This window comes from Rousettus aegyptiacus, unplaced genomic scaffold (assembly GCF_014176215.1).
Source record: "Rousettus aegyptiacus isolate mRouAeg1 unplaced genomic scaffold, mRouAeg1.p scaffold_m13_p_3, whole genome shotgun sequence".
In the NCBI taxonomy this organism is placed as follows: domain Eukaryota; kingdom Metazoa; phylum Chordata; class Mammalia; order Chiroptera; family Pteropodidae; genus Rousettus; species Rousettus aegyptiacus.
The window spans coordinates 172,480,025-172,757,972 of NW_023416306.1; the positions used below are offsets into that span (position 1 = coordinate 172,480,025).

Here is a 277,948-nt window from a genome sequence, read left to right on the forward strand (position 1 = left end):
TTGGAAGAAATAACGGCAAAACTGCCCTCAAATTCTGTGGAAAACATTAAATTATAGATCCGAGGATCTCAGGGAACCTAAGCGGGTCAGAACAATGTCCACCCCTCCTGGGAACATCACGGCCCAACGGCCGAAAGCCGAGGAGGATGAGGACGAGTCGAAAGCCGCGAGAGAAGCGCGAGCGTGTGACGGGAATCAGGCGTGCGATCGGCAGCTGACTTCTTGACAAAAGCAGGAGACGGAACACGTGGACACATCGCACGGTCGAAACGCTACAATTCAAGACTGCCAAACAAGCGTGCTTGTCGAGCGGCATCTTCAGAATGACAGCAGAGTGCGGATGTTTTCCACACACGAAAATCGGGAGGATGTGTCGCAAGCAGACCTTCGCCACAAGAAATGCTAACACTCGTTTATGGTACAGGGAGGTGACCTCGGATGACAACGCAGATGTCCGGGTAGGAACGGAGCGCGTGCCAGTGGTAGGTGTGTGGGCCGAACACTCGACGTGTCCTCCAAGATCCAGGCAGAAGAGAGCGATCGCTCTGACAAAGAATGGCGCATTAGCAAGAGGTGGCTGCTCCCGGAGCAGGGGAAAGATCGCCAAGGCCTGCAGGGACGGCAAATGCGGGCGCGGCTGGTGCGGCGGGTGCTCCGGGAAAGGAGAACTGGGAGGAGGAGGTTCTTCCCCACGCGCACCTGGCCCTGGTGCAGACGCCGGGCAGAAGCTGGCTGAGGCTGCCTCCGAGGACGCGACCCCCCGGGAGCCCAGACACCTGCCGCAGGGCGAGCGCCTCCTGCAAGCTGCCGGCAGATGTTTCCGTCAGGTGGACAGAGCACCTGGGAACCAGGAAGAGCAGCTCTGGCCTGGCCGCGGCCCAGCAGTGGCCCGCTAGTGCCCTCTGTTGACAAAACCGAGCATTGCTCCAGCAGGCCGACGGAGTGCACGGTCCAGTTCCTGCCTCACAGGGCAGGGCGAAGAAGGGCCGACTTGGAGCTGATGGGTGATAAACGGGCACGAGGTAGGTGCGCTCCCCCTTTTCTGAATTGCTTTAAGAGGCATCACAGTTTAAAACAAAAGGAACAACGCCGTCCTTGTGTTTATAGCGTAGACGTCATAAAGGGGACGGCAGTCCCGCGTAAGGGCAGGGCGAGGGGCCCTGAGCGCCTGTGATCCAGTACCAATTCTACGTAGCCTGGGATAAATTAAAAGGCGTATTTTAATCTCAGGCTCTCACTGCTAAGCAACACATGCTGAGGCACATCGCTGAGATCCAACAGGAACATCACAGAATTCTAAGGAAACCATTAACACAAAAGACGGAGGCAAAAGAGGAGCCGAGGACCCAGACGGGACGCGACACCGCCGATCACTAAATGGCAGATCCAAATCCGAGCCAACTGCAGCCCCAACTCCACACAGACGCTGTAAACATTCCGATCAGGAGGGGCGTTCTGTCGGAGCAGAGAAAGCGCAGAGCCGGCTCCATGCCGCCCACGAGGGACGCACTTGGCACGCAGAGGCGCCGCGGCGGGGAGAAGGCAGACCTCGCGAACGGCGAGCCTAGGAAGGCCGGGGGGCGGGGGGGGCAGGATAGTATTAACACCCCACGACACAGACTTCGAGGCAAAGCACATGACTAGAGGCACAGGGGGACATTTCGTGACGATAAGAGGGTCAGCTCGTCAGGAAGACAAAACAAGTAGCAGAGGGTGCGCCCCGGATAACAGCTTCAGGAGGCGGGACGCAGGACCTGGCGTCTGGAGGGACGAGGCCAACCCACGACGGCAGCTGGGGATTTTCACGTCCCTCTCACAGGATGGGTACAGGGAGGACGTGCAACTCCTCACAGGAAACTGGGAGCCCGCAGAGCCCGAGAAGGCCGAGCCCCGGGGGCCCCGCTGCCAGCAACGGCCCCCCAGTCGCAACCGAAGGCCACTTCTGCGAGGACTGCGCGGCCTGAGCACGGGCGCCCAGGCCGGACGCAGGAGCTGGACCGCTGGGCCCGGGCCCTGGCGCCTCGCCCGCACAACCGCCGGCGGCTGCCCGCACGGCACAGGTGTCACTGTCCCTCCCCTTTGCTGATGAGAGGAAGTGAGGACTTGCTCCAAATCCCGCGTCAAGGAGGGGACGCAGGCAGGATTTGAACCCAGGCCCAGGTTACTCCCTGCTGCTGAACACCGTCGGGACGGGCCCTCCGGGCCGCCGGGGCTCCTCTGTCTCTGGGGCTGTCGTCCCTGTGGCCTCGGGGGAAAGGCTGGGTGGGTGCCCGGCGCTGAGGTCCACGCGGGCCACCTGCAGCCGCCCGGGGAAGAGCCCAGCTGGGACTTGAGGCCGGAGGTGGGAGGAGGGCGGAGCTGGCAGAATGAGGGGCTGTCAGGCTCTCCCCCACACCCCGTCCCCGGGGGGCGGGGGTGGCTCTGGAAGGGCCCTCCCGGTGGCCCAGGCAGCGGTGGGGCAGGTCAGGGCATCTCCGCGCAGCATGGTTTGGGCAGGAGATGCCTGACCCCACCCCATTCCCTGGCTGGCTCTCGGGTACTTCCCAGGGAGGTGGAGCGAGGCCCCCAGGGGCTGCCTGTCTGGGGGTGAGCCCAAGACCCTGGGCTCCAGAAACTTCCGGAGCAGCTGTGAAGGTAGCAAGTGCCCACATGCAGGTAGAGGCGCGGGGAGGGGAGCCCAGTGACTTTTGGGCTATCACTGTGCCCGGGACATCCTGGAATTTTGGGGGTACAAAGTCTCCAAGAAGCCATTTTGGAGGGCCCCGAGGGTGTAGGCACAGGGTAGGAGATCCCTGTGGCCTTCGGCTTGGCCTAGGAGAAGCCTGGGAGCAAATCCCTGCCCTGGTCTTCAGTCCGCTCCCAAGGGACGTCATCTGTGGTGGCAGTCCCCGGACACGGAGAAGGGCCCCCGGAGAGACGAGTCGCGCCTCCCGCCTGTGCCCCCCGCGTCAGCAATCACTGCCCCGCACGTCCCCGAGGACCCCTCGGCCCTCTGCTTGGACCGTGGGCATTTGCAACCTGTGTTCTGGGCATGAGGAGTGAGCGACTCGGGAGCAGGGCCCGGTCACGGGGAAGGTGGGGGCTTCGTGGAAGGGGGCAGGGCCTGCTCCAGGTGTCTGCCTCCACCTGGATGGCTCCCGAGGAGCAGGTGAGCATGGAGAGCGGCGGGTTAGTCCCACGTGGGAGTCAGCTTCAAATGCACCCCCACCAAGGAGGGGACCCTGAGGGGGGGCACCGCCCGGGGTTCAGAAGGTTCCCAGGTGGCAGAAGCCCTGGCGGCTGCCCAGGGCCAGCCCTTCCTGGGCCTGCCCGCGTCCGTAGGCCACTGAGCGTCCAGGGGCAAATCTGGGCAGGATAGAGGGAGAGGGCAGGGGTCCCGTGAGGCCGGCCGGGACGGGCTCTCGGCTCCAGCGGCCACAGCCCATTCGGGCTTCGTGTGTACCGGGCAAGGAGGTCTCAGGTGAATGGTGACGACGACGTGAGCCACGGGTCCCTGGGGGAGGGGGCGCCTGTCCGTCCACCCGCCCTTTGCTCCAAACAGCAACAAAGCGCGGAGCTGGCCTGGCATCGGCTCAGAGCGCCTCTGACAGGGCGGGCCAGGGAAGGGCCGTCTGCCTGGCCAGCACCGTGAAGCCTGGGCGGAGAGGGCCCGTGGGGACCAGAGCATGCTCGCGCACCGGCCCTGCCGGGCCGTCAGGGTGCCAGGGTGAGCGACAGCCCACGTGCGCCGTGGGCACGGGGTGCCGCTCTGCCGCGCCTTCCTCCCCCGTCCTCCACTCCCCGTCTGTCCCCCCCCCCCCCCCGCACCCGGCCCGCGTCGGGCGCAAGGAGCTGCTCGCAGGCCAGGTCGTGCGCCGGGTGTGCGTGGCGCCCGCAGTGGGTGCTTAATGGAAGCTTGACACCGGAGGGAGAAAGGCAGCCTGGGGACAAGGCTAGGCTGTGGTCACACTCTCAAACCTGTTTCGTGTCCTCAGCTTCTCAAGGGGGCACCTGGGGCTCTCCACCCCCAAACCTGTGCCTCCTGGCAGCATGCCTGGCCCGGCCGCTGCCCTGGCCACCCCCCGGGGCCGGCCCCCCGGTGCCTGGGGCTGTGGCGCTCTGTCCCAGGCCCAGGAGCTAGTGTCTGCCGCTGCTGACGGGAAGCAAGCCAAACGCAAACCCCCCGTGCCCTCGGGCTGCCCGGAGTCACCACCACGCGCTGTGATATTTTGAAAACATAAGCTCGGCGTCGATGCGCGTGGCCTGGCCCGGCCCTCCGCCCCAGACGTCTGGCGCCCGGCTGCCGTATTTTGGTGACCGAACCTTTTTAGCCTGCAGGGCATGTCCCTTCCAGGAGGTCTGGGAGTGAGGAGCCGCCAGGCGGCGGGCAGCCGGTCCTCCTCGGACGCAGGGCGTGGCGAGCCTGGCGTCCCGGGGCGGTGGTCCTGGCCTCTGTCCCTGCGTCCCGGGACCGAAGGGCTCACACCCAGACTCACCCGTTCGTGAGGCCTGATTCACGTCCACCCCCGCCCCCTGGCGTCCTGCCCCTGCCCTGGAAATATCGGCCACGGGGGACCAGGCCCTCCGGTGCCCAGAGCCAGCGGAGGAGGCTGCACCCCGAGGGGTCACACAGTCGACGCAGGGGCGAGGGCTCGTGTGTGGCTCCGAAGTCCAGGGCACCGCTTCAGGGACGGAGGTCAGCCCTCGAGCCGCCGGGTCTGTCCCTGGTGGTTCTGGGCCTGCGCCCCAGCGCTCAGCAGGCCGGTCCCCGCCAGGGGCCAGATCTGACCCTTCCTCTTGCCCCCTGCGTCTTGGTCTCACTGCTCGCTCATCCCCCTGTGCCAGGGTCCGCCTGCTGGGCGGCCAGGCGGGACGGGTTTGGGGGTAAGGCCCGGCCGTTCTTAGTGCTGTGAACGCGGTGTGCCAGCCTCCTGGCCCCAGAGATGCCCTTCCCCAGCGTCGTGGCCTCGGCCTTGGCTGTCACGGGTCCCTCGAAGGCCTGGAGGAGAACCTGTGAGATTTCCTGCGGCGTCTCCTCCTCCTACAGCAGAGATCGGCCCTGCGGCCCCAGCAACCTGAGTCAGCGATTTCTGCCCAGAGCCGGGCGTCCGGGCCACCCTCAGCGGCAGTGCGACCAGTCTGAACCCAACCCCAGGACTGGTGCGGCAAGAAGCAGGGCCCTGCGAGTGAGCCGCCCGTGTCCTCGCGCTGCCCCCACCGGCGGCTCCACAGGGTGGGCGGCTCCACAGGGTGCCCAGCTGCCCGCAGGCAAGAGGAGCCTGCGTGGGGAGGGCGCTCGATGTCGCCTATTTCGCGTGTGCTTCTTAACACGTTGGTGCATTAGCATTTCTCGGTTTATCACGACGGCCCAGGCAACAGCTGGCAGGCGCCAGTCCCAGGGGAGCGGGAGGGCCGCCGCGTGTGGCCACACATCACGCCTGTCCCCAAAGCCTCGGCGAGGCTTGTGTAGACAGCCGCGCCCCTCCCCCACCCCCACCCCGCCGCCACGCACGCCCGGCAGGACCTGCCATCTCTGCGCACTGCTCGCCCGCCCACCTGCCCCGTGAGGTCTTTCTGGCTAAGGGGTCTGCTTCCCCAAAGCAGGCGGGGGCGCCGAGGGCACGGGCAGAACGTCCTGGGTTTTGCTTGAATTAGCCCGAAAACAGCAGGGAGCAAGGTCTGAGCTACGTGAATGTTTGTGGCTGTGCAAGCTCAGAATCAACAAATAATGATCAGCAAATCAACAAAAATTACACCAACAATCAACAGATAATAATACACCAGGAATCCAGAAGTAATGAGTGCGACTCAGCGTTTTGCCGCTAACCTGCCCGTTCGCGCCCCTCCCGCAGGGCTCGCTGGGCACCTCCCTGAGCCGAGCCCTGTGCTGGGCCCTGCAGCCACAGCCCAGGCTCTGTGGGGTCCGTCCTCAAACCTGAGGGGCTTGCGGGGTCTGCTCTTACTCCCCGTTCCTAGTGAGGATTTGGGGCTCAGAGGTCACGGCCAGCCGGCCAGGTGCCCGGGAGGCAGAGGGTGAGCAGGAAGCTGGGTGCGGGCAGTTCCCCTGGGAGGAGATCTTGGCAGCAGAGAGGAGACCAGGACCAAGCCACTGCAGGCACAGTGACGGAGCCCGTCACCTCTGTGAGCTCTGGAGCTCAGTCCAAGGTGGGGGGGAAGGAGACCTGGGAATCATCTAGCATGCACCTTGGGTGGGGGATGCAGCTCAGAAGTCGGGGAGCCAGGATGTTTAGCGGGGGACGCTGGTTGAGGGTGACAGCACTTTGGCTCTTTGCTGTGTGCAGGCTGGGTGGCCTTCCCGGCTTCAGAGAACCCCACGACCCCTGGGGCCAAAACCAGCCCTCAGCCAGCTTGGGCCTGACCCAGGAGCTGGCCTCGTCCAGCACTGTCCACTCTGCCGCTCGGAAACCCAGATGTGGGACAGGGGCAGCCAGACAGCAGGCCAGACCACGGGGTCTTGGGAAAGGTGACGAAGATGACAGTAAGGTCTGCTCCTAGGAAAGGCTCCACAGAGTTCAAGGTCAACAAAACCTTTTGCTTCTCAGCCACAGCATGTGCTCCAGGAGCTCCCAGAAGGGGCCCTGCAGGGAGCTGCCTGCCCAAGGCTGGCTCGGTGCCGGTGCCGCTGAGGCCAGGCGACCCGCCTCCCCCCGCCCGCCCCGTCAGGAGGTGGTCTCAGAGCGGGGCGCCCCACTCGGATGCGCCTGTGCCCATGAGGACACGCATCCCAGGGCAGCTCCGTGGGGCCGAGGCTGGGGTGGGCTGTTGAGTGGACTCCTCGGGCCCAGGAGCGAGTTCCAGGGTTGTCAGAGGCGCAGCGCGAGGACGAGCCATGTGAAAGCGGCTGCGTTTCATGTCGTGTGTACTTGTCGAGTCCTGCGTGTCGGGAGCTGGCTCACTGGCCGTGTGGCCTGCCACGTGGAGGCGGCGGGGCTGGCCTCCGCCTGAGCTGCGCTGCCCTGAAGCCGTGCGGCCTGCGCCAGGTACTTCCCCCCTGTCTGGGCTTCGATGTTCTCATCTCTAAGCCAGAGACGCCGGGACCTGCCGCCGGCGGCCGGGAGGAGTCCGCGAGACGCCCCGGCGCCCGGAGGGCTGGGCGGTGTGGGCGGGGTCCGGCCGTCAGCACGGTGCTGGTGGCGTTCGCATCAGTGGAGGACAGCGGCCCTCAGCTTCCAGATGCCTTGAGTGGCTTCTCCTATGACCCGCGTTCAGGGGCCGTGGTCCATCAGCTCCTACGTCCCCTCCTGGTCCCTTGCCACTTTCCTCTCTCCTTCCCCACCACGGTCTGAATCCTGGGAAGGGCCGGCTGGGCCAAGGCTGAGGCTGCCGCCCAGGGCCAGGCCCGCCTCCTCGTCCAGAGGCTGGGGGCCGGTCTGGAGGGCGGGGTGTGGGTGGAGGTGGGAGGAAGGGCACCCAGAATGTGCGGAGCAGCTTCTCTTTAACCCAGAGAAAAACGCAGGAAATAAACAGCATTGGTGGAGTTTTCTTCCCCATTCAAAATTAACTTTATTGATACCCGCAGACAGATGTTATACACTCACAAGACATAGGTACTTCCTAGATTGTTGCCCAGGTGCACTGGCCTGCCGGATTATCACTAGAATGTTCTCAGGGCAAAACTGAGTCTGGTAGGCCCCAAGCTGTTCCCTGGGCCCGAGGGCCATCAGCGAGGCTGCGGCCTGTTTGCTGGGCCACGTGACCCTCTGGACACCCCCAACTCCACCCCTTAACGTCCTCCCCTCCAGACTTCTCTGGCAGCTTCCTCTCCTGCTTTACCTGCTAACCAGGCCCCAGGCGCTTCCTCCACCCCTGACAGCTAGATACCTGCACCCGGCTAGCCGCCCACACACACCTGATGCCCCTGCCCAACCCGGGTCCCATCCGCCCCACCGCACTGGCTCAGCCCCTCCTCAGACTCCTGAGGACCCCCGGCCCTTCCCAGAGGCCTCGGCCCCGTGCCTCACTCCCCAGGGGCGCCCCACCTTCCCTGGAGGGTTCTGGCCTCTGCGCGCCAGGGAACAGGTTTTGTCCGAGGTCTTCTGGAACCTCCCGCCTGGCAAGTGTGGCTCTGGTCCTGCTCCCCGTCGTGGTCCTGGGGCCTCCCGGCCTGAGGACACTCTGCTCTGCCCGATAGAAAGTGGTCACGGGATCCTGCTTAGTTAGGGCGCTGCCCTCACTGTCTGAGCTCCGAGGTGCCCCAAGGGCGAGCGGCCCCCAGGTGTCTGACCCCGGCAGCCTCGTGGGGCTGCGGCCACCCCGGCCAGCCCTTCGTGGCCCTCATCCCGCTCCTCCCCAGAGGCGCCCACCACAGTTGCCCTTTTAGCAGTGAGGTTTGGGTAGTGTCAGCACCCCGATGGGGACCCCCGTCACCCTCAGAATGCCCTCTGGCTCCCTCTCCACAGCCTTTGGGCCCCACTTTTTTTCAGGTCTTCTCTGGGACTCCCCCCTCCCCCAGCCTCAGCCGAAGTGCACCTCAGAAAAGCCGCCCCAGGCCTGGTTTCCCTGGAGGGCTCTCGCCCTCTCCCATTTGTGGGACAGTTTAGTTAAGGTCTCCTGCCTGTGTGCGCACGGGACCCATGTTCACTGATTGCCCATGTGGCCCCACCTACACAGGGACTGTCCCCTCCTGCATGGGCCTGTCCCCTGGACGCGCTGGGAGGGAGGGAAGTGGCTAACCGTTCCCTCCTTCTAGAAACTCACTTGTTGGCCGTTGCCCGGCTCCTGCTTGTGCCTGGCCCTTCTCCCATGGTCCTCGGCTTCTCCTTCTGGGTCCCCATCGCAGTGGGTGGCACCACCACCCGCCCGGCCACCCAGACCCCAGTCCCGAACATCACCAGTTTGCCATCCCTGCTTCTCGGCCCATCGGCCGGTCTGTTTAGCCTTCAGCGCCAGTCCCCAGTGACCCCAGGCCCAGGGCGCTGGTACACACCTGTACTGACCACATCATGTGGACGTTCACTGTTTCCCCACGACAGGGCAGCCCTTTAGCGGGGGGCCAAGCCCCCTTCGCCCTCATCTGGCGGCAGACACAGCCTTGGCCGACAGTCGCCACTCTTGACTTTCCTGCTCAGCTGCACTCAGGCCTTGAGACCCACTGTGTTTTCTGGAGCAGAGTGACACACCGGCGGCAGACTCCGAGGGACTGAGTCGCGTCGCTGTGGGGACGCCGGGAGGTCCAGGCTGGCGGCCCCTGAGTTGCCAGACTCGTTCTAGGCCCAGCACTGCTGGCTCCGGCCTTTAGGGTTCTAGGTTAGATTTGCAAAGAGCCCTACATCGTGCCCACAAAATGCCCTGCCTGGCACTCAGCGGGCCCCCGACCGGTGCGGCCGAGTGGCATGCAGGCGGAGACCATCCCGTGCAGAGTGCGGACGCGGCTCCTGTCAGGTACGTTCAGAGCCAGACCGTAAGAGTGGATGAGAGAGAATGCACATCTGGGCCCCAGAACGCCGGTGAAGAGAACGTGGACTTGATCTGGCCTGCTCAGTCTGCCTTCTGGCCTGCTCAGTCTGCCTTCCCTTCTTTCTGTTGTCCATGACAACAGATTTGCCCCACAGGACATCTCCACGCTTGTCAAGGAGGGACCCGCCTGGAGGGACCCACCTGGAGGGCTCTGATGCCCAGAGAGGCCGGCAGGACAGCCCACGGACGGATGCCAGCTGAGCCCTGCTCCAAGTGCTGACTTTCGGAGGCGATGAGATCACTGTCATCCAGTGAGGCTGAATTCCAGTGTAAATAAATATTGCGTTCTTGGAATATATATAAATCCTTATTTTGGGATTGGCCAAATGGTGTCAACATCTGATGTCTGCATGATGTTTTTTCTGCCTGTCGGCGTGTCTTGGGAACAGTGGTATACTGAGAAGGTCAGTGACTTGACCGGTGTCACTGCAAACAACAGTGCCCTGAGAAAAGAAGAAAATAAACTTAGAAAGCTCAGGACTTGAAAGCCAGTTCCTTTGGCGACAGCACAGAAAAGAGTGGGTGGCCCCGAGAAGTCACCTGAGGACACCACAGAGCCAAACATGCCTTTTCATTTATTTCAATAGGTAAATTTAGATTTAATTATTTAAGAGAATACTTTGTGAGAAATTTTCAAAGAGAAATGAGATCTTAATAATCCGAGCTCTCATCAGAGCCCTCAGCTATTAACTCTTCACAAATCTCTGCTGGAAGCCCCGTGAGGGGCTGGGTTTGGAGGACCATGAACTTGGGCCATGACTGAGCAGAAAGTAGTGGCTCAAACGTGGTCAAGGCCTCACGTTCAATCAAGGGCGAGGGCTGCTTCTGGGCAAAATTGCAGGAGAAAGCAATTCTGACAGTGATAGTTGATAATGGGGAAACTGAGGCAGAGACGAAATCAATTGTCAGAATCAACGAGGCCACCTGAGGAGCCCCAGATGCTGCTGGCTTAATCTCACTCTTGCTAAAGTTAACCCCACTGTAAAATTGGGGAATTCCAGCCCCTTAGGGGAAAGGTTGAGTTGGGGTTATTTTTACCACCCCAAGGTAAATGATGCATGTCCACTGGCTGTACATGTCACCGGGCCTTATTTCCGCCCCCCTGATTCTCTCCTTCCCCCTCCCAGGTGCTGGGGCTCATGGAAACCGAAGGAAACAGCCCCAAGGACTCGCTGAGCCTCTGGCCACAGCGCTGCTTCCTGCTTGAAAGGAAGGCCCAGCTTGGGCCTTGTGGCTTCTCTTTCTTTGAGTCCCCTGTCCTAACCTCAACGGCCCCATCTCTGCATTCCACCACTCCCACACCCCCACATTGCTCTCAGGTCTCCCCAGGATGTGCTACAGGGGACTCAAACCGCACATATCCGAGCTCATCACGGCCCTTTCTTCCCAGACCCACCCTTCCTGAGTCTCCTGCCCCGGTGGCCTGGAGAAGCCTCGGTATCCACTGCGCCGATTTCTTCCTCTACGTTCAGGTGGTCACTAAGTCTTGCGGATAACGGAGCCCAAATCCACCTCGGTGCAGTCCCAACTTCCCCCCTGCCAGCCGGAGGCCTGGCCTCTGCTCAGCCCCTCAGCGCTGCTGTCCTCAGACCTGGCTAGTCGCAGCAGCTGCCAACTCTGCCATGACTGCCTCGGTCCCCTTGCCTGGAGCCCTCTGACTAAAAAGGGGCCGAGCATCCTCTTGACTCTCCTTCGCGGTCACCTCTGCCTGGAACCCACGATTAGGATTCGGACCTGCTCCCGACCTCCCCACCGTGGCTAGCAATGACCGCTGAGAGATCCTGCTGCATCCTGAGTGCATGACATGCTGACGTCATTTTGCCTCAGCCCATCTCGGTTGGTTGCCTGAAGCCTCTTTCATCTCCTCCTGCCCCCAGTGGTCTCGACAGGCAGCTTAACCACTGCCTCCTTGTAGAATGACTGACTGAATGAATGAATGAATGTATGAATGCATGAATTCTCCAGAAGAAGGAGACGTGGCCCATTGTTCCTCCTGTCACGTGCCATCATCATCATGGACTCATGGCACATCTAAGATGAAGGGATGCGGAAATCCTCTGGGCCTCTCCACTGACAATGGAGAAACTGAGGCAGAGATGGGGGCAGTCCCCAGCCTCCTCACTTCCAGGACGTGCCAGAGACTACAAGACTGCAGTCCCCAAAAGGGAACCCCCAACCTGCAGATGGTGAGCAAATGCCTCTTGTAGGCCTTACCAGAACCTTCCCCCTGGCAGCTCCTCCCCAAAGGACCATCCAAGGAGAAGGATGTGACTCTGGCTCGGTTCTTCCGGGAGAACCTCTAAGGAGAGTCACCGTGTTGGTGGATCCTGACATCCTCTCGTGTTGGCAGCAAGGACGAGGCTCACAAAGGGAAGATTCAAGTGAATGGCAAAATTCCCGCACAAGCAAGGCGTTTTTCTTGTTCCAGCCGACGGTCCTGGAGGCCGGCACGCGTGTCACTCACAGCTGGAGAAGACGAACCTGCGTGTAGGTGTCCGTGGGAAAGCGCGCCGGGGCCGACTTAGAAACCTACTGGGAAAACGCGCCTACCTGCCGTCCCCACGCAAACGTCAGACACCCGGTATCTGCGGAACGCCCCTCGTCGTTGCGGATCGGGGTTCTCTGCGCCTCACCTACCGTCGCATAGGACCTTTTCACTTGCAAGTAAAAGAAGCCTGATCCACCGGCTTAAAGACAAGGAAAGCATGCGACTTTCCCAAGGAAGGGCAGTTCTAGTCTGACCAGTTCGCGCCTCAGTGGCATCTTGAAGGGCCATTTTCTCACCCTTTTGCCCTGCCATGTTCGGCGAGTGCCTGAATGGTTGCAAAGTGGCTAACATGACCCTGGGTGTCACCTCAGAGGTAACCCTCAGCACAAGAAAGGAGGCCACCTTTGCCTCTGTATTGTGTTATCAGCCAAGAGCCGTTGCCCAGCATGCCTCTCTAGCCAGCGTCTTACATCCCATTGGCTAGGCTTCGTCACATGCCCTATACTCAGCCAATCATTGGCCAGGCGATCCATCGGCATAGCCAATCAGAGCTACTCCTGAGTCGCACAGCGCAGGGCTTGACTTGGGGCCAAACTGGGAGCCCTCAGCGAGGAGCGAGGAGCTGCTGGTCTGGGTTTCACCAGTCTGTCGCCTGTGTCCCCTTGCCTGTTCTGCCAAGGCCTGTCACGAACGCCACTTCTAGCCTGTTCTGGCGAAACCCTTAGAGGTTGTTACGTTCTGCCAGGGTCTCAATCTGAAGTTCCTATGGGACTGGAAGGCTGAGTTCTAGAACTTTTTCGGGAACTGGAAGAAAGCGTTTCTGCACAGGACGCCCATTGAGTGTTGTCCAAGGTCACCTCTTGCCATCCTGTGTCCAAGGGGTGGTGGCCCAGCGTGAACTGAGCAGAAGCGAGCGAGCGGGACTGGGCGCGTCCGGAGGAGCCGGGCCTCTGCCTCTCCAGCCTTCAGTGGGGCTGCCTCCTGCCTCGCCTAAAACCGCGGGTGCCCAGAACGTGCTCTTACCAAGTGCAGCTCCCAGACTCGCTCAGTCTTCATGCCAGCCGGGGAGTCGCTGCCGGTCCAGATGCCGAGGTGGGTCCCTCAGCTGCTAAGTTGGGGAGTTGGGACTCAGACTCAGAGCTTACCCTGTCTCCTACACCCATCCAGGGAAAGTCTTTTTTTCGAAACTGAATATAATTCTCCTACCATAAAATACACTATTTTGAGGTATACAATTCAGTGGCTGTTGGTATGTTCACAAAATTGTGCAATCATCACCACAACCAATTTTAGAACAAGTTTATTACCCCGAAAAGAAACCACACACCCCTTAGTGGCTCTCCTCCCAGGCCCAGACAACCACTGATCTACTTTCTGCCTCTGGGTTTGCCTCTTCTGGACATTTTATAATGGGGTCATACCATATATGGTCCTTCATCTCTGGCTTCTAACACTTAATGATTTCAAGGTTCATCCATGTTATAGCAGGTAGTAGTATTTGGTTCCTTTTATGGTGAAAAATTATTCCATTGCTTGGATAATCTCATTGTGTTTATCCATTGATCAGCTGAAGGAAAGTTGAGTTGTTTCCACCTTTTGGCTGTTATGGTTAATGCTGCTATGAACATTCATGTACACGGTTTTGTGTGCACAGATGTTTTCATTTCTCCAAGGGCCAGGAGTGGAATCGCCAGGCAGAAGTCCTTTTTACACGGTGAAAGTATACACATATTTAAGGCAGGCAGGTTTTGAGTGTTCCGAGCACTGGAGCATGAGTTGGGAGGTTATGGTCCAGGCCATGTTCTCTGGTTACTATAGGACCTTGGCCAGAGGCACAGAGGCCCTGGAGTCGATGCCCACAGCCCTGGGAGGTACCTGCATGCCTACTTCTTTCCTGGGGAAGGAGCCCAGGGTTTCTCTGACACTGTCCTGGGGAGAGATGGTGGTGCTCACCCAACAGAGAGCATGGAAGGTACAGGGCGTGGGCATCTGCCCTGGATTGGCTCCCTGACCAGGCGCTTTGCTCCTTGGAGGCAGGAAGACACTGCCTTCCGGCTGTGATCAGCACCACTTGTCCACGTGCACTTAGTTGTCTACACGGACTTACTCTGTGGTGTCCACTTAGATGTGAAAGTAGGCCTTAGCTGATTCTAATAAAATGGCCATGCAAAGCTCAGCCAGAAATTTAATTGTATTTACTAAATAGCTAATAAATATTTACTACATACTCATTGCTCCATAAAATTGAAGCTTGCACCTTCCGCATGCTTTCTTGGCTGCGAGGCAGGCAGGGCTGGGGAATAGAGAGGGAGACAGGCTGGGAAGAAGGAGGGTCCGGCCTGTCTCCCGGTTATAGCATAACCCTGGGCCTTCATTTGGGTTTTTCTGTAATGAGATCCGATCACTCACCAGTGCCTTTGATCTGAGCTTGATCATTTTATTCAGAAAGCAAGCTCTTACAAGGGTTCATTTCTGTTGTAATTCCAAACCAGATCTCGTTGATTATGCATGGAAAGCTTACAAAATTTTCCACTGAGATGATTTTTTAATCAACTGAAGGCTTAGCAGTTTCATAATTTTTGAATTGTAGATTTTCACCTCCCCTCTTGGTCTCATAAGTCCATCTCTGGGTCTTTTTAAATCTGAAATTTGCCATAGGCTGAGACCTCGAAGAAAGATATATACCCTTGACATTTAAAAAAAAAATTAATGGAAAATCACTAAATCCCTTCAAATGCTACATTGAAATGTAGTTACAGCTCTTTCCTCATGCCCAGCAAAAATTTAATCATAGCAACATCTTAATGTTTAATATTGGAATTTTTATCCAAGAGACCCAAAATGTGTTTTGCGAGGGGAAGGTTGGTGTTTCTAAACCTGCTGGCATAGCTCCCTGGCTCTAATTTGAGGCTGTGGCAACTGGAAAGATGGCCTTGTAACACTGACTTTTTCCCAAACCCAAAGTTTGGGGACTCGGAGATTAGAAGGCAAAAAATATGGGCTTGGGAGGAGGGCCTCCCCTGAGAATTCCCTGCTCGGGGCTGTTCCCATTTATCTCCGGGACCCTCATGAGTCCCAGAGCCTCTAATTGGCCATGGGTCTCATTTTTGGGGTGAGGGACTCTGACTGTCCAGGGGACAGTGTTGGTTGATGGCTCTGCAGGTCAGCATGAATAGCACACCAAAGGGTCAGGATAAGAGGTCCAAGGAGCAGACTAGAAGAAAGTCCCTCTTTTTCTCCATCCGTGCAATTACAGAAAGTGAGCAGGCCTTTAGGGCCACTAGATTTCTGCAGTGGGCACTGTCGGTACCTGTGTTAGTTAGCTTTGAGGAATAACAAACAATCCAGAAACTTAGTGACTTCAAATAACAATCATTTATTGGCCTGTGGTTCTGGGAGTTGGCAGTTTGGGCTGGGCTCTGCTGGGTGGTTCTAGTGGTCTTCCGCGGGCTCACTCGTGTGGCTTAGTCAGGGCTGGATGATTTAGGATGGCCCAGGGCACATTTCTGGCAGATGCAGACCATTGGCTGAAATGTCTTGGTTCTCTTCCATTTGGCCCCTTTGGAGGTTAGCTTGAGCTTGTTCCCATGGTCTCAAGCTTCCAACTGAGAGTATAAACTTCGAGGCACAAGCACTTCTCAAGCCTCCGCGGGCCTTACGTTTGCTAATGTCCCATTGGCCAAAGCAAGTCACGTGGCCAAACCCAGACTTAAGGAGTGGGGAATGGGCTCTCTTTAAAAAAAATTGCTGAAGTATAGTTGACATACAATACTATATTAGTTTCAAGCGTACACCATAGTAATTAGACATTTATGTACCTTAGGAAGTGATCGCCCTGAGTCTAGTGCCCGTCTGATGCCGCACAGTTATTACGGTATTATCGACTGCGTTCCATGTGTTGTACTTGTCACCCGGTCTCTCAAACCCCCTCCCGTCTGGCAACCACCAGTTCGTTCTCCGTGTCTGTGTTAGTTTCCGTTTAGTTTGTTCATCTACTTTGTGTTTTACACTCCACCTGTAAGTGAGATCCCCTAGGCAGCTCTGGAGGAGGAAGCAGGGCGTGGGTGCGGGGCTGGGAGGGGCCTGTGGCCGCTGCAGCCCCCTCGGAGCCCCGCCGCCGCCTTTGCAGGGCTGGTGCACCTCCTGCACCAGCTCCCCTAAGCGCTGGCTGAGACCTCAGCTCCAGGCTGGTTTCTCCAGAGACTAGGAGCCAGGGCGGCCCTGTGTTCTTCCTCTCTACCTGGGGAGGGGGTGGGCCTTGCACCGGATGGCCGACTGATTTGAAAGTACACCAGGCCGGCCTCGTTTCTGCAAGACAAAGGCAGCTCCGGTGTGTTTTGTGCCCCCGAGTCCACAGGGCACCAGTCTGGGGCTCGTTGCTCTCTGAGCCCAGGCTCCTTCCTTCCCTGCCTGCCTCCCGCCCCCACGGTTTTCATTGAGATCACTCCCCCTGCAGACCACATGCCCCCAAATCCCTCCCCAGCTCTGCTTCCAGGGAACTCGGCTGTGGAGACTGTCCCCCAGGACAGCCCAGTGGTGTTTCCTATGCCGCCGGCTTCCCTCTAGTGTTCCTGGCGCACCGCTCCCGTCGAGGGGGGCGCGTCTGTGCCCCCCAATCTAGACCTGCTGCTGACCTGCTTGTAACCAGCTGGGAATGACAACAGTGACACGGTGTGATTTTCAGAGGAAGTTCCCAAAGGCGATAGAGCTCCTGCCCTGCTGACTGGGAGCCGCCCGTGAAGCCTCCAACCTGACTGTCCACCCCGCGGCGGCCGTGCTGTGACGAAGCGCAAACTGCCCGCGCGGCACGGTGCCCGGCCGGCCCCGGCCTGCTCAGACTGCACCTGGACAGGAGGCCCCACCCCGCCGGGCCTCTCCCAGTTTCTGGCCCACAGAGACCCGAGAGACAAGAAGGGATCGTTGCCTAAGCCAGCCACAAAGTTTCGGTCTCATTCACAGTAATAAAACTGTCCACTGATCTTAGATGATGTTTGTCTCCCTATTATCATGAGGAGCACAAAGGAGGAGGGGCTTCCTGAGGACGTGGGACACTGTCCAAACTGCTGGTCGTCACTGCGTGCAGGTTACCTCTGCGTATGTGTGTGCGCATGCACGCGCGTGTGCACGCCCTGTTAGTCTCATTTCTCTTTCCACCCCGGGAACGCCTGGCTCACAGCGGGGTTAGTGAAAGTTAGCGAAGTCCCTACATGTTGGGAGCATCACGTTTGTAGCCAGGCAGGTCTTCCTTGTTCTCCAGTGAGCCACTTTGGCCTTCTAACCTCTCTCCCACTAGGGAACCCAGGAGAGAAACTTCCAGAACAGTAGGTGCCTCTGTGGTTGCCCAGTGGACAGAATGGTGGAATCAGACATGTCTTTTTCTCTGTTGGAAGCTCTAGAAATGTGCCCATTTCCAAAGGAACTGAAATTTGTGGCGGCTCCCTCTGAGACTGCCGTCCGCCTCTGCAGCCTGTTGGAGCGGGTCCCCAGTCCTGGGAATGTGACCCTGCAAGGCGGGGCCAGTGCTTTCGAGGTCTAGGGCGGTGGGGAAGGGCCGGGGAGAGGTGGTTCCTGGGGTCAGAGCTCTGGCGTTAAGATGCAGTTTAGAGAAGGGCACCCATTCCCGGCCCACAAAGCCACGCGCTCGTCAGCCTTCGCCTCACATCGGGGGCCGGGACGTGAGCGGCGGTGGGCAAGTGACACAGGTTATCGCCAGGGGGCTGAGAGGGGTGGGTAAGGGGAGTGGTGGGGGAGAGTGGTTGGCAGAGCGACGATGGGGGAAGAATGGCGACTGGCGGGGACCGCAGGGAGATTGTGGGGAGAGCCAGGGAGGGTGGTAGAGGAACGGCGAGGGCACGGCGGGGAGACGGTGGTTGCCGGGAAGGATGGGGAGGAGTGGCGGACAGAATGGTGAGGGCGAAGGGCGGGCGGTAGTAAGGGGTGATGGGGTAGCAGGTGGTAAGGAATGGCTTAGGGAAAAGTCCAGCATTTTGAAAGGATCTTAACTTCGACATATACTACTAAATGATGCTACTGATTTTACCTAATTACAAAGGGTAGTAGGAGGTGTATGTTTAGGCTGTCTTGTTTTCATGGGCAATTGTTAGAGATTCTATCACATTGTTAGGTTTTAGGATCTTTTCGACAATCCAGTGGCAGCTGGACCCTTGCCCAGGGGCAAAACCCCACAACACACAATTCTGAAAACAGCTTCAGTGAGTACATGGCCGCCGATGTTGCAGTCCATCCCAGCGGTCCATGAAGCTCAGGCGGAGTGAAGTTAAAGAAGAGGGAGGAGTAGGTGCCTTCCCGGTGGTCCCGGGCAGCACCAGCAAGGCCCACAGGACCGGCGGCTGCAGTGCCTGCCCCCGACCTGGGCCTGAGCAGCTTTTTGGAATTTACAGGAGGAACAGGCTTGGAGTAAATCCGATTCCTCAGTTGTCCAGCAGACATTGTGAGTGTTTGAATGAATGAATATTTCAAAGATTCATAAGCGAACATTATTTTCAATCGATCTTGGGGCAACATCAATCTTATTTATCCTTAAAAATAGAGAAAAAAATTGAATCAAGACTCGGAACAAATGGGAATTTTCCCTTAATCCTCTTCTGCTTTTTGTTTTATTTTGGAATCAAGAGATGTCAGATCCACCTGGCTTGAAGCGGGGACGGAACATCCAAAGTCGCATTTCCTAGTTGCCAGGAACTTTGGACAGGCCCACGCCTATTCAGGTTGTTTTCCCAGAGCAGGGTCTGGGGGGCCCATGTGCTTTCTGGGGAGGGACCTGGAAGTCGCTGCTCAAGGAGACTTTGCTCGGGCCAGCTGGGCATTTCTGCATTTGGAGTTGCAGAATGAGGTGCCCTGCCAGAGGAGCAAAACCCCCAACCAAAGTTAGAGTGTCCGATTTTGGTTCCTTAACCATCTGTGGGGAAATTTTTTAGTTTGCCTAATACTCAAAAAGAAACAGCAAGGGAAGAAAGGCCACTTCCTGTGACGGAGCCACTGGGGGCAGCCACCCTATACTTCATGTGCCCGAGTGCCTGAGTAGCCACCCCGGCAGGGCCTCACCTCCATGGAGGCTTCAGGGCCCCCTCACTGGGAAGTCTCACAGGAGCCCTAAGCGCCTGGCTCTCAAACAAGCTGGTGCCTATTATTATCCCTCAGAACAGGGAAGCATGTGTCCTAGGGGAAGCATGTCACCTAAGAGGTACAGGAACGTGCCCAAGATGCTTGGGTCCTGGGCCACAGGGTCAGCAGAGAGCCCAGGTGGACATCCACTCCAGTCTGCAGTCCCTTTAATCATGTTCTAAAGGCTTCTTTGTCCCGGCACTTGGAGGTACAATCAGCTGGTGTTTAGCAAACTCTTGTTAGACCGATGGAGGGTTATTTAAGTAGCCTGCTAATTACAAAGAAAATAATTATTTACCGAAAGAAGCCCTAACTGTCATATTAGGTGTCAGTACAGAGCAGCGTTAGATCCCCCTGTGAAATGAGCTTACTGTTTGGATCCACGCTGAGAAACAGAAGAGGGAAATTCAAACTTGCTAGTTAGGAAAGATCACCGATGTTGCAAAGCACTCACAGATATGAACATCTTAGAACAATTGATTAGCTAGAGTATCAGGAGAACCTGAATTTGTGAATCTGCTGATTTTTTATCCTCACTACCCAGGCCGGAGAACAGAGGAGGTCTGGCAATTGCAGGCCTTATCAGGTCCCTTTCGGCCTCCAGGTGGGAAACTCCTATGCCCAGGAAGGGCTTTGCAGAGCCCGCACCTCACAGGATGGGGTGGGCTGGATTCCTTCTCATGGCTCACCCAGCATTGGCCTCAGCTTTCTCTCAAGGCCTTAAAATGCCCCAGTTTGGGAATTCTTGTGGTAGTTGACTTTCTTAATCATAGTTCACATGCTTCGAGTGAATGAGAGGACACACATACAGCTGGGCTGCCCCAGACACAGCACGGGCAAGAAGAAGGCAGGCAGAGCAGGGTATCACAGCGGCTCCTCGGGACGCGAAGCTTGGGATCCACTTGCTGAACGATTAGTGCAGCCGTCTTCAGTTTGCCATGCGTCGAGGTTCCTCCCGAACCAATATTCAATACGGTTTAGTGGGAGAAGTTGCCAGCTCATTTCTACCCAAGTTAGACCCATGAGGCCCATGGTCTTTGTGTGAGCAGGTGTCACTTGAGGGGCTGGTTGTCATACTCAGGGAGAGGCACGATGAAACCCCCTCCCAGGCTGAAGCCCCTACCAGTCCGCACCACTGCTTGGTCCTCCCTGGGAAACAACGGAGCCGGCTTGGTGAGCCGTTCGTTGCCCTTCTGAGTCCCTCTAATATGTGTGCATTCCTCCCAGAAATACAGCAAACAGAGCATGTACTGTTACACGAATTCCTGGGAGAAATTTCTTTGTCCAGAAACGGTGTCAGCTTGTTGTTCCTCGTTGCCATAGGGAACAGAGAACTTTGCCTTTGAAATACAGCGAAGAGAGAGCTGTGATTGGTTCTCCTTGCTGCCCATCACTGCTGCCCAGTGGCTGTAACTGTGGAAGACAGAATGCCCACGCCAAAGCGGTCGCCCTGTGTTGGGGCCATCTTGTCTATGCTGCCTGCCCCCAATGCACCATAGCAGGGGGATCTAGAACTGCTTGGACTGTTGGGGAAGAAAGAGGCGGAGGAGGAGGGGGAGAGAGAGGAGCAGGTCTCACCCAGCACAGGGCTGGACCACGGGTCATCTCAGTCTATTCCGAATGCCTCTTGATAAACGCTCTGCTAGAGAACAGGAGTAGTAGAAAACCCCTCTGACAGGTCTTTGAATGGTCTGCCTTGTCGCTTATTTCGAAAGAACCCCAAAGAGTCTAGCCTATGGAATTTTGGGCAAAGTCTGATTTGGGTAGTCTCAAAGAGGTCCCTTGCAACGTAGTGTGAGGTGGTATGTGGAAGTGGGCACTTGGCCGACAGTGTCCCAGGCCTGGGGATTTGGGAGGAAGTGTGGAAACACGCAGAGGCCTCAGAACTGGGGATACAGGAAGCGGTCGGGCCCCTGATCCTTTAAGGTCAGTGTCGTTACAACTTCTGATAGACAGGAAGGGACACCCAAAGGCTCTGGAACCCGCCTCATGGGAAGGGGAGCTGGTCTGGTGACTCAGGTTCAACTCAAGAGCCCAGGGGCCTATTGTGAAGGCTGGTCTGTCACCCTAACAGGGGTGCTTTGGGAATGGCAGCCATCTCCTGTTCTCTGGTCTGGCCTCAAAGAACTGTGCCCTTTACAGCCCGAGCCGGGATGCCCCCGGGGCCTATTGAGTCTGGGTAGCAGGGCCCCATGGCCGTGGCTGCAAACAAGCACCTGTTGGGCTATGGAGCTCCATCAGCCTGGTCAGACTATCTAGGATTCTGGAACATTCTATGGGGAAGCCACAAGAGGAGATTATGGACTTCCTGCCTTCGGTCACGTGAGTCATTGGAGAAATATAGGGGGGACTGGCTTAAGTTGGTCACACTCAACTCTGGCTGGGGAATCTTTATAAACCTTCTTGAGAAAAGAAAAATGAAAAGTTTATTCTGCCTCCTCAGTGTTGACTTGTAACCTCGCGTGGGGACGGCCTCCATCCTTGGCTGGCATGGAACCTCCCGGAGATAGGCCCTTCATGGCTCCACATTTCCACAGGCTCAGTCAGGCTAGTGGCAATCTTAGAGGACATTCAGGAACCACTGGTGACTTGGAGAACAGAGGGCTGAAGCTTCTGGAGATGGGTGGCCCTGGCCCTGGGGTCAAGGGAGGAGAGGGGCATCCCTGTCATCTGAAAACTCCTGGAGCACACTGGCCACCCTGGGCACAGACGGCAGCCCAACTTCCTGGGTGTGGGAGGAGCCCGTGGAGGAAGGAAAGGAAGCTCCAGCCAAATGCTGGGCCGTGCTCCTCAGTAAAAAGGAGCAGTGGGCCCAGATGGCTTGAGTCACCTCCAGCCCCGCCCTCCTGCTTGTGTGTACCAGAGGGAATGTGTGTAGGAGCAAGTGTGTATGTGTATGCGTGTGTGAGGGAGCATGTGCTGGCGAGTGTGAGAACGTGAGTGTAAGTGTGAGAGCATGTGCGCGTGCCTGTATCATGTCCGTGTGAATGTGCTTGAGCAAGTGTCTGCAAGCGAGTCCAGTGCTCGCTGGATTTGTGTATGCGAGCGTTCGTCTGAGGGTGTGTTTGTGTTTGTGCGTGAGGGTGAGTGTGAGAGACTGAGAATGCATGTTGAGTGCGCGTGCCCGTGTGTGGGTGACAGTGAGTATGGCTGTGAGCGCGGTGTCTGTGTGTGAGGGAGGGTGGCTGCCCTGGTGAACCGGGTGACGCCATCGTTCCCGACCGCGAGGAAACCTGCACCTTTCGGGCCCCAGGCGGCCTGCGTGGCTTTTTGACCTGGAAAGGGGGACGCCGGGGCGCGCGGCGGCCGGGGGCGGGGACCGCAGCGGGGGCCGCGCGGAGCGAGGGGGCGGGGCGAGCGGCGGCCGGGAGGGGCGCGGGGGGGCGCCCGAGGCCACCCCCGCCCGCGCCGCGCCGCCGTCGCTAGGGCCGGGGGGCGGGCGGCGCGGGAGGGCCTTAGCAACGGGCGCGGGCGCGGGCGCGCGGCGGGCGGGGCGGGCGCGCGCGCGCCGGGCGCGCTCCCCGGCCGGCGGGGATTTCCAGCGCGAGAGGAAGTGCTGCGAGCGGAGCGTGAGGGCGCGAGGAGCGCGGCGCGGCGCGGCCGCCGCGTGCGCGAGCCGGGTTGCAGCCCAGCAGGGACTTTCCAGCCGGCGGCGGCGGCGGCGGCGGCCGCCGGCCCTTCCCCGCCCCCCGACATGGGGCTGCCCGGGGAGCAGGACGCTGCGGACCGCGGCGGAGGACGCGCCCGGCGCCCCTGAGCCGGCGAGCGGCGGCGGACCGCGGTAAGGGGCGGCGGCGGCGGGCGGGCGGGCCCGGCGGCTCCATCCCGGCGGCTCCATCCCGCGACCGCGGCGGCGGGCGGGCCCGGGGCGGGCAGCCGCGGCTCGGAGCGGCGCAGGCCCGGCGCCCGGCGGCGAGTGCCCGGTCTCCGCCGGCCCGCGCGGCCCCCGGACGCCTCAACTTCGGGAAACTTTGAGCCCGAGGCCGGGCCGGGGCCGCGGGGCCGGGCTTCCCGCGGCTTTTCAGGAACGGGCGCCCGGGCCTCCTGCCGGCGGGACCCCCGGGCGGCGGGACGCCGGGCCGTCGCCGCGCGCCGAGCGGGCCGCCCCGGGGGCTGCAGCGACGGGCGGCGCGCCCGGGGCTGGCGGCGCGCGTGTTTTTTCTAAGCCATTATTTAAAAGTTTATACTGAGTCATTCCTCTGCAGATGAAGCTCCGACTGATTCATAGTCGGAGCGCTGCAGCGGCCTCGAAGGCGGGCGGGACCGCGGCCCCGCTCGGGCGGAACGCGCTCGGTCCACCTCTGATGGCCACGGAAGGTCAGGACGGCTCCCGGGCCGGCGCCGACGCGCTCCCCGCCGCGGTATTCACGGTTCCATCGCGGGGCGCCGGGCTGTCGCTCACGTACGCTCCGCCACGTTTCCACACTGTCACTTCGTTCGGGGACATCTATTTAATATTTAGACCTTCAGGGCGCGTTCTGTGTGGAACATTCTTTACCTTTCATTTGAAAACCTAGCAGCAAAATGGAAATGGGGAAGTGTCGTGGACGTGCTTTGAAATTTAAGAAGCTTTCAGATAATGGTCCGTTGGAGGAAACAATTTTATTTCATGTCTTTCCTGTTAGGCTCCGCATCGGTTTTCAGAATGACATAGGTGTGTGCGTGTGTGCCTCCGCGCGTGTGTGATTTATCCATTTATTTTTGTGCAGTCATAAAGGCTGCACCGAGTCGCGTTGTTGCCGCTTCTTAATTTACATTCACAGCATACAACTGAGGAGGAGCCATACTTTTTTTTTTTTTTCTGTAGCATTTGCTGTGAGCACACACTGGCGAAGCGTTTGGAAACGTCGTTTTCTGTCATCTCGTCTGTCTGTAAAATCCTTATCTAAAGACATGACCGGGCGGACCATGAGTTGGTGCTAAAATCTTCTCATGTCTTTCACGTCTTTGAAAATGGCCTGTGGAAAAGACTGCATCATGTGTAGGGTGCCTTGCAAAACAGTGTGCAGCCGTTCGCTCTTCAGAGGAAAGGAAATATTTGCCTTTTCGCCATGCTGTGACAAGACGTATGTTAAGAATTAGTCTAAAGCTGAAAAATTCTTGGGCCAAAACAGAATAAGCCTTATCAGTGTGAAAACTAGAAAATAGCATACAAAAATCAGCAATCCTCCTTGTGAGTAGGTGCTCATGACAGACCCCGACAGACCTGGGGTTCTAGCCTAGCATCGCTGGTTAAAATCAGACCTTATCGCGGATGAGGTTTAAGATGTAAGGTGTCTCACCCAGACGCCATCTGTTCCAGCTGTCACAATGCAGAAGCCAGGAAGGCAGAGAGCTGGCAGGGAGAATTCCAGCTCTCTCTCTCGCTCTCTTTCTCTCTTTCTCTCTCTCTCTCTCTCTCTCTCTCTCTGTCTTTTTGTAAGACGTGAATTTTTCTGTGAGGGGAAAGACCAGTTATTTTCCTTGGATGCTGTCTATTTATTTTGGAATTAATAAGATGGCCTCACTCAATGAGAAGGGTTTGAAGACGTTCCACAGGAACCAGGCAATAGCAGTGGCCAGTTGTTTCTGTGAAAAAAAATATTCCTACTCTTTTCTTGTTCATGCCTTGGAGAAGGGCCCTCGTTTAACGGAAACATATGAGTTGCTTCTTGCTGTTTGCCCATGATGGGATTTTGATTCTGTAAACACCCCGGGTAGAATCCCTTTCATTTTTCACTGTGCAAATGGAGAAGGACCTTTCTGGGGTAGTGTCAGGATAGATATGCTAATGAGCTGAAGGGTGAGACTGTCCTTTTTTATGTAAAAGCTGTACTTCAAGAAAGATAAAACTGTCATTGTGGTGTTGCAAGTCTGGGCTAGCTCAAGCAAACAAAGGAAATTGCGTTAAATTTGCCCATCTCCGAGTTCTCATGCTCTTATGGCAAGGCTCTGCAGCAAGTGATCTAACCTATCAAATATTATGCAATAGCTGAGTTTCAGTACAGTGGTCGGTTTAAGAACTATTGACTTAGCTGAGGAGATACGACCAAGGCCCTTTGCATTCTCCGAATCAGGACCCCTTGGGTGCTTCCTTACAAGTGCTCATAGAGGAAGAAAAGTGATTTGTTTTGTGCAGGGGGAAGGGTGGGTAGAAGAGTCATAATATTGACTTCAGATACAGAGACGCTGTGAAGAGAGCTGCCGAGTGAGAAAGAAGGCGACCAGAGAGAGGCAGTCGAGGCCTAACTGTGGAGATGGTGCTGAGACTTGTCCTGAGCGGGAGGGAGGAATGCAGCCAGCGTGAGAGGCCGGATGCCTGCCGGCAGGAAGGCAGTACACGGGCCAGGGGAAGGTGCAGCCTGCACCTGATCCTTTGGGGCCGAAGGATCTAAGGGAAATAGAAGAAAATGCTGTTTTAAATAGGAAAAGAAAAAATGTAAGAAGACGTTGTGTATGCTTGTGTAATGTCTATTATTCATAATTAACTAAAAAATACAAAATGGCTTTCTCAGTTTAGAAGGCCTTTATTGGCTCTTCTGTATGACCATCCCAGGCATCGTGGGTGATGAGGAGTTGGCCAACCTGAGAAGGAGGTGAGGGTTTGTGTATTTTTTTTTAATCAGTAAATATCAGAACCTTTTTTTTTTTTTTTTTTTTTTATGAAATTTTTTTGTCTCTTTGTGCAGACACTCTGGGGCGAGGCTGACAAGGGGCGAGATTTCATGATTGCAGGTGACTCTCGGTTTGTGTCAACTCTAGAAATCGAGTTGGATTCTCTTACTGAATTCTATATTCCTTGAGATAAGTGGATCATTAACTGGGCCTTGGGAATCTTTCCCTCATTTAATTGAATGTTCAATTAATGTGCCTCGAGTTCCGTAATGTTCTAGTCACAGTGCCAAAATGAGTGAGAAACCGCACCTGTCTTGAAGGGCCTGCTCTGCAGAAGTCTGGGGCACCTTGGCCCCTGTGCATGCTGAGAGGAGAGGCCAGAAACCAACCGGAGTTTGACAGACAGCCCAGGGACTGAAGCTCCTGGCCAGAAGGGTGAGGAAAAAGGAAAATTCACACCCTGTCTTCGGGACTGGCTGCTCAGCTTGGAAGCGAAAACCCATCTGGAAGAAAGTAGGATTTCCTGAAACTCAGGCTTGTTGCAGAGAGGACTGGAAGTCTGGTGGGAGTTCAGAAAGGGAAGGCTTCCTGGAGGCGGTGTTGAGCCCCAGTGTCAGGAAGGCAGGTGTTGCAGGTGGGGCCGAGAACCGCAGTGAGAGGACTTCTCCCCTCCCCGTGATGTTTTGGTAAAGTGGGATCGGACCATTTGCTGCCCCGCCGCTTCTTGCCAGCAGTTACAGTGTGTTGCCAGTTGGGATGTTCCCAGTGCGGTCCTCTCGCTCTTACCAGACTCTTTGTCACCAGGAGCTCAAGTGGGTCAGGTGGCCTCCCCCTCGGCGTGTGGTGGGGCGCAGAGCAGCGGGCCCCAGGCTCGGGGGAGCACACTGCTGTCCCTGCTGTTTCTCCTCAGCCAGAAAGTCTCAAAGCGGTGATGACGGAGGGGTGCAGACATTGAAAGGCCCTTCCCCAGGAACTCCCCCAAACCCCCATTCCATGCTGGAATGACCCGAATCTCTTTAATTCTCAAGTAATAAAAAATTAGGCCCTGTAATTTCATTTCATGATTGACTTTTCTCTAGGGCTGTCTCCATGCTGATTTTGACTTTATATATTTTTTTTAAATGGAGGCTATTTGGTAACTTCTCGGGAGGCCATTCTACCAAGAAAGACAGCAGGCCTGCTGTTTGGAGGTTCCCATTTCCTTTCCAATTTAAATGCTCAATCTACGGCAAAACCCCAAAGCATATTTATTGGAAACCTCTTTGAGTGGAGACTTAGCTAAAGAGATTAACCGAGTGGCGTAGTAACATCGTTAGGGCAGCAGTAGCATCGGAATGGTAAAGCGAGACTCTCCAGGTGCCGTGGTGGTTGCGCCAAAGGCGTTGAGACTGACTTTGTACGCTGCCCGGTAGGAGGCCTGCGTACACGGGCCCTAATGAGGTCGGAGGCCTTCCCGTTTCCCCGTCAGGCACAGGTAGGCCCTCCTTTAATGTTCCTGTCCAGAACTTGCTGCTTAGCGGAGAGGAGGGATGTGACACATGCCACATGGTGGTTGCACGTGGCTTGGTGGGTGCAGCTAGGCGAGCCTGGTAGCTGCCGCTGTTGACTGCGCTCTCTGCTTTGTTACGTTGCGGGGCTTGCGATGGGAGACCTGATTTGACACTAACTTTCTTGGGTGTTTTTAAGAACAGGGAAGCTAGTTATCTTGAGTCCTTCCTGGCCCAGTAGCCACAACTTTATTCTAGAAGTTAAATCCTGTCCCGTTTTGGATTAATAGTAGCATGGTGTTTGAAACATTTCTGTAGGGTGAATTAAGTGTTCTGGTTTCAGAAGGCCTTCCTGTGTGAGAAGGGGTGAATTTTATATTGTGCTCAGTAATGTGTCTGAGTTTTTTACTGTAAACATACTTTGTCCTCCAAATGATTGCATACAGTCGATTCCCCAAAAGATGCGTTGTGCTTACCCGGGGCTTCCCTAGGATCCCTGAGGAGGTCCCTGGCACCCCACCATGTATGCCTGGGGCCGCCCATCCCCCAGCTCGAGTAGCGGGCATGGCGGAAGGCACCGGCTGTAGAAATTTGCGTTGTGGGCCTGCCCTTTCTGCTTAGCCGCAGAAGGTCCTTGGCGGCCAGCTGGGTCTGTCCGAGCTGGATCCCCTGCCTGGAGATGGGGCACGTAGCAGCACGCTCACCCCTTGCTGGTCGAGTGACGTGGACAGCGAGGCACCCTCACGGTGTCCATTTGCATCGTTTCGAGGATCAAGATGTAGTCGAGCTTCAGCATGGAGGTCTTAGAACGTAAACGTGTGTGTCAGGTCTCGGTACGGACAGCCCAGGTTTCCTAGTGAAGGTACCACGTTTTATGTGGGAGGCAGCTGAGGCTGAGTGCGGGGTGAGGGACCCTCCTGAGCCAGACTGTTCATGCAGAGTGGAGTTTTTGCCCTGCATTCTTTGTTTTCCTGAGATTTGCCTCAGGGAAGCCACTTGGCCGCTAGTTCCCACTTGGGATAATTGAGAATTATTTAATTGACACACATTTTTGAGAACTAACTCAGGAGCAGTGCTAGTTGCCAAAGCTACAAAGTCAAGCAAGCTGCCCCGTGGTCGCCGACTTCAGGGAGCTTCTGTAAGATGAGTGAGCCAGAAGGATCATTCGGTCATGGCACGACGTGGTAGGTGCCACGGCGGTGGGACAGAGGGGCCGTGGAGCCTGCGGACGCCGTACAGTTTGGACCGGGGCTTAGGAGGTGTTTTCCGGGGAGGATGCGCATGAGCAGGCCTGCAGACGGGGAGAGGAAGCACGGGCTGGCGGTCACACAGCAGAGGGCCCGGGCGTCTGCAGCGGGTCCCTGCGGCTGCCACTCAGGGGAGAGAGAACTGGCCGCCTTTGTGCCTGCCAAGCTGCGGAGGTAGGAAGGACCCATTTTACAGGTGAGGACCGTGCAGGGCAGCAGCCTGTAGGGCTCTGGGATTCACCTGTTACCACTGAGCTCGCTGGTTTAAGCTGAACTACCATCCAGTTTAGGATTTTGTTCACACTCCAGACTTTTTAATTTTGCTTTCAGATTCTAGATGTTTTAGCTTTGCTGCTATATAGTCCTTTTTAAAGAATTGTGTGTTTTTCCAGCATATGTTTTTCACACATTCTTTCCTTCCGTCCAACATCTGTTTTGCCTATATCGACTTATTTTCCCAGCTGGTATTCCATTCCTTCTCTCTGTTTTGAGTTATTTTCCCATGGCAGCAACAGTTCATCCCATATCCTTTAGCAAATTCAGTTAAAACGTTCTTCAGATGTTGCTTGCGCTTTGCTGAGTGGCGGTCCCAAACCTGTCATGTGCTTCTTTTCCCCTTTCTTGCTCTTAATTTACATTTAAACTGGTAGTCTTGTAATAATGATCATATTTAGTCATTATGTCTTTACCGGTTTTGTAAACATTAGCTTGTTGGTGGTGAACAAGTCCCTGAGGCCTGGTCACTCTGTAGAGAGCATCGTGGTTACAGCCCAGCGCAGTCAAACTCCCACCCATTCGTGTGGAATTTAATTGGAACTACAGGTGGCTCATGGGAATGTAAGTTACAGGCAGAGACGCCTTCCCCACAGCGCGCTGGGCAGTGATGTCGGTGGCTGTGTTGGAGAAGGCTTTATGTGGCTCCTCTGCTGGAAACACTGTAAAGTTCTGAACACGGGACCAGGGAGGGTCGGTGATGGCTGGGCTGAGGTGAGGGCACTTGTCTCATGGCCGTCTGTGCCCGCTCCAGGACGGGCTGTGAGTAATGGGCACAGCGGGACACCGAGGCAGCGAGGGAGGTTCTGGGAGTGCTGGCAGGCAGCTTTCTTCGCTCTTGGGCAGCGGGGCCCTTCTGGCGGGGAGGCCGTGGCTGGGGTCGCAAGGGCCTGGTGTTTCTGGAGACTGCCCTGCCGTCTCCTGGTTGAGGGCTGCGCCAGTGCACCTTGGATGGGTCTCTGGTGTTAAGATGACAGGCTTCTTAGGGACAGGGTCTCTTCATCGTATTGTCACAGTTTGGCCTAAAATGTGCTCACTAAAAGCGAGACGGATTTCTCTGTGGGAGGGGTGTGGGTTTACAGTCGGATCTGGTTGGAGGCCTGGTCCCTCCCGTGGGACTACAATAGTAGGTCGCTTATCCTGATCCTCAGTTTTCTCACCTGTGGAAAGGTCATTGTGGGGATGAAAGTGAGGATGTGGGTGAATGTGAGGGCCTGGCGAGCCGTAAGCGGTGGTGCCTCTCTTTCCTGCCCGGAGCGATTCGAAGGGAAGACGCGTCTCCTCGGCAAGGTGAGGGGTGTGGTCTGGCGCTGGGAGACAGCCGTGCAGGTACTGGTAGGAGCAGCACATGGAAGGACCGTAACGATGTTGTTTGTAAGAGAGTTAAATGTCTAGAAACGTGTGTATTTGCGCAGAGGGACGTCCACATTTAGTTAAACCCCCCTTTTCTAGAAAAGCAATTTTTGCGCATGACGATTTGTGATAAATCTGTATTTTCGTGCATCATTTTCTTTTATTTAGCAGAATAGTAGTCTTCATTCATTGTGGTGTTTGTTCAGACATCGCCTTTTTGAGGTCCTCCCTGAGCACCCTGACTAAAACAGCCCATGTTGACACTCTCTGGTCTCTGACCTTGCTTTTTAAATTCCTAGCAGAAAACTTTTAACCCGCGTACAAGGAGAGTGTCCATGTATGGTATATGGTGTATGGGAGAAACTCAAGAATCCGTATACATGAGTCAGTAAACTATATGTTAACCACATTTTCCTTTATTGAGGCAAAATTCACATAATATACAATTAACCATTTTAAAGTGTGTATAGTTCAGTGATATTTAGTGTATTCACAATGTTGTGCAACCACCAGTTCTCTCTAGTTTCAAAACTTTTTCATCACCCCATAAAAAAACCCTGTACGCACTAATCACTTCCCATCCCCCTCCTTCCTACCCTCTGGTACCCTCTAACGGCTTCGCTTTCCATCTCTGTGGGCTGGCCTGTCCCGGGTATATCAAATAAAAGGAATCCGCGTGACCTTTTCTGTCTGGCTGCCTTCACTCGTTTCACTGTTTTTGGGGTACATCCAAGTTGTAGCACATATCAGCATTTACTCATGTATCAGTATTATGGCTGAATAATGTTTCATTGTGTGTGTATTCCACAGTTTGTTTATCCATTCATGCACTGAGGGCCATTTGGATTGTTTTCACCTTTGGGCTGTTATGAATAATGTATACAAGTCTCTGTGTAGACATGTGTTTTCATTTCTCTTGGATATGTTTAACTAATTCCCACCAGCAATGTACTAAGGTTTCAATTTCTGCACATCTTTGCCAACATTTATTTTGTCTTTTTGATTAAAGCTGTTCTAATGGATATAAGTGGTATCTTGTGGTTTTGTATTTCTTTAATTACCAATGATATTGAACATCTTTTATCTTTTCATTGTATATCTTTTTTGGAACAATGTCCATTCAAGCCCTTTGCCCATGGTTTAATTGGGTTGTTTGTCTTTCCGATGTTGAGTTGTAAGAGTTCTTTATGTATTTTGGATATTAAATCCTCTTTAGTTATGTAGTTGACTGGTTCTGTAGGCTGTTTTTTTTTTATGGTCTTGATAATGTTCTTTGATGTACAAAAGATTTTAATTTCGATGACATCCAGTTTATCTATTTTTTCTTTTGTCACTATTGCTTTTGGTATTAAATCTTGGAACCTATTGCCAAGTCCAAGGTCTTGGAAGAGTCACACCTATGTTTTATAGTTTTAGCTCTTACATTTAGGCCTTCGATCCATTTTGAGTTAATTTTTATATGTAGAGTCCCACTTCATTCTGTTGCATGTGCTTATCCAGTTTTCCCGACACTATTTGGTGCAGGGACTGTTCTTTCCCCATTGGATGGCCTTGTCACTCTTGTTGGAAATCAGTTGGCTGCAGATGTTTGAATTCATCTGGACTATAGTTCTATTGCATTGACCTGTATGTCTGTCCTATGCCAGTAGCACACTATTTTAATTCCTATAGTTTTGTAGAATGTTTTGAAGTATATTTGAGAAGTGTGAGTCTCCCAAATCTTTTTTTTTTTTTTTTTTTTTCCAAAATTGTGTTGGCTACTTGGGACTCCTTGCAGGTCCATATTAATTTGAGGATCAGTTTTTTTCTTTCTGCAAAAACAGTCTTTGGAATTTGATGGGAATTGCTTTGAATCTGCTTTGGGGAGTTGCCATCTTAACAGTATCAGTTCTTCCAGTCCGTGACCCCGGGATGTCTTTCTGTTTATTTATACCTTTAATTTCAGCAAGACTTCGTTTCAGTGAACACATCTTTCACCTCCTTGGTTAAACTGATTCCTAGATTATTCTTTTGGATGGTATTATAAATGGAATTGTTTCTTTAATTTTTGGGGGGAGGTTGTTCATTGCTGGTATATATGACCACAGCTGATTTTTGCATGGTGATCACATACCCTGTAACTTTGCTGAATTTTGTTATTACCTCCAGTAATTTTTCTATGGGTCTGAGATTTTCTGTATAGAGAATCACGCCAAATGCGAACAGAGATCATTTATCTCTTTCTTTTTCTTGCCTAATTGCTCTGGCTAGGACTTCTAACACAGTATCGAATAGTAGTAGTGAAAGCGTGCCTCCTTGTCTTGGTCCTGGTTGTAGGGTAAAGCTTGCTCATGAAGCTAGGTGTGGGTTTTTTTGTTTGTTTGTCTTTTAATAAATGTCCTCCATCACATTAAGGAAGTTCTTTTCAATTCCTGCTTTGCTGAGTGTTTTATCATGAAAGGTTGTTGAATTTTGCCAGATGCTTTCTGTGTGTTGTTTCATATGATTGTGCTTCCCCCCCTTCATTCTATTAATACTGTATAGTACACTAATCGATTTTCATATGTTGAACCACCCTTGCTTTCCCAGAGTAAATCTCGCTTTGTCGTGCTATGTAATCCTTTTGTTGTGTTGTTGAATTTGCTTCAGTACTATTTTGTTGAGAATTTTTGCATCTGTGTTCACGAAGGATATTGTTCTTTAGTTTTCTTTTCTTGCTATATCTTTGTCTGGCTTTGGTATCAGGGTACCAAGCTCATTTTGACTGTATATCATATTTCTTTAGAACTTTGAACCTATCTTCCCTTACTTCAGTAGTGTATATAAAATTCTAGGAGGATTTCGAAGCAGATAGGAGAACTCATTGATGATCATCATATGACTTAACCTCCTCGCTTCCTGACACAAAGCTGCGCATAAAATGGCCTGCAGTGGGGAAAATCCTGGCCAACACTGCCACCAGAATTCTGTGTCCACCAGTGGAGAACGAAAGAAGGGACCCTAGTCCTGATTCCGGGGCAGGAGAGAGATGTGCTTCTGTCATTTCCTGAAAGTCGCAGGTTGTTTTGGGTAATGATTGCTGAGTAACAAACCACCGTAAGCATCAGTGATCTGAAACAGTAATCTGCTGTTAGATCGCATGGTTCCATGGAGTCATCAGGCAGGGCTCAGCTGGGCGATTCTTCTGCTCTACGTGGCATTAACTGAGGTCACTTGCTGCTGTTCAGTGGCCTCTTATCTGGTCTGGAAGGTCCAGGACAGTGATACCACATGCCCGATGGTCGCAAGGCCAGGCTTAGTTCTTCCTCCTCTTCTGGGGAGGGTCAGGGCCCCCCACAAACAGCCTTTCTGCTGGGATGGTTGGACTTCTTCCCTGGCAGCTCGGGACTCCTGGAATGACTGTTCTGGGGGAGGAAGTAGAGGGCGACAAACCTGTGTGACGTTACTCCTGCAGTTCGTGGAGGACCCCACCTAGTACTCCCCGATTTAGGAGAGAGAACATAGAGCCTACCGCACGATAAGAAGGGTGTCCAGGAATCTGTGGCCACCTTAGGCCGCTTCGCGTGCGGTGGCGAGAGTCCACGGTGCTTTCAGCAGTGTGTGTTAGTTACATGCACTTTTTAAGACCGGCCACTGTGGGCGGAAATGGAAACCCCGACCATTGTGTGTTATCTGGTCTCTGAGAAAATGCATTCCGTGTTCTGAACCAAGAATTCGTGAATAAATTTTTGAAATTGAGCCATTCATAAAATGGTAATTGCTTATATAAAAGGTACATTTTATTTACTTAATCAGCAGGCATCCTTGATTGTCTATTTGTCAGGAGTTTTCCAAGTATAACTTTGGATCCATGAATTTTCACTTCCTATTATATTATATTATATATTATCCTAAATTTCCTTTTCTTCACCTTAGATCATTCTGATAAATCCCCTAGAGACTTACTAGAGTGAAGTTACGGCTGTTTACGTGTAAAAGTGTGGGGTGCTGGACAGCAAGTGCAGAAGCGTGGATGCATTAGCTTCTCCTTTTCTGTAAGCCGTGCCTTCCAGCCTGTCTCAGCGGCCCATTTGAGCCAGAGCAGTGTGATGCGGTCACGGTGCATGGGGGAGTGGGTTTAAGGCAGGAAACAAGAAACTTGCATCTTCGGCTCCAGGCGATGGGATGGATGCGGGCCGGAGAGGCAGGAGCTGTGGCCGTCTGAACTGCACCCTCTGCTTGCGCCTGCCCAGGGAGCCAGTTCCAACATCCCTGGGGGCCGGCCACAGCGTGGCCATGCTCTGTGTCCTAAGCATACCCTGTCTTGGTTCCCAAATACCCATCACTCCTGGGCATCTGACCTTGTGTCCAAAGTAGGTGCGAATGAAGAGTGTCAGCCACTTAGAAAAGTCAGAGTGACGAATGAAACACATGGACTTTCAGGGTGTCCTGGGAGTTCCCGTGTCCCCTCCCGTCATGCCTGAGGTCAGGAACCTCTGGGCTAGATGCTCTGAGGTCTCTTACAGCAGTAAAGTTTTATACATATATTACTTTTTGCTACAGGGGTGCCCGTCCTCACTCTGCCCTCGTTACGAATTCCAACAGTTTGCTGGCAGGGAGAAAATAATTGCTTTCTACAAGTCTTCAGGGTACTTCTTTGAGAACTGCTTACCTTCTTCATCCCTTTTAGCGTCAGGATTCTCTGTACCTGCATGTGGTGGCTGTGGCCTCGGGGCGAGCAGCATAGGGGCTGACGAGGGGTCATGAGACTGGAGGACTGGGGAGGGGTAACTGAAGCAGAGAGGACCAGGGGACCAAGAGGGCAGTGGCATTTCACACAGTTGATGACATTCCCTTCTCCCGCCTCCTCTCTGTGTCCTGGTTCATGTAAAACAGGTATTTCCTCGTGTCGAGATGAATGAAGATAGTTACTACTGCTTTTTAATATTGTCTTGGGGTTCTTGGGAACTGTGTCGGATTTCAGTCACCGCTGCTTGGAGTGAAGTAAGTAAGGTATCCTTGTGATGAACAGACAGGATTCAAGTGGGAGCCGGGGACCAGCAGGCTCGGCCCCACCAGTCTTGTGACCTTGTGCACATTACTTAACCTTTGAAACTCCTCTCTCCGTTCGTGGTGGGTGAGTATAATAGTGTCGTGGTGGTTGTGAAAATAAAATAATGAGCTTTAAAAAATGAATTCACCAGGAAAATGAAAAGTGGTATTTAAGGTTAAAGGAACTTGCAGTTTTCAGCCCAGAAAAGGGTAGAGAACGCGCCCACGGAACAGTCGCCATTTTAGCATGTTTCCTGACCGTGTGCTGGCTAAATTTAGGCGCTCACTGTTTTGTTGGTGTGCGTGTGTGTGTTTGTGTTACGTGTAGAAAGACAGAGACACGTAAGTGAACACTGACCACGTGCGGTTTAGCTCAGCAAGCTTTTATAAAGCGTGGCGAGGCTGCGGCCCCTGCCGAGTGTGTGTGCTCGCGCTGCGCAGGGGACACTTCTCGGGACGTTCAGACGTCTCCTTCAACCTGCGCTTTGTGAAAGAAATGTGTGCGAGCCGGTCCGGCTGTCATGACAGCGCCGTCAACGGTGTGTCTTCAAACACCGGGAATCCACTCACAGTTCTGGAGGCTGAAAGTCCGAGATTAAGGCACCAGCCACTTCATTTCCCGAGGCGGGCTGTCTTCCTGGCTTGCAGGCGGTCACCTTATCACTGTCCCCACATGATGGGGGCAGAGGCAGGAAGCAAGCTCTCTGGTCTTTTTTATTAGGGCCTCTAATTACCTCTCAAAGGCCCGCTGGGTTCCTTTGTCTTCCCAGCACTTCTCATTTGGTGGGCACACTTTATTCTTCAGTTAATTCAGTGTTTTCTATAAGTCAGAAGTAAATTGAGTCTGCGACTGAGTATCCATCATCAATCCACTCTGTGCATGTGTCTGGGCCGGATGTCAGGGGAGGGGGGCAGTGCGTATGACAACGGTCCCTGCTGGCACAGAGCTTAGAAACTAGTCCTGGAGAGAGAACATGTGGAAAGTTCCTTAAAGAACCTGTGTGGGAACGTTTCCACCCTCCGGGAGAGGGCCCATTAGAGGCTGCTCTGCCCCCGGCCTGGCCTCCTGCTTGCTTTGGGGGAGGCGGGCTCTGGGTGGGCCGGTGGGGCCCGTTAGGTGGTGGATTCTGGGTGTGTGGTGCCGAGCCTTGCTCTCCTTTTCACCCAGAGGTGGCAGGCGTGGGAAGGCGCCGGGCCACTGCTGGGCAGCGGTTACAGCGTGCACCCCAGAGTGTGGCCCTAGGAGGTCTCCCCGCCTCCGCCCTGTCATCTGCAAGCATCTGATGACAGCTGCATGTGCCCTGGAAACATGCACAGACTTGGAGGAGGTGGCCCCATGAAGTTGGCTAAAAAACATTGACCAGAATTTCAGAGAAGTAGTATGTTCACTCACGTGCCTTCACAAACAGCCCCCTCCCCGTTTCGCAGAGTTTTCTCTGTGGACACTTAGCCTCCTGGGTTCCCTGGCGTGTTTGTCAGCGTGCCTTCGGTCCGTGGTGGCCTTGGCTGGGAAGGTAATTGGGCCGGCGGCAGTACGTGGTAGTGGGCAGCGGTTATCAGTGCACCCCGGAGTCGCCCCTGTGAGCCCCCGCCTCCAGCGACAGGAGAGTGGACGTGTCGCTTAGACCCTTTCGCAGGGCCGAGGGCGTAGCATTCTGAAGTAGTAACCTCTTTACACAGGTTTGTTTTTTTTTTGTATGGCCTGTTTATTCTGACATTCAGATGAATTTTGCATTTTACTATATAATACGTGTTTAAAATGACAGCCCTCTGAAAATCTTTCTGTGTGTTGGGATCGGCCCTCCAGGACAGGCGCGCGCTCGCTGCTCCAGAGCGCCGCGCTCCGAGGGCACAGGGAACTGACGCACCGCCGGACGCTGCCGGAGCCGTAATGACTTTCCTCAGTTTCCTTTCCCGCTGGCCCTTGAGGGAGTGTTTGCTCTGCATGTGTGTTCGGTGCCTTTTGGTTTAGATAATTTTGATGATCGGTAACTAGGTTTGATCTTGTTGTTAACAATTTTGACCCAGACACCATCAGCAGTCCCATCGGGGGGCATTCGGAAGGCCGAGAGACTGACTGGGTGCTTCGTGTGCAAACCGCTCCTCTGGGATGGGGAGGAAAACCTCGTAGGCTCTGGCAGACTCACGTGGGAGTCGATACTGTCAATGTCTCAACGATCTAAACCGTAAGATTGTTAACTTTTTTGGAGGGGGCAGTGTGCATAAAAACAGTCACAGGGTAGAAGAACATGCCCAAATGAGACTGTCACTTCTCTTGTGCAGGGGTCCCGGGGCATGGAAGGCCTCGTGAGTGGGGACTCCCCACTGGACTGCAAACAAGCCCTGCCCGGGCCCCGGTTCTGTTGGCTTTTCCTCCTGGGAGGAGGAACCAGGGAGCCACCTGCACTCAGCCACTGCGGTGGCCCCCCAGGCGCACACGTGTAGCAGCAGCCCCACAGGGCCACGGTTTGTGTGGGCCTTAAAGGGCCCTGGGCGTCAGCGGCCTTTGCTGGGGGATCTTCGCGCTGTGGATGGCGAGGCCGGGTGCCGCGCGCCCCACCCGGAGCGTGAGGCAGGCCTGGGAGTCTCACCTTCAGACTCAGGCGCTGTCCAAAGGCAGCATCAGCGTTTCCTGATGTCATGGCTCAGAACCCCTCCAGGACGGGTGGTGTGTGTGTACGTGTACGTGTACCTGTTTTGCTTTCAGTTTCACTAGAGGATGTGACTCGGGCCAGTGGTTTTCAGTGAGCATTTAGAATTTAACAGAATTTGATCCCCATTTCCTTGGTTATATTAATAATAAGAAAAGACCACATGGTCTAGTTTGTCGTTCTCAAGGAGCAGGGGCAGTTTTGACCTCCCGGGGACACCTGGCAGTGTCTGGAACCTCACTGGGGGGTGTTGCTGGTGTCTCGTGAGCACAGGCTGGCGCCGTGGGAGCACCCTGCAATGCCCAGGACTTCCCCCCACGACAAAGAATTATGTGGTCCCCCAAGTGTCGGTGGCGCTGAGGTTGAGAAACCCTGGCGTGCGAGGTCACAGATGTTCTTTTCTTGATTTCCAGTGAAGGTGTGACTGTTAAGGTTTAATAGTTTTGTAAGGTGAGATGCTTTCTATAAAACTCAGCCATTAAATGAGATCTTAAAGATGAAGAAATGTTTTTAATGCAGTCCGGTTCTGCTATGAGTGTCATTAGGATGAGCAGAAGGAACTGAGAGGTCACGGGGCTTGGGACAGAAGCCCAGGTGCTCGTCAAGCCGGATAAACCCTTCCTAAGAAACCATAATTTAAATGGAAACTTTGGTTGGCAGAATGGGAATTTTTGAGTAGGTACCATTAGAAATAAAATAATTTTCCAGCTGTGGTTCCCAAGTTCCCCAAGTTTATGCCTTTAACCCATATCTCTCTGAGCTTGAGCTTTAGCCCTGTGTGTTTATTTAACTATCAGTTGGGTCCTCGATGTGTGCCAGGCTCTATCCTAAGTGCCAGGGACACAGCAAGAAACAACGCAGGCAGCTCCCCGTTGCCATGGCGCCTGCACTATGAGGCAGGTTGGGGAAGTCCACATGCCAGTCGCAGGATTGAGCGGGATCTCTCACAGCTGGCCCGGGGGCTCATTGACCAGGACCTGCAGGAGAGAGGCATTTTGTCGTGTGCCCCAAGATGGAGTGACCAGACAGGACTGCGACTCCCTGGATGCTTTCACCTAGATGTCACCGAGCCTGTCCCCACTGGACTCTTGATTCCTTCCCGCCCCCACCCCCAGGCTTAAGACAGAAGACTGGGGCGCATCCCTTGACTCCCGCCCCTTCCTTCCCATTTGGTCCATGGCTGTCAGTCTTGCATCTTGCCTTTCCCCACATCCCTGGTCCCCAGCTGGATCCAGGTCTCTTGCCCACCGGCGGCTCCTGACTTGTCTGTCCGCCTCCCCTCCTTCTCCACACAGCTGTGGAGAGGCCTTTTAGAAACCTAGCTTGCCTCCTTCCTTCCCTGAAAACCGGTCAGTGGCTTCCCGCTGCGCTCCGGCAATGCCCCCCCCTCGCCAGACACTCCGGCCCGCTGTGGGCCTCCTCCCAGAGGGGCCGGGCCTGCCCTGCCTGGCCTCTGTCCCTCTTCCTCCGGTGGCCCCAGGGCCTGTCTTCCCGTCCTCCTCTCTGGGCTCCCGTGGCCTGTTTCCTGCAGTGCTGTGTCCCTCTTCAGGTGCTGGCCATCTTTAGGTGAGAAATCGCTCACCTGCGCCACTCGCCACCCAGAGGGGGGCAGATGATTCACAGGGACCCGCCCTCCCTCCCGCAGAGTTGGGGTTTTTGCATAGGGGATTTTTCTGTCGGTTTTATTTTTTCCTCACCTTTTGGAATATTAAAAGAGCCGAGACAGTGGGCTGTTTGTGTGTTTGTGTGTGTGTGTGAGCATGTGTGGTGGGGGCAGGGCCCACACGTTCTGGGGAGGTCACTGATCCCTTCCTCTGGCTTACATCCCACCGATTCCACAGAGCACAGAGCCGTAGCCATGTGCTGACTTCCTTAGTAAACTTTTGAAGTAAAGCATGGCTACTTAGTAGGTCTTTCTCATCACAGAAAAGGGAACAGAAAAGTCAGGCCACGGCTCCGGCGTGATTACCCCAGCATGCAAGCCGGTGCTGGGAGGGCGTCCGGGGTCCGTGCTCGTGTGCCCTGCTGGTCCTTCAGACGAGTCTGACACAAACGAAGTTCTGCTTTGCCAGACGGGAAAGAATGCCCGCCCCAGGTGTTCATATCAAGTAATACTGTGTTTATTTTGCTCCGTTTTTTGGATGAGCAGGAAGTGGGCACTAGGGGTTTGTTTGGCCTTGACCCTGATTTGCCACAGGCCGATGGTGGAGAATTCTTAAGTTTCCAAATGGAAAATGAATATAAAAGAAGTCCCATAGTGGTCAGGAGTTGGAGGGACTCCCAGGTGGTCTCTGAGAAAGGAAATGTCTGAGAAGTTATTTAAGATGGTTTGTTGGTGACAAACTTCTGAATCTGACTAACAGGTGGATCCCAGACACAGAGCCTTTTTACAAGAAGTAATAAGCTGGGCATACTGCAGATGTGTTTTCTAATGAGGGAAAGTGCATCCTCTAACAGCCGATTGTTGTTTCTGGAAAATCTGAGTCCTAGTCTTAATTTTTGTTTTGTGCTTGTTAACAAGATTGAGAGTTTTTTAACGCTTGAATATCCTGGAGGTGGAATGTAGACTACACGAGGGTCATTTTTAGATTTTATAATAAAATCTTTTACAGCATAGAATTAAAAAAAAAAAAAAGTTTGTAAACAGGAACCGATCTTTGAAGGGAAACCTCGGTTTGGCTTGGAAGTTCATCTAATGGAAATTAAACTGAGGAGTTCAGCTGTCTAACTCCAGACGGCTTGATGTTCAGACGCTCATTAGAAATCTGCTTTCCCCAAAACAACATCTTTAGCCACCTGAGATGGAAAGTGCTTAAGTAAGCAATTTAAAATTCAACACACTCTACTTGAAAGTGATCAGTTTAAAAGATTCATGGACGCAGCACTCCGTGTGTCTACGTATCGCATAGTAGGTGGTGGGGGTGTTAGACGAAGGTTTTTCTCACCTCCGCAGGACGTGTAGCATGCGGAGGGGCAGGCGTGCGTGGGGCGAACTACTAGAGCAGGCAGGAGCGTGCCGGCGGCGTGACGGAGTAAGCGTGTTAGTGATCGTCTGGTGACAGGCGGGCGCCTCGTAGGACCAGACACAGAGCAGTGTGCGAGCGATGATGTTCAAAGCAGGTCGGCAAACTACGGCCTAAAAATGAGCGAAGAAGACTGTGTAACTGAGACCATCAGTCGTCCATGAAGCCCTAAAACATATATTATCTGGCCATTTATAGAAAAAAGTTTGCTGACTCTCAGTTGAAGGAATTAGGAAATGCTTTACAAAAACTGAACTTCAAGCTGGCATTTTACAGGATTCAAACATTTTGATTGTCAGGGCCGCAGGGCTGAGAGTAGGGGAGTTTTTGCGGGAGGGCACGCAGGTGCTGTGGGCTGGGGCTGGGGGGAGGGGAGGGAGGAGCGGGGTCTGGGGGAGGGGTGAAGAGCATGGCTCAGCTTCAATAGCAGCAAGTTCGAACTCAATTCTGAAGCAAGTCGTGAACCGTCAGAAGCTTGTGAGTACGAGAATATCAGTGTCATAATTATAGTTAATTGTCAGAAATGAAGATAAGTATTCATTTTCTTCTGAGGCCTGCTCTTCAGAACCATAAACTAGTCCTTCAGAAGCGATTGCAGGCCGCCGGCTGTGGCGTTAGAGTGCGGAAGGGTCCAGAAGTCCTGGTTTAAGGCCGAAGGTTCGTTGGAGTCCTTTCCATGCCTGTCTGTCTGCATGTTCTGATCAGCAGACATTTGTGAAGTCCCGGTGATCCCATCAAGCGAGGCCTCTGAGAGACTCCCTGGGAAGGCAGAAAGTCTCTCCGAAGCCGGCACTTGTATTTCAGTGTCACACTTGCGTGTGGACGTCCCGGTTTCGTGCACCGTGTCGTCAGCGGCCCGGGTGCGGTGCTGTTCTCCGAGGAATGAATGTGGATGAGGGGCCCTGACGCCAGGAGACGTTTTCATCCCCAAGAACAGAGCAGCTCTGAGGACAGACCCTTTATGGTCACTTATCTCCAGACTAAGGAGAAAGCCGGGTGGAGGGGTCCGAACTTTTCGGGTGTGTGCGCCAGAGAGAAAGCGTGAAGGGTACAGTAGAGGCAGGTTCCCCGGGACCCCACGACCAGCATTTAGGTGTGTAGTCGTCCAGTCTTTTTTTCAGCACGGACGCGCTCAGATCCCTCTGCGAGGTTCCAGCCCCGTCCGTTACACACTTTGTACCTTGTGGTGGAGGGAAGCACGCCTGACAGATGGCCGGAGGGTGGTGGGGGGCCCCTGCTTCTCCCTGGAGCCCCCCTGCTGCTGCTGTCTGCACGGTGTGCGGCGGGGGCGGCGGGGGGGGGGAGGGTCTCTGCACAAACGCGCGCGCCCTCGACGGACCTTGCAGCCTCAGCAGCAGCAGGGACTGGGTTTCGTAGAGTCAGAACCCTGGTCTCAGAGGACGAGGGTGACGAGGCCTTCGTCCACGCAGACCCCGAGTTGGTTCTCGGCGTCATCCGGAGGTGCTCAGACGGACTCGCGTCGCGGAGGACGCTGCCGCCTCCCAGAACCAAGCCCGTCGGAAGGGCCTCGTCAGCACCAGCGCCGTCGGCCCCTGCGGAGCTCCTCCCAGGCCTGGGGACCAGGGCCGCATCCCGCCCGCCGGGGCTCGAGCGTGACCGTGGTCTCGCGACACAGCCACCACCCTTAGTGGGGCTGTGCGCCTCAGTCTTCCCCTCCCCAGGCACCTGGCCTGGGAGATTGGCCCCATTGCTGTCAGCAAGGCACACGGGTCCTGTACACTTAAGGGGTCCCCCAGGTGGCCAGCCTCTGCTCGCACCCCGTCTTGCTGGCCTTCCCAAGAGCCACACTGCCCTCACACGGGGACGTCGGTGTCCTCGGAACAGGCGTGCATGCGCAAGAGGGAGAGAATGTCTTCTTTGTTTATTTTAAGAAAAATGCCAGTGTGTTCATGGTAGAATATTTAGAAAACATAAACATTTCCCGTTGCCTCACCCCTGTTAATGCTTTAGTGTGTATCATTTGTCTCTCTTGGAGGCGTGATCATGCATTTTTATGAAAATAGAGACATACTTAAATAATTTTTAGTTTCTAAAAAAACCCTTTTTAAAACTAAAAAATAAAAGTTTTATTAAAACAGGAATGCCATTCAATTACAAGAAAATTGTTTTAATAGGCAAATCAAAAGCTAAAATCGTAAACGCAGCCCTGCACTCGGGTCACTGCTGTGTGTGCTCTCCAGAGCCGCCTTTGGGACATATGTATATTTTCTCTTTATAAAGATGGAATTATTCTATATAATAAATAACCATTTTATAATTTGCTTTTTTATAAAATAGCTTTATTGAGATATGATTCAGATATATTTACCATTTTAAACTGTGCATTTCAGTTATTTTTAGCATATTCAAGAGTGTTACAATGCTCATCACTTTCTACTTTTAGACCATTTTCACCATCCTGAAAAGAAACCTTGTACCCATTAGCTGTCACTTCCCATTCGCCCCTCCCCCAACCCTAGGCAGTCACCGATCGATTTTCTGTCTCTATCAGTGAGCTGTTTTTGGAGATTCCTACAGATGGACTCGCACAGCGTGCAGTCTTCCGCAGCCGATGGCATCATGCAGCGTCATGTGTCAGGGTTCAGCCCCGTTGCGGCCTGTCTCAGTAGCTCCTTTGGATAGGCAGGTGATAGTCACGTGTGGGTGGCCCACATCTTGTTTCTGTGCTTATCAGCTGATGGGTTGTTTCTTCTTTCGGGATATTAGGAATAATGCTGCTGTGAACACTCCTGTAGAAGTTTTTGTGAAAACCTGTTTTTATATCAGTTGTACATACAGCTGGACCATTGGTGACTCTGTGTTTAACATTATAAGGAGCTACCAGGCTGCTTTTCAAAGCAGCTGGGACATTTACATTCCTATCCGCAGTATAAGAGATTTCAGATTTCTCTACATCTTCTCCAACCCTTGTTATTAGTCTTTTTTATTTTAGACGTCCTGGTGGGTGTCAAGTGGTGTCATTGCCGTTTTGATTTGCATTTCCCTAATGGCTAATTATGTTAAGCATCTTTCATGTGCTTATTTAATGACCATTTATTTATCTTCCTTGGAAAAATGTCTTTTCATATCTTTCGTCTGTTTTTAAAGTTGGGTTGCTTGTCTTGTTACTGAGTTATAAGAGTTCTTTACATATTTTAGATACAATTCCTTTATCAGATACATAATTTGTAAATATTTCCACCATTCCATGGGTGTCTTTTCTCTTCCCCAATGGTGTCCTTCGACGCACAAAATGTTTTTACTTTGATGAAATCTAGTTTATCTATTTTTTTTCTTCAGTTTTTCTTTTATTCTGTTATAGGATTATATGTCTATCCCTCTGTCCATGCTGTCTTGTTTACTCAGCTTTTAGTAAGTTTTGACTTGGGAATTGGGAATAGTCCACATTGGGTTCTTTTTCAAGATTGTTTTTTCTCTTCTGGGTTCCTTGCATTCCCTTGTGCATTTAGGATCAATTTGTTAATTTCTGCAAAATGTAACTTTGTCTCTTTCATGATATAATAACACTGTACTGTCCAGAATAGTAGCCATAGGGCTAGGAGCGTGTGAAATGGGGCCGGTCCAGACAGAGATGCGCTGTAAGTGTGAGCTTACACCAGATTTCCAGGAGTTAGTGTGGGAAAAAGAACACAGTAACATAATAACTTTTTATATTGATTACACATTGAAGTTTTATATTTGGTTAATATACATTATATAAGTTTACCTATTTTTACCTTTATAATGTGTGGCTACTAGAAGATTTAAAATTATATTAATCTCTTTTATGTTGGACTGAAGTATTTTATAATATGGCATTCTATTTGATTGTATAATAATCATGTGATATGTTAGTTTCTTTTTATTTACTTAGGTAATACTTGACATACATTATATTAGTTTCAGGTGTACAACGTAATGACTCGATATTTGTAAATATTGTGAAATGGTCACACAGAAGTTTAGTTGATATCTATCCCCATACATAGTTCTAGAACTTTTTCCTTGTGATGAGAACTTTTAAGACTCACTGTTCTAGAACTTTCAGATATGCCATACAGTGTGATTCACCACGGTTGTCGTGCTGCACGTGACGTCATCCCCAGGACTTATGTGTTTTGTAACTGGAAGTTTATGTTTTAGTTCCCTTCACTCACTTCGCGTCCCCCTCTCCCTGCCTCTGGCAACCACTAGAATGTTCTCCGTGTCTGTGAGCTTTTTGTTTTTTAGATTCCACTTATAAGTGAGATCATAGGGTATTTGTCTTTCTCTGTCTGATTTATTTCGCTTAGCGTAATGTCCCCAAGGTCCATCCATGTTGTTGCAAATGGCGAGGTTTCATTTATTTTTTTTTATGGCCGAATAGTATTCGTCAGAGTTTCTTGATTCGGTCCTGTTGTTGGACGCTGGTCGTTTCCGGTTTGCTCTGTTCTGCAGTGCTGTGACGAGCGACCTTGTAGCCAGGGCTTCGTACACTCCCGTGATGCCGCCAGGACGTGGCAGGGCCTGGGAAGTGTGGGTGCTGCGCTTCTGAACTCTCAGTGTTGAGAAAGTGAATTATTGTTTTCACATTAACAAGAAATGATGTTTCAAAATGAGGCTGTAAACAGATTAAACAAAGATTGGCCCAGTCCCCCGATGAGAGAGTTGGGAACAGAGCGGTGAGTGAGTCCAGATTTGACCCTCTTGACCTTCATGTCCTGATGGGGTGGGGTAACCATTCAGATGGCGCTGGAGAGCAGTGCTGGGGAGGACAGGGAGCCCGGCTCGGGCTGGCGCGTGGCGGGGGCGCCGTCCTCAGGTCCTCAGGGCCGTCAGGGCCGGCTGCGTCCGCGTCGGGACGAGGGAAACGGGGAGGGGAGCGCGTGAAGACGCCCGAGAGCAGCAGTGGCGGCAGGTGGGTCAGGAAGGAGAGAGACCTCGCGGCGGGGACGAGCTCAGCGTGTGTTCAGAGCCACCAGGAGGCCAGTGTGGCCGGGGCTTGGGGCGCATTTTAGAGATGGAGCAGACGGTCTTCGCTGATGGATCGGGTGTGGGGAATGTGACCTAAGCAGTGCTGTGGTGCCATCTGCTGAGCCTTGGTTCCTAGAGGTGGATAGGGGGCGGGGGACACCTGGAGTTCTGTCGAGGTGCGAAGTAGATGCACCGTGTGGAAATCATGGGGAGGCGGGGCGGAGGGTGCATATTTGGAGTTAGAAAAGCCACTGGGACATCAAGCAGGTTGATAATCACCCATTAAATTTGGAGACTTGGGTGAGAATGGTGTGGGTGGGCTGCGGTAGGTGGCGGGTGAGAGTGTCCAGGGGAGAACGGGACGTGCGTGTCGACAAACCCTTGAAAGCATTTGCGCCCAAGGGGACAGAATGGTGGCAGAGGGGGAGCCGGGGCGGGCGGGATCCAGTGCCCCCGTGAGGGCGGGCTGGCCCGTGGGACAGGAAGAGCAGGCAGAGGGGGCTGGCGGGCTTCCATGCGGCCATGCGAGGAGGAGAAAATGTCACATTGCCTCAGTTTCCAGAAGCGAAGAGTGGCAGGGAGGGGGCGTTGTAGGCTTTGTCGGGGAGCTCGGTGCAAAATTTGCATGAATTTTTACTAGGAAACACAAGACCTCACACAAATGGAGTTGCTTTAAAGTGCTTGCCCTTGGGGTTCTCTGTCCTCTGCCGTTGGGGGTGTTCTGGTGGGAAAGTTTGAGGAGCCAGTGTGTTATTGCATTCTGTTGCTATGTTGTTAAATCTCACCCAAGTGAGTGTTTAACCTTAAAGAGTTTGAGATTCACTTACCCATTCCGTTATCCTTATTAGAGCTTTTGCAGCTGCTCCAAATAGCCCTCCATTTGTGCGTCTTAATAGCCGCTTGGCAGGCGGCTGCGCTCTGCTCCGGGAGGCCGCGCTGGCGGCCGCGGGGCCGGGGCTGGACGGCGGCGCGCTCAGAGCCTGCCTCGCGCACCCCGTTCCGAGAGGGGGCCGTGGAGGAAGGCAGGGCCCGCGCAGCGCAGCACCCTCCGAGGACGTTTCAGAGAACCTTTTTCCTGTTTCCTCAAAATCCGTAACAAACCCGCTGCTGCTCCGCGCCTCCCGGCGAGGCAGGCGCGCGGAGAGCTGTCCGCCCTGGCGCTGCGCTCCACTGTCCGCGGGGAGTCGCGGTTCGGCTTCCTTCCAGTCTACCGCACGGCCTGCTGGCTTGTCTTTCCGTACGGTTTTAGTGTGGTTAACCACCCCGTTTAGGTTCTTCAGCCGCCTTAGTAGACAGCCCTGTGGACAGCTTGGTCACCCCACAAAGTGACTTCATAAGATGGAGCACGTGAGACATCCGAGGTCACGCCCCTCTTCCTGTTGACAGATGAAGTGGCCGAGGCCTGGGGGGAGCTCGGTTTGTAGCTGCGGCGTCACCGACCAAGTCACAGCCCCTTGCTTCCCAGTCCTCCCAGCCCGGGGGGCCCTGCCCCTCCCTCGCCCGTCTCAGGTTCCGAGGGCAGCGCCCTACCTGCCAGGCCCCAGCACACCCCATTCCCGGGGGCTTCCTCGTCCCGGCAGAGAGGGCTCCCCTGACCCCCTCTTTGAGGTCCGCGGGGTCACCTCCTTCACCTTCATGCCCTGTCCACAGCTCGTGTGTGCCAGGTATGACCGGGTGCTCACTTTATTACTTCTTGCCTTCCCCTCAGAGGAGTCCTGTGGAGGCAGGGACCGCCACCTTGCTTTGCGCCTAGGACATCCAGCATGTAGTGAGGGCTGTGGCACACTCTGCTCAGAAAGTGTGCGGGCGCACGGACGTGTAAGTCTGGACTTCAGGCGGATCGCTCTGGCCTCCTGCCGTTAAAGGGGCGCGTGGCTCTGCCAGCCAAGGCTCGTCCTGCTGTCCTCTCACAGGCCTTGGCTGCTCTCGCTACCAGAAGTGTTTTGGAGTTTGGCATTTTCGAGATTCGAGAATGGAACTAGCGAGCAGACCCTGTATTGTGGAACAGCCCCAGGCAGCGCCTTGCGATGGGATCTTTGCAGCAGCGTGTGTGGCTGTTGACGCCCGGCGGTTGCCGCACGTTGTGTGGGGACTGGCCACCCGATGCGTCACAGCCATGTTTTCAGCGCTTCGGGGTCAGGGGCCGCGGACCTGTTTTGGTGAGTGTGCGCCAGGCCTCGCGCCACGTGCTGGAGATGCAGAGGCCGGGAGCGGTGGTGCGCGGGGCTGCTGCGGGCCCTTCGGGGTGCGCCCGCGGCCCTGGCGGGGGGCACTGCCCGTGTCGCAGGGGGTGTGGGCAGCGGCAGCCGGGCCGTCCGGATCTCCTTCCCTAGGGTCTGGGCGTGGGGGGTCAAGGAGCGGAGAGCAAAGCTCAAGACAGGGCACCCCCACTCCTGACGCTCTTTTCCTCAGCCCCCCCCCCCCGCCCCCGCTGGTGGGGAGGGGGCCTGGGCAGCTGTCCGTAGACCGCCTTCGAGCCTCTGTGCTGGAGGAACCTGCTCGTGGTTGCACACTGGCTTCTGGCTGGGCTGAGGCTGTTTTAACATACATTTCCTGACTTTTCAAATATGAATATGCTTTTATTTTCATGTTTTTAAGATGCAGTTTTGATGTAGATAGAAATCTTTAAAAAATTTACGTGCTTTCTGAAATGGTGCTTGCGTTTTCGGGAAAAAAAAAGGTTTAATTGCCAGGCGGCAGGAAAGCTTGCCCATTTGTATTAGAAAATGAAGAGCCAAAACTCAAATATGTCTAAATATGCATATTTCAAATCATTAAAGATGATGTAAGGCGAAATAGTTTGTTCCTGAAGCATATGGCAATCTGCATTATTTCTTAAGTTTTCCTGTGATCTTTTATAAATTATATAGAATGTATTAACTCTCATTGAACGTGTATATTAAAGATTATTCTTTCAATTTAGAGTTATTTTTGTCCAAGGTACTTAAGATTGAATGAGCCATAACAGTGTATGAGAAACACGCTTTTAGTCATTCAGATTTTATAAGAGATATTACAGTTTTCAGAAAGACATGAGAATGGTCTTTGGCAATGTGTTTTAAAATACTTAAGACTGGAGTTTGTATTGTAAAAACTTCTTTCAAGACACATTCTGGGGTTTTATGTGTGAGTGGTGGTGGAGGACAAGGTGGCATCACCCAAAGTTTCATGGTTAATATTTGCAAATAGTTTATTTAACAGGGTTTAAAAGAGACGCCTTGTGTTGTATAATTACCCTGTTTTGGGGACCAGCCTGTAATGTAAAGCATATCTGGTGGTGGTGTTATCTTTGCTACAGATGTACTATGTTTATGGAATTGGAAATGTTTGATTTCTTAAGTGTGTATGTGTATCAATAGATTAGATAGATTACATAGTTTAAATGTTTGCATCTGTATTGCATATAAAAACATGTAAGTTTCCAAGTGTGGCCTTTAGAGTATTACAGAGTATTACGGTATAGTATAGAAGGCTTTTTTAAAAGGTCATACTAGAAACGTTTTATATGTTTAATTGCTTAAACATTTTCTTTCACTGAGATTATTTTTTTTTCAAAACACTGAATGTAACATGGGAAAATGTTAAATGGATACACCACTTAAAGATTTTCCACAGAAGTTTTAATTCACAGTGAGGCACACCGGGAAGGCTCCATTAACACTTTAGATGGTATCATAATTTTGGAAAAACCACTTCACCACAGGGACAGTGTTTACAAAAACCGAAGCCGTCTCTGCATCGACGTTGCTTAGCCATACATAGTAGTGAGTGATGGCAGTGTCAAAACCAATTTAAAATTACCTGTGTTGTCAATATGCAGATTTTCTTTATGCAGTATTTACACTATGAATTTACCAATCTGAGTAATTTGAAATACAGTAGCATAAAACCAATCAGACCTACCAGACTGAAAATGTGTGCATATCTAAAGTGGTTTCTTTTCTTGATTTTGGTTAAGTTAACAGAAGTATCTTCATATCTGTAATTTCTGGTAACTTAATGAGAACACACTGAACTTTTGGGTCACAATAAATTTTCCCATTATGTAAAATATTTTACACACTGGTTGACTCATTGTGAATTGTGAGTAGACATGATTCTCTTCCTGCGGAAAACAGAAACACATTGTAATGACGGTTTCAGCCAATTACAGAATTATGCTTAGGTTACCACTTTGCTCTCTGTCAGCTGGATTGTTGAAAGCCTTGAGATGGACAGACGGCAGTGGGAAGGAGCTCAGAGCCCTTTTGTTAGAGTTAGAGGGTGTAGTCTTTCTAGAAATCAGTGAGTTTTATACATAGGCTTATTTTTGTTTCTAAGAGTTTTATGTTCAGTTAATGAATGTGTTTTCTTGGACTGTATTGACTTCAAGTCTTGTAAATATTTCTGGGTCTTAGAAACCTCAGCATTCTTATTTCATAGTAAGAACCATGTAAACGAGCACTTTTTAGTGGTGATGGGTTAATAGTTTCTCTAGTGATACCGCCTCACATGTTTAAAATGCTACATCTGTATATGTATGTAATTTATATTTTATGATAAAGTTAAAATTAGTTTTTTTTATTAAAAAATTGTTGACCCCTGAGATTTGGGGGTGGGGGGAAGTTACCCAAAGCAGTTATGTTATTTTGAATAGTGAGTAGCTTATTTAAAATTATTTGGAAGGTGTACCCCCAAAATAATGCATATTTTGGGGCATAATTTTCCTTTTTTGTTTGTTTCTTTGCGATAGTGAGCTCCATCTCAGGAAGTCCCGTTGACTATCAGATGTTTGGCCTTTGGCTTGATTGTGTCAGCGTTAAAAAACATAACTGTCAAGATGGTCACATACCACACAACTCACCTGTTTTGTGCATACAAGTCAGTGGTTTTTAGTCTATTCACAGTTGCGCAACCATTGCCTGTTTCGGACACTTCATGTATAATATGGGGCCTTTTGTGTGTGGCTTTGTTCACGTGGCGTATGTTTCCAAGATTCGTCCACGTCGCAGGCTGTGTCGGAGGCCATTCCTTTCTGTTGCCACGTGCCATTTCGCCGTGGGGACGTGCCACCTTGTGTTCAGTAGTCCGTTGACAGACGTGGGGTCATTGGCCCTCTCGGCTGTCCCGAGTAGAGCTGCTGGGCACAGCCACGTACGAGTGCTCGTGGGCACTGGTTTCGTTTCCATTGGGCGTGCACTGCAGGGGCCGCATTGGCTTTTGGTGCTCCTTCGGCCTACTGTTGAGATTCCGATGTGTGTGTGAAGAGGCTCTGCTACTTGTGACTGGGGCTTCGGTGACCTTTGTTTGTGACCCGGTAACTCCCGTTTCATGCTGGAAGCCCCTGGACCCCCTGATGCCTGGAGCAGGAGCCAGTTACAATGTCCTTCTTTCCTGAGACCAGATCACATCTGATGGTCATCACAGGGTCTCCTCAAATAAGTATTCTGTTAGAATTTTGGCAGATGATTCTGTTCTGTATCTAAGCCAACTAAATCTTGTCTGTATTTTATATTTTTCTCACTTTCATCTCTCTTCTTGGTGATACCCTTTGTTCTTTGGCCTCAGAAATAGGTGTTAGTGACTCTGAATGATTTGTTTATACATTCCCTTCAGGCAGTATACCACACCTCCGGCTTTTTTTCATGGTAATTTTGGTAACTGGGTTGCTTATTTTTGAAGTAATAAACACTTTAAGAGAGTAGTGATACTCTTGAGCATTTTGTTAAGTGTGCAAATGAGACCTACAGGGATGTTTCCATAATTTGTATCAAATTCATGTAAATGTGCATTAACACTCATAGCTAATTGCCCGAGTTAGATTATGAATTTTATTACTGCTGTTTAATTAAGGAGCAGATCCTGCCATGGTCATTGCAGTTAATGGTGAGAGTCCTTCAGCTGAGTCGAGCTTGGAGTGCTTTGTGGACACAGGCTGTATTTTGTAACCCTTGTGCCGTACATTTTGAGAAGTGTATATACTTTGGGGAACCTTTCACCTGCATCATATCAGTTAAAAAAGTGGGGTTTCTAGGATAAGCCTTTCTTATAGACTAGAAACCCAGATCCCGGAAGGGCGAGCGGCGGGTGGCGGGAGTCGGCGTCAGAGGCAGAGCGCCCCTTCCGCTCCGCCCCGCGCCCTGGGCCGGGAGGCAGCAGGATGTGGGCAGACCAGGCCCTGCCCTCGCCAGGTGGTGCCAAGCCCAGAGCACCAGACAGCTGACAGCCACGCAGCACGTGCACTCAGAAAGTGACTTCTCCTGTTAGAGCCTCACCGCTTCCTAGTCTGGCGTGGAGCCTGTAGGAAGCCACCCCACAGGCGAGTGGGGACCCGGCTCCAGTGCGCGGAACGTGCTCCCTGCCCTTGGTTTGCAGAAGGTTGACCTGGAAGGTGGTTTGAGCGGTCCTATAGTGGGCTCCTTCTCATCACCCCCTCCTCCGACCTTCCGCTACTGGCCCTAGAGGCCCCCTGGAGTCCCCTGAGCCCCCCACCCCTGTTTCTCTCGGACCACCCCCTTGGCTTCTCTCCGCCAGTGAGCACGACACTAAGTCCTCATTGCTGGGGCAGGCAGGGTCGTCTCAGCCCCTGGCCAGCTGTTGACTCCACCTCTCCAGGTGGTGTCTCTTCTGGAAGGCATGAGAGTCCTGAGGCAGGACCCCTGCCGGCTCCCCCGGACTCTCCTGGGAAAGCCCACAGCCCAAGCACAGGATGTCGGCTCCCAGGCCTGGCCCAAGGCCTCTGACAGGTCATAGGGGACAGTGGAGTTACCACACTGCAGCTGTCTGGGCCCGGCGGGGGTGAGACTGCCTCAGAGAACTGGCCTTGATCCCCGACTTGAAAGGCAGCGTGTGGAGGTGCGCTGGCCTTTATGTGCCCCAGGCATTTGATGGAGTCCCTCCGAGACTGCGCAGCCACTCCAGTGAGTCTGCGAAGCAGTGATGGCGAAAAGAAATCTCACGCTGCCTCTGTCTGCCTCCTGCTCTGATCCTCCGCCTCGTGCTGCGAGATTATCCAGTCAGTCCGAAATTTACCCGAGGTGCAGCTGGTTTGGTCTAAAATGTCCATTTAGTCACATCTCACTTTTGGGGAGAGACCGGGGTTGGAAATCGGCCGTATTTCCGTAAATCTGATCCACCTGTTCCCACGAGTGAAGCCCCCGGGGGAGTGTCCTCCTTTCGGGCTGGCGTCAGTGACCTGTAGTGGGTGGGTAGGGTGTGGCCTGCGTAGCCTGGGCCTAGGTTTGAGTTTTGGCTCTCCCACCTGGACTGGCTTTCTCTGGGCTTCAGTCTCCTGGGCTGTCAGACCCCTGCCAGAGGGCCAGGCGATTCTGTGTGGGGGCGGTGGCGGCTGACCTTCGGGGCGCTGCTTTATGTGCTGCAGGTACAAACGTGCCAGCCGCACGGGCCTCGGTGGGGTCAGACGCAGGGCTGTCCCTTCCAGGAGTGTGGTGACTGCCCAGGATGCCGAGCCCGGAGGAGCGGCCTTGCTGCTGGGGTGGGAAGGGTGTCGGTGAAGACGGGGCGAGGAGAGGGTCCGGAGCCTGAGCTGGGAAGGGGCGAGGTAAATGGAGGGGCGGCAGAGCCGAGGGTTCCCAGAGCCAGCGGCGGCTTCGTGCCCACAGGCCAAGGAAGCCACCAGTGCCCTCCTGAACTCGGTTGCTCATTCGCCCGCTCCTCTGCCGAGCACCTGCCCAGTGACAGACTGGGCGCTAAGTATGGGGTCAAACACACAGGTCTGAACAGAGGCCACTTAGCCTACAGTCCCCGCCGGGAGGTGGTCACCACCATTGAAGGACAGCTCTTACTTACGGGGGGCAGGGCAGTGGTGTCACGTGGCACAGAGCCGCTCTGCTCGGTCCAGAGTCTGCCACCTCCGCCTGGGCAGCATGTGCCGTGAGCGGGTGTGGCCTCAGGTACCCGGCGCTCGGGTGTCTGCCAGCTGTCAGCGGCGGTGATGGCAGTGCCCGCTCAGGCTTCAGAGCCGAGCCGCGCACATGCTGGGGACCCCCCGGTGCGTGGCGAGGAGCGGGCGCACCGTTGCGAGGCTGCCCTGCCCTCTTCTCTCCCTTGCCCCGCCGAGTGCTCAGGCCCGGGCTCCTGCCGAACGCCTGTCCCGCACAGAGCCCCCCCTGGTCTCCAGCAGCTGCAGTTCCGCCTCCGTGGCCTGCCGGCCCTCCTCCTGCTGGGAGCGACCTGCCCCGTTCGTCTTCCCCACCCGAGGCCCCGTAACCCTGGGGACACGAGGCCTGCCTCGCCCGTGCCCTGTCACACCGCGTGCGGTTCCTGCGCACCGACTGGGTTGGAGGAACGGACGACAACCGCAGGTCACTTAGTGAGCATGCTGCTATTTTAGGTCCCTTTTTCTGACTTTGGTTTCTCCTTTTTTTCTGAATCGGCCAGTGGTTTACTGTTTCAAGAGCTCTGACCACATCATGGCTTTTACGATGCCGTGGAGGTAGCGGGGGGTCAGGGTGGTCGCTGCCCGCGGAGGCGCCGGCGGTGCTCGCCGCGCTGGCGTTCTCGCGGCTGGCTGAGCGGCAGGCGTGAGGATTGTCACAGGGAGCCCTGACACTGGAGCCGGGTGTGTCATCGCGCGCCTTTCATTCAGTTCAGCGTCCTCACCTGGCACGATGCTCCGTAAGGCCAGCCTCCAGCAGAAACCGCAAACCGGTCAGCCTTCAGGGAGCAGGTCGGAAATCTAGCAGTGCCCCCTCCCCCAGGCGTTCGCAGCATCTGTGTAAAGGACCTGACAGAATCCCTGATCCAGAAGGCAGCGAGCTTCCTGTGCCAAGGAGGCTCTCTCCCGCGCCCTGGCTCCCGAGGCTGGGAGCTCTCGGAAAGACTGCAATGCAGGGGTTGCCACAGTCCCTGTTAATATGCAAACGGCCGGTGCCGAGGGCTCTGGCGCCCCTTCGCAGCGCGGACGGCCTGCAGTCTGACGGAGGCAGCGACGGAGGCGGCGCTCCCCGGGACTTAGCCGCGCGTGGTGAGGACGGAGGGTTCTCGGACCGGACCGCGGTGCGCTGCGCGGCCTGCAGCGGCTCTGATAAGTGAGGATGCGGCCGGCTCCCCGGGAGTGCGGCCCGCGGACGCCTTCGCCGCCCCTGCACGGGAATTCCAGGCTCTCTTCTGTGTTCACATGGTGGGTGTGAGCAGGCGAGGGGCTTGGAAGCAGCACGCACAGTACGCGGTGTTGGTGTTTGTGAATAACCTGAGTGAAGGTGAGGAATTGTGACGGAGCCAGTCTCTTCTGAGCCTCAGAAATAAAACTTTGGTTTCTTGTTAAGGATGGTTTGGACATTTAAACAGTTATTTTGTTTAGTGTTGACACATGCCTTCTAAATAAATTATTGACGATGTTCTGTAAAGAGATCGGCTTTTTCTTTGACTTGCTAACCATGGTCAAATTCCAGAGATGTAGATATGTGTGTAAACGTTTATTTCTTTGCCTTAGGCAGTGACAGTTTCATTAGTCTGGCATGGAACATTTTGTTTTACAAAATCTCAACCGTGGGGCCGTGGACGATGAAGTCTGATTTCCTCAGTTCTTATTTGCCTTCGGAGGCGCGTTTTCGGGTGTGCGCAGCGCTGCCGAGAGGGGAGTGTGTCCTGCCTCCAGCTGCCCTTCTGTGTTCGTCTGAGAGGGGGCCTGAGAGGCAGAGTTCACATCCATTTTGCTGTAAGTGGTGGCCCCACACTGTATTTAATGCATTATGGGTGGTAATTTATATATGTCCAATGCCGGGAAATATAATGCCAGGGTTGCCATGGCAACTGCATGCATTGAGAAAAGCTTATGAATGGGTCTGAACCTCCTGGGTGTTAAGTGAGGTGTTCCAGCCAAGAGCGCTATTTGCGACTAGTGTGAGCAAATCCAGCTGCCCGTGCGCGGCACGTCCTGTCCCCTCGGGTACCAGACTTGTCCACTCAGCACTGTTCTTTCTCTGGTGACAGGATCTGCCTTGGTCTCTTGGTTCCTGGTAACAGACTGTGGTTGAGAGGTGGTTTCCACTTCCGGTTGGGGAACTAGCCTGTGTGTACAAGAGCCCAATGCCTGAGCCTGTGGGCGGGGTAGGATGGGCCAGCAGTCAGTCCTCGACATCGCCAAGGCACTGTGGCAGCTTCCTGTCCCCGTGAAGGGCCCTTTGCCAGGAGCACACCCTGGGGCTGTAAGGGCGCCTGACCCCTGGGAGGCAGCCTTGCTGTCCGCTCCTGGTCACGGTGGGTGGTTTGGGAGGGGGAGGCCCAAGTTAGAAAGACCCACGTTCAAGGGCTAGCTTGTGAGAATAACAAACGAAGGCCTAGATCTTCACTATCAAAGGATCGCACCATTTGTTAGAAATGTGTGTGGCATAGTTTCTTTGCAAACCAATTCCCCTGTGCACTTAAACTATATCGATATCTTAACTGCATGAGACTGAAATATCTGTTAATATTTTGTCAAAGGCCTCTAGACAGTCCGGCTGCCTTGGGGACCGAGGTCTGAGGCAGCCCTGGGGATGGCGGTGGCCGCTAAGGCAGTAGGTCCTAAGAGGCCCTGGCCAGCTTTGGGGAACATTTCCTACTTGTGCAGAGTCCAGTCTCCTTGTTAGTAAACATTCAGAGGACACAGTTTGAACTTTAAACTTGAAGGCAGAGTTCTCTCAGGCTCACACCAGTGGGCATATTCTGTGGCTCACGGACAGGCCTCAGTCAAGAATCTTTATCAAATTCAAATTCAGTCCCTTTATTTTGCAGATGAGGATACTGAGGCCCAAAGAAGTTGTGCGCTGGGTGAGGGTTCCAGAGCAGGTCAGGCCACGCCCAGAGTCTTCTAGGGGTCGTGTTCCATGATAGTGTTTGCTTTCCTGTGACCACAAAGCCGCATGTTGTAATAACAGGAATACAGCTCTCTCATTGGTAATTTAGGAAATTCCTGTCTTCCCTTCCTTCCTTCTTCTTTCATTCATTGAACTTGTTCTCAGCATGCTGGAGACTTCCAGGGTGGGCAAGAGCGCGCCCTCGGCCCCTCTGGAGTGGCGATGGGAGAGCAGTGCCCTGTGCACAGAGCTGCCATCTGCCTATCTGTGGTGTTTCCGCGGAAGCCGAGGGCCGCCTGGTCCTGGTGGGGGGTGTGGCGGGCAGTGTGAACCTGAGTCACCTGTCAGATAAGGGCACAATACTGTATCTTCTAAGGCAAAACAACGTAGTACTATATTATTAGGTGCAGCTTCCAAGTTACGGCTTATTACAGGTAATAAGAGATTCGGCTCACAAGACTCAGAAGACAAACTGATTTTTAGCCAGATGCCACTGAACCTGGAATTTGGAGGTTTTATCGTAGAACATACTTAGGGTGACGTTGCGTTTTCCTCAGTGGCCTCAGTGATATCTCCCTTCCCTGTGAACCTGGGTCAGATTTGTGACCTGCCTCACCCCATTGTACAGCACAGGTGATACTACAAATGACTTCCAAGCTAGGGCTTTAAAAGGGTCCAGTTTTTGCCTGGCTTCTCTTTTAGGGTCCTTGCTCTGGGAAGAACAAGCTGCTGTGCTGTGAAGAGGCCCAGCCGGCTCCTGCGGGAAGAGACAGGGCGAGGCCCTCAAGCAGCCCAGTCAGCAGCCGGCCGGCTTGCGAGCGAGTGGCCCATTGGGCGACCCTGGCTTGCCACTTGCCTCGCGTTCTGGCTGAGCCCCCAGGCACCCTGGGGCAGCTGCGTGCCGTCGGCACTGCCTTCTGTCCAGGTCCCAACCCGCAGAAGCCGTGGACGTGACCAGCGGAGATTCACGCCACTGCATTCAGGAACAATCCGTAGTGAAGCCCAGTCGCTGGGATCCTTAGCATTTTCATTCACCAGTAGTAGGTGTGTTGTTTCATTAGATGTAGAGATGAATGAAAAGCATAAGAAATTAGTGGCTTTTTGGATAATTAACCTTAAGAATTTTTAACAGCTTTTAAAGATAATTTGTGGGTCATAAACTCCACCCTGTTACCGTGTACAATTTGGTGGCTTTTAGCGTGTTCCAATTGTGCATCCAGAGCATTCATCACCCTCAACGGTCGTCAGACCTTTAACCTAATTTACCCAACAGACAAAAACGAAAGTGCACGGTTACTGTACATGGTGCCATAAGTCTTGGACCTAGAGGGCACTCGGGCCATGTTCGTTGAGTGTGTGAATTCAAATTGAAGAGCAAAGGTGATAGATAACCTGACAGGTGAAGTTGGGTTCGAAGCGTGTGTCATGTGCGTGGGAGTTCCTGCTGGGTCTTTGATGAGAGGGGGGCTTTAGACTTGTTTTCATGGAGGGGGCTGGGGGACAGAGACCGTGCTGTAAGTAGGAAGCACATCTTTGGGCAGGTCTCCCTGTCACAAGAGGGAAACTCAAGGGCGTTTGGTGAGCAGCAGGCAAATTCAAGTGCATGACGAGCTTTTGCATTCGCCACCGTACGTCCATGTGCTCGTGCTCCTGTGTGCCCTCCCACGGTGTGTGCGTGCCATAGCCACGCACGCACGCACACACGCACGCACAGATGTTCACATCGTGGGCAGAAGCAACATGGCCCAGAGAGGCAGGGGCTGCTGACAGCCTGGACCAGGGGTCAGCACACTTTTTCTATAAAAGGCCAGATAGGAAGTGCTTTGCGGGCCCATCCTGCGTCTCCGCTGTGGCAGATGGTACATACCCAGGGAGTGCAGCCGCGTCCCAGTGTAACTGGTTACAAAACTGCGGGCCGTGGTCGGCCTGCTCCTGGCCTGGGTGACATCTGTGCCACCTGTGGGTCTTTGGTCCTGCCTGTCTCCTGTTCAGGATCCTGGGCAGTTAAATGGCCATTCTCACAGCGCTTAGCCCAGGCAGCCCCCCCATGCTGAAGGCTCCCTGGGAGCAAGAAGCACATTTCCCATGGTTGGATCTCAGCTTAGAAGTCACAGGAGGCCAGTAAGTGGCTGAATAACTTTGGAGCTCTGAAAAGCGAGAGCGGCCGTAGATTTGGGGGTGGCGGGCAGCGATGACACGGGGGGAGTAGGGCAGTGGGCTGTCCGCTCGCACCCGGATCCCGTTGCTTGATAGGCAGGTGGTGGTAAGGCGTGGGGAGGCTCAGGCCAGCGAGGACGGGACAGGGATGCAGTGTGGCAGCGACCCTTCGGCCTGTTACACGCAGGCGCGAGGGGGCGGCGTTGCCTTTCTCACGTGAGAGCCCATCGAAGGAGTCTTAGAAGGAACCTTTCAGGTGGAGAGAGTTCTGCTTTTAGATCTTGAGGACACTGACTAATCTTGATATGAAGAATCCTGTGACCTAGAAGCCCTGAGAGTCAACTTCATCAGGTCTCTGAAGTGCTTCAGCACACAGCACAGGCCCGGCGTTCCCCGGCTAGTGTAGGTGAGATACAACCCCAACGGGAAAACCTATGCTTTCCTCGACTGCTCACACCGTTCGGGTCCAGATGGAGGGATGTTCACTGATTTATGGTGAGTGAATCGGCACTGGTCTTAGAAGCATGTGGTAAACTAAAACTAAACTCAGCGGTATAATCTCATCAAAATTGTTCTTTGGCTCAGAAGCATGAAGATTAACTGAAGGAGGACAGTATCTCGACTTGTCCAAAAGATGATAGTCAGTTAAAAATGACAGATTTTTACACGGATAAGTTCTGCATCTGTTGCACAATGGCACTTCATAGGCAGATTCATTAGTTAGGATATTATGCAAGGTCTTCAGACCCCCGGATTGGAATAAACTCCCCTTTTGCATTCTTCCCTGTCGACTCGTGCTCAGCCATCGGACTTGGACCTAGCGAGGTGACTTCTGTTTTCCGAGTGACTCCACTAGCCCATTGAAACTCCCTCAGTGCAGCCAATGGAGGTGAGAAAGGGGTAAGATGGGGCTTGGGTTTCCCAAGCACCAGGGGCTGCCTCTTCAATAGTCGGGACTATCAAAGACAGGTCGCGACATGTTAAAAACCTTGAGAAGTGGCCCCGTTCAGTCCCTGGCCCCAGCCCTGCGTTTCACGGGAGCCCAGTCCCCCCCACCGCCCCAGCACAGAGGAGAGGGTGGGAGCCCAGGGCCCAGGGCAGTGGGCTCCTGCCCCACCCTCCTCTGGCCGAGGCTGCCTGCTGGCTTTCTCGGGACGGCCCTCTTCCGACCCTGAGCCCGGGCCCGGTGCCCAGAGCGCAGGAGTCTTCCTTGGCCTCGGCCGTGACTGGGACCCCCAGCTCCTGGCGCCTGCCTCCCCTCTGCTGCCTGCGGCAGGTCTGACGGGAGGCGGGCGCTTTCCTGCAGCTGCAAGTCTTGTGAAAAATGTGTTTCCCTCGTTGCATTTACTCATCTAAAAACTCTGATTATAATATTAATTCAGAGCAAGACATCTATTCTGAGTTGTTGAAAACAGCTCTTGTATCACTTTTAATACAGATATTTTTGAAAAATGTAATTTATGCCTGGAAGTGAGCTTCAGAGGTTTGGTTTTTTGCATGGCAAAGTGTGAGAAGGAAATTTTCTTTCTAACAAATAGTTTTCTAACTTCTGGCCATCAACCCACAGGTTCAGTTAGTGTTTATCAACATGATACTTTATTATATTTATTTTATATATACATACATTAACATATATGCTTATATCCTTGTGCTTGATGTGTAGTCGTGTGTGTATATTTATATACTAATTAATACCAAGCAGAAGTACAGCAGAAAGTTCAGTACCCTAGAATTATAACGGGATTGTTTTTCCCTATATAACCTATAAAACGAGATATTGTACTGATGTTCAGTGCTGAGCCACTTTTTAAACTCTTGATTTTTCTTACTGCATTTACCTATGTTTATAATTTTAAAATCTGAACATTACAGGAGTAATTAACGTCTGCTGATGCTTCAGATTATGGCTCAACCATCTCAGGGAGGCCTTCCCTGCACCCCCGTGAGCGGGGTCAGTGGCGGGGTCACCACGGGCGTCCCCGCGGTGCCTTTCACGTCGCCCACGTGCGCGCGCGCTCGTGCTGTGGCCCCTGCCCTGTAGCCGTCGTCTCTCGGGCGGGGCGCCTCTCCGTCCCCTCGTAGCCGGGTGCCTGCCCCGCCTCGGCGCACGAGCGCGTGGACTCTGGTCTTCCTCTGAGGGGCTGCGACGGGCTGCGTCAGCCGCTGCCTTGACAGGGCCGTCGCCGAGATTTCAGGTGTTTTCCGATTCAACCAGGAGCCCCTTTTCTCATTATTGAATGCTTCTGTTTCCTCCCTCCTACAAGGAGTAGGGAAAAACTAAGATTAGATGACTTTTTGTGTCCTCGGTGGGTCCTTCCTCGTTCTGCCTTTCCCCCAAGTTCTTTTTCAAGTAAGCGAGGGTTAGCGAATTTGAATGGATCCTTCTGAGTATGGAGGTTTTTGAGGACAGTGAGGTCATGTTGAGAAACTAGTAAAACCTGCCCCGGGACTGTCGATATTTTAATTTATAGGAAATTCTCTTTCATTTTCCTCACGACAGGTACCAGGTGGGGGGAAGACTGCTGTCACTCGAAAACATTTATCGGGCACCTGTGAGAGTGGACAGAGGCGGCCCCTGCGGTCAGACCAGCCGAGCTTTGGTCCCAGCTGCCGTGGCCCCGCTGGCACTGAGCCAGGGGCTGTGCGCAGGGTGTGTCGCCAAGCACGGGAGGGCCGGCGCGCGTGCCCTGCCCGTCTGGGCACTCCCGGCTGCGAGCCCGTCCTGGGGGCGCTGCCGGCGCTGCTCTAGCACGTAAAGAGGATTTATTTTCATATTATTCCAGTAGAAAACTATATTAATGTGGCCATTTTATTCATGTAAAAAGTGTTGACAGTAGAACATTTTATGTTCAAAATATTGATTAATTTTGGGGAAAACCTAGGAGATTTGATGTTGCATAACAAATCTCTTTAAATTCACCGAGTAAACTGCAGTGAATCATAACTGTATTAAGCAAAAGCCAGCATTGCAGAATAGAGTTCATGTGGTAGGCTGATTAGCTGCGCGTTTCAGGGTGACCTGGAAAGGTCTCACGCTTCACGCAGCTGTAAGTTAGAACAGCATGGTCACTAGGGCGCCGTGTAGGGAGCTTCGTACTGGTCGCTCGAGCGGTTTTAGCACCGGGGTCACATTTAATAAAGAAATAGATTTACTCTAGGGCATTTATGTAGCATGAAGAATATTAAATTCAGAGAGAGCCTAGCAGTATTACCCTAGGTAGCTGAAATTTTCAGGATGACCTTACTGATCGGTAGAGTGTCTGACAGTTCACAGTTTAGGACGAAACTAAGTGTCCCATGGGAATGGATGTGCGTTCGTGATGTCCGGTGAGTGAGACGTCAGAAACTCGCCCCAGGGCCAGAAACAAAACCAGACTTACCCTTGCATTACGGTTCCGAAAGAAACATGGTTTCTTCACCCAAGAATAGTGCGAACTGTGACCCCGCGCCACGGGGTGGTCACTTCACTCTCACCCAGCTCTTTTCCTTCTTCCTAGTAAATCCATTTGAGTGATGCTTTTCAAAAGTACGCTAAATAATTCTGGTCAATTCTCATATTAAAGTAGCTAGAAACTAAGCAAGTTATTGTTTAAGTGATGTGAAAATTCCATTTTGGCCTCGCCCAGATCTCACTGTCTCCCTTGAGTCAGATTAGTCCTACGGGAACAGGGAGGGAATAAAGAGAGTCTGGGAACAGCAGTGCCGAAGTCCAGCACAGTGAGAAAAGGTGCTTGGTTTTGGGAAGGGACAGGCGCATCCGTCAGGTGTTACCGATGTTTCTGGAATTTCGAGGTATGTGTTCCGCTTCTCGATAAGGAATTAGATAGTTGCCCAGGATTTGAATTGACAGGCATCAGAGCCGTTGAGAATACCGTGGCCATGTCGCCATGGAGGGAGGGGACACTAGTCCTCGAAACCCAGGTTTCAGTCCCGGCGACTCTGACTGTAGGCTAACTGCTGGGTGTCATTATTTTGGTTCCAGCAGCCCAAGGAGAGATCTGGACCATCAGATAACCTTTCAAAGGTCATCTGAGAGTGAGAATGCCAAATCCAGTCTTCCGGCGTAAATCTATACTGGCTCTCGTGACATCGTAAGTCACGCGTGTGCCTTTGCTGGTGCAGACGTGTAGTTGTTAAGAGCGGTGGGTTTGAGAGGCCGACCACCGCCGGTGGCACTGTGTGAGGCTGAGCCGCTGCTGAGTCTGTGCTCCGGTTTCCTCATCTCTGTGACGGAGGGGGCAGGGAGGAGAAACATATTTATAGAATTACAAGGAGTAAACAAGTAACTACAGGAATAAGTTGGTAGTAACTCTGACTAATATGCATTGAATGCTGACCGTGCGATGGGCACTCTCTAAGCGCCGAGGATACAAACCTGAAAAAGACGTGTTTCTGTCTTCAGGAAGCTCAGTGTCAGGTGGCAGAGATGAGAGGGAGTAAGGCCAGGATGGGCTCGTGGGGGTCATGGTGGGTTGACCTTGTGGTGTAGACCAGGGTCGGAGGGGCTCACTCTGCTGGGGAGTGAAGGCTTGTGGGAAGATGCTCAGAGGAGTTTAGCTGCCCAGAAAGCAGGCGCCTGGCAGGTGTGCCCAGCACCTTTTTTAGGTGCTGGGGAGACTACAGAGATAGGTCTAGCATGATCCCTGCCTTACAGGTTGCTGAAGACCTGGGTTTAGTGCCAGTAGTAGATGTCAGGATACTTGATTGGCATCTCGAGGATGAAGAGTTTGGCAGGACAGTGGAGGGAGGGGAGAGACGGAGCGGAAACCCAGAAGAGGGGACGGTGGACGCAGTTTGCAAGCCGAGCTCACGGTGCGGGAGGCAGGGTTGTTGTGGGGTTGGGGGTGCTGACCCGAGCTGGGTGGGGTAGACTCAGGCCCAAAGCCAGGTCAAAAGGACAGATAGGGGAGGAAAGTGGGGCATGCTTTGTGACTTTGGCATCTAATTGTTAAATTCATTTGAGTTTCACCAGTTCTGGACTATTTTTTCAAAAAATTATAATAATTTCATAGTCTTTACTTTTCTACCAAACTTAATGCTATAAAAATTTTCATTAAGAAAAATCCTTCTTTTGGTCATTCCATTTGAAAACATTTTCCTGCACCTGTGCCTTAGAAAATGAAGTGCCCGTGTAGGGAAACTGTGGAAACTGGCGTGCGAGCAGAAGCTGGCATTCCACACTCATGAGGTGGCGCCTTTTGCTTGCCCAGCGCTTTGGTACCACGCTTGCTAGAGAGGGCGGGAGCCGGGGATGCCTAGGGAACGGGCCAGCTAACTTCGGAAGGGTGGCAGTCCTGCAGTATCGGGAACGGAAGTTGCTTGGTTGGTTTGCTTTGAATTGAACTATTATGTTTGGAGACTGGGCACGTACTTCGACCAACAAATAATTTGACTTGCTAGCAGGTGCTGCGTGGCTTATTTTGGCATACCTCATAACCTTCATGTCTCCTGAATATTCATAACTGCTGTATAGTGTTGTTTTACAGTCACAGTGTTTTCGTGGCATATACTTATTAGTGATTACATATGAGATTTTTCATGTGCTTCTAGTACTTTTCTGTCTACAAAGTGGGAACATGTACATATAGGACCGTTCATTGCAAATAGAATTAGAGCCTCGTGCTTCACATTTGAAGCCTTTCTAGTTCTAAGATATCTCTGAGAAAGAAAGCATTAGGTTGCCAGTTCTGGTAAACTCTGGTAGTTAAAACGTAACAGTGTGATTCCGCTTTCCAAGGCAGTTGTTCCGGAGCCCTCTGCCTCCGCCAGCTTGCAATAACTGGGACTAGGTTTACGCTCCCCCGGGATGAGGGCGGGGTGACCCAGACACTTGGAAACTTTAAGGGAGCACCAGAAAATTCAGTAAATGAGATTAATAACATTTTAATGCAATGCTTAAAAAAATGAATTTGATGAAAAGAAAATCCATGATGAAAAAAATCAAACTTAAAGACAAGGTGTCAGCAGGAATGATTTTTCCTTTCACTTTAGCTCTGTTATAGCTCAGCTGAGCTGATACTGCCACTGGTACTGTCTTTACTTAAAATGTTAATATTTTGTTTCTTATGGATTTTTTTGCATTGTGATTTTATCCCTATTACAAATTTTTTGACACTCCCTTAAAATTTGTATCTGAGGCAAGTACTTCACTCACCTCAACCTAGTCCAAAACCTGACTCTCATCTCGAACAACTTGAAAACCAGATGAAGTATATGAAGCAACAGTTTTCAGACATCAGTCAGCAAGGAAGTTAGTGCCGTGTTCCCTAAAATAAAAGGATGCAAGTGATATGAACCCTGCGATCGTTCCAGCTTATTCTGTAGAGCAGGGGTCCGCAAACTCTTTCTGTCAAGGGCCGGGTAGGGCAGATCATGTGGTCTAAATTACAACTACTGAACTCTGCCTTTGTTTGTGTCTGCTTTCACACTATGTAAAAGACTGAGTGTAGATATGTTGCAATAAAACTTTATTTATAAAAACCAGAAGTAGGGTATATTTGGCCCTCAGACCGTCATTTGCTGGTGTGGTTTAGAGACAGTTTCCACATTACAGGGCAGTGGGAGAGAAGCCAGAGCCCATAGGCCTCCGTGAAGTGACAGAACAGAGGTCAGAGTTTGGGGAGCACAAGGCAGCTAGAATGTGAGGGGCAAAGTATGGGAGAGGAGGGAGCTACTTAGAGAACTTCAGAGATCTGCAGAGGGACCCCTTAAGGCTTTGACTGAGTACTCGTGAGAGGAAGCGCCTCAACGCCAGGAAAACAGCCTCCAGAAAGGAGTAGCCTTCACGCTGGGCTGAGTGGTTTGTGTTTCCTCTGCCCAGGGTGGCGTCAGTCAGCCAGCGGTCCCCAGTCTTTGTGGCACCAGGGACCGGTGCTCCTATGAGAATCTAGTGCTTGATGAGCTGAGGCGGTGCCGCCAGCCCCGGGAGCGGCTGAGAATACAGCTGAAGCTTCCCTCGCTCGCCTGCTGCTCATCTCCTGCTGCGTGGCCTGGTTCCTAACAGGCCACTGACTGGGACCGCTCCGCGGCCCAGGGTTTGGGGACCCCTGAGTTAGACCCTTTTAAGGCTTGTTTTTTAATCTTTGTTAAGGTGGATTCAGAGCAGCTTTTTCATTTAGGGCACCGGGTAGTTTCAGGTAGTGAGGCTAAGTTTGCCCTTAGACTAAAATGCTGCTGTGGACCTGCCCCAACTCTCCAAGTAACTTAACTGCAGTCCCAGGACAAAGCCCCAACTCTATCTAAAAGGATACACTAGCACGCAGCATTCAACCATATAAAAATATTTCAGTTCCTGACACCTAATAAAAATGACCAGGCATGCAAAAAAAGACAGGAAAATGTGATATTAACCAAGAAGAAAACAAATTGGTAGCAACAGACCCAGAAATAACAAAGATGATGGAATTAGCTACAAAGATATTAAAATAACTATTATAAGTTAAGTTTCACATATTCAGGAACAAAAAGGAAAAGCGAGCATGCTGAATAAGAAAGACTGAAATAGAACATCTAGATATAAAAAATGTAATATATGAAGTGGAAAATGCAGTAGAGAGATTAATAACGAGTCAGCTCCACAGAAGATCAGTGAACTTTAAGACATAGCAATAGAAACCATCCAAAATATAGCAGAAAGAATATAGAAAACGGAACAAAATAATAGCACTAGTGACCTTGGAGTCAAAATCAACTGTTCTAAAATATGTATAACTGGAATTTCAGAGGAGGAGGAAGGAATGGAAACAATATTTGAAGAAATAATGGCTAAAATGTCTAAATTTGATGAAAATTTAAATCACAAAGCTCAAAAGAGTAATCAAAGAAAACCATTTCAAGGTACCACATAATCCAATTGCTGAAAAAGCAGTAATAAATAGGAAAAAAAGTTAAAGCAGCAAGAAGAAAAGACACATTGCAGAGGAACAAAGCTGATAGCCAGCTTCTGGTCAGAACTTGTGCCAGCCAGAAGACAACAGAGTGACGCTTTTAAAGAACCTAAAGGAACTGTTAGTTTAGAATTCTGTACCCAGCAAAAATATCTTTTAAAAATGAAAGTGAAATCAAAACGTCTAGGCCAATAAAAGTGACAGAATTTATCTATCAGCAGAACTGCACACCAAGGAATTTTAAAGGAGGCTTGAATAGAAGGAGCTCTTTGGTGGCAGGCAGTCTACTTCTGCCCACACTGCTGTCATTCTTAAAACACTCTCAATGGTCCGTAGGCCCCAGGTGTGTGGTGGCTGGCCTCGGTGTCCTTTTGTTGAGTGGCCCCAGGCTCACCACTGGTGCCAAATCTGAATCTGCATTAACTTGATGAACATCACTTGCCCCACCCTGGGAACTCCCTGAGACCCCACCTCACCCAACTCGAGTATCACCCAAGACTCTTCAGTGGCTGAGCCTTACGGGCAGCTGGCAGGCAGGGGCAGGCCTCGGGGCCCTCTGTGCCTTTTGCTGAGCTTCCCCACGCCAGGTACTGGTGGCAGCCAGCTTCAGTTCGCTGCATGGCCGCTCCCACACACCTCTGGGTCCAGCAGAAGCAGCTGCCAACCTCGAATCACTTTGCTGCTCCCACTAGGTAGCCCCAGGCTGGTCATGAGCAGCAGCTGACCTTGACCTGCACCAGAGCTGCTCTCAAGAGGCCTTAGAATCAGCACACCCAGTGGCCAGCCTCAGACCACAACAGAGCACCACCTGCTTAGCCCCACAAGCAGCACACCCAAAGGGTGGTCTCGGCAGGCGCCAGAGCCTGCTGGGGCGAATCTTGTTTTGTGCGGTCAGCTCCTGGACAGTTCATGCTCTGTGGTTGTGGCCAGTCCTCACAGCCAGTCAGCCTAAGAATGAATTCCACACACTGACCTGCCAACAGCAGTCAGGGTTCAACTACAATAGGAGGGCACACACAGCTCACACAAGGGACACTCCTGGAGTACCCAGCCCAGGTGATCACGGAGAGTGTGCCACTAGGCTCCACACTACACCTGTTGCATAAAGCCATCCTATCAAGACTGGGAGACAGACATAACAGCTCCACAGAGTTCATAGAAATAAATACAGAGAGGCAGCCAAAATGAGGAGACAAACATGTCCTTAATAAAAGAACAGGAGAAAACTCCAGAAAAAGCACTAAACAAAACTACCAGATACAGAGTTCAAAACACTGGTTATAAGGATGCTCGAGGAACTTAGAATTTCAACAAAGAGATAGTAAGCATAAAAAAGGACATAGACATCATAAAAAAAAAAAACCCAGTTAGAATTGAAGAATATAATATCTGAAATGAAGAATACACTAGAAGGAATCAACAGATTAAATGAAGCATAGGATCAAAATCAGCAGTTTGGAAGACAAGGTAGCAGAAAACACCTGGTCAGAACAGCAAAAAGAAAACATAATTTAAAAAAATGTCATTTAAGGGACCTCCGGGACAACATCAGGTGTAACAGCATTCTCACCATAGGGACTCCAGAAGGAGAAGAACGGGAGGAAAGGATTGAGAACCTATTTAAAGAAATAATGATTGACAGCTTTCCTACCCTGGCGAAGGGAATAGATATGCAAACAAGATGAACCCAAAGAGGCCTACACCAACACACATCATAGTAAATGCCAAAGATTAAATACAAAGAGAGAATCTTAAAAACAGCAAGAGAAAGGCAGTTACCTACAAGGAAGCCCCCATCAGACTGTCAGCTTATTTCTCAAACAGAAAATTTACAGGCCAGAGGGATTGGCATGAAGTATTCAAAGTGATTAAGAGCCAGGACCTACAACCAAGATTATTCTACCCAGCAATGTTATCATTTAAAATTGAAGGGGAAAGAGCTTCCCAGACAAGAAAAAGCTAAAGCAGTTCATTACCACCAAACTAGAATTATAAAAATGTTAGAGGGACTTCTTTAAGAAGAAGAAGAAGAAAGAGGGATGGGACATAAATATAGATAATAAAATAGCAATTTCAGCATACCTGCTAATAATCACTTTAAATGTAAATGGATTAAATGCTCCAATCAAAAGACACAGGGTAGCTGAGTGGATAAGAAAACAAGACCCATACATATGCCATCTCCAAGAGATCCATGTCAGATTAAAATACACAGACTGAAAGTAAGGGGATGAAAAAAGAGATTTCATACAAATAGAAATGAAAAAAAAAGTTGGAGTAGCAGTACTTATATCAGACAAAATAGACTTAAAACAAAGACATAAAAAGAGAGAAGGACATTTCATAATGATAAAGGGATCTATCCCAGAAGAGGATATAACCATCATAAACATTAATGCGCCCTACATAGAAGCACCTAGATACATAAAGCCAATATCAGATATAATGGGAGAGATCGACAGTAATTTAGTCATGATAGGGGACTTTAACACCCATTGACATTAATGGATCTTCCAGATAGAAAATCAACAAAGAAACAGCTGCCTTAAATGACACATTAGATAGACGGACTTAATTGATATTTTTAGAGCATTTCACCCCGAAGCGGCAGAATATATGTTCTTTTCAAATATGAAACATTTTCCAAGATAGACAACATGTTAGGCAACAAAACAAGTCTCAGTAAATTTAGGAACATTGAACATATTAAGCATCTTCTTTGACCACAATAGTATGAAACAAATCAATTACAAGATAACTGAAAAATACACAAATACGTGGAGGCGAAATAACATGCTACTAAACAATGAATGAGTTAACAGATCAAGGAAGATAGATATTTTGAGATAAATGAAAATGAAAATATAATGACCCCCTCCGGGGGGGAACCAATGGGACATATCAAAAGCAGCTCTAAGAGGGAAATTCATAGCAATATAGGCCTACCTCAAGAAACAAAAATCTCAAAGAATCTAACCTCATACCTAAAGGAACTAGAAAAAGAACAACAAACAAAGCCCAAAATGAGTAGAAGAAGGAAATAAAGATCAGAATGGAAATTAATGAGACAGACCTTAAAAATATACAAAAGATTAATGAAACCAGACACTGGTTTTTCGAAAAGCTAAACAAAACTGATAAACCTTTAACCGAGGAATCTTCTTGAAAAAAAGAGGACCCAAATAAATAAAATCAGAAATAAAAGAGAAGTATCAACTGACGCCACAGAAATACGAAGAATTATAAGAAAGTGCCATGAATTGTATGCCAGCAAATTGGACGATCTGGAAGGAATGGATACATTCCTACAAACATATACTCTTTCAAGACTGAATCAAGAAGAAACAAAATCTGATCAGACCAGTTACTACTAAAAAAATTGAATCTGTAACCAAAAACTCACCCCAAAAAAGGTCCTGGAATGATGGCTTCACAGGTGAATTTTACCAAACGATCAAAGAAGAATTAACACCCATCCTTCTTAGACTATTCCAAAAAATTCAAAAAGGGAGAAGGCTCCCAAGCTCATTTTACAAGGCCACCATTACACTGATTCTAAAACCAGTTGAAAACATTTTTAAAAAAAGAAAAGAAAATTCTTGGCCGATATCCCTGATGAACATAAATGCAAAAATCCTCAGCAAAATATTAACAAACTGAATTCAGCACTACATTAAAAAGTGGAATTTATTCCAGGGATTCAAGGTTGATGTAATATCTGCAAATCAAGTAATGTGATGCACCACATAAACAAAACGAAGGCTAGAAATCATACAATCATACCAATAGATGCAGAAAAAGCATTTGACAAAATCTAGCATCCATTTATGATAATGACTCAGCGAAGTGGGAATAAAGGCCATATGTGACAAATCTACAGCTAACATCGTACTCGATGAGAAGAAGCTAAAAGCATTTTTCTTGTGGTCAGCAACAAGACAAGGCTGTCCATTTTCATTACTTTTATTCAACATAGTACTGGAAGTCCTAGCCACAGCAGTCAGACAAGAGAAAGTAATAAAAGTCATCCAGATTGGAAAGGAAGACATAAAACTGTCACTATTTGCAGATGACATTATATTACATGTAGAGAAACCTAAAGATTTCACCAAAAAAACTGTTAGAACTGATAAATGAATTTAGTAAAGTAGCAGATACAAAATGAATATTCAGAAATCAGTTTCATTTTTATACAGATAACTATCAGATAATTAAGGAAACAATCCCATTTAAAAATGCATCAAAAAATAAAATACCTAGGAAATTTTAATGAAGGAAATTAAATTTTAATGAAGGAAATTATGTTCTTAAAATTATGTTATTGAAGAAAGAGATTGAAGAAGGTACAAATAAATGGAAGTATATACCATGCTCATGAATATGAAGAATTAACATTGTTAAAATGTCCGTACTACCCAAAGCAATCTGTAGATTTAATACAACCCCTATCAAAATACCAATGGCATTTTTTCACAGAACTAGAACAATCTTAAAATTTATATGGAACCATAAAAGACCCTGAATAGCTATAACAATCTGGAGAAAGAACAAAGTTGAAGGTATCATGCTACCTAATATCAAACTATGCTACAAGTTTATAGTAATCAAAATAGTATGGTACTGGCATAAAAACAGACACATAGGTTAATGGAACAGAATAGAGAGCCCAGAAATAAACTCACGCCTGCATGGTAAATTAATCTATGCCAAAGGCGGTAAGAATATCTAGTAGACCAAAGACAGTCTATTCAATAAACAGTGTTGGGAAAACGAGATAGATATATGCCAAAAAAAAAAAAAAAAAAAAAAGAAAGAAAGAAAAAAGAAAAAGAAACTGTACCAACTTCTTACATACCAAATATATGAATAAACTCAAAATGGATTAAACACTTAAATGTAAGACTTGAAACCATAACACTCCTAGAAAAAAACATAGGCAGTAAACTCTCTGACATTGCCCTTGCTAATATTTTTTTCTGATGTATCTCCTCGGGCAAGGAAAATAAAAGAAAAATTAATTAATGGGACGACATCAAACTAAAAAGTTTTTGTGTAGCAAAGGAAACCATCAAAAAAAAAAAAAAAAAAAAACAACAAAAAAAAAAAAACGAAAAGAAACTACCGAATGGGAGAGAAGACATTTGCTATGATATATCTGATAAGGGGTTAACATACAACTCAACACCAAAAAAATTCATTTAAAAAATGAGCAGAGGGCCTGAATAGGCATTTCTCCAACGAGGACATGCAGATGGCAAGCAGGCATATTAAAAATGCTCAGTGTCATTAATCATCAGAGAAATGCAAATTAAAACCACAATGAGATATCACCTCACACCTGTCAGAATAGCTATCAATAAATCAAAAAACAAGTGTTGGCGAGGATGTGGAGAAAAGGGAACCTTTGTGCACTGTTGGTGGGATTGCAAATTCGTGCAGCCACTATGGAAAACAGTTTGGAGGTTCCTCAAAATATTTAAAATAAAACTACATTATGACCTAGCATTTCCATGGGTATTAATCCAAAGCCAAAACACGAATTTTCAAACAGATGCACCTCTGTGTTCATTGCAGGACTGTTTACAGTAGCCAGTGTATGGCAGCAACCTAAGTGCCCATCACAAGACACGTGGAGAAAGAAGATCCACTTTGTATGTATACACAATGGCCGCAAAAAGAATGAAATCTCCCCATTTGCGACAACATGGATGGATGTGGAGGGTGTTATGCGGAATTAAATAAGTCAGACAGTGATAGACAAATGCCGCATGATTTCACTCATATGTGGACTCTAAAGAACAAAATAAACAAAATGGAAACATTCACAAATACAGAGAACAAATAGATGGTTGCCAGATGGATGGGGTGTTGGGGGGCTGTGTGAAAAAGGCGAAGGGACTAAGAAGTACAGATTAGTAATTACAAAATAGTAATGGGACGTAAAGCACAGCGCAGGGAGTGTGGTCCGTAGTATTGTGATAACCAGGTGTGGTGCCAGGTGGGCGCTGGACTTAGCGGGGACCACTTCGTAAGTTACGTAACTAACCACTATGCCGTACTTCTGAATGTAATATTAAAAATATTGGACGTCAACTAATTGAAAAACAAATCCACAAATTCAAAACATAAAAATAAATTTAAAAAACCTTACAGTTTTGAAATTCTATTTTTAGAAGCTTTAAAACATTTCCAGATGTGAGTTGACCAAGTGTTATTCTTACTTCCTAGGCCAGGGACTCCACTGCTTTGTGTGAAGAAGGATAAGGCCGACTCTGCTCTGCTTCTTTCCGTGCCGAAGTCTCCTCCTCCTCGATCGAGTTTAGTTACATCTTCTTTCAGCATATGACGCACAGGTATGTCCCCAGAAAATTTTGACTCGAATAGATTTCTTTCTTTTGCTATTATTTGTTGACTTTGCATAAAAGTATAATAATTAAATTCAAAAACATCCTGAACTTAGTCATTTTGGGTTTTAGCAATTTCATCTGTAACAGATATATTTGAATATCTTCTGTATATGTGGCACCGTATTTTGGTGTGTGTGACCTCATTTTAATTTTTTATTTTCTTAAAAGCAGCATTAAGTGTTGAGAGTAATGGACGTCATTATTTTTGTCAGGGCCCAGTAATGATTACTGCCTTTGAAACCAAGGGTGGTGGTCCCTGTGCCTTGTTGGGCCAGCCTCGGAAAGCTCTGTGGCGCCCCCTGCCAAGAACGGTGCCCGCCGCCATTAGTGGGCCAGGGGCGCAGGGGTGGGGGAGTGGGGGGCTGCCTTTAGCAGAGCACCTTTTCAGAACATAAATGGCTTGCTCCTGAGCCGTCTTTCTCCAGGAGTTTGAAAAGAAACAAAATACCCTGTGTTTTAATCTCTAATTTGTGATTGAGTGGCATTTTATATTTTAAATTAAAAACTCTTTAATATGTTAGAACATTAAAATGAATATAAAATGGGTTTGAAATGTTTGCATCCAAAGCGAGATTTAATTCATTGCTATTTTTGATAAATTCATAAGTATCAAGAAAACTGCTATTTAAAATTTCATTCATAATCACAATATCATTCAGTTTTCCCCAGTAGTCTCAATATTTTTTTTAGTTTGTTTGAAGCCGGGTCCAAAATGATTACAGTTAGCCGAAGTGTCACTTAAGTCTCTTAATCAAGGGATCGGGCCTCCCTGTCCTTTTTTTCCTTGCATTTTCTTCATGGAAAATCCAGGCTGATTTCTCTGTGGTCGGAGGTTTCCAAACCTCTGACTTCGCCATTTCTGTTGGCTGTGTTCTCCCGCTCCGTATTTCCCTGAAGCCGTAGGTGGGTCTACGCTCTGGCTCTGTTCCTGTCCGGCTCTGTCTGGTCCGGCTCCATCTGGTCCGGCTCCGTCCGGCTCGGCCTTCAGCACAGGCGTCGCGGGGGTGCTGCTCCGTGCCTGTTCTCGGTCATTCGACGGTGACCACGATGACGTTACAAATTTTATCAGTTTTCTGCCTTGACCAAGTGATCTTCTGAGAGATACCTCCCATCTTTAACCGGGTATCCTAAGGGACGGTTCAAATAGGAGAGGCAGGATAGATCCTGATTCTTGCCCTTAGCCGTTCTCAGTACGAGACAGCTCCACAGTGGCTCCACAGCGACTGGTGATTGTTTTAAGTATCATTTTAAACTTGAGAATTTAAACACCTGTGATATGTTTTAATTCATTGCAGTTTTGACTCTTGCACATGCCAAAACTGTGCCCCTCTTGGCCACCAGCGCCTCTCGAGCACCGCCTTGGTCCTTCCTGGCCCCCTAGTCTTCCTCCCTTGGCTTTTGGCTCTGGGGGGCTGTTTCATGTTCATTTTGTACTTTTTGACACCAAACCTGGAATTGGCTATTTCTCTAAGCATCTCGGGTCCCCTTGTGCAGAAAATATCTTGAGACCACACCCTGGCACTAGGGATATGTGTTGCTACTCGGCTGGTTATTATTTCCAGGCCTTTTTGGTAGATAGCCAGGAAATATACTTTTTAAGTGAAACTACATCATGAGTTCATACTGATGTTTTTATCTCAAATTTAGGATCATACGGTTCTTCCTTTGGTTTCGTACAAATCTCTCCGCTCATGCTGAGAGCCTTGGTTCTTACCGTTGCCATTGCTTGTTCTAACCTGTGGAGTCCATGCGACAGTTCGAGTGACAGCGCTGATATCCACCCACAGCGCAGCCACTGGGGACCGTTTAAGATTTGCTGCCATTCTTTTCATCCTTGGAGTTGACCCTAGGGATGTTCTGCCAAGTCATTGTGATTTAAAGTCACTCGATCCAGTCCATCAGTGTGCCATCAGCTTGTTACTCTGTTTGATTCATTTATTTTTATTTTAAGGAGTAGTTTCTTTTTAAATTTTGCGTTACAGGTTTGTAAAACATTTTAATGGATCCAAGTCAAAATAAAAATTTTTAGAAATCTAGCTTTCATTCCCTATTTCTTTCCTCCTCCATAGGTAACTTTTTAAAATTTTTGATTTATCTTTCTATTTGTGTGTGTGTGTGTGTGTGTGTGTGTGAGAGAGAGAGAGAGAAAGAGAGAGAGAGAGAAAGAGAAAGAGAAAGAGAGAAAGGGAGAGAGAGAGGGGGAGAGAGAGAGAGAGAGAGGGAGAGAGAGGGAGAGAGAGAGAGAGAGAGAGAGAGAGAGAACACGGCCCTATTAGGAAACATACAGTACCAGCTTCTCTCCGTGTTTTTCACATTTAACAGCACATGGTGAGGCTTACGCCATCGCGGTATATAGAGACCCTCCTGCAGCTGCAAACTATTCTAACATATTGGATATATTATGGGAAAAAACTAATTTAAAAAGTATTTTGGCTTTAATCAGTAGGTTTCTCCTGTCCATCAATATCATCAATTTTGCTCTTTATCCACTTGCAGATTTGTCAGTTCAGGGACTCTGCAGGCACGTTGCTTGTCTGGGCCTGGTCTTCCTTCTGTGTAAAATGAGAGGTGTGGGCTAGAATGGGTTATTTTAGCTGGAAGAGACTGCAGATGAGTTAAATCTGTGAGTATCTCACTTGCAACAAAACGTGCACCTGTACCAAGGCAGGGAGGTGATGAATTTGACAGGTCTTGAGTAATGACCAGATGTCAGAATCGGGGCGAGGTCAGTTCTGCTTGGGCAGCTGGCTAGGTGATGGTGTCAGTCTCTGAAGTGGGAGAAGTTGTTTTGGGGCAGGTAGGGATGGGTCAGATGGGAATGGGAAGCGCTAAAGGTGACAAATGTTGTGCTGGCTTTGCTCGCCACATACAAGACTCCTGTGCAATATGACAGACTGAGGGAAATGGCCTGGGACCTCAGAGGGTGGCCGCCCAGTGCTGAGGCTCCCTCCTGCAGATCTGGTGAGCGCGGCCCAGAGAGGGGGCACGGCACAGCGTGAGCGTGTGGAGGAGAGGTGGATGCAGAGCAGGGTCTGGAAGCGCCAGTCTTTAAGCCACAGGTGGAAGTGGGAGCGTCCCTAGAGAGAGGGGAGAGGAGCAGAGACAGAGCCAGCGAGCGGAAACCCCATGCTTAGTCTAAAGTCGATTTACATACTGTAATTCACTGCTTAGTATGGCCATAGTTTTTCACTCATATTTTCAAGTAAACATGGTGCCCGGGGAGCATGAACCTGATCACACAGCTGCAGCTTCTGCCCCGCGCGCAGCCCGAGGCGCCAGTCCAGGCCTCAGGGCGGCCTCCCCTGGACCGGGCAGCCCGCTCTTTGTCGTTGGTTGGTTGTCGCAGACTGAGCCCCGCCTCCAGCCCTCTGCTTTCTCCCTCCTTCCTGTCCAGATGGCAGGACTCTGGCCCTGGGCCAGGAGAGGCACTGCATCTTTGCACATAGGCAGGGCTGAATGAATGCTTTTTAAAAATCCTAAATCACAGGAACCAACGGATATTGGCGGTGCTGGGCCTCAAATAGCTTTTTTTTTTTTTTAAGGGTTTAAGGCCAAGTTTTACACGGTGGTTTATCCGGTTCTTGTCCAGCCGTGTGCCTGTTCCGTGCGTCTGTCTCCTCCCTGCAGAGCGGGCTTTCCGTGTGGTTGCGATCCGCCCGTTTGGACGAGGCCTCCTCGTCCTTTCCCAGTGGCCAGTTAGCACAGGCCCGGGCCCGAGCCGAGCGTGCGGCGTCGTGGCAGGGGCCCGTGCGCTGAGGCGTGTGCGTAACGCGGGTTCGCGCAGCTGCCCGGCAGGCTCGCCTGTGTGCGCGTGGTCTTCTGGTGTCCCCCTGTGCCGGCATCACCGGGACGGGGCTCCACTTCCCTGCCGAGCATGACGTCACGTTGTTTTTCCTCGTCCGTGTGGTGGATAGCACTTTCTTGCTGGCAGGAGCCATTTTCTTTGTTTATCTGATGCTTCCCTTTTTTGGTTTTCCCCGGGCTTTCCAGGGCTTGGAACACCCTTTTGTCAGCAGATGTACTTTTGTTTCCAGTTTCCAATTTCCCAAGTAAGAAGTGGCTCAGCTGAAATCACAGAAACGGGACTGCAAGCCGTCGGCGTCCTGGGGCCGTAGGGGAACGTGGAGGGACCCGGTCCAGCTCGCTGCCGTGTGTCTCTGTGCAGAGGCGCCTCCGCGGTGAGGGGGGCTCCGCAGGGTCTGGCCGGAAACGGAAACTTTATTAAACGATTTTCTCAAATAGGGATTCTTTTTCATTTGGGTAAAAATATAGCCTCAAAGTACAAAAAACTCATGCCTAAACATGCAGCAAATAGTAACTAATGTAACAAGAGTAATTCTTCTCAAAGGCAACCGCAGAATCAGAGCTCTAGAGCCGAGAGTGCCAGACGCCGAGGCAGGCAGCCCGGTCCCGGGCGCGGGCCCAGGACGCCAGCCCCAAGGCCGCCGCTTCCTGGCGGTGGCTGCTCTTGGCCCCTTCTGAGCTCCTCGGAGGGCGCTGGCTTGCGCGCCATTGTTTAGCCACGTGCTTTTCCCTCTCTGCAGTGCCCTTTGCACTCCCTTCACTTAGCGCATCTGTTGTCACTGCAGCAGAATGTCTGTCTTTGTGTGCGTTCTGCTGCACCCTCTTCCCGAACCTGACGCCGAAGCGAGGACAGGAAGGGGAGGCTGTCGGGGCGGCCCCCGGTCTCCGTCGCTCGCCTGGTCCGATGTGCCCGGCAGAGGCATGTGTGGCCGGACTCTGGGTGCTGTAACCTCCGAGCTGCTTCCCCAAATCATCCTGTTAAATACGAGTCCACGGGCCCCAAATGTCGCTTCCTCTACCATCCCTAACGCATTCGACTGAGCTTGCGCAACTTCTCTCCCACCAACACAATAACTGTTATAAATACCGTAGAATTTCATTAACTACAATTGTCACATCTAAACTTCAAGGGAGAATTTAATCAATTTTATACCCATGTATAAGCAAGAGAAATAAAGCTATTTATATTTAACTCAAAAAATCTAGTCGAAGGTTCCTGCAGTCCCCATTTGGAAGATTCCCGAAATGCGAGTTTGCTCCTTTCCGGCCACCTCCGCAGCCGACCCACACGGAGCCCTCGGCCTCCCGGCCCATCAACAGCACGGTGTGGACGAGCAGAGTCGCAGGTTCGAAATTACCATCACAGATGTTTTAGAAAAATTTAACATTTTAATTTTATAAGTTTGTTTTGGAGAATTATAATAAGAACTAGGGAACTTCCTTTTTAATAGTGGTTTTTAGTTTAGGGGCTGTCGAACATGGTCCTGGCCTTCGTGACTATTTTCAGTAGATGCCTGCTCCAGCCTGGGGTGAGGGGTCGCTGGCGCCAGCGAGTCCCCGGTCTGCGTTGGCACGCGGCGTGGTCCATGCTCGATGCTGGCAGCTGTCCTTTGGCCACTTATTTCTCTGCGTTTAATTTAAAACATTATTTCCTTGAGCTTAGTTTTTCATTGCCTTCTGATACCTTTACTCCTCTCCACTTTTATTTTTTCCATTAAAATACGTACAATTATTTGAAATTCCTTGCATCTAAACGTCAACAGAATTGTGTCACATCAGATGGCAGCGTGCCAGCCATTTTTTAATGTCGTTGTTTTTGCTGCTGTTTTTCCGCTGGGGTTAGTGAGAGGTGGTTATTGGGCTACGTGTGATGAAGAGAGAGTAGGGTGTCTAAGCTTGTTAGACTTTATTTTTTATTAAAATGTTTTTTTACATTTTTAAATTTAGAAACAGTGATTTAAACTATTGAAAGGTACTGGTCGGTGGTTTTTCGTATATTCACAGTGTTAGGCAAGTATCACCACTAATTCCAGAACATTGTCATCATCCCCACAGAGCCACACGCCAAGAAGGCACTGTCCAGCGCGCTCCCCTCTCCCAGCCCCTGGTGACCACCGGTCTACTTTCTGTCTCTGTGCATCCGCCTGTTCTGGACATTTCATATAAATGGAATCATGCAGTACACGACCTTTCCTTTCTGACTTTTATCACGTAACATAGTGTTCATGGTGTAGCACGTTTTAGTACTTCAGTCCTTTTTATGGCTGAATAGAGCACTGTGTGCATTTACTGTATTTTGTTTATCTTACCATCTCTTGATGGACAGTTGGCTGTTAATGCTTTTGGTTATGAATATTGATGCTATGAACATTCCTGTACAAGTCTTTGTATAAACATATGTTTTCAATTCTCATGTGTATAGACATAGGAGTAGAGTGGCTGGGTCATGTGGTAATTCTATATTTAACCTTTCGAGGACCAGCCAGGCTGGTTTCCACAGTGACTGCACTGTTTTACATTTCTGCCAGTCACGTGTCAGAGTTCCTATCTCTGCACATCCTCGCCAATACTACTTGTTATTTTACCTTTTTTTTTTTTTTAATCGTAGTCATCCTGGTGGGTACAAAGTGGAAACTCATGTGGTTTTGACTTTATTTTCTTCATGATGAAGGATGCAGAAGATCTTTTCATGTGCTCGTTGGCTGCTTCTGTGTCTTTGGAGGAACGTTTATTCAGATTCTTTGCCCATTCTTTAATTGGGTGGTTTGTCTCTTTGTTGTTGAGTTGTAAGAGTTCTTTATATATTCTGGATACTAGTCCCTTGTCAAATAAGTGATTTGTAGATAGTTTCTCCCATTTTGTTGTCTTTTCATATTCACGATGATGTCCTTTTATATACAAAAGTTTTCATATTTGGCGAAGTCCAATTTGTGTTTTTTTCTTTTGTCGATTGTGCTTTTGCTGTCATATCTGAGAATCCTTTGCCAATTCAAGGTCATGGGTATACCCCTGGTTTTTCTAAGAGTTTTATGACGTTAGCTCGTATATTTTAGTAGTTGATCGATTTTGAATTAGTTGTGTGTATGGATTGAGGTGAGTGTGCAAGTTCATTTTTAGGCCTGTTTTTACCCAGTCATCCCAGGGACTGGTCTTTCCTACTAAAGGGTCTTGGCATCCATGTCGAAAACCATTTGGCCACAGAGTATGGGCTTCTATCTGGACTCCCAGTTCTGTTCCATTGGTCTCTATGTCTGTTCTTACGCCGGCATTAAACTGTTCTGATTACTCTAGTTTCGTAGTAAGTTTTGAACTGTTTTGACTCTTTGGTGTTTCTTTCAATTCTGTATGAATTTCAAGATCAGATTTTTCATTTCTATAAAAGAACAAAGGCCATTGACATTTTGGTAGGTATTGTTGTATTGAATCTGTAGATCGCTTTGGATGCTAAGAGTGCTCCAGAGGAACAGAACCAATTTGTGTGTGTGTGTGCGTGTGCGTGTGCGCGCGTGTAAAGTGAGGCAAGGCCCAAGATCTGCAGGGTGAGTTGGCGAGCTGGAGAACCGGGAGGGCCGATGGCTTAGCTCCAGCCTGCGTCTGAAGGCCTGAAACCAGGAGAGCCAGTGGTCTAGTTCCTGTTCAAAGCCCAGCAGGCTCGAGATCTGGGAAGAGCCTATATTTCAGTTCAAGCCCAAAGACAGGAAAGAGTTGGTGTCTCAGTTTGAAGGCAGTCAGGCAGAAAGAATCCCCTCATTGGGGAGTCTGCCTTTTTGTTCTGTAGGTCTTCGATTGATGGACAAGGCCCAACCACATTGCAGGGGGGTGGGGTGGGGCAGTCTGCTTTATTCAGCCTTCCAATTTAAATCTTGCTCTCATCCAACATCCTCACAGACACACCCAGAATAACGTTTGACCAATCTCTAGACACCCCATGGTCCTGCCAACATGACACAAAATTAACCTTCACAAGTAGTATTGCCTTTCTAACGATATTTAGTCTTCTGATCACGTATGTAGATTTCTTTTGGACCAAACCAATGTCTTATCATTTAATCGCGTCTTCTTTCATTTCTTTTCAGCAATTGTTTTATAGTTTTCAGTGAATAAATCTTTGGTTAAATTTATTCCTAGGTATTTTATTCTCCTGGATGCTATTGTAAGTGGAGCTGTTTTAAATGTGCTTTTCGGATTGTTTATTGCTGGAGCATAGAAACTCAACTCAGCTGGTGTTCCTGTGCTGTTCTTACGCCCTCCGACTCTGATGAACTCATTTATTAGCTCTAGTTGTGTTTCTTGTGAATCATTTGGGGTTTTTTTTAATACTTAAGATCATCTTATCTGTGAATAGAGATAGTTTTACTTTTTCCTAATTTGGATGCCTTTTATTTCCCTTTCTTGGCTAATTGCTCTGTTAGAACTTCCAGTGTGATGGTTAACATCAGCGGTGAAAGCATGCATCCTTTCTTTCCTTCTTCCTGATCTTTAAAGGTCAAGCCTTCAGTCTTCCACCATTAAGTGGGCTTTTCATAGATGTCCTTTATCACATTGAGGGGATTCTCTTTTATTCCTTGTTTTCTGAGGGTTTTTATGATGAAGGCTGTTGGATTTTTGTCAGATGCTTTTTCTATATCAATTGCAATGACTGTGTGTGTTTTTCCCCTTTATTAATGTGGTATATTACATTTATTTAAAAAAAAAATGTCGACCACCCTTGCCTTTCTGGGATGAATACCACTTGGTCATGGTATATAATACCTTTAATATGCTGTTGGATTCAGCTTCCTAGCATTTTGTTGAGAGTCGTCTTCATTTTCGAAGGATAGTTTTGCTGGATATAGAATTCTTAGTTGAGTTTTTTCTTTCAGCCTTTTGACTATGTCATCCCATTGTTGCCTGTCCTCCATGCTTTCTGACGAGATAGCAGCTGTTCATCTTACGGAGGAGATTCTCGTGGACCTGTTTCTTGCTGCTTTCAGAATTCTTTCTTTGTTTTTCATCAGTTCAGTTATAATTTGCATCAGTGTGGAACACTTGGAGTTCATCCTACATGGAATTTGTTGAGCTTCCCGGATGTGCAGATTAGTATTTTTTATCACATATGGAAAGTTTTTGTTCAATTTGTCTTTAGATCTTCTTTTTATTTCTTTCTCTCCTTCCTCTCCTTTCATAACAGCAAAAACTGGCAACAGTGTGATAAGAAAATGGATAAGTATATCATGGGATATTACACAGCATTGAAAATGAATGAAGTTATTAGTTACACACAGCAAACACAGATGAATATTTATAGTAACTGACAGCAGAGGACTTACACGTGCTATGATATCATTTTCATGACTTTAAAAACAGGCAAAAATATATTGCTTAAGAAGAAAAATGTTTATAGTAGCAGGAGAATTATAAACACAAAGCTCAGGCTGACATCTTTTTGGAGAGAGGCAGGGGATGCCTGAGGAAGGAACACACAGCTACGTGATCGTGATCGCTGGGTGGTTTGTCCTGGAGTCGTTTTCTTTCTTGTATTCATACTTTGCATGTCCATGCACATAATCTTTTGTGCTACCCAATACATTTTTTTGGAAGGCAAGGAAGGGTACCAGCGGGGGAGGCTTAGAAACCCCGAGCCGCTCCTTCACCCACCCGGCCTGGCCCCCGCAGCGCGCTGATGAGGACGCCCGGGACCCGAGCCTCCTTCGTCCTGTGACATGGTGACATCGCCGACACTGAGCGCACGCTTCCTCCCCCCTCAGATGGTCTGGGAACCCGTGTCAGGAGCCAGGCGACCGCGCGGGTAAGGGCGCGTGCCTGCGCTGTCGGTCCCGTCCCAGCGACCCGTGTGTCCACCCTCATGCCAGGGCACAGTGTCCCGGTTGATTCGCAATAAGTTTTGAAATGAGGAAGTGTGCGTCCTCCAACTTTTTTCTCCTTTTTCAAGATCGTTTTGTACATTCTGGGTCCCTTGCATTTCCATATACATTTTAGGTTCAGCTTATTAATTTCTGTTTTTAAAAAAGCTGAGATTTTAACAGGTTAAGATGAGTCTGTCGGTCAGTTTGAGTAGTGTTGCAATGTTAAGTCTTCCAATCCATGAACATGGGATATTTTTCCATTCGTTCAGACCCTTACTGTCTTTCAGCTGTGTTTCCTAGTTTTCAGGATACACATCTTACTCTCCTTTTTGGTGCCGCGTCCAGCGAGTAGTAAATCCTAACACGTCCAACGCAGCCCTGGAAAATAAACCTAACTGGAAACAGCGAGAGATTGAGAAGAGAAAGAAGACAGGAAGCTGGGAGCAAGAGGCCCACTGTCCACTGATGATGGGGTAGTGGCCCAGTTTTATGTTCGTAAGCTGCTTTTGTACAAGAGCAAACAATTGCTAGCTAAAATAAGATTATCCCCACCCAGCCTACACACCCTGCTATAATCCTTCCATTTCCATTAACACCACGTTGTCCTCCATCAGTTCCATCAGTTCGTACTTCCTCATTCTTAGGAGGCTCATAGAGGTGAGGCAGCCTTTGGTTGACCTCACAGATTGCAAGGACCTTGTCAGCTTGAAGCCCTCTCCACAGGTTAGTTGCATTTATTCCTAGATATTTCACCCTTTTTGATGTTGTTATAAACAAGTTGTTTTCTTCATTTTGGAGTTGTTCATTGCTAGTATACAGAAATACAATTGATTTTTATATATTGATCTCGTATTCTGCAACTTTGCCGAACAAGTTTATTCAGCTAGTTTTCAGTTGATTCTTTTGTATGTTCTATATGCATGATTATGTCATCTGAAAATAGAAAGTGTTTTACTTCTTCCTTTCCAGTATGGAAGCCTTTTCTTTCTTTTTCTTGCTTAATTGCTGAGGAGAGGGGCATTTTGAAGAAAGGATTGGAGCCCTAACGTGAGGGAACAGCCCAGTCCTTGTCAAGCATCTGGATCTCAGTTGGCAGGAAGACGTATCTTCCGTGTATAGTGCTGCAGAGTTAGCAGAGGGATCCGCGAGGATATTTCAGGGATGCCTGATAGTGCTCTGAGCGTGACAGGGAGTGTCTGCTTTTCACATGAAAAGAAAAGTGAGGCTCAAAGGATAAATGCTGGGCCCAAGGATCCGCCCCCTCCCACAGCCCCAGGTGCAGGCTCCCTGCACGGCCACCCAACAGGGCTGTGTCTGCTGCCGCCTCTCAGAAGGAGCATCCGCTGCAGCCCCGGTCGGGAAGCCTGACCTCCCTTCTGCAGAGGTGACAGCTTCCTCTTCTGAAGATCCACAGCCCCTGTGACTCCCAGAGGTCGGCTCTCACGTCTGTTGCTTGTTTCAGATGTTGACCCTGAGCACCTGTGTCCCGTCTGAGGGCGGGGACAGTCTCCTTCACGCTTGTGTCCCCTGACGTGTAAGGCACAGAGCTGCGCATGCTGTAGGTGCCCTGTGTATTTGTTGAAATAAAATGCGGTTGGTTTGGCAAACCTTTGCCGAGTCGCTCACCTGGGGAAGGGTTCTCCCACGCCTGGAGAAAGGTGAGGAGGTGCCCTTGGCATTCCAGGCTGCGCCTGCTGCCCGCCGCATGGGAGACGGGCACCCGCGGGACAGCCTGGACTGCACACCAGCGTGGCCAGCAGCATTCTCCAAAAACACAGCCAAGGCCCAAGCGAAGCAGGAAGCATCAGTGCTTGAGTGAAACGGGCTGTTGTCCTCTACAATGACAGTTGTTTAATAGTTTACTAACCATCGGAAGAAATCTACAGTGCACGAACTCTTAGAAGGCGGTTTGGCAATGATCGCGTTTGATGCGCGTCGTCTTCGGCTTGGCATCAAGTTACAAAGATACATGTTCGGGAGTGGCCACCAGGTTGTCCATAACTGCGGAGTGCCAGAGCCAGCCTCAGCCTCCGTCAGCAGAACTGGCCGTATACGTTACGGGGAGCCACGCACTTGGGTGCTCTGCAGCCCCTCGAAATAATGACACGGGTCTTTCTATGCTGATGCGGGAAAGTGCCTGGGATACACTCTGGGTGACAAAAGAAAGCCAGAGGTCAGTTCGCGTGCACGACGCAGTTTGTGTGCAGGTTGACAGAGAGGCCGTGTTCCCACACGCGGCGCCGGGAGGGAGCGGCCGCCGCTGGGGCCTGACGCGCGTCCCCGTCACCGCCGCGTCTTCCTTGTCAGCTGCCGCTTCCTCTGTCGCGGTGTAGATGGAAGTCGTGTCGTGCCCGCTCCTGTGTCAGGTCCACAGTATCGGGCACGTCCCGTCTCAGTTTGGGAGACGCATTTTAAAGTCTGCGCTACTACGTGCGAATGTCACGGATTAACCCAATCCGAACAGAACCATTTTGAACGGGCACTTTGTCGTATTCTTTGTTTAGATTTTAAGTTGGGACACAATTCGCATTCCATGAAAGTCACCCCTTAAAGCGTGTGGTTCAGTGGCGGTTAGCACATTGGCGGTCATACAGCCATCCCCAGCGTCCGGTTCCCGAACGCCACCCTCACCCAGCGAGAAGCCCCAGGCCCACCAGGGCCCCCTCCCCCCCCCCCCCCACCGCCACGTCCGTCTCCGTCTGGACCGTTTCCACGCTGCGTTTTCCTTACTTGGGAACAGGAGGTGGAGGCTGGGCGCTTTGTTGTTCCTGCTGCCTAAGCGCTGGGCGGCCTCTTCCCTCCTCCTGACGGCTTCGCTCAGGACGGCCACGTGGACAGGGTGCAGGGTGCGGGCGAGGTCGCCAGAGGCCCCTCGCACCCCACTGCCAGGTGCTCGTGGGCGTTCCACACTGCAGGCAGCCCTGACAGGTGCCCCCGCCACAGGCCGTCCTGCGCCTCAGGACAGGGCTGCTGTGAGGGCTTCCCTAGGTGCCTTCTCTCGTCCTGCGTAGCCTGTGAAAACAGAGGCTCCAAGACTGTGTTTTATACCTGTTCGTACAGAGTATGACACGGTAAGCAGACATTTATAATTTATCGTTAGCTCGATCTTAAGTAAGTTGTCACTCATGCTCAAAATAGGAATTTGAACCTCTGAAGAGTCAAACATTTCTCATTAAAAGTCTTTATTGAACACACAGCTCCCTACGCTCCACAGGACAAAATATTAAACCCATGTATGTGGTCAGTACCATAATCTAAGCGGGATTTTCAAGGCCTGACACGATCAGATCAGATCTGAAAGCTGGGGAGTTTCTTTTCCTGTGGAGTTCATTGTCACAGAAATACAGTTAGGTACGCGCGACTCAAACCTCACCTTTCCGTCCGTTAACCCACCAAATGTGTATTGAGTACCTTCGACCCGTCAGGCACCATTCTAGGTACCTGGGGTTTGTCCGGAACAAAAGGATCCAAATCCGTGCCATGGATTGGGGAGCTTACGTCCTACCCAAGAGAGAGGCCACGTAAATGTGGCCTGCAGTCCTGGGAGAAGTGCCACGGGGAGAGGCGCAGAGAGGGCAGAGGTGGTCGCGTGAGCGGGCTGGCCAGGGTGGGCATCCCCGAGGCGGTGGGGAGGCGCGTCCGAGGAGGGCGGCAGGCCGGCCCCTATACATCCCTGGGCGCGAACCTTCAGTCAGCGCGAGGAACAAGTCTGGAGAGACCGGCCTCGCACCCGGCCGCCGCGGGCTCCTGTGCCGGGCAGCCGGCCCGGGGTGCAGCTGCGCCCAGCGCCTGCATGGGGGTGGAGCCACACGGAGAACCTGACCCGCATTTTTGTAAGCAGCAGAAATTGATGAGTTGAGCAAGAACGCAGTGTAGTTTTGAGAGACCCGGTGAGTTTTGAAGAAAGTCCCTCTGAGGGGTCACCAGATGGGCACTGTGCGCCTCGGCCGGCAGAGCTGCTCGGGCTGGGCCCTTTGCGGCTCGTGTCTAGGGACTGCTCACTCTGTCCGCTGGTGGGACCAGCCACCTGCACACTTGTCACCACGTGCGGTAGGAGAACCTGCCCCGGTGGGCGCAGGAGACGCACCCAGTCCTGGTGGCCCCTCTGCCAGCTCTGTCACTGAGCATGAGAGTGCCCGGAAGTCCACAGCGGGCCCACCCCGAAGCTTTGCAGGGTTTGCGTAGTGAGGAAGGGGGTGTGTGCAGGGCATGCGCTCGTGGGGTTGCACCGTGAAGCGTAGCGGGAGTCTGTAGACACCATCACACAGTCGGTGCTGTTGTCAGAATGAGATGCTGTCGCCGTGGACAGGCCACCTGAGTCACGTCATCTCGACTGTCACCCAGCACTAACTTTGAGGCTAACAAGTAAAGTTGGCCGGGAATGGCCATTGCTTCAGCCAAAACATCAGAATGATGCATAGAATTTGAAGTCATGGCAAGCAAAGTGTTATCTGCATTTTGAAGAGCCAGAAATACAATCGATGCCTTTTAGAGCGTTGTTAAAATAGTGATGTGAGTGCAGAGCTTCGGTCGGGGAGGAAGCAGGGAGGATGCTTGGCGCTCGCTCTGTCGCTCACCGAAGTCCGGACGCGTCTCGTGCTCCTCAGACCTGGAGAGGACACCCTCTCGGGCCCTTTCGCTTTTCCAGAGCCGTTTGTTTCCTTGCGTGGGATGACGTGGTTGCACTTTGCTTATTTACTGTTGTTTTTTTTCCAGCAGAATTTCTCCTTCTTAGAATGGAGCCGAGTAAAAAGATGGACTCCCCCGGCTCGCTGCAGACCAACCCGCCGCTGAAGCCGCACCCCGACCGCAGCTCCGGGCCCTCGGTCTTCGTCCCCGAGCAGGGAGGTTACAAGGAAAGGTTCGTGAAGGCCGTGGAGGACAAGTACAAGTGCGAGAAGTGCCGCCTGGTGCTGTGCAACCCGAAGCAGACGGAGTGCGGACACCGGTTCTGCGAGACCTGCATGGCCGCCGTGCTGAGGTGGGCGCCCTCCCCAGCCTCGCTCTTCTCCAAAACACAAGCTCTGGAGGGAAAGCTCCGCAGAAACCCAAATAAATTCTCAGCCCACTTGTGACTCTTTTAGGGCAACCGGTAGGACCCACGCTGGGTTTGTGGGGCCTCTGTGCCCTGGGCCCGCACCGCCCCGCCCCGCCGACTCCCGCCCCCGCCTCCCCCACGCCTCCGTAAAGTCTCCTGCCCCTGCCATGTTCTTGACCACCGCCCCTTTGTCCCTGGTGCCCCCTCCCCCGTCTGTGTAGCTGGCTTTTGCTCTAGGAGCTCACAGGTCCATGGAGACACACCGCCAGACGGCGACAGAGGAATGACCCTTCAAGTGCGCGGGCCGCAGTGTGCAGGGCCGAGGAGGGGCTGGGCACGTCCCTAACCCCTAACCCGAGAGGGAATCCAGTCACGTGCTCAGCAGCTTGTGTGAGTGGAGCGCACGCGCCCCTGCAGCCGCGGCGGACAAGTGCCTGTGCCATTTCGGAGTCACGGGGTGTCGGCGAGGCTGGCCAGGACAGCAGGGCCTCGTCCCACAGGTGTTCTGAGCATGGTGCTGGGCACCGGGTGACTCAGGGCGCAAGATGGCTCAGGCTCGCCCCCACCAGGCCACGCGCTTCCGGACTGCTGAGCACAGCAGCTGCCTCCTTCCCTGCCACCCTCCCCGTCACCCTCTCCTGGTCCTTCCATCGTGGTCCCCGCCACTGATCCCCAACAGTGAACCCAGCATTCCTGCTGCAGGTGGCAGAGCTCGTGAGTCCAGCTTAGTGGCTGCAGCTCCGGGGCGGGCCAGGGCTGTCCCTCTCTGGTTTCCGGCCTGCTCCTGGCTCTCCTCCTGCTCTGTGTTCGGCAGGTGCCCGGGGATTCCACCCAGATGCTGCGCAGCCCTGGGGTGTAAAGCTGTGGATAGAGTCACGTGATTCAAGCAGGGCCGCACACGCTCCACATAGTGTGGTCTAAGTGAAGGAGTTTTTATTTTAAAAAGCACTCGTTACCTCCCCCCATCAGCCCTCAGCTCCCCGCCCAGCGTCCTCTACCCACAGCGCCCACACGCATGCCCGGCCCTGCCGCCCCTTCCCTGGAGCCCCCGCCGAAACCCAGCCTAGATGCCTGCAGCCCCGAGGCTGTCTGGGGCAGGGTCTTGGGAGCAGAGAGGGCTCAAACTCAGCTTCTATTTTTAATCGCTAGGAGGCGGTTTCCAGGTACAGGGTGGGGTGAGAAGCAAATCCACGCAGGGCAGCTTGGGAGCCGTGGCTCACGTCCCGAGTGTAGGGACAAGGATGACACCAGTGGCTCCTTGGAATCTCTGCGCGCTGGTCTGTGTCGCTGCCCCGGCCTCTCGGGGCGCCGGGCAGGGAAGAGCTGCCCAGAAAGTACCCGCTCCTGAGAAACTGTGCGCTCACACCGCAGAGCCCCCACAGATGGCGGGTTTTGGTTTCTGAAATAAAATTTCACTTTTAACTTGAAAGGGGCTTTCCAGATGGGACTGATCTGCTTAAAAACTTCCTTATGAAAAATGACCCTTAAAGAAGCCCCTTTCTCCTATGGTTTCATATTTAAACCAGACTCGCCTTGGCATCCGGAGGCTCCGCCCGGCCGGACCATCGGGCTCGGCGCGTCTGGGGGGCCTGGCGAGTGGGACTTCTGCGCTAACGTGCTCGTGTGTTTCTCCTCAGCTCCTCAAGCCCGAAATGCACTGCGTGTCAAGAGAGCATCATTAAAGACAAGGTATTTGGGGCTTTAAGCAACCGCTTTGTCGGTCGTGAGTGTTGAGCCGGTGACCGGCGGCGCCCCAGTTTCACCCCAGAGTGTGACGTGGTGGCCGGCGCAGTGGGCTGAGTCGGGACCGTGTCCTGGGAGCCCCTGGCCAGGCAGGGAGGATCCGCCCGCAGGCCGCCCGGCTGCACGTGCTGAGCGAGGGGCTTCGCCCGCCTCGCCCGCCCTCGCAGCGCCGCCCGCTGACCCCCCGCGGGAGTGAAGCAGGCCGTCTCGGGCCTTCGTGCCGCGCAGCTGAGCTCCACCGCCGCAGTCTTGTCTCGTCTGACGGCTCCCATTGAACTTGCTCCCTGCGCCCCATGCCGTGTCTCGTAGTCGTTAGCCACATGTGGACGTCAGCCCCTCCTCTCCTCTTCCCTCCCCTTCGTACTCGCGTGTGCCGGTGGCACTCATGGGGTCGCCGCAGACTCTCAGAGCACAGGCGCCCACCGCCCTCCTGGGGCCCCTTTCATGGCGTCCCTGGCCATCCATGTGCTGCCAGACCCTGCCGGGCACACTTTTAAGTCTGAAATGATTCATCCTTAAAGTACTTAAAACATCAATAAAAATGTGGAGTTCTAGTATTTTGATTAATGAACCTAACAGTTTTTTAACTGTAGGTCATTAAATTGTACAATAAAATTCTTGCTCAGGGGTTTTCCTGTCTAAAGCACTTTGCAGATTGGGTTTATGGTTGGGCAGCCCCGGTGAGCACAGAGACGGCAAGGCTGCTGGCGATAGGTGCTCTGGGCTGCCTGGACGGGAGCATCTGATGGGACCCGCTCTGGACAGTTGAGAGGCGGCACCGTCCCGCCCATAAGTCCACGCACCTTTCTTTTCTGAGTGCTACCTGCTGCCAAAGACTTTGGTTAGTAACAGGAAAAGAGATTGTTTTCAAGAAAAATCGCTCGACTTCACCCCAGTATCTTAACTGGTAGCTAACCTGTTAACTTGTTGACAAGTATCTAACCAGTGCGATTGAGAGAGAAGGCTGAAAGAGCAGAGCAAGGTGATCTTTAGTGTCTGTTATTACTCAGAATTGCTGTCCCTACTAGTTTTTTTGAATCGTAAATGAGGCTGGCTGAAGCCCCGGAGTCTCAGGAGGAAGTTAGGTCCTGGGAGGCTGAGGTCACCGGTGATGGGCCGCTGTGGGACAGTTGCAGTAAATAGATCTTTTCAGCTCTAAAATTCTGTACTTTTATTCTGATGTTTTCAATCTATGTTTGTTTGTTTTTTGGTTTGCTTGTTTTTGTTTTTTATCTGTAGCATTAAACTCAAGTGACTTAAGAAATTTAGTAACACAAAAAGGGAAATTATTTCTTACTGGTTAAAAATATCTATTTCATTGACATTGAAAAAGGTCATGATCTTAAATTATGTTTTTAAAGGATTAGGTTTGACCTGAAATTAGTTTATTTTTAACTGTTGACAGCTGTTGATTCTATTTTCTTTGCCTGTGGAGTTGAAAAAGATGTTAAGATCCCTGTCTTACTTTCCCACGGTAGCAGCGGTAAACGTGGGAGTTTCGCAGAAATGCCGGAGGCCTCAGGCAGTATAGCTTGTGTTGTGAGCACACTTGTTCTCTGAAGGAATTTAGAATTAGAGAAAGGAAGGTTTTCATTTTCAAAGGGAAACATTTTCATTATTGGATTAATCTCAGTCTTTGCAATATAAATTTAAAAGAGTTATTTTTTAAAAATTACAGGCTAATGCCTCCTCTTTAGTGAAAATGGAGTTGTGAGTGACATAACTTTAGGAAAAGGAACCAAAATAAAATGTTTTGTGAACCGCCTACCAGATGTGCTGTTTTACAGTAGTTCCTGTTTGTGCAGCAAGCGATCGAAAGAGGCATCGCGTTGCAGTGGGCTCTGCCCTGGTCCCGTGACGGGAGGCAGGTACCCCCTTGGCCACCTTCACAGTGCCAGCTCCTGAAAGCCTCCAGAGTGCAAAAGTGGACGTGGTCCCGGTGTGCCCCACCTTGAGATGGTGTCAGAGTTAATCCGCAATGTCTGGATGCTCCAACGTGATCTCCCATTACTCCGTGTTGCTTGATTTCTTTGGGGTCACCTAGCACAAGCCTGGCAGTTAGAAGTTGTGTTATTTAACTCGTGTCTCTTAACGGGGACTGCTCCTTTATTCTGCTTACAGAAATTAAAAATTAAGATGGTCCTTAATGTTTTCTGAGGTCCACTTAAAAGATGCTCTCCTAATTTTTTTGAAGTGGCTTTGCCTTGTCCGAAGTAGCAGCATGTGGAGATTAAGAAATACTAATCCCCTAAAATAACTATCTTTCAATTTCAGGTGTTTAAGGATAATTGCTGCAAGAGAGAGATTCTGGCCCTTCAGATCCATTGCAGGAATGAAAGCAGGGGCTGCGCGGAGCAGCTGACACTGGGACACCTGCTGGTGAGTCTCGCGGGGCCGCGGGAGGTTCCGGCGCGGTGTGGGGCCGCGGGAGGTTCCCGGGCGGTGTGGGGCCGCGGGAGGTTCAAGGCGCGGTGCGGCCCCGCGGGGCCAGGTCGCCGCGAGCCTTGGAAAACAGAGCCAGTGGGAAGGCCGTCAGGGCCACTTGGGTAGGAGACGTTATTTTTATGACATCGTTAGCAGAACTGCCAAATGATTCTTAAACACTCTCACTCTATTAAAATAGGAAGAACTCTGAATTGAATTTTAATTTTGGAAGGCCCATTAAACCGTTTTTTTAACCTTAAATTTCACATAACTTTTTATGTTTTTTTGATTAGTATCATTTTATCTTGAAAGGATATTTGAATTAGAATAAAACAAAATCCTTAGCACATAACCGTTTATTTATCCAGAAAGAGTTGACATAATTCTTCAAAAGCAATATAGTTCGAGTAACCACTAGAGTATAAAATTCAGTGTCTCTTGATACATTTGTCACTCTTCTCTGTGAAAAACTGGTCTAATGGCAGAGAGAAACATTTTCCATAGGATTTAATTGCATGGAGTCTAGAATCTGGCATTTCAGATTGAATTTTTTGCCGATTAAGATCTTTGAATTGTCTGTCTTTCAGGTGCATTTGAAGAACGATTGCCAGTTCGAGGAACTTCCGTGTGTTCGTGCTGACTGCAAAGAAAGAGTGTTGAGGAAAGACCTGCGTGATCATGTGGAAAAAGCCTGTAAATACCGCGAGGCCACCTGCAGCCACTGCAAGAGTCAGGTCCCGATGATCACGCTGCAGGTGCAGTATTGTCTCGTTCTCCGACTGTCCGCGCGGTGTGATCCGTGCACAGAATAGCTTTTAAATGATGATTCTAACAGGAATAAAGACAAGAGAGACGAATAAATAGCAATTTTCATTTGACTTTATTTCAGAGTTAAGCTTTATCTGCTTTGCAGATTTTGATTTATGTGATTAGCGTTTTTCATTGCCTTGATTGGCTATCATTTGGGATGCCAAAAAAATGAAGACTATTTTTTTAAAAGGTAGGATTTTTCATTTGTCATTTGTTGGAAGGAGTGAGCATACTTGTTCTCTAAAGGAATTCTAAGGGAATAGCCTCAAAATCTTGTTGAATGGCTTGATTGTTTTATAGCTCTGTGATGACCATCACTCCAGGGTCCTTAATCCTGCAGTGTTGAAGTACACTCGTCTGTCTCAGAAAGATGAGGATTTAACGTTTTTTTCACACCTCGATTATTTTGGCACAGTTCGACATTGCATGCATGTTAGAATCAGATCACTTATCTGTAAATTGAAGAGGGAGACGTTGGGGGTGGAGGACAGACTTTGAAAACAATCACGGGGTAATCTAAAATAACACCGAGTGTAACGGGAGGAAACGGTGGCGCGTGTGCCCGTTCGCCGCGCGGGCATCTGCGGAGCCCTGCTTTGTGCCGGCGTTGCTCCGGGGCCCCAGGATCGGTGGCGAAGCGCCCCTCCTAGCCAGCAGAGACGGCGGGCGGGCCTGCGACGTGGTCGTGGTCTGTGCCACGAAGAAGAGTAACTGGCGGCGCGGGAAGGGGGTGGTCAGGGCGGGGCCCTGTGGCGGAGAGCCCCCTGCAGGGAGAGCCTCGGAGGGGGGCGGCCTCGGGGCGCACACGGGCTCCCAGGTGGAGCCAGCTTGGCAGGCGGATTTGGGGAGCTGTCAGGCCAGCGGGCAGACCGGAGGGTGGGGCAGGCAGGGCGGCCTCGAGCTGGGGTGGTGGCGTCAGTCCCACGTGGCCCTGCTCTGGCAGGCGTGATAGGCGGGGCGCGGAGGCGGGGCGCAGCGTTGGCCTGGGCGAGGAGGGCAGGGGTAGGGAAGGGCCTTCGGGTAGCCAGTGGGACTAGCTGACGGCTCGAACGTGGACGCCCAGCGTTTGTAACGCGAGCAGCTGGATGGAGCGGCGGGGGGGCTCGCTGTGGAGTGCCGAGCTGGGGGCAGGAGAGGGCAGTGGTTAGGCCTCCAGGAGGAGTCCTCGCAGCCCTGGCGCTGCAGCGGCGGGGAGGAGGGCCGGCCAGAGGACAGAAGCCGAGGCATGCGAGAAGAGCCAGAGCAGTGGTCAGCGTGGCGGGGCCAGGACAGCGGTGTCCCAGAGCGAGGGAGCTGGAGGGCGACAGGCCCAGCAGGGAGGGGCCGGGAGTGGACCCTGGACTTTGGCGGGGCGGTGACTGATGGGCCTAGGCAAGTGCAGCTGGGTGTGGCGCCAAGTTCCTGGCGGAGGTTCTGGAGCCCGCTGACCAGAATTTAGGAGAAGGTTGTACTTTCTGGTATGAAATGAAATGTACTCTCTACAAACTTCCTATTTACCTTACTTTGTCTAAGTTTCCTACACCTGTGACTTTCTTCTGTCGTGAAAGCTTTTCCCTGTGTGATTGTCTAGACATTTCCATTTACTAAGAACTTTTTAAGAACTGAATCCTCCCTTCCAAAGAATAGTGGTGGCATCCGTCATAGTTGAGTAATCCCCTCAGTGATCAAACTCGAGTGAGACACCGCAGGCCGTACGCACAGTAGTGTGCTGCATCGCGGTTGTACTTCTTGCGAAAATCTTTGTTTGCAGAATAGAACCCAGGAATTAATCTCATCCGAGAAAGCATGGTAGGGTGTGTTAATTAAACACCGTATAAGTAACTCCTGAACGGGGCTGTGAGTGAGGAGACTGGTTTCAAAATAACCACACAGCGCAGGATTCGTGAGACGTCCGTCGAGTGCACGGGGGGGCAGCAGACCCCGAGGTGCTGAGGACACGTGAGGGCGTAACTGACAGTCCCGCCCCTCGTTCACTCCCTGGTCCTGGGGGCAGCGTGACTGCGACGAGGGAGGGCCAGCTCACTTAGCCCGATGGGGCCGTGGGGGGCTGTGGCGAGCAGGCTGCGTTTCATTTTATCTGGGTCTTAGGTTTATCAGTTGCAGACCCGGATAGAGGCAGGCGCAGGTACACAAAACGACAGTTAGCAAGTTTGAGACCTAAGTTGTACAAATAAATATTCCTTGTAAATCTCACCACGCTCTTGTGGAGAAGAAACCTTTGTAAGCGGTTCTGGCAGTGCTGATGTTAGCGGGTACCTCGTGGTGAATGCTGCTCTCGGTCGGGGCCCGGACCAGCACAGGGACACGCCTGGGGCAGGCCCCTGCCAGTGCGCCGTGCCCCTGACTCGCGGCCTGCCCGCCAGCAGGGAGCTGCGCACCCCCTCGCACGCCGGCAAAGGGCCCCTGGCTCGCCATGGCCCTTCTGTCCCGGCAGGGGCGTGCTTTGCCTCCTAGGTCTGACACGCGGGGCTCATTTTCCCAGGCTTTAAGAGTATGTTTAGAAAGAGCGACCGTCGGACTCAGGTGGGCCGAGCACCGCGGGCCGCCCTGACGTCCTGCATCTCCTGTGTTTCGTGTTGGGCCCGCATGTCCGATGCTGGTAAAATACAGGTTGATAAAGCATTGGAACCTGAACCGCTGCACCTCACATGGGAGGTTCTTTCTCTGTTTGAACTGTGATGATGACGTCATATCAACTGTTTGGGGGTTGTCGTTTCTTTTTTTAAAAAAAATATATAGGTTAGCATCATTTAAAGTGTCAGGAAAAATCCCTTTTACGTTTAGTTTAGAAATTATTGAATGTAAGTCTTTTTAAACAATTCTGTTAATTTGCGAGAAGTCAGAATTACAAAGCTCTCATTTTACCGGAGTGTACGTAGTGTAGGTGCAGCCACTTTGGGACAATTTGGCCACATAACTGGACGCCTGGAGAAAGCCAGATGATGAGAAGTGGAAATGGCCCAGGGCCCAGGAGAGAACATTGCCGTCGCTCCCCGCTTAGGGACGCCCGCAGCAATCTCTCGGTCCCTCCGGCGTCCTTGGGTGTGACATTCTTGCCCTCATCTCATCGTGGACGGGGCCTGTGCCTTCACGTTGAACTGTCATCATCACCTAGGCCCTTTGAGGTTGAAATTTGTGCCATTTGGGGGAGGATTAACCCAGAATGTATCTACATTTTCCATGCACTAACGATAACGTAGACAAGACTTCAGGACCATAATTTAAACACCGGCCAGATCACACTGTTTTCAGGTGTGTGAGAAGCATCATTTCCAGATTCGAAACTGAGAGTCCAAAAGAAACCTGTCCCTCTGTCCAGCCAGCAAATGCCGGACGTGGTCCCGGCCCGCCACGGCCTGCGCCGCGAAGAAGGGCGCGGACAGCAGTGGCAGAGGGAAGGGCCGCCACCGCGACACCGCCCGGTGCACCCCAGGGCCCTTGCTAGGCCGGTGTCGAGTAGATGGGAGAGGCCTTATTTTTCAGCACTCAGACTTTTTCAATAAAAGGACCCATCCGGGCATCACGTGAGTGCTGCGACACCAGGGGACAATAGCAGTGAGCAGAGGGCTTCCTTTGGGTCCGTGTGGAGACGTTTGCGGGGTCTGAAGGACAGGCTGTGTGTTTCGAAGTTGACGACACTTTCTTTCTCTCCTCCAGAAACACGAAGACACTGAGTGTCCGTGTGTGGTGGTGTCCTGCCCCCACAAGTGCAGCGTCCAGACCCTTCTGAGGAGCGAGGTGAGGGCGTGGCCGGGCCCGGCCGGGGGCTCGCGAGTGTCCGGGCCTCGCGTGCCGCAGGCTCCGCTTTTCCCTTAGTAGCTGAAACCTAAGGTTTTCACCGATCACGGTGGTGATACGTAGAGCAGGAAAACGAGACACCTCATGCTGTTCTTGGATCAGAAATTTCAGAAGCAAGCAATGAAAAGCTACAGAGTGTTAAATTTAGAGCACACTATTTTTAAGAATTAAGAAAATGGGATTACTTTACAATGCAACCAAAGATGTCACTTTTTATGTTCTAAAAAAACTATTTTTAAATCTGTAAAGTAGGAATTACTATTAGTGTCTCAAGAAAATAAATTAATTTAGAGGTATTTCAGAGCCATCTGGCCACACGTGCTGTGTGCGTGCTGTGTGTGCTTTGCGCTGGGAGCAGGCGGGTGTGGGCGGCTCCTGAATTTCAGGGCTGCCGGGAAAGCCCCCCAGGCAGCCTCCCCAGAGGCTGTTCAGGCCACACCCCCTCTCGGGCCCTTTGCATTCACTTAACTTGATCAGGATAGGTCCAGATGGAAAAGTCCCCAGGGTTTTTAATGTTTCGCATCCGATCCTGACCTGGAGCCCTCTTCGATTGCTGTTTCGAGTGTCATCTGGGGCTCTGGGTTTGTGCGTCCCCTGGTCCCCTGGCTGTCCCTTTAGTCCTGAGTGCTCCGATCTGAGGAGTCTGCTCACCTCAGCCTTTTTCACAGCCTTGAGTTTTACCCCCTGATTTGGGGGAGGGGGAGGTTCAGTCCCTCATGTGCCAGTGAGCAAGAGGACCTGTTTTGACCTCCAGCTGGAGACACGGGGCGCAGAGAGATCCCCAAGAGCCACCCTCACTCGAGGTGTGTCCTTCTAGAATTTGACTCTTTGGGCAGGGGCAGGGGTCCCTGCCCCCTGAATGTGGCTCTCAGGGTAGCGGGGAAGTGCACACAGGTGGCTTCCACACCTGCACAGCCCCTCCGTGGGATGGACCTGTGGGGTTCGTACCGCTGAGGTAACTGCTACGGTGTTAAACACTCGCCTCAGCTTTTCCTCAGTCAAGGCTCTGTGAATTGGAGACAAAAGCCACTTCCATTTTGCCTCAGTTATTTTTATATTAAAAAATCTTTAAACCTGTATTTACCTTGGGTTTCTGATGAAAAGTACTATAGATTATTCTTGCCTCTATTCCAAAATGCCTAGAAATACTGGAAGCTTCTGAGAGTGATGATAATAAAGCGAATTTAGGAGCAAGTATGACCCTAAATTTATAGCCGTGCACCGAAAATAACGTCAAACTCACCACGTCCCTGATTTCGGCATCAGAAGTGTTAGCTGCGTAGACTCACAGTGCGTTAATGGCACTGAAAGGATGCGTTTTAAGATTTTCAAGTTGCCGTCGAGCGCACGGACAGCCTCAGGCTTTACCTCCCCGCGGGTCACCTGCGATGCCCCTTCTTTCCCGGAGCTTCCCTCCAGGTGCACGACCTCCCAGGCTGGGTCCAGAGGGACGTCAGGTGTGCTGGGCACTAGGTCAGTGACCAGCGTGGCCTCCCTGGCTCAGAGCCCTCCCGCCAAGTTCGGCCTTGGCCGCGGTCGGGCGGCCACCCCCCAGTGTCGCCCTCTGCCGTAGCAGCCCCAGCAGGGCGAGGGAGCGGTCCAGCCTCCGCTTGTCTCTGCACTAAACACTGACCGAGAGGGGGCGGTGGCGGGAGCCGCCGCCCGCCACCTGTACAGGCGTTGGTCTCCTCTCCCCTGCGGGGCATCGTAGGCGGTTCTCACTCTGCGATCCGCCAGCATGTAAGATGAGCAGAGGGCCTCGATGACTCGTCCTCTCCCAGCTCCCCGTAACGCCCCCGGCGCTCAGAGGTGCCGGCTCGCGTTGTCAGAATGCCTTCAGAGTCCTTTGAGAAGCTGCGTGACTCGCGGCCATGCAGAGGAGCAAGGTCTTCTGGAAGGAAACCCCTCCCCAGTCACCCTGAGGCCCGAGCGCACGGCACCCTGTGGGAGCTCGCGCTGGGAGTGCGCCTAACCCTGTGTCCTGTATATCAGGCGTGTGACCCAGCTGCATCCTGAACGCTTTCTATTTTTTGTGTTTCATGATTTTTGTTTATAGTCTTTAAATGTGCATTTCAGTTTATGTTTTTTTTTCCTTTTAATTCTGGCACTGCAGACAGCATGTCACATTTTGAACAGCTCGTTCTAAAGAAATTGCAATTTAAGAACTGTTACAGTGAATGTATTTTTGTATATTGGTGTATATATGTGTATACACGTGACAATAGTGTATATTTACTGCATATGAGTCTAGGAAGCAGATGAAGTGTACACACCTGCAGCTGTAAACGCCATTCGTAACAGTACAATCCAGATGCTATCTGTGCCCTGAATATGTTTGAACATTTTCATGCAAACATTTGTGCCACAACTCACGTCTCTTTCCCGTTGCAGTTGAGTGCACACTTGTCAGAGTGTGTCAATGCCCCCAGCACCTGTAGTTTTAAGCGCTATGGCTGCGTTTTTCAGGTCAGTATCCGACATTTGTCCTTCCCAGTCGCTGACATTCTGCCATGAGAGACAGTCGATTATAGTCATATTTTAATGTGCAAGTTCTGGACTTTTAGTCTGTGTCAGGGAGCCGAATCACCCCGCTGCATGGGTGACCGAAGCCACGTGGGTGCTCCCTTTTCATTCCGCTGGTGTTTTGAGACTTCAGGTAGACACCTGTGCTGAGAAGGAAGTCAGTACGTTCCAGGAGGACGACTCCATCTAAAACCAGCTCATGAGTCGAGCAGACAGACAGAGCTGTTTATTCCGTGGATTTTGGGAGCTTCAGCCGTGACTCTAATAGAAGCACATACAAGCCGGACTCGGCCCCGGCAGTGCGTGTGCGTCAGTCCGCAGCTGTAAGAGTCACACTTGCGTGTGTTCACGAGCGATCGCACGTACAGCCACACTCCCCAGAACAGTGGAGGGGGCCCTGGCACGGCCACGCCCGGCTGAGAGGAGCCTGCTTCTGGCCTTGTGTTCATTGTTTTGAACACCTCTGAGATTGCTAGAGGATTTGAACTGAGTTTTCATATAAATGTATCTCTTAATTTTAAGACTATCAGAGGAGAGTATATATTACAATTAAAGTATTTTAGATATTTACCTTTAACGTATCACCAGGGCATTATTACAAAATCAGTGCAGAGATACTGGCATCTTAGGACTTTCTCAGACAGGACAGAGCGTGAGAACGAGAATGCCGGCAGCCTCCCCTCCGCTTCAGTCTCTCAAGGAGGCTGGGCCCACACCCTGTGATGTCGTATGTGGTGCCATTCATTCTGTGTACGTGTATGTATATGTTGACATACGGCACCACTTATATCAACATATATATATAAATATTCTCCGTACAGAGTATATGTTTTGGAGATCATTAAAATGCTTTCTGTGGCTCCTTAATTTTCCAGTATCAAAATAAATTATATGTTCACACAAATTATTTCCTTAAACATGTAAAGTCCAGTTCCCCGTGCTTATCACTGGCGCTGAGATGGTCTCCATCTTGTGTACTCTGTAGATCGTGCATGTTTTGTATGTAACTTTCTGAGTTTACCTAGAACAGTGAGGAATGGTATGTTTTCTGAAACAGGGTATTAGAAATAAATAATTTAATACTAAGTTAACATTTTAGTGAATTATTATGTTCGCTAGGTTATAACAGTATCTAGCTGTAACTACAGTATCTAAACGTGTTTTCCTTGTATTTATAATGGAAAAAATGTATAAAGGAACAAAAATGTGTCTAAAATTTAATTACGTGACGTTACTAGTATAAATGTAGATAAGAAGGCATTTGATAGCAACTTGAGGAGCAAAGAGCATGAACTCGAGAGCATAGAATTGCAGTGTCTTGTCTCTGACTCGGACACGGCAGAGCAGGGCCGCTGAGTGTGACCCTGATAAGGCTCGGGGAGCCCCGTTCCCCTAATGTGGATGTCTCCCCCCTTCGTGTTTGGTGCTGGGTTTAGATCACCTGTTGGTCCCTCCGCGCCAGGGATGACGCTGGCTCATTGCACTGCATCTTTGTTCTCACAGGGGACAAACCAGCAGATCAAGGCCCACGAGGCCAGCTCCGCGGTGCAGCACGTCAACCTGCTGAAGGAGTGGAGCAGCTCCCTGGAGAGAAAGGTGCGCGCCGGGCCCTGCTCCCTGCTTCTTAGTGATTTCCTCAGGTCATGTACAGAAAAAAACCTGTAGTCGTTACTGGTTTTTTTTGATAAAAGAAGCAGCATCCAGAGATTGTCAAAAAAGTAAATTCTCTCCTTGTGATCTCATGCTTATAAATGAAGTGTTTGTTCTGTTATTTTCATGGCCAAGCAAGTGTGCGGTGCTTTTTTAAAGAGTCACATCATGGTTCCTTCGCACTGATCTAGAGCAGGGACCGTCTCACTCCCAGACCTCCCGGCCAGCCCACCCCCGGCCCCGCCCGTGGTGTTATCGGGGTGCAGCCAGGCTCACTGGTCGCCGCTGGCTGCTTCTCACTCTTCAGCGGCCAAGTCGAGTTGAGCCGGAACCTGGATGGACCACACAGCCCAAAGTAGTCGCTCTCTGCCTCCTCACAGAAGGACGTTGCTAGACCCGAATCTAGACGGTTTCTAGCGTCAAATGCCTCACTGTGCTTTGTGATTTCTGAGAGACAAGCAGGAAAAGACATCTCCATGTCGCTGGTGTTCCTGTCGAGTTCTGAGCTGACACTTTGAGAGTTCGGGGCATTGAGCAGGTCCACTTCCCAGACAGGCTTCTCTCCCTGAGGCCTGGTGGCAGGCGCGCTCCTCATCAGGGCCCTCCCAGGGAGACGCTTCATGGTGCGCAGCTCAGCCAGGCCTCCTTTTCATGAGGAAAAGGTGCAAATCTCCGAGCATTGATAGAGGAGTTGTTACAAGAATAAGAACCCAGCTCAACATCCAGCAAGTGCGTGCCGAGGACTCAGAGCAGCCGGCTAGGCTGGCGTTTGTTCTGCAAAGACTGGAGTTTCTTTCTCGTTGTTGGAATTATTCAGCTAGAACCTCAGGTTATTTTGTTCTTCTGTAATGAAAATAGGGTGTTTGAGTTGGTTCAGAAAGACTGATTGTCACATTCATGGTCAAACTGTAGAAAAACTGTTCCATAAAATCTGGACTTAAAAACACATCTTCTATTTTAGAAGAGCTTAAATCAAAGGGAAATGTAGAGTGCTCCCTGAAACCGTCTGGGGCGGAGTGTTCCCAGAGAGGGCGAGGGGTCCCTGTTTTCATCCGCTGTGTGGATGTCATGCTGCACTTTTTGGAAACACACCTGCCAGGTAGACATTCTGCAGGTGATGAGTAGAAGCGGGGTTCTGCAGGCACCAGGGGTCTTTGATTAACGTATATGAATACATAAAAACAAATTTAAATAAGAGGAGCCCTTTGGTAAAGAAGTTAAGAGTTTACTGTGCCATGACGTGTTTAATGTGGGATACTCGTTCTCATCCTCAAGTAGCTGGGTTTGTTGCAGAAAAATGGCCGTCGTCTTTAGAGGCATTGCTGAGCTTTTTATCAGAAGGGCCAGCATGTGTCATGGGTCTCTTAGGTGTGAGAATAAGGGCTCTGGGGACTGTGTCCATCGTTGGCAGATGGGATTGAGTGGGCTGTAGCTCTGGGACAGGCAGAGACAGCACTGTGTCACTAAGCCCCAGGCTGGACCAGTTCTGGACGAGTCCGAGGTGTCATGCGTAGGCACATGGCCGTTTGAGATGTCATGTTTTAGGAAGGAAAGTTGATCGTGCTGAGTAAAATCCTAGGAGACCTTGCGCGATTTGTTTTCCTTAGTAAATACGTTTGTTCTGAAACAAAGCAGATTGTGTCCCGAGCAGCCTGAGCAGGGAGGGCGTTTGCCTTTGGGGTGGTTATTCTTTAAAGGGACGACGGCAGCGGCCAGCGCTTATCACTCCTGGCTTTGCCCAGATGCCCTTGGTCACCTCCGCGACACCACCGTGGTCCTCAGGCGTTGGCTGTGTCCGAGAGGCATGTCTAGTGGAGCGGCGACATTCTGAACCATCAGGAGTGCACGGTGACTGGAGTGGCAGCTGCACCCGTGTGGGGACAGACGTCTGGGGGTGGAGGGAGCCCTTCCGAGGGCCGGAGCCCCATGCGGAAAGCCTGGGACAGGAAGCCTGGCCGGAAGTGCCCTTGAACTTCACCCGGAGCTTTCAGGACAGTGCACAGTGGTTCTCGGAAGCCGGTCTCTCCTCAGCAGGAGATTTTGAAAAGTCGAGCGTGGGCTGCACGCCCAGCTGGCCTTCTCCAGGACTGCCGCGGCGTCGCAGGGGACACACAGAGCTTCGCGAAGGCCTCGGGGCCGGCCTGGCGCACACGCTCCGCGGCCCCTTCTCTGCGAGCGGTCAGTTAACTGAAGCTCTCGAGTAGCTTTTTATCCTCGCCGGGCTTTCTCGTTATGTCGGGAGAACTTTTCAAAGTATAACTTTTCGCCCAGTGGTGAGTGCGAAACAATTTAGTGGGTTGCAGCTAGCATTTTTTAAAGTTAAATAGGGTAAAATGGGAACTACCAGGGTGCATGGCGAATGACCAGGGCAAGTGTGGTTTCGTGGTACCTGCCTTCTAGGTGCACACAAACACACGGACGTGCGGCAGGCGGGGCGAGAGGTCAGACTGCGTTTCCTGCTTTGTTTCCTGGGTAAAGCTCGAAAGCCTCTCGGGTCAAGGATTTATTCGCTTTCAGTAAAATCTTTTTAAAAATCCATTCATTCTGAAGTTTAGTCAGCGGCACCTTGCCTCACCTCGTTCAGTCACTGGGAGGGGTTCAGAGAAAAGCGCTTTGCAGGACTCCCCGTTACGTCACCGGGACTGGCACTTCCTGTGCGAAAGCTTTTTTTTTTCCTAATTCTCCTTCCAGTGAACTCATAGAAGGCCTATGTTATAAAATTTTAATTGCTATCATAACTGTTAACATTAAAACTACTTTTTGTTTAAAACTACTCTTGTTTGCTTAATCGAATTTCTTTTTCAGGTGTCCTTGCTGCAGAACGAAAGTGTGGAAAAAAACAAGAGCATACAAAGTTTGCACAATCAGATATGTAGCTTCGAGATTGAAATCGAGAGACAAAAGGAAATGCTTCGAAATAACGAATCCAAAATACTTCATTTACAGGTAAGAAGCTTAAGACTATCCCCGGGTCAAAGGGTAGAGAAGCAAGTCTCGGCTCTTCTTCAGCACTTACCCGTGCGCTGTTCGAGCAAGAGCCCTGACCTTTGTCACTCTGAGGCGGCGTGACTCCCTCAAGTGAAGGCTGGGGGAGGTGGCCTGGCAGCCGCAGCCTCTTCCCTGGGGGCACACCGCTCCCCCTCCCATGCCTTTGGTTCACTGTTGGTGAAATAAGTTTACAAAAAGCCTGTGATTTTTTAAAAATTAGCTGTTTTTATTATTGTTTAAGATTTCATATTGTTCATGAGTAGTTACATATAAAGTTTCACTTCCTAAAGTGAAGTGAAGCCAAACTATTTTGTTCTGAATTTTCTAGTGGCACATACACTCACTCACCTTGTTTTGCCATCATTATCCAAAGGTATCTACACACACACACACACACACACACACACACACACACTCTGCTGTGGGAGAAGGCGGTGGCCTGCGTGGGCCTAAGGAAAAGTCACTCCTCGTCTGAGCCAGCTCAGGCCTGCACCGGCTCCTCGCTGGCATGTCGCTTTTGTAGGTACCGTCTGCACATTTGTTTGTCTATGCTGCGTGTTAGGCATGGTGACTTCCTGTGTGTCACACACACACGAGGAAGAATCACGAATAAGCTGCCTAAATGGGTTTTCCGTGTTCGTGCTGATGGTGTTTCCCTGAGCTCCGGAAAACAACCAGCAGGCGTCCTGGGAACCGTCGCGATCGGCCCCCAGGCCCTGACTTCCGCAGGCGCTGATTACATTATCGTAGTGACTGTCGTGGTTGTCCAGAGATGAGGAAAAACACAGGAAACACCACATTGTGTTAGAAGAGATGCGAGTCGTTAGCATTGAATCAGCAGAAAAAAGTATGATGTCACGTCAAACACCAATAGCTGCTGTGAGTCCCTGCGTTTGCTGAGGCCTCAGAGATGTCGCTCGGACAGGGGCCTGTGTCCCCCACGGCCCCGCTCGCCCGCCCGTCCGGGCAGCGTTCCGTGTTTGCACGTTTGCAGCGTAGCCGCTGCGTTGGACCCAGACTCGGAGAGGCGCATGGAGAGGCCAGTGAATATCGATGGGAGTAAGGAGGGGCGCGTAGCGGGCTCGTTTACACGGAGAAAGTTTGAGCGTGGAGGCGCGCTTGCCCGAAGTCACGGACATCTGCGTGCGCCCCTCCCTGCTTCCCGTGTGAAATGGTAGAATTCTCCTTACCTGTCGTAGGGCCTAATTGTCCCACACTGTACGATTTGATAGTTTTAAACTTTTGTAATTGGATAACCCTGTGAGATCTAAGAAAGACAGGGGACCCACGTCACCAGGCCGGATTTGAAGCCTGGCAACGGCGGCGGCTTCGTTAGCGCTACCGGCAGCCGGGCTGGGGGCTCGCCGGCCCGGCTCCCCGGGACAGCGCGCGTGAAGGAAAGTAGGTCGTATTTCAGGAGCGGGACTCCAACCAGACAGACGTGCTGCCCGTGGTTTCCATGAGCACTGGGACGAGCGGCCGAGGCCGGCGCCGCTGAGGGCGGGGAGCCCGGCCCCAGGGTGGGTGGCGCGGGTGGCCGCCAGTCGGGTGTTTTTATGGAAGGCGAAATGTAGTCATACCTTTGACATCACTGAGGGGTTGGGTTGCCAGCATCTGGTCGGCCATGTGAGATCTGGACTCAGTCTTTCCGTAGCCAGTGGAAGCCACCGTGGGCGTGATGCCTGCAGACGCTGGCGGCCAGCGAGACGCCTCCCCCACCCCCGGGACACTCCAGGCCGTCCCCCTCCCCGCCTGGCCCAGCGCATCGTCCCCGTCCCCGGGCCCTTCCCAGCACCCGGAGAGGAGCGAGTCTTAAAGGCACAGCGGCTCGGGGAACCGCGTACGGTGCCACCTCCCGGCCACGCTCCCCGCGGCGCGGCGCACTGGGCCTTCTCAGCTCCCCGCGGCGCGGCACACTGGGCCTTCTCACCGCTTTCTGTCCCAACGCGGGCCCCTCCTTGGACACCTCAAGCGTCTGTGACTGCCACCTACTCCAGGAAGCCTGTGCCCACCCCCAGCCTTGTGGTCGGACCACCTCAGCAGTGACATCTGTGTCACTGTTGTCTCCTTCCTGGTCCGCTTCTCCAGTAGACACACGAACCCCGCAGGTGGCAGGGGTGCGCACGGCTGCAGGCTCCCCGAGGGCCCTGGGCCCAGCAGGCGGGGCGGTCGGAGATCCTTAGAGAGAGTGAAGTGCAGAGTGTGTTTGCTGGTGCCGGCTCAGGCGGGGTGGTTTCTTAATATCTGATATTTTGAAGAACCTGCTTCTCTTAGTTAAGACAGGCCAGCTGTCAGCTCGACGCCCACGTCCCCGTCGTCAGTGGGGACCAGACGAGCTGGTGACCACTGCAGCCGGAGGGTCTGGCTCGGCCACGTTGCCCCAGCACCCTGCCACCCGAGCACTGCCCGCACTGGCTCATCGCGACAGAGTTCGGTTTCCAGGTCCCATGGACCTGAGTGACGGGGCGTGATTCTGGCCCCAAGGGGTGCAGCACACGAGACAGAGATTGGTGTTCTGGGAGCGGAGCTTTCGATCAAGGTCGTTCACAGCTTGCCATCGCTGCCGTTCGCCTCAGCTCCTGAATTCTTTGTCGCAAGAAGTGCCACGCCTGCATTTAAGATCTGTTTTTATGGAAGCACTGCAGTGGCCGAGTGTAGACCGCTCTTTCAGACTGCATTTTGCAGAGAAGGCTTGATTTGGATTGGCATTCTGCTTTGAAACTGTACCGTTTATGAAAACCAAAGATCTTCTCTAAAATAGCACATTTTCCCTTGCCGCGTGGGGAGCGTCTGTCACGAAATTTGCTCGAGCCTCATCTGCGCCTGTGCACATGCGTGTGCCCTCCTGGCCCTGCGCGTGCGGCGACTCCACGTCCCCGGGCGCGGTCGGGGCCTTGCCGCTGGCGTCGCGGCCCCCGTTCAGACCCCACAGTGCCGTTCTGCAGGCCCCAGTCCTGAGGAGGCGGCAGTTCGTGTCACCTTTTTGCCTTGGGGCTGTGAGGCTTTTGAAGTGACTCGTGGCTTGCCTTGGGCCATGGTGCAGTGCAGTTCATGGCTCACTCCTAGGTTCACCAGGTTACAAAATGGCACCTCAGAATTGTCACCAGTTATTTCAGGTTTCATTAACTTCCCCCTCATAGTCACCAGTAACCACGTTAGCTTAGCTTGTAATTTAGTAGGGAGAGAACTGGAGAAGTCACAGGTGTTACTTAGAAGTACCTTATGGGCTTGGATGTTCTTCATGGCTGTGGTGTTGTCCCCAGAAAATAGACTTTGTGACCTAAGTAAATATGCTTCTAGCCATATGCATTTAAAAATAAAAGTAACATCAGCGTGGAAGGTGTTCTCTAGAGGAATCTGTCCAGTAAATGTTAGCTAATATCGAGCTTTCTTGGAAAGAAGACAACTAACACTGTACTTTTACTCAAAAAAAGTAACCCGACCTACCATGTTTGTTCCTCCGTGGTTACGAACAGCCGGCAAAGGTGCTGAAACCCAGGTGTTTAAAAATAGGCTCACAGAAGCAGAAGTGAGCCCGGCGGGGCCCGGGGCAGCCCCGGCCGCCCGCAGCTCCGGAGGCCGCCCGGGCACTGCACTCACAGCCTCCCTGGGGCCTGCACTGCCGGTCCAGGGGGCCTTATTTAAAAAATGCAGATTTTCTTTAGAGGTAAAACCCTTTAGGTCCCGGCTTCATCTAACCAGTGGGCACACCAGTCCTTTAAAATGGACAGGCCACTGTAGCCGGAGCACGGGTCTCATGTCCCAGTTCCTGTTGTAATTGTGAATGACTTCTGTTTCTGGAAGGAACGTTTTCTCAATTATTTAAATTAAACTGGCACCAAGTCCAGCCCCACCATCGACAGCCGCGTGTGTGCCGCAGTGCCCTGCGCCCCGGCAGACACAGGATGCCGAGCGGTGGGGCACGTGGAGGAAGCAGCCGCGCCATGGGCGTCGGCCCCCGCGGTCCGCAGACCCACCGCAGGGCACTCGCCTGCTGCCGGCCGTGTGCAGATGCTCAGGCCTCGAGCAGGCGGCAGTTCTCCCCCGGAACCCAGACGGGGTGCTGGGGCGCCCTCTGCAGCCAAGGATGGGGCGCGCCTGCTGTGACTCTTGTGGTTTTGGCCCCTGCTGATGGCGCAGACCTTCGGGAACAGCGCCGCCTGCAGCACTAGTAGGCGTGACCTTGAGACCCTGGGACAGTGATGTGGGCCGCCTGCCTTGCGGTTGGCTGGGTGAGGCCTTTCTGTGCCTCTGTGTACTCCCCTGGGAAGTAGGAACCTCAGTACCTGTGTCCCTGAGACACATGAGGGGGTCAGACGAGGTGCCCGTGTAAGAGCAGGGGCCGGGCTCACCACGGGCGGGCTTTTGGCAGTGGTGGCGCGGCGCCTTCGCGGAGTTCTAACCGTGTTGCTTTTTGACGCCTTTGGCTTGGAAGCGAGTGATAGACAGCCAGGCCGAGAAGCTGAGGGAGCTCGACCAGGAGATGCGCCCGTTCCGGCAGAGCTGGGAGGAGGCCGGCGGCGTGCGGAGCAGCGTGGAGTCCCTGCAGAGCCGTGTGGCCGAGCTGGAGAGCGTGGACAAAGGCGCGGGGCAGGCGGTCCGGAACACAGGTGAGGGCGGCAGTTCGGGGGGACAGGGGACGTGCGTCTCTCACTCTCCCGGTGACCCAGGTCAGCGCTGTGGCTTCCCTCTGTGAGGCACGTGCTGCCCAGTGATGAGTGGCGCGTGCACAGAGGTCATCTTCCCCTGAGATGCCTTTGGCAGAGAGAAACGGTTCCCACTTAGACTTGTCCCCTCCACGCGATGCTGGCGTGGTCGGGAGGGGGTGCGGGGTGGCACCAGTGGAGGGCGGAGCGCCCCGCCTGCTCATCCCCTGCGCGCGTGGTATCTAGAAGCACCTGGGTCCTGCGACTGCATCCTGAACAAATACATTGAATATTTGCCTGAAAAGGGGTAACAGTGACAGGAACAAGGACTCCTGTGGTGCACGTGGCTTGGCTGAGGACGTGGAGTGGGGACAGGAGCACCTAAACCCAGGGCACGGGTGACTCTGGCCTCCAGGCTGGAGAGTAAGAGGGTGGCCGTCCCTGCCGTCGGGGGGCTCAGCGGCGGGACACAGGGTGGCTCCTTGTTGCAGACCCTGCAGGGCGGTGCCTGGGTCCCAGGGGATCGACCTGTGGCTGTGCGTGCTGGGGCCCCCCGGGGCAAGGGTCTGAGGCCTGTGTCCGGACGGCCGCATGACATCTGTCCTCCTCCAGCCGATAGCCGCAGTGTCTTCCTGGTGTTTAGTTCAAGTGCTGGTGAGCGTTGGCCTCTGACCCCCACTGACCCCTTCGCCCCTCTCTCCTCGCCTGCGCCAGGCCTGCTGGAGTCGCAGCTGAGCCGGCACGACCAGATGCTGAGCGTGCACGACATCCGCCTGGCGGACATGGACCTGCGCTTCCAGGTGCTGGAGACCGCCAGCTACGACGGGGTGCTCATCTGGAAGATCCGGGACTACCGGCGGCGCAAGCAGGAGGCCGTCATGGGCAAGACGCTGTCGCTGTACAGCCAGCCCTTCTACACCGGCTACTTCGGCTACAAGATGTGCGCCCGGGTCTACCTGAACGGGGACGGCATGGGGAAGGGGACGCACCTGTCGCTGTTCTTTGTCATTATGCGTGGAGAGTACGATGCTCTGCTTCCTTGGCCCTTCAAGCAGAAAGTGACGCTCATGCTGATGGATCAGGGGTCCTCTCGGCGTCACTTGGGAGACGCGTTCAAGCCGGACCCCAACAGCAGCAGCTTCAAGAAACCCACCGGGGAGATGAATATCGCCTCCGGCTGCCCAGTCTTCGTGGCCCAAACTGTGCTAGAAAACGGGACGTATATTAAAGATGATACCATTTTTATTAAGGTCATAGTGGACACTTCGGATCTGCCTGACCCCTGACGAGTCGCTGGGGAGGTGGACGGAGCAGAAGGTAACTCCTCTGGGCATCTGAACCGCTGTCTCCACCGAGGTCCTCGCACTCAGCAGGGACCTTGTGGAGCGGAGGAAGTGGCAGGAGGCGGCCGCGGGCCGGCGGGAGGCGGCGCGTGAGGACGTTCTCTGCAGACCAGCAAGGCCTCGGCGAGGGACGGCTCACCCTCAGCGGGACGGACACTGCTGCCAGAGAAGGTTTTCATTTTCGTTCTTAAAGATCTAGTTAATTAAGGTGAAAAACACATATTCTAAACAAAAGAACCACAATTTTTCTTCCTTAAACTTGAACACCAAAAAGAACACACACACCCCTGGGGATGGCTGGACGTGTCAGTCAGCATGTTTAGTGAAAGAAGAATTTATGAAATAATGACGCAATTCCGATATAGTCATTCTAAAATTCAAGAGTGCAATCTTGTTTCAAATACAGTATATTGTCTATTTTTAAGGCCTCATCTGGTCTCTGTTTTAATAATTTGTTTGTCAGAAGACCCTGAAGTACACCTAGGTCTTTTTCGAAAGTCTCTAAATTCAGAATCATTTTTTAATTTAAAGTTCTAAGATAATTGTTACTGCAAACATTTTATTTTAAAACGTTGATAGACTTATATTTCTTGGAAGAAAATGTAAAATATCAAACACTGGTTATCACTTGTGATAGGAAAGAGAATATTCAATCTGTTGTTATTTCTCGTTAGAAATGTAAACCTTCGATATCTGTCGTAGTAATGACACTACTTCAAAATTATTATGAAAGGAAAATTGCTCATGGATGCTGTGCATCATTTTCAGATTTATAATTGTTTTCACCCTAAAATAGGGCATTAGTTGAACTTTGGAGTTCTAAACAAAATCCTGTAGGTTTTAAAATTCTTCCCCATGTGTTCAGACAAGCTGTCGATTGCTGACCACACCGACCTCCAGTGTCCAGTGTCCGGGGATGGGCGGGTGACTTGTGCCGAAGGAGGCCACAGCAGACGCGTCTTCGTGCTGTCATGTTGCTGCATTCTGTTAGCGATCTCCGAAAGCGACATCTTTGCCTAGAGACGGGGCATGCTGTACATGTGCCTTAGATGTGACATGCTGCTTCCCGACCCGAGCTTTGTGTTCACTGTAACCCCAGCAAGCGGCAGTGTGAGCAGACTTCTCCCTTGACCGCCAGACCTGTCTCCAGGCCTCACGGCCCGCCGGGGTTCAGGCTCCACCGTGGCCTCCGGGGCCCCAAAGTGGGCCACCAGGCCCCGCCCCTGAGGCCGCAGTGGGGCAGAGGCCGTGCTTCTGCGTGACCTCCCCCCCGACCCCGGGCCCGGGGAGCCCACCCCACGCGAGGCAGAATCCCCTGAGCATTCCAGAGACCGCCGCCCTGGGCCTGCCGGGCTGGCCGCTGGGCCTCAGCACCGCCGCGCCCTCGGGAGGGTGGTCCCGGCCCAGCGGGCAGCCCGCGCTGCCCCGCGGCCTCTACTCAACTCACTGTTTACTTTCTCTCCATGGTCCAACTGTGATTAGAAGCCGGAGCCCTGCCTCCTGTGCCCCTCTGCTATGCACCGCGCTTCCTGGGTGCTCTAACCACTGACGGGTGCTACACGTGACGGGTGCTTCCTGGGCAGTGTGCGACCCACCGCATCTGTGCCACTCATCCAAAAGACGCGCCCACACGCAGCCGGCTGGGCCGCGCACCGCAGACTGCCTGCCTCCGGCTCCGCGCCGTGCAGGGACGGCTGGGCTGGTGCCCGGTGGCCCACCGTGTCCCTGGTGCTGCCATCCGCCCTGGGTGTGCCTTCGCCCCAGCGCCTGCTGGGAGTGCCCTCCTCTCGCACACCGTCCCCGTGCTTCCGAAGTGACCTCTCGGGTTCCAGGCACCTGCCGCATCCTTTGGCAGTGAAGATGCTCGCTTCGTCTCCTCTCCTTTCTCCACGCCCAGGATGGCTTTGAGGGTGGGTCACTGTCACCGGTTCTGCCCGCTCAGGAGTCACGTGTCCCCACTCATAGAGGAAGGACTTCCGGCAGGTGCCGTGGAACCACTGTTCCCTCAGAGGTGTCCCCAGCCTGCCCCAGGCTTCACCCTGGTTCCGCCCTGCACACCTCGAGGAGGGAGGACTCCAGGCAGCCCCTACCTGGCCTCAGGTGACTTCGTGGAGTCAGGGATTGCCCCCTTTGCTAAAAGTATGGACAATATTCACACATTTAGGATGAGCAACATCTCGGTCTGGGGAACAAAACGGAAGAAAAACAATTCTTCCCCCTCCCTCCGTGGGGAAGCCCGGTTGGGGCGGCTGCCCAGAAGCCGCGCCCTGGCGGGGGCTTGTGCAGGCTGGCCTCTCCCTCTCCCGAGAGGCCCGCAGGACACGGCTTCGGGAGCTGGCCCCATGTGACGCGGGAGCACCGTCCTGGGGCCTGGCCATGGTTGGTGGCACTCGGGGGCAGCAGGCTCTGTGGCCACCATCGTGTGCACGCCGTCCTTGCCGGGCCCCTGCCCAGGGCCCACAGGGCAGCAGCCTCCTGGAGGCCTGGGTGGGGCCCAGACGGGACGCCCTCCCCCGGCTCCGTCCTGCGCCTCGTGGCCGAGGCCCGACCCCCATCCTGGGCGCTCGCCCCCCGCACCCCCCGTCTGCTTCATGGGGCCCTGGCAACAGCGAAGGGTGTCAGACGCAGTGTGGTTGGGTGCACCGTTCGCATTAACTAAAAGTGACAAAACCATCCCCATACTTTAAAGAAACAGGCCCTGAGTCTCGCGCACGAGCTCAGCGGGTTGGCTTCCCAGGCAGCCGCGGGCCGGGCGGGTCCTGGACGTGCACCCCGCGGCCGCTGGCCTGGGGCTTTCTTACAAGCAGGACTTTTCTGTTCCCCAGGTTCATGGGTGACAGCAGACAGGAGCGTGGCTGGGTTCTCAGACCTGTCGCAGGAGGGTGGCGCTGGACCCCAAGAGTGAGTCTTAGTTTGTGGTCGTAGTGCAGGTGGACAGAGGATGGGTGTCATGATGGCCACTGTCACGACCCCAGTTCCCGGCCTCCTCCCAGGGCCCACCGCCCCTTAACGCTGGAACAGCTGGTTGAGCAAGAAGCCTGTGGCCCAGCGGCTCCTGCCCCCGCCACGGGCCTTCCTTGCTGTGTGACCCCAAAGGGCTGTGGCCCGCAGGGCCCGCCCTCCCTCCAGACGCCGGCCCGTTCCAGCGGTCTCGGGCAGGACTGACCCCCGAGGTGTCCCCTAGGCCACCTTGGTGAGGAAAGGGGGCAGCCAGCCTGTCTCCTCCAGGGTCCTCAGCCACCCAAGTTCGGGGCCACATGTCCCAGTCGACACCTGCAGTCATCAGTAGCACCCCCTCCCCTCGGCAGTGTCGTGGCGGGCCTGGCGCCTTGCAGCTGGTGCGTAACGTCCGGCAGAGATGTGTAGGCGGCCCCTCGGGGCGGCCGGGTCCGAGGTAGGGCATTTCCTTGTCAGCCCAAAGGCGGCAGGCAGAGCTGCAGGGCCCGGGGGTGCGGTCCCCCTCTGCAGTGAAGGAGCAACGCCAGCCCTGAGTCTGGGCCCGTCACACACACGTCCGGCCCCAGCGCCCCCGCTGTCTCCGGGGTGGGCAGGAGCTCAGACCCCGCGTGGGGCTTCCGGCCCGAACCCCAGCCTCCACGGCGTGCCCCTCCGCGCTGGGAAGGGCTGCGGGGGCTGCCGGCCGGGGCTCCAGGGCGCCTTCACACTCGTGAGCCTTCGTGACAAGGGGGCGTCCGTGCCCCTCAGCCCACGACCACACTTCCCTTCTGTTCTCCAGCCCCGGTAGTTGTGTCCACTAGGGTCCAGGTCAGGCGAGGCCAGCGCGAGGGCTGACCTGGTCATCATTCCTGTCTGTCGGGGCAGTGCTGGTGGTCACCAGGGAGCCAGGGCCAGCGGGGGGAAGGGAGGCGAGACCCAGAAGCACCCCAGGGGCGTTCTCCACCGGCCCCCGGTGCCCCGAGGCCGGCAGGCCGGGTCTGGTTCGCAGAGGCCCGAGCAGTACGTGCATTTCATTCCCGCTGCTGCTGTGTCTAGTCTGTCTTGCGAGCGCTCGCGAAGCGAAGGGGAAGTCCGGTCGGCTGCTCCACTCCTGCGGTCCGCGGCGGTTGGTTTCTGTAACTCGGTCCCCTTAGACAAGTCAGATAACCTCCAACAGCAAACTCAGTGACCTAATTGGTAAACACAAAGCGGCATTATTTCCAGGACTTCCCATCGGACGACACCTGTGGCAAAGGAAGTGTGCAAATCCATGCAGGCGATTGTGTAACACTTTTAGAATTGCATTTCTCTGGCGGCACGCCTCTCCGTTCAGCTCTGTTACCCAAAAACAAAGACCAAAGAAAGGCCAGTTTCCCATTTGACTCTGTATTTTTAATCTGCCTGTTTTAAAAATTGCCGTCTGTGGTAACCGCTCGCTGCGAGGACCCATCTGGACAGTCCAAGTGGTTGTAACCAGTGATTCGCGTCCCGTGTTTTTCTGCTCTTCTAAGAAAAAAAAAAAAAAGACAGTTTAAGTTATTGCTCAGCAATAATCATGTTGCTAATGTGAGTTAACAACATGTCCAATTTTCTGATAGCATTATTATGTTTCATATTTTTGTTTACTGTATATTGTGTGAGGTTTTATTTGGTATTTATTTGTGTTTTGAGGTCTTGCGATGTTTTTGTGTTTCTGATGCTCATACCTAAAGTTTGTAAGGGTGTAGAATGTCAAACTTTGAAATGCTGAACTGTCTTACTAGAGGAAAATAAAGCTGACTAAGGAGGCTTGGTCTCTTCCTCACAGTCTCGCAGATGTTGGGGGCGGCCGCCAGTCCCACCTGCCGGGGCCTTCCAGGCCATCCTCTCAGAAGTGACCTGGGCCGGGACAGTGACCTGGGTGGTCACGCAGAAGGGCCCACACTTAGTGTAATGCTCTGCTGTCACTATTTTGAAACTCTTAATTTTTAAAAGGGCCCATGTGCTTATCTTGCCCTGGACCCCACAGGTCATGTAGCTAGCGCCACCTTGAACCCTGGGCCAGGGCACCAGCTGCCACACTCTGAAGCCTGTGGCTTGGTCCAGAGCGAGCCAGGTGGCCCTCAGTGCCCTGGAGGCCGACGCGGGGTCCCATCCCAGTTCCGCTGCTATCAGCTGTGGGATGTGGGCTCCCCGAGCCCGGGTTTTCTCATCTGTGGGATGGAAGGCAACACCTTCCTCCTTTCTGAAACAAGGAGGTTATGAAAAAGCCACCCCAGTGCTGACATCGCATGGAGCTTGTGAGGGCGCCTGGGAATGTCGTCTAAGCTGCAGCACGTGGTAGCGCCCCAGGGTCCCAGGCCATCACGGCCATCGGGCCAGCGTGGCCGGGCTCGCGCTTCTCCGGGTGGTAGTGTGGGTCTGGCCCGGTAGAGGGCGCAAGCCACGCATCTCCCTAGAGCTTCCCCCACGAGCTCTCTTGTGGTGTGAAGACCCGGGGAACCGCCCAGCCCTCCGCCAGATGTCACTGTCGAAGCGCCACTAGACCTTGGAGCCCCACGCTCATCCCACCGGCTTTGGGCCAGGCCCTCCAGTGCGCTCAGGGACAGCGGGAAGGGGCAGGCCCAGCCTGGCGGGATGTCGCGCGGGCCGGCTCGGCTCATCACTGTCTAGTGGCCACCTGCGCCTGCGTCCCTAGGCTGGTGGGCCCAGCGGTGAGTCCTCCCTACCCCACACCTGCAGCCTTGCAGGGGGGCCCACCAAGGAAGGGGACCCAGCCCGTCGGCCCCTGCGTCTGGGGGTCGAGTCCACACAGGCCCGGGTGGCATCTGCCTTCCCCGGCAGGCGCGCAGGCCTCGGCTGGGGCGCTGAGCGGACACCCCGCGACGCGCGGAGCCCCGCCCGCCCTGTGCACGGGGTTTCCGGCGCCACTGGAGGGGCCGCTCGGGGGCACAGAGGCCGCGTCCTGCTCACCACGCTTTCGGAGTGGTCCGTGCGCGTCCCACAGGACAGGAAGAGGAGGGAGCGCAGCCCTGGGTGCGCCCTGGGACCCGGGGGCCCGCCGCGCCCCGGCCGCACCCCGGGACAGGCCTCCATCCGCTCCGTGGGTGGGCACCGGGGACCGCGGCCGGGCCACGTGGCTTCTCGTGACCCTCGCTGCCTCCCTGGGCCCGGCGGCGGGTGGGCCGCTCGGTTCTGATCCCGGCGGGGAAACGAGACTCCGGGGTGAGCGCGGGGGGGAGGGGGGGGGGGGGGGGGAGTCGCACGCCGGCCGGCGCCGCACCCCGAGCCCGAGCCCAAGCCCGCGCCCGCCCACAGCGGCACCTGCAGTGCGGCGGCTCCGATCTGCTCCGGTGCCTGCTGGGCGGAACCCGAACCCGAACCGGAACCCGAACCCCAGCCGGGCGAAGGCCGGAGACGGCGTCTCCGCTTGCGAAGCGCCGCGCTTCTCCAGCTTTCTGAAGACGGACAGCAGCCGGGCGAAGTGCCCTCGCGCCGGCGTCTTGACCCCGCGGCGGGGGCCACACCCCTCCGGGGCCGGCGCCTCGGAGGCCAAGAAGTTAGGGGTCGAGGGGGAGTTTAAGTGACGGACCTGCAGGTCCCAGCCTTGATCCGAGCGACCCCTGGACGCCAGGGTCGGCCCTGGCAGCTACTCCCTTGCCCCCCAGGCCCCAGGGTGGGAGGCTGGTGGCCCGCCCGGGGCATAGGCCTGGATCCCGGGACCTGCAGAGGGCTGGCCCCTGGGTGAGGTGGGTTGTAGGGTGCCTAAGGCAGACCCCACCCTCAGCACCACTCTGAGCGTCTGCTCGTCTGTACCGCGGGGACCATACTGGCATCCTCTCCAGGTGGCCGTGGGCGGCATGAGGCCCGTGTGACAGGGGGCCATGTACTCCGCCAGCGGCGGCCCCAGCCTGTCAGGAAATGCCCCACGGTGACCTTAGCCTGCTGGCGGGAGGCTGCACCTCAGGTTAAGCTGAGGCCTCGACCACCACGACAGGCACCCCGGGGCTGGAGAGCCACACGCGGCTGAGGGCGCTGGGCTCCCCGGCCTGCCACGTCCCTCTCGCCCCCGTGGACCGTGGGGCTGCGTGGCCCGGGTCTTGTCCATTCACGTGTCCTGGCCCAGCCAGTCCCGGGGAGGGTCAGTGAGGGTGCTGGGACCCTGAGCCGGCGGCCCTGACCTCTGGCCGTGGCTCCTCTTGACCCAGACTCCTGCAAACTCCCCCCACAGCCCGCCCCTCAAAACAGAGGCGGGGGTGGGATGGGGGAGGTGACAGATCAGACGTCCTGCAGGGAAGGAGGTCAGGAGGCCCCTGGTCAGACCCCTGCCCATCTTGGGATGGAAGGCTGGAGGTGCTGTGGGCAGCTTCCCGGTCAGTGCCCCCGAGGCCCTGGCTCCGTCCTCCTCCTCCTCCTCGCACCCGCTGCAGATGGACGATGCCCTGGGCTGAGGGTCTCCTGCGCCTCTCCCCTCACTGCCCCGGAAGGGGCCAGGCCTCTCGCCACCCTGGGGCCCCGTGATGCAGGCACTGCCACCCCGGCTTTGCAGGGGAAGGGTGAGACAGGGTGAGTGAACTGAGCGGCCTCACACAGCGTTCGGACCCAGAGCAGCCTGTGTCCTGGCCCCGCCCCACCACCGCCCAGCAGGAGCCCACCTGTCCCCCTGACAGGCCAGCTCTGCCCCATCCCAGCCAGGGCCAGGGGGAGACCCATCCAGTTCACACCCTCCCGGGCTGCCCGGCAGGCAGGAGCCCCGCCCCCAGCAGCGCTCTCCGTCCTCCCTCCTCCCTCCCCCCTCCCCCTCCTCCCTCCGCCCTCCTCCTCTTCCCTCTCCGCGCCCTGGCTTCCTCCCGCCTCAAGCCTCTTGCCTCAAGCCTCTCCCCGCCGGCCTCACAGCCTCTGCACTGCTGTTTCCTCTTCCTGTAGATTCCCCAGGTTTCGGCTCTCATGTCACCTGAGAGGCCCGCTGCGGCCCCGGCCTGTCAGGCTCCCTCACCCTCCCCCAGCACACCCCGGCCACCCCGCCTGCTGCTTCTCCAGAGCCCCGGGCAGAACCGCGGTGCCTCCTGCTACAGGCCGTCCGAGTGCGCAGGGGAATGGAAGCCCCAAGGAGCCACCTGGAGGCTGGCACAGAAGTCACAGGTCCGAGGGTGGGGCTACTCCGGGGGTCAGAGTGCCTGAGCCCCTGCTGGCGGGGGCCTGTGCAGGCGCCAGGACCCGGGGATTGTCAGCGGTCCCTTCCGCCCACAGGTGTTTGTGGAGTATCCCCGTGCTCCGGGCAGCAGGCGCGGATGCCTGCAGGGGGAGGGGCCGCGATGACCTTTCTGGGTCCTGTGTCCAGGAACAGAACCATGCAGGCTGGAGCCTCGGTCCCTCCAGGGGGACACTAAGGCCCAGAGAGGTACAGGGACCCACCCAAGGTCACACAGCAAGCCATGGACAAAGGTGGAGAGAAGGAGCGAGAGAATTGACCTTGGGGGTGCATCTGTCCCCACAGAGTTGAGAAGAATGGGGCCTCTGACTGGGGACCATGACCAAGGGTGGTCTGCCCGCCCCCAGCCCAGGGGCGACTGGGCTCCGGGCCGCTCACACCAGGGAGGTCTGTGACAGCCGCTCGGAGCACAGCAAGCCCGGGCCATGGGGTTGGTGCAGAGCTGGAGACAGGAAGCAACGTGAGACCCCGCCGAGCCCCGCGCAATGGCCTAGCCAGGGCCGTGGGCGTCCGGCCGCCCCAGGCCGCCTTCCCTGTCTCGCGGAGAAGGCTGAGCGCACAGAGGAACCAGGAGGCGGCAGGGCGAGGACAGCCCAGCCCCGACAGAGCCAGCCGGACGGCGGACGGAGAGACGGGACGGCCAGGCCCGGGGCCGGCCTGGCCCCACGCGGCCGCTCCGCAGGACTCCCGGCTCCCGGAGGAGACCCCCTCTGGACCCCGCGTTTCTCCCACTCGCCACCGCGGCCTGGACCAGTGCACAGGCGCGTGCCCTGGTGCGAGCCTGGGTGTCCGCCGCACGCGGCACCTGTAGCGTGGGCCAGCACGCTTCGCCTCACACCTTTGCTCCCAAGTTGTGCCGAGGACCCCGGCCAGGGCCGACACCTGCCTTCTGCCTCGGCATGGGCTCCTGTCCAAGCCACCGTCCAGGAGCTGGACCCACCTCCAGCCTCTGCTCACGGGTGCCACCGACACCCAGGGCCGACCAGCCCCGACTCCTCCTGTGCATTCACCTTCAGCCCAGCTCCACGGTGTGCCTGAAGCTGTGACCGCAGCCCTTGTGTCTTGGCTTTAATGCTGCCTCTTCTAGGAAGCCTTCCTTGACTGCCCTTGCTGCCCTCTCCAGAGGGCACAGTCTCTCTGGGAATGGCCTGCCCAGGTGGGCCAGAGCTGTCGGAGTCCATTTCCCTAAGGCCCAACCATCCCGGTCTCTGGGGCCGCCCTTGGGCCCTGCCCTCGGTGCTGTCCATTTCCTGTGTCAAGAGGAAGGAGCCCCCAGCCTTGGCTTTTCTGGTGGGGCCACAGTGATCTGGGCCTGAGGTGGAGTTCGTGAGCCCCACGCTCTGAACGAAGAGCCGGAAGTGGGGTGGGGGGAGGCAGGGAGGGGGCAGAGCCAGGGTCTCCAGGGCAGTGGTCCCATCAACAGAGCCGTGTCTTTTCCAGTGAGAAGCGGGATAAGGGGCAGAACATAGGCAGCCCCGAAGGGCCCCTTAGTTCCTGGCCTCCTGTGGAGCCGAGCTCCGGGACCAGGCAGACCCACCTCTCTGTTTCGGCTGGGGCTGGGGGCCCGCACCTCCAGGCAGGGCTGAAAGCAGGTGCCCCATGCCACCAGGACGGAGTGGGGGGGGGGGGACGGGCAGGTGAGCCACGCCCTCCCTGCCCAGGAGGGCCTGTGCCGTGTGTGGGAGAGGCAGCCCCCAGTCAGGGCAAAGGGCGCGAGTGGCGGCAGGTGTGCGGGGGAGGCGGGGGTGCAGGAGAGGGCAGGGCGGCCCGAGGGAGGAAGGCGCTGGGCGTCCCCGTCTCCCGGTCCTCGTCTGTGCACCCACCTCCGTCGTCTGCCCCGCTGCCCTCGCCCGCCCACCGTCCCTCCCCGTCACCAGCCGTGACCAATAAGGCATCGGCTGTTGGTCTCCTGCCAGCCGCAGGTCACCCACGCCTCCTCCCTCCTCCCTCCTCCCTCCCCGGGGCTTCCTCCCACCTCAAGCCGTCGGGTCACAGCCCAGCACTGATCAATTCCCCCGCCGCCCCGACAAACCCGCTGTCCGTCACCCACCCGCTTACTCTCCGCCATGCCGGCACCCACAGCACCCACAGATCCACCGTCCACGCACTTGCCAGCATCCGTGCCCACGGGCGTCACGCAGAGAGACGAGCACCCACCTCGCGGGTAAACAGAGCCCTCCCTCCAACACCCCGCCGCCCGCCCGCCCACCCTGCTCGTCTGTGCATCTTCCTCCTCCGTCCAGCTGCGGCCGCCATCTGTCACGCCCCCCCCCCCCGCCACTTCCGCCACCGGCGACCCCCACCGTCCCCTTACCCATGCCCCGTGCGCTTGCGACAATCCGGACTCACATACCAGCCCCCGCCGCCCCGGCCGCCGCCCAGGCCTCACCCTCTGTCCCCGCCCCCCCCCCCCCCCCCCCGGCCCCCAGCCCCACGCGGCCACCTTCCACCCGACACCCGCCCCGGCGCACACACTCATTCCCCGGACACCGACCCCCCGCCAGTGCCCGTCCGTCCACGCGTCAGCCCTCCGCGGGCCAGGACAGGTGTCCACCACTGTGCGCTCCCGCGGGTGACCCTTCACTGTCCGTCCATGCGGGCGGCACCCACGTCTGCCACCGTCCACAATCGGACCAGGCCAGGAGGCAGGGGACCCCCCCACCCTCCCGATCCCCCCACCCACCCTTGAAGAGCCGAGTCCAGCCCCACCAGGTGGGCAGATCGAGCGCTGCCCCAGCCGCCCAGGGAAGAAGGGGAGCCTCCCCCAAACACACGCGTGTCATGGGGCAGGTGGGTCCTGACAAACCCCTCTTCCTGGGCACTCAGGGCCCTGGGGCCTGGAAGGCTGAGTGTGGACGGGCAGCGAGGCCCGGCTCCTGCCTCCAAGGGGCCTGAAGACTGCGGGGCGGATCTGGAGGTAAATGTGTAACTGTCAGGGCCGACCGGCCCCGCCCGCCGGGTCCCGTGGGCCCCGTGGAGCAAAGTCCTGGCTGGAGGCTCCCGACGGCGAGATGCGCGCGCTGGGCCGGGTCCTGCTGTGGCTGCAGCTCTGGGGTAAGTGGGGCGCGCAGGCCGAGGGCCCTCTGGACCCAGAAGGCCAAGGGTCCCCGAGAGGTGGGCGGCCGGGGTCCACCGGTGCGCGAGGGGCGAGGAGCCGGGACCGGACCCTCCGCGGGCGCCGCGCTCCGTCCAGGTCCCTGCGGCTGCGCGCGGGCGTCGGCCGGCTCCGCAGCGTGCCTCAGTTTCCCGTCCCGAGGGCGCCGCCGACCCTCCCCCATCGCACCAGGCCAGTGCGTGTCTGCGGCGCCGGCCCCCAAGGCTCCGGAGCCCTAAACGCTGCAGCCGCGGCCCTGCCCCGCCCTCCGGTCCCTCGCGGCCCCTGCGGGACGCAGCTCCCGTTCAGAGCCCTCCTGGCCGCTCCCTGCAGACCCCGGACCCTTCCACTTGGCGGGGACCTCCGCTTCCGCATTCACCTCCGTCCTCGGTTGTCATTGTCCTTGCCTGCCCGTGTCCTCTGCTCCAGCGCCTGGCAAAAGTGGGGCGGGGCAACGAGGCGATCTCGGCGGGCGTCGTGGAGGAGGCACGTTTGCTCTGCGATGCAGGAGCTCCTCAGAGGGCGCGGGCGGGGCCACCGTGGGCGGGGGGACCCCTTCTGCACCCAGCTGCGTGACGTGAGCCGGCCACCGCGCCTCTCTGGGGGAGGTCGTCCTCCCCAGGGGCTGGGGCATCGGGGTGCGGACCCAGATGCCGCGGGCGCGGGTACCACTCAGTCTCCCCCTCCCCAGCGCTGACCCGGGCCGCCTACAAAATCTGGGTCCCCAACACCAATTTCGATGCTGCCGAAAACTGGAGCCAGAACCGAACCCCGTGTGCAGGCGCCGCCATCGAGTTCCCTGCTGACAAGGTGCCTGGGCCCCCATCGGGGCTGGGGGCGGGGCTCGCCCCGGGGCCCCTGGTGGTCCGGGGCGCGGAACCGGCGGATCCGCCGCTGACGCTGCTGCTTCCTGCAGATGGTGTCAGTCCTGGTGCGAGAGGCTCACAGCGTCGCCAGCTTGGTGAGGGGCGGCCGCGCTGCCTCGGCGTGCGGGGTGGGGGGCGAGGGGGTGCGGGGGGCTGGCAGGTTTGCAAGGGCTGCCCTCACCCACATGGGGGATCGTGCAGGCCTCTTGAGGGTCTTTTTAGAGGTGGGGTAACCACATGGGAGGCCCACCCCCAAGCCTCTCCCTGTCCTGGTGCCCGACGCCCCCCCCCCCCCATCGGAACTCCAGGGGACCTTTCCGCCAAATGCTGTCCAGAACACGGTGGGAATTAGGGGGAAAACAATTTCCACAGCCACTTGGGTGTGAAATGCTGCTTCACCCAGTATGAAAGGCTCTGAGGGGCCATGAGAAAGTCCCCTGCGGTCTTCCTGCGGCCTCAAGCTGCCCAATGCCCTCCGCGCCTTCCCCGCGGGGCTGGAGCTAAGGATGGCTTTCACGTTTTTAAATGGGCAAAAAAATCTAAAGAAGCACACTATTTCGTGTCCAGTAAAAAGTAAGTGGAACTCAAACTTCAGTGACTGTAAATAAAGTTTTGGCTACACAGCCCCCCCCCCCCCCCCCGCCATTCATTTTCTACATCTATGGCCACTGTCATGCCAAGACCGCCAAGTTGAGGGGCTGTGGCAAGACCCTGTGGCCAGCAAAGCTTAGGCTACTTACTGTCCGGCCCATTGTGAAAAGGGTGGCACGTCCCTAATTTGCAGCGTCAGTCCTCAGGTTGGAGGGTCTCGGGGCCACCCCTAGTGGAGGCTCCAGCCCAGGGCCTGGCCCTGCCTGGGGCACATCGCTGTCCTGTTACTTAGGGACCTGCCAGCAAGCCACGCCTTAGTGAGGGGCGGAGCCAGGGCCACCCAGGGCTGAGGCAGGCCACTGGCTGGACTTTGTGTGAATGAGTGGGGGACATGGGGTGGCCTGGCCCCGCCAAATCTGCAGGGTTTGGGGATCCTGGGCCTTGTGTCCACTAGGAGGCTGCTGGTTAATTGATGAGTTTCAAAAGCAGCATGGATTCTGGGACCCTGTCCTGGGACGGGACATCGGACAGAAGCAGAGGGATCCTGGTCCCCGCAGACATTTGTCCAACCCAAAGACTCAGGCATGGAGGGGTCAGAGGCGTGGGGACAGTGGCTGGACCCAGCGCCCCTCATGCTTAACAGTGGCACCCAGGCAGGATGGGGGGGCCTATGGGCAGGAGAGTTGGTTGGTGTGGGGGTGCCGCGGCCTAGGGGCCCCTCCCAGGCGATTCGTTACTTTGCTGATCTCTGGAAGATCATTCGCTACCCCAAAGGCCCCCTCACCCGGCTGTCCCAGACAGGGAGCCCCTCCTCCCTTTCCACAGGTTCCGGGCTCTGGGCACTGGTGTCCCGCACAGAGACCCTGGGGTGCCCCCTCACCTCCCACCCTCTTCTTCAGAGGACCAGAGTGGGAACTGTTCAGGGGCCCAGGGACAGGGGGCGATGGCCCCCAGGTTCCCGCTGGCGGAGGGCGGATGGACCCAGCGCTGCCGGCGGCCGCCTCCCACTCACGCTGCGCGCTGTCCCCTCCCCCACTGCCCGGCAGCCAGTCACAGGTGCAGCGACGTCAGTGTCTAATTTGCATTCCCCAGGTTTGGGGCTCCTCTCCCCGGCATTTTCCTCCTCCCGAGCCCCCCTCCCCTCCCATTTCTACCCTTCGCTCAGTTCTGGTTTGGGGGGCAGCTCCTGTTTTGTGTGGGTCTGCCCTGCCGCCCCTGCCGAACACGCAACTCCATGGTAACCTGTCTAAAGAAAACCTGTCGCCTTTTAACTGCGTTTCACAGTCACAGCTGCAATCGACCATACATTGCGTCTGTTAAGTCACAGCCTTGTCATCAAGGGCACATGTTTGAGTGGGGCGCTAGCTGGGGAACCCGCTTTGTTCTCTTCCTTGGAATGAGCCCAAGGTCTCACGCCCCCTCCAAACCACCAGCCCTGCCCTTGGCTTTGGGGTGCTGCCGTCTGCACCAGCCGCCCGGGGTGCGTGCCGGGCTCTGAGCATCCCCTTTGGTCGCTCTGCCCACCTCCTGCCCGCACCATGCTATCCTCGTGCTGAGGCTGTCTGGGAGGTGTTCGTATCCATGGGACAACTCGCTCCCTTAACTCTCGTCACGAGGTCAACTAGTCCTTCGTGGATCTGCTTGTCACGGAGCATGTGAATCAGGTACCACCACTGGCAACAACACCAGAACCCTGGACTTCCGATTGGGGAGGATGAACAGCTTTATGCCAGCAAGGCGTCCATCCGAGGGCGCGGCCTTCGCCCATCGTAACCCTCTTCACCAGAGCTTGACAGTGGTCCCCATAGAGGTTTCATATAGTACCAGTTAATTCGTAAATACTTTATACTTTGGTTTATATTGTGAATGGAGCTCTATTTTTAAATATTATAGTCTCCACCTGGTCATTTTTGTAAATAAGGACAGCCATTCCTTTTCCCTTCCAGTCTTAACCCCTTTCACCCCTTTCCTTATGGCACTGTCCAGGACCTCTCCCTTATGCTAAGCAAAAGTGACCAAAGTAAGCATCCTGTCTCGTTCCGAGGTGAAAGAGAAGACATGTCATTTCTCCACTGAATGTAGTGTTTGCTGTAGGGTTTTGATGCATAAACTTTATTGAGTTGTAGAAATTCTATTCTACTGCTAGTTGGCTAGCAGTATTTTTTAAAATCATCAATAGGTTGTTGGGCTTTTTCCTTCTCTACAAGGACAGGGGTGTGACCCCCCCCCCTTTAGCCAGTTAATGAGGTTTTCTGAGGTTGAACCATCCTTGCAAGACGGATGTGCCCCTGGCGCCGAGCTGCAAGTGCAGGTCAGAAGGCATGCCGCTTCAGACGCCCACTTCCTCAGGCCCGGCTTCCCGGTCATAACGCCCCGAGTAGCCAAGACTCTCTGCTGCCACCTGCTGGACGCCATTATACATATGGCCTGGACTTCGCTTTTCCTTCCCGCATTCCCGCCACAGGAACCCTTCGATCTCCATGGACTTTTAAAATACACTGTGGGGTCTGGTCAGCTAATGCTTTATTTAGTCTGTAATTGTTCTTATCTTGGATTCTCTTTTACCTGGTTTTGAAATCAAGACCACACCGGCCTCATAAAAGGAACCGGGCAATGCCCATTCTTTTTTCTATTTTCTAGAACAAGTTCTGTAAGTAATTAACTGTTCCTTGAGAGTTGAGTACACCGAACCTATGAAAACATTTGGATTGGGAATTTTGAAAATAAGAGGTCCCTGGCTAGCAGTTTAATCTCTTTACTGCTCGCTGGTCTATTTAAACTCTCTATTGCTTCATGTGTCAGTTTCGATGTTTTAAATTTTTCTAGAAATTGACATATTCCATCCAGGTTTGCAGATTTGGGCCTCCTTTTGATTTCTTAAACTTTTCAAGATCTTTATCTTCCTACGACCAGCAAGTTCTGTCCTTTTTGTCCTCCCCCTCCGCCGTAACATTTTAATCCTAGCTTTAAAAAAAATTTAAAAAGACAACGGCAAGCTTTACCAAAACTTCGCATCACCCTTATTTCCTGTATTCCTCAGCTTCGGGATTTCCTTCCTCGCTTCCTCCGAGCCTGCTTTCAGGGTAGGTCTTTGTGTGGCACTCAGACTTGAGGATGTGTTTATCATGGTCTTGGATTTGAATAGAAGTTTGTCTGGATATGAAATTCTAGATGGAGCGTTATCTTCCTGCAGTGCACAAAATATTATCCTACTCTTTTTACTTCCATTGTTGTCACTGAGAAACCCAATTTTTGAATTTTTTTTTCTTTCCCAGGTGATCTGTTCTTTCTCTCTGAAGCTTTTTAGAATGTTCTCCGTGTCTGATATTCATAAGCAAACTGTCACGTGTCCGGGTGTGACTTTTCCTCATGTCCCAGTTGGGACTCGATGGTGCCTTTTGAAGTTTCCCAGCCTTCTTCAAATCTGGAAAATTCACCTTTCTTGTTTCTTCAAATATTTTCTCTCTAGCCAAGCTTTTTGCGCTTTGATCCCGGTCCGCCTCTCAGGTTTCCCTCTCTCAGTCCTCTCCTGCTGTCTTCTGGAGAGTTCCTTAATGGGCGCGCCCAGCTCGCCCGTCCCCATGTTCCTCTCACCCGCCATGCTCGTCCTTTCAAGTCTTGTTTTCCATAACCTATTTGTATTTCCCCGTGTTTCTTTTTTTAAAATATAAGTTCATGCTGCACATCACTAATACCTCCCTCTTCCTGAGGCATCCTGCGTCTGTCTTTGGGGCGCACCCTGGTGCCTGGGGGTGAGGCAGTCTTGTTGTCACAGTGCTGTGCCTTAGGTATGGAGGTAGCTGGTCTGTGGTCCCTCGTCCCTGCAGGGGTTGGCCTCCTGGTCAGGTCCAGTGCTTGGGGACAGGCCGAAGGGCAGGTCTTGCCCAGTGGGCTGGGTCAGGAGGCCGGGCCTTGGGGAGATGGCCCTTGATTCGGCTGAACCACTCATGACCCCAGCACTCACCTCCAACCCCAATCCTGGTGGGGGGGAGGGGGAAGGGATGTCAAGAGGAATGGCGGTGGGATCCTGGGGCTGGGAGGGCAGGGGAGGGAGGCCAGTCCTCCTTCTCTTGGCCGCCTTGCTGGCAATAGCTGAGGGTCAAGGCCTTTCTGTGGCGGGGAGACAGGGGCGGCTGCAGGGTGCCCCAACCCTCCCCGCCACTTCTGGCACCCCTTCTCCTTCCAACTGCAGCCTCCTCCCCTCTTTCACAAGATTCAGGGTTGCCTTTAGACTTCCCACCGGCGTGGGTTCCTGGAACCCATGAGCCCTCGCCTTGCAGGTTCTTCGGGGTGACAGGGGAGGGTGACAGCACTGGCAAGAGTCCCGTCCCCAAACTTTCCACGCTCCCAGGTCTCAGGGTAGGTCCAATTCCTTGGCCAGCGGCCCTGCTCCTCCGGCCTATTTGACCCTTACTTGCCAGCTCCCTTGGCCACAGGTCTAGGTTTTCCTCCCCAGAGACACGGGGGACGGGGGTGGGCGCAGAGTGGGACCCTCGGACGCCCTGGAACACCGCATGGCGCCGCCTCAGCCTACACTTCCTGCAGCTCCTGCCGCTGGACGGGGAACTCATCCTGGCCTCAGGAGCCGCATTCAGCGCCTCAGACACCAGCTCGAACCTGGCCCGCAGCGCAGGTGAGAGGGCCAGGCCGCGCGCTGGTCCGCGCGGGAAGCGTGCCGGGGCGGGGCCCAGGTGGGCGTGTCTCGGGGGGGCGGGGCCTGGCTTTGGGGGCGGGGCGTCGCCGGGGCGGGGCCCGTGGGAGCGCGTCCTGGTTGGAGGGCGAGTCTGGGGGCGGGGCGTGGGGGGCACGTCCCGGCGAGGGCCTGGGCCGAGCTCCGGGACGCGCGTGCGCACAGGGGCCGCTGCCGTCTTCCTCGACCCCGACCGCTTCTGGCACGACCCGCGCTCGTGGCGCTCCGGGGACGCGGCTCCCAACCTCTTCTTCGTGGACGCCGAGCGCGTGCCCTGCCGCCACGACGACGTCGTCTTCCCGCCCGACTCCTCCTTCCGTGTGGTGCTTGGACTGGACGCCCGCACCGTGCGCGTTCACAGCGTCTCGGCCCTGAGCCAGGTAAGTGGGGGGAGCGGGGGCGAGGCACACGCCGGTCTCGGCCCCGCGCCTGGCCCCGGCAGGGCCCCGCGGAGCGCCTCCCACCCCCGTAGTGTGGACCCGTGGGTTCCGAGCACTCCGACATGGTCCCTTCCTCGGGCTGGCTCTGCCGGCGTTTCGGCCACCGCAGAATTTCACGCGCGACGAGGACCTGACGGCTTTCTTGGCGTCCCGCGCCGGCCGCCTGCGCTTTCACGGTCCGGGCACGCTGGGCGTGGGCTCCGAGGCCTGCGCTGACCCGTCGGGCTGCGTCTGCGGCAACGCCGAGGTGAGCGGGGCCCACGGCGGGCGACGTGGGCACCGCGCGGGGGCGGGGGCGGGGGCGGCTCTGGGTCTGGGGCCGCTGCACCCGGCCGTCTCCGGCCGGCCCGCGTCCCCCTCGCGGGCTGCCCCTCGCCCTCCCCGCGCCGAGTCCGCTCCCGCCCCCAGGTGCAGCCGGGGATCTGCGCGGCCCTGCTGCAGCCCCTGGGCGGCCGCTGCCCCGCGCCCGCCTGCCGTGACGCCCTCCGCCCGGAGGGGCAGTGCTGCGACCTCTGCGGTGAGCGTCCCCGCCCGGGCCCTGCCCGGCCCGCTCCCAGTCTCAGTTTCCCTATCGGTCCCTGGCCCGCGGCGCTGACCCCTACCCTCCTGCCGCAGGAGCCATCGTGTCGCTGACCCACGGCCCTGCCTTTGACCTGGAGAGGTTCCGGGCGGGGCTGCTGCACGTCTTGACCCTGGTAATGGGGCCGCGACCCAACCCGGGTCCTCACCACCTTCGCAACCCCCGCCTGGGACCCCCCCCCCAGCCTCTTTAGTGACGCGTCCACGCTCTGCCATTTGACCCCGTCCCCACCGTCCCAGAGGGACCGAGTTCTTGGGCCAACCCTGTCTTCCTCTCCAGCCCCAGTACCAGGGGCTGCGAGTGGCCGTGTCCAAGGTGCCGCGCCGGACCCAGGCCCGCGGGGCCACGGGCGCGGGGGGCAGCACGGAGATCCAGGTGGTGCTGGCGGAGACGGGGCCCGCGACGGGCGGCGCGCGGCGGCTGGCCGCGGCCCTCCTGGGGAACCTCACGGAGCACGGTAACCGCGGGCGCCCCGCGCGACCCCCACCCCTTCCCCGCCGCGCCCCGCCCGGGGGAGACTGAGCCCCGTCCTCCGTTGCAGGCGAGACCCTCGGGGTCCTGTCGGCGACCGTCCAGTTGTCGGGCGCGTCCGGCGGTGACGGTTCGGCGTTGGGCCAGCCAGGGTCGCTCGGGGCGCTGGCGGGCGGCGTGGCGGCCGCGCTGCTGCTGCTGCTGCTGCTGCTGGCGCTGTTGCTGCACCGCAAGGGGAAGCTCAGGTGCGCGGGGCGGGGCTCGGGTGCGTGGGGCGGGGCCGCGGGGCGGGGCTCACGAGAGTCCCCACCCACAGGTGGAGGAGGCGCGACACGGCGGTCCCCCAGCCGGAAGAGCCGCCCAGGGGCTTCCAGAACCCGATGTACAAGGAGGAGCTGGTGAGGGGGCGGTGGGGACTGTGCGGGCCTCCCCGGGCCGGGCTCGGCGCCTGCCGGCCCCTGACTCTGCGCCCCGCCCCCGCAGCCCGCGGTCGGGCAGGCGGATGCCCAGAGCTCCAGCCAGAGCTACTTCAGCAACCCGGTGTTTGCCGAGACCGAGGCCTGAGAGGCCGCCTGACGCGCGTCCTCGCCCCCACCCCGCGCCCGGCGTGGCCCTGCGGGATCCCCGCTCCCTCCACACCGTCCAGTCCCCGGCGTGCCAGGCACGGTGCCCTTGCTCAATAAAGGAGTTTCCTGCACGTGCAGTCCGGGGGTACTCCGCCCGTTTCGCCCTTGCCTCTGCCTCGCGGTAGCTGGGAGGGTGTTGGTGTTCACTACATGAGGGGTGGTCCTCAGAGCCCCTCCCTGGAGGCCCCTGGCGCTGGAGGAGTGGGTGCAGGAAGCCTGCAACCCCCAAGGGAAAAGGAGAGCCGACTGGAGCCCGGGAGGTTGAAGCACTGGTGAGGGTGGAGAAAGGTGGGCTGCCGGCTCCCCGCCTCCCCCCATGCCATGCCGAGGGGCTCTGGGCCAGCTGGGGGAAGGTGACTGCCTCCCAGATTGGACAGACCGGGCTGCCCAGAGTCCCAGGAACACTGTCCTGGAGCACGGCCAGTCCCTTCTGGAGGCACCGGGCAGGGCTGTCCCCGCGGCGGTGGAGCAGGTGAGTGCAGGCCGGGTGTGGCCTGCAGAATGGGTTTGGTGTTTGGTGTCCTCACTGCAAGGCCAGGCCTCGCCTTCCCCATTCTGATGGCCTTTCTGATGGGGGCAGGGGGTGGCGCCAGGGCTGAGCACCCCCAAGTAGGACACCCACATAGCACGTGACCCCGCGTGACATTGTACTGCTAAGTGCCCTTTCGATGCAAACGCAAAGGGGCCTGGAAACGTCTCCAGTCCTCACCCGACCACTGCTGACGTCTGACGTGCGGGTCAGTCACCAGCCCGTCTCTGGCGCCCCGGCCGCCCCGGGTTGCGCGTGGCGGTCCTGTGGGTGCTGCGCAGCGTGAGAGCCGCCGTTCGTTGTCAGTGGCGTGTGTTTTAAAACCCACGTCAGGGCCCTGGCCTCACGCAGCACGGACACCACGTGGGGCCGAGTCGAGCCCGCCTGCCCCGGAAGCCTGCGCCTCGCGGCCACGCGCCGACGCTCACCTGTGCCCACTTTCCAGATTTTCCAGCCGCTGTGATTTCGCTCGTGTTTCTGAAAGGCTCCGCCTGTGCCTCGTGTGGCCTCTGCCACTCCCAGGCCCCTTCAGAGGCAGGCGGGAGGAGCGCCTTCTGGCCCCTGGGAGGTCAGGGCTGTTGGGACTTGCCAGGACAACGGCAGCAGAGGGGATGTGAAGCCCTTCTGGGCAGCTCTGGAGCTAGCACGTCTGAAGTTTGTAGCATTCTTTCCCCACTGTGACCACGGAGGCCCCCGCGGTGAGGTGGCCTGGCCCTGGGTGGCCGTGCCGGTAGACGGGCCAGTGTTGCTGCGGTGGAGGGAGCTCCATGTGTGGCACCGAGGGTGGGCCCTGCCGTGCTGACTGGCACAGAGTCCCGGGGCCACCACAAGGCGCTCACAGGCGGCTCCTGGCATGTCATCGTACCCTCACACCACCCTCTGGCAAGTCTTGTCACTGCCCCTGCTTTACCAAGAACTTTCTGGGGAGTGGGGGCCTCGGCAGGGCAAAAAGAACCCCCTCCAGCACAGGCTGCTCCCTGCCCTCAGGGAACTGACTCCTCAGAGACAGAGCCTGTGCGGAGGCCACGCAGCCCCACCTCCCAGTGACGGGCCTGCCCCGTCCTGGCCCCAGGGCTGCTGAGGGGCCGGGTGCCTGGCACGGGCAGGGTTCTCTCCTGCTCTAGGCAGCCCTAGGACCCAGGAGGCCTCCACCGGCAGCTCGGCAGGCGCGAGGTCCCAGGTCCAGAGGCCACTCGTGCCTGTTGCGTGATCCCTGAGGGCCTGGCCAGGAACAGTCCACAGGCAAGATGGCTCCTATACGGCCTTTTGGGCAGGCATCTCCTGCACAGGGCGTTCCTGGGGCCGGAGACTCGGGCCAGATCATGACGTTCAGGACACCACCGAGAACTTTAAAACTGTGCCTTCTGCTTTATTGACAGGTAAATTGTTCAAAAATGTTCTCACGATTCAATAATTACAAAGACTCAGACTTACATTAAAAAAGTAAAAACCAGAAGCCCCAGCAGGTGCCAGCCCCAGCAGAAGGCTCGGGGCGTGGGGAGGTGGGCGGGCGCCAGGCGTGACACACCCGCAGGCCGGCCGGTGGCGGCCACGTCGCTCGGTGCTGACTCCAGGAAGTGCGTGTCTCGACAGCGCTCCGAGAACGTCGCCTGGCGGGGGAGCAGGGAGAAGCCAGTGCTGGGCCATGGACGAGCTGCGCACGGCCGTTCACAGGCCGCCAACCGGTGACCCGCAGGTGACGCTGAGAGTGAACGCAGGCGGAGCGTGGCCGCGCCCGGCAGGGACTGTGCGGCGGGACTGGGTGAGGCTAATGATCCAACGGGAACCAGTCACGGGGCTCCATGCAGGGCGGGGCCGGGCGGGGGCGCCTGGGCCCTGGCTGGCTGCACGGGGCTGTCCGCTTCCCGGGAGACGGCACAGCTGACTTCACAGTAGTGCACTGGTGACGCTGCGTGGTTGTGACTGGGAACGGACTGACCCGGGGCCCAGGGGGGGCGTGCGTCACTCAGGCGGGCCTCGTCCGTGGCCGCAAGGCTGGCGGAAGGGCTTCTGCACCTGACTGTGTGATGGCAAAATGAATAAAAGGCCACTAAGCGCCTCCCACTTTCCTGTCTTCGAAATCCTAGTGACACCGCAAGTGACACGGAGCCCCCTCCTGTCTCCCAGGGCCCTAGGAAGCAGCTCGGGCATGGCGCGGACAGATGCGCGTCCGGGGCCGCCCGCTTCCTGAGCAGAGCGGGGCCGGGCCCCCTGGGACCTCGCAGCCCGTTCCAGGCTGGTCCTTCGTGTGCAAACGGAAGAGTGGCGCCTCCCCTCACAGCTGTGCAGACGAAGGGTCTGGCCTCCTGCCACGGACAGCCGGCATCGAACCGATCATTGCTAACAAGAGACTTTGTTTCATCTCCACGTCTACGAAGTGATTCCGTGTTTCCTCGGACGACACTGGAGGGTCGGCTCAGTCTGGGCACTGGTGTCGGAGGCCGGCCCTGGTTCCCTGGCCCGTGGCGGCGGCTTCAGGCGTCGTAAGCGGGTTGCTCCAGGCCTTCGAGGGGGAGCTGGCTCCTGTGGGGGGAGTTGGGGCTCGGAGGGCCGCTGGGGTTGGAGCTGTTGGATGGAGTCGAGTGTTTGGTGGAGTCTGAGTCAGGCTGTGAAGACGAAGGGGACGGCATGGAATCCCGCTGCCCTGGGCATGCGCAGCGCAGGGTGTGCGCCCCGGCCCAACGCGGGCGCTCACGGGGCAGGAGTGGCCACTGCCCCCCTCACTCCGAGAGCACACGCTGGTGCTTACACTTGCTGGTGAGGTCATAAACCAGAACCCCATAAATGACTTAGAATGAGCGACACCACGGAGAACGCAGACACCACACAATCAAGCAGTCACAAGTCACAGAGGTGACATTCGTGATAAAAGCATCAGGAAGAGAGAAACTTTCTCAACATGACAGTGTCCATGAAAAATCCACAGCCAACTTCGCACCTGACAGTGAAAGACAGAGCTCGCCCTGAGACCGCCAACAAGGCGAGGGCGCCTGCCCTGCCCGCCGGCCGCGCCGCACTGCAGAGGTTCTGGCGGCAGCGACTGGCAGGGACAAGAGCGGAAGTGAAACCATCTCCGTTCACCAACGACGCGACTCTAGGAAAATCCCAAAGGCCTCAGCAAAAAGCTAAACAACTCCATGAACTTGCAGGTCACGAGATCAACACAAACATTAGCTATGTTGCCATTCACCAGCAACGCACAATCTGAGAGGAAATTAAGAAAACAGTTCCACATACAACAGCATCTAAAAGAACCTCAGGCAGCATGAAGGGCGCCGGGCGCCCTGCGGGACAGGAGCACCTGTATCACGGCAGCAAGAGATGCAGGCGTCCAAATCGGAGGTGCGGCCCGCACGCCATGCCGGCCGAGGACACGGCCGACAAAGAAAGGCACAGGTCAACTTGACTGACACACACAGATGTAAAAGTTGTCAGCAAACGTTCACAAACGGAGCCTGTCAGCGTACTGAGTAAGGGTAACACGCACGACCAAGGGTTTATTCTCAGGAGGCGAGGAAATCCGCTCTTACGACACGAACAGAGAAAACATGATTGAAAAAGCATCGGCTCAACATCCATCGCCCCTTCCTTCCTGAGAACTCTCCCAAGTGAGGGAGAGAAGGACACGCCTCAGCCAAGCCAAAGGTGGCTGCCGGGAGGGCGGGTAGCATCAGTCGTGGCAGGACACCCAGGCTGGAGCCCAGAGCCTCTAACGTCCGGGGCCCAAATCTACGTGGCTGAGGGCCTGGCCAGCACCCAGAGGAGCCACACTCACAAGTGCACACACACCACACGACACCCGCATCAAAGAGACAAGACTCCTAGGCCACCAACCGAATACCTGAGCCAATCAGAACGAGAAGCTGGCTGGACACCGAACATCCCAAAGCCACCGGCGAGCGCCACCCAGTACGTGGCGGAAGCTTGTCTTCACACGGCGGCAACACAACCGTTGGAATTCTTAAGACTAAACTGGGTAACCAGAAACAACCTGCAGGCGTGAGGGCGCAGTGTCCCTATGCAGGGAGTCGGGACGAAGACCCCAAATTCATCGCCCAGGTCAACGTAGCCCCAGCTTTCACCTTTTCATTACGAAGCCAGCAACCTGGTTTTAAAATTTATTTGAAGGAGCAAATAAAGCATAGCTAAGAAATTGCTGAAAAGGGAGAACAGAGATCTGCTCTGCCCCATTTCATGTTACAGGTGGTGCTGGCAGAGGAAAGTAACCCGTCCCTGTGAGCAGAGGTTCCAGAAGCAGAAACTGTCGACAAAGGAATTTAACATAAAAATAAAGATGTTTCAGGTTGGGGGAGAAGTGAGTGGCACAGGGCCGGTGCCATCTGCTTAAGAAAGCAGCTCAGGTCCTTGCTCACACGCTCACACTCGGCCACACACACACTCATCCTCGCACGGTCTTACAGGTGCACACACACAGTCACATACGTGCGTTTTCAGGAGGCAGTAGCAAACAGAAAAAAACCACCAAACTCACACTGGAGAACTGTTATCTGTCTTTAAAAAAAACTGGCTTGCATAAAATTAAAAACTATGATAAAACTTAAAAGACAAAAAATCAAAAGGTTAGCGATACTGGGAAAAGTGTTCACGACAGCGAACACCCACAGCTTACGGCTTCTCTGACTCGGGGTGACGAGGTGGGGGAGCGTGGGGTGCTGGGCAGATGGCACCGGCAGGAAGAATGAGGGCCATGAGCGACGAAACCTTTTTGGTTTTGCCCCGTCAGCCCGGCCGGGAAGACGCACCCTCCGTGCTGGGGTGTGGTTTCGGGAGTGGCAGGTCTGGCTGCCGGCTCTCGGCTCCGCACCCCCTCCTTTGGGAGCACCCCCCCTGCCGAAAGGCCCACACTCGCTTCCATGCTGCTCCAGTGCCAGCCCTGTCTCACCCCAGAACCCTTTCGCATGCAGGAGAAACTGAGGCACGGAGGTATGCCTCCTCATGCACGAGAAGGCTGCCAGTGGGCAGGGCCTGGACACCCAGGAAACCTTCTGAGACAGGGTGGTCCTGGGCTGGCCCTGTGCCCTGCCCGAGCAGCCACCATGGGGAGGAACAGGCCAACGTGGAAGGCTCTCCGAGGCGGAGGCTGTCCGTGCTTCACAGAGCGCACCCAGGGGACGTCACCTCTGAGGGTGTGACGTGGCACAGAAGAGTCTAGGGGGGGACCCAGGGTGACTTGCCTCAGCAAGGCGTTTGCTTCTCAGTCCCGCCGTGACGGCCCTGCCCTGCAGCCCCTCTGGGCTCAGATGATGTCTGCCAGGCCTGGCCCGGCCTCTGGGCAGGGGGGCAGGGGGGCAGGGGGCAGGGGGCAGGGGGACAGGGGGCTTGAAAGCGGAGACTGCAGGGAGGCCTGGCTCCAGGCTGCGGAGAACGCGACCTGACCGAGGGACTTGCTGCTCAGGCCATCACCCGGAGGCGGACACTCACACCGTCCTCGGACAGGCCCACGGCCACCGTCCACGCCCCACTTCCCGGCCGCAGCGCAGCCCGAGAGGTCGTGATCAGGGAGACCAGGAGAGGCTGGGGACAACTGCCCAGGCCTGTGGCATCGGGCTGCCCTTCCTTTTGCGGGCGGTGACTCAGCCGCACCCCCGGCCCCGTAGGTGTCCTGCTGGGCCCCACGTGGCTGCGCCCGGGCAGATGGGCCTTTCTCCGACTCCTCCACGCGGGGCACCACGGATGCCCAGCAGGCAGGTCTCACCTCTTTGTCAAAGTCCTGGTCGGGATCTGACAAGCTTCTCAGAGGCACGGCCACTCCAGGCTCGGGTCCACCTAGGGCACAAGGACAGCTGTCGTCTCAGGGACGGTGCGAGCTGAAGAGAAGGCCCCGAGCCCCGGCCTCCCAGATCCCACGCTCGGCGCCCTGGGTACCTGACGACGGCCACGACACGTAGGGTTTGGTCCTGGGCGGAGGCTGCCGGGACAGGCTGCCGGGAGCAGGGCCGGGCCTCTCCTCCTGGGAGGGGGGCACAGCGCTCTGGGCAGAACGGACAGCACGTGAGGGTGTGCAGGCGCCCTGGCTGGCGGCGCAGGCCCCGGGCAGAGCCCGGCTGATCCGAGGCCCAGCCGGCCGGGAGGTCTGCAGGCAGACACCGCTGGCCCTAGGGCCTCCGCGAGCCGGATCAGCTCAGTTTTGAGCTAAGAACTGGCATTAGCAATTTTAAACCAAGTTGAGGTCGATAGAAAACCCATTTTTTTCCCTTTAAGTGAAAAAGGGTTAAAATATTAATCGTGTTAAGAGATTACTTAGAAGGTATTTTTGACAGCTAGCTTTGTCATGAAATACTAACAGGCGCTGAAGCAGCGCGGGTGCCTGGGTGGCCCCAGCTCCTAGGAGCAGCAGCAGGGGTGACATCGGCCAGCCCTGCGGCGGCGAGAACGCCAGGGCCGCGTGCCAGGGGCCGGCTGCCTGCGCGCGCACCAGCGGTCAGGAGGGAAAGGCCACCGGGGGTGGGGACAGCCGGCCGGGGGCTCACCAGAGGCAGGTCCATGAGCACCTGCATCCCGTCGCCCGGGCCCATGTGGGCCACGTGGTTGAAGTTGGTTGGGTTGGAAATCATTTTGGACCTCAGTTCTGGGTCTCGAAGCATCTCCCTGGGGAAAAGAGTTTTGGACGTTCGCGCGTGCGCAATCCCCTTGGCTCCCAGGCGCGTCCCGCCCCCGGGCCGGCACTCGCTCACCGCCGCTGCTGCAGCCTCTCCTCCTCCGGCACCTTGAAGACGAAGCGCCGCTTGCTCCGCGTGCGAAGCATCTGCTTCTTGCTGTTGTCGGAGGTGTCCGGCACGCTGAGCGCCGCGCCTGCGGGGAGGACGCGCGGTTACCCCGGCGCTCGGGGCGCCGGGCGGGGCGACGGACGCCGCGGGAGAGGCTCACCCGAGACCTTGCTCTTGAAGTAGATGAGGCGGGGGGGCTCGCAGTTGAGGAGGTTGAGGGTGCCTTCCGAGTTCAGGGGCCGTATCTGCCGGAAACCAGAGGGGGTGGTCGCGTGGGGCGCGCGTGGGGGGACCCGCCCGCCCCCGGCCCAGGCCTCACCCTCCGCAGGCCGATGGTCTGGACCCACTCCATGGTGCGCACGTCGAAGACGTCCACGCCGTACTCGCTGTACACTGTGACGTGCGACGGGGTGCAACCTGGCCCGGACGAGCAAAGTGGGGTGAGCCGGCGGCGAGGCCACCCCCAGTCGGGTGGGGGCAGCGGGGGCTGGGCGCCGACACCTGCCTCTCCCGCTCCACCGAACCTCCCCACACATCAGGCTGGCACGACCGGGCATGCGTCACCGTCAGCCCCGTAACTCCGCGGCATTTGAAACACCATGCACAGACCCAGGCATGGACGACCTTCCTGAAGTTTTCACCTAGCTCTCTGGGATCATGGGGAACACTCACTATACTTCGGGCCCAACGCGTCTGAAATTCAGGGAGGGGCAGAGGTCCTGCTGTCTGAGGTGAATTCCTTCCATGAGACATGCCAAGGAGTCAGGTCTCTGGGTATTAGAAGTCAGACGTGCCTGCACAGGTCCGGGCAACGACCCAGCCGGTCTCACTGCTCATGACCTCCAAGGCCTGGCCCCCCCTGACCGTCTGGTCTGAGCTTACAAGTGAGTGACGGCAACCATGATCCTGCAGTGAGCTCTGGACCCGGTGCCGTCTGTCCCGTCTCGTGTTAAGTGGTGGTACGCCGTCAGGGGGTGGCGGAAGACCCACCTAGCATGCCAAAGACACGAGACCTGGACCGCTGGCCCCTGTGGCATCTGAAGGTTTAGGGGACTTCCCCCTTGTTTAGCACTGGCGTCAAGACAAGACAGAGCAGCAGCCATGGATGTGCACTGCTCTCGTGTCCCGCCCGGGCTGTGGGGCCGGCGGCCCGAGGGACACCGCGGCCACCAGTGTTCCCGGCACCGTCTGGCAGAAACACGGAGCTGTGCAGATGGCTCCGGCCCGGCTCCCAGCCCTTCTCCCTCCCATGCTTAGAAGTTAATCTTCACCACGGCCCACTTCACTAGCTGAGGGTGAATTTTTAAAATCTGCTGTGTTGTTATTAGGTTCTAAACGGGCTGCACGGTCAGGTCAGCCTTTCTTTTTAATACAAAAGTAAAATCAAAATGAGTTTAGGAAGCAAACAAAAGATGCTGGCAGTCAACGAACTGCCTTGGAGGTGACAGTTCAGACAAAACGGGAGGCCCCTGAGTGTCATGCGCAAAAAAGATGGTCAGAGAACCCGGGGGCCCTGTCCCTCAGCACAGGGCTCTTGGGCAGCACCTGTCACCATGGGCGTGTGGGCCTCCATCCGCGAGGGGACCGGGAAGGTCTGTGTGTGTGCTTTGCTGATAAAGGGCAAACTCGGATGTCCGGGCTGAAGAAAAACAACTGGAGAGTGAGTATCGGTGGAGAGAGCACAGGCCCGACGCTGCCGCGAGCGTACGCCGCCGTCTCAGCCCCGCGGCCCGCGGCGTCCTCCCCGGTGACGGGGGCGGACTGCCCGCACGTGACGGGGGCGCTGAGCACGTGTGTCCTCAGCCCAGGGCTCGGACGAGCAGGATCATCCCAGCAGCTCGGAAACTGGTTTAGCATCTGCACTGTGCAGGGGGAGCGACCTGGGGTCAGAGAGCCGAGACCCGCCGGAATCCACGCGGCTTCCACGTGGCTCACGCACGGCCGAGGTCACGGCAACAGCACGCTCAGTGCCCTGCATCCTTTTTGATATTAAACTTTTCAGAAAGTGAGCGTTCTAGAGGGAAAGACCTGTGGTTCCGAGGCCACCCCTGCACTGGCCATCTGTGAAGGTGACGGTGTGTGGCGGGGAAGGGCGGAGGCGTCCCGGCAGCGGGCCCTGGGCCGCCCACGCACCCTCCAGCCCTGGCCCAGGGCTAATGAGTCAGGACACACCCACCGACCTCGCAGGCCGGGGCTCCTGGTCCCAGCACCCTGTGGCTCTGTGCCGGCCTGGCAGAGCCAGCCCGGAAAGCACAGGTTGTGGCCCTAGATGACTGTGGGTGGACACCAGCCGGACCTCCCATCCCACAGTCCCATTCCCTGCTGCTCGAAACGGAAGTGTCCCTCTGGCTCACATTACGGCTGCCTGGTTTTCCCGACCTGCTGGCTCAGCAGTGCAGACCACCTCAGGATTCAGCGCGGGGCGGGGGCCCTGAGGTCAGGGTCTGTTAAAGGTGGTGGACAGGAGGCCGGGTGGGAGGTGACCCCGCGGAGCCCGGACTCCTGCGGGCTTGCTCTCCACGCTCTCGGGCCTCACACGGCTTCCGCCCAGCGCCAATACTCACACAGGAAGCCACTTCGACTAAACACATCTGGTGACTCAACTGCTTTCCGGGATAGCCCTGACCGCTGTCGGAGAGAGCTCGCCCCAGGAGGCTCGGCTGGGACCTCGGAGCCCCGGCCCTGCCGGCCAGCCCAGAGCCCGGCGCCGGCTTTCCGGGCTGTGTACGTTCACGAGGGACTCTCCAGCGAGGGGCTCCCGCCATGCCTGGGGCAGAGTTGGCGCCATGGGCGGCAGGCTGGCGTGACAGGGAGGGGGGCCTGGGGCCGCCTGTGCGGCCACCCTCAGCTGGCCCGGGAGGTGCGTCGGGCCATGTTCTCCCGCGGAAACCGCGGCGCCCGGCGCCTCAGCCGGGGGAGCCGGGAGACGAACCAAAGCCAAGAGAACACATGCCGACGGCCGGCGTGAGAGCAGCAGCGGGGGGTATGGCAACAGAAAACATATACATACTACAGGCGACAGGCGCCGCAGGCCACATGAGCTCCTGCATGCGGGACCTCCGGCCTTGTGGGTCCACGTACAGTCCCATGTGGCTGAAGCAAAGCAGGTACTCCTCGCTTTTGAGCTCCACAGCACAAAGGGCGTCAAAAGACTGCTGTGATAGGAAGGCAAGCGAGGGGTCACCGGGATTTACCAGGGTCAGAGCCGGCCCGTCTCCCTGGGTGCTCAGCAGCGAGAACCCGGAAGGGTAGCCGACACAGAGCTTGTCCTTGACCAGGGCCATCCACTGCACAGTGCCAGGGGCCACGACCTCACTGAACTTCCTGTGGAAAGGCCTAGTCCTCTGGACCTCGTAGCAGAGGACCAGCCGCTTCACCGCCACAAACAGGCAGGTGGCGGAGCCCCTCTTCATCGTCCCGACCGCCATGAGCTGGCAGCCCTTTGTCTCCGGGAGCTTGACGTCGACGCTGCCTTCCGCCCCGTCGAAGGCAGACCAGGGGCAGAGGTGGACGTGGCGGCTGCGGCCGCAGAGGACGGCCGCCACCTTCTCTCCGGGAGCAAGCTCGATCTGGTACACTTTCTTGTAGTCGGCGACGCGGACGATCACTGCGGAGGGAACCTGGCGTGAGGCCGCGCGTCGGCCACGGGGGCCACCGCGCCCCGCCACCCCCGCTCTGCTCCCACCACCTCGCACAGCCCCGTGGCCCCAGGGCCTGGATAGGAGACACCCGAGCGGGATGATGGCCCTGCCCCTCCCTGCAGCGCACCCGAGGCCGAGGACCCGCGGGTTGCTCCTGGGGAACAAGGGACTGTCTCCAAGCTCGCCAGACCCTTGGGTGAACAAAGCACGGACCCCCCCAGGCACCCGAACTGACCCAACACGGGCCTGCCCTTGACGTGGACCCCAGGCACGAGGTCTGGCATGTGGACACCGGCCGTCGGGAGAGGAACGCTGCCCACCACAGAGCAGCCCTACTCCGCGGGCGGCTCCTGGGGCCTGGGCGCGGGGCTAGTCCCACGCTCCTTGCGCTTCTGTCCCCAGACCAGGGCGGTGAGGAGGGGTGACGTGGGTGCTCTGCCTGTCCTCGCTGGGAGGGAGGGTCAACACACACGACAGCCAACCTGGCGCCGTGACCTGCGGTGGGGAGCGCCCTGCGGTGGGGAGCGCCCTGCGGTGGGGAGCCCCTGCGGTGGGGAGCCCCTGTGGACTCGCAGGGGACGTTCCATTTGTTCCTTTTGAGTTTTCTTGGCCGCTGCCTGTCCCTCTCTGTGTGAAGTTCTCTGATGTGATGACAATTTGCACATCCAGTGACTTCATCGTGACCCCTGCACGTCCCTACCTCTGACTCTGTGCTCGTCTGCACTGACGAGGCAGGACCCAAGACAGCACAGGGTGGACCCCAGGCCCTGGCCACTCACCGTCACGGGTCACTTCTATGACGTAGAGACCTTCTTCTAAGCCGACCACGATCCTATCGCCATCTGTGGGCAAGGACACAAGGGACACCGTCCCGTCAGCACACGAGGGCCAAGGCCGACGTCGGACGGACGGCGTGGGCGCAGGCGGCGCCCTCCGAGTCCGCGGCTCCCCGTCCGAGGCCGACGGGCGCCCGCGGCGGCCGGACGCACCCAGGATGGCGGCGGCCAGCACGGCCTTGATGAGGGGCAGCGCGCTGTCGTAGGCCTCCAGCGGCGTGTGCACCGCCTGGCTCCGCAGGCGGTTCTTGTGCAGGATGGACTGCAGCCCCTCCAGGATCCCGACCCACTTCCTCTTTTCGTTCTCGTTTTCTGTCAGAATGAGCAGTGAGCTGGTCTTAGAAGGTGCACCTAAGAGAGAGGCTGTCACCTTTGTGACAGAAACAAAACAGAGAGAGGGGCCGTCAGACGACCGGCCCGGCCTGGACGCCGCCTGCCCCGGGGGCGAGGAGCCGAAGGACGCGCTTCCTGGGGCTCCCGACACGAGGGTGACCTGGGCGAAGGCCCCCAGCCCGGGCCCGGTGCCGAGGCCCCCGCGCCGTGAGCGGGTGGGGCGCGGTTACGAGCGGCGCCCTGCGGCCCCTGCTCGTCAGTCTGTTTCTCCTGCTCGTGCCTCAGACTGGCCATTTCGCAGCTGCTCTCTTGGCCAACCTAACTGCAGAAGATTCTCGGAACGCGTCCAGAGACAACAGGCATCAGCGACTCCGACCGCCGCTGACCGGGGGCCTCTGCGCGCGCCCCCGGCCCAGGGCAACCCGGACCCTTGTGGCTGCTACAGAAAGGTCACCTTTCAAGGACACGATGATGGCAATTTTCTGTATTATACACATGAGGTGCTTTCTGAGTAACGATGTGATTTAATAAAAATGATTCACAGGCTTAGTTTTGCGGTCAACCAAAACCTCGCCGTGTTTATAGAACCCCCAGGGGAAGGGGCCAGGGGCGTCTTGGCTTGGCCCACCATCTGGACTCTTGCAGACGGCGCAGGGCCTGACACGGGCTCGGCGGACTCGGCCTCAGCCAGCGGGAACGCAGACGAGCAATGTCCGCAGCCTTTTCCCTGTTTGGCTCCAGTTCACGCCCAGTAAACGCTCGGGGCGGGGGGGGGGGGCTCCAGCATCGGCTGGCGCAGCCGGGGGGCCGACCGCGCAGGACGCGGACGGGAAGGACGGCCAGCGCTGTGGGGAGCTGGCCCCGAGGAAGCTGCGGGAGGTGCCCGACCAGAGGCCGCCAGCACGTGCAGGGGAGCCTGCGGCTTGGCGCGGGAGGCGGGTGGGGGAGGCGGGCGCAGGACCCGGAGAAGGGTGGGGGCTGGGGACACGGGAGGGCCTTCCGGGCGCACAGCGAAACGCCCAAAGAATCGTTCTGCTGCACCAGGGAATTTTTTTCATGGTTAACGAAATGTCTCTAAGAAACAGAACATGCCATACCCTGAATATGCAGGGGACGTCTCGGCGGGAAGCGTGTATGACGTCCGAGGCCAGGACCGAGCTCACGGAGAACTCTTCATCTCTGGTGGGAGACAGGCATTCGGGGAGCTGGGCAGGAAGCGCGCGTTCGGGCCTGCCCTCCGCCCCGTGCGCTGCGCGTCCCGCAAGGAAGGACGGGCACCCTCGTGGCAGTCGTCTCGAACACCTGCGCAGGAAGGCGCTCCCGCGGACAACGCCAGCAAACAGATGGCTCGAGACTCCTGCGTGGGCTGCAGTGGTCAGGGACGGGGCCGTCCGAGAACTGAAGGGTCACACCGCGCTCGTCCTTGTCAGACTGTCCCCGCTACAAATGCCACCTCACTGATTAGGCCCACATCTGGCTACGATCAGGCGGCCTTGGCTGTCACTTTTAAAGAAGGGGATAAAGCATGCCGAGACAGCCCTGGGAGCCCCACGTCCAGCACGTGGTGAGCCCTGGGCTCTACGTCCCACGCGCCGCCCCGGCAGCGCCCCCCCGTGGCCTCCCTGTCGCCAGGCTAGGGCCCCCTCGTGCCCAGCAAAGGACAAGCAGAGTCACCAGGCCAGCTTCCAAAACACGGGTCCCCAACGGTTCACCCTACCCCACGGGCTGGGAACATGGAAAGTGGAAACCATGGTGGAGGTGATTCTGCTACCTGGCCATCCTCGGAGGCACCTGCCATAGCACCCCTGCCCGCCCAGAACCCATGCTGGAGACCGAGGCTCCAGGCCAGGCCCTAGCCCTGGGCAGGTGCCAGCGCGCTATCGCCTGCAGGAATCGCCCTGTGTGGCCCTGGGGGCTGGGGACAGAGGAACGGGCGGGGGCGCAGCAGCAGCGGCCCCCGCGCCAGGGCCCGGGCTAAGCCGGCCCCCCCCATCAAGTCTTCCCATCTCCACGACAACCTTCCGACCGCCAGGACGCTGCCACGGACCCCGTTCCACAAACGAGAGAGAGGCGTCAACTACAAGGAAGCTGGAGGGAAGGGCGCACCCAGCTGTCTCCCCGTGATGGGTGCTGGGGGCACCGCGCTGTCTCCCCGTGATGGGTGCTGGGCGCACCCAGCTGTCTCCCCGTGATGGGTGCTAGGGGGCACCGTGCTGTCTCCCCGTGATGGGTGCTGGGCGCACCCAGCTGTCTCCCCGTGATGGGTGCTGGGGGCACCGCGCTGTCTCCCCGTGATGGGTGCTGGGGGCACCGCGCTGTCTCCCCGTGATGGGTGCTGGGCGCACCCAGCTGTCTCCCCGTGATGGGTGCTAGGGGGCACCGCGCTGTCTCCCCGTGATGGGTGCTGGGGGCACCGTGCTGTCTCCCCGTGATGGGTGCTGGGCGCACCCAGCTGTCTCCCCGTGATGGGTGCTGGGGGCGCACCGCTGTCTCCCCAGGCTCAGTGCTCGGACTGCGGCTGGAGGTGTAAGAGACGCTGCCATGCAGCCAAAGGTCACGCAGAGCCCAGAGCTCTGGACCCGTCACAAACGAGCACCTGTCAGAGACGGAGCGCGGAGACACCACATTCAACGTGTCCGTGAGAAAGTTTCTCCTTGTTCTTGAGGCATGTGGTTTTCTTATGTTAAACGCTCACTTGGCATGTTTTCTAGTGTAAAAAATGTCAAAAGCGGCAAGTTTCTGGCACAGTTAAGCTCCTGTCCTCAGAAAAGCATGGTAGCTGAGGGCGTGCAGGCATACGGGAGTTGGGTCGAGCCACAAGCTCGTCCTGACGGGAGGCGCGTTCCAACTCACGGCGCGGGCGCGCACACGCACCTGAGATCCAGGACCTGGCTGGCGACGACGCCGGGCTGGGTGGACTTCCCCTCGGGCAGGTCGTAGAGAAAGAGCTTACAGTCACAGACGACCGCGTACGCCCGCTGCCACCCCTTCCTCACCCCGGTAGGCTTCGGGACCTGCAGATAAACAGTGGCCACGTCTCACTGGGCCACGTGGGCCAGTCACGACCGTCCGGGCAGCGGTGCATGGAGTTGGGGCCCAGGGGGACCTCCTGGAGGCGCCTCTGCACCCGCCACCCCCTTCCGGCGGCTGCACGCTGGCCTGCTGCTCCGGGGACGGCACCGTGCGCCCCATCTTCGCTGAGCCCTTGGCTCTGGAGCTTTGTCTTCCAAGGGGGCCGCCCAGGACCCGCGGGAGGGCCCGCGCCCACCCTCGCTCCTACCTTCACGTAGCCCTTGTAGGCCGTGCCCACGCCTCTCTGCACGTCCACGCCGAGGGGCCGCCGGGACTGCTCGGGAGGGATGGGGCACACCTGGGGGGCGCTGTCCTTGCAGGAGACGTGGCACGCGAAGGAGCACACTGGAAGCGCGAAGGGGCACGTCAGGCGCCTCGCGGCCCTCCCCCCGCGTGGCCAGACGCGGCCCGGCCCCTGAGGGACTCGGCTCGCGCCAGCGCACGCCCCAGCGCTTCTGGTTCTCCCAGGAGGCCCCCCCTCACCCCAGCTAGGGCTCGGGGTCACCCGAGGAACATGCCCCGCAGGTCTGTGACAGGGCGACGGTGCCCGTGGCATGAGGGGTCTTGGCAGCCTGGCAAAGGCCACTGGGTTTAAGGAGCAAAGGCAGAGGCTTCCGTGGGCCTGGCAAACGCAGGGCACGCGGCGGCCAGCTGACCCGCGGCGCGCAGTGCGCTCGGGGCCTGCTCGGCCCCAGGGCCAGCACCGAGCACCACGCGCCCTCGGCTGGTGGCACGGCACCGGGCGTGTCACCGAATGGGCGCACCGGGCCCAGCACTGGGCAGGGGCACGAGTCGGGCGGCGCCGCCGACGGGGGCCGTAGCCAGGCGACAGGGCCTTGCCGCAGAGGACCTGGCAGCGGACCGTCTTCAAGTCCTTCTCACTCCCTGCTTTTGCTAATTTTCCAAAACGACTGTATGTGTCATATCTTACGATCAACAACAAATGACTGAGAACAGCAGTCCCCACCCTCTGCGGCACCAAGGACCAGTGCCCTGAGAATCTGCGCCCGATGGCCTGAGGTGGAGCTGACGTGGTGAGGTTTGCTCGTCCGCCTGCAGCCCGGTTCCTCACAGGCAAGGACCAGGACCACCCCACGGCCCAGGGGCTGGGGACCCCGGCCCTAGGCCACACGGTAAGCAGGTGTCCCCCACCACGGCGAGGATTCAGGTCTGAACTCCTGACCTTTACTGAGAATTCACAGGACCAACAAGAGAGAATCTGTCCTCAGCTCACAGGGCTTCTTTTCAGCCCTGTTTGCCTTTACAGTAACTGCTGTCCCCTGCGGTGGCTGGTGCCCGGGGACACGGGGGGCACGGGGGGCACGGCAGGCGCGGACGGACACTCACCCTCGCAGGCGTAGCCCTGCCGGATCAGCCCCACCATCAGGGAGGTGCAGTGGCTGCACTGCGTGGGGCTGGAGAAGGACTTGATGCTGAACTGGTGAGCTTTGGGCTGGAGGAAGAACATCAGGAAGGTGAAGCACGAGCTCTGAGAAAGAGGCCCCTGTGTGACCGAGCTGACAAACAACTTGGGCACGACCTTGAAAAGCCGAAAGCGGGCGACTGCGCTGGGAGGTCTGCGGGCCCCCGGCAGCGCTTAGCAGACACCGGTGGTGACGCCCGCCCGAGCAGCCGGAGCCGGGAGTCGGCGCCGCCTCCGGAGAAGACGTGCCGCCCCAGGGAGGAAGGCCGCCTGGCCGGGCGCAGTGCGGCACGGCTTGTTCTGGCACGGCCACCTCACGGCCTAGAGCCGCCCGGGGGCCTGGCCCGGGGCCACGGCGTGGGGCTGACAGCCACCCGGCAGCCCTGCCGCGGGAGATGACCAGCAGCATGGTGCTACTAGCAAGGGCGGGAAGACCCGGTCCCTCGTTGGGAGAAGGGACACACAACGCTATCGGCAGTGGAGGGAATGTCAGGCCGCGTGGGGGGGACGCTGTGTCTACCAGGCTCGAACGCTGCGGAGTGGGAGGGTTTATCACACGGGGACGTGTGTGCGGAGGACCATCTGTAAGAAGCCAGGGCGCGATCAGCACAAAACCCAGGCGCGGCCCACAGGTGTGGTCTCCGACTCCACGAGAGCCACAGCCCAGAGGCCAGGCCCCTCACGAGTCTCAAACAGTGGCGTGGCTGTCCACGGCTGAAACCCTAAAGGAAGCCACGCCTATGCTAGAGGAAAACAAACAGCGCCAAGCGCGTGCGGCTGGGACGCCGTGACCGTGCCGGGCCCGCACGCGCCGGCACGCGGAGCTCTCCACCACACACGACGAGAGGCGCTCTGCGCAGTGCACGAGCATGCGCCCCCACGCACGTGGGGGAGGACCCCCCACAAACCACGCGGAGACAGAGACGCAGAGACACATTTGGAAAAGGAACGTAAGAGACGTGTAACACGGAGCGGTTACCACGGGAGCGGTTACCATGGGGATGAAGAAGGGGACCGGGAGACTGAACTCTAAAATTTTTCAATTAAAGTGCATTCGCGTGTCGTTGGTTAATGAAGAAAACACAGGGTCCTGACGCTTCCTGGATCAGGCGCTATTCAGAATGAACCATTAGCGGAACACCAGTCTTTACCGTGCATGTGAAAACCATGCCTGTCTTACTTACACGGAAGTCGCATGCAAAGCCTGAGAAGGCACACGGGTAAAGCAAGGCCTACCTTCGGTCCGGCCAGAGCGAGGGCCTGTGGCGGGGGCAGCGGCCCGGAGGGCGGCCTCTGCGGGGCCCGGGCCATGTCCTGGGAGACAAGCAAGGACAGGTGAGTGCTCAGCACTCGCTTACACGTCAGCCCTGTCTGCGATCGCTTCTCCCTACAACTGATCAATAATGAACAGTTCTGCATTTTTAATCCACTGCATTGTTGACGCACCTGTCAAAGCGATCCTCACCTGGCTGGGGCACTGAGAGCAAGTCAAGCTCAGAGCTGGGGGCTGCGAGGCGAGACCAGCCGGCCGGCCTGGGCCTCAGCAGTGGGTGGCGCATGGACACTGGGTGGGGGGGTGCAGGGGAGACAGACCCGAGGGTCTGCAGTGTCTCCGGGCAACAGTATCTTACTTCCTGCTGTTCTGTGCTTCCGGCCACAGATGTCAACGGGGACACGTCTGGCTTTGGAGCTTGTGTTTCTTGCTCACTAGCTGAGCTGGCCTGTTGAAAAATAGGCAAAGAAATAGCAGGAATGAGTGAACTTGTTCTGCAGAACTCGGACTCTAACGACGTGTTCTTTATTTAAAAAGCGCACGCCACCGGGGACCCAAGGTCTCGGCTCGGGTTCTTGTTCCTGTGAGTCCCCGGTGTCGCGGGCCCCCTCCACTCACTCACGGCCGTCCTGCCTTCCCTGTGGACCACTGCCCTTGGCATTCTAAGGCGGGAATGGTGAGCGCTGGACAGATGGAGCCCGACAAGTCACAGAATCAGCAGCGAAGGCAGAAGCCATCTGGCCTCCCCTCCACCGCAGCCCTCCCCTCCCCACGTCACTCAGCGGTGGCCTCATCTGTACCTGGCAGCCTTAAAGAGAGCAGCCAAGTGCTTCTTTACTTTATTTCAGGGATCAATAAGAAATTTCTAACATCGACAGAGGCTCGTGGGCCTATGACCAGAATAAAAGCTTCCCTAGGAGTTTTATGACGCATGGAAGCAGTGTTTTTACTCTAATAACTCCAGATCCCCCAACTAATTTCACAATTTAAAACTGCAACTAGAGCTTCGAAGCTAATTTGAAGCAAGAGGTGTATTCTAAAACCACTTAAAAATGACCATTTTATTACGTGTTTCTGAAACTGATGCTTCATCGAAGGCCGTCAGGGTTCACGCAGACGCACACACAGTTTCGTCGGCCTCGTGAGCACGAGGAAACTGCACGCTCGCACAAAAAGTGGCTGCGAAGTGCCCGGTGAGAGCCGTTTTCGGCTGTACCTGAGGCTCCACGCCGGGCTCCCAATGAACCGATCAGAGAAACACTTCCCAGCAGCTGCATTAATTAGGCCGCCGTGTAAAGAGCCGAGTTCAGACGGGGAGGGGCGCATGCACACAACACGCATCGCGACCGTGTGCCGCAATCTCTGGATTCGTGAAGAAACTCACAGGGGAAAAGCCAATGATCAAAGCTACATCAAAGCTACAAATGTAAGCAAATTTCTCCCATAAACAAGGGATGTTAAATTAGTTAGATTTCCATCCTTAGGTAGAGAGCAAAAGAATGTTAAGTGATTGAATTTTAGCCATGTAACAGCCCACTCGTTTCATTTAGTTGCTTAATTATCAAAAGGATGCAAATTAAGGACCAGGAGACGTCCCAAGTGGAGCGCTGCCCCACTGGGGTGAGTGACGGGCGGTGGAAGCCAGCGTCGGCAGTGACTTACTTCTTCCCAAGAGGCTAGCAGAGAGGACGCGGAGGAGGAGACAGAGTCCTTGGAGGTGGCAGACAGGAGGAACAAAACAATCATTTCCCGCCCAATAGAAACATGCACGAAAACATACCGACTCAGCTGTGGTGGCACACCATTTCTAGTACTAAATAGGTTTAATGTGGGAAGTGACACAGAAGCTTCTAGAAGACGATTCTTGGGTCTGGAAACACCTCCTAACAGACCCAGACTCTGACTGCCAAGGACTTTTTTTTCCATTAGCAAATGTCCTTCCTACTTAAACCACAGAGAAATTCAAGAGGGACTGAAATTAAGCGCTGAAATGCAGCCGTGCCGGCAGAGACCAGGACTCCGCCTCTGGGCTGCAGTGCCCCGCGGCCGTCCACAGAGCTGCGACATCTGGGCTGGAAGCCACCTGCCAGCGGGACGCCCCTGCCCACTACTTTAAGAGAAAAGCCGTGCTTTCGTGGCCGCCTGCACCCCATTAACGATCACCGTCTTCGGTTCTTGGCCATCTGACTCCCCCCGCCGGGACGGGGCCCACACGCAGCGATGGCAGGTTTTCCTAAGAACCAGTGTACGCCTGATGCTTAAATGTATCTGCTTCTTAAAGACCGAGGACTTCGAGAAAAAGACAAGCATTGCTGATTCGATAAAACAGCACCTGACAGGTGAATGTAACAGGTGTGCACAAACCTGCCTGGATCTTGCAGCGGCTCGGCCAGGCAAGTCACTGATGCACGCTGACCCAACCCACTGCTGGTGGAGACACCCAATGGTCACCCGCTGACCGCTCACTGCGGCCCTTCCCAGGGATGAGGTCTGGCAGACCCCCCTTGACCTGATGACCAGACTCAGCATCAGCAACGCTGGGCAGGCTGGCCTCCATGTGTGGGACGTGCGCGCCTCCCGTGCAGAGCCCGCGCCAAAATTTTCAACCCACATCTACGCCAGAGGATGCACCAGACCAAGCCACAGCGCAGGACTCTCGACGGGACGCTGGTCCGGGTGCTGTAAGGATACCCCTGCTACAAAAGGGGAGGGCGCCGTGCCCGAGGAGAGGCGACCAGAGACGTGGCGGCTCAGTGCGGTTCGCGGGCTGGCTGGGCCCTGACCACCCGTGCCCACCCCTTCCACACGACAATGGTGTCAGGGTGACATGGGCGTGCCTGGATCTGAGGAAATGAACTCTGAAGCATTCCAGGGCCTCTGATGCCTACCACTCACTTTCCGGGAGTTCAGGGAACAGAACTGTGTACTCAGAGAGAGCAAGCGTGGCAGGAGCCAGGGCGGATACGTACGTTCCCTGCATTGTTCCCTCAACTTTCCTACAGGTTTAAATTTTCTAAATAAAAAGTCGGAAAAACCAACAAAAACAACAGACATCTCGCAGAAGTCTCGTGAATGAAATCTGCTTTTGTTGTTTTTACTTTCTGGTTTGCCTCAACTGGCTGCTAGCAAGGGTCCACCCCACTGTTCTGGAAAAAGAGAGAAAGTCTGTAGGGAAGGGGTGCGGCATGAAGGGGGGCAGTGGGGTTCACGCTGCACTCAGCAGCTGCCCCCAAAGCGGACAGCGCCCTGGCCGGCCGTGTGGCACCAGGCTCCAAGCCCAGGACCACGACGAGGTGCTTTCTCATAAGCCACCCCCACTGGGACTGAGCTGCGGTGCCACAAAGAAGTCGCCCAGATGGCAACATGCCCAACTCGGCCTCCGTCCGCTGCGGTGTGAGAACCTGTATTTAGAAAGTCGCCTGAAACACCGACCATGCAGGCGAGGCCTGCGCAGAAGGCCCCCCGAGGATGCTGATCGCTTGCTGAACCAGCCCCCACCCGGTCCTGGGAACATTCCCAACATCATGTCTCTGACATCCCAGGCGAGCGCAATCGAGGTCAACAGTCAGATGTTAAATTTACTGGAGTGTCTGTGGCCCCACAGGTACTCAAGCCGCATTACGCTACTTCTAACTTATCATAAAGTCATGTCACTTTTTAAAACCGGTTACTTACTCGAAATGTCAGATCGTGTGCGAGAGGAGCAGTGTTGAAATACTCAAAAATAGAATCCTGGAAATCTGGAAGTTTGAGTCCTGTAAGAAAGAAGAAACGTCAGTGCAGGTAGGATGTGCAAGACTTCGTGTGTCACAGGCAGACTCGGTGCCACGAGACCCCAGTTCTCCCGAATTCAGCGGACGGATCTGAGGTGGCCCCGCGAAAACCACCACTACACTTTTTCCAAAGCTGGACACGTGAGCTGAATAGTTCACTTGGGAGAGTAAAGAAGGAAGATTAAAAATCTCTCTAAAAACGGGGGGAATGCAGGTGACCTGCCAGGGACAAAAAATAACCCACAAAAGGCTCTTGCCCACAGACAGCGAACACGGCAGAAAACCCAGAAGCAGAGCCCGGCGCCCACCGCAATCTCTCAGGGAGCGAGCCACGTGACATGGGCAGGGAGAGGGGCTTTGTAGTAACTGGTATCAGGCAACTAACTAGCCAAAGGAAAACGCTGAAACTGGATTCGTTCTCCAAACTGTACATCAGAGTAAATTCCAAATGAATCAGTAACCTAAATTTTAAAAAACGAAACCACACATGAATTGGAAGAAAACACGGGTGAACTACTTGAACAAACTAGGGACCCAGAATATCTCCCTATGACTTAAAAAGAGAAAAAAACTGATAAATTTGACAACAGAATTTTAAAAACCCTTTTGTTTGACAAAGAACAGTATCATAAGCAAAGCAAAAAGGTAAAAGACAACCTAGGAAAAGCATCTGCAACTTCTGTCACAAACAAAAGCTCAATTTATAAAAAGCTTCCGAAACCTAAAAAAAGACGTAACCTAAACCTTTAAAATGGGCAAAAGACACAGGAACTGCGTGACAGGGAAGGGACCCCGGCAGCCCATGCACCGAATGCGGCACACGGTGGGCCCCTGCAGTCGGGGGTCAGGCTGTCTGACCACACACACCCACCCACACCCACACACACGTATTTGCTTTACGTTCTCGAGATGAAACAAAGGGTCAAGTGGAAACGGTACTCTGGGGAAGGAATAATCGAACGCATCGCGCCCTATTCCAGAATTTTGGCTTTGGAACGACATAAGTGCTTTCTTTATATAACTAAAACTATTAAACCCAAAAGAAATGGAATCTAAAATGAAACATTTTCATTAAAAAAGGTTTTTACTTAAAAAATATAGCTTAGTATTTTACCAGTATCTGCTCTAAATTTTTCTTCCATCTTCTTCTTCATAATTTCCATTTCTTCTAACAATTCTCTATTTTTGGCTTCTGAATCCTTTAGTTTACTAAAATGAAAATAAAGGGCTTTAAGTGCACAGAGACAGGTCACCCACGTGCCGGCTGTCTCCCACGCCCGGGGAAGCGTGGGAGGGTGCAGGGCCCGGCCCGCCCTGCTGGACAGACGGGCGGACCCGCACCCGGCACGGGCGGGCCCCAGCTCGCGGCACGAATGGAGAGCTCACACGTTCCGCATCGTAAACAAAGACGGGGTTTAACACCATGGAGCCTCACGGGGTTTCTACGTTCCTCCTCTCTTTGTTGACAAGCCCTGTTCTCAAGGACATGTGGCCCACATCACGCAGCCATCAGGCCTGTGTCTTTCCCGTAATGGGAAGATGGCGGCTGCCCTTGGGGTGCTCCCACGCGGGGCCCGCCCGCGGGGGGCTGGAGCGCAGACAAGCACCTTTCGAAGGCGAGCGCCGAGTCCTTGGCCCGCCGCAGCTCCTCCTGCACGAGCTGTTTGGCCCGGATCTCTGCCTCCAGCGCCGACTGCAGCTCCAGCCGCGCCGACATGTCCAGCTTCTGGCTGCGGCGCACTTTCCAGAGGGGGTCCTGCGGACGGCGGGTCAAAGGTCAGACACACTTTCAAGCTATCTGTTTGCTTTCCAAAGCTAATGCCCAAAACAAGTGACTCATCTTCATCTAACCTCAAACTTTATCGCATTTAAATATTAACTCAGATAGATCAAAGTCCCTCGGACACAGTTGTAGTTTTGACATATTACGACTTTTATTCTTTCTCAGAGGTCTAAAGAATAAAATTTTCTTTATTTTTTTCAAAGAGTGAAGTGGAGCCTACGGTGTGATTTCTGCAGGGGTCCGCTGGACTCGCACAGCCAGAAGCTGTGTGACGAGGCCACGGCACCCTGCTTTCCCAACATCTCGAACATTTTCTTATTTCATCATTTTAGGAATTATGCCATTACTCGTCAATTATTCCCACCTCTAATAAAAGTCTAAAATGGTAAGACAAAGGAAGGATGGAATGCGTCAGGAGACGGCGCGATGTGAAATGGGCCAGCCAGACCACAGCAGGTGGCCAGCGTCATTCGCTGGCTTCCAAGACGGATAAAGGCATCTGAAGATACTCGTTTAAGGTTTTCACTGACCATGCCTGAGTGTTTGTCATTTTCTGATCGTAACAGTGAAGACAAGGAAACTGACTGAGGGACTTTCCACAGTTACGGACAATCACGAGGGGGTGTGGAGGGGCAGAGGTGCGTTTCTAAGGGCAGGAGGAAGTGCAGTGAGTCTCCAGGTGACCATGTCCTCGATGAACTTTCTCAAGAATCAATAAGGAAAAAATACACTTCTAAGGAGAAAAAGGAAATATAACCTCATCCAGTAAGAACTATTCACACAGTATTTTGCAATAAGAATTTCAAAAATCCCATTTTGCTAGAATGACTCCTGACATTACTCTTTCATCTGTGAGGTTTGTGTACAAAATCTATTTAATGCAGCTCATGAGTGCCAGTGTGTGTGTATGTAAACGTGACTGGAGGAAAAGTTGAAATGAAATTTATTAATCATTCTAATTGATGTTTCTGAATCTGAAAATAAAAATGTTTTCCAATTATGGGCAAACATGGCCATACTCTTTAAAATAAAACTATGAGCTGCCACTGTTTTCAAAAGTGCTGTGTTTCGGTGTGCAAGGGTGGGGAAGGAGAGGTGGCGACAAGCTGGGACCCACGAGTCGGCCACGTGACGCCGGCATCTCTGCCACAAGATTCGGGATTCGTAAGACAGACGAGTTCTGGGTTCTCTGCGACGGGATAAGCGGTTAACCCACATTCGAAGGTGCTGCCCCTTTTGGGTAAATATATTCAAACCAGAACAATGAGATAAAAATTTGGGTTTACTAAGTCTAAATTCTAGCTAAAATTCTAATAAACTTGTTTCACTGTGTCTTTCTTCTTTCTCCTATAAGTTAGTCACAAAATAACTCACATATTTTTAAGGAAGTCAACCGGACCAAGAAAGTGGACTGGAGGAGGGGGGACATGTGTGGCTGCCATGCAGGAGCTGGGCCGCGATGACGTTCCTCGCGGCCCCGAGCTCGCCGCGCTCCGGGAGCTCAGAACGTACAGCCCAGGCGGGCTGGCTGGAGGCCCGCACGGCCCAGACAGCGCCCGGGGGCAGAACGCGTCCTGCAGATGCAAGCAGCCCCGGGGCCGGGCTCTCGCTCTCCAAGTGAACGAATGGCTCTCGGAGTCTCGTCACCTCTCGCCAAATGACAGAACGTGGGCACTCTCAAGCCACCGCCCCCCTCATGCGGAAGCGAAGGCATCGGGGACCCCAGGGACGAGACCGCCGGACGAGACCCACCAGCCGGGGCCCCGGGCTGGAGCTCCGCAGGGCCTCGAGCTCTTCCGTCATCTTGGAGGCGAGGGCCTGAAGGTAGCCCCGGGCGTCCTTCTCATCGCTGACCCTGCGGGGGACCACGGGCCGTGAGCACCAAGAGCCAGAGGGGATGAATACCTCCCGCCTCCCTCAGGACACAGTGGCCCAGTGTCCGATCAGACACCCTTGACAAGCAACCAACCGCCTCTGCAGCAGAGGCTGGGCCCCGCCCGCCCCTCCGGCCTCCGTGTCCCCGAGCGTGCGGGGCTGTGCATGCCTGACCCACACCTCTGGTGACTGGCGGGGCCGCTGCCCCACCACCAATCCAGGGCGATGACCACAAACAGGACTGCCGCCCCCAGACAGCGACTTGAGGGCACAGGGTGAGACCTGTGCCACACCCCCAAGAAAGCCGGGCCGGCCGCACGTACCACTGGATGATCTCCGCGACCTGGGCTTCCCAGTGGGCCGCCGACTCCTTCTTGGCCGCCAGGTCCTGCAGCTCGTCCTCCAGCTGTCTGTTCTGGGCCGTGAGCTTGTCCACAAAGGAGCAGAGCTGCAAGTGAACGGGTGTGCCGCACGGCGTGACACTCGGCACTCTCGTTACCACTGCTGGAATCATGCGTTCTTTTGAAGGGTTTGGATTTTCTTTCATCATTATGAAACATTTTTAGACTAAGTTCAGGACAGACTGTATCTAACTCAAGTCACATTTCAATACAGATCTGAACAGAAAAGTGGAGTTAGTGATTTCAGGTAATTAGCAGCATTTAACCAAATGAAAACATCCCATTTAAAAGATCAAACATATTAATCCATTTCAAAATAAAAACACAACAGCGAACTTCGGACGCGCGAGAATGGAAACATTACCGCGCCCGCCCCCCCCCCCCCGCGGGGCTCGGATCGGGTAAGTTACCCTCTCGTTCTCCGCGGTTAACTTCTTGTTTTCCTCAAACAGCAGAGTGCGTTCCCGTTCGTATTTGTCCTTTACTGTGCCGACGGCCTCCTCCATCTCGCTGTGCCTGCGGGGGGGGGGGGGGGGCGGTGGACGGTCCAGTGGCCCCACACTGCCAGCGCCCGGCCGCCCGCGGCCCGGAGCCCGCCCTCCGCAGCGCGGGGCCGCGCGCGGGACTCACCGCTCTCGCTTCGCCTTCTCCAGCTTGTCTTTCAGCATTAGGATCTCTTTCTGCAGGGCCAGCTGGTGGCTTTCGGAGTCGTGCACCTCCTTTTTCACATTCTTTACTTCCAGCACGTGGGAGGCTTCGCGCCTGACCAACTCCTCTTCGTAAAACAAGATTTTCTTCTCAAGCTCAGACTTTATTTTGGAAATCTCCTGCTGATGTTCTAAGGTGGCACCCGGTCCTCGGACTCCTTGTTTGGTCTGATGACAAAAGTTAACGTGAATCACAGAGCCCTGTGCCCTCCCGCAAGGGTCACGGTGCTCGCCGTCCCTGCCGTGCACGCAAGCACCCACAAACACTGCTTCCTCTGCCCTCCTGATGACAGACACCGCACCCCGTGACAGAGCTGGTCACACGGTCCTTCCAACACCGGCAAGCCAGACTTCAGGGGTGTGACAGCATCTGCCCTGAAGAAGGGACGAGCCCAGATCTGCCCCCACCCTGCCGGGAATGCTCTCAGCGGCTCCTTGCTCCGCCCTCTCATGCAGCAGCGTCCTGAGGGCTGACTGCGTGTCAGGCCCCTCTGACGCAGGGTTAGTGAGGTCTCTGCCCTCCTGGGACAGAGGGAGAAAGACTGGCAACCAACCAGCATGTAAGTGACCAGACAATAACGCAAGGTAATGGGGTAAAGAGCTCGGGGTCAGGGGGAGAGTGTGACACTCCTGGCCAGACCCAGTGGCAGCGAAGATGATGGGGAGGAACCGACGCCTTGGGATGTCTGCTTGGGGAGAGGTGACAAGTCACCAATGGGTCAGGCGCGGGGCGCGAGGGGGAGAGAGGAGACTCATGGCCTGCTTCACAAGCGGTGGCCCCAGGTGGGGTGCCTGAGGCCGCGGCAGGCTGACCAGGAGGCCCGGTGGCCCCAGGTGGGGTGCCCGAGGCCGCGGCAGGCTGACCAGGAGGCCCGGTGGCCCCAGGTGGGGTGCCCGAGGCCGCGGCGGGCTGACCAGGAGGCCCGGTGGCCCCAGGTGGGGTGCCCGAGGCCGCGGCAGGCTGACCAGGAGGCCCGGTGGCCCCAGGTGGGGTGCCCGAGGCCGCGGCAGGCTGACCAGGAGGCCTTCCACCTCCCGCCCATGCTCATCCCACAGCCCTCGCCCCTAGGACGACCAGCCCGTCCCTTCCACATCAGCAGCAGGACATGACCTTTAAGGAACCTTTCCAGAAACGGCCTCTGCTGAGTTTAGAAACCGGGGGTACACAGAGGCATCAGGTGTTAGTTTGCTAAGACTTACGATGAACTGAGAGAGGAATGAACGGGCTTGGTTTTTAAGTGAAAGCGACCCCAGAGGCACGTTCCTGCCCCGCCGCCCGTCCATCCCGTCTGGTCGGCGCTGCCCGGCGACGCCGCCTAACAAGCACGCTGCTCGAGCGAGCCCCGCCATGGCTGTGGGCCGCGAGGCGGGCAGGGGGCTACCTTGAGGGCCGCGAGCTCGCTTCCTATTTGCTTGGAGAAGTTCTCGCTGTGCTCACGGAGCTTGCGCTCCTTGGAGGCCTCGGCCATGGCGTCCTCGAGCTGTGCGCCCAGCTGCAAGAGGACAGCACGCGGCTCAGCACCGCGAAGTGCCCGCCACGCCTCCGCCCGGGGACCACCAGCGCGAACGCCATCGTGACGCCTGGGACTTGTCGCTCTCCTCAGACTCTGTCAGGAGTGAGGCGCTGAGAACGCACCTTAGGGCTGGACTGGAAGGTCTGCTTAGTAAAAAAGCAAGTCTAGTTCTAATCGAAAGCATTAATTTGATGTTAAATTTCAAGAAAGGGTACTGGTTTGTGAAAACAAGCGCTCTGCTATCTGTAGGACAGATTCATTTTTAAGTGGAAAATCTCAAACACCCACGAACGTAGGCGTGGTGTCTCAGCACCGCACCCAGCGCCCGCCTGGACCACCCGCACGCCCACCCCCGAGCTGCTCCAGGGCAGACCCGGGACAGCGTGGCACGCTGTCCAGAGCGGGGACGGCCCCGCTGAACCAGGGGCTTCGGCCACTGCCTTACAGCTGGCCACAACGACCAACGCATCTGGGCTCTCGGGCCAGACGACACAGCTGACCGTGACGGCAACGGGGGCGCGTCACGCAGCCTGCCGGCCCACGGCGCTCACGCGTCAGCTCAGCAGAATTTTACACTAAGGGCTGCTTAAAATACGTCAGCCATCACTCCCGGGACACGCGGCCTGTCAGGGCGGCGGTTCTCAGAGTGCGTCCCGAGACCCCTTCCGGGGCCCGCAGACCCCTTTCCAGTTCCCCATCTGAAGGCGCTGGGTCTTCCTCTCAGACGCTACCCCAGCAGCGCATCAAAACGGACTGCGTGCAGAAGCAGACGCGGTGGCCGCGGCATTCTGTACTATTCTCCACGGCTAGTAAAGAAAAGTACAAAAATGCAGAAAGTGCCACTCTTCTCACTATGATTCTGGGGAAGATACTTACTTTTCATTAAAAATGTTATTATCGTAAACATGAAGTGGAATTACTGTCACATGAGAAACGGCCTCGGTTGTAATTTCTAACATGATAAACGTTCAGAGCTAAAACCTACGCAGACAAAAGCTTTGGGGTCTCGGCACTTCCTCGGCACGCAGCCCGCGGGTCCGGGGGTGGCCCTCCGGCCCCTGCCCGCCCTGCCCTGCGTGGGTCAGGGGCTCAGACTCGCACAGCGGCTGTAGCCCACCGGGACGCTTACGCTGCCTTTGCTGGGCGTGAAGGCCCTCCGTGTACTTCAAAAGGGAATTTTTTTAAATTAGTGTTGACAGAATCTCTAATAATTTCTCAAATGGATGTCGACGGCTGAAAGCTACAAAGCAGATGCTCGGCACATCGACTTGTCCAACTCCATGTAAAACTGAAGGTCCCTTGTAAAGCAGCTGATGCAATGCAGCCACGTTTTCAAAGATGCTCCAGCCACACAGAAGTCGCCGCCCCGGGAGCTGCCCCAAGCTACCTCCTTCCTGAGCTTCTCGGCCCGGCGGACGTCCTGCCGCATGGCGTCCACCTTCTGCATGGCGGCCTCCACCTCCTCCTCCTTGTCGCGCAGCTGCCGGGACACCTTCTGCTTCTGGGCGCGCAGCTCCGCCATGCGCTCGTTGAGCTCTGAGAACTCCTGCAGGGCCAGCTTCCGCTGCTGCTGCGCGTCTCTGAGCTCCCGGGCCTGGGACTTCAGGCGCTCCGAGGCCTCCACCAATTGCTGAACAAAAAGAATTACAGAAGGTTTACGTTTGATTAACAAAGGCTTGGAAGGCCAGAGGCCCTGTCTCCCATGGTGTCGAGTTAAATGTGACAGCAGTGCTGGTAACAGGCTCAGCCACAGGCCCTCGAGTGGCCTGGGAGTCCGCCGAGCGTGGTGCTGAGCGCCGAGCCCACGGCAGCGCGCGGAGCAGCACTCCACAGCCTTGCGCAGTCGCCAGACTGGCCTGGCGGCCTCCACCTCGCCCTGCGCCATCCGCACAGTCACACGGGCAAAGCATGAACCCGGCTGCCCGCCCAGTTGCTTAAACCCAGCAGAATCAGGAAAAGACATACTATATACAAAAATGCTTAAATTCCAATCAAAGTGAAGAACTGCCCGTCACTCGTCTGAGGTTTGGATCTGGCTGTCCCTTTGGCTGCACTGACCACCTGCCCTCCCTGCACCTGGTCCCTCAACGATCTTCCGCAGTGCCCCGTCGTTACTAACAGGTCACTTCTGGAAGAAGGGGGCGGTGGCGTAAAGCCAGGTGGGTGGGCGCAGGGAACCCTGACGGCCTGAGTGGCACGTCCCCACTTCCGCACTGCGTACTGGGCAGCTGGCGGTGTGGACAAAGGTCACAAGTGTGACATGAGCGCCGGCCACAGCCGAGGGCCCTGGAGCAGGCCTGCGGGCCCTGCCCGAAGCCGAGCGCGGCACCTTGTGCAGGTCCTCCTTCTCCTGCCGCAGCGCGCGGTGCTGCTTCTCCAGGCCCTTCAGCCGGTGCGCGGCGTCCTCGTGCTCCTGGCGAAGCGTCACCGTGTCCTCGAGCTGTCGCTCCAGCCTATTTGAATCTGAGCAAAGGAGAAAACAAACCACGTTCCCTTATGAGTGAAACCGTTACCTGCTTACCGGTAGCAAATCGTTAATTCTAACCTCCCCTGGGAGGCCTTTCAGACTCACACATGCAGAGTGTCCCGTGCACAGCCCCCTGCGCAGTGGACGGACTCACCAGACTTTTCTCTGACCTTCCTTTTGTTCTTATTTTTTATTTATGTTTTTATGCCTACAGCACCTGGTCTTCCTAGCTGGTCTCCCATCCAAGTACTAACCAGGCCTGACCCTGCTTAGCTTCCGAGATCGGACGGGACCGGGCTCATTCAGGGTGGCGTGGCCGCAGTGACCCTCCCTTTGACAGCCCTCTCCCAGGGCCTGTGAGCCGTAGGGCGGTGAGCACGTCCCCGCTAACCTGTGTAAGCTAGCACAGTGTGACCAGAGCGTACAACAGGTTTTCGTGAAAAACAGACTTCACTGAAGGCTTTTTCTGCATCAGGATGGGGTTCCAGGGAAGAAACAGAGAGCAGGTGACTGACTTGGGTTTGATGTGGAAATGAGAGTCAACCGCGGCACCACCCCAAGTGCCAGGTGAAGGGGTGGCACCCAGAAGCGAGCCGAGTCTTTAGGAAACTTTGATACCCGAGGAACCACAGAAGACAGATGGTGGCAACGACCTAGGCCCCAGAACACCGAAAAGCGGCACAGAAACTGACAGAAGCTTTAGAAAGAAGTGAGGTGCAGCAACTCTGTCTCAGAGCTAGAAGGAGAAACTGGAAACAGAGAAAAGCAAAATATTCTGAGAGTTTACGGATCGTGGACTAGGACTTGATTCTAGCTGCGACTATAACATTGTATTAGAGCTAAGCAGGTCGGGAAAACAATTTCAAATAAACCGACAAAATACCGTAACTCTAACTAGGTTTGCTGACGCTGAAGCTCTTTTCCTGCTTTTCCACCTTACGGGACTCTCGACTTTCCTCTGCAGAGACTGACGCTCTCTCAGAACAGAGGCTGCGCAGCTCGGCTTTGAAACGCACCTGCTACTTTGTTCTTTAAGCGTTCGATTTCTTCATTTAGCCTTTTGATTTCTTTGTCTCGGGCTGACATGCCCAGGGCCCGCGCTGACCCGTGCAGGGACTGGACGGTCTGGGTGGACTCTAGGGGGAGGGAGACGCGGCGTGAGCGCAGGACCCCGCGGCCGGCAGGCCGAGGCTGCCGCCGTCGACTCTGCTCCTCACCCTGCAGCTTCCTGCCCAGCTCCAGCTTCTCCTGCTCCAGTCTGCGTATCCTTCGCTCGTACGCCTCGACCTGCAGGCTGCTCTCTAGGTCCCGCTGCACCGCCTCGTCCTTGGCCAGCGTGCTGGACTGCAACGTGCTCTTCAGAGAGCCTCGGTCAGAAAAACAGCTGCAAAGCAAGGGACAGGGTTTCTGACCCACTGGGCACTTACGCTGATTCCACGAGCATTTAGAAACGTCCTGGAACAAAAGACACGTCTTTCTAAACTGGCAAACAAAAATGCGCGTGAAAAAACTACTGCCTATGGAGCCAGAGTTAGGCCAGGGTCTCGCTTCATGCCGTGACTGGGTGACAGTGTGCGGCGGAGAATGGCGCACACGCCCGCAGGGCTGCCAGGCAGAGACCGCCCCTGCGACGGAGGGGACAGGCGACTCCTAAACCAGCGAAAAGAGACGGCTCTCGTGCGGGCAGCCGGCCGGCCCAGCCCTGCTGGCTGCACGCGGAGGCGGCGTCGCTGCCCGGTGCTGGGGGTGGCGGCGCGGCCAGACCAGTGAGCGCCTTCGAAGGCTTCCTGCTTCGGCCGCTAATTAAGGACAGTCCCTGCGGCCCTCTGGGCTCGCCGTGGCCTGCAGGCTGAGCGCCCGGTGGGGCTCCTTCGATCCCGGAGCCCTGGCCGGCACAGCAAGCTACTCAGCAGCCCCCAGCCACTGCGTGGGCCGGCGCGTCAGCAGAGCTGCGTGGTCAGACTCTTTCACACGCTACTTTAAGGTGACGGTGACGTCAGGGACACGCTGCCGAGTCCTGCGCCGAGTGCAGCGGGGCACCGGCACACACGCGTCTGCGGCAGGGCCTGCCGCGGTTTCTCGCGGGCGGCCTGACGGTGCCGTGCGTGCTGGCTCCGAGGGGCTGTGTTCCGGGAGGTCCCTGGGCCCGACCTGCCAAACCGGAGCATCCGAGCCCGGGACCTGCAGGTCTGACAAGCACCTCGTGAGGGGGAATGCACCGGAAAGGTCAAGAGCCTCCCGACCACGAAGGATAAATCGGCGCACCCATCACCTCCTGGGCTGCTCTCCTGGGCCAGAGGGCATCGGCCGGCACTGTTACCCGGGGCCTCACACTGAGGCCCCTGCGAGCGTGAGCCCAGGCGCGGCCCTCTCCTGAGGGGCTCACATCGGTTCAGGCCCCGGGGCTGGAAGGTGCCGGGGATCAGATTCTGTGACCTTCCGCGGACATGGTGGGAGTTTCATGTGCGACTTTACCGCCTTCCTCCCTGACGGCTCTCGTCTTGCCAGAGCTACCTTTTAAAAGTGAGCACTCAGGCGACAGAACTCCGCAGCCCGGGCCGACAGGGCCCCACGCGGGTGGCGCCGGCTCACGGGGCTGTCACACGCGGGGCTCACTCTGGCTCTGCAGAATTCCCCTCGCGTCAGGCGGGGCTGTGCTCCAGCCCCACCAATGGGAACTAGAGCTGTGACTAAAAGCCCTAAAGAAAGACAGCTCTCAGCTAAGCGCAGTGGCTGTGGCCCCTGACTGAGGCCATCGCTGCTAGCCTCAGGCCAGGGCCCGCAAACGCGGCCTGCGGCCACCCCTCCCGTCTGTTTCTGTGCCTCCCACGAGCTAAGAATGGTTTTCTCGTTTTCAAGGTTGTTAAAAATGATGTAAAGACGATACCACAAAGACAACAAAGCCTCAGTCTCTTGCTGTCAGGCCCTTCCCAGAAGTCTGCCGACCCTGCTGTCGCCACGTGCCATGACTGGGTGTGCGCTGGGCAGGGCCCCCCGGGGAAGGCTCTGCCTGCGATGACAAACCTGACGTACCTTTCCGTTGTGAACGTAAAGCCGATGAAGGGCAGGTGCAGCCCGGAGAAGCCCGAGTGGGAGCCAGGAGGCAGCATGTCCTGCACGAGAACACATACAGCGCACGTGAGGGCCACGTTCAAACAGACAGGGAGGAAGGAGGGAGGAACGGGACCAAACGGTGAAGCCAGGAGTGCGTAGCAAGGACCGCGGGGCCTTCTGGAACACGGACTCCGCGGAGTCACCGCCCCCGGAGCTTGGTCTTGGCGGCTTCTCTCTCATTCCTGGCTCTACCTCACGCATGATGCGGTTAAGAGGGAGAGCTCTGCTTTCTATGATGATAACGGCACAGGACGAACTTGGATCAGGCGGGCGAGTTTTGAACCTTTTCTAAGCCACAGCACCGGTGCTCGGCATGGTCCTGAGCAGAGACCACAGTGGGGGTGTGGGGCCGCCCCCGGGGGACGTGGGGCAGAGGCTGGGGGCTCTCGGGTTCGTGGCCTGAAACCAAGGCCAGAGGCAGAAATGAGGTTTGGATCCCAAAAGGAGACTACTTTAGATCTGTTTTAATTCAACTCAATTTTTTAGCTTAGAAGATCTTTCTTTATTAAAAAGAAAACCAAAGTTACAATTTAGTTACAATTTATCTGAGAAGTTTCAGTGCAGGAACGTTGGTTCCTCTGGCCTGCAGGAAAAACCCTTTCAACCTTCCTCAGTGGTCTCACATGGCCTACAGCTCCGCTCTTACTTTAGTTAGAGAAATTCTCCAAATTAAGCAGTAATCAAGATTTTTCCTTTTCCTTGTTTAAACCTGTTACTCTGTCCCCAAACCAAAACACACGTATGGACTAAAAAGTCTGGGCTTGATGAGACAGTGTATGAGCAAAACTCAGGGACCTATCAGACCAGGTAAGCCACTAGACGGGCCCCGGAGCCAAGCGCTGACTTGGAAAGTCCACACACTCGGCGGTCGGCGGAGAGACTCAGTCTCTGCCTGTCATCGTCACCCCTGGACTGCCGCACGAGGACGCGTACGTGCAGACGCAGCAAACAGGCGCAGGGAGGGTCGCCATGCTCTCCCGTGCGGGGGACACCGGGACGGACTGGGAACTGAGAGGCCTGCCCGCCGCCCGTGGGGCTGCTGGCGGGGCCCCTGCTGGACCTCTAGGCCGAAAGTGGCGACCAGCCAGCCCGAGGCGAAGCTCTAACGTAACGCAGAGGACGCGCTCTGCAAACGTACGAGGTACCATGAAAATGAAAGCTGAGATTCTCTGACGAATTCCAAGGCAAACAGCTACTTGGCTCACTTTAACTTACCGCATAAGAAAACCATCATTTTAAAAAGGGGACAATAATGACCGAGCTGAAGGCTGGAATAAAAGATACATTTTCCTGGGACCTCTGCCTCGTTTTTCAAAAATCAGCAGTGTTAAGACGTGTGATCTTGATGAGCAACCCCTTCGAGGCAGCGCTGCTAACGCGCAGCCCCCCTGGCGCACCCCGAGGGCGGCGGCTGCGGCACTTACGACGTTCCTCAGCACGTCGTCGTCCACGTCGAAGTTGGACGTGTCGGAAGGGCTGCTCACGTCGGGCACGTACGGGGCGTCCAGGCTCCGTATGTTCTCCCAGTTCAGGCCCTCGAAGAACGCGTGCTTCTTGAAGTCCTCGATGCCGTTCTGCCCGAGCCGGCGCTCTCGGCTGCAGATCAGCCTCTGGATGAGGTCCTTCGCTTCCTCGGAGACGTCCGTGACGTGCGACGGGAACTGGAACCGCTCCTGGGGGTGGGCGGGAGCGGTCGCAGGGTTCTAGGGCGCGCGGGCACCACGGGCCGCGCGGACGCCGCCAGAGCAGCGCGCCGCACCTCCCGGCGGCCAAGCGAAAACCAGCGCCAGCGACACGGAGCGCCGGACGGCTTGCGGGGAAGCCGTGGGTCTTGCTGGCTTTGTGGTTCTGTTACCACGCGGCCTACGAATTAAAGTGATGATAAACCGCCCATCGAAGCGGCAGAGGACGCCGACGGCACGCAGGGGGTGGGGACGGCCGCTGGCGCAGCCTCCCGACGCGCTTTGCCCGCCCCCACGGCAATTCCTCTTTCAAGAACTCATTCTAGAGAAACAGTGGCAGACACGTAGCATGCTCACGATAGCATCATACTCTGGCCGAGAAAACTGCCCGTCAAAAAGTGACCCGTTACAGAAAAGTCACGGTACGCAAAGGAAGGCTGGGCTCTGCACGCTGACTAGAAAGACGGCAGAAACGCGCCGACAAGAACCCGGCCGGACGCGAGGTGGCGGCATCCGCTCACGCGCCCCGCCACCCTCGGGCCCCGCTCACGCCGCAAGGCAGAGTGGGTCTGAGCGCGGAGCCACCACGCGGCCGTGGCCTCGGCTTTGTGAGCGGGCAGAAGGGCCAAGGAGAGCGCCGCTTCCCGGGCTGCCGCGAAGATGAGGCGAGCGAAGGCGCCGCGAGCGCAGGGCCGGCCCCGGGGGCGGAGTTCGGGCCGGCTGAGCCCCGCGGCCCCTCCACCGCGTCCCCCGTGACGGCGGGTGGGGGTTTCACCCTCTGCTGTGTGTCCTTGGCATCGTCTGAAGTTTATACAGTGGGCATGTGTTAATTCCAAATGAAAAAGTGTTTCTACTTTAGGAAAAGTGGTTCTTCACAGCAGAACTTGCGGAGCTTGAGAAGGTGGAAGACCGCTCCCCGCGCCGGCCCGAGCTGCTCGGCGCATGCGCAGGGCTGCAGCACGCGCCGCCTGCACGGGGCCGCCCAGGAGCGCGGGCGACGCCACGCGGGGGAGGGTGCCACGCCACGCGGGGGAGGGTGCCGCGCCACGCGGGGGAGGGTGCCACGCCACGCGGGGGGAGGGTGCTACGCCACGCGAGGGAGGGTGCCACGCCACGCGGGGGGAGGGTGCCACGCCACGCGGGGGAGGGTGCCACGCCACGCGGGGGGAGGGCGCCGCGCCACGCGGGGGGAGGGCGCCGCGCCACGCGGGGGGAGGGCGCCGCGCCACGCGGGGGGAGGGCGCCGCGCCACGCGGGGGGAGGGTGCCACGTGCGCACCGGCGGAGCGCGAAGCTGGCGCGAGAAAGAAATGTTTGAGTGAGGAGTATAAAGAAAAAACTGACAAAAATATCAGACGGAAGAGGAAATTAAAAAAAAACAAAAAACGAAGGAAAGATGGAAGGCAGGCAACGCCGACGCGAAGAACGAAGACTCGGGGGGGAAGGGGGAGATGACGAGGCCGAGAAAAGGGACCGAGAGGACCGAGGACGCCCCCGTGCGGAGGCGTGTGGCCCGTTTGGGACGACTGGTTCCTGGGGAAACACTGGCGTCACGCTGGCTGGCATCTGGCTGATGAATCCAGACGTGCAGGTCGCGCTGCCCAGCGGTGCTCCCCGCCGGCCGCCCCGCGCCACGCACACCCCGCACGGCCAGCACAGACGTCTGCGTCTCTCTGCCGGGGCCCGAGTCTCCCGCAGGGACTGACTCAGTGAATCCCGCCACTCCCCACCAGGAAAGAGGACGACGCTCGAAGCCCCGACGCCCACAGCCGCCGTGCCCACCCCCCGGGGCCCAGGCCACCAGCTCAGCCTCTCCCGACTCTCGCGCCCCCACCCGGCCGCCAGCAGCCAGCTCCCCGCCCGCGCTCCCGCCTGCTAGGCGGCTCTGGGCCGCGGCTAGAACCCGGTGGCACGTGACGACGCGGCATCTTACTTCGTGGTTCATGATCTTGCCGTAGGTCTCCACGAGGGACTCCGCGTAGAACGGCGTCTCTCCGTAAAGCATCTCGTACATGCAGACGCCCAGGGACCACCAGTCGCACTCGGGGCCGTACTTGCCCATGCCGTCCTCCATCGCCTGCAGGATCTCCGGCGAGATGTAGTCGGGCGTGCCCACGGCCACCGAGGACTGGACCTGAGGGAGAGGGCGTGCTGCAGGCGAACCCTGGGGCAGCTCTAACGTCAGCCTTCCACGCTCTCAACAAGGGACAACAGATCGCGAAATCATCACCAATGACAATGGCATATGATCATGACTGGAAAACCTAATAATTCAAAATTCAACGCAAACCAATGTTCTTTGTTGCCTAGACTGGGGAGTTTCCAGAACGTGTGAGACTTTCTCAACGCCCAAATGGCCATGCAGCCCCCAGTGGCATCGCAGTCCCTCCAGGGGCACCCACAGGCTCTGCCGCTCAAGGCGGGGCCTGGAGACCAGGCGCGCCCAGGCCAGCCCTTCTCAGACTTGGAGTGCACGGAGACCCCCGCGCTGGGATCTGGTAAGGCAGCGTCTGAGCCGCGGCACTTCGAACACGTCCCCAGGGGGTGCGCCAAGGCGTCCCGCAGACAGGAGCCGGGAGGCCAAGGCCCCTCACAGGGCAAGGAGCGTCCCTGAGCCACCACGCACACAGGGACGGCCTGGACACGGGGCCGCCTCTGCAGGGAGCCGGTGTCAGCGAGGGCGGCCACCGCCACGGAGAAAGCGGGGACCAGGCGAGCCAAGAGGTCAGAACGCGCGGAGAGCAGGCAGGATGTGGGGACCACACTCACTGGAGGCCTGAGGAAGGGCCAGGCCCGGCCCGGGTCACGCTTGAGACAAGGCCCACAGGGGGGCAGCAGCACCCAGACTCGGAAGGACCTGGCAGCGGGTTCTGTCCCGGCAGGCGACCAGGTGACGTCTCTGCACCAAACCCACCAAAACCAGACGGAAACTGTCGAAAATACCTACAGTGCCATCATCGTTCATCTTCAAACACGATCCAAAGTCGGCCAGGCGAATGTGACCATTCACGTCCAGAAGGACGTTGTCGGGTTTAATGTCTCTGTCAGCAAAACAAACAGAAGTTAACCACGTCCCTGCAGCACAGCAGCTATGCCGAAGCCCCGAAGCCGGAGCGGAGGGCGCGACGGGCGAGCGCAGCTGGAACACACCGGAAGGGGCGCGATGGGGGAGCCGGCTCTGCAGCACACAGCCCCCGCATCAAAGCTCACGGTCCTCGAGCGCGGCACACAGACACACAATGGGCTAGCGCGCGACGTCCGGAAAAAGACCTGCCGCGCGGAGGAACCGAGCGTCTGGCGAAGGCGTCCCCGCCGCTGACCAGCGGGGCGAGGCACGGACAAGCGGTGCCGGGACAGCCGGAGGGCCTGTCAGTGAGAGGGAACCAGGTTCACGCCTTGTGCTTCGTATAAACGCCACATGGATCGGGGATCCACACGAAAAAGTGAAACTATACGAATGAAAAAAATCAAACTATTAGAAGAAAACATGGGTTTTCTTCTTTCCTGGGGATAAAAAAGGGATTTCTAACGATGATTCAAAATCCAGATGTAATAAAAGGAAAAGACTAAAAATTTAATGCACAAAAGTTTAAAAAATTTGCAGCCTATATTACATATAAAAGATATATTCCTTTAAAGTTGAAGGAAAACAAAAATCCCCTAGAGAAATGGACAGACACGAAATAACTCACACAGGCACACGCAAAGACATAAAAATGATGTTCAAATTCACAAGAAAGTCAAAAAAGAAAATTACAGCTGTGTATCACCTCTTGTTCAGATGGAAAAGACTCAAAGTTTAAAAATAAAAACACACTGCAAGGAAACCAGCAGTGCCACAGATGGCTGCGGGGAACACAAAGATTTGCTCTCTAAGGAGGAAACCGGCTCTTTCTAACAAAGACACTGCTCCTCAATAACATGCAAATACATATTTGACATGTATCTTATTTCTCTGCTGGTGCACACAGGTGCTCATTACTGCACCGTCTGTAACTGCAGAACACCAGAAACTGCTTAAGTGTCCAGAGGAGATGGACCACGTGAACTCCGGTACCCGCATCCATGTGTAAGGAGTACTATGCAAACATAAACAAGAACGACTCTCCATGAACTGATGTGGAACGATTTCTAGGATATATCATCAACTAAAAGAAAACAAAACGCAAAAGTGCTCGTTTAGCATGCTGCCTTAAATCAAAGCAGAAATCAGGAAACATATTTATCTTTGCTTCTCTGCACACGCATGTGCACACGCACACATGTGATGTGAAGACAAGGAACTTGTAAGAAATGGGGGAAGGAGGTGGGTGGGTAAGAAGGGGAGTGCCATTTCTCTGAGAATAACTTTGTGCAGTTTGGGTTTTACTGAAACATGTTGATGTTCTACGTACTAAAAAATAAAATGAAATCAACAAAGACGGGGAGGGGCGCCTCAGATGGAAGCTGACTGAAGCCAGCGACCCCACCGCCTGCATAATGGCACTGAAGAGGGGACTCGACGAGTGGGGGAGAGACCCCAAGCAAAGAAGCTGCGGTGCAGGCTGGAGGTGGGAAGGGGCCACCGTGGGCAAGGCCTGGGCTCTCCTGGGCAGCTCTGTGTCTGGCGGCATGGGGGCAAAGCCAGCCCGACGCTGTGTCAGCTGCGACAGGGCTGGGCGACCGAGCCGGCGGTGTCACCGCAGAAGAGACAGAAACACGGAAGCACAGGGAGCCGGACGCCAACTCGTGGTGCCCAGGTCAGGTATCGGCATGCGCACATCGAGACGCGTGTGTGCGAGCATCATTCTGCTAACTCCGTCCACCGGGGAGGCCAGAGGCGGACGCCCCGAAGCGGCGGGCACACCCGGCCCCCGCTCTTGGTCTTCACAAGCACTGCCCACTGAGGGAACTCCTCAGAGGCAGGAGTGCGTGCGGGCAGAGGAGGCGGCAGTGAGCGGACGCTACAGCAAGTCTTGACACCTGACGGGCGCGCGTCACGCGTGCGGGAGTTAGAAGGGGCGTCCAGCGGCCAAATACGGGACGAGATGAGCACAGCAAACAACTAACGGGTGATAGACGACAAACGGGAGAGAAAAGGGTCCGTGTGGCCATCCTGGTAACAGGAGCTTTGAGGTGGAGGGGCCCTGGCGGTCACCTGTGACCCCCACTGCGGAGACCGGCCCCAGCCCGGGCGCCGGCAGACACTACGTCTGGGGAGGAGCTGCGAAGAGGAAGTGGGCACTTGCACGACCTTCAGGTGTCCTTGCAGATGGCTCGTAGACCGATGGGGAACGCCCTGACTGTGTGGCAGGACAACCACTCCCTGACACTGCCCGGCTGAGGGGCCGGCAGGGTGGGGGGCTCCAGAAGCCCCCCATACCTTCCAGGGGTGTTCAATCGCTATCATTTCCATGAACTACTTTTTTTTAACGACCTGCAGTTGTCTGGGCAGTGTGATTCTATTTAAAATACAACTAATCAACACGTCTCTTTTAAGTGGACGGTGATCTGTATGCAGGAGTTACAAAGGCCCCTGGGCAGTGCACCCCTGCTGGCCTAGGGGAAGGACAGAGCCGGAGCGCTGACCAGCTGCGCTTCTGAGCCGGGCAGGTGGTCCCCATACCATCCAGAGAGCAGCCAGCCCAAGAGCTGGGGGTCCCGGTGGGTCGCCACCCTGCTGCTACCCCAGTTCACTCTCCCTCTAAACCCTGTGGCAGCACCATCGTCGGGAAAGAGTCGGGCACATGGCTGAGAAGAAACTCCAAGGGAAGCGCCTCGTCTCTCAGCCGCTGTGACTCTGCTTAAAAACAGAGGCATGGGGACGAGTCTACAGCCAGGGACAGAGCGCAGCCCGACTCCCCCGCCCGCCCCCCGACACCCAGGCAGCGGGGCCCGCGCTGTCCATCGTTGCCCGTTTCCAAACGGCACGTGGGCATCGCTCAGCCTCTGTGGCGTTTCCTGCTGCGAAACCCGCACACGGCTTTGGCGGCAGTGGGCGCAGCATGGCGCCCGGTGCCACCGCAGACGGCCGAGCCAGCGCCCGCCTGGCCCCTCGCAGTCGGAGACCTCCTTCCTTCACCCACTGCCGCTCCCGCTCAGCCTTCTGTTCGGTCCAGGTTTCCTTTGCCGAGACCTCCGCTCTCTGGACTTCGCCTCCCTCATTCCCTCCTTCCCGGCACCCTCCCTTCTCCCTGGGGGTGTGATGGGCTCCGCCTGCAGGCCTGTGTCTGTCACTGTCCTCTCGGCCTTTGCTGGTGTCCCAGCCTGGCCTCTCAGGCCCCCTGTGGTCCCAGCTCCCCAGTGTTCCCCACACTCGTGAGCTTCTCAGGGGCCAACTGCCAAAGCCAGGTCGCAGTCCTCTGCCTGGGACAGCCCAGCAGGCGGGTGGTGGGTGCTGCCCGCAGCGGCCACGACCCACGACCTACCCCAAGACAGGGGCCCGAAGCCGCGGTGACATGACTCTTGTCCTAACAACACTCACGTACTTCTGGCCCCCAAAATGAATAGTTCAACTCACTCACAGGTACCTGTCTGAGGCTAGGGCAGGACCGATGTCCTATAAAATCTGACCTAATAAAGTTAGTAGCAAAAAGAACCTTCCTGCTTTTAAACTGGGTTGTTCAAGCTCAGTCTGAATACTGAGTTGACTCTGAAGGATAAAAGGGTCTGAATCCTCTACTTTGACATCCCCCACTACGCCCGGAGGCTAAATGACAGAGCAAAGCGGCTAGGAGCTGATTAAGATCAGGACAAAGCTCTCTAATTAGGAGGAAATAGAAAAAGATTAAACTATCAAGAAGGTGGTCGAAGTAATTTCCCTGGAGACGTGTGACAAATACGAAGGCACTGTCACTGCTGTGAACTGGGCACAGTTCTATCCAGAAGGCAGAGCAGAAAACCCAACGTAAAAACGACTACGGCAACTGTTACAAAAGCCCACGCGACTGCCTGAAGGACAAGCGAAGAAAACCGCGTCCCAAACTTCACCGCCCTGAAAGGAGCGACCATTGTTTGGGGGCAGTTCTCTTGGCTCGTTCTGTGGCACAGGGACCTGGGGGCGCAGTGACCTAGGAGGGACATGTGGCCTGAGGCGAGCTGTGGCACCTCCTTGGGCCTCAGTTTCCTCCCTGAGCAGCAGGTGACATCCAGCGCTGGTGCCTGAACACTGCGCGCCACAGCTGCCGTCAGGGCGGGCGCTGCCTCCGCTCAGGGGACTCTCCGGGTGGTGGCAGAGGCTGTCCCGAGCGGACTCAGCAACCGACCCCTGGGCACGCCCCGGGGTTCATAACGGCCACAAACCTCCCAACAGCCAACACGGAAGGCGCAGGACACGGGGTGACGACAGCTTCGCAGCGCTAGGAGAAACGCAGGCGACTTCCGATCTCGGCTCCCACACTGGGTAACCAGTCGCGCATGTGGGTAGAATGAAAATGCCAGTATCGAAAAATCACCTCACGCGCTTCCTTTCCAGAAACTACTGGGGGACGGTTGTTACCAAATCAAAATGATAAACCGAAAAAGAGGAAGACACATGACTCTGAAAACAAGGGATCCGGTCCCAGGGCAGTGGGAGGTGCAGGAGGCATCGGGACGGCGAGGCCAGCAAGTCCAGAGAACCGCCGCGGCAGAAGGGCGGGGGCCGGGGGCACGCGCCCCGAGCGGCGACGTGGCCCGGGATCCTGAGGGGCTGTCGGAGCCGGAGCTTTGGCGCTGGCCCACAGCGTCGGGGGCACGAGGGGCGGCTCCATAAAAAGGCAGGCTAATGAAAGCCAGGGCGATTATTAGCCCCCAAGACAGCGAAACTGTAGAAAGAAGACTACTTACAGCACAAGCCTCAGCTGAAAGGGTTACCGAGTCACATTACAGATGAACACTGAACACCGACTGAACCAAAAGTCATTATTCTACTAAGTGGAACAGCGGGAGGGGGTGACAGAGAGGTGCACTCTCGCCACAGTGAAATCTCCGTTTGAACAGATGTGATCTACACTTCCCTCCCCCGCAAAAAAGCAGCAGCGACAGAAGGCTAGCACGTGGAACTACAGAAGAACCAGCCGAAGAAGCTGACAAGTTACCTGTGGCCGGTTACCTGCGGGGTTGGGGCTGGAGACCCACGTTTTGTCATAAGCCTGCAGAACTGTCTGACGTTTTAAAGCTATTGCTGTGAAATTATTTTAATAAAAGTAAAACAAGTAAAAAGCCCTGCAGGGCTGACGGCTGTCTTAAGCAGCAGCAGGAGATCAACGCGAATGTGCAGGCCGGGCAAGGCGAAGGCCACCGTCCGCCCAGCAGAGAGGCAGGCACGGCAGAGGGCCGGGCGCGCGGGACAGGGGCCCGCCTCTCACTGCCACCCGCACCGACCCTCCTAAGAGGCCGTCACTCTTAGTCAAGTCCCTCCTGTCGCTGTGCTGTGCGCCCCCGTCCTCAACCCCATCTGCCCTGGGTGCTCTGTGGGGTGCTCGAGGCCATGGGCTCCGTGAAGGTGGCAGACACAGCAAAGGGGCCGAGAAAGCACAGACAGCGGGCGAGGACCCCGCACGAGCCCCGGGGAAATGCGGGGGGGGGGGGGGGGTGAGCTACCGCCGGGTAAACATCGAAAGACACAACCAGACACAAGGCACAGCGAACCCCCCAGGTGCCAGGTGGTGCCCCGGGCGAGGCGCTCCGCATGCCGGCAGCTCCGAGCGAGGACTCGTTAAGGGCATCACGTCCCTGGACGGGCCGGAACCTGGGGTCCGTGCCTCGGGGACCCTGAAGGAGCACACCAGCGCGACGCCACCGAGCTCGGCTCCCACAGGCGTGGGAGAAGGTGGTTACCTGTGCACGTAATGGAGCTGATGGATGGAGTCGATAGCCAGCACCATCTCGCCGACGTAGAACCTTGCCATGTCTTCCGGGAGCTTGTCTTCAAATTTACTGAGCAGGGTCAGCAAATCGCCACCCACGTAGTAATCCATGACGAGGTACTACATCGGGAAGGGAAGGGGAGAGAACACCAGGTTCAGCACCCGAAGGCCGGGCGTCCACCGTGGGGGTCCTCCGACGCCCCGAGTCTGGGCGGGCGGCTGCCTCCTTCTCGTGTCGTCCAGGACAGGCCCTCCGAACACAAGCCCCGGCGCCTCAGGGCGCGGCTGTAAGGTGACCTCACGCATCGGAGGACAAACTTCGACAAAGGCGGCATTTAATCGATGGAAGGTGAGCGCAAGGCTCACTGCTGGAGGAGCCGCTCCGAAAGCTACCGGCCCAAAGTGGGAGCACGCCGAACCGCCCAAGCCCTGTGGGGTTTAACGCCAAACAGTCCAAGCCCTGTGGGGTTTAACGCCGAACAGCCCAAGCCCTGTGGGGTCCAAATATGAGTCCCCGGGCCATCATGCCACACGAAGAGGAAGCTAGGCCAGAAGAAGAGGCAAATAATCTAAAATCACACAAAACTCAGGGCTCTCGCTAGAAGGACAGCATCACGAGCGAGCCGAAAGGCAGTACTCCCAGGTTCGCCCCCACGGAGAAGCGGAACCTCTTCACTGAGCAGAAGGCAGAGTGCCGAGAGGGAAGATGCCCACGGCGCTGGGCTGCTCGGCCCGTCACACTGGGCCAGACCTTTGCTCGGAGCTCAACCGGCCTCCACACCCCGAAGACTGCGACGAAGGGGGCCTGGGGCTGTGGGGACCGCGATCAGGGCGCCTCACTGGCCAGAGGCCTGGCGCAGGCGAGGCTGTCACGGCCGGAGTCAGGGTGACCGCCTCGCCTCAGTGCCTGCTGCGCGGCTTGGCCCCGGCCTCACAGGAATCACGGCCGTGGTGCCGGTGTCTTCCCGACAGACGGGCGCTCCGCTCCGCGTGGCCGACTCTCACCTACTCGGCGCAGACAGGGACGGCCACTGCCTCGGGGAGCCGCCCGGGGCCTGTCGCCTGGCCCTTTACTGGGAACCTGGTAATAACAGCTACCACTCAGGAGCCAAGGACTGTGTTGTGCCCTCAGGTGACTTATGTCCATTCGCTACTCCTCTCGGGAACCAGCAAGGTCCCGCCCACCCTGCAAGTGAGGAGACGAGCCCAATGCCCAGAGTCGCCAGCTACCCCGTGACAGCGAGGATTAGAACCCGTGAGTCGGCTCCGGGACCACGATCTCCAACCTGACGCTGCGGTGTCTCCTAAAAAGAACACTGATCCCCACGTGGCCGGGCTTCGCCGAGGGCGAGCAGGAGTGGGGAGCCTCGGCCTCAGGTCCCCGTTCCCACACAGACGTCTCCCCGAGCCTCATCCTGCCCGGAACTCGCCGGCACCCTCTGAGACGCCTTCCCAGACCTCGCACCGCACCCCAGGAGCAGCCTTGGCCAGGCCTCCCACTGGCCTCACAGCGCTGTGGCCTGTCCCCATAACGGGGAGCTCCAGGGACAGGCGCCCTGGGCTAATCGCTTCCTGTCCCCCGACAGCCGGCACAACTCCTGTCACGCGGGAGACTCTCGAAGGACGTTCACTCGCTTGTTCTCTCAGTAATGGGCCTGCCAGGCCCTCTGGGCGGCAGCACCTCCTCTACGGAGCGCAGTGGACACCGAGTGGAGGGACGGACCTCACGCGAGCAGGGCGACGGGCACGCACGCCACGTGACGGGTGGGGGAGGGGCGGCGTGCCGGCGGGGCTGCACGTGCCCCAAAGGACAGGCCGAGTGGCCACGCAGGCCAGGGCCGCGGGAGGAAGGACCACAGCGATGGCCAATGGCCGGGGCCTGCCGGGTGGGCGGGGACGGGGCCTGGCCACCCCCCCACCGCCACCCTGGGGAGGCGCTGGAGCAGGAGCGGGAAGCGCAGGACTGGCGGGGGCCGGGGCCGCGCGGTGGTCCTGGCAGGAGGTGGGGGCGACGGCCCCGGGGAGGGACACAATGAGGCCAGTGGGCGGGGACAGGAGATGCCCAGAGAAGAGACCGGGGCTCCTGCTGACCGCCAATGGCCGCATGGGGCTGAGGGCACAGACGAGGAGCCGCGTCCTCAGCAGCGGGAGGGAGCTGGCCCTCAGCACTCTGCACGGCACCCTCCGGGTCCAGAAAGAAACCCCGGAACCGGAACCGTATTCCGCTGCGCCCACCGTGGCTCCCGGAGGTCGAGGCGTGAGGAGCGGGCGCTGAGGGCCGCCCCGCACGTGTGAGACGCCCCGCGTCACTGAGGCGACGCCGTCTGCTCACGGGCCGGGCGGGCTCCCTCTCGTGAAACGCCACGACAGAGGCGCCCAGGTGGCCCCCGCGCCGCACATGCAGGCTGCACGCAGTCCGCGTCCGCCCCGGGCCCTCAGGCCACCTCATGAGCAGGCGCAGCCCAGCACTGTCCCAGGGAGGTGGGGACTTGCCCAAGCACACGCTGGTGGGCAGCAGAGGGGGTGCCCAGCCTGGTCCGCCCCAGAGACCCCGGTCACGGCTCCCCGCACACACCAGGGCGCGCCAGAGCCCCTGCCTCCCTGCCCCGCTCCCAAAGCTCCGGACGGGGGCTTCTTGGCTGGAACTGCTCGCTGGCCGTCCCACTCAGAGTGAGCTGGTGGCGCGCAGTGTCCCTGCCGGCAGCTCGCATGCCGATTTCAGGAAAAACGGCAGAGACACAACCGTGCAGGTCCGCGCTGCTCGGCTCCTCAGGGCCTTCGTGCAGCTCCCACCCAGACAGGAAAGGGAGCCGGGCCCCTCGGGGCGGCAGCAGGACCCGGGAAGCAAGGGGCTGGCGTGGAGATGGCCTCGGCGTAGGCGGCCTGTGCCGCCTGCCAGGGCGAGGGCCCTGGGCACCGCTCCCCGGGCGCCACTCCCGCCTGGCTGGCCCGCGGCACAGTCAGCGTCTGTGCGATAAGCCTGGGCAGCTGATTCTACCTCTCCTGGCCCCAGACACCCCACTTGTAAAATGAAGACAATCCTGAGTGCCTAACTCAAGGGGTCGCCGGGGAGCCTGAGCGAGAAAACTGGGGGCCAGCTGCCCCCTTCTGTCAAAACTACTGTGAAGGTTTTCAGTTCTAAATAGAGTAAAGCAAATCAATTTACGTAATCATGGATGTTTGAATCTAAGGGATTTCTTTGATGTTTCAAAGAGATTATTTTAAGATGAGTAAGACAAAGTCTACATCCCACCGCTGCTTGTGAGCAAATGGAGCCCGTTACTGAGAACAAACTCACAAGTCGGCTGCTGCGGAAAGAACACAGCTCTGGTCCCCGCCCTGGGGACCCCTCAAAGGCCCTTGCGGCTGCTGCCAGCCACGCCCTGGCCAGGGGAGGCAAGCTGAAGCGCTCCTCCGCAGCTCTGGCTCTCCCAGGTCCGAGGGGGTTCCGTCCACCCACAGTTCCGCGGTGTGGGCTTCTTAGGTGTAGGCAAACCTGCAACGTCATTTTTGGAATCAAAAGTGCTGACGAAGCGGTCGTGACTCGGTGCCTGAGCCAAAGGTCCGGTTCCCGCCCTTCTGATCCGACCGCGGTGCCTGTTTCATTAGCCTCCGTGCTCGACTCCACGCACGTGCGTCACGGCCGCTTAGCTGACGCTGGGAGCAAGCCCCGGCTCAAGTTAGAAGAGTCAGCAGGTGACAAGAACATGGAGACCAAGAGCCACCCAAAAACTGTGTGCAGAGGGCCCCGGGGGGCCGGCTCACCCCCTGGGAGGGCTGCGGACCAGCACACGAGGGCGGGAACAGCCACTCGGCGTACAGGGCTGACACGTTGTACACCCCACAGCAGTTTCTCGTTCTTACATGGAATTCAAAGTAGAAGATGTCTTAAAGCCCCAGGTTGCTCAAATGTAACAAACCACGGGAACAGATAATCACAGTATCTAGTGATTAGAGAAAAAAACAAGTATCTAACCTCCCACCTATTTTTAAAAAGTACATTAAAACGAACCCCTTAGTTTCGTCTGGTCAAATTCATATCGAAACAATGTCTGCTGCCGATCGTCTTCTCGTTTTTTTAAATGGCAGCACAAAAGAACCCGGAGACTCTGGAGAGCGCCGTTCGGCAGGCGCCGAGCGCCCGGCGACCCGACGTACCAGGTAGTTGTCGTCCTGGAAGGCGTAGTGCAGCGTGGTGATCCACTGGCAGTCGCCGTTCACCAGTACGTCGCGCTCCTCGCGGAAACAAGCCGTCTGTGAAGAGTCAGGGGAGAGTCGCTGTGCTTCCGCCTGGAAAAGCAGCCTGCGGAGCACAGTTCTGAACAGAGGGGTCCCTGCTGTGACGCGGGCTCTGGAGACAGCGCCACCTGCCTCCCAGGCTGCAGGGAGCCTGGCCTCCCTCCCTCGCCTGGAGCCAGGTGCGCCAGCATCCCCTGGGCGGCCCGCCTGCTCCTCAGTGTTCATCAGCTGAAAGGCTGAGCGCGTCTCTGCTCCTCCTGCTCCCCCTCCCCCCCACATGCTGAGGGCTGCTGGGAACGCACGTCCAGGTGGCCTGGCGCCTACCCCTTGCGCACATGCCATTTCTATGACCAGCACAAGAGATTCAACCCGACTCATGGACAGCGTCCCGCAACAGCTTCCCAGCTGAACCCCGCCCCCGGCACGCTGCCCGCCAGGTCAACCTCCCCAAGGCAGCCGCCCCAGGTGCTGCCCTTCTCTGTCACAGACCCACGATCTAGCAGCCACCTGGCTCGCAGGACGGGGCACACATCTGCTTACCCATCTGAGTCGGTTATTTTTAAGAAACGTAATTTACCTGCAGTATACTGATGCACAGGATCATAACAGGATTCTACTAAGAAAACCCACGGCCTATAGCATGTGGGTAAAAGACTGCTGTGGGTGCTTTGTTTTTTGTTTTTTAAAAATCGAGCTTTAATACACAAAGGGGCATCTTACTCAGAAGGGACCGCAGGCGAGGATGTGAAGAAAGGGACCCCCCATGCATTGCTGGGGGGCTGCAGACTGGCGCAGCCACAACACACAGGGGTGTGGCGGTTCCACGGACAACGGCAAGCGGAAATGCCACGCCGCCCGGCACCCCCACTTCTCGGTGTTTATCCGGAGAAAACAAAACCCTGATTCAAACAGATCTGCGCACCCCTATGCACACTGCAGCATTATTTGCAGCAGCTAAGACGTGGAAGCAGCCCGTCCACCGAGAGGCGACCGGATAAAGAAGGTGCGGCACACGCACACGGTGAATAAAAAGAAAGAAATGTGGCCATTTGTGACAACGCAGATGGACCGAGGGGGCATTATCTAAGTGAAGTCAGACAGAGACAAATACCATATGATTTTTCCTACGTGTAGAATCTAAAAAACACAAGAAAGCCACAAAGGAAACAGAAACAGACCCACAGAGACCAAGATGACGGCCGCCGACGTGGAAGGGGGCGAAGGAAGGCAGCAGCCGGAGGCCGGGGCGCACCGCAGGCAGGGGCCCTGGACGGCAGGGGAGCGCGCGGACCGACCCTTTCGAGTTAGAAAAGAAAAGTGACCAGGTCTCTGGCATAACTGTAATATCGGGCACATAACATGAAGCTTTCACTCCTTATATATGGAACTTGTAAAAACACAGCGCCCGACAGAGGGCCTGCCATGCGAAGCCTGTTTCCTCACTGAGTCTCACACTGGCCTTCAGAACGTCTTTCCAGAAGTTTCACTATTCTGAACATTCTAAAACAACTTTTCTTTCAGGGAGAAATGATGGGCAGACATGTCCTGGTCGCGCTGAGAAGCAGACGGAGGACTTGCATGGCCCACGCCCGGCTCACGAGGCGCGGGTGCTCGGGAACCATCGCGCCCCCGCGCCAGCGGCCACCCGGACCCGGGGCCTGGTGCGGGGCCGCTGGAAGGAGACGCAAGTGCGGGGACTGCGGCCGGCCCGGCCCCCAGCTCTGACCTAGCGACTCTAGAGTAGAAGCCATTCTTACCCTGGGGGCAGCGGGCGTGGGGACCCACAGACTGGAAACACACAGATGCCTCAGCGGCTCTGTTTTAAGAGCGCAGAAATTTTCACGACTTTCTTTTTATAACCAAAAGAGCTGAACCCAAAGCCCGGCCTCGTCCAGTTACGAACTCAGGAGCTTCGCAGCTCGTCTCCTGCCACCTCTTGCTGGCTCGCGCTTTCAAAGGCGGTTTAGAAGTCAAGATCATACACCTTAACGTTTAACATAAGCTACTAAATGATAATGAGAGGATAAATTTCTTTAACTAGCACTATATATCGATCTACACGTTATACTCGTACACACATCTCACACCCTGACAGGACCCATTAGATATGCTCTCGGACAATCACCATGGTTAGCCGACATTCCTGGACTATTTTGAGTATGCCAATCAATAAGTTTTGTGTCACAGGACTTAAACAAGCAATGTTTACTATTAAAATGTACTCATTCGACGCGACGTTTGGGTGAACACTAGCATGGTAAGAAGAGACCACCTCCTCTTGACCTCAGGGCTCGTCTAATTTTTACACACGCCCCGTACTCTGGAGGTCAGCATCACAAGTCACATTAACTACGGCTCGGCTGTCCTCATTCCTCAATCAGTCACTCCTGCAGACCCCCGGGCCGAGTGGGGTTTGCTGCCGCTGCCTCTCTCCCCGAGACCTCCGTGGAGCAGAAGCTGCTGCCTTCCCCACGGAAGAGCTGCATCCCCACAGCTTTCCCTGCACCTGCCGGGGTGCCACCGTGACGTGAAGAGGGGGCGCCAGGCCCGGGGCCCACTGACGCAGAAGGTGGGAGCGAAGCTGGAGGCGAGAGGCCCGCAGGGCGAGGACGCGACTGGGGTGTGGCCCCAAGGCTGCACCGCGCCGGCGGCTGAGGCAGGCTCACGCGCCCCCAACATCTCAGGCCCAGGCGGCTGCCAAGACGGTCACCGAGCAGTCGACCACCGTGCACTTACTGAGCAGCGGGGGGGCGTGAGCGCTCAGGAAGCGGACAGGACGGGGGGGGGGGGTGGCAGCAGGAGGCTGGAGAAGCCACCTGCCAAGTCGGCGAAACCCGAGCCTCAGGTGCGACCCAAAGCAATGGTTTGTACTAGGATCTGCCCAAGGTGGCGGCTACCGCCGGTGGGTAAGGCTTCCAGAGCAAAAGAGGAAAGGGCCACCCAAAATGACAAGTGGGGTTTAGAGCAACAGGGTGAGGCTAGACAGCAAAGAAGGAATGCCCAAAAGGAGGTGGCGGCCAAGCCCAGGCGACGGCCCGTCAGGCAAAGGGCCGGCTCAGAACTGCGGGGTGAAGGGTGAAGGGCGAAGAGCGCGCCGCGGCCTCGCCCTCCCGCCGCACGGAACCCCGTCTGCGGACTGGCTTCCTCGCACTCCACGCTCACCTCTGCTCTCTTTAACATTTCCCACTTGTTGAGGATTTTCATGGCATAAATCCGTTCAGTGTTCTTCATTTTGACAACGGCAACCTGGAATACAAATGGGAGTTGCACAAAAATTTAGTTAATGGAACAAGACGAGAGCATGCTGTCCTGTAACCACAGCGAAATCTTAGGCGGAGACTCTGGAAGACGAGCTGTGAAGGCGAGTTTTCCACGTGAAGAACGACGTGCCGTTCTGAGCATCAAAACTTGATTTAAGCCACAGTGCAACTTGAACGATCGCACTTGCTCAGTTCAAAAAGCTCCAGGGCTGAGCACGGGGTGCAGAGGGGTTCACTGCCCGCTACTTCGGGGTGTGTCTGGAGAGTTTTGTAATAACACTTAAAACTTCCTCGGGGGCCCCCACGCTCCCCTCCTCACACCCAAAGCCGCATCTCCACGTGCTCGTTCCTGCTCGCCCACTGACACGCAGATGTCTGCCTCTCGCGCCCACCTAACGTGCGCAGAAGGGCGAGAGACACACAGCACTCGGCATGCTGGCTTCAGAGTGCGACTCACACGCCACCTCTTCCAGGAAGTCCTCTTGGATCCTGGTCCCCGCCGAATCCTCAATGAGTTTTTCCATCGCTGCCAACACTGGATGTGCTGTTTGCACCATCGAATGGCACTTTCTACCCTATGTAAGCCAGTCACTCATTGGCCTGTCTCCATCACAAAACCATATTTATGTCCCTATTTCCTAAAGAACACACACCCTACGGTAACATTGTCACTGAGCCCTTTCCACACGCCAGGAACAGCAACGAGCAATCAGGAAAGGCGCTGCCTGGGGACAGGCGGGGCTTACGGACGGGGCCAGGGTCTGCAGAGCAAGAAGGAACTTGCTAGGGGATAGGAACGCTCTCCAGTAACTGGGCGCTCGTTACACAGGCGCAGACATCTGCCTTAACTCAAGCCGTACACTTACATCTGCGCATTTTACATGAAATTATACCTCATTAAAAAACAAAGAACGCCTCCCAGTCCCATCCCGGCCTATAATAAGCTGAATCTGGCTGAGGCGTCCTGGGTCCAGGGTAGTTCTGCGGTTAGCCTGGGTGGGCCTGGGAGGAGCTGCCACCCCAGAGGACAGGGAGGCCACCCAGCAGCCCCCGGGGTGCTGCTCTCCCTTCCCCTGCCCCTGGGTGAGACTTACTCTTAGAGCCAGGGGTGGGGCCGGGAAGACGGGGCTGGGGGGGGAGAGCAAGGCATGAGGACAGCAGTGGGGGTTGGTGGCCGGGGTCTGCCCGGGGCCAGGGCAGCGCCCCAGGACGGAGGGACGGAGGGGCACAGCGCACGCCGGCCCCCCGCCTCGGCGGGCAGAGCTCTCTCACTCCGGTTTTTAAGCATTTTTGCAGGAGGAGGGTGCCTCCCAGTGCCCACGGCAGAGGAACCCACGAGATGTCTTCTAAGAACATTACAGGTCTTGTGTCAACTCAGGGCCGAGAAGCGATGCCGTGCGCCCGCCGTCCGCCGTCTCGCACCGGCTCGCACGTGTGCACAGCGCCAAGCGCACACGCTGCGCAGCGAGCGCCCCGCGGCGTGCGGCACTGTCCGGCCGCGTCCAGCAGGGGCTGCGACACCACCGTGTTCTGCTGCTGGGTTTCTCCCTCAGCAACCAGCGTGCACAGGTGCCGGCCTGGGAGAGCTGAGGGGAGACCTAAGCGCAGGACTGGACATGCTCGATGTTGGAAAGGCAAAGCTCGTGGGGTGACTGACCCGACGCAACACGCGGCTCCGCCCGGGTCGGGGCAGACGCCACAGCCTCCCAGTCACGACTGTCCGGCCCGGGGCAGGAAGCTCAAGGCGCCCAGCCCTGGAGGGGGCACCGCCCCGTGAGGGGCCTGGGGGGCCGGGGGGCCTGGGGGGCCGGGGGTCCTGGGGGACTGGGGGGCCAGGGGGAATGGGGGGGTGCCTGGGGGCCGGGGGGCCTGCCCTACACCGCTATCCTCCCTGGTGCCGGGCGGCCACACGCCCAGCCGGCACGGGGACTGATGGCAGCAGCGCGAATCATGGGAACGACAGTGACTTCGCCTTCCTCGCATTTTGAAGGAAATTTTCAATTAACGAATGGATGTTTAAAAAACTTTCCTGTAAAGAAACCATTTTGGTCCAAACACTATTCAGGGTAATTCACCGGTCACTGCTTTCGCTTTTACTTTTCTCGATCCTACCTTTCGGACTTTGTCCGAGAACTCTCCAAAGGCCACCTCACGACTCCCTCACCCCACGTCCAGCGGAAGGACCACGACGACGCCCCTTGGGAGCCGTCAGGCCGCCGGCAAGCGACGCGGCATGAGCGACACCAGGCCCGCCTCACCTCGCCGAAAGCGCCTCTTCCGATGACTTTGATGATTTCGAAGTCTTCTCGATGAAGCTGCATCTCCTTCACCAGCTGTGTAAATGGTTTAGCTAGAAATTTAAAAAAGCAAAATTAACAATTTACTTGAGAACAATGATACTATGTAAAAATTTAACTGATCGGGGTATTCCACTAAGTTCTATATTTTTTTTAGAAAAACAAGGTACTTTTTAAATAAATACTTCAAAAGCGTTTACTATCGGGAGTGTTTCAGGAAGTCGGTACTTATGCTAACTCAGTACAGCTGTCCATCTTTAGCACCCACACGGCCATGTGTTCTCACCAACGCCATCAGGACAGAGCCCCGAAGGCGGCCGCAGCCGGCAGCACAGCCCGCGAGCTCCGCAGCGCTGCAGCTCACGTGGGCACCCCGGGAGCCACAGGACGGCTGGGGGAACGTGACAGTCCCCGAGACGCGGGCAGGCACTGCCCCGGACAGCCAGAACCGCCCTCGACGGTCTCAAACGTGGCGCCTCCGACAGTCACCCCAGCCAGGGACCGGCACGCTCACCTGCTCCACATGTCCACACAGAGAGCAATTCAATTATTAGCCACATTTCAGGGAGGACAAAACCGAGCCAGGTTTCTATGGAGAGTGTGCCGGGCTGAACAGTGTCTCCCCAAATCACGCCCACCCGGAAGCCAAGGATGTGACCGTACTTGGAAGGGGGGTCTCTGCCGACGGAACCGAGATGAGGACACAAGCGGGAACGGGGGGGACGCAGCTGGTGGTCCTACAAAGGGGGATTCGGACGCAGAGCGGGGAAGCCACGCGAAGTCGGAGGCACAGGCTGGAGTGGTTCAGTAAAAAGCCGAGGGTTACTGCGGACAGAAACCTGCCGCCCCCAAACATGCCTTCTAGGGTATTGATTTTAAGGCGGTTATTAAGAAACGCAGACTCAGAAAGGACCTTTGACCCTCCCATTACCCGCCTGAAGAAATTCAGGCAGAGGCACCCCGAGGAAGGGAGCCTCACACCAGCGTCTGAACAACGCGGACGCAGCAGGCGGGGAGACACCTGGCACGGCCCACCTGCCGAACTTCCCTGCGTCCCAGTCTCCAGGTGGCTCAGCAAGAACCTGCTGACCACTTGTTTGCTCCTTCTCTACCTGTAAATGACCTGCTTGCCCACTGAAATCCCAGGCTCCTGCCCCCTGTCCTTAGTCCCGAGGGCACGAACACAGGCCTCAGCTGCCCAGAGCGTCTTCGGGCCCCGCACGCACGCACGCACGCACGCACGCCCGTGATAACGTCCGGATATTTTCCTCTGCTGCTCTCTCATGTTAATTTGACTAGCACGATCAGCGTAACTTGGAAGGTGGGAGGAAATTCATCTTTTGTGCACCCACACTGCCTCCACCGGGAGCAGGGAGACGGCTAAGGTTCGGGCCTAGAGCCTTCAGAGGGAGCGTGGCCGGTGACACCTTGACTTTGGACTCCTGGCCTCCAGGACGGTGAGAGAGAAAAACAATCGCTGTTGTTCGAAGGCCCCCAGTTTGGTCTGATTTTTTACCGGCGGAGGGGACTGCTCCAGAGTGCTCCAGAGAGTTTGCATAATTTCCTTCCGGAACACGGGGAGTGGCAGAGCCACGCCAGAAGCCAGGAGCCTCCGGCCACACCGCCTTCACCCCGCCCTGGTCCAGTAACCCTTTAGTTCCCGACATCTCCTCACACCTGTTCCGATGTTCACCTTCAGACCTAAACCCGCACGTTTGATGCTAACTTTTATTTGCTCTATTTCTGCAGGGTTCTTTTTCGAATCCTCCGCCACCACGGTTTTACAGAATGTCCCTGCCGGGGACACCAGGCGAAGGGCACAGGGCTCTCCCGCGTCACTTCTCACACCTACGCGTGCGTCTTCCGGCGGCTCCAGGAGCTCCCAGCCATCTGACACTTCCCGGGCTTCTGGCTGAGCTCCACACTATTAATCTCACTCTGTATTTCCCCCTTAACCAGCTGCCCACTGCCACTAAGGTTTGACCCCCACGGTCCACTGAGCACGGAACGAGAGCCAGGGCACGGGTGCCCGATGCCTGCCGACCGCGAATCACCACCGCCACCGTGGCAAACACCTGTCAGCACACAGGGCAGAAAACACCACGCGGGGCTCGAATTAATTTTTTTAAAGTCCAGGGTAAATAAAATCCTTGCACTACGACTTAAAGATCGTCAATAGTTCATCTTTATTCCTTTTGAATATCATTAAAAATAACCATTCCCAAAATTCCTAATGGCAATACGTGTTCTAATAGTCACTGAAGACCACGACCTCTCTTGTATTTTGGTTGGAACCAAAGAGTCCCTCTCACTTTACCATGAAGAAAAACACACCCAACACATCTGCTCAGCTCTACTTTCCCACAGAGAGAGCATGTGGACGGGAGCTGGCGCCGGCCAGCCACGGACGCGCTGTCCCCGTGGGAACGCTCTCCGGCAGTGCGAACTCACCGCTCTGGACACTTCTGCAAAACCCCGAAGGCTCACGAAGCGTGCGAGCCGGTCTGACGCGTGCAAATCGAGCAGCGATGTTCACGGATCAGAGGAAAGCCCTCCCGCGACTGCGCCCTGGGCCCCGCCGGCCCGTCCGCGTCCCCGCTGCGCCCGGGCTCACGGCGACGGGCACGGGTCTTGTTTTCTGCTTTTATTTCACTTGCTGTATTTGCATGTTTCAAGACTGCTCAATGATCATTTTAACAGGTGCATGATATCTCACTAAGTCAACACACCGACGATTTAAATCATGTTTCTACTGAACTCACAGGTTAAACATTTAATTTTTTAATTTTCTTATGGTGAATAATAAATTTGCAACGAACATCTTCGGGCACACAGCTTTTTTACTATTTTAAAATAATCTTTAGGATGAAATTCCTGGACTTTCTAAAGGGCGCTAACATTTGTTATGGTTCCTAACCTGCCTTCCAAACTCCAACTCCTGGGGCAGGCTGGTTCCACGTCCCCCCACCCCAATGCCACGCAGGGATCTCGCCCCCCTTTCAGACAGGTGGCTCTTTGACGCCCCGGAGGCTGATGACCCCTCCCCACCGCCAGCTGTGCGCCCTGCTACAGTGACTGTCTGGGACATCTGCTCACCCATCCTGTCTTCATCTTTTTAAAGCAACTGTAGAAGTGCTCTATTTCGGCTCCCTCAGACCTATTAGCTGTAAACACCATTTCTTCATTCTGTTCCTTCGTGTTAATTACGCTAAGTTTATTTTACAGAAATAATAACTTTTCATAGAAGTATAATTTTTAATAAAACTGAATTCACTTTTCCTTTGTCATTTTGTTATTAAGGCTTAGAAAGCTATCAACTCTTTAAAGGTCTGACATTCAACTGTATTTTTTGCTGAATGGCTTTTCAACCCATCATTCACCTGTTGATTCGAGTACTTTGGAGCATGGTGTATTTGTTTTAATTTCTAGTTTCAGCCACCCACACCTATCTCAGTTCGCGGACCCCTCCCCTGCTTGGCAGCAGGTGGCCACGCCACTGTGGAGCCCAGGAGAAGTCCTGGCTGGCATTCAGGAGCTTCAAGTCCTAAAGGCACCACTTGAAAAGTTACTTGATCTCCTCTGTAACTAAATTTTTTCATCCATAAAATGGGAAAAAGGTGTCCTGACCTCGGACACCCGTGAACAGTGAGACTCGGGGCGGAGACGATGGGAGAGCCCAAAGCTACGGGTATGCCTCCCCCAGTTTCCCTCCCGCGCTTCTGACAGAATATACTCGGTTACTTATGCGTTTTACACAGTTCTGTGCGCAGTCTCTGAACTGGACGGACACAGACTGCTCAGGGCCAGTCTCACGAGCAGGGGAAGGACCACGGGAACAAACTGGGGACGAAAGCTGGAGGACGGAAGGACCCGAAAAGAAGCGAGCAACATAAATTTAACTATGTGAACAAAAGCTAACTTTTTATAATAGAGGACACTAAAAAGGATGCAGAAGGAAAAGTCTAAAGAAAAGATTACTTTTTCTAAAAAATGCTAAATATATTTAAACAGTTCTAAAGACACAGTAAAAAAACTGCACTGGTGTGTAAAAATGATCAAGGCTGCACTCGCTGAAGCCAGGATGGAGGATCCCGCCGCAGGGCGGCCACCGGCTCACCACACGGGTGCGGAGAGGCCGCGAAATCACTCCGACAGGATGGGACCTAGACAGAGGGACAGGACTTAAAACAGCTAAAAAGGAAAAAGAGGACATTTCAAATAAGTTTCCAATCAATGTCAACACAGAAACAAAGGTGACCCTGACATCTGGACGGGGTCAAGTCAAGAGACAGAAACCACAAGGGTTATCTGGCCAACGAAACTAACACAAAGAACTGGGTAACTGAAAAAAAAAAAAGAATAGAAAAAGAAAAGTTTACGGCCACGCCACCCTGAACGTGCCGGATCTCATCTGAGCTCGGACGCTAAGCAGGGTCGGGCCTGGTGAATACCTGGATGGGAGACCACCGAGGATGACCAGGTGCTGTACGCGTTAAAAAAAAAAAAAAAAGCCTACACTAACTTTTCATGAAGATGGCAGATACAGGAAGCCACAGAATCAGGATGGACCAAAGGAAGGGGCTGGGGTCTTGGAAACCCGGGCAAAGGGCTCTATGCAGCTGAAACTCGCACCTCTGAAGGTGGGGTGCTGCTGGTACTGGGGTCTCCGGGCTCAAGCTGCGGCTCACACGCTGGGACCCAGGGAGCCGAGGAAGGGGTGATGCTGACGCTGGCGATGCTGCAGGCGTGGGAAACACCCCACGGGGACCAGCTGCCTACCAGAGGCACCCGCTGCCAGGAGGAAGCGGGCTGCTAGGTGTCACCCGAAGGAGAGGAAGCAGGCAGGAAGCCCCTCCCCCCGGCACCTCCAGTCTCCCTTCAACACCCCCTTAGGCAGGGCCCAACAGGGAGCAGGGTTCAGAGCCCAAACAGGGTGATGCTGGGGTGAGGACATGGGTGAGAGTGGAGGCGGGAGACTCGTCACATACGGGAGGATGACTCAAACAGGTAAACAGATTCAGGGTACTGGGGGCCAGGCTCCTCGCTGTCGGAGCCGGTCACGAACAAGGGGAAGAGTAATCCCCATAGCACTGGATTAGAGTTGGCAGCATCAGTGTGAACTGATGTCCAGCATCTGTGGCTGTAGAAAAAAGACACAAACGGTGGGTCCCTGCGTAGAGCCCGAGCTCCACCTGCTGAGAGCGCCGGGAGGCAGCAACACCCCGCCCACGACGAGCGCACGTAGCGTCCGGTGCTGGGCTCTCTCCGGCAAAGGAACCAGGACGCCCTCCCCGCGGGATCAGCAAAGTGCACAGTGAGCCTGGACCACCTTGCTGTGCCAGAGAGAGAGAACGCTTTCACAGAAAGATGGCGAATCAAATGAATACCGACGGTCACAGATCGTAATCCATTAACGAAACAGGAATCCAGGAATCCAGTGATGTGAATAAATCAATCAATTTTTTAAAACCCTGATAAGAAATGGTATATAGTTTCAAAGTACATCCAAACAAAACACCTACGAATCATACAGCGAAACAAGTGCCTTTACAGTGAAGTCTGGCAGACACTCCCTAAAATCAGGTGATCAGAGAGAACCTCATTAGTTATGTGACCAAGTGAAATTGTGCGTCAACTGATAGGACACAATGATTTTCCTGCCAAAGTTACATAACTTGAATTTAATCATGAGGAAACAGGAAATAAACCTAAATTGAAGGAACATTCTACAAAACAACTGGCTTGCAATGTTCAAGTTTCAAGGTCAAAGAAAGACTAAGGAACTGTTCACACAGACAGGAACTAAAAAGATAGGATGACAAAATGTGTGTGGTTGTGCACCAGATCCTGCTGCCACAGACGAGGATGTCAGAACACTGGTGACACTTCACTAGAGCTCGAAATTAGAAGGGAGCGACGAGCCAGCGTCCACAGGACACGTGACAGCCTCGGGGTGACTGATAAGCACCGGATAAGCAACCCGCTCCGCCATCCTCAGGAGACTCCTTGGTGGTGTTATTCGCAACTTTTCTATAACTCTGTAACTGTTTCAAACACGTTTAATGTTTTATTAAAGATCATCTGTTGCTGATTGGAGAGCAGGCTGCAGGTGGCAGGCGCAGAGGTGGGAGCCGAGGGCAGGGCGCTGAGGCCGAAGGGGATGCCCATTCCGGGGCCTAGAGACGAGGCCGAAGGGGCTGCTCTCGGTTAGGCGTAGGCAGTGGAGCCGCCTGGGAGCTGGGGCGCAACAAGGGAAAGAGTCGAGGATGGGGGAGGTTTCTAGCCTGGGGTGCTGTTTACGCAGGGGCAGCAGTTTGGGTGGGGACAGGGTCCGGATGGAGGAACAGAAACAAAATACTTCACAATTACAGCTACAGAGCCTAAGAGGTGAAGACACCAAACTGACTTTTCTTAGAAAATCCTACTGCTGTTTCCGGTTTTCAAAAAAATCGCTCCAGAACCACCAGCTGCCGCGGAGGGCCGGGAAGGGCGCCCGCATTTCTAAGCCACTCTCGGCCTGCTAATGCCCTTTGCCTGCCTAATCCGGAGCCTGGGGTGCTCTTCGGAACACCAAGGGGAACAGGCAGAACTGGATGAATTCCACCCACTGGGGTGCAGCACGGCTCGTCACACACACTCCTAAAACATCCAGGACGCAAAAACAACCATGACGACCAAAACAGCACTGGGGTGCATTTTAACTACTGTTTCTGCTAAGATTCTCCCAGCCGACTAGCAGACGGGCATCACCAACGGCCTGGAGAGAACGGGTCAGCTGCAAGGCCTGAAGGGACGTTTGACTCTCATGCTGATGACACCTTTGTTGGTTCCCAAGTCAAACCAAACATGCTATTCTCAGTTATAGGAAGTAAGTTCCCTCTCCTGCATATTCCGTCAACAAACACTAAAAGCTGCCGGGTCAGGAGGCCCGGCCAGGAAGGGGCCCGGGTCCCGGCACCTGCAGGGCTTGACCCCGCTGGGTCCTGCACCCCGGCACCGTTACCTGCAGCCGCACCACCTCGGCCACCCCCTCGGTCAGTCGCGGAGCCAGCTCCCGCTGTGGCCCCGATGCAGACGCCAACGCCCGGCCTCCCCAGCCTGCCACAGACTCCTCGCCGGCTGTCCACGGACGGTGGGTGCGCGGACAGCCCCTGCTCACAGCGCTGGCTGCCCATCCCCGCCTCACCCTCTTCACCCCGCCCCCCCTCGCTCACACCACGCCTGGGGACTTGCAGCTGTCCCACCCTCGGCCCCCACTTTCCTGAGCAGAGCTCAAGCCTCTGGACGGCTGCTAAGCCTCCGGCCGCCCCCATCTGTGGGGTCCCTGACTCCGGCCAACTGACTCCGGCAGACTGAGCGGTTAGGAGCCTGCCAGCCCTCAGGGGAGGCGGGCCCTCCACCCGCACCGCTGCTCCCCAGCCAAGCACGAGGATGGGGACACAGAAAACACAGCTGGCTGAAGACCACGCCCACGGCCACCAGCAGGACAGACGACCTCTGCAGGGAAGGTTGGCGATTTTCCCAAGGTGAGGGTGTATCAGCAAGCTGGGATACTTTTCTACCAAAGACGAGATGAAGCTTTAGTCCTTAGATAGCTAAACTTTCATTAGAAGTTTTTTTTTAATCCTTTCATTCGTCCACAGTCCAAGACCGTACCCTAAGAGCTTCCCCTGATGCCCCGAAAGGCAGCAACTCAGCCATCTGCCACAGGCCCCCACTGCAAGGCAGGCTGGGGTCCGGGGCGCCCTGTGAATAGGAAAAGCCCTGCCAGGAGGAACTGGGCTGGAAGGGGGGGGTCTCTGGCTGCAGCTGACAGCAAATCATTGCAAAATGAGAAACTGATGTCCGCCTTGGTCTGTTTATCAGGACAGGAAATAAAATCAGCCGGCCGGAAGGCGTGCCCGGGAGAGACAGTCTGAGGAGACAGGACCGTCACAGGGCAGCCGCCACCGGAAGGCAGCTGGGGAGTCCCGCTCTGCCCCGCTCCAGGGCGGGCCGTCGGCCTCCTCCGGGCCCGGACCGGCCCTGCTCGCCCCCGTCACTCGCTCTCTGCCGGGCCAGCCTCAGCTGGCATGTACCTGGGCCACACATTCGGAACTGGACACGGGCTTACGGATTATCCAGGTCAAATAAAACCTTTACCAATGAAGCAGCAGGTGCCCCGCAGGCCGAGCAACATGCAGAGGACACGAGGGACAGCTCTCCCCCCCCCCATGGCGAACAGTCACGTCTGCCCCGTGGCGTGGGTCTCCACTCCCAGGAAGTCCTCCCCGGCAACTGCCAGCTGCTGCCCTGGTCCCATCACACGGCGGGAAGACAGAGACCCACGCAGGGCACTAGCCCCACGGCTAGCAGGGTGCCCTAACAAGGCACCCGCGGGTGGTACGCGAAGGCCCAGGGCTTGACGCAGGAACTGCCATGGGCTACGTATGTGTCTGATCTCTTGTAGGAGAGCAGGCGCCAGAGCAGCACCCCAGGACCAGCGCGTGCAGTCGGGACACGAGTTCGGTGCCTGCTGAGGGCCATGGCACAAGCCCCCACGAGCCGTGGAAGCCAGCACGAGCAGAGAGCCAGGTTCGGATCCAGCAAGTGCCAGGAAAGGCAGCCAATTCCCACAAGCACCAGCTTGAAGTGAGTTCGCAGGTCCAAAAGCGCATTCTCACCGTTCAGACTGCCGACACGGCGCCCAAGCTCCTGAAAAATGTGCTTAAATCACACTGAATGGGTTTTAACAACTATGATCTTTTATTAAATGACAGAACACTATCCTTTCACAGGGAGTTGGTCACGAATCCTTCTCCTTATGACTCAGTCTGAGAAAGCCGAACCTTCCAGGAAGCCCGAAACCTCCCCAGTCAAGTCCTCCAAACGCGAGCTCCTGCGCCAGGCCGCCCGCCAGGAACCGGAGCGCAGGCTCCTAACCGCCGACCGGCAGAGGACGGAACGGGAGGCCCGTGATGACGACGCAAAGGTCAGGTGAGGTGCGGCTGAGTCAGGGAAAAGCGGGGAGCCCGGCGGGGAGCCGGCGGGAGGCTGCGGTCAGCAGGGAGCCAGCAACGCCCTCGCCCCGCCACCGGCTCGGGCCTAGTCTGGGGCCTGGCCCTGGGGCCGGCCACGCGGGCCTCCGAGCTGCTTCCTCTCACAGCCGACCGAGGGCTCTCTCAGTTCCCTTCCATCTGGTCCACCCGCTTTGTTGTTACTGACCTAAGTGCCAGGCCTCAGCGCCGCGTCTCACCTAGGAGCAGTCTCCCTGCCCAAGGGCGGTGACCCCCCCTCCATGGAGCACCCAGCCCGCCCCCTCGAGGCGGCTGCTGTGGGTCCACGACTCTGCAAGGTGCTGCCATTTGGGACTCCTGTCAAAGCCAAGACCCTGTGCCAAACGGGTGCCCTTCCCAGCCTGCGCCTCTTTTCTAGAGCAGCTCTCCTGCTGACGTGGATATAAACGGATTTAAGTTTTTAAAAAATCCAAGTGTACGTGGGAATGGTGTGCAGGACGGAGCCACCGGGGATCACACGTACAAGTCACGGAAATGCAACGAAGGTCAAACAGAAGCAGCGCTGTGCCCCGGCGAGACAGCCAGCTCCCAAGGCTGTTTCTTCAGCGAGCCCCTAGACGTGTCCCACGTACGTACATCCTAAACTTAAGAAAAAGGACAATCGAAGGTGCAGAAGGAATACTGGCTATCAAACGGGGGAGGTTAACGCCCCCCGAGATCACCACGCCATTACGAAGTCGGAGGCCCATCCTCCTCGTGAGGCACACGCCCGCGAGGCTGGTGTTCAGCCCAAACGCAACCGGGCCACTGCACGAGCCTGGCAGGCGCCCCGGGCCCTCCAAGGCTGTCCCCTCACCGGCTAACTGGGAAGATCCGTACTTATGCAAAAAGTCACTGGCAGTGTTAAATCAGAGAATCCCCCCGAAACAAGGAGCGCTGTGCCCGGCACACAGTAAGTCCTCGTGAAGCGGCAGCTACTGGCATCATTCCCGAGTGACCCTGTTTCCAATCAGTTACTTTAGCATTATTTACGTTGTATTTAACAGTAAGTAAATAAACTGTATCACCAAAATTATCCTAGAATCCAGCTACATTATTCACCAGGAAGCTACGCTTGTCACACACATGTTCTCCCAGGCAGGGTACCCAGAGACGAAAGCCCTAGAAACTAAGTGCCCCAAAAAGAGCCCCCCCACCCCGCACAGCCCCAAAGGACGGTCTCTCTTGAGAAGGGCAAAATACAGCCATGAGCATGCCTTACATGGAGGCTGCCACCCAGCAGGGGCCCCTGGACCCGGCGGGTTAGGGGAGCAGGGGAATTTTACCTGCAAACACCGAACCCCCACAGACAGGCTCCAGGCAGTGCCCCCACCCCCGGAGAGTGAGGGGCATTGATCCCCGGGGTAAACCAGCGTCTCCCCTGACTCCCCGCCCAGCAGAGACCGCGGAGGGGAGAGAAGGCGTTCGGAGCCTTCTGGTGGCTGCAGAGTGACATGCGAGGCCACTTTCCTTCAGTGACACTCAGTTTAAGAACCTCCTTATTCACGGAAAACACGAAGGGTCAACCGAAGTGAAATCCCTGCCTCAGGCAGAGAGGGTGACAGGCACCTGCCAGGCCAACCCTTAAGCTGCTGTCTGCTTCCCCGGCCTGCACCCCAAGGCCCATCGTCGATCACCGGGCAGGGACCGGCGAACGTGTGGGATGGGGACGCACTTGGAAGAGCCCATGGCTTTTGGGGAAAATGGGACAAAAACCTCTGAAAGATTCATCGCTTTTCCTGTAGTAGATGGAATTTTCAATGAGGAGTTTTAGTTCTCTTTCTAGTCCGTTTGCCCTCATTTTAGTAAGACAGACACACAGTGAGGTCCGTGTGGGGCAAGGAACCACACACAACCCACGGTTCGGCGCGTCCGCTCCGGAATCCGGCACCGCGTCCGAGTGGCCGCGGCCGCAGGCCTCGGGTCTGCACGAGCTGCATTACTGCCACCCAGGCCCCCTGCAAGGTGGGCGGCTCGACCCCCACTTTAGGAGTGAGATACTACGGGCTGAGCCTCGACACACAACTCCGTGAACCCAAGCCCGGCGCCACGTCTGAGGTCTGGGTTTTTTTAGGGCACTGGGGTCAGGCTTCCGGGGTCAGGTCAGGTACGGCGTCTCACCTTTCTAAGATAAAGGAGCCAGGAAAAACGAGGCACCGGCCCAGGCTGAGAAGGCGCCTCGCCAGCGGGGCCATCTCCAGTACTTCCCCTAGGGGGCCCCCTGAGCTGCCTTCTTGCTAGTGCGGTCACAGTCCCCAAGACGGATACGTGAAAAACGTTCTAGGTTTGTTACTCTCTAACGTAACCTGTTCCAAACTTTAACGCAGAAGAATCATGACTTAACACGCCTACTTGTCTGCTTCTTTCACTCGAGCCTGTACCAAAGCAGGAGCAGCAGCTGTGGCGTGAGGAGGCGGGGTGGACGGCTGCTTGCCGAGCGGGACACGCCGCTCCTCGGCCCAGGCAACAGCGCCCCACGCCTGGGCCTTTCGTCTCTGCCATCTTCCCTCACACACTAGGTCTTCCGTCTTCCCTCACACACTAGGTCTTCCGTGCCTTTCTCCCCTGACCCCGGGGGGGAAGGTTCGAATGCCGTCCCCGCTACCACAAATTACGGGTCGGTTTCCCACGTTTGGGGAACTCGCAGGGTCGGCACGCCCGGAGTGCAGTGGGCAAGCCTCGCCCCGGGAGGGCCGCCTCCGTGACCACGGTGTCTCCCCCGCCAGGTAAGTGTGCCATGCCCTCCTTCACCTGCATCGCTCTTCAAACGCAGTGGCTCTGAAGACATGTCACTCTGACATCTGGACTTATCCACCGTGAGAGGGCCGCTCGAAAAGGCCCAGCTCCGTGAGCAGATAGAAGCCGCGGCCACCAGGCCTTGCCCCGCGCTCTGGGCCCCTGCTGGCTGCAGGCGGCTGGCGGCAATGAGCCTTCAGCTGTGAACAGCGTCATCTCATGGGGACCCTCCGGCTCTGCCCTGGTCCTTTTTCAGCCCTGTGGGAGGGGCCTGCCTGGGCCCCTGCTCACGGCTGCCTCCTGCCACCCAGTCCCGTTGGTTCCGCAGAGAGCAGCGGCAGACGCGCACTCAGTACTGCACACGGACGAGCAGGCAAGAACTGCAAAGAACTGAAGGAAACAGCTGTATGAGTGACTTTTATCCCCAAAAAAGCTGTTAAGAAGAAAGAAACCGGCTGTGAGAAGACAGGGGAATAGTATGATCTACTTTTTTTTTAAGGGGATGTGGAGGCGAGAGGTAGAATGAAAAATGAGTAAGAACTAAATCAACCTGGAGTCTTGCTACTGAAGATCAGGGGAGAGGAAGAGAGTATGCGCGTGCGCATTGACAAATAGGATGATTCCAGAAGGAGCAGCTTGAATACAAGGGTGGACCAGGGAACCATGTCGTCTGAAAGGACAAAAGCTACGACTCGACTGTGGTGAGTGTGCCACACAGGCATCAGGAGAAAGATCTGGCCAGGGGGCGGGACAGGCCCCCACGGGCACCGGCACAGCCCCTCTGTCCTGCTGGGGCGCCACGCGGGGACCCCGAGGGCTCCGCACAAGGGCTGGCTGAATAAATGATCAAGCGAGACCATGTGAAAGCATTTCATAAATCGCAACACTAAAAAAACGGCTTGTTGTCACTGATACCCTGACTACTACCTAATCGGTACGTACGTACCCCGAAGGCTTTATTCACAGCTTCTAAAATACATTAGAATCTATTAAATGAATATTTATTAACCACCTCCTTTTTCCCAGGAACTATTTTAAGCAGTAGGAATAGATCCGTGAACAAAAGTCCCTCCTTCATGGAGCTTACACTTTAGTAGAGCAACGCGAAAAAGAAAATAGATCATGTGGATATTGTGTCTACATAATATTACACTATGTTATATATACATAATGCTACATTATATCATGTTATGTTATATTACATTACATTGTATTACATTACATTATATTACACATTTTACTCTTTGAATAAAATAAAACAGGGGAACTGGGAATGTGGTGGGGCGGGGAAGCCAGTAATAATCCACACACGACAGTGGTTGGGACAGAAGCCGTGGAGGTGGGGAGAACGCTGAGGTTCTGACTAGATTCAGAAGGTGGAGCCCACAGGACTTCGTGCCGGCCTGGCCTGGACGGGCAGCGTGAGACCCGCCCCCGGCGCTGGCCTGAGCGCCGGGACGACGGAGCTGCCACCAAGTGAGATGGGGGGGACGGGGCAGGACACGCCTGAGCTGCCCCTGTCCCCCAGACACAGGGAGCCGCTGCACACGTGTGTCTGGGGTCCGGAGCTGTGGGTCTGGGGGACGAGGTGCACGGCTGGCATTAGAGCCACCAGCCAGGGAGTTAGCGGAGCCTGAGGAGGGACCGAGGGCTGGACCTGGGGCGCTGGGCCCGGCACGCGGGGGCAGGGAGAGGGAGTGGAGCCGGTGAAAACAGACAACTCGGAGCAGTTCTGCTGCTAAAAAACATGCACACATTAGATGCTTGAAAGCATTTTCAACTAATGTTTTGTTTTAAAAACAAGCTACGCATCTCGGAATGCGGGTAAAGCTGATTCACCCCGAACCAGTGCTTGCGTGACCCTGGCCGGCCACGGCAGCCGAGGGCGGGGACGCTCAGAGTGCTACCGACGTCACAGGCTGGGAACAAAACATCCGTCTTCACGGCCTTAGGTGCTACCAATAAAGCATAATTCTAAGGTTACAAAGTAAATGTCCCGAGCTGCCATGAGCAATCTGCAGAAGATAGCGTTTTCTTAAAATGCCAAGGGCACTTGACGCTTGCGTGGCTCCGCCTAGTCACTCGGAGCTGTCCCCATCCCCCGGCGCCCCCAACCTGTCGGCCCGACCCCACGAACCTGCGCTAGCTCCTTGGGACTCTTCTTTGGGTGGACATGAATGACTTTACTCACTGGTTTGTAATTAGTTCTCCTGATCCTCCTCTACTGAATTTTCAGAAAAACATTTTAGTTTTGATAAAATATATTCATAAACACGTATCCTGCGTTACCAAGTCGACTACTGGCGTCACCTCCGTTGTAACAATACACAGATTTCGCAGCACGCGGGACGAGGCATCTAAGGCCACCTACAACGATGAGTGCGGCGTTTTGCGGGTTTGGCCGCCCCAGAGACGGTTCTGCAATTCCAAATCTGGCTCTTCTAACTAGATGGCGAAGACTCTTAGCAGCTGACCGGTTTCACCCTTAGCGTCTGAGTGGTCACTTTGAAGACAAAAAGCAGTACACAGCGCTGGGTGTCGGCCCTGTGGGTGCGGGCGTCCTCCGCGGGTCCCCTGGGCGGCCCCCACCCCCGACCCCACACCCGCTGCACTGAGAGCGACGCGGCCCCCAGGAGCAGTGGCACCAGGAGGAGTGGCACGGGAGGTGAGCGCAGAGGTGCTGCGGCAGGACCAGAAACCACGGAGACTCCTCGCCCCTTCCCAGCACAGAGCCGGCCCACCGGACAGAAAGGGGACGCTCCGCGCACTCAACTGGGCCGTGACCCGTGACTGGGCCGTGACCCGCCAGGGCAGGAAGGATGTGAGCAACGGACAGGAAGGGGACCGGCTAGTCCCTCCTGCCACACCGCCTCACGCTCACGCCCCTGCTGCGCGGAAGGACAGACAGGCGCTCCAGAGCCCTGGCCACCGGCCCGAGGGCAGAGCAGGTCCCTGCTCACTCTTCCCGTTCCCAGGGGACCCCCAGCCTGAGCCTCGCCGGCGCGTTTCCGGGAGACACCACCCACAGGACCAGAAAGGAAGGGTGCTGGTACAACGGCATCTAGAAAGATGCGGCCAAGAAGGGACTGGGGAGGGCACACTCAGACGCTGACAGCCAGCCATCAACGCGTTCAAAGGAAAGCAGCGATTTCAGAAGCCTGTGATCTAGGGGGATTCTTAGCAACCAAACAACGCCGACCAACCACATCCGTCGCCGTTAATTCAGATGCATGGCATTTCAGAGACACGAGGAGGCAGGATTTGGTTAATATAGCAGGTTCTCAAATAATGTTGTTTGTCATCCCACTGATCAGATGCCACAGGACCTTAACTCTCATTTATACGATTTAGCTCCTGGTAAAACTGGTTTCGTTGTACGCTATTTCACTTAAAATCACAGAACCCACCAATGACTTAAGTGAGGATTTACTGAGCTTTAAATTTGTCTTTTACTCTCTCGTATCCCAAATATTTGATAAAATATTAAATCGACCCATCGCTAGTGGCAGCTACTACTTTCTGAGCATCTATGTGTACACTGGGATGTCACATAATAACATCTAAAACCTGCAGGACAGGTGTTATCCGCTTTTGATATATAAGCGAACTGACAGCCACGAAGCCCAAGTCCATAGAAACACTTCGTATTTTTATTCCCGTTATACATTTTTATTTCCCTCACAAGTGACTATTCCTATTTCTTATAACATTCAAAGTGTTCAATTTAAAAAAACAGAGGAAAAAATAAACTCCACTTATTTTTCTTATCTTTAATCACCTATCTAGCAGGCTACCAGTACGTTATCAAATTTTTATGTGTGCTATTGCTGTGAAATCAGAAAAGTCTCACTTTGTTTCTGCACGGCAAAACAGCAGCTGCTTCCCAGTTCATGACCGGCACATCTCCCAAGGAACCAGCTAACGCTCATGGTGCCGGTAGCATTTTAGTTAAAGGTCGATCGTGTCACTCATTCTTTGAACACTGATAATCCCAGTAAACAATTTTTTTGCTCTCCTCTAAACGGAACATTTACCACCCTTCCAGTCCTCATTTGTGCGTATCTCTTAAGCTAACACACGTGTACCTGCAACCCCGCTGTGTCCACCAGACACAGGAGTGCCCGGGGCAGCTTAACTCATAATCATCAAATCCGATTACAACCTGAACGCTGGCTCACAGGAGAAGGGGCGGTAACCTGCGGGCCCCATGCACAGGGGACCAGCGTCAGGCGCGGGAACGACAGCCACACGGCGCGCTGACGAGCCGCGAGGCAACCGTGCGAAGCTAAGGAAACCAGACACCAAAAACGCAGCGCGACTCCGCTGCGTGAAGTTCAAAGCCAGGTACAACTCCACGGTAACTCAGCCGAGTCTTCAACAGCAGCGCTGGGACAACTGGACGTCTACATGCCAAAGGATGAATGTGGACCCCTACCTCATCCCACGTACAAAAATGAACTCAAAATGGATCACGAAGACCTAAAAGAGCTAAAACTATTAACACTCCTAAAAGAAAACACAGGTATGAATCTTCGTGACCTAGGGCTAGGCAAGGGATTCTTAAATATCAAACCAAAAGCACAAGAAAAATTTTTTTAATTGGTCTTTATCAAAGAGAAAATGTTTGTGCTTCAAAGGATACCACTAAGAAAATGAAATGACAAGTCACAGAATGGAGAAAATATGTGTTAATTTGCAAACATATGCAAATTCATACATCTGATAAGGGGCCTCCATTCAAAATGTATGAAGACTCTTATAACTCACTAACAAAAAGACAAATAACCAATGAAAAAAATAGGTAAAGGATCTGAACAGACATTTCTCAAAAAAAGATACATAATAGCTAAAAAACACATGAAAAAATGCTCAATGTTATTAGCCATCAGAGAAATGCAAATCAAAACCGCAATGAGTTGCCACGTCATACCCACCAGGACGGGCAGAGTAAAGACCAGACGTGTTGGCAAGGAGCTGGAGAAGCGGGAACCCTCACATGTGCCTAGTGATTGTAAATGATGCAGTCACTTAGGAAAACAGTCTACTCGCTGGTTCCTCAACATGCTCAACACAGTTACACACCTCAGCAACTCCACTCCGGTGGGGTAGAAATGAAACCGACCTCTACACAAAAACTTGTACACAAATGTTCACAGCAGCCAAAAACCAGAAACAATCAAATGTCTATCAGCTGATGAATGAATAAGCAGAACGTAGTATATCCATACAATGGAGCATTATTAAGCTACAAACACGCGTCTTACAAACACGCCGGTCACACAGTGTGCACCCTGTCTACATCAAACATCCAGAAGAGGCAAGTCCACAGAGACGGAAAGGAGATCAGTGGTTGCCAGGGCTGGGGCGGCGGTGATGGGAGCCACTGCTCAGGGGCGCAGGGCGTTTCTGAAGCGGGGTGAAACATTCTGGAATTCTAACAGTTGCACAACTTGAATACACTAAAATTCACTGAATGGTACATTTCAAAACAATAAACTTAAAAAAATAGGTATAAATTGCCTGTGACATGGCTCACAACAGTGCTTGCTACTCAAGGAGGGGGTTATGGACATAGGGGGCCAGGGAGCGGTCACGACGAGGCCTGCTTGGGCACACGATTCATTCGTGAATTTATTCAAAAGGTGTTAAAGATATTTAAAGAAATTACTGAAATGCGGCAAGAGAAACCGTGGCTGGGAGCAGGCCCCTGAGCCAGGCCTAGCCGCCCTGCTCGAGCTGCAGACGCTTGCCTCGCTCGTGGATTAGGATGGCCCCAGGATTGAGGGATGTCGGGAGGATTAGAGGGGACGGTGGCCATAAACCCTGAGCACAGCGCGCACTGTGTCACTACACAGAGCCATGACAATCATGCTGTGATCATGCACCTGTCACAGCAAGACTCACTGTGCCCCCCACCCCCTTTCTCGTCCCACAAAACACTGTCACGAGGACACACGCCTGTCCGCCGGGGACGGCCCCTGGTGTCAGCCCTGCACAGCTGCTGCGAGGCCGCTCACCCACTCCTCTGGCGCGCTCCGGGGACACAGCCTGGCAAGCCCCGCCCAGCCATCTCTTTCCTCACTCTCTCCCACGGGCACCTGGGCCCTCAGCAGGGGACCGCTCCCTGCCCGCCCCGTGGAGACCAAGTACCGGGCCCCGACCTCGCAGGCCTGCCCCCTGGATCCTCGGACGCTGACCCAGCTAGGCTCTCCCGATGCCGTCCCGCGCCTTCCCTGTCCCCGTGCTCGTGACCTGTCCGCGGGGCCGTACTCTTCTATCTGAACACAAGTACGTGCAGTTGTTTAACGGCACTGTTATTTTTTAAACACACTGGACCGCAGAACATCAGAAAAGCAAATTTATGCCAGAGATTAAAAAAAAAAATTCTAGCATACATCCTGAGACTAGGAGCATTTCCAAGCTCCTAAACTCTGCATGTAAACCATCTTCATCAATGTCCATGGCAACCGCCCAGAGCCACGCAGTGAATGACCCGGGTCTGACCACCGGTGACGCTTTGTGGGTGACCCTCTCCTATCCCCAACTCCTCCAAGCTTCCACTGTATTTAGTGACTAGCTTTGTCTTTCCCCATGAGGAATAAATGTCTCTGGAAGGGGAAAAAAACACAAACTTTCTACCAAAACTATATAAACCTTCTAGAACCTAATCCTGTGCCAGACACCCGAGACCACAGAGAAAGCCCGGCTGCAGGCTCCAGCGTTCCAACAGCGACAGCGGCCCGCTCAGCCGTGCGACGTTTGATGACTCTCACAGCCATCGCCTCTGAACCACGGCGACACACCCGCTGTCCTCCCGGAAAGGAGAAACGGGGAGCAGCCCGGCCTCACCCCGACAGGAGGGCCAGTGGACACCCGGGCGCAGTGTCACCCGCTTTGGCCTCGGGGAGGCCCGCGCCGATCTGGATTCGAGAAGAACGGCTTCGCGCGTCCTGATATGTACTGGAAGGTCAGTCGGCACCTGAGTCTGTGCAAACTGGAGGCCACGCCGTCCACACCCCACGGCGGGCCACGCTATCCAGCCGGCCAGCTCATGCATTTCTGAGACACGTTTTTTAAAATAAGAAAACAAACTCTCTGTGCTTGATATGGTTTCATTCTAATACCAAAATGTCAGCACAAAGGAAATGAAACGCACAGGAAAATAATGCAGACGCGGCGGCGGGAAGAAGAGTCAACGTCCTCTCGGATCTTTTCCCTTTGGTCACTGTCCACGCGATAAACACATCGACACGCAGGAAGGAAGGGCGCTGTTTCCCGCGCGACTCCGAGCGTCTCTCCGGTTTCGTCCGGCCGTGGGTGAGCCGGTCCTCTCTCCACTAGAGGCGACACACACGAAACACCAGGCAAACGGCAAGAACGTTCCACGAATCAATAGGATTGTATCGACCGGTGGGCAAAGGTTTAACACTTCGAAACAGGACACCCGGCTTTGCGAAATCTGCATGTGCACGTCGAGGCCACTTCTCCTTAAACCAGACCTTCGGCAAGGATGGAGGCGGCACGTCACCACTGTACGTGATCGCAGAGGCCGCGTTGTGTCCAGACTGTCCTGCGACCCAGTGACTGCGTGACTCTGCCGGCACACGCCACACTCGGCCGCTGCCGCAGGCCTCGCGGGAGCTGGCGCGCCCCGCCACCTCCTCGGACGCCCAGCCTTGCCCCGGCCTGGTCTGCGGGCGACTTTCCGGAGCGGGACGGGGGAGGGGCAGGAAGCGCCGCACGCCCGCGAGGACACGGCACCACCCGGACGCGGGCGAGTCCACACTCGTTTTCCTGAGTCCAACTAAACCCATCAAAAATTTAAGGCCACATTTTAGAGTCCTCGCTAAGGTCGATCCAGGTGAGACCCGCCTCCCATTACGTGCGTTGTGAGGGGAACAGGACGGAAGCCCAGTGTCCCCCGGGGCCCCCCGAGGCACCTGCTGGCTGTGCAGGCTGGACACGCACGTGACTGTGCCTCCGCGGCGAGGTCGCCGGGCGGGCGCCCCGGGTGCTCAGAGTGGTGGGGTGCTTCTCACTCACCCGAAGGGCCGGCGAGCCGATGCCACCTCTTTCACTTCTCCTTGGCCCCCCCGACGTCTCGGGCCGTCTCTGATCCCCACTCGGAGTCCCCACCTCCTACAGCACAGACCACACTCCCAGCCCCGTCCACCCCGGCAGACGCGAACCCCAGCGTCAGAAAGCAGCTCTGGGGGTGACCACGACTTCCCTATGACAAGAGACGCACCAATCCAGGCGCACTGAAACCACGGCCCTGCGTCTGAACCTCTGCGGGCTTCGTGGCGACAGTGAGGTGACGAGTGTCTGAGGAAGGCTGAGAGGCCGCCGCCCCGCGGGCACCTGGCGAGGGGAGGACGCGAGGGCGCAGGGCAGGGCGCAGGGCAGGGCGCAGGGCAGGGGCGGCCGCAGAGGCCCTTCCGTTGTCCCCGCAGAGGGCCGGCAGCACTGGCCTCCTCCACGGCGGGCAGGGCGCACCGGCTGTCAGACGCAGCACGTGGGAGCGACCAGCCAGCTGACCCCCGCACGGAAACAGGACGATCCCGCAGAGGAAGGGGGCCTGTCAGTCAGAAAGGGGAGCGAGACGTCCGGCTGGGAAGGGGACGCACTTGCGCCCTCGGGCCCGGGGCCACACACGCCCACCAGTGACCGACCGGGAACCAGCAGGTGCTGACGACAGGCACACTAAGAAAAACGATGGGAAAGGGGCTGGTTTCCCTAGTGTGAAGAGTTCTCAGGTTAACAGGGAAAACCTAACCGAGTCGATGTGAAGCATGGGGAAAGGAGGGATTTTAGCTGAACGTTAATCGACTCTTGAGGTGGGCCATGTTCGTTGCTAAGCCCCACGGGGAGGGCCCGGGGAGGTGAATCAGACGCATGGGCCTGAGGAGGGAAGGCGGGGTGCCACCGCGGGGCCCAGGGGCCTCCGCCCATCCAGGGAAGGGAGGCAGCAATAGACCCCACCCCGAAGCCCTTGAGTCACCACCGGGGACCTGAATCACTGTCCTCAGTCACAGCTGACCCGGCACCCAGCCCACACCCAGGATCTTAAGTCAGGTACTGCGAGAGAACGTACGCCTCTCAACGATATTTAAAAAAAGAAAAAGAAAAAATAAACCATTTCAAATGAAATAGATACCTAATTTTTTACAACAAATTTAATTCCCAAATAGCTATTTCCCACAAAAGGTATTGAGCCAAGAGAATAGGAATGATTTGTAAAAAGCCAAATTTTTCCACTTAGGAAAACACCAAAAAAGTAAGTTAAAATGGTACAAGCAAGACAGGACAAATGACCTGGTTCTTTCAGTAAGCAAACCGCAAAAAAAAAATGGACTAAAAGAGGGAGAAGCCGCCCCTGGGGTTAGAGAGACTGGGAGGCTCGGGTTCGAGCGTGCAATCCCCACACCGCGTGCGGACTTTGTTTTGGCTCCCAAAGGACAAATCGACTAAAAACAACACAGGGAGGAACTTTGAACCGCGACTGCCTAGTTGACTGTACTGAGGAATTACTGTTATTTTTTCAACGTCGTAATGTCATCATGACTATGTTTTCAAAGAAAGGCCTTATTTTCTTGAGGTATACATGAAAACATTTACAAATGCGATGACAGATGTCTAGGATTTGCCTCAAAATAATCTTTTTTTTTGGGGGGGAAGTGAGCGATAAAAAAGTAAAAATAAAAATGACCATGATTTGACACCTGTTGAAGCTGAGTGACCAAAACAAGAGGGGTTCCTTATTCTATGCGCTCTACCTTTTAATGTTTGACATCTCCTACAATTAAAAAAATTTAATTTAGAGTAGGAAATATTACCAACTAGTGTCACTTTTGTTAATACTGATTGTGAAAATAAAGAAGATCAACATATGAAAAATTCAAGCCACGCCAAAGAAGGAGCAGTGACATCTTCATATCTGGGCTCATCCGCTCACGACGCCTGAACGCAGGGCAGCCGGAGGCGCGACGCGGGCTCCTCGGCCGGACACTTTCTGCAAAGGCGTTTCTTCCCCCGATACTCACCGGGGAGACGGGCTCCGGCGCAGACGCAGGGCGGCCCCCCTCGCGGGACGCGCGTCTGCGCTCGGCCGGCGGCGGCGCGCACCGTTTGTCCCGTATGAGTTTGTTCTATCGCTGGCATTCCTTCTGGGTCATAAAGCAGTTTTATGAGCCAGTAAAAACTTTGGGACAAACGCTGCGAAGCTGACGTGACCAATGGTTTCGGCATTCGGCATCGCAGGCGGGTGCCGGAGCTGAAACGCGGGCACAGCAGCGCCGCGGCCGAGCCACCCGGACCGCCGGGGGCCCCTGCGGGCCGAGCGCGCTTCTGCCGGCGGAAGCGAACTCCTCCGCCCCGGACGTTATCCTTCGGAACACTGAGTTCACTTGTCTATGTTCGTTTTACCAGAATATTTTCCTCAGATGAGAAGCGTAATATTTAAAGTATGATTAAAGGTGTAATACAGTCGATAACAAGAATGACCACAGTAGGAAAAAAATAAGCCATGAGAAAAGGGGTGTGGATAGTACTGTGACATGAATAACTGAAAACGGCATGGATTTTTAAAGGTTTTTTTACTAGTAAATGACGTTTTATTTATATTATAAACCAACTGTTATGAAAATGCTACTGGAAAAGAAAAGCTATAAAATCTGACCAACCGAGAACCTAGCAGTATGCAATTCAATAGGGACAAACACTAGTTCCATGTTCTTTGTAGGGAAGTTTTCTAGATAATCTTTGTTAGAAGAATCTTTGATGGAAAATCATTTTTAAAAAAAGTTCCAAGGGGAACAAAGAACTGACTGCAGAGGAAATAGATAAATCAGGGAGAAGAAAACTTTAAAAATGTCTAATTAGCATCCTCGGGAAGAGAGAAAATGACAGCCACATACTGCCCACCACCAGCCGCCTCATCCTGACCACGAAGCAGTATCTTCTTCCAGAGGGAGATGTTTCAACCCCAGGATTCCAAACGCTGATTACAGATAAAGTGAAGACACAATAAGTCATTCTTATTGATAACCTTGGAAAGATTACCACCTCTGGTTCCTGCATGAGGGAAAACGGTCCCTACGCACACACGTGTGCGCACATGTGCACGGTACACAACCCCACCCCCACCCCCACCCCGAGAAAACTGTGGCCAATCCTCACAAAAGGACCCAAGAAAGAGCGATGTGGGCCTAAGGAACAGCGAAGGAAGTCAGGAAGGAAGTCTGGGAGCTCTCAGCCCTGGGGTCCAAGGGCTCCTCCCAAGTCACAGGACAGGCGCCTGTCTCTGGGTCCAATCACTCAGTTTCAAAGTGAATAAGTTACATAACCATAACGGGAAAAATGCTATTTACTAGTTTCCAATTCTTACAACTAATTCAGACAAAAAAAGTGGAAGGAAGACTCCCCTGCAGTCGAGGCACGTAATAGAAATGCGGAAAGCTTCAAAATACAGAACATGGTGATTCCCCTCTGTTTATTTTAGTTTTTGTCTTTTGTTTTACCTTTTTGTTTTATAATTCCCCTAATTAACTCTTAAGTGAAGATGAATTTAAAAATGACATGTCCACAGGTAAAAGAAAATTAAATGACTATATAAAACTCCAGATTAATAAAAAACAAAAATTACTGATAGAATGGATGGTGTTTCTAAGAGAGTATTAATTATAAAATCAACCAAAAGACAGAGACAACCCAACAAAATACTAACTTCGGAAAAAAGTCTGAAACTTGTCTAAGAATATCCTCCACTCGAAGGCATTTTATTCAGGTCGTGTTATAAATGAGTACTATAAAACTTCATTCTGTAAAGTGTCCTTGAACACAAGACTGAAGTGTTGTAATTTTTCATGGAACTCTATCATAATTCTGATACCAAAATATTCCAAAGATAACATACAAAAGTTAACACCACAGGCTAACTACAAACTATTTATTCCTCAATTGAAAATATATCAACTAAAAATAAATACCACATGAATACAAGAGGCTACCCACGGTTAGAGAATAAAGTGTCACAGCTAAATGCACTTGACTCTGGGAACACACGAGTGACTGAAGAGCACCATGTGCATTAACAACCAATAAAAACCATCGAAGACAAAAATCACAATACTCGATACATGCAATAGTCACATTTCAACATTAATTTCTCATAAATATTTTAGGTGATTATGAATAGAAATATACTTTTTGATATTAAATTATCTTTCAAAAATCAAGATTTAACTTTAATGTCTAGAATACGCTCTTAAATTAAAAGGAAGAAGTAAGATTTTATAATACGACTGGTGGGAGGAAGACTCTTACTTTCTATGGCAGACTCTTCTGTACCACTTAAATTTATTTAATTAGTACATATTATTTTTATAATTTTTAAGACTATCTAAAATAGTACTGGCCTAATGCGATTTCTGTGATTTACGTTCTAATTTTAACACTTAAAGAATTAATACTAATTTTTTACAAACTCAAAAAATTGAAGAGAGAACACTTCCTAACATAGACTATAAGGCCAATACTACCCTGATACCAACCAGACAAAGACATACAAGGAAAGAAAAAACTACAAACCAGCATCTCTTAAGAAGATACATGCAAAAATCCTCAACAAAGTGCTAGCGAACCTAATCCAGCAACATAGAAAAAGAACTGTACACCATGACCAAGCGGGATTTATCCCAGGAATGCAAGGTTGGTTCAACATACAAAAATCAATTAATGTAATACATGACATCAACAGAATAAAAAACAAAAGCCGCATGTTTATCTTGATGGATGCAGAAAAAAACAGTCGACAAAAATCTAACAGAAGGCCACTCCCTCAACCTAGCAAAAGGGATCCATGAAAGCTCACAGCAGACAGCCCACTCAATCATGAAAGTCGGGATGTTCCCTCCGAAGGCCAGGAAGACGAGAACGTCCACTCTGTTCCATACTGTGCCAGAGGGTCTAGCAATCAGAAAACAAAAAGAAATAAGAGGCATCCAATTTGGAAAGGAAGAAGCAAAACTATCTCTATTCAATGGTGACATGATTTTATATATAAAAATCCTAAGGAATCCATTAAAAAATTATTAGAAGTAATAAACAAGGTCATTGAGTTTGCAGAATACAAGATCAATATAAAAAAGCAACTGGCTGTACACATTTGCAATAAATAACCCAAAAACAAGAGTAGGAAAACAATTCCATTAAAAAGATACATTAAGTACATATCTTATACTCTGCTTTGTAATTAATGCTACTGAATAGTTAAAATGGAAAATTTTGACATGCACATTTTACAATAAAAAAGTAAAAACAAATGAGTTTAACTCTGAATACTACAAAACATTTTTGAAAAAAATTAAGAGCTATAAATAAATGGAAAGAGGTATTGTATTCACAGATAGAAAGACAATGCTGTTAAAATGGCGAGACTCCCCAGACTGATGTACAGTCAGTGCAATCCCTACAAAAACCCCATCTGGGTTCTGACGACTGACTCTAAAACGTGTATGGAAATTGGAGGAACTCGGGATAGCCAAGACAATCTTGAAAAAGAACAAAGTTGGAGGATTCACACTTCCTGGATCAAAAGCTACTGCAAAGCAACAGTCCCCGAGGCAGGGTCGTCCGGGCATGAGGACCGACACACACGTGCCGACAGGAGAACTGACGGCTCTGTCCTGAGCCCTGGCAAGGCGGCCGAGACTGTTCAACGGGGGAAACAGTCTCCTCCACCAACGGCGCCGGGACAACAGGGCGGCCGTGGAAAGGAATGTGTGGACCCCCTAATCCACACCACACATAAAAACTGAGTCAAAATGACCACAGACCCAAATGTTAGGGCTAACATGATGAAATCTCAGAAGAAAACCCAAGTATAACCTTCGTGACCTTGGACTTGCCAATGGAGTCTTAGGTTCGACATCAGAAACGACAAAAGAAAAGTTTAACTGGACTTCATCAAAATTAAAAATGTTTTTGCTTCAAAGGAAACCATCAAGAAAGTGAAACGACAACCCATAAAACAGGATAAAATATCTGCAAATCCTACATTTGATGAAGGACCTGTATCTAGAATATATAAAGAACTCGCAAAACTCAACAAAGAAAAAACGCAGCTAAAAAATGGACAAAAAACTTGAACAGACATTTCTACAACGGCACACAAATGGATGACCAATAAGCACATGAAAAGATGCTCAACGTCACTGGCCGTTAAGGAAAAGCAAATTAAACCCACAGTGAGAGAGCACTTCGCGCCTAGCAGGATGGCTAGAATAAAAAAGACAAACAGTGAGAAGTGCCGGTGAGGACGTGAAGAGACCAGACCCGGACCTGGGCTGGTGGGAATGGGAACTGGCATCGCTGCTACGGAAAACAAGCTGCCAGTTCCTCAAAACGCTCGACACGGATGAACGACCCAGCGACTCCATTCCCAGGTGTACGCCCGAGAAAAATGAAAACATCTGTCCACACAGAAACTTACACATGAATGTTCACAGCGGCATTAGTCACAACAGCCTAAAGGCAGACGCCACCAAGTGTCCATCAACCGATGAACAAAATGTGGACGATCCATACAATGGGATAAGATTCAACAAGAGAAACAAATGAAATACAGATACGGCCTTAAAAACATCGTAAGTGAACAGAATACAAACACGAGAGACCACATGTTATACGATTTTATTTACAGGAAACGTCTACAACAGGCAAATATAACATAAGTGGATTAGTGGTTGCCTAGGGCCGGCAGGAAGGGGGGAGCTGGGGGTGACGGCTAAAGAGCACAGGGACTTTTTTTGAGGTGATGAAAATGTCCTGGAGCTAAATGGTGGAGATGGCTGCGCGAGTCTATAAATATACTAAAACCACTGAATTATACAGTTTTAACAGGTAAATTGCACATGAGTTGTATCTCAATAAAGGCATTACAAAAAATGAGTAAAAGAAAAGAAACCATCTGGTAATTGAAAATGGCGAAGAAACCTTTCCCACTAAAATAAACTAATAAACTTAATCAGCTGTGTAGTTCAATTTAGGTTTCTCTCAGATTGCTGATAAACAACCGGTTTAGGTTCAATAACCCTCTGAACGTATTACTTCGCAAAGATTATCACCACTTCATAAACAAAAATCTTGCTTTTTGAAAAAACAGTTAAATATTTGTAGAAGGAAACATATCGAGGCTTATCACTTCGGTTACATGAAGCCACAGTAATGTCTGATGTTTTGAGAAACGTTTCTTGTGCTCACACACACTCTCCTATAAACGCCGCCCCTGACTCCTTGACTGGCTGGTGAAACTGGACACCGCGTTCCCGGCGACTACGCAGCTCGCGTGGGCCCAGGCGACACAGGCTCCGCACGGCGGCCCCACTGCGTCCACCTGGCCCAAGGCTCACTCCAAAGGCAGCAGGAAAGGCGGGTTGTTAACGAACGTAAACACCTTTCAACAGTCAAATCTCAAATACTTAGTTTAAAAAGCAACAAACCCATCTGTGACGGAACTGCAAAACTACTTTTTAATGACTGCTGCACGGCCATTAATTATGAAATCGATGTCTTTCTCAACAATGAAGAATCAACACAAATGCTATTTCAAGTTAAAAAAAAAATAAACTTGGCCCTGATTTAAAGTTTTTAAACAAAATAAGAGAAATTCAATGATTTCAATTCAATTCTTTCACATGAACGACAGTAAAGTACAATAGAACCTTAAAACGTAGTTTGGGTGTAAGGGGGAGGCTGATTTACCTTTGCATTTCATTCGTTATCAGCATTTTTGGAAAACTGAGTGGCAAAAACGTTTCTCATTCTGTTTATTTTAAACCAGTGATTTCTTCCTATATACCGAAAGCTTCAGAGTGAAACAAAATCGGCTGCATGTCACTTTAAGAAAGATGAAGTTCATGCACGCAGGCCCTGAGTCACAAACAGCCCATTACAAACACGTCCATGTTTCGAGTCTCCACAGGCACACCCTGGCATCGCCCTGGACCCACCCAGGAGTGCCACTCCCCAGCCCTCTCCCCGGCCACCTGAGGAAGCACCTTCCAGGCACCCCTCATTCTGCGTTCCACCCTCCCCCCTCCCTCCCCCCCTCCCTGGGCTGTTGCTAGAGAAAACCTTCCCCGCCCTTATTCCCATTCCTTCTCCCACTTATGGGAAAATCTCCCTAATAAAACAGGGTAAGAACAGAAATGGCGGTACATCCAAACCAAACCAAACTACCCACACATCGGCCTTCCTACAGAGACGAAGACTAGGGCGTCCGTCGGTTAAGGCCGGAGCACAGAACACCTACCTTACCCCTGAGCCCCCTGGAAGCCCTCCTAAAGTGGCAGCCCACGATCACGATGGACACCATGAGCCCTGGGAGGCCGGGGGTTCTGTCTGGTCTCTCGCCTCTGCTGCATGCCCCGTTCTGGAGCCCATGTCACCACGGCCTGGCACGTCTTGAATCCTTCGAAGCGCCTGAATGAATGGATGACGGGAGACGGGAGCAGCCTAGGAAAGCTCGCCTAACTCCGCACACTGAGAAACGCGAGCGGACTCGTGTCTAACTTAGCAAAGCTGGGAAACCGGGAGTCGGCTGTGTGTGCCAAGCATGTGTGAAGAGGGCTCGGAGCGACCAGCAGCGCCGAGACCCCAGGAGGCCTGACGAACGGCGACGGACAGAAAACGGGACAGGCGGCAGGTCTGCAGGAGAAGCGGCCACACGCGGCCTCTCCCGCCGGCCACCACCCCGGCCACCACCCCGTGGGCCGGCCCCGCCTCGCCCCAGCTTCCCAGAACGCTGGCGGCCAGGCAGAGGGCACGCCGCCCGCACGGCCCAGGCAGGGGACCGGACACCCCCGCCGGGGGGGGCGACGGGCCCACGAGAAGTAATTGCTTCAGCAACTTCTGGCAGTGCCCTCCCAGCCTGGCACGGCCCCCACCCCACTTCCTGACGGTGACGCCCGACACTGAGGAAGTCTGCATCACACAGTCTCCGAGCAGCTCGCTCGCAGTTAGGGAGACAGCCGGTCATCGGCGGGACACGAGGCAGAAGAGACAGAGACGACGCAGGAAACACAGAGCATGTCTGCAAAACAGAAATGCGCGCACGTAATTCAATAAAAAAATTAACGAGAAATGTTTTTAAAATGTATTGCCTTCATGAAACGAAAACAGGATGTTAGAAAAAGAAATAGAGGAAAAAACACTTAGAAATGAAAGAGGTGATGGCAAAAATAAAAATTCAATAAAGAACTAGAAGATAAATTTGAGGCCCTCACCCAGGAAAATAAAATTATAATATAAGTGGAAAGGAGCAGGAGAAAAGGAAGTTAGCAGAGCGCGCCGTAAGGTCCGACATCCGAGTAACGGGAGGCCGGACGCGGCCGCGAGGACGCAGACGGACTCGGCCTTCGGCGCGGGGCCGGTGTCCCGGTGGACCTCGCCCGGGCCCTGCGCGGGGCTCCCGGCCCGGCCCGGCCCGCCCTGCCGTCGTCTGTCACTTCTCATGCCTCGCGGCGCCTTTCGTCTTCCCGGTCCGTTCCGGGCCACCTGCCCTCCACTCCTGCTACTCAGCGGCCATCCCGGGGCTCCCCTTCCTGCCTCACGGGAATTCTTTTCTGTCTCTCCCCCCTCTGTTGAAACCCCCTTTCTGGACGCCATGCCTTTCTCTTTCGGGTGGAGTACATCTTCCAGTGGCTTTGTGAGAATGAGCTCGTCAGAGATGGATTTTTTGAGACCTTGCCTGTCTGAAAACACCTTTTCTTCCCTGACACTTGAATGGCGGCTTGCCTGGGTGTTGCACCCATTTTCCTCAGAAGTGTGAAGCCACTGTCCCAATGCTGTCTACCTTCCATTTCTGGCGACAAGAAGCCCGAAACCACTGTGATCCCCGAGCCCCATGTGACTCGTTTTATCTCTGGGAGCTTTGGGGGTCTTCTGTTTATTCCTAGTGTTCCTGGGGTGGGGGGAAGGGGACATGGGTCCTTCAGCTTGTCTGTATTATTTCTTGATCACCACTTCTCTGGTTTACTGAGACAGGGAATTAGCTGTGTCCTATGTGGCTTAGCTGTTAAGATGGTTACTGAATGAGAACACGAATGATATCAATTTAAAAAAAATTATTATGTAACCATATTTGGAAAAAAAGGAGAGAAAGAGATATGTGTTTGGGGCATGGGGGGTGATAAAAAGTATTCACAAAAGTCAAGAGATAATGTCTAAAAGGGAAAAATCAGAAATTAACAGCACACACATGCTATATAGAAATGCGACATCCGAGGCAGGAATTGCTGAACAAATCACCACCAATATGCAAGGTTCTTCCCGTTCCTGGGAGGCAGATGGGGCGGCCACCATCAGACGATGGGCTGAGGGCAGGACAGGGCCCAGGCGACAAATTGAGATGAAGATGTCTTACTAGCCCTGGACTGCCGACGCCCTGATTTCACGAGAGAAACTGTTTTGCTTAAGTCACTGTTATTTGGTTCTCTGTTACTGGCAGCTGAATGTGACTCTGGGTCAGATGACCACACCAGAAAATAAGGGTCAGGAGGGGCTGCTCATGAAAGTTAGAACCCGGAGTGGGCAGGCTGGCAGAGGGCCTGCCATTTCGCATTACAACTCTGTAGAACTACTTGACTTTTAAAACTAAATGCCTTAATAAATATTACATTTAACAAAAATCACCCCACAGGGTATAGTCAGAAGTACTGTTAATTTCAACTTCAAAACAAAGGTTAGGTGTGTCTTTTTAGGTCAATTTGTAATTCTAACATTGGACCAGGGATTTCAGACCTGATTTTTTTCAAGGCAACAGAATACGAAGTCATCATGGAGATTTTCTGAAAAGGGGAATTGACGAAATGAAAAGCAGTGTGTGTACAACTGGACTACCGATCTGGCAGAGGGATTTAAATCTGCAAGTGAGAAGGGCACTTAGGTCAGAGGGCTTCGAGCTTCAGCTTGGCCAGCGATCACCAGGGATCACGGGGAGGGAAAGGAAAAGCTACAGTACAACAGGGATTTCAAAACAGGCGGCTGCAAAGAGGCCTGAGGCTGACCATGGTCCAGTGGCGAGGAACCCTGCTGGAGGGTTGTGTGCTCAGAAATGAGTCAGGACAATGTCCACAGAGCCTGGTCCCGCCCCCCCCCCCCGCCCCGCCCCGCCCCCAGGCAAAGAGGGGATGAGGGTGGAGGGCAGCCCACGTGATTCCCGGCACTTCCCAAGCCCCTGCCGCCACCATCAGCCACCATCAGCCACCATCAGCCCGGGGCTGTTAGGACTCCCCCTAGAATAAGTTCCATGTGTCTCCAAAGAAGCTCAAATACAAGACTGAATTTAACTGAAATTTATGACTCAATTCAAATTTATCTCTGAATTTCGAATTCTTTCCTACAGATTACAAAATCCAAAGGCTATTATAAATGGTCCTTTTTGCAAAGTTTTAGTCTAAAAACAATTTTGTTGCCAGTTACCTACCAGTCAATAAAATCGACCAAAACCTAAATACACAAAATCTTATATATAAATTGTCTAAAATCATACTGTAAAGTATGACATTTATTTCACAGGTAGTATTATCTATTTTGTTTTTTATTTTAAAGTTGTTTCTCTGGTAGATTTTAAGTTCATATAAAGTCCACATTGTCGAAATACTTGTGATTTTAAATCTGTAAAAACTGTATTTTCTTCTCTTTTCATTAGTGACCTTCTCACACAAATTTAAGGTAACTTTAACACACTGTCATTCTGGAACATTCTAAGAATCTAAGCATCAAACAAACTCGGAACAGGGACTAAAAGCTATCATATTCCATTATGCGGGGCAGAGTGATGTGATACACAGTTGCTGGGTTTTTTTAATTCATTTGAAATTTCCTTTAATTTTATCTCCTTTTTGATTAAAAAAACACTAAAAATATTTGTCCTCTTCCAGCAAAACTCTTACTTTATTAGTCTCAAAAGACACTGTCTATGGTCATCCCACCCTGAAGGAACCCGATCCCTTCTGATCTCAGAAGCTAAGCAGGGTCGGGCCTGGTTAGTACTTGGATGGGAGACCACCTAGCAAGACCGGGTGCTACAGGCGTAAAAAATAAAAAAATAAAAAATAATGGATTGTAAGCTGACAAGGTCCTTGCAATCTGTGAGGTCAACCAAGGGTTGCCTTGCCTAAAAAATCTTTTAAAAAATCAAAAGACACTCTTCGCCTCTTTACCAAGAAAAGCACTCAATACTTCTCTGTATTTAATATAGTTTGGAATTAACAGTCTTGTTTGCTCGTGTGTTTACCAGCACTGAAGCCAGCACAGGCAGGAGGGCACTGCCAAGGGCATCGGGTGCCGCGGGAGGGGGCAGGGGCAGGGCAAAGGGAGCTACCTGCCAGCCCTGGCGCAGCACGAGGTGTTTACCTACACGCATCCGCGTACTCGCTTGAAGAGCAATTCACCGCGCATCACTAACTTCTCAGGTAGCTCACTCCAACTCCAATTTTATTTACTGAAAGTCTGGATTTAACACAGACACTATCATCATTCAAAGGCTGACTGTCGGCGCAGAGGTTTTAGGAGAGAAAAGGCAAGGCTGGGCAGGAAGCGTTTGGTGGTTTCAATTGTTTCCTCTCATGCCATGCGCTCCATGTCACCATGCATTTTAAATAGCAATTAATAAAATCTAAATTACATTAACCTAATCTTTATTTTGCAATCCCAATATTTCCCTACCATTTAGATCTTATTATTCAAAAGATCTGTTTTTTAAATGTCATTTTAAAAAAGTGTTCCCATGTTATGCAAACCCCTCATCTGGAGAAACCGTTAAGATTCCAATGTATCTTGGGACATGGAGCACCGTCTGTGAAGCTGAGCGGACTGGATTCGGTGGTGGCCACACCCACGCCCAGCAATGCGCATCCCCATGGGACTTCACGCCAGAGGACTCCGAGAAGGCACTGACGGGTCTGTGAGAAGTTGTTGCGGGCTAAACGGAAGGCTTGACGATTTCTTCCATTCCTCACAGAGGAAGCGCGTGTCCCAGTGAGAAGATGGGCACCACTGGGAGTCGGGATGCCCACACCGGGTGCCGACGCCAGCAGCGAGCCCCAGACCGCCCGCCCTGTGTGCAGGCCACACGGGCCGCTGCGGAGGGCCACTGCGGTCCGTCCAAGGCCAACAGGCTGGGACTTCAAACACTGGCTCTGTCCAAATGTAACACTAGCCATAAATATTTAAGTCATGTTATGTATTTAACACATCGAAAAGTATTTTTATATAACAAATATGAAAAATAATTCATCTCATTTTAGTTGCCCGTATTTGCTGCTGTTTTACTTGTAGAAATTTCCGTGTTTCATAGGCTCTGCTTCAAATGGTATCAAATTTGCATTAAAAATAGCTTAAAGAAATACACATTCAAAGGATGGTATCACTGACTTTAAATTAAGGTCCCTGATTTAATAGAGGAAACTAATGAAACTATAAACATAAGGGAAAATTAAAGACGAAAACCTACACGGAAGGCCAGGATGATTCTTGTCCCATGCAACCACTGTGGAAATAAGGAAATTAACAGCCAGTAGCAGTCTTCTTTTAAAACTAGAAACATCGTTACCTATACTTTCCAGATTTCCTCAAAGACTGCCCAGTAAGTCTCCAAATCTGAGCTGAATCAGCTATTTTTCTCATTACGTTTCGAGAATTCCACATAAATGTCATTAGAACCTTACACAACTTGGAAGGTGGGGAGGGACCGGCGTCTGCACGACAGGACTCAACACATCCAAGGTTTCAAACATCACACAGAGTGGGACTCCGAGAACTCAGCGACCCACAGCCTGACAGCCTGCACACGCTCCCTTAGCAGAAGTGATCAGGGCGCCTAATGCTGCTCTGCAAACAATTCTAGTTTACGCCTTCCAATCTCAATAATCGGCATTTCAAGTAGCACCAAATAACGAACACACGTCTCTCTTAACTAGCAACACAGTGCTGCAGTTACACACACGACACCAAATGCTACTTCTAACACATACTATTTCATTAAAATGTCACCTTAAATTTAAGTCCATTCTTTGTAACTCAGAGTTTACACCTGGGCAAACTGAGTTCTCGGGATAATGTTAACTTATTTGTAATCATAATTTCCAATGGGCCAGAACACAGTTTTGAAAACATTTCTATCTTAATAGCACGTAGCTCCTGTTCAGATGTGGGAAGGGATAAATCTCAAAAGACCTCCATACACACTGAGAAGAGCCTCCAATTCATTGGCTGGACCCGCCTGGTGGTGGCCCGGGACCACCTGTCTGCGGGGCACTGAGCCTCCACACTAACCCACGCCGCCACCGCACAGCTCAGCTCCCAGGCCAGAGGCCACCGGCCCGCCCGTCACGGCTCCAGCCACCTTCCCCCAGCTTCCTCCTTCCAGTCACGCTTTTGCTCACAGACTGTGCACAGAGCTGAACCTGGTGTGGAACGCTGGATTTCAAGATCAAACGCTCAGAAAGGAATGCCAAGTACAACGTTCAGAAGGCTGAGGTAAGAGGCACCAAGGACCTCACTTTCAAAGCAACTGTGAAGTCAGTGAATTATTCAGCTGGAAACCAGGTCACTGATAAAGGACCCAGGAAGCAATTACTCCTGTTTTGCTGATATTGTACATTGCCAAAACTGGGGGTCCCCAAGGAAACAGAGCATGACGGGCTGTCCTGAGCTCTGGGCCGCCTTCCACTGCTGCCCTCACAAGATGTCAGTCAGTGTTTCACTACGGAGCAAAACCCAGGAGCCCTCTAAAGAATATGGCCACTTGAGTTTTAACTTGTAAACAAAATCCCAATTGCAGTTACCCTTGTGGCAGAGTAGGAGGCCTGGCTTCAGAATGCATCCGTCTGTTTCTTCATGAGAATGTCAGCTTTTCCAGCCCCACAGATCAGGAATTACCGGTTCAAACTGCACAGCCCTAGTCCAATGACACAAATGACCCAAGGACAGCATTTTCGGAGGTTTGGCCTGAACGTGACCGCTGCATCTTCCTTCTAGGTCGGTTTAGAAGAGTATGGGGTCTTTACAAGGTGCCCACCCTAGCGAGAGGTGAAGCCAAAGCTTCCACTTTACGCTAGGAGCAGTCTTTGGGATTTTAACTATCATTAAATGGCTTAATCAAATTTGTGTCCTAATAAAGCATAACAGATTAGTTGGTGAACAGTTACAACAGTATAGTCCTTGAATGAACTAGAGAAGGCATGCAAAGGGAAAAAAAAATTTTAATGACTTCCATGTACTGACAGTTCCTACTACCTCCAAAATATTACAAGGGTCTGGCGCAATTACAAAGAAAAAAATCAATCTGCTCTTGCAAGGAGGATTCAGAGTAAGGTTTTTAACCTTAAAACTCCCTTGAAGGCGCAATAGTAAAGGGTGTGTTCAGGCCCTGGACACCAAGGGGACGTAGACAAGCTGTCACCTAGGAGGAGCCGTTAGAGCCAGGCTCCCGGGATACGCATACGGGTGGCGGGGGCGGGGAGAGCCCACCGGGCGGAGGGAAAGGCAGACGCAAAAAAAGCACCCGCGGCTGCCCCAGGTCGGCAGAGCAGGGGTGGGGGCCCTGGACGCTGACCGTACCCCAAAGCGGGGAACGGGGGTGGGGGGACGGATATCCCAGCGAGCGCTGCAGGAAATGATATCCAGACTCGGAGGATGGATCTAGGAAGCGGCAGGGGCGATGGCCCGACAGGGGGAGGGGAGGGGACCGGAGGATGTGGCTCCCCCCGGCAGGATGAGGGGGCGTCGCGGCCGAACGCGGACGTGCGAGGGCCTAGGCGCGCAGGGAGGGCCGAGGAGCCGCAAGCGGCCGGAGCGCCCGCAGCGGCGGCGGGAGAGGGATGGGGCGGCGGGTCTGGGGGCAGTGACGGGGCGGGCCGAACGGAAGCCGGAGGGCAGCGCGGAGGTGGCGGCGGCGAGGAGGGCGAGCCGCGCGGGGGTCCGGGGTCGCGCCCGCGCCGCGCGCACTTACCCCACTCGAGGAACTCGGCCACGTACTTGTCGCGGCGCAGGGCCGAGTGGCTGCACTCGGTGTACAGGCAGACGAGCACGTCGAGCAGCGTCTCCACGCTCAGGGCGCTGCCGTTGCGCCAGGGCCCGTCCAGGAGCAGCTGCTCCAGCTTCTTGAGCCGCACCTTGGCCGACATGGTGCCGCGCGGCCCGCTCGGCCAGTCCGTCAGAGCGAGCGATCGGGGCCCCGGCGGCCGCGAGCCCCGGCAGCGGCGGCGCCTCGTCGCCGCCCGGTCCGCGTCGTCGCGCCCCGGCCTAGGCCGACATCTTGGGCTCGGTCCTGGCGGCGCAGCGTCTGGGGCGCCGGGCCCCGCGGGTCCATGGGCCGGCCCCCTCCGCTCGGCGCCTCGCCCCCGCCGCGCTGCCCTCAGCCCCGCCCGCGGCCGCGCCCTCCTCGCCGCCCGCCGCCGGCCGCCGCGGAGCGCTGCGCAGACCCGGCCGGCGCCCCAGCCCCGACCCGGCGGCCCAGCCCCGCGGCCCGCAGCCAACCAGGGCGCGGCCGACGCGGGCGCAGCCAACCACGGCGGGGCCGGCCGCCGCCGCGCTGACCTCAGCGCGCCGCCCCGCCCCCGCGCCGGCTCCCGGCTCCCGGCTCCCGGCGGGATCGGGCCTCGCCGCTCGCCGTAGGGCGGCCGGGCGCGGGCGGGGCGCGGGCGGCCAGTGCGCCGCCGAGGTTGCGGCGCCGGCGCGTGCGCAGAGCGCGCCCGGGCGGCGTGCGCGAGCGCCCGGCGCCGCGCCGGGGGTCGCGCCTGCGCGCGCGCGCGTCCCGGGCCTCGACCCCGCGGGGCGCGAGGCTCGCCGGGCCCGCCCCGCTGCCGCCGCCGTCGAGGCCTCGCCGGCAGCACGGGCCGTCTTAAAACCCGGCTCGTCCGAGCGCCACGCGGCCCACCTCCGACTTGACAGGCGGGAGGCCGAGGCCGGGACGGAGCGCGCCTGCCGCAGAGGCGGCGGCCCCGCCGGCCACCCAGCGCCCCGCGAATTCGCGAAGCGCGCGCCGCAGCCACTCTCGATCCCACTGTCCTGCTGACCCCTCCCACAAACAAACGTCTCAGGGTGGCGATTCGGTAGGAAGCGAACGGCTGTTTGTGTCCGGGCTGGGTTTGCCTGCAGAGTCACTGCTCGCTTGTAGGAAGATAGTCGTCTATTTGGGCGCCGGGGGCAGGAGGATACCCCCTACCCGAATAAACCTTTGGCGTCAGGAGAGGAGGGCCCGCCTGGGACTCGTGGGAGGTCGCTGAGGGCTCTGGTGTGGGTGAGAGCGCAGAGCGAGGGTGCAGGGCCCGTGGGAACCCCAGCCGAGAAAGGGGTGGGGAGACTTCCACAGGGGCAGAGCAACAGGCTGGAACAGGTGAGGGGGGGGACAGCATTGAAGGGAAAAGTAAACCTGGCCGTGTGGCTCACATCTGCCTATGCAGCTCGCGTCTGCCCACAGGAGACTCGCACCCCTGGCCCTGACAAACGTTTGGGAGACGGCGAGTTCCAATACGGCAGCCACAACACGTACTCTGGACAAAAGTCATTATCCCTTTGCTGGGCGGTCCTGTGTTTTTCTGGCATCCTCTCCCCACCTCTCCTCACGCCCTGTGTCTTTGCTCCAGCCTCACTCTTATCATGGTATCCTACCAGGGTGACCCGGGGTGGGGGCGGGGGCAGTTATGTCACCTAGGGTCAGCTGGTCAGTTCTCCATCTCCCTGATCAGGGGTCATCAGGTGACTGAGGCCAGGCCAATCACGGAACCTCTTTGGGATGTTTTATACTAAAACCTGGAGAATTTCTTGTCTTTTCCTTTAGACCAGAAGCAGGTAAATTTTATCTGCAAGGGGCCGGATAGTAAATTCGCAGGCTTCGTGGGCCATGTCATCTCTGCCTCTACCCTCATAGCATGAAAACGGTGGTAGACAACATGTAAACAAATGAGCGGGGCTCCACATCGGTGAAACTATTTCCTCAAAGAAGCAGTGGGCTGGATTTGGCCCACTTGGCTGTAGTTTGCTGACAGTTTCCAGCCCAGGTCGTGATGGTGGGACTTCAGACTGACAGCCAGGGTCCCTGTTAGGGAAAGAAATTGAGAAGTGGGGAGGACTGGTTTACAAAACAATAAAATGTCTTCTTTTAAACCAAGGCGAGGAAGGATCTTGCCATTGGCACTCCAAAGTGCCCTTTCAAATCAAGGACAAATAGGGATCAATAAAGAAAATGGGGAAATCATCTGCACAAGGAAATACACAGAAGAGGAAACAAAGGATGAATAAATGTGAGAATATGTTCAATCTCATCGGTGTTAAAATGTAAATTAACATTTGCTTCTAGCCAAGATGGTGTAATGGGGACCAGGTTCACCCTGAGATGGTAAAACAGTAAATTTATACACACACACACACACACACACACACACAAAATACACAAAACTTTCATGACACTGTGAATCAGGCGTCAAAGGGCAATGATCCTCAAGACACCATAAACAAAAGAGGTGATCCCTGTGACTGCCCACCAGGGAGTGGGCACTGAGGTGGAGCCAGTGGACTAACTGAGAGCAGAGCCGAGGAGCTGAGAGCCTGGGGAGACCGAGGCAGCTGGAATGCTCAGGACAGCGTCACAAAGGAGTGTCACAGAGAGAGAAGCTGGAGGTCTGCAGCCCCGCAGGTGGAGGTGTATGCCCCAGCCCAGCAGGCACTGTGTTGTGTGGTCACCCACAGCCTGAAGCATGGATCCAGGAACCAGGCAGTGGGAGGGAGAGGGGCAGCCCCCCATTATCACATCTAATAACACCCTGGAGGAACTTCTGTGACCTTGGGATAACATCTAGGAGAGAAGTGCTTCTGATGTAGGGAGTAGGCAAGAGAACTAAACTGTTAAATCAAGCTATATTCAGAGGCCGCAATACGCTGATCAGCCCTGTGCCAGGCCATGAGGACTCCTGCAGAACAATGGGAGATTTCTGCTGGGGTTGCTAATAACCCATTTCCCTCACTGTGAAGGGAAAGCAGGAAAAATAGAGTCTTTAAGTGGTGCCTACACAAATAAAATCGTTCATGAGCTATGGCTGAAACCATAGTGTGGTGAACATATACATATATATATGCCTCGCTTTTGAATTGTACACCTGAAACTTGCTTGATTTTCTTGACTAATGTCACTATAATTAAAAAAAAAAAAGTTAATAAAATAAAACCACAGGGAACCTATGGATTACAGGCCGGGAACTGCCAGCAGGCCTTTCATGCTGCATATTCTTACCTTTTCAAACTACACACTCGTCCCCATCCAAGGAAATGGGTAAACAGTCTTTAAACTGTAACTCACAAGAACCAAAGGATAATACATAAACTGAGTTCCCCAACACTCTCCCTGTCTTTACTCAGTCCCTCTCAGGGCCTTTACTCTCTCTCACTGTCCTCGTCCCCTCCCTTCCGCCCCTGTCCCTCCGAGTCCCCCTGAGGCTCATGCTCTGCCGCTGAGAGACCACGCTCTCTCTGCCTGTGGCATGTTACCCCCTCTCCAATAAACTTCCCTTTCGATTCTTACTTTGGTGTGTGTTGAATTCTTTTTATACTCACCACCAGAGAAGGCTGTTCTCTCACTCTTCCCCGCTTCCCCCTCATGGGAATTTGCCCTGGCCTGCGTCACCCCCACCAGGAGACAGTCGAGCTTCTGATGAATTAAAGCTAAGGCAGCCCCCTCCCCACAGGTCACATCCGGTTCCTCCCGCCCCTGAACCCTGAACTGGCAGGCAGGGGAGGGATCCTCATGCTGCCTGGGATATTAGGCCCAATTGTCAGAGGGTGCGTGAACTGGTACTACACCTGGGGGCCAGGTGGATGACATGTGGAGCCCAGGAGTGTCACCATGGGGCTTGAAGGTTCTTGTTGGGAAAACGGAAGGGAATTAATTAGTGACAGGCCCATGAAAGATTCAGGTCCTGAAGGAACAAAAGTTTGGGTCATGCCACCAAAGCTGAAAGCAAGAGCTGCCAAGGAGCCGAGGGGGTAGGGGACGAGGGGTGAAGACTGTGGAGGACGGGGGCACTGGCACAGGTCACGGGGCTTCCTGCTGGGCCGTTCCTGCCCCCCGCCTTCCATGAAAAGCGCTGCCAATGCTGCGTCTGAGGCTGCAGGTTGGCGCACTGCGGGGTCATCGTCATTCAGGGCCATCACAGGCTGGTGGGACATCGTGTGCCCCGGTGTTGAGGACATATTTCTCCTACAGGACAAGGGTGGATGCCGAAGGGCACGAGGCGGGCAGCACGCTCTGCCCCTCTCAATCCACTCTCCGCCCTTCTCCACCTGCTTTGCGCCCCAAATGGGCTGTACCCGTGGGACGGGGAGCTGGGGAGGGCGAGAGGTGTCCATCCCCACCCCCGCCCCCGTCCCACCACTGGAGCCCATCTTCTTGAAGCAGTTGTCCCCAGGTTCCGGTCACCCCTCCCTCCTGCTGCCCCTGGCGGACCCAGCAGGGGTACCAGCTCCCCGTTGCTGCCCGCCTTGGGAGCGCCCCATCCCTTCCTGCTTCCTGCCTGCCCGCACCCTGCCCACCCCTCGGTAAATAAGCCTCTTTCCATACTTTCCTCGATTTCCTCGCTTCTGTGTGCCCTCGCTGTGGCTCTGACGCAGTCATATGTGCAGTAAGATTCATTCCCGGCCTCCTTGCAATTAGAATAATGAAAACCTAAACGTCCATCAGGAGACAAATACATAAATAATAGTACATCTACAACGCGGAATTCCACGTAGCCATTAAAAAATGATGCAGATCATTCGTTCAACCAACGCAAAGAGCTGGACGCCTGCTCCACGCCAGCACTGCTCCGGGTGCCCAGGGTACAGCAGCAGCCAAGGCGGACACCCGGGCGTCCACTGCAGTCCAGGGACAGAGCACAGAGCAGCGCACAGTGGAGGAAGAAGGGAGAACACGGAGAGCGGGGAGGGCTCCAGGAAAGCGGACGTGGACCGTGGACCGTGAACCGTGACGGCGGGGGCCGGGGGGGGGGCACGCCTTGTAAGTGGGGACCTCAGGGAGGCGGCTGACAGCAGTGACTGTAGCTGAGAAGCGAACAAGAAGGGAGCGGCGAGCGAGGCTTTCTGGGCGGAGGAAACCCGCAGGCGCAGACGGGGGACAGAAGGCAGCCAGGGGCCGATGGCCGAAGGGCTGAGAGGTGGTGGTCCTGGGCCGTGGGAGCCTCTGCAGTGGCTCTGCCCAACGTCACCTGGGGCCTGAGGCTCCTGCCGCCTGACTCCCTGGGCCCTCCTTCCTCCACCTCAGAGCTGACGACATGGAGGGCAGCGAAGGTCAGGGGCTGGAGCACATACCCTGCCGGGATCGGACACCAAGCAAGAGCCTGCGATGATGTCTGTGCACGAAGGAGGGAGGCGCGAGGGTGGCAGGGAACGAGGGAGGACGGTCAGACAGTCCCCTGTCCTTCCCTTGGCACCTGCCACAGACCTGACTGCACACGGGTGTGCAAGCCCTGCCCTCCCGACCCCAGGCCTGTCCTTGCAGGAGACACTGGACTGCCACTAGGAGTGCTCCATGCATTCAAGCACACGGAGCCCAGCCGTGCCCAGCAGCTGCCCGGGAGGGGTGCTCTGCAGGCTGGGTGCGAGGACTGGGGAGCCGGCCTGGCGCCGTGACCTCCAGCTCCTTGTCTGAAAGGTTGGGGACCTCCCATCGCAGAGCCTCTGTGGGGCCTCCGCGAGGGCCGGGCACAGCCTGCAGTCACGCTGGGTGTGCTCTGTGCAGAAAGTCCCACAGCTGTGCCAATAGACAGTGGCCGATGACGATGACGATGGAAGGCGAGAGGCGGAGGTGGCGATCGGCCCCTGCCCTGCTGCTCTCCCCTCCCCGGAGGTCTCAGGGACAGGAACCGCCCCCTTTCTCAGAGGGGCAAGCGAGGCTGGGGCAGTGCGGTGACTGCTGGTGGCAGCGCCTGCGTCTGAGCTCAGCCCCCGCCAGCACGCTGCCTGTCTTTCCTCAAAGCAGCCGGTGCCACCTTCTAACAGGCTGGCGTCCTCCTTCCGAGAAGAGTCACCCCCGAGGGGTACGAACCCAGGGACCTCTGTGCGCCCAGAGCTCTCCACACAGCCTCTCCCTCATCCGCACACAGCCTTGTCCCCTCCCCACTGTGCAGGGAGGGAAACTGAGGCTCCGAGTGGGCGACAGACCTGCCCAAGGCCACCAGCGAGTCGATGGAGCCAGGACTTGTCTAAGCCAGCAGAGGCCTGGGCACCGCCCCGAGCACAGAGCCATCTGTCAGGCTGCCAGGCGGACGCTGGGGTGTGGAGAGAGGAGGCCTGGCCGGGGCACACTGAGGACGCTGTCCTCTGGCCACCCCTTCCACCTTGTGGAGCTCAGCGTGGCCCCCTGGGGTCTTGTTAGACATGCAGCCCCCACCCACACACCCGGAGGGGCTGGGCAGGGGCCTCCCTGTGACTCCGCTGCATGTTCTAAAGAGACCGCCACCGTGAGCCCCTCCGCTCCTTCCGGGGGTCACAGCGGAGGGAAGGAGCGTGGAGATCTAGCTTACGCACTGCGCGGGGACAGTCCACTGCTCGCCGGTCAGTGCTCGGGGGAAGAGCGCCCCCACTGGCGCACTATCCGTCACCCGCTAATGGGCATAAGGGTCCCCACCGCTGCAGGGCTGTGGGAGCAAGTGAGAGAATGCGCAGGTGCGCGCAGAGGGCGCCGCGTGACCCACTCCTCATCCCCAGAAGGGCTGTCTTCGCCCGGGGCAGCACAGCCCTTAGCCCCGGACAGAGACCAACGGACAAGGCCCTAAATTGGCCTTTAAGACCCCGCGCCCGGTTCCTCCCTGACCGTCGGAGAGTCGGGGATCGGGAAGCCTGGCCTGTCCCCCAGGGCCGCGGCCTGGGCTGCCCCTGCCACCAGTTTCTCCGGCCTTTCCCCGCCCTGCCTCCCAAGCCGGCGCGGCCCAGGGTTTGCGGGCCTCTGCTCCCGCTCACGAGGCGAGCCTGCTGCGGCGGGCGCCCCACTGCGGGTTCGGTGGACAGCCACCAGAGGAAATGGTGACACGTGCGGTTTAATGACCTTCCGGAGGTCGGGGACGAGGGTGGGGGCGACTGGAGCTGCTGGGGCGCAGGAAGGGGGTAGGTCCGGATGCGGGGTGTCCGGCCGCGGCGGGGTCCCGGGCTCGGCGGCGGGCAGGACCCGGGGTGCCAGGCCCCATCCCTCCGCCGAGACGCGCAGGGCGCCCGCCCGCCAGGCCTCCAGGCCTTGAACCCGGCGCTGACCGCAGCCGCAGGAGCGGCCGGGGCCGGATCGGCTGTTCCCACCCGCACCCCTGCCGCCTGGCCCGGGTCTCGCTGAGGCCGGGCCTCGCCCTGCCCCCTTCGCGCCTTTGCTCCCGCGCTCTCGGGGGTTCCCGCGGGGGCTTTCGGGGCCCGGCCCCCGCCGGGAGCGGGCAGTTTCTGCGTCACCCGCGAGCCGCACAGCCACCCCGACTCCGAGGGGACTCGGCGCTCCCCGGGTGGGAGCGGGGAGCGGGGAGCGCAGGGGTGCTTCCAGGGCGCCCCGTGGGCAGCGGGCCTTGGAAGCAGTTCCAGCCTCAGTCCCGCGCTGCGCTGGCCTGGGCACGCCACCGCTCCGGGTCGCATCCTCTGAGCCCGCACCGGGATAACAGAGGTTAACGGCCCCTGTCCCCAAACACAGCGATCCTCAGGGCCCCAGGTGGTGCAGTGAGAAGTGTGGCTCCCCGCGGGGGCACAGCGCGCGCAGCGGCAGCAGCGCGTGGCACGCGCCCACTCCGAATGCCAGCCCCGCCTGGCACTCAGCCCCGGGACCCGCGGCAGCCTCTCCGCCCTGCTGTAGAATGGGATAATAACGTGCCATCCCCACAGGGGCGCCGTGATTAAATGAGCTAGGTGAAGCCCAGAGTGTATGCAAGCGCGCTTAGAATCCAGAACATTCTATGCTATACAAATATACATTCGCATAAAGGGGCACACATTTTAAACCTTATACTTGTTGCACGAAGGAGTCACTGCTCACAAACCAGCACCTCCTGGAGAAGGATTTGTCACCACCTCCGTGAATCGGAGCTACAGCTTAGTGGAGTGGGGCTGGGGTGGCCCCATGCGGCAAGACCTCGGGTGTCCCCAAGCCTGGGCAGCCGGGTCCCGCCCTGCGCTCCTGGTAGTGCGGGAGTCCTCAGCGGGCCCCACGCATGAGCCCCGCCCAGCCTGTCTCTCCCTGCGCACCGCAGGGTGGGCTGGAGGGAAGCGGCGGGAAGGGCAGGCCACCGCACTGTCCCCTATGGTGACCAGGTTCAGGGCGGGGTGCGCGGAGCGCTTTGCGGGCCAGGCGCCGCTGAGACGACCTCAGCCCTGGGTGGCCTCCGCAGGCGTGGCCTTGGACAGCCCCCTCCCTCGGCCGGCCGCCACGGCAATGCCCCGGTGGGACCAGCCTCGGGTCGCGCTGGCGCCCCGCCGCGGTCCCCACACCTGGGGCGCTTCTCTCACTCCTTTCCTCATCTGTCCCAGGTCACCTGCCCTTCAAGCCGGAAATGAAGCACCGCCCGCGGCCCCCTGACCGCGCGGGACGAGCTCCCTGCGCCAGGGGCGAGCGGGCGCTCGGGGCCTGCGAAATGCGGGGCGAGTCCCCTCCTCCCGCGGGAGCGGGGTGTCGGCGCCCGCGGGGTCGGGCGCTGGATCTTGCCCGGCTTGGCCTCTGACTCTTGGGCCGATACAGTGTCTCTGAGCCTCGGTTTCTCCGGCCGTGCCGGGGACACAGGCTGCAGGCGGCGGCGCCGGGTGGGGAGTGTCGCCGGGGTCTCCGTCTCTGGCTCGCGCAACCGGGAATCCCAGGTCGTCCCCCAGGGAAGAAGACGGTGGGACCGCGACTCTTCCAGAGGCCGAGGGACAGGCGCCCAGGCATCAGGTCCCGGGGGAGAGCGGGGCGTTGGGGCAGCGCTCGGTGTTTCCTTCACCCTCACTCGCAGGGTCAAGGGGAGACGAGGCCCCCGGGCCCGCAGCCCGCAACCTGCCTCTCCCTCCACGGGCTCGCGGGCGCGGGAAGCGGGGCGTACGGATGGGCGTCCCCGTCGCCCGCCGGCGCCTAAGTCCCAGGACAGGCGGAGGCATTCGTCGCCCGGCCAGGAGAGGGAGCTGGAGCGAAACCGGACGGCCCAACGTGCACGCCGAGCTCGACCCCTGGAGTCTCCCCGCCGTCCGCCCCAAACCTCCGCAGGACCCAGCCCCACAACGTGCCCAGTCCTGTGACAGTGCAGGTCAAGGGAGGGCGGTTCAGGCCTGGGGGACAGGCCTGGGTCCTCCTCTCCCCACTCCAGTCTCAATGGGAGGACATTCCCCCACCCCTGGGATCTGTCCGCCGGCCCGCGGCAGGCAGGACACGCCGCAGGCCTCCAGGGATGCTGCGGCGGCGGCTCATGGCGACGCCTGAGGCTCTCGGAGTCCCACAGAGCCTAGGAAGGGCGCCCTGCTCTGAGCCCGGCACACCCGCTACCCACTCGCCTTGCTCCGGGGGCTGCCGCTGTTGGCGTGATCCTCCTATTACGTGAATCTGATTGTCTATATAAGAAGGGAATGTCCAGAAGCCGTGCAGTCGGCCAGTCTTTAGGGGCTGGGGATTTAGCGTTGGAGCAAGATAGGTGACGTCCCTGCCTCAGGGCCTTTCATCCTAGGGCCGAGACTGTTGCTCGGAGTGACAGGAGGTGTTCTCCGGCCAGACCTCCCTCTTCCCTCGAGGTCGATCCATCCCCTGGGACCCTCCTCTCTTCCCCTGGTGTCATTTATTTAGGACCCTCTTCCTACTAGCCCACCAAAGGCAGAAGGGCTCAGCTGTGAAACTGCCTCTCACGTGAGGAGAAAGGATAGGACGACCGTGCTCACACCGCACTTCAAAATAGTAAATGTTTGTTTGAAACTAACGCCTGAATGCTGTTTGGTCACTGATCTGCTGCGGCCATCGCGCCGTCTGGGGTGTTTTAACCAAGAATGACCACAAGAGGGCGGCAAGAGCAAACCTCCCTGCGGTACCCGCTGCCCAGGGACGCTGCCTCGCCTCGTTCACGCTTTAGAAGGTGAATGTGAAGGGGCCTGGGAAGGGGACAACTGCAGCTTGACCGTGGCCAGGGAACATCAGAGATGGTTGGTCCTTGCTCTGTATTTAGTCCACTTCATCCTATTGCATTGGCAGGAACACGAAGACCCAGAGAGGGGCGTGGCCTTCCAAAGACACAGCAAGGGCTGGGCGCGGCCAGGACGCACAGCTCTGACCTCCAGACCTGCCTGCCTCTGGGTAGAGGCTGGCGGGCGGAGGGTGGGGCGTGGGGGGAGCAGGAAGGAGGAGCAGACACAGAATGCGAGGCTCGAGGCAAAGATGCGCCCCAAGGCTGACTCTGCGGGCTCAGATACGGGCCTCCAGGCCTGTCTGTAAAGATACTCGTCTACAGTTTCCTGCTCCTCAGTCAGAGCCTTATGCGATTAGGGCCTTGAGCACCTCCTGAGAACGCTATTAGGAGCAGTCCCCAAGAGCCGAGATGTCCTTGTCAGCTCACACCTTGGATGACAACCAACACCTTAGGTGACAGCTAGCACCCTCCTTAACAAGTAGGGAGAGCAATTCCCGCACAAACGGAAGGGAGTGAGGTGGCCTTTTGGGGGGTGGGGTGGCGGAGGGGGAGCATGCCAGAACAGGCTTTCCTGACATGAGGGTGTCTGAGTGTTGAGATGGCGCCGTTGCAGCCACAGTGACCACTCCCGCACTGACCGTAAGGCAAACCCTGTCCTTCGGGTGCTGGCGCTTTCGGGGAAGAAGTATACGCATATGGGGGTGGGGTCCTTCTCAGAACTTAGCTGACTGGGGTACTTGCCTGCCTGAAACGCTGCCCTGGCTCCTCCTTGTCATCCGGCCCGCATTATCAGGGACCCAGCACTCATCCAGGTAGCCCCGGCCATGTGTGATCTATGCCAACCTCTTTTTCCAGGCTCACGTCTCTTTACACGCACATCAGCAGGTCTCCCACGCCACAGCGACCGACGGGGACCAAACCGGGCCTCTGCTGATCCTGCTGTTGACGCCCCCAACCAGTCCTCCTCCCGAGCAACCAGTGCAAGTGCTCCAGCCATCCTGTGGCCAGAAGGTGGAGGCACCAAGATTTTAACACAACCCACATTTTTGCACTGATGCTTCTCTGTCTGATCTGTTTCTGAATTCATCAAACCGTGAATTTGGATGGAATCCTATGCATCTTGATAATCCCAGAGCCCAGCACTAGAACTAGTAATACATGTTCAACATTTATGTTTAATATTAATATTTATTAATAAATTTTTGGTTTATGAATGAATGGGCGAAAGAATGGTGAGAAGATGGATGGATGGATGGATGGATGGACGGATGAGTGATGGAGATGGGTAGTGGAGAGATGGAAGTGCCATTTATATGTATGGATAACATAAAATATAAGGATAATAGATGAATGCATGGCAGGATAATGGGCAGGTGACTTACTAGATGGATGGATGGTCGGTGGGGATGAACGACTGGATGGGGAGGTAAATTAATGGATGAATGATGCGGCTGTGGAATGCGGGGGGTGAATGGGTGCATGGATAGCAGTCAGGTGCTGGAGGCATCCTAGTCGGTGGGGCTGGACTGCGTGTGGAGGAAGCTGGTGGAGGGCGGGCGCATCTGTGTAATGGTAATTGGTTCCTTGATGACGAACAGATAAATGGATTGTAGATTGTGAGACGGAGGTTAGATGGATGTGGACACTAAAATGATGAATTGATGGATACCGAAAGACTCTAGGATAGTGGATTAATTGCAGGTAATAGGTGATAGATAGTAGATGCTTGGTGGGTAGCTGAATCATAGAGGTATGGATGGATGGTGGATAAATAGTAAGTGGATGATTGTGGTGGATCTATCCGTAAAGAATGGATAGATGGTAGATAAATGTGAATGTATATACAATTAAGGGACAGATCATGAACGGTGAACAAGTAAATGCTGGCCGGATGGTGTCCAAATGGGGGACTAGATGGCACATAAGTGGATGGTTGTTAGGTGGATGGATAATGGATTGTGTGCTGTGGAAGTGTAGACGGAAGGTGAACTCTGACTAGGTGATTAACGGATGAGTTCTAGATGGATGGATGATGATTAGGTGATAAATAGATGATGGTTAAACGATACATAGTTATATCTTGGAAAATGGATGCATGAAAGATGAATGGTGGGTGTGTAAATGGCGGAGATGGTGGCTGGATGGTGGGTGGTGCGTGGCGTTGGTAGATGGATGGCTTAACGTGTAGATGGGAGAAGACGGATAGATGGCAAGTAGATGGTGAACGGCCGGTGAGTAAAGATGGATATTGAAGAAGGATGACTAACGAGTGGGGATGGCGGACAAATAATGAGGCGATGGTGGGTGAATGCTCGCTGCTCTCTCTCTGTTCTGCCCCCGGGACCTAGAATAATGCTTGGAACATAGAAGGGACTCAGGAAATCTTTCTGGAATGGGCGAATATGAATGGGTGGTAGATGGTACTCGAATGGGTTTTGGATGAATAGTGAATTATGGCCGGATGATGGAGGGATGGATGGAGGATGTTGTGAAATGGACAATGAATGGACAGATACGTGTTGGGTAGGGATGGTAGATGGTTGGTGGGTTATAGTTCATAGAAATTTGAACGGACGAGGGGTGGTGGACGGTGGTGATTGAATGTAGATGGTCGGATTGTGGCGGATTGGACGGATGGAGGCTAATGGATGGAAAGTGGTTCGATCTGGATAAACTAACAGCAGATAGATGGTAGATTGACCGACACCCAGATACGCGGTGAATGGGCGAATGGATGGTAGGTGGACGGGTCGTTGTTAAACACTGATGGACAGCTGTTAGACCATGAGTAAGTGACGGGTAGGTGGCCGATGCGTGGCTGGGGAGTGAATGTTGGACCGATGGGCATCTTCGCAGTGTGTCGATGCTTGGTCAGTGTGGGTGTTGGCGATGAACAGACGGATGCATGACGGATGGGTGGCGGTTGGACGGCGGATGGCGCCTGGACCTGCACGGTTAGTGAGCGCTGGGTGGTGGACGGCGGTCGCCGGCTCATGGATGGTGCGTAGATGGTGCGTGGTCGATGATGCTGGCTGCGTAGCGGATGCCGAGTGATGCATCGTGGGTGTTGGATGGAAATTGGGTGTCAGATAAAGGATGGTGGGTGTTAGTGCTGGTTGGTGGAAGGGCGGGGAGTCACGTGGGTCAGAGGTTGTGCACCTCGGTGTCAGGTGCCAGGTGCTCCGTTGCCTGAACGAGGTGGGGAGTGAGGATGAGAGGGGAGTGTGGTGGGGTGACCGCCCCCCCCCACACCTTGGCCTTCCCACTTCCTCGTCCGCCTTTCCTTGTCCTCTTCACTCCTTCCATGGAGAGGGCGTCTGTCCCCTTTCTATGTACCTGGCCCCACTCAATTCTGACTCCTGAATCCCTAAACCTCGAACCTGAGGCTAGAGATCTCAAGTGAGCGGGATCGGGTTCTGGGGAACGCGATCTTGTTCAAAGGGAGATGACGCCAGGGTCCTACCTGGGAGCTAGAGCCGGGAGTGGGGGAGCGCGGAGGGGCGCCGAGCTGCCTGGAAGAGGGGAGCGAGTGTGAACGAGGGGCCGGGCGTGCGAGCGCGTGTGGGCGGGGAGCGCGGGGAGCGGGGAGCGCGCTCGGAGCGAGGGCGGGCGAGCGGGGCTCGCAGCGCCAGGCTGAACGTGGCGGCCGCGGCGCCAGCATCCAGCGCGCGAGGGTGAGTGAGCGAGGCGCGCGGGCGCCCCCTCCCCACCCTTGCCCGGGCCCGCGGCCGCGTGCGCCCTGGCAGCCAGGAGCGGCGCGGCTGGGAGAGGAGGGAGGGGGCCGTTTGGGGGGTTCGAGTCAGAGCTCCTTGGGGAAGGGGAGGGCGTGCGGACCACGTTCAGCCCCTGGCTGCTGGACGCCAGGCTTTGGGGCAGAGCAGTGCCCCTGGGCGCTGTGCACCGCCACACCTGTCCCTACGCACCTGGGAGCCGGGGGAGGTGCGTGTGGTGGGAGCCATCGGTGGGCCGGCGCCCCCGCCGACGCCGGACCCCGGCGCGGGGTCGCGGGGAGGCAGCCCTTAGGCACTTGCTCTCCGCCTGCCTGTCCCCCTGGCTCCACCCAAGGTGAGAGCTCTGTCACCTGCGCCTGCCGCCACGCGCCTCGCCCTCTCTATCCCAGTCGCCTTCCTGGGTCTGTCTTCTCTCCGCGTCTTCCTTCCCCAGCTGTCCCATCTCCGCTTTGTCCGTGGCCGGCGGTTTTCCTGCTCCCACATCTGTCCGGATCTCTGAGTGCCCTCCCCCTGTCTCTGGCCCAGCTGCCCTCGGTTCTAGCCGAGGTTTTGGGTCGAGGGGATCATTGGGAGGGACAGACCTGGGAGCAGCGGGCGCAGGGCGAGGCAGCTTTCACCTGCTCCGGGATGGGGTGGAGGCAAGCATGGGTATGACTTGGCCGCCCACTGCCCAGGACACCCAGCATGTGGCCCCCGCCCCTCCCCTGGCTCTCAGGGAACCGAGCTGACCTGAGCTGGGTCTTTGGGGAAAGGAACTTCATGTCCCAGAATAGCAGCCGTCCCCCTCTGCTGGGTCCCCACAGGACCCCCTCCCCCACATCCAGCAGGCCGTCATTACCAGTCCCCCCTGCCCCTCCTCCTGCCGGTCCCCTCCCGGCACTCTTGCCCTTGGTCTGTGGCCCCTGCAGCCTCCCAGGCAGTGCCAAAGGAGGTGTCTGCCTGCCAGACCCGCTTTCCCGCCTCTGGCCTAGCACAGGGGAGGGTCTGGGCTTCCTTTCCGGAGCCCCGTGGCCTCTGGCTGGGCTCTCCTGCTCTTGTGCCTGGCCTGAGTGGTCATGGCCGGCTGCAGGCAAGATGTCCGTTTCCCTTCAGCTGTGGACGCTGAGCGTCTGCTCTGGAGGGGGTGGGCGGAGCAGGGAACTGGGCACCTTCTTATCCCGCTGACTCGAACCTTGCTCCCAGCCTCCCGTGCCGGAAGCCCGTTTGGGTCCGTCCGCTCCCTGTGCCTGCCCCGTGCTGTTCCCTGGCTCAGGATATCTACTCTCCTCCCCGCTGCTCTAACTGCCTCCTGCTCATCCCTCGGGCCTCAGATCAGCTGATCCTCTTCCAGGAAGCCTTCGTGGCCCGAAGGCTGGGTCAGCCTCTCCCCCTGCCCCTAGCCCTGTGCCCTGTGCCCCTCTGCAGCCCTGGGTACACTGTGTGGTGCCCCCTCCGAGGGTGGGCTCAGGCAGGGATTAGTCCTGATAGGGGTCCAGCGGGAGCCACGGGCGCTGGGCCCAGTGTGGGGTGGGGTGGCTGTGGGCTGGAGCAGACTGAGGCTCCCGGAAGGAGGGTGGGATCCAGCGTCCGGTCCACAGCAAACACCTCTGTCTCGGGGTCTCTCTGCTCCCTGTCTTCGTGCAGCCAACAGCGGCAGTGGGATGAGCACCCCGCAGACCGCCATGCCGGAGCTGAGCCCCGCTGATGAGGCCGGAGGCCTAGCAGGAAAGGTAGGTCGCTGCAGCGCTGGGGTGCCAGCCCTCAGCTTTGGGGGACAGGAGCGAACCAGCCTCCAGCCCTGGCCCATGACTTGGGGCATGCCTCAGTTTACCCACCCGGGTGGAGGAAGCAGTCACTGTTTCATAGAAGTCCGATGGATAAAGTAATCGAAGGCTGAGCTGCCTTGGCTCACTCAGCTCCCCTTCCGGGCCCAGGGGTCCCCAGGCTTCATCTTCAGGGCCGGAGTCCCTTGCCTTCAGCTCTAGGATTTTTTTGGGGGTGGGGTGAAGCAGCTAAAAAGACATTTACCCTTACACAGGGGCAAATCTGAATGTTCTGAGTTCTCACTGTTGGCGTGGCTGCAGCCAGAGGGGCTGGAGCAGGGGGACAGGCCGCAGCGGCACCAGGCCGGTCAGGAGCCTGGGGTTGCAGACACGACCTCGTGGCAGGGCAGGTGGAAAGAGGGACACTGGGCCTTGGAGCTCCAAGCTCTGCTGGCCTGGACGTCCCTTGCCCCAGTGACACCCCCCAGGCAGGGGTCGGGAGGGCTTCTCTGAGGCGGAGGGAAGGAGGAGGGTGGGCGGCAGGACTCCAGGAGGGGAGCAGCCCCCGGACTAGCAGTGCCAGCAGAGGACCCAGGAGAGTCCAGCCACCCTGGGGGGTGGCTTGGGCCCTGCTCTGCTGCTCCTCTCATCCCATGGATGTCCCAGCCCAGTGACACGTGTTCTCACACTTGAAGGTCACCGGGGGTACTTGGTGAAAATGCCTCCTGGGCCCCCACCCAGAGAGTCTGGGCGGGCCCGGGAAGATGCGTTTAAACGCAGGTGGTGCCACGGTGGGGGGGGGGGCTGTTTAGCGGAGTCCCGCCGGGTGTGTCTGCCCTCCGGAGAGGCGCGCACCGCGGGGGCAGGTGGACATGCACCGAACCACTACGCTGCTGGGTCAAAGCGGTGGCGCAGGGCGCTAGGGAAGGGGCCCCGCGCCCAAAGCCGGTCGTGCCGGCCAGTCGGGGGCGCTGGGGCCGGACGTCTGCGCAGTGGCAGCGGCCGCCGGAGCCGCCACCTTGGAAGGCCTTGAATGGGAGGCGGGGATGCTGAGGGCACCAGGAGGGCTTGGGGGCGCCCCCGCACACTCTTGTGGGCACTAAACAATGAGCCCAGAGTGAGCGGCTCAGGTTGCCATGGCAACTTCTTAGCTCCTCTGAGCAGGGAGGGGACAGAAGACCCAGCAGGGAAGACCCCATGCAGGGGCTGTGCAGGGGCCCCGGAGGCAGCCGGGGTGGGGGGGGGGGGACACGGAAGCCCTGGGCTCCACTGCTGACTATGTGACCTTGGGCTCTCTGGTCTCAGGCTCCTATCTGTGAAATGGGCCTAAAGGAGGAGCCCAGGAGGGTCATATGGTGCCCAGGGACAGTGCTGACCTCAGGCTCTGAGTGCCCCAGCCTCAGCAGTGGGATGGAGGAGGGGCTGGGCCGCTCTCAGTGAGGTGGTGGGGAGTGGGGAGCTCAGGGCTGGGCATCGCCTGAGCCCCGTCCACTGTCCTGCAGGCTGCGGTGGGCGTCCGGGAGAAGGGCCCTCGGCTGGGCCAGCGGCTGCCCTCGATCGTGGTGGAGCCCAGTGAGATGGACGCCGTGGAGAGTGGGGAGCTGCGTTGGCCCCCGGAAGGTGCCCAGAGAGGGCCCCCTCAGCGCCACACTGCTGCTGGTGAGTGAGGGGCCAGCTGTGGGGGCACAGAAAGCAGGGAGTCAGAAGAGGGGCTCCTTCCTGCCCGCTCTGAGCAGGACTGTCCGCCCCTCCAGCCGGCTGGTACCCCGCCCATTGCCGGCCCTCTGAGCCTCTGCTTGGCCTTGACCCTCTTCCTGTCACCATCCTCCCTCCCGCCCGCACACTGAGCGCCCCGCCCTGCACCCCCGTCCACTGTCGGGGCCCCAGTTCCGGCACCGGGGAGGCATGCGGTAAGCCTTTGCTGGATGAACGGTGGCACGTTGTCCTCTGTCACCAACCAGTCTCGCCTCCTCTGTCCTCTTCCCTCCTGATTTATCACCTTTGGAGCAGGTGTGCGTTGCCCGCGGGGGCCTGGAGGGGGTGAGGGTGCTGAGTCGGCCTAGTCCCACAGGTGGGGAGACGGGCCGGCCCGGTGGCAGGCTCCTGATCTGGCCTCAGGAGCCTTGGTTAAAGGCCGAGGGACCACTGAAGCCGGAGAAGCCGGCAGGATGTGTGACTAGGAGAGGGGTCGGCCAGGAGCCAGGGCCGAGGTACAGGACAGAGAGCGGGCTGGGCAGATGAGGGGCGAGCTATGCCCTGCAGGGTCTGCCCCTGGCGAGGAAATGAATTCTGAGCACCCTGTCTCCCTTCTCCCCTCTTCTGAAACAGCCCCCTAATTTGGGCCCAGAAGGGACCTGTCCATGCCATGAACCCCCCTCCCCACAGCCCCTCAGGACGGGACAGCCCCCTGGTGGCGCTCGGGTTCTGGGGCAGGCTCCAAGGCTGCCCCGCACCTCCCTGGACTCCTCCTTACTCTGGTGGATGAGCCTGGGACAGGCACCTCTGGTTCTGCCCCCCCAGCCCAGAACTGGGCGTCCAGCACCCACTCCCTCCCCGTCGTCTGTGGGGAACTCGTGGCCAGCGCCAGCCCAGCTGCCTGCTCCACCTGGGCTGCAGCCCCCATGCCCACGCGTCCTTGCGAACCTGTTGAAACGCAGCCCCGCAAACACAGAGGCCTTCGTGTTTCTGCAGCCCCTTCGCCGACTCCGCCGGGAGCACCAGGGAAGGCTCCGGACGCCGCTGGCAGCCAGTGTGCCGGCTCCAAGGCCCAGGACCCCACGGCCCAGTAACAGGGCCAGGACGCGGCCGGATTCTGCTGTCCTGGCGCTCTGCCATTGCCCTCTGACAGCCAAGAGGACTTCAGCCCCAGGTGGCCGGGCCACCGCCACCGCCTCTGGCCTCACCGAGTCTGGCCCCGCCCAAGCCCCTGCCCGATCCCGAGGACCCCGGGTTTGGGTCGCACCCCTCCTCGTTCCCTGGTCTGACGCAGGAATAAAGGCTCTTCCTGGTGGTCAGTGGACACAGCTGGTGTGGACTGGAGGGGCTGAGGACAATGTTGGATCTGCCAGTGGCCTTCCGGGCAAGGGTTTGAGCTCGGAGCCCCGCCGGACCAGGCCAGGGTGCCGAGTGAGAGTCCCCTCGGGTGTTCTGCAGGGGATGGGGGTCCGGGGGCCTCCTCTGGCGCCCCCACCTAGGCCCCTCTGCTCCGCTCTGCCTGGATTTATCGCCTTTGGAGCAGGGCCAGATTCCTCCCGGTGGCCTCCCGACCCCCTGGGGCCTGCAGCCTGAGGGGTGCCGTCTTTCCTCTCAGCCCCCTCTACACGGAGCACGGGGGGCATAGGAATGGCACAGGGGGTAGGGTGTGCTCTTCCAGCCTCAATCTCATTAAATCTCACGAAAGTCGCATTTCACAGACGAGGAAACCAAGCTGCGAAGGCAGGTGCCCAAGGCCACGGTAGGAAGCCGTCCCTCTAGACTGGCCCCACACGGGGGACTGGGCGGCACCTGCTCTGGCACCTGTCCCTCCATGGGCTCCGGCGACGTTGTCTCTTGGCTCTGATCCGCTGCACGAGGACAGGGAAGCCCTGCTGGCCCGTTGGGTTGGCAGGGGGGTCAGAATCGTGCACTGCCTGGGCCCTCTCCCCAAGTGTGCCACCTCCTCCCATCTTCCCACGCGGGGCCCCTGCCCTGGGCTAGCCTGACCGAGGCCTGAGGAAGCTCCGGGCCTGGCGGGGAGCAGTCCGGCATAAATGTTAGCACAGCGAAGTCCTCAGGCCCAGGCAGGGTGGGATGGCCGGTGAGCGGGGTGGGAGGCGGGAGACACAGGCCTCTTTGTTCTTTCCCAGAGGCCTTGCTAACCTCCAGGATGAATGAGGCACTTTCTGCCACCCGCCTACCTCCTAAGAATAGCCCCCTTCACCCCCAGTGCAGAGAGGTAGGAGGCACGAAAGTTCTCTCTGCAGCCTGGGAGTCGGCTTTAATTTTAGCCTGGTGACCCACGTGGGCCCCATACGCAGGTCAAGGACACTCTGCGGGCCCTGCGCTGTCTGCAGCCTGGGAGAGATGCTGGGCTTCCTGCTGGGTCCCCAGTGGGTGGGAAAGGGGGCCGACACTTCCCAGGAAGTGTGGCCAGGACTTGCTGACACTTGGAATGTAGGGTGAGGGACCTGAGCAAGCCGGGGTGATTTCCGGGTTCCTGCTGTGGAATGTCGGGTGGCGATTTCACCCTCACCCCTCTCGGGCAGTGTGACGCCGCTTTAAACACGACTTTCCCAAGGTCCTGCAGCTGACGAATAGCTGAGCTCGGACAGGATCCCAGGTGTGAGACCCCCGCGTGGCGGCTGCAGCACACCCTGAAACAGGACAAGTCTTGGGTGGGGCGACCCATAATGAGAGGTGCAGGGACCCGTGCGGGGTGAGCTGGAGGGCGGGGCGTCAGATCCCGGCAGGCAGCCCAGTGCCGGCGGGCAGGGCATGTGGACCCTGCCCTCCGCTCGCCCCGTACAGCTCAGGGGCCCACAGCTGGCAGGACTCCAGCCCACCCACCGCCCCTCACCCGGACCTGCCGTGGTGGGAACAGTCGGGGGCGGTGTCAGAGGCAGATGCCCCGCCCCTGGTTAAGCCCCGCCTCCAGACCCGGGGCCCCGCCCCCAGAGCCCCGGTGCTGGGCGACCTGGGGAAACGTCCGTGGCAGTCATCCCGCGGCTCCCCCTGGCGACGGTTAGGGTCACTGCAGAAAGAACGGGCGTCTCAGCCCAGGGGCCACCTGTTCTTTGCAGTATTCACCTTGAAGAGACTGAGGCTCAGACGGAGGCACTGTCTCCCGCCCAGGCCCACAGTTAGGGGCGCCGGGTGGAGCCCAGACCCATCTCGGTTCCAACCCGCAGCAGTGCAGGCGGAATTTGCCGCCTCTGGCCCTGCCTGCTGGGCGAGGAAGCCTGGCCTCCCAGGAACCTCTGGGGCGTCTGACAAGTGTCTGATGGTGAGGGTCCTTCTCCTGCCCTTCCTACCTGGGATTCAGGTCCTCCGTGGAGGTGACCCCCTTTGACCCCAATAGCAACCCCATTTACGGAAGAGCAGCCCGGGGCTCGGAGTCAGAAGGCTGCACGCGGGGGCGGGGCCCTACGCCTGCCCTCCCGACCCCAACTCCTTCTGCGTTCTGACCCCAGCCAGACTCGCCCCGCCCAGGCTCCTCTGAGACAGGCTGGGACTTTTCCAAAGGGATTTTACTCAGAAAGTTGGGGAAAAACAACATGGAAATAGAATAAAAGAAATATTACAGCCTCTTTCTGTAAAGTGGCCCCGGGTGGGGGAGGGTGCGGGGTGCAGCCGGGACTTGGGGAGAGTCCGGGAACAGTCTGCAGGCCCAGGGCACCACCTGCTTTTCAGGGCCCTGTCTCTTGAGTAGAAGTGACCCACAACTGGAGGTCCCAGGACCCCGATGTGCCTTGTGAGCTGGGGAACAGGAGGGTCAGCCTGAGGGGCCCTGGCCGGAGACCCTGTCCTCAGAGGCAGAAAGCTGGGCAGGGGGCCGAGGCTCTCTCACCAGCTGTGTGGCCGTGAGTGGGTTCTACCATTGCTCTGAGTCATCCCCCAACACAATCTCTCCCTGCCCCGCCCCCAGCAGAGCAGAGCTGCCCCAGACTCCCACTGGACAGCTCTGTGCGACACTTCTTGGGGCGGGCCCCCTGTCTCTTGAATTGTGGTCGCCCATCCCATCTCTCCCTCTCGGACTGTTGGAGACACTTAGGACAGGGGGCCAGCAGCTGGGAGGGAGGCCCGTCCCAACAGCTGGGGCCTCACCAGCCTGAGCGGGGACTCTTATGACCCCACTTCACGGAGGGGAACCCAGGGCACAGGGTAAACCACAGGGCTTCCTGGCGGAGGTGCCGGCATCTCTGAGCCCAGCGCGGCCCATCTGCAGATGGCAGTGGGGTGCTACAGCAGCCTCTCAGGTGCCTTCTGAACTGTTATGGGCTGGATTTTGTTCTCGAAAAATTCCTGCGTTGAAGTCCTAACTCCCGGGGACTCAGAACATGACTGTTGGGGGGGTGGGGTCTTTACGTGTGATTAAGTTAAAACGAGGCCAGCAGCATGGGCCCCAACCCAATGCGACTGGTGTCCTTATATGAAGAGGAGACACACAGACAGACACACACAGAGGGACGACCGTGTGAGGACACGGAGAGACAGCCACCTCCGAGCCCAAGAGAGAGGCCTCCGGAGAAGCCAGCTGTGCCCACACCTGGAGCTCCGACTTCCGGCCTCCAGCCTGGAGGAAATGAACGTCTGCCGTCTGGGCAGCCCAGCCTGTGGGGCTGCACTTGGCCCTCGACACCAAGCCGCAAGCTCGTCTCTGTGCTCCCAGCACCCCGCGCGGAGCACCTCCCTGCTCCGGCCCCTACCCTGGTGGCTGCAGCCCAGGTGGGACAGGCCTGGATCTGTCCTCCTTGGATTTTCCCTAAGAATTTTCCCTGGGACGCTCACAGAAGAATCTCCCCATGACAGTGTGGCTTCTGCCTCTTCTGGGAAGTCTCGGTGACACCCCCCCTCAAAATGTCTGCAAGCCGACCCGCCGGGGAGGAGCAGGGCCATGCTCCCTGACCGCCCGGCACAGGCCCTGCCCAGAGAGCCGGCCCTCCCCACCCGAGGGTGCCCGTCTGTCCAGCAGGCCCCTCCGCTTCTGCCAGCTCCTGAAGCCCTCGGCGGCGGCGGCGGCATGGCGGACGACATTCCCTCTTCTGTCACCGCGCCCCCTGGCCCCGAGGCCCACATGTCTGCTCTCCTGGCTCTCAGTGGCAGGCAGGGGCTCTCAGGACGAGCTTGGCGGCCAGGCCTGGTGCTGGCACCTCTGTCCTGGAGGCAGGGGTCCTTTCAGGCTCAGGTGCTGCGGGCTGGGTGTCGCCCCGCCTGGCGCCTGCTCCCGCTGGCCTGGGTCTGACCGCAGGAGGAGCTGGCAGCCGGAGCAGGCCCCGGCAGCGCCCGCCCGCCCTGCTCAGGAGGGCTGCCTCCTCCGTCCCCACTCCTTGGTCCCTGAACCTCAGCCCAAGCCCTGGGCGCCAGGAATCAAAGGTTGAAGAGATTGCCTCTGGAATGGGAAGGGGGTGGGAACATTTCTGAAAGTGAAAGTGTGGGGTAGGGCGGAGGGTGGGGCTGGGGGTGGGGCCGGTGGGCCTGGGCAGTCGCTGACCACAGCTGGGAAGTCCCAGCTGTTGGTCACTTGCTCTGGCTGCTCCAGAGGCCTCGCTGCCTGGGCCTGGCTCTGAGGACCCTGCTCAGCGGCCTCTCCTGGTGGCTCTGTTCTGCCAGTGCCTAGTGTCTACCTACTCGGCAGGTAAGTTCCGTGCAGGTGGAGCGGGAGGGCCACAGGGGTGCTGTAGACCATGGGTGGGGACTCAAGGGACCGGAGACTGCTCCGGTTCTATTAACGGCCTTCTAGGCCGAGGGCCTTGGCTTGGAGCCTGGGCCAGAATGCCAGCGCGAATCACAGTGGGGACAGCCACAGGCAGACAGCGACGGACAGACGCAGGCGTGAGGACGTGCGTGAGGGCACAGACACCCCGACGCACGGAGGGAGCCACCTGCGGGCCCGCCGAGGCACACGCAGGCAGACACGCGCAGGCCGGCACACGGAGGTGCGAAGCCCACACGCGCAAAAGTGCGGACACACTCACGGGCTTACACTCCGCACTGAACCACTCCTGTTTTCTCAGTCACCTGCTGTGACCTAGCCCTGGCCGAGGGCTGGCTCAGCCCCGCCCCCCTGCCCAGGTGTGTGTGGGGGGGTCCCGGTCAAAGGGTAGACACCCCGGACCCTGTAACTGTCCCTCAGTCATGGGGGAAGATTATGCCCAGGGCTGGACTAGGCCCAGAGCAGGAGGTACAGACTGTGGCCTGGGCTTCAGCTGATCAGGGAAGGCTTCTTGAAGGAGGAGCCACTTATGTTGAGCCTTGAAGAAATTGGCAGCTGGAGAACGCGGGGGTGAGGTCACTGTTGGCAGAGGGAACAGTCTGTGCAAAGTGTGGAGGACAGGTGGGTGCCTCGGAGAGGTTCGAGCTGGTGAGAGAGCGGGAGCAGCAGCCGGCCCGGATGGTCACAAGGGCCTGGACTCCCAACTAAGGAGTCGTTTCTCTGAGGGTGTTGGTGGCCTGGGGTTTCGTGTCCCGTTGCTGCCGAGGAAGAGCACGTTAAGTGCCTTTTTCTAGTAGACTTTCCCGGGCGCGAAGCAGAGGATCATATGTCCCGTGAATATGGTCCTTCCCAGTATTTATGCCTCATGTTTCCTTTGCCTGCTCTGTTGCCTTAAGTTCTTCCAGACAAATGTGAAATGGTATGAGGAGAACATACATTCTAACTTCTTATTTTCAGGAGGAGACTCTTAGGTTGCAAGGAAGGGTTTTAAGGAGGGCTTGTGTTTCTGTAAGACCCCTCCTCCCTGTCCCTCCTCCCCCCCCCCCCCGCTTGCTCTGAGGAGACAGGACCCAAGGGGTCCAGGAAGAAGCGCAGTTAGCACTTGTGATCAGGTGATGGGGCATGGCAGGTGGGAGGGAAGAGGGAGATGGCCTGGGGTATGGCCCAGGGTGCAGGCGGTCACCTTCCCGAGGTGGCTGGTTTGGAGCCCGGCAGGACGGACGGGGTGATGGCCCAGGCTCAGGGGAAGTGGGGATTGGGGAGTGGTGACTGAGGGCGAGGAAGGAGGGGAAGCCGAGGCTGGGTAGGAAGCAGGGGAGACCCAGACCCAACCTCTTAGTCACAGGCAGTGGCCGGCTGGGAGCTCCCAGTGACCACATCTTCTGGGTGGCCTCCTCACCCCTGCTGCTGGCTCTGCAGCTGCATCGGCCTGCCCTGGAGACTGGGGGCCTGGGGCCTCTGGACACTCAGGGCCCTGGAGGCAGAGCCAGAGAGGGGCCCTGCAGGCGTGGGGAGGCAGGCATGGGGCGGGGGCCACGGCGGGGGCAGCAGAACCAGCCGGCAGAGCCCAGCGTGGCGCCCGGCTCGGCCAGCCCAGGCGACAGCAGCCCTGACACCGACGGTTCACTCCTCCAGGCTGGCTCCGGGGTGACAGGGAGGGGCAGAAGGACAGAGGCTCCCAGCCCAGCGAGGAGGGCCCTGCCACCACAGGGACAGTCCCAGGTGCCCGCTGCGCAGAGGCGGCACAGCACAGCCCAAGGACTCCTCGCAGGCGGCGGCACCCACGCCCCTGAGTTCTGAAGTCCGGGTCAGGCTTGGAGAGCAGAGAGGCGGTGGCTGTGGAAGCCAGGGCTGCACAGGCGGGGGCGCTGGGCGGGGGCGACGCAGGGCAGTCCGAAGGGGAGGCTGGAGGACGTTCAGTCCTGCTTGGTGGGCTGCGAATGCCAAACTGAGGACGTGGGTTTGGCCTGAGGGCGGTGGGGGTTGCAGAAGGGTTGGAGGCGAGGGCGTGGCCCGGCTGGCTTGTGCTGCGGGAAGGTCAAGAACAGCTTGGGAAGCTGCAGGAGCAGGGTCAAAGGGACTGAGGGACCAGCTGGGGACCACGGAGGGAACCACCTGCAGACCCGCTGAGGGCACGAGGGTGGCTGAGCAGGCCGGGCGGGCCCCGAGTCTCTGCCTGTGTAACCTGCCATGAGCGCCAGCACCAGCTGCCCCACTGTACCCCAGAATCTGCCTCTAGGCTTCTGGGGAGACCTTCAAGTCTGACTCCACTCTTGGCATCTGGGAGCTGCCCCGACCTTGGGTCCCTCTGCTGAGAGAAGGGGTTCCTTGGGCAGCCACCCCGATTCGCTGGTTCTGGGAGGCAGGGGAATCTAGCCTCTGGCCCAGGTTTCCAGTCAGGCCCGGGCCAGTGGGGGTTCCCACCCCTCCGCCGTGTGGCTTCAGGCAAGACCCTGCCCCTCTCTGAGCCTGTTTTCGCATCTATGAAATGAGATGAATGACACCCTGAAACTTTGTTGTGCTGCAGATGTGGTGTGTGCCAGGCATGGGACTGGGCACACAGTAGGTGCTTACTAAGTGTGATGTCTTCCCAGCTAAGACTGGGCTCGGCTTGTCCGCCCCCACGTCCCCGCGGTGGCGGAGCCTTGGCGGGCGCAGCAGAGCTGGGACACTTCTCTCCGGCACCACGGCACCACGCCCGCCCCCACTGGGCGCTGAGGGGCGCCAGGAAGCGGGGAGTGCGGGGGACACTTGGTTCCTGTGATAATGCTTCCTGCCTTGTGTGGGCCGGTCGGAGCCAGGGCAGGGTCACTGAGTCCTGGCGCCAGGGGAGGACGATGACCTGTGGCCCGGGGCGGGGCTGATAAGGCCCCCATTAATCACCTGGGCCTACCGCTCCCTCTCTCCGGGCCTCCTTCAGCTGCCCGGCAGCCTCTGGCAAGGGGACTGGGCCTCGGCTCAGCTCTGCCTGCCTGGCGCCTGGACATACGTCTCGCTGGAAGGTGTGGGTGCGGGTAAGGGTCTGGGCCCTGCCACCCTGGGCAAACCAAGACCTGGGGAGAAGCTGTTCCCGCTCGGGGTCACCCAAGGATCAGGCGTTGGCTCTGGCCTGTTCTCTGTCCTGGGGGGCAGGGGGACCCGGGCATGGGCTGGGGCTCAGCCTCTCGGTCAGTGAATTCTGCGCTTCCTTTGGTCCCAGTTTCTCCAAGGCTAAAATGAAACCTTGTGGGCCGGAACCCCTACCCCACCCCCCTCTACACAGTTGGGTGGGTAGGAGGTCCAGGCAGGCAGAGAAATTTCTCTCCTCTCCCATCCCTAGCTTAACCTAAAGCCAGAAAGTCAAACTCAGCATGCTCGGCTGAATGAAAGAGGGTTTGGGCAGATCTTGGGGGGCCTGGGTGGTGAGAACCCAAGCTCCGGGTGGGACAGAGCCAGCCTCTGATTGGCACCCCCATGCTCGAGGGACCCTGTCCTCACCCTCCATGGGGTTAAGGCCAGAACTGGTGGGGGGAGGGAGGCGGAGGGTAAGAAACAGCAGTGGTTAAAGATAGACCCGAGGCTCCTGTCCCCGCCCCCCACGACGGGGCTGCAAGGCCCTGATAAGCTGCGGGTGGCCTCGGCCCCGACAGTGCCCTCAACCCTGACACCGCCTCCCTCCAGTTCTGAGACACCCTGGGAAGGAGGTGGCTTTCCATGGGGTCCCCAAGTGCTGAAGCAGTTAGGCCTGATGCACTGAATGGGGTGAGCTGAGGGCTCCGGGGTGGTGATTGCGGGGGGTGGGGCATTTTAGGCCTCGGGACCTAAGGTCCAGGATGTGGTTGCTGGGTCCAGCCCTGGGGACAGCGGGCTGGGCTGCGCCTCAGAACCTGCACGTCCAGGTCCAATGGAGGGTCTGGCCTGACAGAGCCTGTGAGGACGTGCACCTGAGACCCTTCTGGAAGGTGCTGTCAGGGAAGGCTTTCTCGAGGAGGTAGCTCTGCTTCTCAGTGCTGGTTGCAGCCTGGCTCAGATGGCTCTGGCCACGAGAGCTGCCCAAGGACACTGTTTTGACAGGCTGAGGAAGCTTCCCTGATAAGCTGCTGGGCCCCACCAGGTCCCACAGAGTTCTCAAGAGTTTCCGTGCCTGCTCCCCAGGGCCAGGCACCCCCCAGGCCTCCTGAGCCTCTCTTTCACCTCCAGCTCCCCTGCTGTCAAGATGCCGTCACCTCGGACAGTGACCTCTGGGCCAGAGCTGCACAGCCCCAAGGAGCCTGCGGAGCCAAAGACCCCGCTCACTGGGAGGGCTGGCAGCGTGGGTGCGCCCGGCACCCACCGTGGGGAAGCGCGGCCGGGCCTGGCCACCTTACGGCAGGCCTTCGCCCGGGCGAGCCAGCGGGCCTCGGGCCCAGGCTCCGAGGAGGACCCGGGCCTGCTCCGGCGCAGCTCCCGCTTCCTGCTCCGGTCCTGGCGGCGGCGTGCGCCGAATGACAGCCCGGCTGCTGAGCAGTGCCAGGCCACGGCTGCGCCAGGAGTCACGGATGGTGTCGGCCGGCAGCTGTCCACTGGGGCGGGGCCTGAGGAGCCGGAACCCGAGGCAGGTGAGAGCTTCACAAACAGCACTAAGCCTGGGAGGAGACCGGGGCCAGGGGCTGGCGCGGGAGAACCCGCGCCTCCCGACAGGCTCTGCTCACCAGCGTCCCCAGTCCTTGCCCGCCACGCAGTTGCGTTTCAAATTCATCCAGCATCTCAGCAAAGGGGCCCTCGCTGGGCGGGTGAGGAAGGTGAGGCTCAGAGAGGTTAAGCGACTGGCCTCAAGTTTCACAGTGGAAAGTGGAGGAATGGGATTTGAATCCGTATTGGCGTGGGTCCAGAGCCCGGGCCTCTCCACAGCCCTCTGCAGCCTGGTTCCTACCTGAAGTTCAGGGATGGACCAGGCACGGGCTGCCTTAGATCACAGAGCTTCAGAGGGTGCGTAGAGCCATGGCTGCCTGCAGGGAAGGTCAGACGGCTGCCCAGACCAGGACGAACCAGAGTTGGGCCCTGAAGGAGGGTTGCAGGTGGAGGTAGAGGCCTCCTGGGGCGGGGGGAGGTGGAGCTGGCCCAGGGCAGGGAACAGCTCGAAGTGCATGACTAACCCAGCCGGAGCTCTAACCCCATGAGACCTGTATCAGGACAGCACCTGAGGCCAGGGGGTCCAGCTCAGCAGAGCTGGGGGTGAGGGTGGGGGCAGGGCTGAAAGTGAGGAAGGCAGGGGCTGCTCCAAACGCCGCCGTCGGCCAGGCTTGGGGCCTGGGGTTCTGCCTCTTCGAAGGTGATTCGGAGGGACAACTGTGGCAGTTGAGGACGTTGCTCAGCAGACCTCCCATTGAGCTCTGGGGCCGGGAAGCCCAGGTCCGGATCTGTCAGACGGGGGCTGCGGGTCGAGGACACAGGCTGCTGGGGCAGCGCCCCTCACCGCCCCTCTCCTCGCCTGCCCTCGCAAAAAGGCAAATCCGTGGCGGACCTCATCTCCCAGCGGAAGCTGCTGACGGCCTTCGAACAGCTGCAGCACCTGGAGGCGCAGCTGGCGGCGGAGAAAGCTTCGCACACCTTCGAGCAGGACCCCACGGGCTTCGCGCGGCGTGCCATGGACGTGTGCCTGCACTACGACGGGCTGGCCGCGGAGATCGCCGCCATCGTGCGCGAGACGCTGGGCCCGGACGGCGTGGACGCGGCCGCGCTGGCCGAGGTGGCCCACGTGGTGCGCGCAGAAGAGGAGGCCCACCCGACGTCCCCTGCCGACGGCGACTTCCTGCGCACGCCACGCCGCTGGCGCCAGCATTGGGAGGACGCCGTGAGGCGGAGCGCGCAGGAGCGGGTGCGGCAGGCGGGCGCGGGGCAGGCCCCGGAGGCGGCGGAGGGCGCGTCGGGCCTGGCCCAGCTTTTGGCGGAGCTCGGCGTCTTGCTTCGCAGCGACCTGCAGAAGGTGCAGCTGGAGGTGCAGCCGGCCTATGCGGCCGCCGGCTTCCCGGCGTGGGAGGCCTACCTGCGCGCCTTCCACGGCGCGGTGGCCCAGCGCCTGCAGGAGCTGGCGCACGACGCGCGCGGCTGCGAGCAGCTCTACACGCTGCTGGACTGGGCCGCCAATGTCTACGGCAGGTGAGGGCTCAGCCGGGGAGGGCTGGCACTGCTCACCTGGAGGCCTCCGAAACCCTGAGGAGCGCAGGGCTCCTCCCTTTGCTCCTTGGGAGAGAGCTGCCGACGGGCCGTCGGAAGTGCCCGTGCCTTTCACAGTCTGTCCTCGTGGTTCGCGGTCGGGGCGCGCTCCCGCCGCAGTTTTTCTAAGGGGCACCGAGGCGCCGGTTCCGGAAGCTGGAAAGCGTGGGGGAGGGCGTGGAGCCCAGTTAGGGAGCCTGTGCCAGCCTACAAAGTGCCTTTGGGCGAGTTAGAAAGGACGTCGGCCCAGGCGGAGCACGAGCGCGCTCGCAGCGGCTTGGCGGGGCTGGATCTCACCCCGCTCTCCCCTTTGGGTGGGCACCCCGGAGCAGGGCACGGGCCGCTCCGCCTGCGGTGCGATGGGGTGGGTCACCTCCCGTGTGAGCTCTCGCCAGCCGCGCAGGCCGGAGAGCGGGCGGGGGGAGCGTGCCTAAGGTCCTGGGCACAGTTCGCTGTGTGCCCCCGTCCGGCTTCCCTGGTGCGGGCTGCAGAGTGGCAGTCTCCTGAGCTGCGTGGTGCCGGGGGCGCTTAGAGCTCAGTCTTGGGTGTGCCGCGGCGGTGAGGGTAGAGGTCACTTCAGAGGCAGCCTGGCGGAGCGAGGTCCATCTCACAGCCGTCCTTTGTATTCTGTGTGCCCAGCTGATTGCCAGAGCGCCAGGGCGTTCAGCACTGAGAAGCGTGTGGGGCGAGGTGGGGTTGGCACAGAAGCCCGGAGGGCGGGGTGCGGGGCGAAGTGTGTGAACAGATGCCCAGGTCCCGGCCCCTCCGGCGATGGCTGGTGATGGCGTGTTAGGCTTTGAGCCTGGCCAGAGGGGAGCGGGGCGGCCGCTGCCGCATCAGCCCCCTGCCTGTCTTCCAGTCCTAATTTCCTGGGCGCCCCGGACCTGACTCTGTCCACGGAGCCGCTGCCCCCGCTCCTGGAACCTGAGATGTGGGCGCGACTGGAGAGCGACTACACCAGCTTCCTGGAGGTGGGGCGGGGCCGGGGGCGGGGCCGGGCCGGAGGGGTGGGGTCCAGGTGCAGCGCGTGCCCAGGATCACGTTCCAAGTGCTGGCTGCGGCTCAGGCCTCACCCTGCGGCCTCGGGCGCGGCTTGTGCCCTCGCTAGGTGATGCTTATCTCCAAGGGCACGCGACGGGGCTCGGGAGGGGACACCCGGATCTCCTTTCTGGGAAGATCTCGCCGCCACCCCCTCCCACCCCACACAGACCAAGATCGCGAGCTGCTTGGACCGCATCCTGCAGATGGAGCAGAGCCGCTGGGAGGCCGCCGAGACGCCCGACGTGCTGCAGGACCGTTACCACTCGCCGCTGTCCAAGGACGTCCACATGGTGCGGCTGCGGCCGGCGAGGGGGGCTGAGGGAACGTGTGTTTGGCCTCAGATGGTGTTTAGTCTCCTTGGAGGTGGGGACACCCAAAGTTATAAAATTCAGTCCTAAACTCCCCTTCCCATTAGCGGGGAGCCTGGAGCTGCACGTGCGGCGGAACGGGGGACGCTGGTCGCATGGCCAGGCTCGGAGCGCCAGAGCGCAGCTTCCGGCTTGGCAGGTGGCCGTGGTGCGGGTAGCTGGGAGGATTGACCCTCAGGTTGGGGCCACCGGATGCTGAAGCTGAGACTGAGACAGAGCAGGGCGTGCCGGAGACGTCGCTGGGCCACTAGGTGGGGGCTGGGGACGTTAGGTGCAAGGGTTCAGACTCCCGCTCAGCGCGTGGCATCACTCGCAGCTGGTGGCAGAACACGTGAAGGCGGCCAGGGCCATCTCCGCGGAGCTGGAGGCCACCACCTTGAAGATATGCGCGCGCGAGCTTGGCCTCTTTGTGCCCAGGTGCGCGTGCATCCTTGGCTGGGTGGGGTGGGTGGAGCGGCCGGGTCAGGGTGTGGAAGATGGTCGTCCCTGGGGGATGGCCTATCCTGTTCGGAGTCGGAGATCCCGTAAGGCTGGAGGTCTGCGTGGGGACTCGAGGAGGGAAGGACGGGGGGTGGGAGGGGGTTATAGAGCGACAGGAAGGCTCCCCAAGGCTTCTGCGTACTCTGCTCCCAGGTTTCAAAAAGCTTTTCTGGAGTCGGAAGCAGTGAACGAGCCGCACCTGGGCGCCAACATCAACGCCTGCGAGGAGCTCAGGTGGGTCTCTCCCGCTCCTTCCCGGGGCGCGGTGCCGGCGCGGCCAGCAGAGGGCGCGCGAGCTCCAGAAACCGGGACGCAGGTGGCTCTCCATTGCTGGCGCGCGCGCAAAGGAAACAAATTTGGACAGGTGTTTGGGCGGATGTCCCAGGTGGCCTCCAGGAATGCACCCTCAACTCCTGTCTCCGCCGCGGGGTCCTTGCTACGCGGAGATGAGTCCCTGGAAGGGATGCGAGGAGTTTCAAGGCTGAGCAGAGGCTGAGAAATTACAGCCACCCGTGTCCTGCCCAGTCCACCTCTGCCACTCTGGACTCCATCGTTTCCCTCCTTTCATCCCAGCCGGACTTCTTTCTTTTTAAGACACCTTCTTTTTCGGAAAGCTCTCCATGACACTCCACCTAAGATATGCTGGGGGCAGGGCCTGGATCCCTCTGTCCCCAGGAGACAGAGGCCCTCCCCATGGGCTGGCAGTGGCTGCCCACCTTATGTGCCTTTAACCTCAGACCAAATGTCAGAGTCCCCACCTCGTTTGGATGCCCAAGCTGCTGCAGGGCAGCCAGCGGCTATGGGCACAGACTCGGCCGTCCTGGGTCCCTGTTCCAGCTCCGCCACTTGCTGGCCATGTGCCTCGAGATAAGTTGCTTCCCTTTCCTGTCCCTCTTTTCCTTTTCTGTCTAATGGAAATCAGAGCACCTGCCCCTAGGACTCAATGCCTTAGAACAGCGGTCCCCAACCTTTATGGCACCAGGGACCGGTGCTCCTATGAGAATCCGATGCCTGATGGTCTGAGGTGGAGCTGAGGCGGTGATGCTAGCGCTGGGGAGCGGCTGCGAACACAGGGGAAGCTTCGCTGACTCTCCGGCCGCTCACCTGCTGTGAGGCCCGGTTCCTAACAGACCACGGACCAACCAGTACTGGTCCCCAGCCCGGGGGTTGGGGTCCCCTGCCTTGGAAGACTCTGTTTACATTTGTTCTTCGTGAGTACTTGTGATGTGCCAGGCACTGTGCTAGGGCTTTGCCTGTCAGATGCATTTCATCCCAAGTGTGACATTCCCGAGTAGAAAATGGAGGTTCAGGGGGGAAAAAATGCCACTTGTCCACAGTCACATGGCCAGTATGTGCTGGACCCGGCACCTGAACCAAGCCTGTCCGAATCCAAAGCCTGACCACGAGGAGGCACTATTTCTCTAACATTCTCTTGTCCCTAATCTGCGCCAGGCTCATCGATTCAGCCCTTGGGAACATTCCCATCCTTCGGTAGGTGGCCTCTGGCCAGCCGCCTCTGATGGAACATTAGCCTGCCGTTATCCATCCGCGAACCAGGGACTGGGCAGAGCTTAGTCTTCAGTTTCCTCAACAGTGAAATGGGGACATTGTCACCTTCAGGGAGGCAGTTATAAGGCTCAAAGGAGGCCCCTTTGCCAGGCACGCTGTGCTGCACGGTCCAGGAGGGCTGAAGTTTGGACCAGAGCTGTCACAGAGCGGCTCTGCCACGCAGTGGGGCCACCACCAGCATCCCTCTGACCTACGCCTCGATGATGGGCCCCTGGGGGTTTGGTGCCTCACTTGACTCTGCTCCCAGGGTTACTACATTGTGTGGCTGCAGGGGCTGCCTTTCACACTATAGTCTAAGTGAATGAATGGAGTTGGTGTGGCACTAGCCTGCATGGCTGTATGGTGGGCTTCGTCCCCCAGCCTGCTCCCCCCTTTGCCAACTTTGTCGCCTGTCCTGGCCGCTCTCCAGGACCAGTCTTCTGGCCAGGTTCCCGGGGACTTTTGCGGAACTGGAGAAGCCCCTGGTGGTGACCATCCACACCTTCCAGAAGCAGCTGCTCCTGGTTTTGCAGCGCGATGTGCAGGTGTGTGGCACGGGCCCTTTCCTCCCCGCTTTCCACACCCAGCAGGCGCTCCCCGGGCCCTGGAACCTGGGGGTCCAAGTCAGAGCATTCATTTACTCCAGGGGCAGTTTCAGGGGTTGTGTCTTGGAGGTGGTCAGGAGACCCAGACAGGTTCTCAGCTGAGCAGGACAATTAGTCTCCACTTCTTGGAGACAGAAGGCCCAAGGACACGGGGCCCTCGCCCAGCCCCTCGGCACATCCCCAGGCCTCCTCCAAGCAAGGCCGGGCCAGAGGCTCCAACTCACACTGTGTCCCCCGGAGCTCAGGACTTCTGCCAAAGGCCTAGGGACATAATTTGTGGTAGGAGAGATGTCACTAGGGTACCCTGTTGAGGAGTCAGATAGTCCCCTAGAGTTTCTTCCTATTGACAGATTGTCCCCAGGCCTGAAACACCCCTGTCAGGAGCCACATGCTGGGCTCTGAGGGAAGGGTCTGGTGGCTGGGGAGGACACGACTGGACAGTCCCTGCTCCTACCCTTGCCCGCAGCCACTCTTCAGGGACCTGTGCACCAAGGCCTGGCTGACACAGGACACACTGCTGCCCCTCATGGAGAAGGTGTTGGCCTTCGCCAGGCACCTGGAGCTTGTGGTCCCTGCCTGCATGCAGGTATCTGGAAGGGGCAGGCACCTGGTGGGGACATGCCCGGCCAGGCTGCTGACCCCGAGCCCGCCCCCGCCCCCGTGTCCAGGAGATTCTGCAGGAGGTGCACCGCTACGTGGTCCGCGAGTACCTGGCGCAGGTGCTGAGCCCGCAGAAGCGGCTCCAGGGCGTGGACCGCAAGGCCTGCTCCCAGAAGATGAGCCTTGAAGCCCAGGCCATTGACGCAACCTTCCAGCACCTGGTACCTGCGGCCGTGGGCCCTTCACTCACTGTTCTCACTTCCACTCGGTCCCTGCAAGAGCTCAGAGCATAGGGCAGGGCTCGGGTCCAAGCGGCGGTCTCGACCCGCAGCAGCCGGAGGGGGCGGGGCCCGGTGGGCGGTGCTTTGCGTAGCTGGCTTACATTTTGTGGGGTGCATGGGGAAAGGGCGAGTGTCGCAGCTGCATCTGCTGGACTGAGGCCTCGGTTTACCCATATGAGCAGAGACGGGAAGACACTGTGCTGCCCCTGGAAGGATGACAACTGTGCTGTGGCGCGTCCACGTGCCAAGCCGCGCGGCCCCTTCCGTGGGGCTGCAGTGGGGCCCGCCCAAGGGCCAACGGCACCCTCATGGGGAGGTTGCAGGGGTGGCCAGGGGACTCCCTGGGGAGATGGCCCGCCTGCACTTGTCACCCTGCCTCTGCAGGGCTCTGGGGCCACGTGGCTGAGCCGAGCGATCCCGTGTGTGGCTGACATACTGGGCGAGACCTACAAAGAGGACATCCAGAGACACTTGGAGACGCTCATCAAGAGCTACCCCGACATCAGGTCCGCACCCCACCTGCCCCCGCCCCGGGCTCTGGAGGCGCGCCAGGGGGCCATAGGGCTTGGGACCCGTGGCTTCCGCAGGTCTTGGGGGCTGCAGGTGGGCAGGCGAGGAGCCCTGGAGCCCCTGGGGGCAGGGAAGCCAGGGAACAGGGCTGCTGCCCCCTCATAACCTCTTCCTTGTGGTCCTCGTTTGGTCTCGTGGTGGGATGGAGGGGCCCTGGAGTCTGAGCGGGCTTGGGGCCCCTCATCAGAAGTGCCCGATGGCAGAGACACATCCTCGGGAATTTGGGGGGAGGTGTGGCCCCACCTCAGAGAGAAAGCCCTGAGAGAAAGCCCTCTCTGGAAACTCCTGCCAGGAGGAAGGAGACTTTGATCCTGGGTCGTATTGGGGTTTGGGTGAGTCATCGAACCCGTGGAAATCCCGGTCTGAATTTCTCTGCAGGCCTGGGAGATTCCAGGATAGGGGAGGGCGCAGAAAACCGGGTGTTCACTCCCTCTCTGGCCCCAGGGCTAAGCCCCAGGGAGGTTTCCCAGGCCCAGCCAGGCTGTCTTTCTGCCTTTGACTCAGAGTGATTGTTCTTGCAAAGCAAGGAAACACTCCGGGGCTCCCCTCCTGGCCTCTCCACACATTGCCGCATTGCCCGGACCTCCGCCACCCACCCTCCCAGGTTCCTGGGGGCGTTGCTTAGAGCCCTGAAAAGGTGCTTGCTTGGACTGAGAAGGTGCGACTAGCTTCTAGCAACACCTGTGGGTGCTGGCCTCCCGCCTCCACGCGGTGCCCTTCTGGCTGCAGCCACCAGCACAGGGCTCACGAGCACCCCCAGGTTCCCTGTCCCGCGATCGCCCTTTGCAGGGCCACGTCACCCCCTCCCTCAGGCCACGCTTCTGAACTTCTGCAAGCGCTGTCTCCTCTGTGGGCCCCTTCCCGTCTCCACCTGGCTGGCCCCCTTCACGTACCAGCCAGCGCCTCCGGGGGCTCTGCTCCGCCTGCCCCCCCCCCCGTGTTCTCAGCCCCTCTCAGACCAGGCTCCAGGAATATGGGTGCCGTTGTACGTCCAGCCTAAGCTAGGGGTTCCCTCTGCCTGAGATGTGGGGTCCCTGGGGGTGCTGGGTCTTCAGCGAAGGCCCCGTGTCTCTGCAGACGGGACCACGTGCTGGCCATCCTGTCCCTGCGCCGCCTGGGCCACCGGCGGAACCAGCGCCTCTTGCAGCATGCCCAGGACCTACTGAGGGCTGCGGCCGAGGCTGGGGACTCCGGGACCGATGAGCGCCGCGTGCTCTTCCAGGAGATCAAGGTGCCCACGTCAGTAAACATGCTCATGACCTGCATCTAACTGCTCCTGGTCCAGAGGGGGACCGACCCCAGGCGGAGGCCGCAGCAGGTGTAGGGTCAACCACATCCCCACAGGCCCCGAGCCGGAAGCTGGGAGCCCAGGGAGGCATGCTCAGCCCAGCTCCCAACCCTGAAGCCCAGAAGCATGGTATTTTTGTCCTCTGCCGAGCGCGCTGCCAGGCAGGGAGTAGCAGCAGCGAGAGAAGCATTCCAGGCATCTGCGGGGAGTGTTTGGGAGGCAGGGGCTCCCTCCAACGCTGCACCAGAGAAGGCGCTCCTGCCCGAGGGTCCCGCACCACCCCCGGTCCGAAAGCAAACAACAGAGTATTTATTTTTAAAATAAACATGAATAGAGATGGTGTGGCCCCTGAGCGGGGAGCAGGCGATCTGGGTCCCGGGCACCAGGAGCCAGGCCGGAAGGCTCTGTTGCGCCTCCATGTCGTGGACATGTCAGTGGGGAGACCAGGGCTGCGGCTGCAGAGCAAGCTGGGCTCAGCCGGGACACACACCCCCCCCCCAGTGCCAACGGGGCCTCGCCCGGCACAGGCGGGCACTGTTGTCTCATGTTCTAAGCAGGCCGGGGCCCCTGGGAGACAACAAAAGGCCCAGGTTTGCCCTGCACCTGCAGGTGTCTGGGTTAGATGCGGACGGATTTCCCAGCAGCGGGAGATGAGGGGCTGCTGGGTTCCCGGCACTGTGGAGTGGGGGCGGGGCGGGGGGAGAGAAGGCCTGACAAGTGTGCACCTGCCCCTCACCCCACCCCATCCCCGTCCCTGTCTCATGAAAAGCTGGCACTGAAATCTGGCTGCAGCCTGCAGGTGAGGAAGTTCATTTGCTGGGAAGCTCATTTGCATTGGCAGCTGTGGGCCAGCCAAGGAGGCCGAGCCCGAGATGAGGGGATTTACAGGGAGATGTTGAAACAGGCAGGATGGGTGCCTCCCCCCACCCCCACCCTTGCCCCAACACCCCTCCGCAGGAAGCCCCCCGCTGGCTGTCTTGGGTTGACCCTGACCATGGCAAGAGTGGGGAGCAGGTAACCGTAAGTGGGCCAAGGTTCAAAGGGCCCGACACAGTTGAGTCAGCTGCGGACAGGGCGAGGGTCTTGCAAGCTGCGGGGCTGGCTGGGCGGGCGGGGGCCTCTCTCCTCCTGGGCACAGCTCCTGACACCGTGGACAGCCAGTGGGTGGGACCCAGGCACGTCCACCCTGTCCCCCGCACCAGGGCTGGAGCTCAGAGCCAGGACTGGGTCATGTTGGGGTCCAGCGGGAACTGGGAGCAGATGCCAGGGCTGCCCGCTCCGTGGGTGCAGGGGGGCGTAGGGCGCGGGGAGTGACCAGAGCAGGGAATCTGATGGGTGGGGGCGGGTGGGGCAGGAATGAGGAAGAGGAGCGGTTGGGCTCCCAGGCGCCCAGCCTCCGGGCGGGCGGTTGGGGGCATGCTGCCCTGCTGCCACTGACCGGCAGTCCTTGTATCAGTGGGGAAACCGAGGCCAGCAGAGGGCAGAAGTTGGCACTGCTTCACACCAGGGGTCAGCACAGGTGGCTTGGGATCTGCAGCCACGGGGAGGGGCAGGTGACTGACAGTTCAGCCTAACACACCTGTAGCCCCAGGGGCCATAGTGGCCTAGGTGAGTCTCAGGCGGGGCGGGGTGGGGTATAGGAAGCCTTGACTTGGTCTGGTGTTGGCCAGATTTTCCTTAGGGAGCCCCTGCAGTCCCTGGCCGAGCCCCTGACCCTGACCCTGACCGACCTGGCCCTTGAGCCCCTTGGCTGAAGGCTGAAGGTTTCGGGACTGGATTTCCCAGCCAGGCTGCTGAGGTGGGAAAATGTCCAGTCCCAGCTCTGCCACTCTCCACCACGAGACTGTTGGCGAGTTCCTTTATCTCTCTGTGCCTCAGTGTTTCCAGCTGTGAAATGGGGTGCTAGCTGCGACTCCGAGGCTGGGGAGGGTGAAGCGTCAGCCATACAGCCAGGACCCTGGCCACCTGTGACCCCATGTTCCCAGGGGCTGAGAAGACCCCCAGTGCAGGAGTGGGGGGAACTCAGAGGGGGGTGGGGTCAGCGAGGGGCACAGGGCCCCAGGAGGCTGAGCAGCCTCCTTCCAGCTGCAGTGGGAAGGATCTAGCCCCAGACTCAGGACTGTCTACCTGAGCATTTCTAGGCCCAGAGACAGGAAGTCGGGTTTCCTGGCAGGATCCCCTGTGCCCAGGTGGGTGTGTGTGCCCTGGTGTGTGCCCCTGCCAGCCCGGCAGGGGCCGGGGGCCGGGATCAGCACCCCAAGGCATGCAGGATGAGCAGGAGGCCGGATGGCAGCTCCTAATGAGGGCGCATTCGGGAAGCTGGGGACCATAGGGCTGGCTGAGGCGGGCATGCTGGGATGGTTCAGGCCTGGGGTTTGGCCATCGGCCCCTCTGCCTTGGTGGGTGGGTGCTGTGCCCAGGACCCTTCCGCCCTCCCTGTCTACCATGCCCTCCAAGGCCTTGCAAAGAGCCCAGAATGTTTGGCCATCCCGTTGTCCAGGCAACGGGGTGGGCTGGCGCTCAGAGCTGCTTCCATGTTGTGGAGCAGGGTATCTGGCTGATAAGGAAGTGTGTGCGTGCATGCTCCTGGAGTGTGCCAGCCCGCATGTGCCCCGGGGACAGAGGACCATGGCCCAGTGTCTGTGTTCCTCTATGGAGCAGCGTAGCCTGGGACCGTGTTATTACTGCCCCCCAGCTCGGGTTCCGGGCCCCACCCTCTGACCCCCGGTCCCCCGTCCCCGTCCGCAGCATGGCCCTCCTGTCTCTTCTCTCTGCTCAGCTCGGCTTCCGCCGATGCCCAAGCTTTCTAGGTTCCTTCATGGACTGGAGGGGCCTCTGCCCTCTGTCCTTGAGCCTATGGGCCCTTGGGACAGAGCCTGCTCTGAGAAGTTTCCGGAGCTCCAGACCAGGCCTGGCAGGGGGGCGATGTGAAGGTGTGGAGGGCCAGCCTGCCAGGGCGGGGTGCGGAGGTCCAAGGGCATGGGGAACCGCAGCCTGCCAGCCCAAGGGCAGGCGCGGGGTGACAGGGGGCTCGCACCCTGTGTGGCACCTCTGCCTGCTGGTCCCTGGCGCTCGGGCCCCCCTGCCTGAGTGTGTCGTTGGATGAGCCCCCGGGCCACGCACACGGGTGTGTGTTCAGGTCTCGGCTCTCCCCTCCTGCAGCTGGGGGCTTGGGCGCTTTCCTGTGAGGCTCGGTGTCCTCGTCCGCAGCACGCGGGCACCACCCAGCAGGCGAGGGAGCTCGGGGCGATGAGACCCAGGCGCCGAGGCCGTGCTAGGAGCGGCGGTCAGCGTGCCGGCCCCGTGCGGGCACAGCCTCGCCCTCTTCCTTCCTTGCTTGGTGACCCAGGCCCCTTCCTTCCCAGCCCCAGATCTCAGGGGGGACCCCTGCACCCAGGGGCAGCCCCCTCGGCAACCGGGATTCCGCCCTTGCCGGGCCCCTCACCACTGTCCGTGGGATAGGAAGCGGTGATCAGGGGAAGGAGGCCGCATTGTTCCCAGGGCCCGCTGCCGTCCCCAATCTCACTTCCTCCTCCCACAGAGTTCCTTTGAGAACCCCAGCAGACCAGAGGAACCCTGCTGGGGTCGGTGGCTGCCATCTGTCTATGCGCAGGCCTTGGGGAGGGACTGGGCCCAGCCCATGGGTGGCACGCTGGGCAATGGCAAAACAGGGCCCACCGAGCTCCGGGTCTTGGGGGGTCTGGTCTCACGAGGGGGCGGAGCAGGCCCCCACCATGGGTGAGCGCCCCCAGGGTCTCAGCCCTGCCTCCCTGGGACTTCATGCTCATCAAAGGCTTGGGGGAATGGAAGCTTGGACAAGGCAGGCCCCCCCTGGGGCCGCCCGTCTCCCGGGACCCACAGAGCCTGGCCTGGTCACCGCCAAGGCGCGCGCTTCCTCCTTGCAAGGCCCATTCCGTCTGCACACCCACATGCACATTGGCGGCTTGAGAAACGTGTTAAGTGTTTTCGTTTTTAACTTCGATCATGTTTCGCATAGTGACACATTCACACGGTTCCTAATTAAAAAGGTACAAAAAGGATAAGAAGTGACGTCTCCTTGTTCCCATCTCCCCTGTGTCCTTCCCCAGAAGCAGCCAGGGTCCCCTCCGGGACACCTGAGTTTGTACAACTCAGCCAAGGAAGGGACCTGTGTCGTGAAGTTTTGGGCATGGGTGAGGAAGCCGCTTTTGCAGAGGCATCTAGGTTGGGGGGCGGGCTGCAGTCCTTGAGCCCTGTAAGAACTAGACTGATAGAGTCTCTGAATAATGGATCTTAGGGGCTCAGGAAGGAGGAGTGTCGGGAGCAGCCCCACCCACCGCCTTTGGGGTGTCTGGTGTGCTGGGCTCTGCTCTCTGCTTGGCGTTTTGGGCTTTGCTCTCCCTGTGGATTTGGAGTAAGGGTTAAGAACTAGCTTCTGGATTCAGACACCTGCAGTCTGGGACCCCAGCTCTGCGCCTTCCCAGCTGGGTGACTTTAGGCAAGTTCCTCCCCCTCTCTGCGCTCTAGCTGCTGGTGTGAAATGGGGAGCACCCCCTGGGAAAATGCGAACGTGCTGGAGGAGGGCCCGGTTTGCAGCCCACACTCCCAGGAGTGGCGGTTCTTACTGATACACCCCATCTTCCCTCAGCCTGCCAGGCACCCCTCAAGCACGTGTCAGCCCCATTTCCAGGAGGGGAGACTGAGGCACCAGAGGTGAAGCCATGTGTCCAAAGTCACTGATGTAAGTGCCGGAGCCTGCGGGGACCGGGTGGTCCCCGCGCCGGAGCCACCACCATCGTCTAACTTCTCCAAAGTGCAGAACCCCAGAGCTGGCTGGTGTAGCACGGGGCGGAGCGCACAGCGCCCAGGCGCTGGCGACTGGCGGGCCCTCCGCTTTCTGGGGCAGCCTCCCTCCCCGCCCCGCCCCGGCCTGGCCCCGCTCAGCGCTGGGATCCCCACCAGAGCTCCTGACACGTGGCCAGCCTCTGTGTTTGGATGGGACCCAGTGGAAAGCAGAGTTCTTCAGCTGTTTTCCTGGAAATCATGCTCGCTAGGAGAAGGGCCTCTGGGCAGCCCCAGGCCCTAGGTGACAGAAGCTAAACTGGGCCATCTTGCATCATCACCAAAAGCCACTGTGAAAACCCAGGCCTTTTAAAGAGAGGGGCCAGGCCACCGGGCTGGTGCCTGGAAGGGCGGGCCCTCCAGGAAGCCCCACTGCACTGCACTCCGTGGAAGACCACCAGTATTGGGGACTTGTTACCCCGCAGTCCTCGTAGAAGCCGTTTCCCCTTAGACCTCCGTTTCTCTACCTGCCAGACACAGAAAGGAGTGTGTGGCCTGCCTTTCTCCCAGGAGAAAGGGAAGTAACTGTGACAAGTCAACATCTTCACGCGGGGGCGAGCACTCTCATGGGAGAGGGTGTTCTGTGAGGGTGGCTCCTGGTCAGCTGTCCTGGCCATCCCGTGGTCCCTGGGGAGGTCAGCAGACTCCAGCCCAGGTCTGGCGTAGCTGCGAATGACCCTGAGCAAGTGACTTCTCTTGGGGGAGGCCTGGTTGCAGCCGTGACCCTTGCCTCAAGGCCTTAACCTATGTGTCCCTCTGAGACTCAGTTTCCTCATCTGTCAGTGCAGTGAGTGAGTAGGGCAACCCCAGGAAACAACAGGCCCCAGGAGGGGTCCTGGGTCAGGCGACGGCTGGAGAAGGAGAGGCAGAGGCAGGATTGGGAAGCCGGGGTTGTTGTAGAAGGAAGTGCAAGTCATCCCACAGGGGGAAGTGGGCCAGAGCCTGTGGGGGCGGGGCTAGGTGGCAGCTTGGGGTGCCCTGGTCTCCTGATCCAAAGGAGCCCACCCCATGGTCAAGACCACTGTTATGGCCGAGGCCACTGGCCACACCTTCTGGCCAGGCCCTGCAAGCCACGGCCGCTTCCTTCCTGTGAGCGCAGCCCTGGGCCTTTGCATCTGCTGCCCCTGCGCCAGTATGCACCACCCCCCTGCCTGCGACTCCCTCTTTCCAGGGATCTCCTCTCCTGCGAGGCTCTCAGACCACCCCGAGATGGCACAGAGCGAGGGGCACTAATCACGCACCAGCTCGTGTGTCTGGGCTTCCGCAGAGGGAGACGGTAAAGATTTGATTAATGAACAAGGCCATGAAATACTGGGAAACCTTTTTCTTTTCAAAGATAAAAAAGAGCGGAGGGCAGTAAGACCTCACGTCTCTGCACCAGGCGGTCCTTCCTTGCATCTGGCTTAACTACATCAAGCTCCATTTCAGACACTGAGTGACACTGAGGAGAAGCAAAAGAGGACAAGGCTTAGGGACGGGTCTCCCGGCCCCGCCACCGAACGGCGCATACCCGGACTTGTCTGTGCCTGTTTCCTCATCCATGAAAAAGGGGTAATTAAGGGCACCCGTTTCGCAAGACTGTGTGATGAAAACATCGCTTCGCCCCAATGTTGATCAAAATCTGAAATGAAGCGTGCCGAAGCTAAGTCAGACGCGAGGAGGGACTGCCTGGCCAGACTGCACAGGTGCAGAAACGGGAGGTTTTACTGCATGCAAAGCGTTTAGAACAGAATTGAAAGCAGGGTCTGGAAGAGGTGTCTGCACCCCTACATTCACGGCGGCGCTATTCCCAATGGCCAAAAAGTGGCAGCAACCCAAGCGTCCATCGGCAGGTGATGGATAAACAATGGACTATTATTCGGTCTTAAAAAGGATGGAATCTGACACACGCTATGGGTCAGACATGGATGACCCTTGGGGACATTATGCTAAGTGACATAAGCCAGTCACAAAAGAACAAGTACTGTATGATTCCATGCATGTGAGGTACTTGGAATGGTCAGAAAGCAGGACAGTGGTTTCCAAGGGCTAGGACGGGGGGCGTTAGTGTTTAATGAGTTTGTTTTGCAAGGACCCTGGACAGTGGTGGGTGGTGACGGTTGTGTCACAATGTAAATACAATGCCACTGAACTGTGTACCTAAAATGGCCAAAATAGTCAATTTTGCTATGCATATCTTACTACAATTTTTTTTTAAAAAGCTGCCACTTCCCGACCAGAGGGAAGGGAGGTGGAGTCAACATGTCCTGGCTCCAAAGGTCATACATTGCGTGTGAGAAGATGACCAGGGCTCCTGGCCAGGTGCTGGCACACTTGACTTCTGGGCCCGCCTGCACTTTGCCAGGCCGCTGGGGGGCGGGAACGCGGCTGCAGCTGGCCGGAGCGCTCCCACCAGCATCTGATGCTCATTTCTTGATGACGGTGGAATTCTTGGCTGGTCTTTGACTCCCTCTGGAAGTGTCTTGGCTCTTGGGGACTGTCTCCCCATCTGTCAAGGGGCGAGAATAGCTCCCCCTCCCTTGGCTGTCGTCCCTTAGGCCTCTTGCAGCCCCATTTTCAGAGGTTTTCCCTTGGGTTAGGGGCTTCATGTACATGACCCTTGACCCTCACGACTGACCTCAGGGAAAGGGGGACACGACTGGTCAGGCACACAAGGGAAGGGCAGCTTTTCCGGAGCCCTGGCCCTGGCTGCTGTTCAGACAGATGAAGTTGTGGAGAAGGGTCCAGGTGGTGTGGGCGGTGGGGACGAGGTCGGCCACCTCATCCTTGCGCTGCGAAGAGTCACTCCTGCCTAGCGGTTGGGGTCCGGGCTCTGGGGTGGGTGGTGGGGTCCGTGGGCCTCAGGACTCAAGGCAGCCGCAGCAGGCAGCGAGCCGGGGGCCGTTCGGTTGGTTCTCATCCCGTGGGCCCGTCTGGCTGATGAACTTGGGGGTCCTGGCCTTTAGTTTCTCTGTCTGTTTTCGGGGGCGGGGGCGGGGGCGGGGGCAGGGCGGGCAGAGGAATGCCCCTCCCAGCCCCTGGGGCACTGGCTCTGGTGGCTTTTCTGAAAAATGTCACTCCCTGCCTCCGCTTCTGGGAGAGAAGGGGTGGAGCCCATCCTCCTGCCAAGTCTCAAAGCCCCCCTCACCCTCCCCACAAGCCCCTCCCCGCCCCCACAGGATCAATCTTTAACCTCAAACCTGACACTTGACCACCACTCCCAGGGAGGAAGAGGAAGTCGTCTGCTCCTAGGGGCACTCCAGTTCGGTGGCCCGCCCACTCGCCATCCCTCCCAGGCCAGAGGGGGAGTGGGGAGCCAGAGGGAGGAGGAGAGGGGTGGGGAGCAAATGAAAAGGAGGAGGGGCCGAGGCCCCGCGAGAAGCGGGAGGGAAGCTGGTGCTCGGCCGGCGTTCCGGGAAATTCCTGGATGACGAGTCCTTCCCAGAGGTCAGGAATTTCTAGGGAAGGGACCACCAGCACCCCCTCCCCACCCCACGGCAGACCCAGAGACCCAGAGACCCAGAGCTCGGATGGGGTAACCGAGACCCAGAAAGGGGCGTGCCCCGCTCAAGGCCACATCAAGGGAGCACGCAACTGAGTTGAGTGATGATCAAGCCTGGGCTGTCGGGGTCCCAGGCTTGTGCCTCCAGGAGCCTGTCCTGACCCAGCCCTGGTCCCAGAAACGGAAAGGGCTTCCGGAGGAGGTCACCAGGGGGTGTGAATCCCAACTCCGCCATCACTGCCCGCCTGATCTCTGGCTCACCTTTCTGAGCCATTTCCCCATTTCAAGCAAGGCTTGCTCGTGAGAATGTACGAAGGCGCCTGGCACAGGGACTCTGCCAACAGCTGACCCTCCCTGAAGCCCCCTTTCCCTCAGGGCGCCTCCTCTGGGAAGGCCCCCTCCCCAGGCCCCTAGGCGGTCAGAGTGATACCCAGAGTAAGAAACGCGCTCCCCAGAGGGGGCGATCCTCGCGCGGCCCAGGGCGCTAGGGTGGGACCGTCCCGCAGCCCGCGGCGCGGGGAGGGAGGCTCCGGTGGGTGCTGCCTCTGTGACGCGGAAATGTGGGCCTGAGCCCCGGGTCCTATCAGGCCAGCCAATCAGAAGCCATAGTCGGACAATGGGTCAGCGCCAGACGCACCCGGGTCCGCCCCGGGTGCCGGTCCCTGCGCCCCACATACATACGCGGGTTCTCGGCCAGTCTCGCCACCCTGCCTGCACCCGCCGCCCCAGTCGGGCTGGTGGGAGGTAGCGACCCCCCGCACCCTTCCCCGCCTGGACAGCCCCGGCACCGCCTCGGGAGGCGCGCGCGACCTGTGACGCGGGGACACAGGCTGACCCCGCACACTCGCCTTGGCGCGCGCCCGCGGGTTTTCCGCGGTTGCCGAGAAGGGGGCGGGCCGGTTGGGGCGGAGCCTGCGGCTATTTCAGGCCGCGCCAGGGCTTGAGCGACTGCGACGGCCGGCCGACACAGTAAGTGACCTCCGCTCACCGGGCCGGGCGTCTGTCAGCACCACTCGGCGCGGCTGCGGCTCCGCGGCCAGACGATAGCCAGCGGGGCGGGGCGCTCGAAGCTTCCAGCACGTCGTGGCCCCACCTCCAGGGAGACTGAGGCCCCGCGGGGAGGTAGGGGCTGTGGGGAACAACGGCGCGGGGCGGGGGCGGGGTGGGGTGGGGGTGGGGGTCTCCCTTTTGCAGAAGGAAGGCTGAGGCCCACGGGCGGTGGCGGGAGGAAGGCTGGCTGATAACCTAGGCGAAGTCACTTCACGTGCTACGTGCCAGGGTGCTCTCGTCTGGGGGTTGGGTATGCCCTCCCCATCCCGCAGAGGTCGCAGGGGCCAGGTGCAGAGGCCAGGCCGGGCTGTGTGGACGCCAGTCCTGGCTGGGGGAGGAGGGTGAGGGGCGCCTGCGCCTTAGGGGAAGCAGGGGGAGCTGGGAAGACTGAAGGACGGGGTGCCACTGCTGGGCGCCTCGTCTACCGCCGACAGCGCCCAGGCTTGATGGGCTGCTTCTCCCGCCCTCCTCTGCAGACCTGGGCTCCGAGACTGGCGTGACAGACGCAGGGACACAGGACACAGGGCTGACGGAGGCCCCGCTCGCGGCTGCGCTCGGCCTGCGGTGTTGCCACATCCTCTCAGCTGCACTCGGAGAGCCGCGGGCCGCAGGACCTTGAAGGGTGAGGAGGATTTTGTGGCCCAGAGGCGAGAAGGCAGTGATGCCATGCGGGGACCTGCGAGAGCAAGGTCTGGAGGTCAGAGGGAGCCCAGCGTGTGCGGGGACCAAGGAGGTGGGGGGCGGCGCGGGCAGAGGCGAGGCTGCTGGGCAGCGCCGCTGGGCAGCATGGCCCGGTCCCTCACTCCAGCAGGAGGGCGGAGGACCGGAGGACGGGCCCGGGCGCCCAGGGTGGGGCCGAGCAGCCCTGGCCAGCCTGGCAGACCAGCTCCTACAGCCGCATGGCATGAAAATGGGGTGGATCGGGAGGGGAAGCTGGGGCACAGGTGGGCATGGCAGAAGTGCCTAGTGGCGCGCACCTAGGGACTTTGGTTTGGGGGTGCCCCAGCCACCCACCTCCTGGTTCTGTAGTGGAACTTCCAACCTACATGGGACAGGGGAGGCCACTGTAGGACTCGGCCCAGGGTACCTGGTGGAGCCAGTAGGAGGAACCCAGGCTTCCTGGCCCCCAAGTGGCTTTGGCCAAGCTCAGGCGGTTGGGATGAGCTACTGGGGAATGGGACAAGATAGGTGGGCTGATGGGGAAGTGACAGGGGCTCTAGAAAGTCTCGCGAGCCTAATCTGAGCCACCGTGCCTGCCGTGTGCTTAGGGCAAGGCCCCCCTCTCTCACACACACACACACACACACACACACACACACACACCGGTTCCTCCTGCCGGGCAAAGCCTTTACAAAGCAGAATCAAAGTCACAATGTGCCATGAGTCATGATCTGGTATATTTACTCTTGAGTGGTGGAGTAGGTACTAGAGTTACAGGTGACCCCAGTTACCAGGGAGACCCGGCCCTACGTGCTCCCCATTTCCGGCCCATCCCTGTTCTCTCCCTTGGGGTCGGTCACGTTCCCCTCCACTGATCCTGTGCTCTGACAAAAATGGTCAAGGTGCTGGGAGGGTGCTACTGGGCACAAGGGAGTCCCCCATCTCTGAATGCGGCTCATGAGGTGATGGGGTCACAGAGGCAGGGGCACCCAGAGCCAGGCGATGAGTTCCGAGCCCGAGCTGTTGGCCGTAGGGCTGTTCTAAGCCTCCCTGGGTCAGTTTTGTGAGGTGAGGACGGTACCACCCTTCCTGGATGTGAGTGAGGATGGGCACCCGGAAAGCGTCCAGGAAGTGAACACTTTTGTGGTGATGCTGTCACCCCATTTGGGACCATGCAGGGGGAAGCAGGAGCCGGGAGGCCGGGGTTCCTGGTCTGAGTTACTGTGTGACCACAGGCAGCCATGGCCCATAGGTCCCCTGTCCCCAGCCGACACATGAAACGTTGTCTGAAGTCCTTTCCCAGCCACTGGAGTTTGAGGGGGCACTGTGGTTTCTGCAGACTGAGCCCCAAGGCCAGGACATGGGGCCCTGTTCACCTCGTGGGCCCAGCGGGAGCAGCCAGGTTCCTGCTCATAGCCTCCCTCTGGGGCCCCGCAGCCAGACAAGACAAGAGAAGAACCCAGCAAGTTGCAGCGTGGGGCCAGGGCTGGGTCTCTGCCTCAGCCCACCCGGTTGCCGTGTGACCTCCCCAGACCTCTGCGCTTGCTCTGTGCGTTGGGACTGCAGCCCAGGCTCTGCCTCCTCCCTGGGGGCTCCTGGATCCAGGGTGCCTTCGTGTCCTGCGACCCTCTGTCCTGAGGATGGGCTCCCGAGGAAGGGTTTGCCAAAAACGAAGTGAGGGCCCCTCCATCCGGGAGGCTTGGCACCCCCAGCTTCCTCCCCGCTCAGGCGATTTGGGGCGGGGGGTGGGGGGTGGGTGGCGGAGGGGGGTCGGAAGGGCAGCTGTGCGAGATGAGGAGCCGGTGTCCAGGGAAGGAGCTGAGGTGTCCCCTGCGGCTCAGGCTCGGATGGAAGAAGGCCAGAGCCGCGGCAGTTACGAGGGTAACAGCAGATAAGGCGTTTAGTGCTGCCACCACAAGCGTGTGCTTGGGCCTGTGTGCACATGTGACCCTTTCATCCTCCCGTCCCTCGCCAACCTGCAGGCCTGAGCCAGGGCGATGCTGAAGATGCTGACCCTCTTCCAAGGCCTCCCAGGCCAGCAGCTGGTGCCAGGAGTTCTTGACCACCTTGAAAGCCCCCGGAAGGAGCCCTCCACGTCAGAGGCTGAGTCAGAGGCTTCCATGTCGGAGGCCTCCTCCGAGGACCTAGTGTCACCACTGGAGGCCGAGGCAGCCCCGGAGAGGGGCGAAGAAGAGGCTTCGAAGAAGAAAAAGAAGGCAAAAGGCTTGGCCAACATGTTCAGCGTCTTCACCAAAGGGAGGAAGAAGAAGGGCCAGCCCAGCTCTGCGGAGCCGGAGGGCGAGCTCCAGGCCCCTCCTGGGCCGGGGGCCCCGTTGCCCACAGGTAGGCTGGAGCCCCATGTGGGGCCGGGGGCCCCGTCCGAGCTGGCCAGGGCCTGCTCATTCCGGGACACGGAGAGGGCGGGAATGATGGGGTTAGGGGAGTCCCCACTCCTGGCTCCACCTTCCTTCTACCTAATCTTGGGGGCTGGGAGTAGGTGACCCGGCTTCAGTCCTGTCCGGGACACCGACCGGCCTCTGTGGGCGCATGGCTTCGTCATCCGGGTTCCCGGCCTCCCCTCCGGTGGGCGCCGTGGGCGGCGAGCGGTCTCTGCCGCGCCCTCGCCCCGGTGACCGGTGCCCCATCCTCGCAGTGGAGGCGCTGAAGGCGGACCTGGAGCTCGGGCGGCTGGAGGCGGCCGGGCCGCTGCTGGCGCTGGAGCGGGAGCTGCGCGCGGCGGCGGCGGCGGGCGGCGTGAGCGAGGAGGAGCTGGTGCGGCGGCAGAGCAAGGTGGAGGCGCTGCACGTGCTGCTGCTGCGACCTCTGGCCTGCTGCGCGCCCCGTGGAGGCGCCCCCGCTCGCCTACCAGGATGCTGGGGTTGCCGAAGGCAGGGGCATCGGGGACCGCGAGCGGTGGAGGGGGACTGGGGTGCGGGCGGACGCCCCTCGTGCCTGCAGCTGGTGGCGGCGCGACTTGGGGCGCGTGGCTGTCCAGAGCCCTGAGGCGGCCCGGCCCGGGGCGCGACGACGGCCGCTCGGAGGCGGAGCGCGCCTTCCTGCGCATGGGCCGCGCCATGAAGGAGGACCTGGAGGTCGTGGCCGAGCGGCTGAAGCCGCTGTTCCCCGCCGACTTCGGCGTCGTGGCCGTCTACGCCGAGAGCTACCACGAGCACTTCGCCGCCCAGCTGGCGGCCATGGCGCAGTTCGAGCTGTGCGAGCGCGACACCTACCTGCTGCTGCTCTGGGTGCAGAACCTCTACCCCAAGTGAGCGGGCCGCGCGGGCGGGCTCTGCGCTCGGGCTCGGCCGTTTGAGCAGCGGGGGAAACCGAGGCACGGGGAATGGCAGGGACTCCGTCGTTCCCGAACTGGGCGCGGGCTGAGGCAGACAGTGGCAATGCAGAGCAGGAAGGGTTGTGGCGGAGGCGGCCAGGAGCTGTGGGAAAGGGGCGCAGGGGCCCTAACCTGGCCTGGGTCGCTGGGAGCAGCCAAAGCGCGGGAGGCTTCGTGCAGGATTCTGTCTGGTGCCGCAGCCACCAGCCCTGGGAGGAGGCAGGGGGAGGGAGGAGGAAGAGGGGGGAGGGGAAGGCAGGCCTGGAGGCAGAGGGGGACTGCGTTCCCGGCAAGGGAGTCATCTTCCCGGGCCTGGCTGAGCCGTGAGGCATTCTGGGAGCGGTGTGGAGCTTGTCAGTGTTTGGATTTCTTGGTGGGCTGCGGTGGCCCTCCCACGCAGCACAGAGAGCGGAGGTGACGTCGGGCCAGGCGGCCTGTTGGAAGGATCCCCATTGTGCAGGGTCGTCCAGTGAGTCCATGGCTGAGCTGGTTCCTGGCCACCGAGGCCTCCAGGTCCTCAGGTGGGAGGCTGGCTGTGCCAGCGGAGGGTCCATGGTGCTGGCCGTACAGCCTGAGGCATCTCGGATTTACCCAGACTCCGTGGAGCTCTGGGCAGGCCCGTCATTTGCACAGGCTGGGTGAGGAGGTTGCAGTGTGGGGGTGACCCCGGCTCGAGAGGCCAGGGGCTGCTAGAAGGGCTGGCCCCAGCCCCAAGCAGAAAGCCTATGAGAAGCCCGGAGGTATGGCCAGTGCGAGCGGTGTCTGAAGGTCTCGGGGACACATCTGGTGACCAGTGCACTGAGTTGGTGCTGGTGGGTGGGCCTCCAGCAGGGGACCTGGGGAAGGGCCCTGTGGGGCAGTTGGGAAGGAGTCAGCAGGGTGTGGGGAAATTAGCACAGGGCAGGGGCTGCGGGAGAGACAGGCCAGCCCGAGCCACTTCCTTCTTGCTCCTGACTCACCAGGAAATGCTGGCACTCACGCCTCTGCCACTCAGCCTCCTGTCCCCAGGACCCTGGGGGCTGCTAGCCTGGGGCCCTTGGGGGTCAGCACAGCAGAAAACCGAGGCCAGCTGGGCATGGAGCCCTGGGGGAGGGGAGTCGAGGCCTGGGTGGCCAGAAGTTCAGGGAACAAAGGGACACCGTGTCTAGGCTGAGAAAGGGGCAGAGAGGGCCACTCTTGAGCCTCTAGGCAGACAATGGCCCTCAAGGAAATGCCAGGGCCGGGCTCTCCCTAGGGGCTCTGGGACCCCACAGAGGTGCCAGAAGAGTGAATGGAGACGCCCCCATGGAGCAGTCCGGAGGGGAGGGGCAGCCCTTCCTGCTCGCACCGCCCACCCTCTGGGGGTGGCAGGGCTGGCCTGGGAAGGAAGGGGGCACGGCGCTGGAGTGCAGCCAGGGGACAGGGTAGGAAGGAGGCAGAGAGCGAGTGGCTCGTGTCCCAGCTGCTGCCACAGGGAGTGGGTTTTTTCTGTGTGAGAGGGGACATCTTAGAGCAGGGAGTTCAGACTGGAAGGACGGGATGAGCGGGTTCCTCCTGCTGGGCGGGGGGCCACTGGGGTCCAGGGTGGAAGGGGGAGGCCTGGGAGGAGGCTCCTGTGCTGAGCCAGGCTGGCCGTGGGGGGCTGGCATGGGGCCTGGGTGGCTGGAGGTTGATCACTTGGGGGTTGGGGTGAGGATATTTTGGAGCCAGAGTGGATGGGGGAGCAAGAGAGTCAGAGGAGGCAGGCGGAGTGTCAGGTTTTTGGCCTGAGCAGATGGAGGACCCATCATCACTGAGGTGGAGGAACAGGGTGGGGGAGGATGGGGACAGTCCAGTCCAGGGCCTGCAGAGAAGCAGGCAGAGGGGGTGGGATCGCGCTTAAGGGATAGCGCTAGGTGGGCGCAGCGTCCCTGATGCCAGCCCTGTCTGCCCACAGTGACATCATCAACAGCCCCAAGCTGGCGGGCGAGCTGCAGGGAGTCAAGCTGGGGAGTCTCCTGCCCCAGAAGCAGATTCGGCTGCTGGAGGCCACGTTCCTGTCCAGTGAGGTGGTGAGTCCAGCACCAGCATCAGAGCCAGGGCAAGGGAGGGGCAGGAAGGAAGCAGAAGGGAGGCTCGGGGACAGACAGGGCACGGGCTGGGAGCGTGACAAGGAGCTCCATGCGGGCAGGGCCATGGGCTCTGTGTTCCCCTGACCTGCCCCTCCTCCCCCCAGAGCAGTGTGAAGGAGCTGATGGCCCGCGCCCTGGGGCTGGAGTCGCAACGCTGGGCCCAGGATGTGGCCCCCCAGAGGCTGGATGGCCACTGTCACAGCGAGCTGGCCATCGACATCATCCAGGTAGCATGTCCCACCCCTCACGCACCCAGACAGCCCACGCATGAGCAGGCAGCGCATGGCGCGGAGCCCATGGGTCCAGCCCGCGTGTATACTCGTATGCCTCCGAGCTCGCCCCCTGCTCCATCATGCCCCCCAGCCCTTCCCCAGCCCTGGTCCAGGTGGGCCGCTGCTCAGCTCACCACCTCACCCCTGCAGATCATCTCCCACGGCCAGGTCAAAGCCGAGAGCATCACCCTTGACCTGGGCATGCAGATAAAGCGAATGCTGCTGGTGGAGCTGGCTGCATTCCTGAGGAGGTGGGTGTGTGTCCGTCCCTGCCTCCTTTGTACCCCATCCGGGGATCCAAGCTGGGTCAGCGTCCCCTCCCGCTCTCCACGGTGTCTGCTATAAGCAGGAGTCCTCTCCCCCTGTACCACCCGACTGGGCACTGCGAACCTCCACCCTACTCAGCCAAGCTCCCAGCACCGCAGCCTCCAGCTGCAGAGAGGACGCCCCTGAGGGACTGAGACCCTGGCCACCCCCTCCGGTGATGCCCCCAGGCACCACTCCCACGATTCTCTTGGCCACCTCCCTCCATACGTCTGAGGACCCCTCCATCCACCATAGCCTCCTCCATTCTTCCAGCTATGGTGGTGGGGGGGCCCTGGAGGAAGGAGGTAGCAGCAGACCCAGGCTGGCACCCTGTCCGGGAGCCCTGCAGGGCTCTGGCCCCATGGCCTCTGCCTCCGAACACTAGTGGCCCACCCCAGGCTGTGGGGGGACCAGCAGTCGGAAAAGCGCTCTGTAAACCCAGGAGGCTGCTATTATGCCAATGTTTGTGCTGGTCCTGCAAGTGCCTTTCCTGGTCTCACCAGCTACCAGCGGACCTTTGACGACTTTCTGGAGAGGTGCAAACAGCTGAAAAATTACAGGGTCAATATCATCGCCAACATCAACAACTGCCTGTCCTTCCGGTGAGGAGCCAGGAGGAGCTCGTGGGAGCCAGAGTGACTGGGCCAGCCTGCCTGCGGGAGAGCAGGGGGGGCTGGGAGCCGGAGGGCCCTGCGCGGGGTCGGGGAGCGGGCGAGGAGCAGCTGAGGCACAGATGCGGGATCAGGCCGGGCCAGGCATGTCGGGAAATGAGCAGGGCCTGTGGCACCAGGAACTGGTTACCCAGTGCCGGCGCGTCCAGCACTTGTGCAAATGGTTTGTCCTTAGAACAGCCCTCTGAGGCAGGCACCGCCATCGTCGGTTCAGCAGAGAGCGCTGAGGCTGGAGAGGCTGAGCAGCGCCCCTCAGAAGGGTGCGGTGTGGGCGTGAGGGGGCCAGCCAGGGGGGCCAGCCGGCGGGGCTGCGCTGCAGACTCGCCCCCACTGGCAGTGGGGAGCCATTGAGGGTCCTAGAGTGAAGAGGTGGGTTAGGGAGATTCGCCTGGGGCTTCCTAGCTCCTGAGCATGGCGCTGTAGGGTGGGCAGGACTGTGACCTCCTTGCCTCCATGTCCTTCTAGGACATCCGTGGAGCAGAAGTGGCCGTCATCACAGGACCTCCTGGGCCCCCTGAATGAGCTCAAGGGTCACGGCTTTGACGCCCTGCTCCAGAGCTTGTTCGGAGACCTGAAGGTAGCTGGAGCCTCCTTCCCTGGGGTGTACGCTGAGCCCGGTGCTGGGGGGACCTGAGGAGAGGCTGGAGGGGGCCTGGGGTGCAGAGGGCCGGCAGAAGCACGTGGCAGGCATGGCGTGGGGCTGGCTGGCTGAGGGGGCCACAGGGGCCTCCTGACCTCGCCCCATGCCTAACTCCCGGCAGTGATGCTCAGAGCCCTTGGCAGCCCCTGCCACATCCGCTGTGGACAGAAACATCCACAGTACCCCCTGGGTTACTTTAGCAGAGGTTGAGGCAGGGGTCCCTGGACGTATGGGAGGGATTCCCTGCCTGCCTTCTGTGGGGGCCTGCCTTGTCCCCAGTGCCCAGGGCAGAGGCCTTGGGTGGCCTGCCCTCGGTGAAGGCCTCTAGAAAATCTCTGGTGGTGACCAGATGGTGACCTGGTGACTTGTCAGCGGCCAAGCACAGGGGCTTGTTTATGCAGGAATTTATTTATTTTAGAGGGGGCAGGAGGAAAGGCCTCGGGGCAGGCAGATGGCCATCCTGACTCCAGCTGGCCTGGCTCTGAAGGAGCCTCAGATGGTGACTTTGGAGAAGGGTACAGCGACCCCATGTCCACTTCCTGTCTGGGAACACGGACCTGAGTTCGGCCTGGGTTCCCTGGGAGTCCTTGAGTCCTGCTTGCCCCTGGGCCGGGCCGCGTGTGTCAGCGTGTGTCTGCGTGTGCGTGCGCGTCTGCGGCTGGCCGCCCTTCCTCTCCAGGGCGCGGCCAGACATCCTGCCTCTCCCGTCACAGCCGCTGTTCAAGAGGTTCACGCAGACCCACTGGGCGGCCCCCGCGCAGACCCTGGAGGCCATCATCCTCACCGTGGGAGAAAGGCTGCCTGAGTTCTCCGAACTGCACGACTGCTTCCGGGAGGTGCGGAGGCGCGGGCCGGCGGCCCAGCCTGGCGGGAAGGGGCAGGGGCAGGGGCAGCCTGCCGGGGCATGCATGCTGACAGGTGTGCGTGCACACACTCCCCACGCATGCGCACGGGACGCACCTCTCTGCCTTGGCGCTTGCCCCTCCCTGGACTCCTGGCTTCGAGGCTCGCAGGCGGGTGGCGAGCTGCCCATCGGCGGCTGGCTCACCACCTGCCTGCTGCCCTTGCAGGAGCTCATGGAGCTGATCCACCTGCACCTGGTGAAGGAGTACATCATCCGGCTCAGCAAGCGGCGTGTGGTGCTCAAGACGGCGGAGCAGCAGCAGCAGCTGGCTGTCCACATCCTGGCCAACGCCGCCCTCATCCAGAGCTTCTGCACGGAGAACGTAAGCCCCGCCCCATGCCCCCCACCCCCTGCCTCTGGGCCCCTCGCATCCCAGCCCAGCCAGTGCCAGCCAGAACCTCTGTGGGCCCCAGGCGCCCTTCAGGGCAGGGCGGCCTCCCTCCAACCAGGCCTGTGCTTGCAGGGGTCCTCGGCGGCCTGGCTGCACCAAGCCCTCCCCACGCTCGCCGAGATCATTCGCCTGCAAGACCCCAGTGCCATCAAGATCGAGGTGGCCACTTATGCCACCTGCTACCCCGACTTCAGGTGAGGACCTGGGCAGTCAGCGTGGTCTGGCAGGCCCCTCCACTGTGGCCGGAGCCTGGTGGGGCTGCAGGCGGCCCCTTCCGAGCAGATGAGGCCCGGATGCCGGGCATGGCGGCGCTGACCGGCAGCTTGCTGAGTGCCTGCTGGATGCTGGCCACGACCCACTCACTGGTGCTCACGGCAACCCTGTGAGGCTGTCGCTTTTCATCCCTGCTTGACGGATGAGGCTTAGAGAGCTTAAGGACCGCGTCCAAGGGGACACGGCTGGTCAGTGGTGGAGCTTGGGGGACAAAGCCAGGCGGTCTGGCTCAGCCCACACTCTTAGCCTTGACGACACCGCCCCTCAGAGTGGAAGCTGAGACCAGAGATGCCAGGGGCTTCCTGGAGGCCGTGGCGAGTCCGCAGGAGGCTGGGCTCCCCTCATCAGCTGGGGGCCCTTAGGCGCTTGGCCCTGGGCCCTGCTCCGGAGTGGAGGCTTCGCCCCTGCTGCCTACAGATCTAGCGAGCCAGGGAGATGGTTTCTCTGGGCTGAGTCCTCTGACATGGTGGAGGAAGTCTGAATGGGGCTAGACAACAGCCTAGTCTAGCCCCGAGCTGATCCGCTGCTCCTGCCCACCCACCTGCACGCTCACTCATCTTTTCACCCACCCGTACGAGCAGCCGTCGCCCCATCTGGCTCTCCAGCCATCACCCACCCATCTACCTGTCTACCCATCCACCCGCTCATGCACCTACCCACCCATCCATCCACCCACCCATCCATCCACCCACCCTTTCATCCACCCACCCACCCATCCATCCACCCACCCTTTCATCCACCCACCCGTCCACCCATCCGTCCACCCATCCATCCACCCACCCATCCATCCACCCACCTGTCCACCCACCCATCCATCCACCCACCCATCCATCCACCCACCCGTCCACCCACCCACCCGTCCACCCACCCGTCCACCCATCCGTCCATCCACCCACCCGTCCACCCACCCGTCCATCCACCCACCCGTCCACCCATCCGTCCACCCATCCCCACCCGTCCATCCACCCACCCGTCCACCCATCCGTCCACCCACCCTTTCATCCACCCACCCGTCCACCCACCCGCCTGCTCATCCCCATCCCACTATCAGTCACTGAGCGCTCTGTAGGCGCCGGGCCCTGCCCCGGGCACCAGAACGCTGTGAGCTCAGGACACACCAGGTCTCAGTCCTCCCTCCTGTAGCTCTCAGCCTACTGAGGGTTTACAATACCCAGGTAATCAGACGAAGAAACGTAACTCCAAGCTGTAAAGATTACGTAACCGACAGGAGGTGCTGACTTCAGAGATGGGAGAGGGGGCATTTTAGCTGAGACCTGAAGGGTGAGAAGGGGCTGGTCATCCCGAGTGTGCGGAAGGCACTGCAGGGAGCAGCCAGTGCAGAGGCCTGCGGGGGGCAGGACGGATGGACAGGTAGCCGGTGCTCCTGGAGCCCAGTGTGAGCAGAGCAAGGCCCCTTGGGGGCGGGGGTTGGCCGCAGGGCTCAGTGGTTCAGCCCAGGCATCTGGGGCCATGGGAAGGGGTGTGGGCAGGGGCGTTGGTGACCGGGCCGGACTGACGGGATGCTCTCCTTGCCAGCAAAGGCCACTTGAGCGCCATCTTGTCCATCAAGGGGAACCTTTCGAACAGTGACGTCAAGAGCATCCGAAGCATCCTGGATGTCAACATGGGGGTACGCGAGCCCGTCAAGTCCCTATTTTCACTTATAAAGATTGGTTAGCTTTCCTTGCAGCCTGGCCTGCTTGTGGGCGCCCAGCAAGCATCAGACATACCCCACGTGGGCGCAGTCTCCCCGCCTGTGGGTAGTTCAGACCAGCGCCAGCTTCACAGCCCCCACAAGCTTCCTGCCTTCTGCTGCTGCGTCTGCCCAGCCCTGGCCGAGGTGCAGGCCTGTGGGCAGCTGGAACTGGACAGCCCCATTTGTTACCTGTCTGGTGGGGCAGGAACACCCATCGTGAGGAGCCAGCGCGTCCGCATCTGAAGAACAACAGCTGGCTGTGCGTGCACCGAAGGAGAGAGAGTGGCTGGGGGTCAGACACGCGGGTCATTTCCTGTCGGCTGTGCCTCAGAGCCGAGCTCTTCACGGGAGGGTCTGAGTCCCTCCCCAGCTGCCTGGGCTGCAGGCTGAGCCTCCCCTACGAAGACGAAGACGAAGACGAGGCTGCCTCCTCCGGCCCAGGGGCCTGATGAGCCAAGCTCTGCAAGTCTGGGGAATTGAAGGCGGATCCTGAAAAAGAAGGGAAAGGCAAGCTGTTATCTGCGAAAAGGGGCGCGTGGGGTCGCGCAGCAAGCCGGGGGCAGAGCCAGCGTCACACCACCCCCTGGATTGCCCCAGGACCCCTGCAGCTTGGACCCTGAGCCCTCCGACTCCCCAGGGACATCCCCTGAGGGTGGGCTCCATGGGTCCTCCGCCTGGGGGTCCGGCTGCCCTCTGGGCAGGGCAAGCCTGACCTCTGACTCCTTGGCTTTGGTATTAGTTTCCTACTGCTGCTGTAACAGACTTCCACAAACTCAGTAATTTAAAAACAAGACATCTTTCATTTCTGGAGGTCAGGAGTCTGACACAGGTCTAGCGGGCGAAAATCAAGGTGTTGGCAGGCTGCGTTCCTTCTGGAGGTTCTAGCGAGGGATGTCCTGGCCTTTTCCAGTTTTTAGAGGCTGCCCCCCACTCCCGTGTGTCTTGGCTCGTGGCCACCTCCTACGTCGAAGCCAGCGACGTGGGTGGCACCCTGTTCACCGCACAGCGCTTCTCTCCTGCCTCACTTCTGCACTTTTAAAGACTCTCGTGATCACCTTTGGCCCACCCAGGACCCTCTGATCAGCAACCTTAACTAGCTCCCCTTCCCCCATGGGGCCTGACACAGTCACAGGTCCCAGGGATTAGGACATGGGCATCTCGAGGGGGCCATGATTTTGCCTCCCACGGCCCCCATCCATCCCTTGTCCTACCCCAGGAGGACACCGGTTCGGTTATCCCCCTGGGCCTCTGCCTACCCCGAAAGCCCTCTCAGCACTGGAGGCCTGAGTCGGCCTCTCCCGCGCCTCTGAGGGCGCCATCAGGGGTGGAGCCAGCTCTCTGGGGTTTGTCCCCCTCTTTCCAGGTACTCGGCCAGGACCTGGCCTGTGTAAATGGTGCACAAAGGCCTTTGTACATTTGCAGGACTGTAGAAGATGGCATGTTTGATTTTATTAATATTATTTTTGACAGTGCTGCTTTTGTACGTGTGTACTCGGAACTGAGTCCGGGTTTTTTATAGCTTGATATAAAGCCGATTTCAGAAGCGGCTGTGGAGTGATTTATTCGGGAGCAGGGCTGGGACGTCAGTGGCCTTCTCGGGCTCTTGGGGTCCGGGCAGACCTATCCTCCTGGCCCTGTGTCAAATCTCCAGCGCGTCCAGCCACACGCGGCCACGTGCCCCTCACCTCTGAGCCCCTCACCTCTGAGGACGCGCTCTGTAAGGGCCTGCCGGGGGAGGGGGGGCACGGCTGTCACTCTACCCTCTGTGCCCCGGGCTCCTCACCTGTAAATAGGGGATCATGAGCCCGTCCCACCTCCCCTCAGTCCTTTACTGAGGATGGGGGAGTGGGGTGGGGCAAGCATTTCAACTGCGTGCATGGGATCCAGTGGGGACTTCCTCTTCGGATTTCTGGAAGCCACCTTGAAGGCCGCAGCTGTAAACAGGCGCCCAAAGGGCTGCTTGGAGACCGCAGCTCACCGGAGGGGGAGGGGGAGGGGGACGGGGAGGGGAAGTTGGGGGGGCTCCCCTCAGCACCACCGTCCAGGCTTAGGTTTTGGGGAAGCGAGAGTCCCTGGGGTCCGGGCCAAGGGTCGCCTCTGCCAATCTATTCCACAGAGCCACGAGCGTGGGCAAGGGCATAGCCTTTGGCATCTGGGGTCCTTCCCGAAATGCCCGGAAGTCAGAGGGCCAGCCCGGGATAGAGGGGCCTGGGGAGGTGGGGCTGGGGAGGCCCTTAATGGTGAGTTCCGTTCATGGGGCCAATAGGGGTGGGATGGAGCCCAAGTTTCAGTGGGCGGCAAGGAGGGAGCAGGACACCTACCAGGGCGCCCTGCGGTGGGGCTGGCCCCGTGGGGGGTGCGGGGCGGGCTGGATCCTCGCTCGGAGCAGAGGTCCCTGCATTCGATGTCGGGCTCGCCCCTGCCTGCGGAGCATCGGGTGGGGGGCGGGAAGGGGGTGCAACGCCCCCACGGTACTATCTAGGGCGCAGAGGGGCGAGACGGGAGCCGAGACCTGAACGGACCCGAGGGGGCGGATTTAGGCCGGAAAGTGCCGCCCGCCAGCCTTGCTGCGACCGCAGGCGGGCAGCGGTGGGCATCCCGGGCCTCGGCCACTTTCCCGGGTTCCCGGCCGTGGGCGTCACCAAGCCCAACGCGCTCCCCCGGGGTCGGCCCTGGGCGGGGCGGAAGGGGCGTGGGCGGCGCCTCGGCGGGTTCCTGCTGTTTCTGCCCCGAGCATGGGGGAAGGGGCGCAAGGTCCCGCCTTCGTCACCAGTCCTGGCCACTGCCGAGGGTTCTGCTTGGGCGACTTCCCCATCGCCGCAGGAAAATCC

At 56.7% G+C, this 277,948-nt stretch overlaps 6 protein-coding genes, 2 long non-coding RNA genes, 1 other non-coding gene and 3 pseudogenes across 22 annotated transcripts in view; 9 read left to right on the forward strand and 3 right to left on the reverse strand.

The window, feature by feature from the left end:
• The first annotated feature begins 22,656 nt into the window (after nucleotides 1-22,656).
• On the forward strand, nucleotides 22,657-114,226 carry TRAF3 (TNF receptor associated factor 3). 4 transcript variants are annotated; one of them, XM_036239498.1, is made up of 12 exons: nucleotides 22,657-22,850; nucleotides 72,710-72,834; nucleotides 87,255-87,519; nucleotides 89,214-89,265; nucleotides 91,594-91,698; nucleotides 92,331-92,498; nucleotides 96,211-96,291; nucleotides 98,743-98,817; nucleotides 100,378-100,470; nucleotides 103,330-103,470; nucleotides 107,948-108,122; nucleotides 108,873-114,226. In XM_036239498.1, the coding sequence occupies exons 3-12, from the start codon at nucleotides 87,275-87,277 to the stop codon at nucleotides 109,442-109,444; spliced, it is 1,707 nt and encodes a 568-aa protein (XP_036095391.1). In that variant the 5' UTR covers nucleotides 22,657-22,850; nucleotides 72,710-72,834; nucleotides 87,255-87,274; the 3' UTR covers nucleotides 109,445-114,226. The 4 variants fall into 4 exon arrangements, with proteins under 4 accessions (XP_036095391.1, XP_016021474.1, XP_036095392.1 ...); XM_016165988.2 differs by having other exon boundaries at nucleotides 87,258-87,519; XM_016165986.2 differs by lacking the exon at nucleotides 22,657-22,850 and adding an exon at nucleotides 71,898-72,132 and having other exon boundaries at nucleotides 87,258-87,519.
• Nucleotides 114,227-120,582: 6,356 nt separating this feature from the next.
• On the forward strand, nucleotides 120,583-128,978 carry AMN (amnion associated transmembrane protein). Its single transcript, XM_016165995.2, has 12 exons — nucleotides 120,583-120,683; nucleotides 121,415-121,533; nucleotides 121,640-121,684; nucleotides 126,726-126,813; nucleotides 127,036-127,250; nucleotides 127,420-127,557; nucleotides 127,719-127,827; nucleotides 127,926-128,005; nucleotides 128,170-128,347; nucleotides 128,432-128,606; nucleotides 128,678-128,759; nucleotides 128,845-128,978. Exons 1-12 carry the CDS (start codon nucleotides 120,641-120,643, stop codon nucleotides 128,923-128,925), a joined length of 1,353 nt encoding a protein of 450 aa, XP_016021481.2. The 5' UTR covers nucleotides 120,583-120,640; the 3' UTR covers nucleotides 128,926-128,978.
• Nucleotides 128,979-130,764: 1,786 nt separating this feature from the next.
• Nucleotides 130,765-133,683, forward strand: LOC107521372. Its single transcript, XR_004956208.1, has 2 exons — nucleotides 130,765-130,895; nucleotides 131,110-133,683. It is a non-coding gene; the product is annotated as an uncharacterized LOC107521372 (long non-coding RNA).
• CDC42BPB (CDC42 binding protein kinase beta) lies at nucleotides 130,862-218,949 on the reverse strand. Of its 5 annotated transcripts, none has more exons than XM_036238456.1 (38): nucleotides 218,549-218,949; nucleotides 182,723-182,814; nucleotides 180,367-180,450; nucleotides 177,124-177,219; nucleotides 172,937-173,085; nucleotides 167,085-167,178; nucleotides 166,071-166,271; nucleotides 163,881-164,129; nucleotides 162,376-162,455; nucleotides 160,560-160,726; nucleotides 160,359-160,478; nucleotides 159,205-159,338; nucleotides 158,263-158,505; nucleotides 156,744-156,854; nucleotides 155,285-155,529; nucleotides 155,065-155,170; nucleotides 154,577-154,680; nucleotides 154,131-154,233; nucleotides 152,203-152,351; nucleotides 151,710-151,804; nucleotides 150,498-150,577; nucleotides 148,485-148,532; nucleotides 147,181-147,270; nucleotides 146,786-146,863; nucleotides 145,474-145,579; nucleotides 144,335-144,471; nucleotides 143,929-144,068; nucleotides 142,152-142,233; nucleotides 140,875-141,091; nucleotides 140,665-140,727; nucleotides 139,255-139,851; nucleotides 136,564-136,661; nucleotides 136,405-136,489; nucleotides 136,212-136,329; nucleotides 136,008-136,125; nucleotides 135,403-135,508; nucleotides 135,233-135,303; nucleotides 130,862-132,122 (listed from the first exon to the last, which is right to left on the reverse strand). In XM_036238456.1, exons 1-38 carry the CDS (start codon nucleotides 218,721-218,723, stop codon nucleotides 131,991-131,993), a joined length of 5,163 nt encoding a protein of 1,720 aa, XP_036094349.1. In that variant the 5' UTR covers nucleotides 218,724-218,949; the 3' UTR covers nucleotides 130,862-131,990. The 5 variants fall into 5 exon arrangements, with proteins under 5 accessions (XP_036094349.1, XP_036094348.1, XP_036094347.1 ...); XM_036238455.1 differs by having other exon boundaries at nucleotides 135,403-135,487; nucleotides 154,577-154,701; XM_036238454.1 differs by having other exon boundaries at nucleotides 154,577-154,701; nucleotides 218,549-218,948.
• LOC118601207 lies at nucleotides 159,548-159,666 on the reverse strand (annotated as a pseudogene).
• Nucleotides 187,135-187,253, forward strand: LOC118600706 (annotated as a pseudogene).
• On the reverse strand, nucleotides 194,372-194,530 carry LOC118601021. The gene has a single exon (XR_004950142.1). It is a non-coding gene; the product is annotated as a U1 spliceosomal RNA (small nuclear RNA).
• On the forward strand, nucleotides 214,510-214,628 carry LOC118601310 (annotated as a pseudogene).
• Nucleotides 218,950-233,705: 14,756 nt separating the features above from the next.
• LBHD2 (LBH domain containing 2) lies at nucleotides 233,706-237,066 on the forward strand. Its single transcript, XM_016165977.2, has 4 exons — nucleotides 233,706-233,778; nucleotides 234,047-234,132; nucleotides 235,668-235,824; nucleotides 236,857-237,066. The coding sequence occupies exons 2-4, from the start codon at nucleotides 234,064-234,066 to the stop codon at nucleotides 236,952-236,954; spliced, it is 324 nt and encodes a 107-aa protein (XP_016021463.2). The 5' UTR covers nucleotides 233,706-233,778; nucleotides 234,047-234,063; the 3' UTR covers nucleotides 236,955-237,066.
• A 4,304-nt stretch (nucleotides 237,067-241,370) lies between these two features.
• On the forward strand, nucleotides 241,371-255,850 carry EXOC3L4 (exocyst complex component 3 like 4). Of its 5 annotated transcripts, none has more exons than XM_016166021.2 (12): nucleotides 241,371-241,498; nucleotides 245,756-246,153; nucleotides 247,042-247,693; nucleotides 248,610-248,721; nucleotides 248,959-249,081; nucleotides 249,476-249,576; nucleotides 249,793-249,873; nucleotides 251,618-251,732; nucleotides 252,259-252,378; nucleotides 252,461-252,613; nucleotides 253,058-253,179; nucleotides 254,321-255,850. In XM_016166021.2, exons 2-12 carry the CDS (start codon nucleotides 245,772-245,774, stop codon nucleotides 254,511-254,513), a joined length of 2,154 nt encoding a protein of 717 aa, XP_016021507.2. In that variant the 5' UTR covers nucleotides 241,371-241,498; nucleotides 245,756-245,771; the 3' UTR covers nucleotides 254,514-255,850. The 5 variants fall into 5 exon arrangements, 4 of the variants coding, with proteins under 4 accessions (XP_016021507.2, XP_016021508.2, XP_016021509.2 ...); XM_016166022.2 differs by lacking the exon at nucleotides 241,371-241,498 and adding an exon at nucleotides 244,262-244,590; XM_016166023.2 differs by lacking the exon at nucleotides 241,371-241,498 and adding an exon at nucleotides 244,262-244,578.
• Nucleotides 255,851-263,452: 7,602 nt separating this feature from the next.
• Nucleotides 263,453-276,663, forward strand: TNFAIP2 (TNF alpha induced protein 2). Its single transcript, XM_036217667.1, is given in 15 exon segments — nucleotides 263,453-263,955; nucleotides 264,360-264,580; nucleotides 266,526-266,886; nucleotides 267,197-267,362; nucleotides 267,364-267,565; nucleotides 267,567-267,808; nucleotides 269,790-269,904; nucleotides 270,069-270,191; nucleotides 270,387-270,487; nucleotides 271,046-271,144; nucleotides 271,679-271,790; nucleotides 272,567-272,689; nucleotides 272,924-273,079; nucleotides 273,221-273,342; nucleotides 274,958-276,663. Coding segments are annotated over 13 exon segments (2,049 nt in total). The 5' UTR covers nucleotides 263,453-263,955; nucleotides 264,360-264,580; nucleotides 266,526-266,540; the 3' UTR covers nucleotides 275,100-276,663.
• Nucleotides 276,664-277,860: 1,197 nt separating this feature from the next.
• The window catches only part of LOC107521384, a 7,175-nt gene continuing 7,087 nt past the window's right edge, over nucleotides 277,861-277,948 (forward strand). For all 3 annotated transcript variants that reach the window (XR_004949998.1, XR_004950000.1, XR_004949999.1), the window contains exon 1: nucleotides 277,861-277,948. This exon is cut by the window's right edge and continues 250 nt beyond it. This is a non-coding gene — a long non-coding RNA (uncharacterized LOC107521384).

What these genes read in the sequence shown, in the direction of transcription:
- TRAF3 (XM_036239498.1), top strand. Translation starts at nt 87,275, where the DNA reads ATGGAGCCGAGTAAAAAGATGGACTCCCCCGGCTCGCTGCAGACCAAC. An exon ending in AGAGCATCATTAAAGACAAG is followed by an intron (nt 89,266 to 91,593) that starts GTATTTGGGGCT and finishes TTTCAATTTCAG; the next exon opens with GTGTTTAAGGATAATTGCTG. An exon ending in TCCCGATGATCACGCTGCAG is followed by an intron (nt 92,499 to 96,210) that starts GTGCAGTATTGT and finishes TCTCTCCTCCAG; the next exon opens with AAACACGAAGACACTGAGTG.
- AMN (XM_016165995.2), top strand. Translation starts at nt 120,641, where the DNA reads ATGCGCGCGCTGGGCCGGGTCCTGCTGTGGCTGCAGCTCTGGG. An exon ending in GCTGTGGCTGCAGCTCTGGG is followed by an intron (nt 120,684 to 121,414) that starts GTAAGTGGGGCG and finishes CCCCCTCCCCAG; the next exon opens with CGCTGACCCGGGCCGCCTAC. An exon ending in CTCACAGCGTCGCCAGCTTG is followed by an intron (nt 121,685 to 126,725) that starts GTGAGGGGCGGC and finishes CACTTCCTGCAG; the next exon opens with CTCCTGCCGCTGGACGGGGA.
- CDC42BPB (XM_036238454.1), bottom strand. Translation starts at nt 218,723, where the DNA reads ATGTCGGCCAAGGTGCGGCTCAAGAAGCTGGAGCAGCTGCTCCTGGAC. An exon ending in TCGGCGCTCGCCTTCGAAAG is followed by an intron (nt 151,805 to 152,202) that starts GTGCTTGTCTGC and finishes TTTTCATTTTAG; the next exon opens with TAAACTAAAGGATTCAGAAG. An exon ending in ACCAGGACTTTGACAAAGAG is followed by an intron (nt 132,123 to 135,232) that starts GTGAGACCTGCC and finishes TCGTCTTCACAG; the next exon opens with CCTGACTCAGACTCCACCAA.
- LBHD2 (XM_016165977.2), top strand. Translation starts at nt 234,064, where the DNA reads ATGAGCACCCCGCAGACCGCCATGCCGGAGCTGAGCCCCGCTGATGAG. An exon ending in CCGGAGGCCTAGCAGGAAAG is followed by an intron (nt 234,133 to 235,667) that starts GTAGGTCGCTGC and finishes ACTGTCCTGCAG; the next exon opens with GCTGCGGTGGGCGTCCGGGA. An exon ending in TCAGCGCCACACTGCTGCTG is followed by an intron (nt 235,825 to 236,856) that starts GTGAGTGAGGGG and finishes GTGTTTCTGCAG; the next exon opens with CCCCTTCGCCGACTCCGCCG.
- EXOC3L4 (XM_016166020.2), top strand. An exon ending in AACGCCTGCGAGGAGCTCAG is followed by an intron (nt 249,874 to 251,617) that starts GTGGGTCTCTCC and finishes GCCGCTCTCCAG; the next exon opens with GACCAGTCTTCTGGCCAGGT. An exon ending in AAGAGCTACCCCGACATCAG is followed by an intron (nt 253,180 to 254,320) that starts GTCCGCACCCCA and finishes GTGTCTCTGCAG; the next exon opens with ACGGGACCACGTGCTGGCCA.